Source organism: Seriola aureovittata, chromosome 2, assembly GCF_021018895.1.
Source record: "Seriola aureovittata isolate HTS-2021-v1 ecotype China chromosome 2, ASM2101889v1, whole genome shotgun sequence".
NCBI classification, from domain to species: Eukaryota; Metazoa; Chordata; class Actinopteri; order Carangiformes; family Carangidae; genus Seriola; species Seriola aureovittata.
The window spans coordinates 22737410-23025767 of record NC_079365.1 but is presented as its reverse complement, the minus strand read 5'-3'; the positions used below and the strand labels follow the sequence as shown (position 1 = coordinate 23025767).

Below are 288358 nucleotides of genomic sequence, written 5' to 3'. Positions count from 1 at the left end.
CCTAGAAGTCGAGCTATTGAGTAGAAGGGAAAGCATAATTCAAGCTCTACATTGATTCCATTTATTGCATGCATCTGACACATTTATGTGGTTTATATGAGTAATTGCAGTGTCATTACTCTGAAAGGATACCATTACATGCAACGGTCTTAAAATTACTACATGTAAGAATATGAAGAAATTTACATGTATTAATCGCTTTTTAATTGTCAATGTGTGACCATATTGTAACATGGCTTTAGAAATGTAAAAAAAAAAAAAGAAAAAAAAGAGGCCTCCCCCGACCTCTTGGTTGACTTTAACAGCCTGTGGACTGATTTATATGGAAAGAACTTGAGACGAATTTTCTTGGAAAAGCCAAAGGATGTGATGTCTATAATCATTCCCAAGTGCCCGGCCTCAATGACTCTCTCTCCCACTCCACCACAGCGCCAACAGTGTGCAACACTAGCTAACATTAGCTTACCAATGCAGTCCGCTAACATTAACAAATGACCGGCTCCAAGCACAAAACAAAACGTCTGCTCTTTAGAACCTGTGACTTTCTAGATCTGATATGCACTATCTCCAGTCTAACATTACTCATCGCACTTCTCGGATTATCCTTTCAAACCACTGCCAGACAATACAATACAGTACAATACAAACTATAGTCTCCACAGTTAATTTTAGCACTGTGCCAGTGCTGGAGAGGAAATATAGTGTGAAGTTAAAATATAATTCATAGTCAAGCTATAATAACAGTGCAGCTTTGGTTACCTATCAACATGTTCATGTGTGTCACGTCACTGTTTTGGCTGATACCCAGGATGCTCACTCGTGCTGACCTACAGAGTGCGAGCAACAGCATGCTGACTGCAGTTCATGCAACGACCACCAGTGTCATTTATAACAAGGCTTTTCTGAGTGTTAGACATAGAATATATAAACCACCCACCAGCACAGTCCTTAAAATGGATAGTTTTCTCAAATCAAATATACTGTATGTATTATAGGCTACATATGTTCATATTGTGACACTCATTGTTTAAATACTTTTAATACAAACATCATTCCTGTAACGTGCATAAATACAGCTTAGAGATGTACAGTGGTGATCAACACCAACAACATTCTTTGACTCCAGATCGAGATCCAGTGGCATCAGAGGTGATGTTTGAGCTTAGGGAGGGGAGGATGTGGGGAGTTCCTCCTGTGTGCAGTGTCACAGTGTAGAACAGGAGATAATGTCAGCACTGTCGGGATTAATCGGCTTCAGCTAAGGGCAGAGATTAAGGCCATCTGTGAAAGTGGGACAACGTGGCATCAGTGCCTTGCTAGATGGACTGAGCCTACCCAGCTTGAACAGCGCCGCCCTGTGTGCTTAGAGAAGAAGGTACAACCCTCCTACAATAGGATACCGTGTTATACTGAAACTGACTTTTCAGAGTGTAATAAAGGATATTTTTTCACTTTGTGCTGCTCAACCTAAATTTTCATAGGAATCTATATGCAATGTCTGTTTCATGTCTGTCAATACAAACTTAGAATAAGCACTGTGTGAGAGTTATTTCAAATCCCAAGAGTTAGAATGTTTTGTTCATATTAATTTAGGACATCCTTTAGGACATTATTAGAAATGTTTGACTTTTTGAATAATATTATTACACCTCCCTTAACCAGTTGTAACTCAATCACAGCCTCATATTCAGCAACCTCTGTCATCTTCCCCACTGTGACTCACTGGTACTCATACACCAAACCCTTTAAATTAGAGTTAATTGCAGTCAGAATCATAAACAGGACACGTGCACATTAAGAGCGGTTAATGACTACAGAGCTAGCTGATAATTTGTGCATAATAAACACTTTTACGGCTCATGCTGACTGAGGAGATACGCCTTCATTACACTGTCACATGTCAAGATTGCCCCATTCTTTACAGTGATGCTGCTGGAGACCACCTGAAAATCAACCGGTTAATTACAGAGCTAGCTGAGGCTAAATCGGTAGCGACTGTCATTAGTGGAGCCAAACCACATCTCAAACAGCACAAATGACACGTTTATTAGTTCTTGCTGACAAATTGGAATAAGATCTGGCTTCAAGCATTTACTAAACACCTCCTTAATCACTTTCTTTATTTTGAAATAGTTTCTATCTCGTAATAAAGCTCTGACCCAACTCACAGTTTGGTCATCACAAATAGTTACTGGACCTCATTTACCAATAATTTTTCAGTGTATTGGCATGTCTTTCGTGCATAAACAAAACAAATAATACCAAGTTCTTTTCTCTAAAACCCAATTTCATGAGAAATCACAGGCACTCTCTCTTGAAACCAACGGTAGAAACCAACTGCAAGAAAAACAGTTACAGGACTCCAAAACCAGAAACTGAAATCTTTGAGGAATTGCTGTTTGTTGAGTGTTTTGTGTGCTGTTGTGTGTCTGTTTGTTCTTTGTGTCTGTTTGGAAAGTACATTCTCTTATGTATTGTATGTGTTTGTTTCTACATTTTTGCAAGCGCGCCACAATGAATGATAGATCCCCATATTCCCTCTCTATAATGTTATTGTGAGCAGGGAAAATAAACATAATTGACAGTGAACTATATCCAAAGATTCATCATTTCCAGAGGAAAGTGTTGCAGCAGGATTTGATGAAAGAAACCTCCCAGAGAGATTAAAAATAGAGATTTATCAAAGTGTGCTGCTCTGTCGTTATAAAAATGTGCTGCGTTCAATAACGAGATGCAGTATATTGTTAAAGGCACATTTTAAAATAAAATGCATGCATAATCAGTTAGTCATCAGAGCATTCAGCTCTCCTGTTAGATCACCTAATGGTTAACCTGTGAAAATAATAAATTGTGCGTTAATGGTGTTACTGCTGGAAAAGCACTGAAATTATCTTGATGCAGATGAAAGTTAGAGACAGAAAAACATTATTTTAAAAATCAACCAAAAGCTCACCTATTTCTTTAAAATCAGAACATACAATACAGTCGTATTGTATTTGACAAAAAGGAAGACAGATGAGTCAAGACCTGTGATATAATCATGAAAGAAAGGTGATCTATTAACAATGAAAATTAAACTAACTTTATAGACACTATGGCAGTTTCAATGGCAATTTAAAAGCGATATGGGGACAATTTCTGGTTCTTAAATGTCATCTCAAATTAATGAACTGAAGATTACTTTTATATAAAAGCTCGAACAAGAATTTTATGAGTCCACAAAGTCGTACCATCTTTGGAAAACTTGCCGGTTTTGTCTCTTGGTGACATTTCATTAATCTTTGCTCCTTGGTTTCTCACTTTCAAAGGTCTGTAAGCTAAGTTTGATCTATGCTTTCATTCTGAGCACTGATGTTGGATATACGATGCTGGGTTAGTATTTCTGTTCAGATTTGCTTTGTTATCTTAAAGAATAAGTTGCACCAGAGGGTGATGAATGATACACTCATGTTCCTCTTCAACAGATGAAAATATGTAAGATGACGCTATAGGATTCTTTGCAGCAGTAATTTAATTTTGTGAGTCTTGTATAAAGCTTTGATAATACTTAGGCTTTTTTTTATTTTGCTCAATGTCAAGGGTTAGTCAGTAGTACAACCACATACAAAAGAAACATGAGAAAAAAGATGTTGCAATATATGAACTGTATTTGTAATTTGTTCAGTGGAGGACCAGGACTTGCATACAGCTGGGATGGCCACAGACAGCTAGGCAAATGTTTCTGTTCATGACACATTTGAGCATTAGTGGCATTCACCAGTCTGCTTTCATTTTAGGGCCTGCAGAGAAAAATGGCATAATTTCTCTACCTGGCTTAAGTGTATGTGAAGTTAGCATGACACTGTCTGTAGACTACATTTGTGAATTTTTTTCACAGTTTGAACAGTCAATTTACACAATCATGTACACACCCACACACACACACACACACACACACACACACACACTCACTAACCAGTTGTGGTATGAAGATATATTTGTTTTTATTTGTCCAGCTCTTGAGATATCTTCTGCTGAGATTCAGTCAACTGACTATAAAGCGAGTGGAATTTGTTTGTGATCCTCAAACTATTGAAAAATGACATTTGAAAAACTCCACAGCAGTGTGTCTTTCCAGACAATGCCCCAGTTATTCAGTGTAATCCACAGACCTTTCTGTGAACAGTTTTCATTCGAGTACTTTCTATTGAAGGAATAGTCTCTGGCTATTTAAATAAATATGCCTTGTTTGAGGTGGAGTCTGGTTCCTGCGCAATCCATCATACTGAAGGAGTTCTGTTGAAAGTCATAAATGATCCCAGAACCATATGTGATAATTCTGGATTTACCAAATGCAACCTTTCATAGTGTTAAACGTGGATCAAGATCTCAGGCAAAGTTGTAAATGGATTTATCACAACCTAAGATTTTTTTATCTGATGGAGTGGAGTGCCCCAAGGCTCAATTTTGGGTCCACAACTTGATTTTCATTGCCATAAAAGTGACACCTAACTCTATCACCATTACGCCTGATGATCTAAGCTCCCTGTACTGATGCTACATAAAAGGTGACATAAAACACAAGCTTGGTCATTATCAGACTATCAGTGTAGATGTCCTGAAGGGGCAACATGTATCCAAATAACCACCAATTGTTCAACAGTAAAATAAATAGATAATAAGTGTCACAACATGTCGAAGTGACTCATGTTTACTACTGAAAACGGAGAGGACTTGGGAACTGAACCCCCTTCATCAGATTTAAAGACACATGTGAATTGTCACATCTTTATGTTTTTTTTAATGCTCTTATTGCTTTGATTGCTAAATGGTAAGACTATTGCATTTTCTGGGCTTGTCTCTTTCTCTATAGGAAAAATCTTTTCATACATAGAGCATGCTTTTATTTGCTTTTGAAGTCATTGTACTCATTTCATGAAAATTTCTGAAATTGGTTGGAGTTATGACATTCTATAAAATGAACATCTTGCAACTGAATTACACTTGTTATGCTTGCAAGCATTTTCATCATCATCTAGATGGGGGTTCAGTGTGTAACCTAGATGGCTGATGGACTGTGTGACTTCATGTCTTGATAGAATATGACAAGTGATTTAATTTATGAAACAAGACAATTCAAATATTTTATCAGAGTAAGTCCTAATTTGACATGTTTATTACATGCCTCCTATGTTGTTTTCCATTAGATGTTTTGCTTATTTAACCATTTAATGTGCAGGTATCAGTGCAGGAAAAATAATTGGTTGTCCAATCTCTTCAACCTCTTTCTCATAGGATGAAAATCAACCCCCCTCGCATTGAATTCTCTGATAATACAGGCAGATCCATTTATGTGATTTTTTTTATTTTTTATTTGTGTTGAATGGTAATTGTGAATTTGTGTGGGAGGGGATCACATTGCCTTACATTTAACCCAGCAAAACATATTCTTATCTGTGTTTGAGGCTTCTACTATTTGCCACTGAAAACCATATATCACTACAAAAATCCCTGTAAAAACTAAGAATACTTTTCAAAGTAAAAAATAGATATATTTTAAAAAGAACATATATTTAGAAAGGTAATGACAGTTGGAATGAAGAATTTTTTGATATATAAGATATTTGAAAAAAACAATGTAGTTCACTCAATGAAGAGATCATGAACTGACATTTGAAGAAATATCCAGTTAAAGCATAGCACAATAATCTTCAGATTATAATGTAATTTAATATAAATGTATTATAAGACAGTTTTCTCAATGACCCAGAGGGACACAGGTCTAGAGGTGTGGATCAGAGAGAGGATTGGAGGACATATTTGAACTATGCATTCATCCACTGGCATATTCAGTTTTATTAGAGATTATTTATGCAGAATGAATACTTCTAAGTCTATGATGCCTGTCCTGATTAAAGGTTACACGTCATGCGATGTCATTCAAACATGTTGGTTATTTGCTTTTGAACATGTCATGATGCCTTATGTACCAATTTGCTACCTTCAAAGACGAGAGAGAAATGTAATGAGTATATTTAATGTCAAGAGAGGCTTAGCCTTTTAAAGAGAAACCTGGGAGTCTGCGTTGAGCAGCATAACTGATGAGTATGACTGATGAGTAACAACATAATACCTTTATATTGAAACAAAAGAACAAGGAAAAGAACAAAACAAATCAAAAGTCATCACACTGGATGCCCTGTGTCTTACTTACAAACTATCTTTCTTCAGCAAATATTGGCATGGTTTTTGTTCACATATCCACCAATCTAAAAATAAATAAATAAAATAAAATAAAAACAACAAAACATAAAAACTTAATGTGTCAGTTATTTTTATGATCTCATGGTCTATTCAAATTTCATGCCAAATGTCTTTGGCTAAGATATGGCGGTGCAACATGCCTTTGCTAGATGTTATTGGAATTTCTGCCTGCATTCAGAGTCATTTATGTATTTTGAGATGGATTTCATTTCATTAGGTCTTGATTTGGTCCTCAGCCACCTTGAGCAACCTTCGAATTACCATCATAAGTGATATGTTGGTGGAAATGCCTATGTAGTGTAGATCCAACATTGAATTCACACTGTAAATGTATGATTATATGTATAGCCATAATATATGACATGTAAGGTGATATACCACTTTTGTTAAGAGGTTGTGCATTTCTGGCAGCCTTTTTTTTTTCTCACCACATCCCAACCTCAAACAAGCCATATCATTTATTCTGTATTATTTTTAGTTTTGTGGTGCACAGACAAAGAAATCCTTCCACCTGCAGATGAGTAAAAGCTACTTGAAGCAGTCTACAGCGGAATGATCCATGGTCTTGCCACCATCTCAGATAAGCAATCCATGTTCTTTTATTGAAGCAAGAGCTTTTTCCACTGTAGAGGTTTGACTCTGTATTGCCAGTACAGACCTTTATGAGTAATGACCTGTTACACTGGTGATCCCCCCCTGCAGCTCCAATCACTCAAGTGATAGTAGAGTGGGAGAGTAGTGGGATAAACTGGCTCTGGGCAGTAATTACACAGGTCTAGTGTCCTGACTGAGCTCATATGGGTTCTGCTCACTCAAAAATACAGAATACAATGGAAAAGACAGAACAGGAAGGACTAACAGACAAGCAATTAGATCCTGGTGGAGTTGGAAACGGAAACAGTTAAATGCTAAAGGAAATCAATGAGTCAGTGACGCAGGAGACATGTCGCACTCCCACAGCACCCTGTCCTTAATGTCTGACACATCTGTCAGAGAAAGTAAAACTCGTGCCATTTATTCTCATCAGTGGTCTGCTGAAGAAAAATAAAAGAAAGGCTGGGCTGCCATAAAGATTCTGTGGTCTCAGTGTAATAAACTGGCTGGCAAAGCAGTTGGCAAATGTCTCTTTTGTAACATTTTATTTTGTTACACTCACTTAGTCTTAGTGAAATGGCAAAAGAGACAGTCTGAGAACTTATCAAGCAAAAACAAGTTGTCAGGATAACACTTAGGCCAATATAAAATTAAATGAATCAATGGAATATGCCGCATGTAAATTTAATAAACCAAAAAGGATACATTACATAGTCATCCAAAATAAATATGAATTAATTTGTTAAAGAATATTTATAAATGTCACTGCCAGCCCAGTAACACACCCAGAACTGGAAAAAATAAACTGTAAGTCACTGCATTCGTATATTTAATTTTATTTTTTTTACATCTTTATTTTATAATTTCATTTCAGAAAAAATGCACATAAATCAAACTCACTGTAAATGTGTTAGTAGTAGTGTTAGTAAAAGGCTAATTTTCAAATGCAGTCCGTTGGCCAGATGTTAAATTAGCCATCAAAACAACAATACAACATTAAGTTGTCTTTAATACATTTTTGATAAGACTGCACTTTCTGAATCTTATATCTGGGAGATATTTATATTCAATATTATCTTTACCAGAGTTCAAGTTTGGTCTGTTTTTTTTCAAAAAAGATAATGAATTTATTTAAAATCAACCCCTAGTATTCCTCAATAAGTCAGGCCTCAGCCACACTTTTAATTGTCATGTTACACACAACAAACATCTTTTAATGTCATCTATGTGTTTAGAGTTAAGTGCAAAAATACCTGCAGACTCAGGTGTCGATACACAGCCTCCTGCAAACCCTACTCCAGATTTTAATGACTACCCCCCTTCCATTTACTCTCCATTGTATTCTCCTCAAGTGGATTCTTCTACTGGGTAGATTTTTGCCTTCCTCTGCCAACCTGACATAGAGAATAGCTGGTTCACTGAAATTACACACAGGTGTGAATAGTCACTGTGAGAGATAGATACAGCGAGTAGCACTTGTTGAATTTAATTGGTTGTCTCCTGAGCTATCACTACTTTTGAGATGCTTTTCATTCATGATAATTACATCACAGACAAAGTAGTGTTAAGTGTTGTTATGTTAAAATCACGCACCACCAACTTTGTGGATTCAGTGTGTTTTTCTCGACAATCAAAGTGAGGCGTATCTGCGACTACCTCACACGTCTTCTCAAACAAACTCAAAGTAAATTAATCTAAATTAAAGTTGCAAACTTTGTCCACCGCACTGCTACAGTACTGCCAGTGTTTAATTTTGTGAATAAAGGCCACAGTCATTCTCTTTTTGGCTGTTAACACTTCAGTAAGCAAATGTTTAACATGCAGAAGAGCCATTTAATATGTAGCCCAGTAGTCTGCTTACTTCCTTTTTTACTTTCATTGCTATTGCAAATGTGTTAATACTGATTAAAGTGCAATCTGAGAGGTGTGAAACAGTGTTAAGTGAATATGAGCTAACTGAGTCCAAAACACACTACGTGGAGCAACTTAATTCCCCACTTCCTGCAAGTTCTCTTCGCTACTTCCATAGCTGGTTTTTCTCAGTCTGTTCCGAAGTAAAATTTTTGCTCAAGGTAGCGAGGTCTGAGAGTGAAATATGAACTCTATGTTCCTGTGGAGTGATGTACAGGATTGTTATTAGAGAGCAAAACAACAGGAATCTTTTGTTAGGCATTATATTGATAGATATCTATCTGTTGCGCCTTTGTGTATTTCAAGCATGCACTAGTCCCTGTAATGATCAATCCACTAATTGTAACAATATGTCAGAGAAAATGCAGACAAGACAAGACTATGACATGATCTCTATTAACTGACAGCTAACATTCTCACTGTGTCGATCTTTCATGTCACTGCTGTTGTTAACTGTCTGGGCTGCTTATTCCTGCAGTTCCTGGTGGACAGCATCCTCAACACCAGAGCCTTTACAGCTGCATAATCATTTCTGGCTATAAACAGCTTACACGTTATTATTCTTTGTGTTACAAATTTCTTTTCTTCAACAGATTAGACAGAACAAACTAAATGCAAATAAGTACTTGATATACATAAATGGAAAATAAATACCTTTGAGGATTTTGATTTGATTTCTATTAGCAGCTTTAGTATGCCACGATGGAGAATAAAAAAATGTCCTGTCAGGGCTTAATTCACTCTCTTCTCAAACTAGTGTAAAATTGTATAAGATATAACTGGGCCAAAACTAAGCGTGAATTTTTTTGTTAGATGTATTAGAGAAGAGAACATCTTGAAGACGGACAGGAGCTGTCACTTCCTCTATCACCCTCCAACAAGTCAGTGATAGTGGATTCAACCATGTTATTACTGGATGTAACATGAAACATTGATGGTAAAGCTGAAAGTGGAGGAGTGAAAGACCCCCCCCCCCCCCCCCCCCCCCCCAACTTTAACATGTTCCAGTGTAAAAATGAATGTATGAAAATAGAAACAACCATATTGAGGTATGTTGAACATCACCTGTAGTGGCACTGAATAAACTAAATAAACTGTAATTGGTGAAGTAGTCACATCCTGTGAGCATAATTTGTCGGTTATTTGGCACGTGTTTATGACTGAATCAAAAGGTTTGTGGGTCTTTTCAATCATAAACAAACTAGTTGTTCGGATTATTAGATGAAATTATCATGATTAAAATTAACATACACTCACCGAGTACTTTATTAGGAACACCTGAACACCTGCTTATTGATGCAATTATCCAATCAGCCAGTCATGTGGCAGCGGTGCAAAGTTAAAGTTCACATCAAACCGTCACAGATCAGGTTAAAGGAGCTATTTGTAAGTTTTGCTATTGGTACAAAGCCAGTGTTAGCACTAACAGCTGTTTACGCACCAGTCTTGCCAAGAACTTCAGCCATCATTGTGTTTACAATACAAGAGCTTATAATACGCAGCTATTTCTACAGGACAGCTACATTGACTCTATATCGGAAAGTGATAAGACGGGCTGACCAGGCAGGAGCTAGCTGGTTAGCATGCTAACTTCAGTAGACACAAGAAGTGATAGAAAGAGAAGGAAAAACAAAAGGGTTGCTTTCTACTGCTGGAGAGTCAGTAGCTCAAAGACACTGATAAAAGTTCAGAACAGTTCACCTTTATTAAGGCTCAACAGGCTGAAGCACGCAAGAGCAAACAACAGATGAAGACAAGGTACAGACAGCAGTTGGTAACAGGCTGGTCAGATAAACCAGTCAAAAGACAAAAGGGAGTGAGTGGAAATGGGCTGGTATAAATACTAAGAGCAAATCAGAGAATTGGGAATAGGTGAGTAGGTGGGCGGGAAAGCTGGGGTCGCTGCAGGGCATGAGGGGCGATGTTGTGTCTCAATTCACGTGCTTCCATACTCACACTTTTTGATTGCATGAGTGAATTCACATTGACAAGTAGAGCAACATGCAGTGCACTATAGTGTCCAATGAGAGACACACAGCATTAATAATATGGCAAAGGCAGGATGGAGGAGGAGGAGGAGGAGGAGGAGGAGGAGGAGGATGTGGATCAATGAACGCATGAATGAACTGGCACATCAAACATCAGAATTGGGGAAAAATGTGATCTCAGTGACTTTGACAGTGGCATGATTGTTGGTGCCAGACAGGCTGGTTTGAGTGTTACTTCAATGGTGCCCTCAGTCACCAGATCTGAATCCAGTACAACACCTCTGGGATGTGGTGGAAGAGGAGATTGGCAGCATGCATGTGCAGCAGACAAATGTGCAGAAATGATGTTATGCAGTCATGACAACATGAACCAGAATCTCAAAGGAATGTTTCCAACAGCTTGTGAATCCATGACACGAAGAACTGAGGCTGTTTTGAGAGCAACGGGAGGCCCAACCCAGTATTAGTATGGTGTTACCTAATAAAGTGCTCAGTGAGTGTATTTTGAGCTGAAGATGCTTCTGAGTTCTGAGTTAGGATTTTAAAGCTAAAATACAAGGGCAGCACTAGTATGCATTTGGATATTTACATGAAGTATTCAGATACCACGGTACAACAGCTTTGGTGCTTGTTTAGCTATAAGCCTATGGTAATTGTTGCATTTAGACAGAGACAAGCTTTGGCCTCGACCCAGTCATTATCACACAAGTTTGCTGAGTTAAAGTGCAATTATTTTCCACCAGGGTTTCATTAGGTTTATTGAATGTTAATCACTGAATTGTGGCACTTTCTTTTTAGTGTGTAGTCTATAACATTTGATGGTTTCACTCCTTGTGTTTTAAATAAAGAGATTTTTTTTTTTGTTCAAATACATATTGTATGAGTGTGTATTGAATATGCCAGTGGGTCTTAAGGGCCCTTTGGAAACCAATGTCACCCTTGTCACCATGGATTCTGAAGTATTTTATGCCATTCAGTCCACAAGTAGAAATGATTTGTAAACCAGGATAGAGGTTGAAAGGAAGAGTTAGTAACAAGAAGATAGTTTTAGGAGACCTTCGCAGTTATTGGAAACAAGGCTTCAGGATCGCAAGCAAGGGGCAGAAGGAATTTGTGTTTCTTTTAAAGTTTTGAAAGAAGATCAATTATGTTTGCTTTTGCTTTCCTGGAAATAGATCAATACCAATTTATTGTGGAACAAAATTCTGATTGCTAATCAGCCGCTCAAACGAGCATGATAAAATGTGCCAATCACAGACTTTTTGTGAATTCTAAATTAAACACCACTGGCATATTTGATTTCTCTCTAAATCTCAACAAATTTTTACTGATCCCTTTATCCAATAACCTTTTTTTGTGCAACAGAGAATCTTTTCATGTGCTCTATTTGTTCTACATAACACATTCAATTTGTGTTGGTTTGATGTACGTATTTTATTGTGTGAAGCTTTTTAAAGCATGCAAACAAACACATGTAGTCGCCTAAATAACTGGAGCATGGCAATTGACCTCTGCTTGCTCTCTCTCTGTCAGCCTGACATTTCTTCCAAGCACTGACAAGAGAAAAGAAAATAAATAAAATACTATAAAGCCAAGATAACACAGGAATAGAAGATTGAAGATCTTGTTTAATTCATCCATCCAGATGGTTGGGTTGAGGCTTCAGCACTCAATCCTGACAGGAGGAAGTTTCTATTGTACTTTCTACTGTGATGATGAAGTGGCTGCGTACTCTTCATCTTTTTAAATTGTGCATAATGTAGATGGATGCCTTTTCTATTTCATCTCATTATAAGAAATGCAAACATTAGTTGCTTTAGCATATATTGTAAATGGTTGTTCATGGCTTTGCATTTCCTGTAGCCCAAGAAGATAATAGTTTCATTGGAAGGTGTCATTGAAGACATAAATTATGATGCTTTACCTCCTATCACATGAACTTAAAATGACTCAACCTCTGAGCTGTTGACTTTGAGGGTAAGAAGCAAATGAATATTGATGCAACTGCAGTATGGCACGCACCATAATGAGAAACAAGTATTTAAAATGAGGTCGATACTCAGGAGAGAAAGCCCCCAGCAAATGTGTTGACTGCATATTTTACTGAATTAAATTGTATTCTCATGCATCATAAAAGGCACAGTGGTCACATGTTAACCTTTCATTATTTAACCCGAATGTAATGCAGAATGTCTCATTTTCTACATTATCTTGACCATAGGGGAGAGTTCAGGTGTCATTGCTGCTTTTTGCAAACAATCCAACTCCACCTGAGCCCCCTGTTCATGTTTACATTCCTCTTAAGTCATCATTGCCAAATGCAGACATCTTGTAAGAGCCTCAGCATCCCATGGTAGATATAGCATTATCGTCAATTACATGCTAATCACAAATGGGAATGCATTATCTCTGGATGATTTGTGTCAGTAATTAGATGCCAGGAGGCAGAATGACTCCGAGTGTTTGATATGGCAGAACTCAAAGCCTCAGTCATTGTCTGTAGCAGGTAAACTGGAATATGCTTCTAATATGCTTCTAGCTAGCACAGGCAAGAATAGTATCAGGCATTCCAGTCAGGTCCAGCTCCAGATACTTCTCTATAATGTGCCTGCACTTTGGTCTGAGTGCTGTTATTGTCAATGCAGTTATGGCCATTACTTCTCACTGATAAAAATAGTGTTCAGCTCATGAATTCTTAAGATAGAAATGTATATTTTAGTATTGAAAATGAGGCATTAGTATTAAGAGGGTGGAGTAACACACCACACTAAATATAACACTAAGATACATATGAATCACAACAAATACACATGTAATGTGAGTGTAGGTAAAGCACAAAACAAACTCATCTGCATGTTTAACTAATATTTATAAAAGCAATGAAATGTGTGTCCCACTGATAGTCTAATGTTTGTGTCCAGGAGAGCATTAGAAGAAGACGCCAAGTGCCTCTCGTGCTCTCAGCATGGGCGCTCAGCATTGACAACAAGCTCCGCACATCGTCTTGCTTCTGTGGTGTTTAGTGAGGGTTGGTAGCAACAGAGAAAACTGACTGGAGTCATGCTCCACTTCTGTTCTTCACTTCAGTCGATCTCTAACACATCCCGAACAGTTGGCCATGTGACAGCTCGCTCCGTCTAGGCTGCACTAACAATCAGTGTATTTAACTGGTGTGTATGTGCAACAGGCTATTTTACGAAAAAATGGGTCAGCGCTGAAACCCTATTGCCTGTCGTAAAATGACTGCATAAAACTGTGTTGTAATGCTTATTGCTTTAATTAAATAGACAGAAAAAGTATAAACACTTCTTATGATGCCCATATACTGTACTGTACATGTTGTAATATAGCCACCTGGCACAATGCATTATAGGAATTGCTCCCAGCCTTAATAATGCATTATGATGTCTCATAACTAAAGTCATTATGACCATAGTTTACAAGGTCAATTTAAAAGATCAAGTACCACAACAGTTATCTTTTTATCTATTCTACATTAAGGGATATAATTACTTGCATGATGTCAGTCTGTCATGGAGCTGTGGGAGGATATTCTCTATTAATTCACAACTTATTATCATAACCAATTGATTATATTAAGTTGCCTAATTGACACTGTCTGATGTGATATTGTTACAACATTCCATTTAAGTACAGTGTTGTACCATGCTTCTCTAGGTGTCAGGGAACCATCACACTTAAGGTTTTGAATCATAGTCTTTTATATTTTTATTGCCCGTATTGAAATGTTACAAAACTGCATGCTTTATTTTCAAATAAATGTTTATTGTTATTTCTTCTCAAAAGTTACGAAGTAAGGCTTGCTGGGAAATCCTAATTTCACCAAATGAGCTTGCTCCCTGTCATTTGTAATTGTGCGTGCACGTCGATGTCAGGAAATGGAAGGTTCAGTTAGCAACAAAATGTTTAGCTAACTCAAACAAAAACGCGGCGCTCAGAAGAGGAAGGGTAAAAAAAAAAAAAAGCAGGATGAGCTTCCTGTTAAACTGATTACATTGGATACGTTTTTTTTTAACTCACTATGCTTTAAGTTCATCGAAAGTTTGCAACGTTGGCGTGCAGCTGGAGGCTAACGTTAGCTGGATTGTCCTCAATAGAGAACAGCAGAGTCAGGGATTTCGACTCCAGCAGTCTTGTTAATGACTTTGCTGAGCGAGGGCCCGGCGGATGAACTTCTAATGGTTGAGTACACCTCTTTCTATGGAGGGGGATCAGGGATTCAAATCAGTTGCAAAGTCATTCTGTTGATTCTTCTAGCTACTATAATGTGTGTGTGTGTGTGTGTGTGGGATAACGTGGCCGCTGTGCCGTTGACGATGAATTATGAATTCTATAGATGCAAGTGGTCGTCCGATCAGGTGCCATCATCCGTCCATTCATTCTCATACTGTGAACACCTATAATGAGTTGTTGCTTTTCTTGAAGGCTATTTGTTCTGTGCTTACTGACACACTGTGTAAGCTAGCTTTGTATTGATTTGCTATGTTTTTTCTGGCTAAAGCTCTTTTGGATGTTTGATAGTTGCTGCGGTGGTTTGATAGCCATTTTGTGCAGTGGATGTGTGTGTCTGCCAGTCACAATTATGTTACACTACAGGCTTAAGGAGTGTGATTTTGGTATATTCAAGTAAAATGACATGCAGTATACAGTATGTTACCACACATTAACATCATGGCAAATAAACTATAATTAAGAATGGGCCACCAAACCACTCGGTTAAAGTTAGGAAAAATGGTCGTCATGCTTGTGGTTAATCAACTCAAAAACTTTAGTTAAGCTTGACTATACGTGTCTGAGTTAATCATAGGAAGATAATGGAATCCTTTGGAAACCAGTGACTGACTAATATATCTAAACAGTTCGCTCCAAAATATGTTCCCTGCCAAACAAAAAACGCTCTTCTGTTTATGAGAAGAGCTTCATGATGTGAGTGAGGGTAGATCTCTGCCTTATTAATGCTGCCTAAACTGACTTTTCTTATTTTGTCAGGATTATGTAAAAGATGGCTATTGCTCCTCTGACTGTTATAAGAATAAAACATCACAGGAAATAAAAGCTTACAAGTATTATTTAAAATGACTGTCTGATAAAATACCAACAGCAAAATTGAATCGCACTGTAGGATTATGAGCAGATAGTTAGTTTATGTCTCTGTTGTTGTTTCCTCTTAAATGTCAATGTATTAACAGCTGCAGGTAGAAACAGGTAGCTATTGTATTTTCAACTGTGCTTATTATGCTTAGTATGATTATTACGCAAACATCACACAGGTTACAGAATAGTGAGATACTGTATTTAATTTTGGTTGTTCTCGCCAGTTTGCCTGGTTTCCATTTGTTGATCCTCTGGAGCTGACCGTTTGACCCATTGTCTGGTTGTATATCTCTCTGACGTGCTAAAAGCTGGTCTGTTTGTGAGAGAAAGATCCTTAGTCTCTGTTTCCTTTCAATTTAATAGATGGTGGTAAAATAAAATTTTGGGTCCATAACTCTGCATGCCCTGACTATGAACTTCTTTAATCGCTTGTGATTGATGCCAGACCAGGTATATCCACTACAAGGAAAAGGGTGTTTTGCTTCGGTTAAAAAAAGTACTTCCTTAAGGTTAGAGGACCTTTGTTGTCATGGTTACAATAGTAAATATGCTGTTAAAGTCGTCAAACAGTCATGGATAAATAAAAGAACACTGACTGTTTCACATATGAAACAAGGAGTGAACCCATCCATTCACCTCAACCTCCTCATACCGACTTCACCACTCTTTCTACTATGTCACCTGACTTCCTGCTTTCCTTCCGTCATAATTACTACAGCCACTAGAGGGCGCATAACAATGAAACCCAACTGTGGATTGTAATAACCTGCTAGGACAGATGACCGATGGGGTCGTTTTTCACAGTAGGACAATCTTTGCTGGTGACGGGGTGTCTACTTGTGTCAGCCAACAGGCCGGTGTGGCTCCACTGCATTTGCAGAGAAATTCTCAATTTTCAATCTAGCATAGGGTTATTGGCACCTGCCCTTGTCGCTCATCTTCCACACGATGCACTGACTAATCTAGCGTATCCTTCCCTACCTGCAAATGTGTTTAGTGAAGGACAGATAAGACCTGTCACATATGAAATCTATTTTTCTCCCCAGCTCACCTTACTGGTAATGTCCTGACTGATGTAATAACCACAGCTGATGTTAAGACATGAATGGGGGAAGGAAGTTAATGGAACATTCCAGTCTCATTGCATACCTTGAGCCGACTGATTCAGAATTGTGATGCCAGGTCCGAGCTATATTTGCATATTCTCCCACACACGGCTGATCTGCTTTTCACATTGTTATTTCAGCAATCTGCTTCAAATTTTTGTTGTTTAACGAAACCTTCGAACCTGTTTTCTAACGTGCCTTTGGGTGAGTGTTACTGCAAGACTGCATTATGCATAGTCTTGTATTGTGCAGTTGTGGACTATGAGCAGTCAGCACAGTCAGATGGTACTTCACATAACCCACTTCACTTGGCAAACTGCAGATTAGATACATGCTGCCATATTGATCGTTATCCCTCAGCTTCTAATGGGTTCTTTGCCTGTCACTGCTAAAAGTATGTTTAAGACCTGTACATTTATCAGATTTCATAAAAAGCTAAATTCATATCGTCCTTTGATGTTCTTACTGAGAAATTGTCTACTAAATCTAAGAATGAAGAGGAACATGTAGTTATGTCAAGTTAGTTTTAATCACTGCAAATTGCTGACCTTACAAATCAATTCATTATGCAATTTTCAATGATTAACATAATTAAAAAGATAATGGAGGACACTTGACAATCAACAATGAAAAGTGGGATATGGGTGAGCCATGATGATGTTTGTCAATTCCAGAAGTGCTTATAATTAACAAAGAGAGAACAGGTTGTATCCATGCGTCCTGCAGAGTTTTAGATGTTTTCTTGATGCACTACACCAATAATGATCAAAGCACTCTGAGGTTTTAAAAGAAACATTTCGATTTTAGAGATAAGCCATGATGCTGTTGTGATTTCAAACAGTGTATAGTCCATAAATATGTGTGAGGTCTTCCACAGCGGCTGGAGAAAAAGATCCAATAAGCCAATAAACAACACTTTCCGGAGCTTCGGTTGCAGTGAGGAACGGGCTCGAGGCTGATTTTCCAGAAACCGGGGCTGATTTTCCAGGGATATGGTTGCATTTTCTGGTTCAGCACTCTTAGTGCTACAATGGAATGAAATTCATTTGGGTGTTAAAAGCTCAAAAGCACAGATACACAAAGCGATAGCCATCCATTTAGTGTCTGGGTCAAAGTTTTCTGCCTTGGTAAGAGGTTTGTTCATGTACTTAAGAAATGAAATGAAATTGCAAGGATACTGAATGTATGTGTCTTTATTTCCAGGGTGAATTCCACACCATCAAAATTAGCGTTTCGTTTTTTTTTTTTATTCCCCTCGATAGAGTTTGACTTTAAACTACATTTTCACATTTCACAGGCCTGAACTGTTAATTGGAAGAACACATTTTCTCATGCTTTTCTAACTAAAATACTGAACTATACTTTTTCACAGCCTCAAGTTAGTGTGATTTAGTTTTTTAAAGCAGAGCCTGTGCAGCACAGAATACTTAAAAGCCAATAAACCCTCAAGTCAGTAAACAATGATCACTTTTCATAGAACAAGCTATATTTACCACAAGGTCTTTCTCCAAATCTGCAAGGTCCACTTAGAAAACCAGAATGCACTATATGAAACTGAAAAGAAAAACAAAAACATAAATCAGCATTTTATTTGTATTATTTATCTGGTGGCTATGAATGGATGTGGGAAGAAAATATTTTCTCTGCTCTTTGACAGCTTTTCTCTCTTTGTGTCTCAGCGAACAAACAACAAAGCCCTGCAACAAACAGTCTTACAGACAAACATTTGGCACTATGATCAAACGCATATCCAGCCATTCAAGGCCTAATCATGGATAGACAAACAGAAAACCAACCTGAAACAGAAGGCATGGAGGGAACACACTGTTTCAGCAAAATATACTTTCCTTATTTATATCCAAATAAACCTCTTAGAAATTAAGCTTAAGGTATACAGGACAGATGGGTGCTGCGTCGGAATTTGCACAACTGAGGGAAATGATCAGAATCTGAAATTTAACAGTTCAGCACCACAAGGTTCTTCCTACACATGCAGGGGTTTGCGCCTCTAACACATTATACACCGCAAGCGAAAGCATCAGCCGTCACAGACTTTTCAGTTTTAAAAGATATCATGCATGGGGCGCAGCTTTGCCTTGTGAATCTCATCTGCTTTAAGATGCATTATTGCTTTCATCTGGGAAATAGGAAACTGTCCTATTTTTTTTTTTTTTGTGCTTTTGTTTTGTGTCGTGGTGATGCAGCCAGCCAATCACAGATAAGGAACGAAACAGTGCGCACTGTGACAGTTCAGTGACTTGAGTTTTCCAGCATGTCTCAGCCACAGATCTCTGCATGTCATGTGCACTGAATTTCATCGCAGACACAGGATTTGGTTGCAGGGGTGAATTCATTTGTGCAGTTATTTTGCACAGAGAACTCACAGCAGTGACTAATTGCAAACTATTTCAAAAGTGTTGACCTTCTGAGGTAATAGAGAGAACCGCACAGACCAGAATGGAGAAAGCTGACGTTTTATAACCGCAGTGGTGTAAACTGATTGAGTGTGCAGCGTGATTGTGTAGGTGTGTCTAAAATGCTAATTGGTGTAGGCCTGACTGACCCTGTTATTTAAATCCTGCTGCCTGCCAAGCCCAGAAGCTCCCGCCATATTACTTCAGCTGGACCTGCTTTTATTCGTTAGGCTAGAGATGCTGTTTAAATCAGTAAGTCATTTACTGTTAAGTTATATTATACTTAATATATATATCTATTACATTTGTACAATTGTAAATGTGTCATACTGTAGGTTAGAAGCAAGAGCATTGTTCAGCTTAGTTTGCTTATCAGTTCAAACCCAAATAAAACAAATAAGAAATAAAAAACAGTTAAAACCAACAATATTCCAACCAACCACTCCAGGTTCTTCTAATCTGTCTTTCACACCTCCTCCCCCATCAAACAAACCACCAGGGTCATGTTCCTTTGCTCTGGAGCTCCTTTGCGGTCAACTGTGGGTAAAACAAGAGTAAATTGGTGGCCCAAACTGAAAAACACCATACGGGAATACTACGGAATTTGTTCTTCCGAAAGAGCCGTGAGGAAGTTCAGGCCTTCCTTTACTTATCTTGTATCAGGCCTATCAGCAAATCATCATCATCATCATCCCACTCTCTGAGGCCATTGCCAGTCCTTAGCCACTGAGTCGTCTCAGACTGCAAGCTGTTCACTCAGGGTTAGAATGCTTGGCAGTGGAGACAGGCGGGTGCCAGGGATGCACTTACTCACTGGCAGCAGATCTGTGGCTCAAAGAAGGAAAGAGCAGAGGCCAGTGCACACTAAACACTTCAGTGTAAATATTTTCCTTTAATATTGAAATTACAGGACTGGAGGGTTTAAGTGTTCTTTGTTCAAAGTTTCACATTTTTAGAACCACGTAACAGTCTGTGGAAACAAGCTGTCGCATTGTGGATGCACCTCCTTTATGATGGAGATGCTGTTTTTCAAGCGCTCACGGAGAACTGCTGTAGTGTAAAAGTCAGTACTGTGAAAGCAAATTCCTTTACACGATATAAAACTTTGCAGTATTCAAAGTTCAAGCCGCACTTGCTCTTTTTTCATATACTTGAACGCAAATCTGTGTCATCTATTTTGCAAGTCTGAAGTTAATTATTCAACAACATAAAACTCAACATAAAAATATATCCTCTAAAGATATTTCTGCCAACAAGTACACCGCTGCAGCAGGCAGCTTAATTAGTTGGTGGATCTAAAGTGTTGCACAGTGATTGTTTAAAACGTTGAACGACACCGACAAATTGAGTGACACGACCTCTGTAAATTGCATCCCTGCATCTAAGTTAAGTGGAAATGCTTTGTCATTCGGACTGAAAATAAAGATGCATTTTCTACATGAAGCGTCTTCCCTTTGTGCAGCTTTACATTCACAGATTATATGAGTTGTTAGTGTTTTCACTTGCAGTGTGGGGTTTAATTTCAGATAACTGTCAAATATTTCAAATGCTGGATATTTAAATTTAGAATAATACCTTATGCTGAATTAGCTTGCTACACATTAACTTCAAAGCATGTGAAATTGCTTAGTCACAAATCTCACGCTATTAATATTCTGTTTCTTCTTTTGTTTCACAGGTGAATCAAAAATTGGTGATAGGAAGTAGACACGATCTTGTAGCAGCTTTCTGAACTCTTTTGTGGTATTTCTCCTGGTTTCGGCGTGCACTGCGACGGTAGCTACAGGCACCACGAGAAACTGAGAATCTACTGGCAAGTGAAGAAAATAGATCTGACAGGGCTCCAGAGCTAAAATCCCCATCATTAGCCTTAAATCTTCAGCAATTAGTAAATGTAGCTGCGGCTCAGGGGATTTTACATTCTGCAAAATGGTTGATGGGCTGTTTTTGGCCGGTATAGAACAGATAATGAATGTGTGAATTTAAAGTGAAGAGAGCAGAGAATTTGCTCAAATGGTGTGCTAATGAGGAGGAAGAAGTGAAAGGAAGTGGAGGTAGCCTCTCTCTAAGATACAAGAGACGGTTTTGTGTTGCAAACTATGCACTATGAAAACAGATGAAAGCTTAACATAGCTGCATTTGAGAAGTGCAGTATAATGAAAGGCCAGGGCTCTTTTCCTTATAGTTAGTGCAGGTTACTTTTGGGAGGAGTTGTCACTCCACTCTTACATAAAAATCCTTCCTGCTACATTTATCATGCCATAATGCCTGAATCCAACATACAGTATACACATATATCATATCATAGTAATATGTGTGTTTCATGTATGACTTTGTTCATCTAGGTATTTTATCAGTTATTCTAATTTTAAATTAATGTGTACAGTGTTAAAGCTGTATATCGAAGTTAAATTAGGGGATTTTTCCATTGTTCCTCCTTCTATTTCATGTACAGCCCAATAATTGCAATTACTGTGGCTGAAGCTTCACATACAGAGATCTCCAGGTTCATCGTTAGATGTACTGAAGTTCTGCCTTGCCCTGACTTTGTGGCTTTGCTGAGTTGCTTGCCTGGAGTTAACATCCCAGGGGGGTTTGTGCCGTCCATTAACATTTTCTAAAGTGCTGCCATAACTAAGAAGATTCATTTTATTACAAAGTGGCGCATTCATTTCATCCCTAAAAAGCAATTATAGCTCACATTTAGTATAAAGCCACTTTGTCCTGGCGGGGTTTTAATTTCAGTGAGGACAGAAGCTGAATGTTCAGATAAACAGTGCTGTCAGTTAAGGGCAAAGATTGACAGGTGCTTCCAGTTGTTCACTTAATAGTCAAATGGTGGTGTCATAATTCACCTCCAGCAGAAACAGAGGCCCTTTGAAATATGCTCTGGAATAATCACCAGAGAGGACACTGTCATACTTTGAGAATGTTACCTTTTCAACATTGGGCTTTTTCACAGTTATTACACAGTATCTGTAAATTTAAGAGTCCACCACATCACTTGTGTTGATTCATACTTTATTCGTTTCAACTGCAGTGCAATCTAAAATAGTCAATGTCAAACAAATGTCAAACGTGAGCGTAGGTTTTGTTTGCACAATTGGGAGGGGGCGACATATTAAGTAGGGGATCTGTAGGGGGTCTAGAGCATCAAACACTTCATTTCCTGCATTCTGGTGAATTTTTATGCACCAATTTCTGCCTACTCTGCATCAGTTTGTTGTGAAAATGTCTTTATTTAAGGAAAGGAAAACACAAAATTCAGGCACCTGGTGATTCAGGATTCATTCTATGTTTGTAAAAAAAAAGCATTTGCAATTGAAAAATTGCTTTCTTATTCTGAGTTGATCCACTACGGACATGTATGCCCTTTTCCATTTATACCATCCCCAGGCCTGGAAAACCCTTTTAAAATGTCAAGCTGTTTCCATGACCATGGGAATCCTGAGTATGAAGTATATGAACTCTTACCTGTTTGTCTGCCTCTCGCTGTGGGTTTACCTTAAGATTACTTTTTCCCCTCAAGGAAATTCATGAAATCATTAAATAAAAATCTGTTTTGCATATATTTATTTGCATTATAAATCTTGGGTGCCAATGTGCCAAAATACAGAAGCATATCTGCATCCAGTAATGCTTCAACTTTTCCTGTCTTTCCTTTGCTACTGTTTTAATAAATATTCAAGTTAGCTATTTGGCTATTTACACCCTTATGGAATGTATGTTTCCTTATGCGTCTTACAGGACAGTGCAAATTGTTGCAATGTGCCTTTTAATAAGCACAATATGCTGGGTGGCATTCTAAATGTCTGCACTATATAGCAGAAGAGCTTTAGAAGTCACATGAGATAATACATAGAGTGGCAAAGTTCATGTCAGGAGGAGGTTGTGGTGGATGAATGAGTCAATCACAGGACTTTCCCTGAGGAGACCAGAGTTTAACTCCTGTGTGAAATCAGAAGTTTATACTATATTGGTTGTATATATGCTGTCCACCCATCCAGGTGCAAATAGCATTGTTGGCTACAGGTTACAAGTAGCATTGGCTATGGCCACCTGGGTGCAAATAGCATCTGCCCAAAAAATCATTTTAACTTCACTAGGCATATTTACAAATCTTTTTAATGTTATATTGGAACTAATAGCCTACATATCATGGTAGAGAAAATATATATTGTGGCATTTATAGTATAAGCTGTGATGCTACAACACATGCAAAAAACATGGAACACAGAAACAAATCACATGAAATACAAAATACAATAAATGTACAACTAAACTAGATACAATGAAGCCTAAGAAAAGCTACCTGATCATCTCTGTCTGACCATTCTTCAGGCCTGTAGTGAACGCCCACAGAAAGAGTTCAGTCTGACACATGCTGGAGCTTAACAGTAATAAAATAGTAGGGGAGTGTAATGTGTTAGCTACCCACCTCAATAATATTATTCAAACCCAGCTAGGGAGGAGTAGAGTGAGTGTCCTACGGGCAGGTGATTTGCTGAACTAAAAAACAGGGATCTGAGATCATATCGGCACAGAGCGTCTATAACAAACTGTGCCGACATTTGCTCTCAGCTCCGCTCAGAGGTGGTTGGCATGTGCTGTTAAGTCAATCGTGGGTTGGGGTGAGCATATTGATTTTCCTGTGGAGCTTCACATGCATCAAATCAATCCTCCTTCCCACTGTCTTCACCCACTCCCAGATTCTGTCATTCAGGGCCACAGATGGCACAGAAATGCTCAGCTCATTTCTGTTTGATGTAATTCCTTATGACCTGTGTGCAAAAATAAATAAATAAAGTCTGAGAGAGGGTGATGAGTCAGTGCGTGCAACATACTGTACATACACCAAGCAATCAATTGAGTGACAGCCTTGCTAGAGGGACTGTCAATAGTGTCATAAACATGAGCGCAAATACATAATGAAAGCAAATAAGCAGGACAACAACAATGTAAAACCCTGCCTTTCTGGAGAATAGAGACTCAGATGGAAAGTCTGAAACTTTCTAGCCTTGTTGAAAGTGAACTTGTTCGTTTTGTGGGAGGTGAGACGCCTGAATTCTATATATCTTTATAGGGGTATGACCTTTTTGGAACAACTTTACTACGGAAGATCCTGAGAACCACCACGTAGACAAGCAAAATCAATATACAGCAGAGCAACCACAAGAGCCACAGCTTGTCAGAGGATCAGCGCAGTGTGGTATAGATGCATGCCGTCAGCCTGAAATCCATATAGACAGATTTGTTGTATAATAAGCAAGCCATTACCATAAAAATAGCTGATTGTAAAAATAGCTGCACTGAGATACTATGTGTTTTAGAGATGAGCTGATCACTGGTATCTAACTGTTGTCTAAATAAATTGAATTTCTTCTTGGCTTCCTCCCTGAGTAATTGTAATGTTTTCGCAATTTAGCTGTGGCTTTTATCGTTTGTTTGTATGTGTTGTGACAATCTAGTCTAGGAGTCATGATTTCATGAACACATGAATACCAACAATTTAGACGACTGAGACATTTTTAGCGAGTAATTCCCCACTTGAAATTGTGAAAATATTGTTTCAAATGTCTATATTTGTAAACACACACTAACTAAAGGTTTTACCCCTTTGAAATCATGAAGTTGTAAGAATATTACTGAACTTATATATATATATATATATACTATATATAACACTACTTAGCTGTTTGCAGCATGCACTCATCTTCTTACATACACTTGTTTACCTTCTATCTCTTTCCCATGCTGTCCCATGGTTACTACAACTGTAATCCTCTGTCACAGCCTGAGTTTCTTAGTTCAGCAGAAATATTCCAACAAACACAGTAACACAGTGCCATGGAGCTGTCGGGAGCTCTTTCATGGGACATCAAGCTGAAGGCTTTGTTAGTTGTACATCAATTAATCACAAGGCCCAAGACATCACAACAGTTGGAGGCCAATTTTATTCAAGCAACACGTTGACATACACATATCTTATTGTCATGCCATCACCTGGGCACACCCAACCATCTGCTCATTACCACATTCTCCCCTGGTGGCCACAGAAAAGCAAAGCAACCATAGTGATAAAATAAACAGCAGAATAAGAACAAAGAAATAACAGATATATGTAATATGTTGATTCATTGTTGTACATACAGCAAGATATATTTAAGAGAAAAACAATACTGACAATATACATTCTCCACACATCACGTGCAAGAACGTAACACAGGAGTAATACTTCCCTGTCTTGCCCAGTCCTGATTTTCTCTTTTTATTCTCTCCTGGTCTAGCTTTTGTTGCTGGTGGTGCCTACTCATCCCGATCCTGTCACTCTTGCCCTGTCTCACACATAAGTTATTATTTCCTATGGTGGCTTTTACAAAGCTACAAAGTTTAGCAGATAAAACAGACAACATTTTCAAAAGTTAGACTTGTGCATTCGACCTCCCTCATCGTCATCTTTATTGATGTGGCTCGTCACATTCTCAGCAGCTTTCATAGGAACTATTCCTTTGGATGATGGACAACCTGGTGGTTTAAGGTGCAGAGCACGAACTGTGATGTCACTGGTTCAAGTCTGTCTTGGACACATGTTGCATGTCACATCCAATCTCTTTCTTGTCAGCTCCATGATAAAGGCATGTTTCTATAAATTTGAGTTAAGGCACTTTGATAGCTCCATGTTGTATATACATTACATACATATAATATGACACATGATAACAGATAAGTTCCCTGCTCACCAGTCTCATATGAATTTCATATAGGCCTACAAGACCCAACCATCCTGATTAGGTGTCAGCCTCTACTATAAACTGCCCAGGTATGAAAAGGGTAGGGGTAGTCGGTGGACCTTCGAAAAGCACAAAAGAAAATAAATGTGACACTTATTAATTATGCATGCTACAACCTGTCACGGAGTTCACTTCTTTGTTTACTACTTTGTTTACTGATTTAAATACCCAGCAGTGTAACCATAACCCTGTTAGCATACCGAGCAAATATGGCATTTACTTAAAGTGAATGATCTCCAATTCCAATGTTTTTATGTCACTGTTCTTCAGTTAGCCCACACTCTATATATCTCCTAATATTGACAGATTGACAGCCAATCAAAACTGATGTTCAGGCGTTCATATTTTGTTTTCTTTCCTGAATATCTAACAGTCTTGCAGTCATCCACAGTGTGCTGTGCAGCCTCACGATAACCTTCCTGCAGTGCAAACACTTAAAATGTTTATGCAAACAAAATGGTGCTGCGTGATTCTAAGAAATTCTTTTTCTTGCTGTGTGGAGTGCAGTATTCATTTGCAAGAGACCTATGCAAATAAGCACCCCTGATGTCTGAGTTCATAACCACATGGTAGTTGCAGAGGCACCTCATAATCAGGCATTTCTATCAGTTAAGAATATATATTCCTCAGAATGATGAGACTGGCTTCAGTGGCTGTCTGTGCTATTGAAGCTGGGAGGAGTTGTCAGTCCTCTTGTTCTATGTTGGAAATCATCCTTAAAGTCCAGCTTTCTAAATTTGAAGAAAATATTGCACCCACAGTATTTAATTTAGTTGTTGATCACTTTAACTGTTCCCTTGACTTACTGAAAGGACCAGCCTGTGAGGACTGTGAATAAGACCCCTCTGGTCCAATACAGTTGGAACAGGGTCTGTTTTTCTTTTCTCAGGGTTATGAGTTTTCTTTTGGTTTATGAGTTCTCTTTCGTTCTCCTAGGGAGGACAAATGGAAAACTTTATGCTGCCTCACACACTGAGATAGGATGCAGAAGAGCAGCAGCACCTGTTATCCTTTATTATTAAAACACATGCATGCGAGATGTACTATTTATCTTTTATCATTCACTACAAAGAGTAGTTTGTAGTGAGGAGCAGTAACACTGACATGTTTTTCCCTTACGCTGAACATTTTAAGAAGAAGAAGAAGAAGATATCTTTTTATCCTTTACTACAAACAGATCTTTTTGCTTGTTTTTTCTTTTTTGCTTCTGACTGTCTGAATGCGGCTTCACTTCAAGCTTCTCCAGCCTCTGTATCATTTTGTTCACAACTACACTGCTTTCCTTCCCAAAAAGAACTCAGTGTTGGTAACCTGTAAACAAAAGTAAAGCGCTGAAGTTCATAGACCTCAAACCCTGATGCTTTAGTCAGTATACTGCATCATAACTGCCTTACAAATTGCAGTTGTTCCACAGTGTCCTTGTCGATGTTTGTGTGAGACACAAACCAGCAAAAATAATTTTTAAAATTGTATAGGCCTAATATTTCTACGTAAACCACCACCACATCTTGTAGCATCATCCTTATTACTGCATCTAGTCTGTGATTACTATGTTCTTCTTCTCTCCCTGTAGAGCACATCTCCTACAGAACAAATGCCTCTCTAATGTACAAATGTAAAAGCTGTGGAGATAGTGTTTTGACAAGTAAATAAATCTGACATCATTATTTTATAGTAGTGTGCAACATAAAGCAGTGCTCCACTGATAACCAAATATGACATTATGGCAAATATGACACAAATAACTTAATTCAAGTCAAATCAGTTTAGTTATATTGTACATTTCATACACAGCTCAATGTGTTTTACAGTAAAACAGGGAAAACATAAATAAAAATAACCTATATAGATACACAAAAATATAATAACCTTTCAGCCATACAAAGCACACACAAAAGCACACACACATAAAATCTAATTCTAACCCCAACCCTAAGACCAAGTTTTAACCCTCAAAAAGCAGTCTCTACCCTTGGGGATCTCAATTTTTGTCCCCAGGGTGACACAAATCCCAATGGGTCAGTGTGTATTCAGGTGGAAACCCCCACCAGAATATAAAAACAAACCCACACACACGCACACACACACAACTCCAACTCCCACAAGCCTGAGAGAAAAGAAATGTTTTAAGATGGCTTTTAAAAGAAGATCTCAGGTCTCAGCAGATTTCAGGTCATCAGCAGCATAGTGACTGAATGCAATAAATAATTGGGCTATCGCCAGTGACCAGGTCAGAAACATAGGTAGGAGCAATACCATGTAGTGCCTTGTAAACATGCAATAATATTTTAAGGTCAGCTCTGTCTTGTACTGGCAGCCAGTGAAGTCTTTTCAGTACCTGTGTAATGTGTTTTTGTGAATGTGAATTTTCCCATACTCCCACTTAACACTCTGACTGCACCATTTTGAAATAGCTGGAGTCTACCTATTACCTTTTAGGGAAGTGCTTCAAAAAGGGCATCACAGCAATGTAATCTGTACGGGAGTCTGACTGAGGTAGGAAGCTCCTAAGTTTGGAAATGTTTTTTAAATGGTAGAAAACAGATTTTGTAATGGTGGTGATGTGATGCTGGAAGTTAAGATTGGCATCAATAATAACACCCAGGCTCACTGTGACATCCAGAGATCCAGTGGTTATTGTCATCAGTGCATTTGACATGCTCATTTACAGTATTGAGGTTGTCTTAGGAAAGTGAAACATACAGTAAATCTGTGTATTATCAGTATAGGAATGATAGGAAACGTTGTGCTTCCATATGATGGTACCAGGAAGGAGCATGTATAGATGGAATAGCAGTGGACCAAGAACTGACCCCTGTGGAACCCCACTAAAAATGCTGACTTCCACAGATGTGAAGTTGTTGATAGATACAGAAAAAATTCTTCATTTTAAGTAGCTTGTGAACCACTGAAGGACAGGTCCAGATAAGACAATATAGTTTTCAAGTCTATTTAGTAGAATGTCATGATCAACAGTGTCAAAAAAAGCACTCAGGTCTAACAATACAAATATAGAGTCATTTCAATAGCCATTTCAGTGCTGTGAAGTTGTTTGTAGAAAATCTTTTCAAGAATTTCACTAATAACAGGAAGGTTAATCTATAGGAGATTGGTCTAAAGTTGCTAGTTATGGATGGGTCTTGATGACTCTTTTTCAGTAACAGACTGACAATAGCACATTGACAGAAGTGGGGAAAACACCAGACTGTAGGGAAGTATTAAAGATATGCAGAAGATCTTCTGATAGGCAGTGAAAGAGACAGTTTTGTCAGAATAGGGTCAAGAGAACAAGTGGAAGGTTTAAGCTGCTGGGCTACCTCGTCAAGATCAGTAGAGCTAAGGGATGAAAAATTACACATAGTTGCCAGGATGTTACAGTGATGTGAGGAGACTGATAGAGTCACCACAATATTCAAGTGTTATTTCTGATGTTGGACATTTTTCCTAGAAATAAGGGGCAAAATCATTACATTTATCTGAAGAGAGGATCAGTTTATCAATTGCAGAGAACAAAAACACACCGCATTATTTTTATTCTTTTATTTATCATTTATGAGATGTGATGCTGTCCATTTGCACATATTTAATGGTACAGTGGCTGTACATATTCCATGTGCTGTACTATGTCTAGTTCCTTCTTAATCTCATCTTTCAGTGGACTGGCAATTCTCCCTGGAGTCATGAGGATATATGGAACACCTCCCTGCACTTGAGCTTGCAGGCTCGTTGAATTTGTGTATTGGCTTTCAGCTTGATCAGGGACATCCAGTCTCCTGTTGCTTTGAGCGGGAAGTCTAATCTTGGAGCAGTTTAAAGGTCTATATCTGATGTAGCTGTATAAACTGAACTCACAGAACTAGCAGTACCTGATACCCCTATGCAGCTTAAATGTAACATTTATTTCATTATCATACCATCCCGAGCTCACACATACTCCACATACTTAACGCTTAAAAATGCTTCACCGTGTTCACAGCTTTTTCTTTTATTCATAAAATGACTGCATGCGGCACATTTTGCCAGGAATTCATGGCACCCATGAAATTGGCTTCTCTTACATCGATCACACGTTTGGTGCAATCTCACGGCTTTCTTTATCTGTTTGTGCCCACAGGCGTCTCTACCACTGTTGATGAAATACATCAACTTGGCTTTCAGTTGCTGTGTAGGCTCTGTGTGTTATGACCTCTTGCTGCTTTTTAACAGTTCACCCCTGCTGTCCTTGCTACATCATCATTGTCAGTTCTGTCTCCAACTGTAGCCTCTTAGGCAAACGCCCACGACAAGATTTTTCATTTGAAGCCGCGTCCCATTACCTGAACGCAATTTACACCTTGATGCCAGAACAATAGGTACAGTGGAAGAGGAGTTAAGGACGTGGAGTAGCAGATGCAGTTTGTTTGTCAGTGGAGTACACATGGTTGTTCAAAGCTCATGTAAGCTTTGATTTGAGTGTGTTCTCTCTTTCTGAATTCCTGCTCCTTGGGGTAGTAAGATATAAAGATATTCCTAAAGGGCAGAGTTTGTATTGTTTGTGATTTTGATATTTGTACGGTGAATTGCATTTTGTATTTCATTACCCCATGTATAGTGGTATATTTCAACCACCATTGGATAGGTTGCCACGAAATTTGGTACAGACCTTCATGGTGCCCAGAGGATAAAACCTAACAACTTTTTTTGTCACCTGATTTTCCTTCTACATCAACAAGCAGGTCAGAGTTTTCACTTGACCTGCGAAATAGCTTAACTTCTGCCAGAGGAATTGCCACAGCCATGGTTTTCACACAATGTGTCCTAATAATATGAATGCCATCAATGGCAAGCATGGCAATTTTGCTGAGCCACATGGCCCATGCCCCATCCCTCCACCAAGTTTGGTGCTAATCGGTTCAGTAATCCTGCTGACAAATAAACAAACAAACAAACAAAGAGACATGGGTGAAAACATCACAGCCTTGATGGAGGTAATAACAATTTTAACATTCCTTCATCACATTTCCAAAAAAAGCCCACCTCAAGTGTGGGCACAAAAAAGTCTTGTCCTCAAAAACTTAACCGATGAGGACTCGTGTCCATGAATATGATACACCGCAAGCTATAGAAACTCCCAGGTGGGAAGCCACTGCTTGGTGTAGGCTAACTGATGTCACACACAAAGAAAGCCTTGAAACAAACATCTGCAGCCCCCAGCAAATAGCCTTTTTTGATGGTGCGGCCTGAAATAATGGTGAAGTGCTGCCACGTCATCATCGCGTCCCCAAGGCACACAATGTACGGAAACGGTTGATTGGTCTCTACATTTTGTAAACACTCGACCATGTTGGTCCCTACCTGTTAATTACACTTCAGTCACTTGGTGTTGCAATGGAACTGACATCAAAGTTATTGAGCTCATTTTGTGGAAGTATCAAAATGTGAAAAAAAATGTTGGATCACCAAAAAACAATTAATTGCAAACGTTGTATAAATATAAAGGCAGACAAATTAAAATTGTATTCAAACTCAGTCCTTGCAAACTAATTGTAAATGTTAGGTTGAAACAGTAATTCGGAAGAACAATATTAACATTACTTTATAGCAAAGGATGATTTAGCCTTTATTTTTTTTCAGTATGAAACAAAAACACCACTGTGTGTAGTTTTACTTGTTTATCTGTATTGATACTTTGTATTGTAGCCCTTGTTGAGATTTTGAATCACTATGGTCTCACAATGACAATAAATATAAAAGCGGCTTAATAGTTTTTGGTGGTGTATATTGATAATGCATCATGACTGTTTCAGGGGGTTCCAGACTTCTGAACACAACCCAAGTACTTTCTATTCACCTTACTGCTTAATTAATTAACACTTTTGTCCCCTGAGTAGTCCATGCTCAAACTATCAATTTTGAATGTGTGCTCTCCCATCAGCAACCTTGATTATCAAAGCGATCATGGAACCAAAAGAACATTCTCTGATTAATAATGAATGCCGAGAGACACCAAGAGAGAGAGAGAGAGAGCAAGAGAGAGAGAGAGAGAGAGAGAGAGAGAGGGGGAGGCAGAGCTCTTCCTAACCATGACAGGCACTGCAGATATTACTTAACGTCTCGATTAAATGTCCAAATATATGTGTGTGAGGTGTGTTTAAACATGTATAATCTGTTGTGATATGTAACAAGGCCATTATTTTCTCTTGCATTATTACCAACCAGTGTTTTCACCCAGCTCGTCCCTCTCCTTTTGATTAAGGAGTCGTGGGTGAATAATCATCCACAGAAGGCATCGCACTGCCGTTTGCCAAGCATTGTGGTTGACAACTGTGTAGAGCAATTGGGGATAAAGTAGCTTGCTCAAGGGCACCTCGATTGTAGCGCTAGTAATCCCAAAGCCCGGTTTAACTGATGTTCTGTTTTTGTCTGCATAAATCTGTTTTCTTTCCGTGGATGTGGCATTATTCTAATGTCCACAGATATCAAGTCACATGGAAAATGCCTGTAGCCAGAGACAGAATTTTATGCTTATATGCACTCCTTGGTGCAAGGGGGGGTAAGATTCAGACAGAGGCTGCTGCAGTGCGATGCAGAGTACATGGATTACACATGTACTCCTTCTGAGAGAAGTTGCGCCCAATATGTGAAATTGGAGGCAGTAGGACTAGGTAAAGTATTTTTTTTTATCTAATTAATGACATTATCTTTTACAGTTCATCCAAAAACGACTACAGCGTGCTTACAGCAGTATGGTATGCTATAATTTTCTCTGTTGGGATGAATCTTGAAAGTTTTGGTACAGTTTTTTTAACTATAACATTTCCAAATGTTGACATCCTTTTCATATTTTGCATGGAGACATTTCTTCTGTACATGCTCATGTGTCACTGTCACAATCCATTTGGATGTAGTGACACTGACAGCACATCTAGTCTCCCCTGCTGACTTGAGTGCTTTATTGAGCTATGCTCAGTATGGGCTTTGGATCTCAAATGTGAAGCAAGTGTGCACAGTAAGCCAACCATGAGTGGCGTAAGCTGTCTTCCTCCAAGATCTCTGTCTCCCTTTATCTCTCTCTCCCTCTCTTCCTCTCTCTCTCTCCCTCTCTGTTGTTGTGATGAGCCACTGCAGTGGGAAAAGGACTTTGATCCACTGGCTTGACAACAGCCTGCCAAATTCCCTCTCCCCACGCAAAAATGCACAGATCCTGCCTTCCAGCAGTAGGGCCCACTTATTTGTAATCTCATAGATTACTGTCCCCAGGCTTAAGTGTAATGAGCCACAAACATCCAAGAAAAACATGTTATTTTTCACTCTAACTTGAAGGTTTAGCTTGCATATAAAGAAGTGTCACAGTAAGCCAGAACACACAGAAGGCCTAACTTTACTTTACGGCACACTGTATCATACACACAGATTCACAGCATGGGAGAATGAATCAGTGTGTTGAGCATCATGGTTGTTCTTTTCTTCTGAATTATTTTTTTATTCTTTCTTTTTTTGTCTCTCTCTCTCTCTCTCTTGAAAGATATTGAATAAAACAGGTTGGGGGAGACGATGAGAGAATCCATTTCCTTTTGAAGACCTTGAATTACACAGGCCACTGCTATATAATCAAAATGCCTCTCTCAGATGGAGTTGCTGTACATTTAATTAGAAAGTGCTTTAATCAAAACAATTAAGCACAGAGTATTTGACAGGACAACAAAGGACACACCAAGATGGAGTCAAGAAAGAGCAAATACTTGCCAGAGAGCAGGTGGCTATGAGAATCAGAGTGAGACAGAGAATCTGTAGGAATACTGAGTAAAATAAAACCTGGCAAGAGGAGCTTGATAGGAAAGGAAGAAGTGGTGTAGCATGTAGAGAAGGAGGAGGTACAGTAAAGACATTTGGTGCTTTAAATATAATGATTTATTGATAATGTTAGCACTGCAGGTCATTTGTGATAGAAGTATTACTGTTGTATTTTTTGGTGATTCTTTTTTTTTAACAGACAGACATTAGAGCAGTACGGCCCTGATATCTGATCTGTCATTCTTATTTTCAACCCCCAGCTCATAAGTACACTGTTTCCTTTATTTATCTAGTTCCCTTGAATAAAAAAATCTCATAAACTCGAAGTTAGCATTTTTCATTTTCCCTCAGTCTTCCCCTCCGTCTCCAGTACATCCCTTGGGAAAAATGTCTCTGTAATAAAAAAATAAAATAAAATTAAAATAAAAAAAATAAAAACGCCCACAATACTCTCCCTGTGCATGCCAGGGTTTAAGCAGGATGGCTTAGGAAAATAAAGAAATAATTCCACTCAATAATGTCTAATATTTTTCTACGGTGTGTGGTATTTTCCCACTGGCATTTTCCCTGTAAGCAATACTAACGCCTGTTCACTTAAGTTCAAACCTCAGTCTGATTTCACCTCTTATTCCATCTGTGCTTAAACATTTTGATCCACAAGTTTAACACAACATCAAAAAATGCATAATAGTTACTTTGGCATCTATCACAACGTGTACATTTGCCTCTGACAAAGCGTAATTTAGAATACTATGCAGTGCTGGTACTGAAAGCAGCTTTGCTTCCTTTTTGTAGAATTTGAACTTTTACCGGATGTCAGCATGACTTTTCGTTGGAAGAGTTACAGCTGCAACTGTAGGTGAATCGGCAGAGATGCTATAGGTGGGGTTTTTTCTTTTTTAACAACCTGTAAATTCTTTCTATGAGATGTTGTTAGCAGGAGAAAACAGACCATTTCAATAAAATAATGCCTTGTAAGGAGAGGCACTGGTGTATTATCAAACTATTTAGATCCATTCAGTGACATGTTGTAGCCTCTTGGTTCATAGAATCTTGTTTGAGGTGAGAACACCTGTCTCATACAATGTAGAGATCAGATCAGATCAGATTATGCAACAATAACATGAACTGATGCATCATTTTCATCTTGTTACACAAAAAGTTGTTCTTAAGGTTGAACAACTAAAGTTATTTTAAAAGTCCCCTATTTTACACTTTCGCAGTGTTTTTTATTTAAAGTTTTTCCTCGCTTCTGATTGGCTGACTGTTTTCTGAATGCTCAAATAAAGAATATAACAGATTTCAGGTAAACAGAGAAACAAATCTGGCAAGGTTGGACAGTGGATCTGGGTGGGCTGGTGCGGTGACTGCTTTTATTGTGACATCACAAAATTACAGAAGTTCTGATGGCTTGTTTTAAGGCACACTGTGTGCATTTCTCTGTGGACAGAGCACTTTAACAGTATTAATATAGAACCTAAACCTTCTTTATAATTTAAAAGAAATCCATGGAAATCTCACTTTATACAATATGTGACCTTTAAGGCAACAATACAGGTGTTAGTTGTGGTTAAATAAAAAACATGTCCACTGTCTCACTGTTAAATTGAGTGCCTTTGCCTGTCTTACATAATTGGTGCATATAATATAAAAGGAGCTTCAAAAGGATCAGTAAGAACAAAGGGAGAAGTTAGTTAAATTTATGACATAAAATAAACAACATGGCTCTGGAATGCAGTAATTAGTATCAATACAATATATTTTTTGTACAAATAAGCATGATATATTTTTATATTATTATTATATATATTATTTTGTGTACATCATTTTAGATCATAGTTCATTTTTCACAATGCTTCAGGCACTAAACAGAGCTACAATTGCATAGTATAATAATTTCTGCAAAAGCTCTCCTGTAAATTGCTGCTCCAAAAGTCTTGAAATGTTGTTTAGTAAACTGCCCTGGATGTGGTACATAGGAGGAATTAAGTGTCCGTGATATATGCGGAAGCATGAAAAAGGAACGTGTTAGGTGCCGTCAATTGAGTAAAGCCTGATTCAAATTCGGATTCACTTTTCAGAACATACTGTCATCACACATAGTGAATCTTGTATGGAAAATCAAATAAATTTTCATCGGGTGCAATCAGCATGATTCTAGCACAAAAACAGGCAGAAAGAGTTATTGACGTTTAAAATTGCTGAGGGCAGTACCACTTTTGGGTCTAGCAAGAAAGGCTTGCCTCTTTTATTCTCTCTCTCTTTCTCGGCATAATAACAATATGCTCGCTATAATTTTGTGCACTTTTAAATTGCAAATCTAAGAGGAGCTGCAATTCTGTTCATATATTGGATCCAAACATTAAATGTGCTGTGAAATGAAATGCTCCACAGCAACACTGCCTGGACCCCAGACCCAGGGCTAAGTTGGTAGGACTGACATTAATAGATGGCTAGTCTCAGTGGCAGAGCTTTACTGCAATAACCCATCAGTCAGCTCTCAATCCCGGTGTGGATGTGCCCACCCTTACCCCTTTCCACCTATGTGACTGATGACTTGTGCAGCCCTACCCATGGAGAGCTGCAGTAAAGAAAGTGTTGTCATTTTTCTACTTAGGAGTGAAAGCTAGCTTCTGACCACCATTAGAAACCAAGGTTTTCGGTGACCTCATGTCGCCTCTGGTAAATTCACCTCTGCAAGCTGAAAAGCACGTACTGGACTTTGACCTCAGGGGTTAGAAAAGTTGGCGTGAACAAATAAAAAACTTGCTGGATGACAGTACAGGGCATAGTTCCATAAAGTACAAACGCTAAAACCCATTTAAGTTTTCAGCAGGAGCAGTTAGTTTAAAAAGGGTGTAAAGTAATCCCTGCGCTGTGTTTATTTGTAACAACAATAATAAGGAAATGATACATCACAGAATTTATGTCATCTTACATAAGCCTCTGATTAGAGTGTCTTGAGATTTTGATTGGCAGGTTTCCTTCATTACAGAATATGAGCTGGAAAATGAGTTTTGAAAGCCAGCAGTCTGAGAAGCTGCCAAAGTCATCATCAGTGAGTCATTGGTATTGATCAACAACCCTATCAATCCCTGGTAGATCTATTATGGTCATTTTGCACCAGGGCAGCAGAAATCATATCTCATTATTCTAAGATACACTTCAAATACAAAGTCCAGTATGAGGCAGCCGCCGTTTGTGCGGCTCATGCAGTCGACGAGCCACAGCTGCTGATCAGTGGACATGGTCGAGGTGTGAGGTATTAGAGGATGTGAGGAATAGGATGTCTTAGTGGGGAGCATGAGGAGTGTGACCCTTCCAGCAGAGACACAAAGCGACAACAAGTATTTGGCACGAGTCCTCGCACTGATTGACTTGTCTCCACAGTGGGTGAGATAAGTCTCTGTCAACCTTCAGCACACTGTGCCAACACCGGACCATTACCGTTGTTGTGTTTTCCACACAGCATTAGAACGCAATCAGCATGACTTATTGTGGTCAGTTGTGCATTAAGACAGGAACACCACCAACTTTTCAGACCATTTACTTGATGCTGAACTCCAATTACAATGAAGGTCATTGAAATGCTCATTCGTTCAGAAGTCTATACCTGCTGCAGTCACGGCCAGCAGAGTAGTTCAAGTCGGATCAGATTTACTAGTCCTTGTATTGACAATCTGAACAATGCTCTTCTAACGTATTATTTTCTGTATTCACATTTATATCCAGCCACATTGTTAAATTTATCAGAAATATTTTGAATATTAGTGTAAAAAACGTATAACTGTATATTATAATTGTTCTTACAATTTATACAGAGTAATACACAACGCAAAAGTAATGGGTAACACATTTATGTATACAAAAACTATGATTCAATTAAAATAGTTCAATAGTGTAAAGATAATGATTGATAAGTTATATGAGAACAGACTCACAGATATTAATGACACTGACTTGCTCTTTGCTCTTTCCTCGCTTTCACTAACAACTTAAACTTATTGTAGCTACAGCAGTCAAACCTGAGGCAGTGATGAATAGCTGAAATTAGCTTCACTCAATGCTTATCAACACTAAGCTAAACCTTTCATTAACAGACTTTTTCAAGATAAACTAGACGGAAAAACTCACATCTGAAAGATCTCAGCACCATCCATCAACAACAACAGTTCCACACTTTTTTTCCTCTTTAAACAAAGTTTAAATTGAGCGGCAGCAGGAGAGACATTTAAGCAAGATGATGGTCAGCGCTGATTGTAATGCTATCTCTCATTTCTGGGGTTCTACAAGTGGCTGACCATGGTTTTATCTGCTGGTGTTGGTCAGTGTTTGGACTCAGCGGTACAAAGAGTGAATATAGCCGAAGGCTCAGCTGCAGAAGTCACTTTAGTTTAATTTTAAAAAAATATCACTTAATGGAGTTTTTTCATGGATTTTTTGCCATTGTTATTGTCAGCCAGTAAACACATTTATATGATTGAGTAGGTCCTCAAAAAACAGCCTCTATATCATTCATGATAGATTCAGGAGATTTGCAGGGAAATGGAGTCCATTTAACTGGCACAATTCAAAGTCTCAAAACATTTATTCTCACTGTATGTCATGAAAATCTCAAATGTGCCTTCACCCAGAGACTACAATCTTTGCAAAATGTTAATTGGTGTTATCAAGTCTAGGTAATATGTTTGCTTATTTTCCTCCAATTTTGCCTGCGGCCATGTTCTAGTGAATTAGGCTAGTCATTTTCATATTCCTTAGAAACACCAATAATGAAAAGAGAGAATGGCAAACATATTAAAATTGCACTTTATTTATGAAAATAGCCTAAGGTTCTCGATGCACTGCACCCAGTGTTTGTTTAGCATTTTTTCTTTCTGTAGAATTGTGAGACAGAGGGGGTTTGTACTGTACCTCTGTACATGGAGCACATACACACTACAGTGTGTATTTGAAACAAAATGCTTCCACATAAAACAGGCTTGACATAGCGAAGAAACAAACTAAGTTAATTATGCAAAGACATCCTCTGTCCACTATGACTGTACAGCATGATATTAATTGCTTTGCAATGTATGGCTGTGAAACCAGACTTGAGTTCATTACCACAATGATATGAGAATCAAAAGGCTCCAGTTACACTAGAAAATGTTGGATGAGGTGTGGTGTAATTAGTATCTCAGAATGCCTTTCACAGGTCTCACTGTAGGATGTGCTTAAGGGTCTCCCTAGAGATTGTGAAAGGTGCCACAGAATTTCAGAATCAATAGTACTGTAGATACTTTTCCTTGGTGGTTCAGACGCATTGATTTGCCAACCAAACATGCTGGTTTAAGCTTGCCATCCCCAAAGGGAACTAAACTGAAATGGATTCCTTGAAGTAGAAGCTATCTATCTAATTATCAGATACAGCATTAGATACTGTGTTACACAGATATAGTTTTTTTTATCACTGTGTTGTATTGTGTGTGTATTCATGCACTGCTATTACATCAATTAGCCATCATCTCAAAAATACAAACCAAATAAGTCACCCTTCTCAATATCTAAGGGCAGATCGTTACCATATTATCCCTGTGGCTGGTGCAGACAGAGCTGAGAAATTGCACTGTACTAACAGACCAAGTTATTATTGGCCTAATATACCCCTTTCATACATCCTCTGTTGTGACATCCAGTTCTGGCTTAAATAATAAGGTTGACAATATTTTTTATTTTGTTTAATTTCTGTTGACAAATCCTATTAAAAGAGCCCCAAACCAACAATGCATTAGTGTGTCCCTCAAAACTTTGTGACTTCTCCTCTCAGTCTGTGGCTCTCAGCCCCAAAACCATTTGTTCCTACAGAAGACATAAAAGAGGACTGCGACTAATTAAATGCTTTCATTTCTCATAAAGGCCCAGTTATTTCCTAAAACAGCTGGATGCTATAGTTTTTAAGAAATGCTACTTCAACTGGAGGAAACAGTGCTTTGTTTTTTGACTGTTTTCAGCTGTGGATTTGGTGCAGTGGGGTTTATGGCAGCAAGTCAGAGTTCAATGAAGGGAATGCTAATGGAGGAACATGTCACCTAGTGCAATGTTGTGGTTCAGTGGTGTGTTTTTAATAGTTTTGGACAACATTGAAGCTCTATTACGCAGAGGAATGAGCTATAATATATCAGACTTTGACTACACAGGCAGTACTTGTTAATGAGATCAATTCATTGTTGGTTTTAGGCTTTTATATGGGATTTGTTGGCATTAACAAAAATATTGAACAACACCAGACTTATCTTTTAATAACACATTTGTCTTCAGCGCTGCTTATGAACTAGCTAGACATTAGCTTCAGTTTGCACAACATTCACAAGACTTTAGTTTTTGAGTTAATAATAAATCTATAATACAGCTGAGTGTGAGGAAGTTAGGCTGAGAGAATGTAGCTAAACCTTTCCAAGGAGAGTGTACACTACTTGGAAAGTTGAGCCACTGTACAAGCTGAGCTTATCTGATAAGTCTGAGACAATGACGGAGCGGCCATTGGGAAAACCGGGAATTTTCCCGCTGCACAAATTGGGCTGGCGGCTCAATGTGAAGAAACAAAAAAAAAAAAACATCAGAGAGAGACAGAGACAAGCGGGGAGAGCGATAGATGTGTCTGTGTTGTGGTGATCGGCCCAGTGGAGCAGGCTGCGCGTCATCTCCCTCACGTCTTTCTCCCTCTGCAGCAAACTATGTTCTGTTCGATCCAGTACCTCTGCCCACACCATACCACACAGTTTATGTGTTGGTTTCTTTATCAGCATCGAAAACACCGAGGCACCAGTGGACTGTTGCTGACTCATTTTACACGAATAACTAAGTCAAAAAAGTAAAAGAAGGTCTGGCTGAAAAGCTTTAAAAAAAAAAAGAAGTAAAAAAAACAAATTGCTTAAAGTAGTTCTGCATCTAGCAGTGCTAACTGTGATCAAAACAACACACAGGAGGAGCAGAGCAACAGAGTGCGTTCAAGACCACAGCTACCACTACAGCTCCCAGTAAGTCCAGTATAAACACAAGTCTGTGTGATTAGCTCAGAATTAGCTCTACAGAATTTTATTACAGAAAAATCCAATGAAAGAACAAAAATCCTCTAAACCTCAAATAAGTCTGCTGCTGTGTTTACTGCTGTATTTTCCAGTTTGACTTCTAATCTCTCTCTCTCTCTACCAACCTGTTATAGTTTGGTTGAGTTATAGGGTCATTTTTGAGACTGTAGCTACTTTGTTGATGTAGTTGTGGAATGTAATATTAGATGTTTCTCATACAGTTTTTCTTCACTAAAATACAATTATAAATCATTACTAAATCTGTAATTGGGTTGTGTTAATAACATTTAGCCTATAACAATAAAAACAAAATATATTCACATAATTTATGTGCAGGTGTTACTATTGTACGTATTGTTGTACAGATCATCATAGTTGATTTAACCTCTGTTTACTACATGGTTCTTGTAAAGTGTGATGGTGAGTCTGCAGGAGGGTTTTGGTGGGACGGCCTGAGTCAGTTTTTATTCCCACTCCCCTCCTTGCCTGAGATGTGTTAAAGGTCTGTTCAGTGGAGAGATGCTTTGAGGGGACTTTTGAGACAACCACACCAAATTTTAGCAATCTTGTATATTTACATTTTTAGATATTTCCAAATTACAAAAATACTAATACCAATTCACCTAAAGCTTTGTAATTACAGTTCAGTTTGTTGTAACTTTCTGCAGTAATGATTATTTATATGAGATGTACGTTTTTAAGGACCTTCAAATCAGGCATTTATTTCGAAGAGATGAGAATTCCTCCCCAGAAACTCAATTGCGTTCTCTGAACTAATTTGCTACTGCACTCGCACTGCTTTGCCATTATGTTCCACACAGAGTATTCCCAGTTGTTTTCTTTCCTTAATGGGATGCCTCACACACGCCTTGCTTTAGATGAGACAGCATGCTGTTCTCTCCTCCCTGCCTACACTGGTGATTCATTGGCTGGTGGATTGAGAGGCTTCACTTGCAATTTGGGAAAATAATGTAATCTCAGGATGGGCAGAATTGTTGAACCCTCTCTGAGATTACTCTCTTCTGTCTGCCTCAGTGATTACTGATCACAGGCAAAAGAAAGAAAAGAAAGTCTTCCTTCTATTGTATGCTTCTATTTTCATTCCCACCTCATCCGTCTGGTGAGAGTTATTTTCGATAGGTTCTGAGAATTGGCACTCTCTCTGCTACTCCCTTTCCTTGTTTTTATTGCTTGCTGTGTAGCAGTGTTTTAAAGTCTTAGAGCATAATTTGTGTTCTGTCTTGTATTTGCTTAGACTGATTTGCAATCGATGCATTTGTGAGTAATATTGCGGCAAACTCAGAGAGACATAAAAGTGTTTCAGCGTGCCCAGAATGATGTTGATCGTACAACGTGCAAAGAGTTTAAATGTGTTTTGGTAGTCATTAAACTAACACCTAATCTGTATATGATTTGGCATGAAATTCATATTGCGGTATATGTTGAATAATGGATGTTCTGACATTCTGATCTTAAAGGTATGAGACCATACAATGGAATAAAAAGAGGCATTATAAGAAGGATAGTCTCTTTTCACTTCTCACAATAATCTTAAACAATCTTTTCCTATCTCTTTTATTGAGCCACGGGGGCTGAAACAGGGGCAGCATGGAATGCACTTTGGAGGAAAAGTCCCAGACAGTAAGAGGTAGAAATAGTGTGTATGAAGATGTTGTCAGAGGTGTGTGTGTGCGTGTAAAGGACTGAGTTTGAGTTTTGGATAGGGGAGAAAAACCGACTCATCAAGGTATCTGGAAGAGACTTTCCAAAAGTTAATGGTCCAATTAAAATGTCCATCCCAGTGACGGATTCCTTTGAAACCAGGCTCTGAACTCCAAATCGCACAGGCTCTTTTTTAACAGAAGGAGAGAGTGCACATCACCATTCACGCCCACTGTTAAACGATCTCATCTGTTGGGACTTCCTGTGATGAATGGTAAGAGCAAAGAAAGGATGAGAGGGGAGTGGAGGCTGAATGGCTGTCTTGCATCAATGTAGACCAAAGAGAGAAGAGAAAGTGCGGCCATTACTATTTCTGACATGGTGAGATGGATGTCACCCTTATTTGCCATCAGATTAGGGAAGCCAGGCGAGGTAGAGTTCTCAGCCAGTACATCACATGGGCGTAATTAAATGAGTGAGAGCACTGACTGCTCCTTTGAGCCCAATGTTCTTACCTGAATAAAAAGACCTGTAACAGGTCAGGTAAAATAATGCGCACTGATAGAGGTCCTCAAATGAGGAAGAAAACAAATGAAAGTAACGTGAGCTGAACAAGCAAGAATGAACCATAACATTTACAAGGCTGCACAATCCTCTAAAAAGGCTCTTATCTTAATAAAAGAAAATAGAATCAAATATGTGCATTTATGTTTGTGAAGTAGTTTATGAGGAAAATTGCACAGAATTTCTTTGAACAAAGCAAAAATACTGCATTTGTGTCCAACGTATCACTTGTTTCTTAGCCCATGGTCTGACTTTTTGCAAAAGTTTGTTACAATGTTTTTAAGATCTTGCTTGCTATATGACATGGCCTCAGTGCCTGTCTTTGGCTTTGTAGCTGCCTGACAGTCGCGTTTCATCCACCCTGTCGCCCGTGATGCTCTGCCATCTCTGTTTATCCAGCATTTCCTCACAGCTCTGGTGTATGATCACCAGACACTTCTATGGTGGGTGAAATTGGTCCAAATCCATTAGATGTTGTTTTTTTTTCCATCCCTGTTTACTCTGTTTGTGCCAGCCCCCACTAATCCCTACACTGGCGTGCACCACCAAGGTGATACAGAGGCTTGAGCAAGAGGAGAGGAGGAGAAGGGCTGGGGTCCAGGTAAAACTGAGGTGACTTCAAAATAAAGGTTCTGGAAAATGGTGCTGATCATTGCTGGTGAGCTTAAGCCAGTTCCTCATACTCTTGTCTCCAATTTACCCTTACAAGTACTCCCTGAGGGCTGATCATCTTCTCTTTGGGGAGTAGTTTACTCGCCTGCTGGAGCGAGTACTAAGGATGTGCTGATTCTGTAGAGTCAATGTTCAGTGATCTGTTTCCGTGTAAGAACTTTTTTTATTTCTTTTATTGGAGGATAGTGCAAGCTGTGCTATGCTGTTCCTGGCAGTTGTAACAGGAGTTCAGCAACCAAATGTATGACCAGAACCGGAGCCAACATACAGTCCTTCGTTGAGACCCACTGGGTTCATCCATTACATTCCATAAAGCCTTGAGCTTGAGTTGAATTATAAGAAGATTTTCTCTCTTTCTCGCTTTCTCTCTGACTCTACCAATCATCTGCTTCGATTCAAGTAATGTGTTGCAAGTAGATACACAATGCCTACTGGGAAGTGGGAAGAGAAACAATGCAGCCAATACAATGCTTTAGCCTGGCGACCTAGCAGTCAGTAAGGGCCAAATAAAGAAAAGAAATTGCGAAAGGGGAGCTTCTTAAAATCCACAGTGATTTGGGGAGGGCCATTACATTGTGGAAAAAGCATGACCTTGACCTTTCCCCCTCAACAGCTATTCTTAAAGAGCATCATGATCATGATAGCACAAAGTTCTGGCTTATAACTGTATGGACTGTTGTTAAGTTCAGCTGGTGTATGAAGTTTACCAGCCATGTTCATCTGGCTAATACTGGGCAAAAGACGAGGTTGATCTTGATATTTATTCAGTATTATCAATTGTTTTGAGATGTGATGATAGTGTTACATGCTAAACCTATGGCTTATCAGCTAGTAGAAGTTATATATATTTTGTGCTAGTGTCATGTCATATTCTATATTAGCTTTTTGCCTTTCACAGATTTGTTGTTTTTTATATGTGAGAAAGCCTTTCCGAAGCCAGGATATAACTTAGTCTTTGAAGAAGAAATAAAAATATAGCTTTGATCTTGGTTCGGGTCTTAAATTTAGCCTTACCAGATGGAATCAGTCAGGTTGGGCCTTAAAGGTGCAGGTAAGGGCCAGGTTCAGGTCTCACCTTTAGACCCATGCAGAACTCTAGTTGTCACTTATATCAAATTGCCTAACCTTGGGCCAGGGTCGCATGAGATGCATTTGCCACTGCAAAGCTGAATATACACTATCCTTCTTGCCAAATGTATTGTCCCCCATATAAATCATTATTAGCCAGAAAGGCTCTCCATTTACATCAATGAAATAGGGCTGCATTTCTACAACAGTATTGGGGAGTAACTAGTTTCATGTACCAGCGTTATGCAAAATAAGTGTATTTGTTTACAAAGAAGTTTAATCCATTTAATTTCACTAAAAAGCTCTTATGTACAATATAGCATTCATTCTGTTGCTTTGCATCTTTTCAGCAAAGCTGCTGGGACAAATTCAAGTGCAACACCATCAAGGGTAGGGTGGCTTACAAGGAGTTGTCTCTATGTCTAAACGGGCTCCATTCATTTGGCAGTATGTTCAAGTATTGAGTATATTGAGTGCTGTTTTTGATTGGATCTCTTGTTTGTAACAGCTCTGCGTCTTTTCTGCCAATCAAATCAATGCATATTGCTCTAAGCAACCCTAAGACAAGAATGCCTTTCAGTCCTTGAAATTCAACTGTATTTCTTTTTGAAATCAGCTCTAACATTGCTGTACAGTGTAAAGCTTGTTTAAGTTTAGGTAACCGCTAATGGTAAATATATGAAATATATAAAGTATATATATATACAAAATATATATGTATATAAATATGTATAAATCAAACAAGGAAACCCAACCCACACAATTTAGCTCTATATTTTTTTCAGTTCCCATCCAGTGGGCTACATATTTGTTACATCTCCATTCATGACAAATTAACTGCCAGCTAACTGCATTTATGAATCCTTTGATGGGAAATCTTAGCTGACCTTAGTCCTCCTTGAATAGTGATGTAGGAAGCCTATGTGCGCTCTAATGACACCCACTAGCTTAATTGAGCATTGTGTTTTCATTAAATATTAACTCGGACAGGTCATTAGGTTAGGAAATTTCTACAGGGCACCAACACAGTAATGAATAGTCCCAGCTCTGCATACTGTGATTTTTTGTAGGGCACACAATGGTAGTTGTTACCAATTTGGCTTGTATGTGTTTTGTCTTTGTGTATGAAGCTAGAACATGCTGTTCTTGCTCCTACAGTGTTTATTAGTTAGAAATCAATATTATGTGGTACATTTATTTCTCCCTCTCAATCACACAGTGGGAGAAAGAATAGTATGCAGATTTTCTCTTTTTATTTTGATCCCCTGGCCTGATCGGTGACCATCATCAAACGGTTGTTTATTTTAATGGTATATAATTATGTGGTTAATTATCATAATGATGTTTCACTTACAGAAAACATCCAAGCACTCTATTGACTAAAGACATAACATCAAGTCAATCATGTAGGAAGACTATAGATCTGAAAGGTCCCTATACAAGTGTCTTAATAACCCCCTTTGAAGCAAACAAGGATAGAGGCAGGGCTCAGCCTATCACAGCAAGTGTGAGCAGACAGGTATGACGTACAATGCTTTTCATTGGTGGAGCAGCCGTCAATCCGAAAACTGATCGAGGGAATCAGTGGAGGGAAGAAAGTTGTATGTAGGAAAACTCTGATGCAGTGCATTGCTATAGAGTTCGCTGCAAGTAAGAAATCTATAACCTCCAAGCTTGTTAAAGTGCACAGTGCCTTTGCATTGTTATGTGGTCTGCACAAAACTGGACTGTCTTAAGAATGACATGTCACTGGATTGAACACCTCAGGGGTCGACACATCTATGATGCAGCGGCAGCAAAACTAAATTAAATCCATGCTGAATGCAAGATACAAAATAAAATCAGATCAAAAGTGACAGACAACGGAAGTAATTTTGTAGCTAAAGTCATACTGTGAGTTTCGTGCAAGTGAGCATGAGTCAGATGATCACAGTGATGGAATGAGATTTTTGGATATCAGTGGCCTTCTTTAGGAAGAGGGAAATGAAGAGCAGTTTTTTGTTTTGTTTTTTTTTCATCCCATCACATCAGCGCTGTTCAGCTCATACATTACATCTGAAGGAAATTCACAAAGCGGCATCAAATGGGCCATCACCTAAGGTGCACAGAAGTGCCATGGCTAAATGCTCATCTATCTGGAACAAAGCATGCAGATCTTCAGAAGTGATTAGGAAGATTGACAACATGCGCTCGGTTGTTCCATCAGTCACAGGATGGCGATCTGAATTCAGGACTATCGCAAAACTTGTAGGTCACAAGAAGACAAGCTGAGGGACATCTGTGACAAGCTTCAAGTTGCAAGGCTTCACCCACAAGAGTTGGCTTTTGTCAGATGAGATTTCTTTTTTGTCTTTGATAAGGCTAATATGAGAAAATCTAACAGCACAACTCATGAAGAAGTGAGGAAGTACCTAGAAGATTCAGATTCCAACCTGAATTCCATGAATTGACCTCTAGTGCTAATGAGTGATGACCACATGGAACAGGTCCTACAGAACTGTCGCAACATGCAGCTTGACTGATGTTTGGTGTGCGGACACTTAGCTGCTGTGCCAAAAATCAAACAGAATCTAACATCTACACCAAATTTTACACACTCACATCCTTGCACACTTATCTTCATGGGGTCTTGTCACGAATCTAATGCTCGCTCTAAACTATAACCATCAAAACTGAATGCCTAACCCCAACCCTTAATCCAGGTCTTAACCCTCAAACGGTCCAGGATTTTGGTCTTCACAAAACTTCTCAGATGCCAAAAGTTTTTGTAAGTCTACACATACACACGTACACGCACTAACACAAACACAGAAACCACAACAATCCACAGTGCACAACAACACACACTCCCTACTTCACACTCACCTACTTCAATAATTGTTTTATTCTATAGTTGGGGCTGGGAATCTTTTTTTTTAAATCTTTTTTTTTATGCCACCAACTAATTTATTTCAATTGTATTGTGTTAAAATTTAAGGAGTAAATGTTTCGTGAAATTTTCTTTTCATTATAATCAATATTTTAGAAGCTATGCTAAGATTTGTGTTTATGTTACAACAGTATGTGACCTCTGAAAAAGAGTCATCCAGGAACCAGTGTCAAAAAGCTGTGAACAGCACCCAGCCCTACTGATGGTTCCATCACCACTCAGCATGGAGCGGACCTGACTGTAGAATTGGTTTGAGGGGTTACATTTTTCCTTTCTTGCAGTCAGAGTTTGTTGTTTGTGATCTACAGAACACACCAGTGATTTGTTTTCGGCACCGAGCGCTGTTGTGAGGTTTACTCTTCCTGTTTAAAATATATGCTTTTAGTTCTTTTCAGCTTCATTGCCCATTTGTCAGAGTCATAATCAAGAAATAATCAAATGTAATACGTTGCATTACTTTGATAATTTAGTAAATAAAATAGTTGCTTTACTAAGTACATTTTGAACAGGGTAACTCGTAATCTGTAATCTATTACATTTCAAATGGATTCCTTCCCGACACTGACGGCACACTTGAGGGAGCTCTTTACAGCCCAGTGTGAGACGATCCGTTTTAGCCGAGTCTGTCACACTGGGTGGCTGCTTAACCGTTAAGCAGGCCAGTGTGAGGGCATATAGATCCACACCTCCTCGAGTTTCTTTTATTTTGCCACATGTTGGGCAGCACAGTTTGCTGTTCTCATTTGTGCACAATGAGCGGTGCCTTTCACTTTTTTCAGAATCTGTCTGCCAGCAGGCTAGCTTCAAGTATTATTACAGTAATTTCTACTCCCAAATACTGGGTGTTATTAGTTGTGACAGTGATTGGATATGTCACAGCTTTGCAAAACCAGCATATTGTTTATTTCTTCACCTTGTATCAATGTCTATTAGGTATTTCAATAAGAAGAGATCAATTGGAAGTGCGTGACAATATTTATTGAGGTAGCAACACAGCAAAGTGTTGGTGTTTAGATTGTGATAGTGAGTGTCTTCACTAGGTGCAGGGCCAAATGAAGATGGAGACAGTGAAGGATCCCCCCCAGAGTCTAGATGTTGCTGGTGGTGGAGCAGAGCTAGAAGGTGGACTGAGGAAACTTTCAGTTGAGTCTGCCTGGAAGCAACCGGGGACTGATTGGCTCGGGGGACGTGGGTAGAGGCATCATTGGTGAAGTATGCTGACGTCAAACTTGTGAATGTAGCGATTTGACAGCGTGGGAAAGAGAATAAAACATTCACCCACAGGGGAATAAAAGCATGTGAGGTAACAGATCTTCCTTCCTGAATTTTCGCCTTCGCTTCATTTCAATAAGGGGTGATCAGCTTAGTGTTTAACAGAATGTATGGTAGTAGAGAGGATATAGATATATATATCCTCTGGAGTGTAAATGCTGGTGGTGATGGAGTAAAGCCAGCAGATGGTTGATTAAAAACTTTGAGCTGAATTTCCCTGGACATCCTGGATGTCCTGGTGATGATAGGGAGGTGGTGGGTTGCACAACAGTGACTCTGAAAAACAGAGTGACAGAATTGCAATGATATGATATTTAAAAAAAAAAAAAAAAAATCCAAGGACTGATTGAAAAGAGGACAGCAGGTAGAAGCATCATTAGTCAGAAATGGTGATATTGGAAATGTGAATGTAGGGAATGTGACAGCATGGGAAAGCAGAGGTGACAGAGAAAATTACAACAGCAGAGAACAGCAGAAATGCAGTCACAGAGGAATAAAGGCAGAACACGAGAGAAAAGATTCTTTCTTACTTAACTTTAACCAAAGCTTCATTTGCTAACTCTACATTAAGAGCAACATCAATAGATGATGAACCAAAATGAACACCAGACCTTTCTCTTTCTATTGTAGATGACATATTGATTAGTCAAAATAATTGCTGCATTACTTTTAGATGTTGCAGTGGCACAACCCGGGTAAAGCTTTTTGACAGAGCTAAATGGAAAGGACCTAATCATCAAAGTTATTAGTTAAGCCGTGCTTGTCCTCTATGCAGCATTTACTGGCTTGTGTTTTTTATCTTTTATTGTTAAGGTGTTAAACTGAAGTCAAGCTGAGAACCACTTAGTGCAAAAAGTCAGCCAGACTTTATTGGTTTAATTAGTCGTTCTTAATGCTATTGACCTGCTATTTAATGTAGCTCTGTAGCTATTTAACATCAAACAATGTGATAAAAAGCAACAAGATTGCACAGACACAGCCAAGTCTGTGTGATATCATGGGATAGTGGATATTTAGGACATTTAGCATGTTGTACGCATTTTAAGCTTATCACGTGTCAATAATGCTGTTGTTAGGTTAGAGGTAGAGAAATTACTTGTGAAATGACTTAAGAAATTTGCTTGTTATTCATACACCATTTGATGATACCAGGGCTACCAGGGTATCAATGTCAAGGAACTGGTATGGAGATGAATGTGGTACTGTAAAAGCACTTTGTTGGTAATTCATCCAGCAGTGTAGAATTCTATTTTTCAATTTTTGGCTCATGCTCCTTTCTTTCAGATGTCCTTAACTAGTGAAGCCTTCACAATATGTAATAACAAATGTTTATGGATCTCTTCCCCTCCATAAGAGAGTGACCTTAAGAGGACAGAGCAGTTGTTTCGTTTGAAATCCACTAACAGGCGGCAAAAGAAGGAGCAATTGTCACAGAAAATGCAGTTATCTAACATGAAGTTATCCGTAAGTCAAACCAGTATTCAGATTCTCAGCTCACCCAAGATCCTCTCATTTCTGCATACCTCAACTCAACTCTATACCGTTTCCATCTACTGCAGCCCATGCATTTAAATAGGATATTTAACTGAACTGCACCAGCATTTTGGTATATATGGTGGTCACTTGTACAATTCTGGAAAGTCAACCTCACATTTTTAGCCCCAGGATATCACATTTTAATTTATTTATGTCTGATTCCAAGTCCATATCATGTGTCCGTGAAATACTGTATATCTCAGGGGTAGCAAAAATATGTTGAAACTAAAGTTGCGTTGAGAGATAAAAATCTGCTGTATTAGCAGTTTCTGATTCATGCAGTGCATAGTTTAAATGCTGTAAATCGGCACTGCGCTTAATTCTGTGTCATTTTATTCCACATGTGTATTTGTTATGCACAGTTTCTAATTGAAATACAGTACAGTTAATAAAAGCCCTAAATTAAGTCCTGAGCCACAATATTAATGCAGAATTATTAATGCTGATATATTGGTCATATCAAATTACCTTAAAGTTGTTGTTGTGTGTTGTGTAACTGCCTCAGGGTTTAAGGTCATGGTCTACAGTCATCTGGTAGAAAAAGTCTGGATACAGTTTGATAGCTGTAGGAAAAATATGTATATATAACTCAGAGGCACTGTGGAGCCATGACTGAGCAGGGGAAATTACTTTTTACTAATACCCAGGTTGGACAAAGGCAGACAGAACACAATTTCATTTGGGTACACATCTGGGATCTCAGGTAGGGTGGATTGGTATTGTGAATGCCTACAGTATACCACTGACATGTATTTCATTTATTTAATATTAATAACCTAGCTTTGATTTGAACTATTGATATAATAGTTCAGAGTTTTTTGTCACAAAAATAGTAACGACTAGAGTGGAAATATAAGATAGATTTTCATCATCAGATCTTTTATTTATTTTATCTTTTTTAAAAGCACATACATTCGTTCATGAAGTATGAAACATGAGTGTAAATTAATGAATTGTGAATTCCTGAAAGACCATTGTTTGCTACAAAACAAGGAATGACTAATACCAGCCCTTGCAAAGCTAATCTCATGACTTTATTTTCTACAATGAGATATAGCGTTTGTGAGCAAAATCCACACAGCCTTGCAGCCAGAGGGTTGAACAGTCAGTAAAGTATGTGGAGTTATTTAGACGACAGCTATAAGCAGCTCTGAATTTTAAATTTGAGCTTAGCGCTAACTCCATGCCCCTTGACCTTGCAAACATCTACATAACAATGTGTTGCAGACACAATGTTAAGCATGGCCTGCTTTTTGACTCAAATTGAGGAAACAGGAAACAAACGAGGAAACAGGTTTCAGTGGATAACTTAGAAATCTGTCAACGATTTGAGACCATCAGCCATGTTTTTACATTCTAAAATCTGTTTGATCTGCTCGCTAACATTATATAAAACAGCCATCACAGGATATGAGAAACTAGTGGAACCTCTTTAAATTGTTTGCCACCCAACTGTAGTTGGATCTGATTGTTGTTTTCATATCGTATGCAACACCTGCTACATCTTGGCTTGTGTTTGTGTCAGACTGGTGAACTTCTTTTCCTGCAGATTAAAACAGGCCACAAGAATCACACAATAGCTACTCTGTACCAGTGCCTTGACTGAATAACTGCTTTGTTGAGGCATTTTGATATTCATGAATATGCTCACTCACTGTGGCATTACAATTATAATTACATATGTCTAATCCTCATTATCTATTGCTTAAAGTCTCTGTCCATGAGTTCTTTTGAATATAGACTTGAACTAAGCCAGAAAATACATTTCCAAAGGTGAATTCTGAAGCAGGTGTTTTGTGATGATGCATATTAGATTCATATTTGCATTTCAACTTCCTCAAACAGTACAAAGCAAATGCATCATGGCAGACGTAGTGGGGGCTAGGAGTCCATTGTAATGTGCTTGTCTGTTAGAATGAATAAATTTAGGATTTTTCTTATATTAAACTGTGTAATGTCAGAAAATGGTTCTTACAAAAATGGTGATATTATTTCTTATTTGAAATACTGCACTGTTTGGCACAAGAAGTGGTATGCAGGTCTAAAAGTGCGAAAGAAGATCATTGCCATAATGATTAAAATGATATCAGCAACTGAATACCAGATTTTGAAATTTGATCTCTACCTTCGAATTTATTGCACTGAAATATTTGACTTGAAAAAAAATTCAGAATTTTGTGGTCTGAATATCATTTTGTGAAACTCTTTATCGTTAATTTGGAGTTGTGCAATTTCAAAAACTTTATTTCTAGTAGATATTTATTTCAGGGTTTTTAACTCAGATCTAAAATCTCAACTCAAGTCAAAAAATTCAGACCTGTAAATCCAAGGAAAAGTAATCGAGTCTGAATGGAATCAATGTACTTACTACTAACAATGTGTAGTACATGATCAGGCCATACTGTGGTTTGATTTAATATCCCCTTATTGTTTTGCTTTACTTTGTCATATAGAATAGTCCATCAGACAAAACACACATGGGTACAGTTCCAGCTGCACCCATGTGGTATTTCTGTCACCACTGCTGCCCCAATGGGAGATTTTTGAGGAGGCAGACGCCAACTACAGCATATCCTACAACATAGCCTCAGCAGCTATGTGCTACATGTGTAGAACCCCCCATGACCATGATGATTTAGTGATCTTTTGACCTTTATTACAGTGTGACTGTAGCAGAAGCCAAAGATTTTTCCACTTGTATTCAGCAAATATCCTTAAAAAATTGAAAAAGGTCTCTACACACCTGGATATGTGAGAGTGCCCCGGGGGGGAAGCACAATTTGAATTAAAATTTGAAAACTCCCACACATTGTCTCATTTACTGCTGGAATTTACGACGGTTCAGTTTGTTTGATCTTCATATACATGCAGCCATCTCCTCCGGGGGATTAACCCTTTCCACACTGAACCCTCCACTAGTTCTCTCTTACAACACCCACAGGTCAAACTGTTGCTCACTTTGTACACAAAATATTTAAAGACTGAACTTGCCGAAACATTAGTTGTGGATATTCTTTTGGTTCCTATAAAGGATGAACCTTGTTGATTATCTAGTTGACTTTCACACCAAAAGTTCTATTTGCACACAACATTTGTGATCGTTCATTAGTTCTATGAGACCTGCTAAAACAATAAGTCAGTGAGAATAACAAGATTATCAGTGTGTTGTTGCCGACCGACATTTTCATAAAATATGGTGTGGGATGTAATCGGATGTAATGAACACTGAGGCCTCTATTAGCTTAAGACTTTTCGTCTTGTTAACACTAAATGCGCTTGATGTTTTGAGGGTAAAAGCTTCGGGCTACAGTGTCCTCTGTGGAATTTAATTGCACATTTTATAGCTGCACTGCGAGTGTTGTTAGAGCACTCAGAGGTCTGAAATACTTTTGTCCATTGTAATTTGAATTTACATGCAGCATATAAAAAAAACAAAACATGTCTGAGCCTTAAAACTGTCTATCTCAAGAAATAAAATATAAACTTGAATGCATATTTTAAATGTTTCAAAGAAATTATTTGAATTCCAGATCTTGTTCTTCAATTTATTGCCACATATTAGTATTAAGCTTTTTGAGATGGAGAATTTAAAAAAGTTACACTCAATCCGGGATGTATCCAGAGAAAAAGCAGATGTTTGGTGATGAAATTGGCAGCCATCCATTTTCTCTTTGAGCAACAGGAAAGAAATGTCATTGCTATTTCTAACACTCAGCACTCACTGTGCATGGTTCGTGATGGCTGAATAATCAGCACTTCTCTCACTTCAGGATGAATTCACACAAGCTCCAGATGTGCAATGTTCTGGCCTTCAGTCTTATTTTGTAAAAAAATAATGTTTTCGGAAAGATATAGTTCAATATTACCTAGTGTATCAGTAAATATAGAAATTACACACTCACCTGGGATTATGAGGAATAAGAAAGGAAATATTATGGAGGTCAACCTACTGTATTCACATCCTAATTGAAGGTTTGTTTATTTGTTTGGCAGAAACAGGAGATTTGATAAACAGTGTAGATAAATATAGCCAGGTTTTTGCCTTGCACTAGTTCACGTGCCACCAAATATTTTCACAGCAGCCAGGGAATCATCTGACCAAGGTCAGAATTCTTGTGGTGAGTTTGTTTTACCATCCACTGGATCAGGGCAGGTGCTGAGGGGTCCGGAGGGTATCGTACTCTGGGGTAAAATATGCCACTGATCCAAGATGCCTGATGAGTTTGTGTCTCTCTGCCACCTACACTGGCTCCAAAGCAGATGCTCATCATTTGTTTTAGTCAAGCGCCTCTGTTGGAGAAGGTCAAGGAGGGTGAGCGGACCACGCTTCGCGCACAAAGTGTGTATCCGCGCTATTAAATCCTGCACTGTAGAGACTAATCAGTATAGCACGTGTCTTGTCTGCGCTGCCTCATTTTGCCACTCCCCTGATATACAAACAGCCTTTAGATCTGTCAGACACACAGTCACAGTAATGTGACAGTGGATGTTGGGGACTTTATCCTAGCTTGGGATTTAATGAGTTTCTTGATATCCCCCAGGGAGAGAGAGACTTATCAAATGTCTTTAATGAGATCCTTAATTGAGGAACACTTGTATCACTCACTAATAGGACATGGACAAAAATGTCTGCGCTCCAATGTCATTTGATGCAAGGATAGGTGAGAGGAGTCAGAGCGGCTCAAAACAAGCTGCAGCGAGACACAAACACAGCGGAAATAAATCCACCTCTCTCTGTCCTTGGCCGGAGGTACATGTGAAGCATAACAAATGAAATGATATGAAATGCTATAATTAAAAGGGAAATAAGTGAGCATAGATTATAAAGCTCTAAAACAAGGAATAGCAACAATATCGACAGGTCTCAGGCACCACCTGTGTTAAATGACACAAACAAAAGCTACATTTTCACAATCGAAACGAAGCTAGTGAGGTCATTAGAGCAGGAAGGAAATAGGTTGTAACGACGTCTGCCATTGCAAGTTGGGCTGGCATTGACGCTTTGTTCCAAAAGAGACGGGAAAGTGAGTTTTGAACAAAGCACAGATTGGAAAAGTGAGTTTTTGAGCATCCAGCAGAGCAATCATTGTGTCACCCCTATTGATCAAACCCTCCCCCAATCAATCTACCAGAGATGTTTTAAGATCATTCTGTGCTGTGGAGCGGTTAAAACCTTACTTATTGCACCTGTAACAGCATCTTATCAGCACTTGCACCAGACGTTACCATCTCCAGATATCAGTATAGGATGGACTATTCGATTTAGGCTTTCGAAATATATTCATTCATGCTTTACAGGAGTTGGGAGCAAGGAGACAGGATGACCTCTGTCCACCTCCCACAGAATAAAGCACCTTGAACTTCTAAAAATTTAGAATGAACATGTTCAAATGGAGTCAAAAAAAACTGGAATACATAGCAGGAGGCAGCAACCATATCTCCTGTGAATTATGTTTCTAAGCAACTGTTTTGCATTGGCGAAATATGGCCGGAAAAAAAATCCTCATTTAAATGTTTATGTTCAGCTTGTATTTTCTGCACACTTGTGTACTTCAACGTCCCCCAGGATGCAGATGATGATGCTTCAAAAACAAACAATGGAAGCCCGACTGGAACTCGGAAGACAAGAGACAGTCATCAGTAGCAATGCAAATCGAAAAAATCATTTTACAGAGGAAATAATACGGTTGGCGCAGGGTGCGGAGCGTTGTTTACCTGTGCCCATGGTTATCATTTACACAGCCATCAGCAGAGAAAGGCTGCTCTGATATGACTGATGCATACATGTGTGAAAGAGAGAGACCGCTTGTGCAAGGAAAACACAGACAGGACGGAAAAGTAAAGGAGATCTGTGGAGAGCACTTTTGATGTAGCAGTTGGCTGCCATCAAACACACACATCAGTCACACATGGCACAGATGTGGACTGTGATGAATAGACTCTTGACAAGATGTGGCGATGAAAATAAGCTTGACAAAGAAGTTGAATGATTGTGACAGCTAAAACGGAAAAAAAAAAAAGTTTTTGTTTCCAGCTGCAGCCTGAATGTCCTACTTCCTCAGTGGAATTTTATCTCACATGCTTTACAGTTAATATATTCTGTTTTTAGCAAAGTGAAGGCTGAACTCAAATGTGGCAGAGCCACAAGCAAACCAGCATTGCTTTCTTTGTCTTAATATTTATCATCATTTGCATAATACTATTTGAATTTAAGATTATTTCACACAGCAAAAACCCATTTCAATGGCTCAGTCATGTCACTTGCTTATGTAGTCATAATGGTCACCCAACTGTGTAATTGGACATTTTAAACTGTTAAGCAAGTTAGTAACAAGCTACACAGTGGAGCAGACCAACGCATTAAAGTTGAATGACAGTTGAAAACCGAGGAAATATGGCCGTCACTGTCCACCACTTAACTCTGCCGTACATTTAAAATCCTTGGTGAATGCAGATTATGTCAACATGTCCATTAAATCCTGTGCAGAATGATGAATAATTTTCCTAAATGTGAATTTGTTATGAAATCATTCCTCGAGATTTCTCTCTGTCTTTTTTCCTTTTTTTTTTTTTCTTTTTTTTTTTTATCTCTGTGTCCTTTTGGGATATCTGCTAAGGAGATTAGTGGCTGAGAATCAGTTAGAGTTAACTATGACAAGAGAATGACAGTTAATTTAGATGGCGAAAATTGCTGGTGGGATTTCCGCAGGAGTGCCACCAAGCTGGGTTAATACTGTTTGTGATAGCAGCTGACAGGACGCCTTTTGGGAAAGAGCATTTGGGATTCTGACCTTTCCTTTTGACAGAGGTCGCAATGTTTTTTTATTTTTTTTATTTCCGTCAATACATACAGCTCCAGCTTGGCTGTCCTCACAGTGGGAAACATTTTAAAACCCCAAAGGGAGGAACGACCAGTTATGCTCCAAAATCCCATATAATCAAAGACGAACATTATGTGGGCTTCACATACTCAGCGTGTCATGACTGGCAGCACTTAATATTTGAAAGCTACACAGCAGTGATGTGAGAGCGTCTATATTTACTTTAAAAATTTGACAGATGAAGACTATTCATAGATAGATGATGGAAGGTGTAGTGAAGAATGCAATCACTGATATGTTTTCTGCTAAAAAAGAAAAAAATATCACATTCCATTTTCACACTTGTACTGTCAGTTTAATAAATGTTCATATCAAGACTGTGTCATATTTTTAGAAGTTAATGAGAACATTTGTTGGCGCGGATGCAGCACAAAAATAAAATGTCATGCTCCAAAGATCAGACTGTCAGCACTCTGAAAGACTGATCCGGTGGTTAATAACCACCTCAACTACAGACATAACACCATTACTGTAAGTACATTACAGCACTTCGAGCAGGGATCATGTGGCGGGTCCTATATCTTGTGGTTTTCAGTGGTCAATACTTTTGGCAGCACAGCTTTTCTGCACTCGCCTATAACGTTGGAAAAGCCTTTGAGGTGCAGGGATTTCACTGTTTGAGGGAAGAGGATAACTCATACCACCCCCACATCCTGCTTCAGTGAGCTGAATGACTGACCTGCCACAGAGAAACAACTACTCGGCTGAAGGTCTGGACATTTAAATAAACAAGAACTTTGAAAACTCTCAATCAAATACCTAGATATAATTGAAAATACATTATTTTCGCTGTGGTGCTGCTGCTGCTGCACACACTCCATCTATTGTTGCTATTCCACCTTGGTCTCTTTAAATCCTCTGTACGACCATATTGAATATAATCATTGGGAACTAGTGAAGATAAAAGCCTAATCAGTCATCCGTGTTCCACTCCCATTCACCGAGCAGATTATATTATATAAATCATATACATTTGAATTATTCCCATTTCAGTAGTTCAATATTTAATTTTGGGGGTACTTGGCAGGAGGTTGGTTTATCCCCTGACAGTGCTTTATGATGGAAGACATGTACATGCTTTGAAATCATTGTTTCACAGTCGCACAACGTACGAGAAGGAAATTTCAAAGAGGGAAAAATTATTATGTGACCCGTGAACTTTGACTTCATGTGGTCTGAAGAAAGTTAAAAGAAAGATTAATGTATTTCAGTCTGTTTCACTCCATTTTCTAAGACGCATTATGACACAGAATAATTGCTACTAGATGGTAGCCTCAGCTTATGTTTCTCTTCGTTTCAAAAGCATGTCCGTAATTAGACTTTATTTAAAATTAGCTCCAGTCTGTCCATTTAAATGGGGTAACAGAGCAGAGTATGAATCAAGCTTTCTCTGTGCCCTGGAAGAGCAGCTGGTCTGGCAGATATTAGCTCCTTTAGTGTGCTGACCACTTCACCAAGCCCGATAATATAAGTCTGAAAATTGGATATGGTCACTAAGGGACATGTGGACTGAGGAAATCAGAATTACTCCTCATTTGTATGTGATTTACATTTTTTCCATTGGTCTTTAAAAGGCCAGCATTGGACTCAATAAGAAGATTAAAAGCAAATATAGTTTTGTCAAACCGGGGGACTTGGGTGAGAGCTATTCACTTTCACGTCAGCTTAAAGTCGAAGATTTGCTGTCAGGCCTCGTTGCTACTGTAGCTTATTGGGGGATTTAAGTGTCTTTTTGGTCCAGGATCTTTTAACCAACTAACGCTCTGTGTTATTTCAAATCAACGCTAAAGTGCAAGTTGTGGGGTGAAGAAAGTAGGATTGGACAAAACTTGTAATCTACGATGAAATCAGACATATTTCACATGACTTTGTTCATACCACACAACATGTTCATCCAGACTAACCAACGCTTTCATTAAGAAGAGCAGCCATACATTTCTTTAAAGATCCCATACTGTAAACATCAGTTTGAACTGTGTTTTATGTTTCTCATAAACTTGGGAGGTCAGAAAATGTAAAGTCACTTCCCACTGCTATTCAACTAACTCCCGCCACGACAAGATGCTGCCCCTAGCTTTACAAGCCAGTGAGAATTTGATCTGGTTTCTATGTTGAAACCAATAGTAGCTGAGCAGCAGCTGAGAGCTGAGTTACCTGTGGGAGGGTAAGACAGTGTAAACTAACTTGTTTTGGTAACTGAAAGTTACGTTGCGTTAAAGAACTTTGGACTTTTTCATTTGGGTGGTCTTGAAAGTTTTAGGTAGCACTTGCGTTTTAGCTGCAGGCTAACGGCTAACAGTAAACTAGCAGAGTGAGTGAAAGTGAGGGAGCAGCGGTGTGGCTGCTGTCATGGCGGACAGAGGTGTGCTGATCAATGAAGACCTGGGTGAGTAGTATAAACTGTGAATTTAGCTGTACATGTATATTATGATCCACATTTTGTGATAGAAATACACTCCTTTGTGGAAAGCGGAGCTACTGAATTTTGTGTAGTTACATTTTGCTGGTCAGGTCTCACAAGTCCTGCATCCATGTATAACGTCCCCAGGCGTCTTGTGAGTTCATCTGTTCTTAGCCAATCAGAGCATTTGTTGAGTAATCATGGGCGGTTACTTTCTCTTAGCTTCAAAAATCTGACTGTGTGTGGCTGGAACAGAAAGAGACCCTCAGAAAAGCGGAGGGGAAATCAAATCAACACAACTTTTTTCTTTTCTTTTTATATAAATGTTAAAATATGGGACATTTAAATAATTCAGTCAGAAAAGTTAAATATTCACTCTTACAAGCTAACTTCCTTTTTTGTCTCGCTGTGATTTTAAGTGGAATACAATCAGTCAGAGCATTTTCTAGATCAGTGCTTCATTTTTTATCTCAATGGATACAATAATACATTGTGAACTGTCTGAAGTGTATTCAGGCTCAGTCTGTCTTGTCTGCTGAGTCCATGCATTCAGCCTGCTGCAGAGCTGTCTTTATCAATCTTAAAGTGTTATCACTGTCAAGGGCTTTGGACTTTTCGTAGGGGAAGAAATGGCGACCGGGTTAAAAAGTTGAGAAAGATGTCACAACAGGCTGTTGAATAGATCCCAACATAAGCCACAACAGCTTAGGATGGCTGTGCGACACTGTCTCCTGGCAGGGAAGTGTTGTGCCACTGAGACATGCGCCTTGGGAGGCAGTCAAGGATTGGACTATCCTGTCATTTGGTTGACAACTGACCCACGTCCCTCAAGTCCCCTGCAGTCACTGCAATGACAATTTCACGCCATGAGCTTCGTCTCCTACCTGGCTCACAGAATTCCAATGAGCTTCTCATGCGAACAAATAACTGCGTGAATCAGCTCGTATCATACTGGTATTATGAATTTAGCAGCATAGTGTTCCTGAAATGTAACACTCATTGTTTTTGTTAATGCTGCCAAGTAAAATGATGTTGGTCTGTGTTTTTGACAATTACCTCCTATTCTACAGAGCTCTCTGAGGGTATGAACAGTCACAAATCTGACTTCAAACATCCGTGTTTTTGCCATAAATCAGCTCATTCCTATTAGAAACAACACAGACAACAAACGGATATTCATTTCCTTCCAAAGAAGAGTGAAGGAGAGAAAATACAAAAGCTTTGAAAGGGATGAGTAGATGAAGTTTAGTTGAAAGTTAAGAACAGGCCTCGATGTGAGAATCTTGCAATGCGCTTTACCAAGGTAAACTCTTTCCTTTCTTTCTTGAGTTGAATCTGGCTTTTCCTGTTCCTGTATGCACTGTGTCATGATAGTAAAGCTCTGATAGTCTGCGGAGATCACCTCCACAGCTTTCAACTATGACGTGCTTTCATGCACTGTGTCTCGCAAGAAGCAGACAGGAAAGCCGAATAATCAGTTTTGCTAATTGCTTGAAGGTGCCATGACGTTCTTCCACTTTACTGAGCATGTTAATTGTCTAAATACGGAGGAAAGGTATATCTTTCCCCTGTGTGAATACTTGTGCTTTAGCCTTTGGAGGGAAAAAATAGCATCATATTGACATTACATGGTCTGTGTTTCCTCTGTCAGCCTCAACAGGGCTTAATTGGCCATACTTCAGCGGGACAATGATCCTAAGCCAAAGTTGCCTTGGAAGATTATAAGTTGTGTGCTTGCAATCCAGCAGACGTAATTGGGTGCTTAAAAAGTTAATAACTTTTGAATAAAAGTGCTCGTCAGCTTTTTAGTCCATCACATGTAATCTGTGACCCAGGCTCCAGAAGCTTGCATGTTAATGACGACTATGGGGATTTAATTAAACGATTTTCCTCCCCTTCCAGTATATTTGACTCCACGTTTCAAATGCATTCCAACTTAATTTCTCAGACGGTATGATTTGAATAATGTCGTTGCATAAACCACTTTGAATTTAATTAAGATGCCTGTTTGTCTTCCCAAATCAACAGATGCCCCGGTTTGAGCTCACATTTTGAGCTAGATGCCCCCAGTTCAAAATGTGTTTTTGCCAACAAGAAAGAGCAAAGAGAAAAAGAGCCTGGTGTATGTGGATTACAAAGTTTGTAGCTAAGAAGGTGTGTAGGCACACCACATAACATGTAAATCATCAATCCTTTGGCATTACATTTTCTTCCTCAGCAGTAAATATGTAATTGCATATTTCAGTGCTTGGGACGAGGAAAATTCAATGTCTCTGAGTGGATCACGCAGCCGGGAGAGTAGCGCAGATTCTGATGACAGACCGCCCTTAGGTTAAGTTTTGGTGGGGTATAATTGAGTAATGAAAACCCAAATCAGATTTCTCAGAAATGAAAAATGGATTTCTCCCGTGTGTGTACAGTGTTGTGGGAGCTGTAATCATATATCAAGTCAATTCAAGGCCTTCCAAATGTATTTATAAAGGTAAATTTAACAAACAGGGTCATTGTAAAATTTGTTACAGACCAACAAAGCACGTGAATACAAACATTAAAAGAAGACAGAAAAAAGCTGCTAAGAATATTTAGACGTCTACCTTATGTGTGAGTGTGTGTGTGTGTGTGTGTGTGTGTGTGTAATGCCGGGACAATCTACAGAGGAGTACAAGATAAACCACAGAGCAGGAGGCATTAGGATAGCGATGACTCACACAGTAGGGATAAAGGTAAAACAGTAAGCTGCACTAAATCAAGGTTGTTGTGTTGTATCCCACTTCCTACTCGGTGTCCAACAGAAGCTTTTCACAAAGCCATGAACCAACAAACACAAAAACCAGAACAAAGCTACTCTGAACAAAACAGGCCAATGCTTTGTTCTGCATTCATCAGCCTGATAAACAGTAATAATCACAGTAATGATGACTGCTCAAGGGCGCTGGGGAGCTGGGAGGAGGGGGGGGTGGATAAGGGGCATGTGTAGAGGGGCGCAGGGAGGAGACCTGTGTTGTTAATCTGAAAGGCTTGTGTGGAGTTTAGACGGATAGGGAGGGGTGCCATGGCTGCTCACACTGAGATAAGGCTGCCTCCCTGCTACTGGTTACCACAGCCTCAGCCCCTTCACAACAAGACTGGCCTAGTTGCTCCCTTGCTAGGCCAGGGATTTTGCCTGGATGCGATAAGATGCTCCTGAGCATTGGAAAATAGCACAGGTATTAGCCTGCCTTCATCTTCACAAAGGAATGCCGCGGGATAGCGTGAGGGGACGAATAGGATGAACCTAGGCAGAAGCCAGCCACTATTCTGGGTGAACAGATAAGTGGTGCTCTGACAAGGGGTTCAGAGAATGGGAAGGACGACCAGTGGCACCCCTGCTGGGCCAGATGAAGACAAGCTCACCATGTGGTCTCATCATCATCAACAGCCCACTCTCTATACCCAGAAAGTACGGGATTACTGTTAGGTGTTTATCTGGGGGCTTATGAATACAGTAGATATATAGAATAATCACGGTATTATTCCTCAATTATGCTTTGGTTTTTGTTTAGCAGATGTATGGAGCTTCTCTCACATTTCATCAACACCCACTCCACCAAAAATCGTTAGCAGTTTAAGTTAAAGAGGTTTAATTTGTTTATTCTGTGTTATGTGCACAGTATTCATTATTTTTGATTGTCCCTGTCCGGTGCTGTCAGATTTGAAAGACAGGATAAAAGCTCAGCATGAAAGCAAAGGAGATGAACTGCAGGAGCCACGAAGAGACATGAGACAATGGATTTGTGTAGTTGATATTTGATTAGATAGATGCCCATACACATAGTCACATGTATAGCCCAGCAGAATCGCATTGGAGAATGATGCCGTAAACGTTAATACATTCTTTTTTTTTAAATTAGTTTCTTCAAAATAAAACAGCATATTTCCTCATTTTATTTAATTTTCAGTGTAACTTTCCCTTCCAAGCCCATGATAATACATTGATTATGTATTCTGTATTAATCAGTATTCCACGACACGTGAATTATTCACAATATGTTCCCGCACCATCAGTAACTTCTGTATGAAAAGAAATGAACAGATGTCCTAATCTACTCTACAGTGAGTCCGGGCAGAGTTTAATTACACTGTGCACAGTAACACAAGTGAACCTGCCTGATTGAAGTAAACAATATGTGATGTGATTGTCAGCACAATATCACCCCCCCCCCCGAAGTAACTTTGTGTTTAATTAAGGACTGAGGAACTTGTGTTGGGAAGATCTGCTTCACATGAGACAGCATCACAGTCTGCTAAGTAAGCCGCAACACAACCGCAGACACTTTTCAGACAGGGGAGAGTGTTTCATTTAAGATTGTACTTTCTGGGTGACCACTCTAAGTGCCCCTGTCAACCGCAGCCCTGACAGGCCGGGGGAACAACTCATTGCTCCACTGAAAGAGAGGGAAAAAAAATAGCTGCTGGTGAAGAAGCAAAGTGAATCACCATTAATGTCAGGTGCCTGTAATTATTCTCCTCAATTTATAAGCTGTAGACACTAAGACTCAGTACCCTTGCTAGTACACTAAGAAATATATATTTTTTCCTCTTGATATCACCAAATACCACCTGTCAAGAAAGTGCGCTTGAAGCTTGAGGGTGAAACTGCCAGAATACTTCTGTCAAGTTGTTGCAAATGTGGACCCCTGTTTTGTGGCGAGTACAAACTCCAAAACAGACACAGCGTGTTTCTCATCACATCTCAAACTGCACCATCCCAGTCAACAGTCAATTTCTGCTTATCTCGCTGTTCTTATCTGAACTTTCCAAAATAAAGGTTCCCTTAGTTGAGTGCAGTGTTGTGTTTGGATACTTTCATAACCAGAGAGTAGAGAGAGGTTGTTTATAACGGAGTGCATTTATCATCTCCTCGTATGAACACCATTCAGGTTGTATTTTTATTTAAAAGATTTATGAGTGAGATAGTGCAGTCTATTAAAATTATTGCAGTGATACAGACGGCCTACAGCGAACTAGCAAATAAACAAAAAGCCTTCTAGGAAAATATGTTGTCTGATTAATTAGGAGTTAGTGAGCAATGATGATAAGGACTCCACTGCCACACACACACACACACACACACACATATCCCACTTTATTTTAGGGCATGCCAATTCTTGTGCTGTTGACTGTCCAACTTCTGGTTATCAAATCTCCAGCAAACATGTTGATGACTCTTTTCAGCTTTTCAGTAATTTATTTTAGTCATGAAGTCCGAATTTCAGCTAAGTGTTAAATAAATTGGTCCAATCACAGATCTTACAAATGTTAAAAATATTGTGAACAGTCGATCAAACAGGAAAGAAGATAGGGCTCGTTCAGATTATTTAGTAAACCTCAACAGTGTGGTACCTGACTTAGGCTATTCACTATAATGTATCATGCACCTACTGCATATTTTATCACTCTGAGCCAGGAGCTTTCAAATTGTGTAACTGGCACAGACACTTTCAATGTGGCGATCAGACGTAATGCAGTCGACTCCGAATGCCTCCAGCACCTGGTTTTTAATCCTCACAGTTTTGGCAATATGAGGCTTATTTTATTGGAAAGTCATGGAAGTGGGTGAATTCAAATTGCCGTCATACAATATTAATTGCACTGTGTCACTGCAAAATTGAAAAATTCCAGGACTATGAAAGATGGTAGGTCATGAGGAGAAATTAATTTCATCTTTACTTTTTCAGAGATTGTCAATAAAAATCTTATTTGTGAGCCCATTTTCTCACACGAAAGAGGCTCTAGATAAATTTATGCATACATCTGAGATAAAAGGCAAGAAAATGTCAAGAGCCTGCTGTGAACCAAATCATTGACAAAGACAACGAGATCTGATTTATCAGTGGAGTACATACAAAGGATTGTGGTTATTGTATGAATAAACTATGGTCAAGGTATGGTTTTTATTACGCAAACTAAAACAACTGTTCAAGGAAAGGGGAAGTCCATGGTTAGGGTTAATAGCAATGTGAGGTTAATTTCAGATGGCAGTCTCCTGCATGGAAGCTGGTTGTGGGATGTCGATCCACCACCTCAATCTCCCCATGCTTTCTTTCTACGTGTAGCGGGGTGTGATAGGACCCACGTGCAGCACAACCAAACAGAGGGATAGTTGGAAATGACCTTTATTGAAATACCAGCAGAGAGAACACACACAGGTGGGTATGAGGAGTCGAGGATGTGGTCCGGGGCTGGAGAGCCGGGGGTCCGGTGAGTGGAGCGAGGTGACTGCGCTCACACACACAGGGGAAAGTTCTTGACCCAAAGGCCGGAGCTGGCGGTGCCGAGCGTTAGGGAGCAGGCTGGAGATGTCGTTGAGGGAACTGGAAAACGCCAAACAGCCACAGGGACGGGCAGACAGGGACAGAAGTCTAAGGTATTTACCGGGGCAGAGACGAGGCAGGATGGTCAGGGGGCAAGCAGAGTCGAAAACAGGAAGTCAGTCCGGGGATAATCGCTGGAAAGTCAAGCATGACGCTGAGAACAATCTGGCAAGGAGCGAGTGAACCGGGGATGTATATATAATGGTCTGATTGGGGATCGACTGCAGCTGGGGGCAACAGGTGAAGACAGTGAAGCTGATTAGGAGGTGTGGCAGAGTGGAGAGTGAGAAATCGGCATAGCAGGCTGTGACCCTACGGTGCCCTGAGAGCTCAACACACTGCAACTTAAGAAAACTCATACAAATTCAAAAAACATCAATAATTTGACAATACGTGTGCTGCAAATACTCACAGCATGACCTGAGACGCATTGCAAGTAGCACAGATGACAGTGGAAGTGTTTCCTGGGGACACAAAAAAGTGATGAACCTGGCCGGGACACACTTGTTGTTCAATGCTTTTAACTTCAAAAGTCATCATTATAATTCATCCATTCAAGTGCGCCCCGGAAAAACAGTGTCCCCTGGAAACACTTATGTTGTCGTCTGTGCTACTTGCAACACGTTTCTGTCTTTAGTTGTGTTATGAGAATTTAGATTTTCTAGATTTTTTCTGAATTTTTTTTTTGTTTTGTCTATTTGTATGTGTTGAGGTCTCAGGGCCACTGTAATTTCCTCTAAATAAAGGATACACCACTTCCTGCATTATCACTAGATGTAAAATGGGAGGTGCCGGATCATACATGATGGACATTCTGTAATTCATAGTAATACAGGTGTGCTAACATGCTATACTAGAATATAGAATCTGTTGTACCTGACGGTTCATCCTTGGCTTTGGAAACAGCAGCAGTTGCCAGAATAATCTCAACTAATCTCAACTCTGGGTCCCTGTACTCGCTTGTTCTTGAGGTTTCTACCATATCAGTACAGTCTTCATCAATGAAAAATGAAGTAGTATCAATGTAATAAGGGGGCGTAACTCCTGTAGAGTATGAAACTCTTGCCAATGGTGGTAACCGTAGACCAATATTTAACAAGTTAAAAGACCCTGTAGTGACTTCTGTGTTTTTCACTTAAAGCAATAAGAAGTCAGCGAGGATCTGTCACAGCTCATGGCAAAGTGTACTTCTTGTTCGTTCTAAACTTTAACTTATCACATTCATCATCTCCTCCCATTACTTTACTTGACAGCATGTTGAATGTAACATCTGACAAGCTGTAGAAACTGAGCAGCCACAACAACTTGACAACTGTGGCAGCACAGCATGTGATTGTTTTAGGATAGTTAAATGGACTCTGCAACAAGCTGAGAGAACCATAAATATGCTAACCACTTTTTTTTTCTTTTATTCTGGACACTGAATGTAATTGATCCATGGCTCCAATTATTGTAAGATGGAGAAGAGTAAGATCTCTCTCCTGATCTCTGCCTCCTCTGCAGGAAAAGGCCTGGTGACTGTGGTTCACCACAAGGCAATTTATTTACAGCCCTCCACTTGTGGCTGTGTAAATATTCTTCATGAGAGAGGAGGCTGTCACCAAAGCACTGCACTTCATCAAAAACAACCCTTTCTTGTCAGGGGCTAATGTGAAGGTGTATATCACACCAGGCGTCCGACCTCTCGTAGTAGTGAGATGCAGGGGTTGTGGCATTGTTACGAGTAATGGGGCTCCCAGAGGGACTCTACTCCTCCGCTGAGTGCAAGTCTCCTTCAGTTAGGAAGCAGCGCATAGGCTCTCCTGGCAGTAGCTACAGGAAGCAGTGGGTGTGTTGTTCTACAATCACCTACAATGGGAACGAGTATTTATTGGGGTAGACTTGAGGATTCTTGCTGCTTATTACATCATACAGATTGTTCGTGTCAGCGCCCCCCCCCCCAAAGGTGGGTCATGCTGTGTGTGTCTAGAAATGAAATTTGTTACCAGTTATGGAATGACACATCTGCCTTACAATGACAGTAATGGTGAATAAGGGAAATAACCATCCATAATTTCTCTGTGTTGTCTGTGACTAGCCTGAAGTTTTCAGCATGACCTCCTTAAGGAGCCCTTATTGGATTAGACTGTCATGCCACTGGACTGATGCGTGATCAAACACTTTTATTCTCCTCAGCAGTCTTTATTACACACAATCTTTGAGGGGATGACTCATCAAGAGCTGTTATGAATCACTTACAGATGGATGCTTAGCCTGCAGTTAGAAATGGACAGTACAATATGAGGTGGAGGCATCTAATTTGATTTCATTATGTGACTATTGTGCCATTATCAGGTTGCCTTCATCAGGCTGTGAACCGTTAACATGATTTCCAAAGCTATTTTCTGTCTATAGTCTCTAAATGGAGGCCCTAGATAGAGGCCTGTGGTCTATTTCAAGGGACCTCCTGGGGGCTAATGAGCTCACCACTCAAGGATGCATAATTTAACCATATGGCTCATTCCATGACTCTACATGCTACAATATTTGAAATATTCATAGGTTGTTTAAGCTGGTACATTTATAGATTAGTTTACGTCTGCGAGGTCAAAGCAGTTCAGCAAATGCAATGCATTGGCAGCAAAACTTTTTTTTATTGTAATGTCTACTGCTGTGGTAATTGATACTTTGTAAGAGGCTTTAATCATCGTCGGCTCAGGCTTATGTACACACACAAAATTAAGTTAGTGGATTGGCAATTGACAACAGACAATACTTTAAGTGAGTTGTGCATGACTTCTCATTCGAGTTAAACTGAAAATATTAATTTGCGCCTAAGGTGATGATGATGTGTTTATAATCTCTCAACTTGCACTGCAGAATCAATAATCACCGCTCACATTCCAACAGCTCCCTTATCTCCCTCATTCTATATTTTCATGCAGAGTGTTGTGTGTTCTGCTCATTAATGAATACCATGAGATTATCTTTTGTCGTGTAATTGTGTGGAGCACATTCTCGTTGGGCTATTTCGAAGAAGAAACAAAACAATGCCGGGTAAAAGAGGGCCACTACCTCTCATCACACAGCCCACTCCCATGCAGCATTATCAAGAGGATAATAGTACCTTTTCTCGTTCATGAGTCACGTGTAACACACCGTGTGAACGAAATTAGAATTATCCCCAACATGAGAATATTATTGTGTGCATATTTTATCAAGAAAAATTTCATTCTGGGATTTGTTTCAGATATTTGTTGATATGATAACAACCGGAAACAGAAATTACAAGGACAACAACTCTAATTAAAGTAACTTAGCTCATACTTTTACTACATTCACGCCCTTTGTGACGAATACAACATCGAAGTGGAGGGCAAGAAAGGGTCACCTTGTGTCTCAGATCATTCTGTTGTCATTTCATCTACAACAACGACAACATGTTGTCATAAGGCTTCGATCAGAACATGAAGTACATCACGACTTAGACCCAAATGATCAAAGTGTCCACCTCTTATCGCTCTCTCCCTCTGGTCTAGACAAGCACCACATACTCTGGGTCTACATCTGGGTGCTCTGCTGGAGTAATTAAGGGGCACTTTCTGCTGCTCTCCTTGGATGAAGAGCAGGATTGATACAAGCCCTAAGATTAACTCCGTGGACCTTCATAGCATGACTAACTTTATCTGGTTCAACTGTGTGTCTGCTGTCCTGGAAATAACCCTGGAAATAGCAGGACCCCAAGATTCTTGGATTTTGTTCCTACCCCTTGACCAGTGTTATGGCTGGACCAGCTGCATACCTCCACAGTGGGACAGTGTGCTTTATCATTGGCATGTTCAGACCTAATGCTTTGTGTTCAGCATACTGTACACCACTTGCTAGGCTTTTCTGGAGCTTGAACATCCTCCCTGAATGAACTCAAGAATGAACTCACCCTCAGAATGTTTGGGTTATGAATACAGAATACATGAGTTGGCATAAGGAAGTCGTGTAGTCACCAACATGTACTTGCAAACATCTGATGCAGCTTTAAGCACAGTCAAATCTACTTTAAGAACTTCAAGAAGCCATGTAGAAAAATTGTCTCATAGGAACACTTGTTCTATGATGGAGCATCTTTGTGAGTACACTTCTCTGTTCAACCCACTGCTCCACATCATCATCCAAGCAATTTGAAATTGCGAATTTAAAAAACGAGTAATGGACACACGTGAATTTTGATTGATTAATTTATACGCTCGCTTGAGGTGGTTTTCGACAAAGCAATATTTGGAAAAAAAATAAAAACACTTTTTCTGCATTCCAGTAGCGACGCCTGACGTATGATGCCCGAGGGAGCCAGTTCCAACCGAGAGGCATACTGATGGAAATCCATCGTCATGTTTAAAAAAAAAAAAAAAATCCAGCTTTATTCGCATAACATCACTCAGTGGAAACATGGACCATTCGCAAATGTGTTTTGTTGACTTTAATAAAAAATTTAAAAAAAAAAAAAACACTTCTATACTGCGCAAAACTGCAATGGAAACCTGGTTACTGACATTCCCCTGCATAGTTAGTTGTGTTTTATTTATTATTCTTTTGGAGATTCCATTGCTGTCAGACAAATATAACAACAAAAGACATTACAATTAAAGATATGTAATATATCAAACAGCGTAGTGTTCAGTACCCTGTACCTTGGTCCTGATGGTAACAACAATATTGAGTATAGTGAGGATGGAGAATGATATTCATGCACATAATTAATGACACGGTGTAGTAATCCGTCAATCTTCCTGGGCCACTATGTGAGTGGAGGAATGACAGGTTTGCCCGAACCCCCCCCCCCGAACCCGAAACTGCCTGAAAGCTTTGAGTCTGGTGTCAGTTCATGTGTGAATCATTGTGAATCACTGACATCAGCACTCTACTCAGCCACTCTATTAAGTGCTGTCTAACCTTACAACACTTAATACCAGCACTCACTAAATTTAGACCAATGGCTACTCCCTTCCTGATGACTTAGACGTAGATATACATCCATCAAACTCCTGCTGAATCCCATCTGGCTGCCCCCTCCCTCCCCCCTGCCAACAGCTGCTTAGAGACAGTGTCGGACTCAGTGTTACTTTGCCCAGGGCAATACTACACGTCAAAATGAAATGCAGCTAGTGATGTTCAAATGGCCCAAGTTAAGAGATTGTTGTTTATTATGCCAGTTCAGGTATTCCCTGGATTTTTTTCTACGATGGTCCATCTGAGACCAAAGAGATCCAGTTTCTGGCTGATATAATTTTAGTCATTTTTGTCTGTGTGTCTGAGTCCACTGAAAATCTGTATGCTATGTTTCTTTCCTCCTTACAGCTGGCAAAGGATATCACCTACATTTAGGCAGTTGCCTAAATGTTATAAAAACAGGTGGATATCTTAGCTGTTTGTATGCTTTGATAAGGTTATGGAGGAGACCTGTCAGCTGAGAGAAAATCCTGGAGAAAGTTTCTTTAGTAAGTCTTTAACAGTGGCTGCCAATGGTCACTGGTTCATTGCAGCAATCTGGGTCTGTATCTGCGCACTCAGCTGAGATCTGACATCCAACGAAACATACTCTCTACTGGAGGAAATGGCATTCCTCTACCTTAACCTTGAACAGTCTTCCCATGTCTCGGTAAGAGTGCTTGAGGCCATACAAGGTCTCTACGTTTAGTCCTAAGCTATTGTCTGCCTCTCTAGTGTGGCCCTTGACAAGCACACTTATACTGACACTCTTCTTCTTGAGACATTGTGTTAACCTCTTTGTAATGTGTAGGAGGCGTTGGTCAGTGAGGCTGAGTGATTGAGTCATTGACGTCCGTATCTCATTATTTAGCCGTAACTGTAAATTCTACATCCTCATCCTTGAACGTTAATGCACCCGCATAATGAGCCACGAGTGCAGCTAACTCAGCCCGTTTCTCTGCTGTTCTGCAGCTCTCTCTCTCTCTCTGACACCTCGTTATGGTCTGCAATGATGTGCTTGAAGATCGTCACCTCAATATACTCAGTCTGGCTAAGCAGAGCAAGTCAGGTTCTGTCGTGGATCGCTCACCATTTTTGACTCCATGTGAACGCCGGCTAGTTAGATCTCACAGAGTCGGGAAATACAAGGAAACTACTGGGTTACGGCATTTCAATAGCAGCCTCAAAACCTGATCTCCCAAGAGTTTCTCAAGACCTCAAGCATACACTGCTTCCACTGAAGCTGATGACACATGCACTTTATGTTCTTACCCACTTCATATTTGCTTTTCCTGAAAAGTTGTCTCCAAGCTGAGTGCAGCTCTCCACCAAGCGTTGTGTCAAAACTGGCAGTTCACTGCCAACCCACTACATCTCTTAATAGCATTTATGCTGGGAGCAATGGGATAGGTTTGGCTAGGCTGTCATCATTCTCCAGAACCTGCTATTCTGGCATGTTCTCCTCTGGAACAATCACCGGCTGACCCTGACCCTGGCTGTCCTGGACTTGAAACACATACTCAAGTACACAGTGTTAACCACATGGCTCACATGTCCAGCTCAAGGTAAACCACTGTGTATGTGGGCATGTCAGTGAGTCGGCTGTAGTTAGTTTGACCCCTTTGCCTGTATATGTCATGTCTTTATTCCATTGTGCTAGGTATTGCCAGAAGAGGAAGTCAGAGATGGTGCTATCCTGGCTCCCTGTATTCAATACAGTTTTAGTCGTACTTCCTCCCTCCTCAATTTTAACATTCCATTAAAAAAAAAAAATCTCCCTTAAAAGTCTTTGAACCTTACTTTTACCTTTTAATTGTGATTGCTCGACCTGAAAAGGTGAACTCTGGCCCTCTAGGTGGTTTTTGCACAACAAACATGCTCTTTGTCTGCTGTTGCCATAGCTTGGGCCAGGGGTGTTTCTATGAATTGACAGGACAATCTGGGGTTGAGGCCAGGATGTTTGTGCACATAGCACACATGCCAATTTTTTTTTTTTTTCTTTTTGATGAGTAACAAATGGAAACGTGTGGCCTTGGAAACCTTGCATCTCTTAAGATTAACTCGATTGAGGAATCACTGCTTGTACAATGGCTTTTTGGCTTTGTCATATTAGTCGTGCTTTTGTAGGCTTTTGGCCACTTGTGTGTCAAAAGCTGTTTGCAAAATGAGCAGATGGAATTTTTGAGAGTCCAGCTACAGCATTACCAGTTGAAAATGATCCACACAGTACTGTGGTGAATGTCAGAACTGTTATTAGATTTACTGCATATCTTGGCCCACTACAACTTTGGTGGCAATGCATGGACCAAAGGCAAAACTTAGTCTTACTTAACTTTTTTCTTACTTCATTTTAAGTCTAGTTAAAATTTCTGTGAACTTACAGTGACATTTAAATCAAAACATTAACTCTGTTTCCACCTTAATTATTTAGAGTAAGTTATAATATAATACTACATGTGAAATATGACTGCCGTGTTGCGCACTCCCTAGCCGAGGAGGATAATGTTGTTCCTGTTGTTCTCATAACCAGACTCCTGACCACCGGGCAGCTGCTTGAACCCAGAGCCGAATCCTGTTTTTCTACTATAAATCTATGTCTCTACATTTAAGGGAACAATCGAGTGTGTGGGTGGTGAACACACATTTTTTACCCAAACACACTTCAACATCTCACAGTATTTTTGTTGATGGCAGCGCTGTGTGAGCTGTTATAGTCCATGTTTGAAAACAGTGGAGGATTCATTTACAGAAATTTTTCACAGCAGACATTTCAACTTGTCATGGTAGGAAGGACACAGTTGATACTGATAATATTATTAGGGATTGCTGTTAATGTCAGAATGCAACTTCAACGGATATCACTGTAGTTTGGGTTTGTTTAGCTAACATCAGTCAATAAACCAGTGGTTCTCAAATCCAGGGGCACTGTGGCCACACTGCCTAGTTCACCCGTGCATGACGGCTCCCTCATTAAAACTGCTGCGGCTCACACGCGTGTCTACACCACCAGCATCGCTGCTGCTGCCTAACTTTAAACACTGAGTTCGCCTGCGATACTTGCCATCAATACAAATCATTCATTGTCGATGAGGGGTCTGAAAACTGAAGAAGAGTTGTAAGTACAAAAAAGTCACAGGATTTTTGTTTACCCTCGTTCAGAGAGAGAGAGAGATAAAGAACAATGAGCAAACACTGATGGCTTGGATATTCCTGTCTCTGAGCTGTGGTGCTCTGAAGTTTGACAAAAGTCTGCATTGACAGATTTCATGCTAGTATGCTAATGTTAATGTTTTATCATGCAGATTTACCATTAACCATTGCAGCCGATGCAAAGGAGAATTTTGATGAGCCAATGCCGCCACCTCTAGAGCCATGCTACCAGTGTGCAGCATTTATTCTGCAAACACATTCTCTCACAACAGCAGGCAACATCCATCAATGTGTCTGTGTGTTCAATTGATGTGTTGGGCAAAAATCCACATTATATATTATGATATTTACCTTTAGAAATGTCCCATGTTCCATCAACAGTCAATGTGATCGATGTTTCGGTAAACAAAATGGCTCCCCAGTTCCCAGTCTAAATCTCTGCTGTAGCACTAAAAAGGCTCTGGTGGTGCTCGCAGGAACTACAATATTTTCCTACCGTAAAAGATGTTTGAGATGTTTGCGATGCCAGATTTTCACCTTACAACTGCAATATGGTATGTAAATCCATAGGCCAACATGGTGTTTTCATTAAGCAGCTGGTTGAACCAGGAAGCAGTGTATTTGTTGGAGCATCTGTTGTACTGTCTGTTTGTCCCCTCGCATGCACCAAGTTTGTGTTGTGGCTTCAATTGCAGATTCAGGGGAATAAACATCAATGAAAAGGATTCTGTGCTTCTGTACCTGGTAAAGCTGTTTCAACACAGCCCATATGTGAATCACAGACTCTTTGTAATAGCCTGCCTCTGTCAGGAGAGAGGATGTACCTGTCAAATCATTTAAATTACTACAACCATTTTTGAGATGGAAATGCTTGGATCAGCGCTTTGACGTTGTGGAACTTCCAAGGCCCTGAAAGTATGCCTCACTGGGTTCTGATGTCTTTGCAAAACAGAATTATGCTCTGAGAAATGTCTCTGTCCAAACTCATGGGATTGAATCAAAATCAACAAACTGATGTTGAACCTGGTTGTATTTCATAAACACTCACTGACTGTACCGCACACATATGCACAAGCATGAGCCTGCTTTGCATTCCCTCCCTCTTAAATACAAACACGCATATAATGGCCGAACATACAGTACGTTAATGTCCGGGACACTGTATAAATGATTGTCTTAATTTATGTTGTGACCAGCAATAGATGTGCAAATATAGTCGTTGTGCGTCACGTTATGAATTTCATACAAAATAATAACTTTTAATATCCATGTACAGTCTACCCCATACTTTAGCTTCTTTCACGCTTTGAATATTTCTGATGCCAGCAAAGCCGCCTTGACTCAGAACCGAAAAATTACAAGACTTTTAATCTTGAATTTTAATTTCATTTATATACATCTCACTCCTGCATGTCCCCTATAGTTAATGGCCTCTTGTAGACCCCTGACTGTTCATAAATCAGAAGTTCAGCTCTGGCGCTATTACAAATTGAATGATCTCGCAAAAGCTGCTGTATCCATGAATCTTCGGGGCTGAGTGTGGGGGAACAGATGGGGAAACACAAACAGGAGAGCGTGCAGTTTTTCCATGTCATTATTCCATGTCAGTTTCATACGAATAAAGACGTGAAATTAACAGGTCTGATTCCGAGTCTAAACACGGCCAGAGTCTCCTACGTGCTGCTCCCTAAAATGTTTCTCAGGTGTCAACGCTTTGTGACAAAAACCACAACTAGAATGACCAGATTTTGATCCTGACACTAGGACATGAGGTGTCTGTGTTTCTACCCACCCAAACTCATGCAGTTACATTCACAATGGATGGATTTTGTGGAGACTCAACAGATGTAACACAGCATGAAAGCTGTAATCGATATATTTTAAGATCTCTTTTTGTATTGAATTAAAGATAATATCATTGTTCATCAATTTCTTTCATCTTCTGTATTTAATGACTGAATACCCACCTACATAATAATACTAACAAAATGAATGCTTAATATTATTAATAGGTATATTGGTATAAGACAAAAAAATATTCATATGAGCAAAATTAAAGTTCCTCTCCAGACATGTTTTAAACTACAACAACAACAACAACAACAACAACAACGACAAGGTTTAAAATGGTTTTCCCACATAAAAAGTGAAAAAAAAGAAATCAAAAAGTGCAGCTATAAGCACATCTACGCTTACTTCCTCATTGAAAAATCTGGATCAGGCTTTGTGCCCCACCCACCACCGCTGCTTAACAGGTGAAACAGTGCGTATCAACATATGATTAGCAGAGGACGTTTTAGCCCCAGCCCCCCTGGAGTTTTTGAGGAGTTTGTTGTGCACCAAAATCGGCAACTAGAAGACGTATAGGAACGGTAAACGTAGTTAAAAGATGATGTTGTTTGTTAGCTTGTAACTGGCAAAGGCTGACACAGTGTTAGCGGCTGTGCAAATGCAAACTTTGAATTATTTTGCCCACCCCCGCCTCCACCCCCCACAGGTTGACTGGATCGGTTCCGTAGTTATATGATGTACGTTTTTATTATCATTGGTTCGATAATAGGTAGAAAGGCCGAGGTAGAAAACACAGTCATGGCATGTGCCCTGTTAACAAGGTTAAAAACTTTTATTTACATATAAAGAATATTTTACTTTTAAGCTATATTGGGTGTCCATTAGAAAACTATAGGCATCATCACTGTTCAGAGTTCTGTATGTGTGGCTGGTTCTTTCTGTTTTGCTTGGGGTTTTGTGCATCAACTGTAAAGCCACTGTGACTTTTAGGATCACAATGGGATTGTGAAGTCCCAAAATATCATTGTTCTCAAACAAATTCCTATTCCACGATTACAAGCCTACAGGATTACCCAACATTGTTCCAAACAAAAGTTCATGGCTCAGTTTGAGAAATTTAAAATTTTATTTGCTGGATCAAGGCTAGGCACACAGAAGCATCTTTGTTACCTCTGTTCCACAGTCAAAGATAAAATATGTAATGATTGGCATAACAGAGAGGCATATCTAGTTTCTGAAACATTTTTACATTTTGTGGGGAAGTATACTGTTGTTATGCACCGGATTCCTCAAGTACCTTCTGAATGGAGCTCCCGCAGGGAAAACCTATTGCACCTTTTTAAAGAAGTGCTGGTGCCAACGTTGTGAAAGAGACATATGAGGCTGTGGACATCCAATTGATTTTCAGTCAACACATCCCTCACGTTGTCTTTTATGTGTTAAATTATTTAAGCACCGCAGCTTGAGGGAAGAGAGTTTATATCCTCCCAGAGGAGCGGGTAACTTACCTGTGTCACTGAGTATTTCACATCAGGTATATCACACAGATTCAACTGTATTAGTTAAATGGGTTTTCTGGATTGGCCTTTTCACCCATGGGTTGAAAAGGTCTTAAGCGAGTGCCTCGGGGCGCGGCACATTATCATCATAGAGAAGGTCTCAATCATTACCAGCATGTATTACTAAATGGTCCATTCCAGCTTACCTCTCCGAGCATCGTTTTATCATCACACAATGAAGTCCCCCTGCAGCGTTCTTGGTAAATGACCATATTCATTATTCATCAAGGATTAGTGTCATAATCGATTTTGTCCAAACGGTCTGAATTCGACAATGTGTTCTTAATCCTATCCCCAAGAGATGCTGAACTTTGTCACATCTAATTAGGTCGCACGAGTCAGCTACACAGAGACAGCTTTTACAACTTCTCCATTACATGCTGGATAATTGGCGGACCATTCTTGGATTTAATCAACGTCTCTATACATGGCAGGTATGGCAGCATGTTACAGCATGTACGTAACCCAAAGAGGTGTGGACGTAGAGTGCGGCATACAAATTTGAAACGTGCTCTACAGCAGCATGGTTAAAACTTTATGTACTTTGATTCAATTACGAGCGGTATGGTGATTCAGAGAGGATCCCATGTTCTGCCTTTTTAAGTCACTGAGTGTCTCTTCTGTGAGGCTGCCCTGTGTCTCCCTCTGGTGATGACCGTCCTGTTCTCCATTCCCAGCTGCAAGATGGACCTGTGGTGCATGTGACATCTGTATCTGCCAATGAATGTGCTAAGCCTGTCAGCTCGGCGGCGCTCAGCCTGTCAGTCAGCCTCGCCACGAACAGCCTGGGACCACAGCTGTCATAATGATCCAACAATAGAAAAGAACAATCTGCTGATCTTCTCTTAGCCTGACTGAGACTATGGGTGTTCTTGAAACATTCGTCAGCTTGTCTTTTTCAGATGATATGGACCAGATACAGAACGTGGCTCACTTCCCTGTATGACTTTACGGTTACTCCAGTTTATTATCTCCTACCTCTATTCATTATGATAATGATGTTGATGATAAATATTACACAAGAAACAATTTAAGAGAGTTGCATCTGCAGAACCCCGACAATGACTCTGCACTGATTAATTCACTGCTAAGCATTGATTAGTTGGTTGCTCAAGGGTATAAACCAGCATGTTTGCAAACAGAAGATTTACATTTTCAACAATGCTCGGGCCATTCCTTAAGGGTCGCCTTTTTACATGTGCAGCAGAAGAAGAAATGCCAGATTGTCATTGCCAGTCTTAGCTCTGGTCTTGCTCTTGACTTGTCAAGCCCTCTTTTAGCCTGGTGCTTGAATGTACTTGTAAATAAGTATAGTCTTTTCAGTCCTCTAACTTTTACAGTTGCAAAACATGCTGTCAAACAAAAAGGAGCAAAATGTCAAAAATAGTTTGCTATAATAAATTGAGGACTTTCACAGTTAAAACCATTAATACTCGTATTTCCCTAAGGTGGGTTCTTGACAGTTATTCATTACAAACAATACTGGTCCACTGGGTCTATCACCTTTATTTTCAGTTACAGTTAAATGGGTTCTTAGTAGTTGCCTTGTAATGAAATAGAGCATTTAGTCAATCAGTTCTATTTTAGAGAAATATATTTCACCCTGGGTCTCACTGTTCTGGATGTATCATGGCCCTAAGAGGGATCTGTTGGTCACAGGCATTTATTTGCGACAAGAATATATAAATCAGACCCAGAGGTAGATTGCTCGGTGACTCCTTCTATTTTTTGATCTTTTGCCATTTAGAGACAACTATGGAAAGGTTAGTGTGTTAGGCATTCTGGGAGGGCAGTTGATACTGCGGTGGTATGAGCGAGTGTATGAATAGAGCTTACAAGAATAGCCAATTATATTTTAACAAGACTGCTCTAGACTGCTGATACTTCATTGATGTACACAGGTCCAAAGCCTTGAATCCTCTGGGAAGATTGGAAAGGTATAACGAGCCAGTTATTCAGACAAGACAAGTTCTGCCAGCCACTCATTACACAGACTGTCACTGCTGATAAAACCTGATGACTTGTCTTCTCTGATAGTGTTGACTTTGTATATGAAATGATTATGTTTCTCTGTGTGTTGACGATGTAGATCAGGGCCTGTCAACTTGTGCACTGTACATAAGAAACATTTCCAAATCCATTAGAAATAAGACTGTATGTTAAAGTCCTCTAAAACTTGTAATTATTGCAGTTTCTCTGCATGATGACATCAGAACTACTTTAACATTAAAATATACTGTGGCTGTAAGAGCTGCCGCTTCAGAAGACACACACAAAATGCAAACAAAAGAAGAAAGATGGCCACTTTGACGGCACATGTATCATTGTAAAATCACATACACAAGCAGATTAAAAAAATCCATTCAACAATTTAACGACACATCTGTGGCATACAGAAGCACGGGAAGTAATACACATCAAATTTTGCTGCATATGAACGACGTTTCCTGAAACAAGCTATAATCACATAAACCTTCGAAACAAAGGGCCTTTAAAAACATCCAGTCATGTTTAGTAATTGACTAAGACTGCAGATTACCAAATAATATAATGTAGGAGGTAAAATACATGAGTAAGGTGTATTTAGAGCTGACACATTTCTGACAGCCTTGAAATGATGAAATAACTCATTTCAGATTTCAAACCATTGGGACAAAAAGTGCTTTTAATCCAGTTTTTTAGTGAATTATCCATACACATAAATGCATAATAATGTCCAGCTTATCGCCTGTGGCAAATACAGAAAGACATAGAGAAATGTGACTTAATTCGTTTTAAAATTTGCAAAAAGAGAGAAGATATGGAAAATCAGCCATGTAAGTGAGTTGACATATGAGAAATGTGTCAGCTGGATATTGGTTGTAGGGAAATAAAAAATAAAAAAAAAAAAAACCAAACACACCAAACACAGTGCATGGACAGAGTCTCTCCAAAGGGGCCTGAGGTGGCAGTTCTTATAGTGGCTGACTGGAGTGTTGGGCCCAGGTGCTCCCAGTTACCTTAAGTGAAAAGCTCGCCTGCCAGTTACCTGCAAGTGCAAACAATCAGACACATCCAAGCAGTAATTAACTTCAGACAAAGAGGAGCATTTCTCTGCTAAGTTACAACACCTGTGGAGAGGTGTGTGTGTGTGTGAGTGTGTCAGTTATTCTGGTTGATTAGATCTTTGCTCAGTTTAGAGATATATTTATATGAAAAAAAAAAACATTACCTGTGGTCTGCTGCATTTGCTGTATTGCTTACTGTTGTGTGTTTATCTTCATGTCCCTTTCTGTCGAGGATACCCATTTGTAGGTGTCAGTAATATTGATAATGTTTGTTTTTGAGAAGAAAAAAAAAAGCAGTTATAGTGGGATTTAACCTCACCTTCGATCCTATCTGGTGTGACTTATTTATATACAGTACATAGGATATATGGATGGTGTGTTAACTGATTGGAAATATCCAGTTTGGAGTCATTGGGCAGATATCGCTGTTTACATACTTTTTGCGGTGGAACATGTTTTCATTGATCCAGTGGGTGTTAAGTTGAAGTTTCATGTGGCTGACTCGACTTGTTGTAAACGAATGAGAAACTCTTGCAAAGGGCATTAAAATGACAGTTCACATTTTTCTCCACTGTTAGTGTTCAACAAATGCAGCAAGGACTGTAATGAGGCTATGGGTTGTCTTTGCCTCCTGTTACCCAAAGCAGAGTTTTAACAAGGGCGTTGTGAAGACATTGCTGTCATATGGCTCCGAGTGTGAATACAACACCGTCTGCATTCAGATTGCAGCCTCTCTCTGTCTCTCTCTCTCTCAATGAATAATGCAAAGCCAGCTAGTCAGGTGATAAATTCTCGAGTGTAAATCCACGAAGCACGTCAGTGAAGTGACTGTATTTTGACAGTACATCGTCAGATGGAGAGGGTTCATACCAATCTGCAGAGAGCTGAGACAGGAAAACACTCCAGTTAACAGCTCCACTGAAAAGGCTTGACGTTCTGAAGGATAAATGATCGGGGATGCTTTGTTTCTAATTTGCTCCTTCTATGAGTGATCGGATCAAAACATAATGACATTTCATTCACTGATAATGTGATCACAACGAGACGGGAAAATTGCACTGGTGGCTTTGGATCATGGACTGCCAACCACCAGTTAGTTTCCTACTTATCTTGCCGACTTCAAACATAAGACACTGGCAGTCGTGCAGGTGGCAATGGGTGCAAGATAAAGGCACACATTAAAAACCGATGAGTGTATTATCTGTCAATCAATTCCATTTGAAAAGCTGTTCAAAGCTTATCCCCATTAAACCTCAGTTAAACTTTATATTATATTATTTTTCAATGGAGACTTGTGTAAGATAATCCTTTATTAGTCCCACGGGGGGAAATTGTGTTACAGCAGCAAAGTACAAATAGAAACTGCAAAATGTCAATATCAAATAATTGAAAAAAGATGAATAGTAATATAATATGTACAATCAAGTATTTGACTGTAGCAAAAAAAAAAAAATCCACATAATGGAGTTCTGCAGCTTGTAGCACTGTAGTTGACTGCAATTTTTTTAATCGTATGAGAACAGCATAATCACTGTGCTTCACAATGTCGAGCAATCACAAAAGTTGACAAAGGTGCTTTGTAAGACTTCATCTGCCTGACTTTCAAACAACATTTACAAAGGAGATGTTTTCATGTTTTCTTTGAAAAAATAACCTCATAGATATTTTTAAAAAATGCAATAAAGTGGAGTTATGTGCTGTTCTTTAACCAAAAATAAATGGTTCACCTTGCAGGGACCTGGATATTGTCACCAGGTGGAGTATGAGTCCCCACAGAGTGACTGTGTTAACAACACCAGGCCTTTACAGTCTGAACAACATGGCTGTCGTTCAGACCGTAAAGTACAGTCGCAAAAGAATACAACCTGACACATGGTTAGATCAACTGAGAGTTTTGAATGTTTCAATCTTTTTTTGTTGTTTTTTAATTTTATGCAACACCATTGATAGCTTTTTTTAATTAGTTATCCATTTAAACTGATAACCACACAGACAAGAGATCCTCACAAATCCCTTTTCCATTCCCCTCCTCCTTACATTCATTAAAATAGATCAAAAATTATTAGCTCCTCATATTAGCTTGTGTCTTTTAGTACTTTGAACACAAATGATTCACTCTCAAGTGCAAACTGAAACCAGTGTACACATTCAAATGCTAAAACAAATCAGATCGCGCAAATATCAGATAATTACTTGGACGTGTTTTAGAGGCACTTATTACTTCTTTTTATTTTAATGAAACAGCTCACAGTATCTGACAGTTTCTGAATTGCTTTGTGGACTCCACCACCCAGCAAACGGACAGACATAAAAATAATAGCAAATGCTATTCTCTTACCAACTTTGTTATGTGATCATTTTTAATGAGAATTAGTTTTCAATGTACAGAAATTGCAAATGGACAATACGGCTGCAACACATTCTCTTAAAAAACATTTAACGGACCGACTGATTATTACTTACACAAAAGTCAAAACATCCCAAAATGTCCCTACTGTCTTTCACTTTAACAATCATGTTTGACCTGGTTGGTCACTTTTGAGACTTGTTTTCTATCCATTTGCTATTCATTATGTATTGTGTTTCTGTATTGGCTATAATGCTGCAACTAGTAATAGCATGTTTGCTCAGTGTGGAGTAAAGTGTGGCTGACAGCTTATCAATATTTTGCATTGTGTGTGTGTGTGTGTGAGAGAGAGAGAGAGAGAGAGAGAGAGAGGGAGAGAGATTCAGAGACAGCATCAGAGGTGCACAGTTGTGTAGTTGGAGCAAGTGCAATTGATGTTTTGCTTACCTCACCACAGGCCCTCCACAGGCTCAGGCTTCGTCGCTACAACCAGTACAACCACAAACATCGCAGCAACAGACGTTGATCCGCTGGTTTGATTTGGGCCTACTCCAAACCAAACGCGCTCCCAAGTGATTTCTAATTATCATCACCGTAACACGTGAAGAGCAAAGATGACTGCAGCATGTTGGTAGCTCTCTCATTAAGTCCCAGAGCAGGAGAACAGCTTTACATGCAGGCTCGTTCAAAGAGCAATTAAGTCTCGATGCCACTGCAGACTGTACTCTCTTCCACTAGTTTACATCATTAGGGCTCAGAGGTGCTTCAAGCTGCCTATGGGAACTAGCTACCAAGTCCTTGGAGCCATCTTATAAATCAAAAGGATGTTTGAATGCGCTTTGATTGCTCGCACAGTTTCAGAACAGGTGCAGACATAAAGCTCACGATCTGCCATAAAATTGAAAATCCGCTTACTGTCTAATGTGCCATCAGGATACCGAGTGTCAGCTGCTTACCATTCATATCTAAACTTTAGGCTGAAGCTATTCTTAACAAGTTTGACACCTCAGTGAATATTAATAATAGTTGTAGAATATTTGTAAGGCATTCGGCAGTAGAGTGAGTGGAAAATCTGATCAGGGACATTTTCTAGCTTTCTTGCACCATTAATATTTTCAGAGCCTTTTTGTTAATTTGTGAGAATTCAAATGCGCACAACCTGCTTAGAGTGCCCACATCGTCAAGCGAAGGCAGCTTGTTCCACAATACCCCAAATAAAAATGTATCAGTCATTACAGTATGTGCTGTGCTGGTACATGCCACCTTGATTACCGATATCATTGATCTCATCTAGTTTGAGGAAATTCTTGAGCCAATAACACAGATCTTTTTGATATACAAACATTTACCTACCGCCTTCGACAGAAATCAGAGGAGAAACATTTGCTCTATTATCTTGGGATAAGAAAATGTGCCCACTATGCTGTCTTAGTATCTCATTTCATTAAGTGGCTTACCCAATTCCAGCTCTGTGTGCATAAAAATAACAAGCCTAAATGGTAAATCTGTTATTGATTATGCTGAATGTATTTCATTAAAGACAGCAGGAGATGTGTTATCTTATTCAGTAGGAGCTGCATGAAGCAGGAGAGGGGCCTCGGCATGTAGTGAAACATAGATAATAAAAATTTCTAGCAGTAGTTCATAAACTTAACCATTTCAGGCACTGTATATTATTTCTGTACTATTCCAAGAATATCCCCATTCCCAGTTAGGAGGTATCTGATAGGGCTGAGTGCTTTACATTGCACTGCTTCTTGACTCAGTGGTGGTTGGCCTGGTCTTTTGGGTATCGACAAAATAGCTATAATAGATAGTTATAAATGCCCAGGTGATTAGTTTCACTGAGGTAAACTGTTGGCAGCATATTATGGTGACATTAAAATTATATACAAGAAACCAAGTATGCCACTTTTGACTGATACCCAGCCAGTGCAGTTTTCACCTGAGGAGCCCAACAGTGACAAGAAGGCCAGTCCTGCTGAAGCCAAATCAGAATCCAAGTCTAACTATATGTCCACATCCAAATCCTGTCCCCCAACCCCTGCCAAACGTATCTCCTGATTTCAGCCTCATTCCTCCTCCCATTCTCATCCACAGTTTTGAACTGGGAGGTTTTATCATGAGCTCTTGTCCTAGTGTCTCCTCTGTCTCCATTTACATTCCTCAAACCCCTCTCTGTCCTGATCTCTTGTTTTTTGGCACAAATAAAACTGTACTGATAAATGATGCTCCATTTCATTAAAGTGGAGCTGAAGCGCAGAGATACAAATTTTCTATACTAATGCATTTGTCTTATAAAATATGGCTATACTAGATATATTTACTAATTAGTTACTTACTATGCACAGGCTATATTTCATTTTAATCCCCAGTCTATATACTTTAGGCATCAGCGCTGTGACCCTTAATTTCTATGTAAAACATACTGGCCTACTACCGTGTTTTTAATCACTGAACATATATTCTTATAAATGATAATGACATCAAGGACATGAGCACAAGTACAGGAACTGATTATTTAATGTGGTCATGTGGCAAGGCATGGAAATCAATTCTCCATGTATGCAGATATCTTTTATGGGATTGCTTAACATCAAACAGGCCGAAATAGTCCGCGCGTTGAGTTGGCTAGCAATCACTTCAAATCAAAATTGTAAGATCAACAAATGAAGTGCAAGGAAAGGTCAGGGAAGAATTATTAGCGTGTACTGTGCCTGAACCTTGAGATGAAGGCAAATTAAGATAACAGAGAAATCTTGCAACCTCAAATGATTTCACCTCAGAAGATGCAAAGAACAAAGTAATGTATCATCTGGTACTTTGATGCTGGAAAACAACAGAAAACAAGGTTACAGCACCGACTGTGAAGATGCCGCAGTGGTATATTTTATTCCTTTCAGGGTCTCCTTGAGTCATAGAAGGGTAACAGTTATTACTGTAGGCCCTTTCACCCTGTTCTGATCAAATTACTTTCTGTGCTAAGTGTAACAGGGTCTATATAGTGTGTGATTGCCAAATACTCAGTAGTATAGGTTTAGTGGCCCAAGGGTGCCCTCTCTCAGTAAGGAAATAGTTAGTGGCTGTGTAAGTTTACCAGTTCTGTCAGAGACATGATAAGGAACTGGCAATTTATAGTGAATGGTTAAATAGTTAGATTTGGCAGAAAAGGTTCTGCTGTTTGAGTGAGTTCTCAAAGAATGAGAGACATGAGAAACCTAATCCCTCTCAATAAACATACATGAACATAAATCTTAGTTGAACCAACAAGACAATTATTTAGGAGGAGGCTCAGCTGGAGGAAGGAGCTGTGGCAGCAAACAGCGTTGGCATGAGCAGTAATCAGCAGAGCAAACGTGAGGGAGTGTCAGGTTGTAATGTCCACACTGTACAGCTGCATCAATATGACTGGGCGTTACTTGCCGCACAGCTTTGAATGAGCCCGTCATTGTCAATGTATTGCAAATGCCAATCAGTCAATACAAGTGCAACGTCAGTGCTCTGCCTCAGCTAACTCCATGCTTCATTTCCTTCGAGGTTTGCTCGAGGTGGAAATTACAAATTACTTTGCTGATTCAAATGGTTTTGTTCAGTGCCGCAATGGAGTTTGTTTACTTTTTGTCTGAGCTAAGCAGTCGCATGACTGTTCAAATTCACTTCAGGACGTACATCAGTAAGTGAACGCACCATCATTTATAACATAGCAACATTATGCACTGATTCTGACTGTCTTCAGTTCAGTAGTACCTTCGGCGTGATGCCGTTTCAAGCCGTTGGATTCGGTTCAGAACAGAACTAGGCTGATAGAAGCTTTCTTTAAAATAGCTCAGCAGCTGAGGAGTCATGCCATTGTTATTGTTTCACCAGTAAAGGGAGCTTCACTGCTAAAAGCTACTGATTCAGTCAATGACAATGGTTACTCACTCCAGTCATTTCAGTTTGATGATTCTGTGCTAAAGATTTATTTGTACATGTACTGAACACCTCTAATATGCCTGAAGTAGGGTTTTATAGCTCAATATTGGATAAATGTGCAGTACAAATGTAGTGAGTTCATACATAATATTGGACAGGGAGGTGTACCGCACCTTTGTTGTCATGGTAACAATAGCAAACATGCAGTTATGGTTTTGGAAAGGTCACTGTTTGGTTAGGTTTAGGCACAAAAAACAACTTGGTTGGGTTTAGGAAAAGATCACGGTTTGGTTTAAATTGAGTGCTTCCTTAACGTTAAGGAGGACCTTCGTCGTCGTGGTTACAGTAATAAACGTGGTTAAAGTTGTGGAATAAGAGGAATGAGTCCGAAAACCTGGAAATTAGTTACTTGTGCCTCCTTTCAGTGTGGTTTATTTTTTCATGGGTTTTTGGTTGGATCGCTGAAATAAGATCTATGGTTAATACAAGCTTAATACATTTTCACGTTTAATTCTATGACATAAAATACAGTTACAAAATACAATGCAGTGATTGTTATTTGCAGAGCTCATTTTCTGCAGTAATCAAAAAGCCAATATAAAGATCCCATTGGCTTTTTGTCAAGGGAACTTTCGGGTTGGCCTAAATTACTATTAAAGTAACTATAGGTCATAATAAGCTGCTGGCAAAGACAACCAGTTGGGTCGTTTTTTACTGGAGGACTCCCCCTTTATGAACATGCTAGTGTTGTGACATTTTGTAATGCTGCGAGGAGAACGTGGATGTAATGCATTTACAGTGCCAAAGTGGCCATAAAATTTGAAATAATGCAAAAAGGCAGGCTAGCAACAACAATAACTTGTCAGTCTTTTATAATATGCTGTGTCTGAGCTAACATTATGACTAACCAGTATATATTCTCTTCTTACCCATAAAATCAGAGGCTGCACAGAAATCCATAAAAGTATATGTTGTGTATCATCCTTTGAACATTCAGTCTCAATACTGTACATTTGGAGGCAGCATGGAGTATCTTCCATTGGGCTGCTTTACATCAAACAGGTAGAAATATGTGTTGAGTTAGCTAAAAGTCGTTTGAAACTATAAGATCAACAAAAGGAGTGTAAGGTAAGGTCAGTGAAAAATTATGAGTGTGTACTAAGACTGAACCTTGAGTCGAAGGAAAATTAAGATAACAAATAAATCATCAGCCTCGACCAAGCTCACCTCAAAAGCGTCAGAAAGAGCAAATGATTTAGCACTTTAATACTGGAAAATAACAAGGTTACAGTGCCTAATGTGAAGATTCCAGTACATTAAATCATTATGTACAGTAAATGTTCCTTTCAGGGATACCGTAAGTCATTAAAACGGTAACAGCTTTTTCTGTAGGCCTTGTCACCCTTTTTAGATGTGGGACAATTTTTCATCTACAAAATTTCTTTATTTGCCCTCTATAAGTTGTTGTCTTGGTATCTCAGTTGCAGAGAGCTGTATTGTAAGTTAGCTGACACGCTAACACAAATGGACAACATGTCATCTTTTACAGTGAAATTAACAATGTGTAAGGTACAGTTGGGAGAACTATATGTGTCACCCTCTGAACATTCAATGATATAATCGTGGTTGCTGAGAGAGAGCTTTAAATGTAGAGTGATCACAGTTGTAGAGCAAGGTATGGTTAGTGTGTTGTCAAACAGGCGGTTCACCATGATGAGGTTAAATTGAACAAAATGAGGAACAGATTAGGAAGATTGTAGAACATAGGCATAACTGCCGGCGGGGCTGGAAAGTGTGATAGTGTGCGAAACCTTATGCTGACAGACAGCGGAAGATAAGTGCAGCCCTGCAATAATGTTTTGCCAGTAATGCATATCGTGGTTATACAGGGGAGAACAGGAATGCAGGTCCACAGACGGCTCTGTAGGTGGTGAGAAGGAGTCTGCAGTTTGTGTGGGTGTACTATAAGACTGAGGATGAGGTTGTCATATCGGGCCAGTACAGCCTTTTAAAGAGTTGTACAGTTTTGTTGACATTTATACATTTTTAGTGAATTGTTATATCATTGGTGCATTTGTTTTCGGTGTGAGGTGTGATGGCATGGGATAAGTGTCAGATTGCTGCTTGGTAATATTCTTGAAAATGTATTTCAAATTTCTTTACTTTAATTTAGTTAATGGATATTTGGATTGAAAGATTATTACTAGGTTATTGCAAAAGGATTTCAATTGAAAATATTAAACTTTCTCTTGATAACAAAAAAATAAGTCTCTCCATGACTTATAAGGAGACATGAGTCATAAAGAGATGTCTACAGCAGCTGTAGTATGTGGTCATAATTTGAATGTTAATGTGTAATGTGCACAATATATTTTCAAGCATAAAATACAGTAAAAGAAGGTTTTTTTTTCCAATAAGCAATGTGCAGCCTTTATAAATATCAAGCTGCACCCTCAAATTAACTTTTCATTCAGTGTGACTTGAAGCAGATTAAATGTTTGCCTCATTTTTGCAAAGAATAAGTAAAGGTCAAAACATATTACAGTAATAATGACCATTCAAGCAATGTGCAATATGTATATTAGCACATTACTGGTTTTCACAGTAAGTGATCAAGCATCATTTCTATTTATAAGTGAGAACATATCTGTGTTTTCTTGGTTTTAGAGTAAAGTTTTCTTATTTCAATTACAGAACAAAAAGGAAAGGCTTTACTTTAATGGTGACTTCACACTTCAGGGGCTATTATGTTAAAGGTCTACAGCCTGCAGTTGTACCACAATGAGTATTTGATAAGATATCTAACATAAAATATTACCTCCAGTAAATCAGAGGTCTTTGAGCATGAACCACCTGCAGGGTAATAGCCTATTTCCTTCTCGGGCAAGAGGTAACCTTATCCACAAGTTAATCATTTGTGTGTCCCACTCTGAGGACACAGCTGAATTACACTGACCTGGTGGTAACAGTGGGGTTAAATAGTATATACAGTTAAATATCTTATTTAGAGACAGTTAAAGTGTTTGATGCAAGGAAACAAGAAATATAGGGAAGCCATTAAACAATTTTTGTACAAAAGCTTATCTGCCACTCGATGGACACAGACTGAGCAGTGAAAAGCACACATCTCATTTCAGTGGAGTGCTTGTGTCATTAAACCATGTGTGACAGGGAGGACTCCAGGTACTTCAGGAGTTTTGAGCTAAATGCTCATGTTTACATGCTAATGTTTAGCAGCCATGATATTTACCATCTTAGTTTAGCAAGTTAGCAGGCTAACATTTGCTAACTAGCAACTAAACACCATGTACAGACGAGACTGATGGAAGTTGTACAGGTAACTGGTCTAGTTTTGTTTTTGACCCTATGATGGTGCCAGAGGAAAAGCCAAACAAACACCAAATCATCCTGAGGGAGATGTGCTATATTTCATAAAATGATTTGTCCATTCTGAACCACAACTGTCATCATCATTGCGACATTAGAGGAGAGGTCAAGGGGTTAGCAAAGTCATTAGGATTAATTGTTTGGAAAGAATGAATGTCTATATCAAATTATGTGGCAATTCATTTGGAAAATGTTGAGATATTTTACTGGATAAATCAAAACTTTGACCTGCTGGTGGCACTAGATAAAACGTCAGACGCTCACCAAAGTCTGAGGGGTTCACAGTCGGGGGACCGTGGATGACTGCACAAAATTTCATTGCAAATTCAACTGGACCAAAGTAGTGGGCCAACCAAGCCTCAACCTCCGGTGCTGAAAAATGAAGCCAATACAGAAGTGCCAAAAACTGCAGTTCCTCGAATGGCAAATTGAAGCTGGCTCTAAAAGGCAGTCAGTCCCCACCGACTCCCATGTTAAAATGTCCAACCTTACAGCAGAAATAAACATGTTTACAGCCTGGTACAAAAAGAGGTTTTGGTCTTCATAGCTAATTTCCCCCTTCATGACAACTGTACGTGGGTTGAATTTTTATATAACACACCTGCTTAAATTTTATTGAGGCTTAAAGTTATGCATATTTGAGGGCATGGCCGCTTGAGTGACAGATGGGTGCAGTCACAGTCTGGATTTTCCATGCAAATATCAGATAAATAATATTTGTTTGGCTTGTAGTGTTGTTAACTGACAAAAGGAACGTGAGGAAGTCTGTGCTCCTGTAGTTTATTTTTATGTCAGCACTAATTAGCAGGTATTGGTGTCTGTGCTCACCATACCTGGCTTGTTAGCTTAGGTTATTAACTGGGTAATTAGCTAGCAAATAAATTAGCTTTGGGTTAGTCTTCGAGCGAGACGCCCAGTTGTGCTAACATTTTTGGATTAGCCAGGAGGCTAATGCGCCTAACTCCAAGATGGCGACGACGGGGGAACCCCACTGAGCTTCAAAACCACTCTACAGAAGTCTGTGGGTGATGTCACAGAGGCTACTTCCATCTGTACATACAGTCTATAGGACCGGCTGCATGACAGATCTCGCTCCCCTGGATCCATACTGCTAGCATAGGCGGAGAGGGCATTTGATTTGTAACCCTAAAGAAGAGTGTTATTTTGCTATCGTTGCTACTTTACTATACAAACGAGCATACAACATACTGATAAACAAGATATCCCTCTTAACATCAAGATCACCCTCACAGGAAAACCCCAGCACAAAATGTAACTTTGATAATGGCTGATCGAAAATACATTATAGATATTGTTCTCACTGCAGCTTGTTCAGCTTTTGGAATCCCCATCTACAGTATTGGCTTCCTGTCCACGCAGAGCTTAAAATAACATTTTTGAAATGCTTTAACTGTCCCTGACACCTTCTCGCTGAGCTTTTCATCTTGTATGAGCATTAAACCTTAAACATACCAACCAATTTGAAGTGTATACACATTCTTTCTCCGGCATTTATACTGTGTAAGATTACCCTCCACCTTCTGCCACCTGGTTTGTTGATATCACAATGAAAGCCCCTCAGGGTATGGAATTTATTCTATTTTGCCACCTAATTTCTTGAATGTGAGCTGGGATCCCCCTGGCTGTATTGTAATTCTCAAGCACTAGCATAGTAAACTGTTTAGTTAAACTTGCTACACATGCCAACGGGGTAATCCTGTATTAGTGATGAGACAAAAAAAATAAAAAATTCCCGCAGAGTCTGGCAAATACAGAAACACTTCAGACTGTGACAGCAACATAATCGCTTCAATAACCATTGGTTTATTTGTCTGCATGGCCCATTTTGATGTAGTCTGTGACAACTACCTCAAGCAATGAGAAAGAACCAGCCAGACCCATCTGTTTCAAAACAAGGATATCAAAGAATGCTCCTCTGCAGTTATTGTGTTCACGTCTTCAAAACAAAAATGAAACCAGTGGGCTATATGTATCTTGTTGACAGCTGGTCTGATATTACTGCCATTTTCATACCTCTCCTATTATGCAAAGCATCCAAATTAAGGGTGTGTCTGTAAACTGACATTGTGGGCGTCAGTTTGTGATTTGGCAACAATACTACAGTATGGTTGACTGTTCATGAATTCAGAGCACTGACTGAATTCCTGCTTGTATATTCCAAGTGTGACCATCTCTTCCAAGTGTTCACACTGCACATTGGCTGAGGACTATCCTTCCAAAGTGAAGCAGAGGGGGAGTGAATTTGTATCATGCCTGCGCTGGCTTAACTTACAGACCTGACAGATGCCACTCTGTAAGATAACCAGTGCTGAATCTTTTTCATTTTTTTCAGTTTTATTTTTACATATTACAAATGAGATAAACAAGACTTTATTTATCCAGTGTGTGGGAGGCTATTCACATGTTGGGGAAGTACAGAGACAGACTAAGAGGTAAAAAAAAACAAAAACAAAAACCAAAACAAACAAACAAACAAAATGATAAGAAAAAAATTTTTGAATGGAGAAAATATAAATAAAATATATTCAAAATATAGGCTAATATTTAGGTATTTCTCATTCCTAAAATAAGTTTTGGTATAAATATTTGTTTGTTTTTATACAGCAAATAATACAGTTGTTAGTTAGTTTGAGCTTGTGCCCTAATCTGTTCTTGCCACTAGGGGTCAGTGTGAGAATTAGACTGTGGTTTTTGAGCGTGAGAAACTTCCTCCTTTTCTTCTTGTGATGAGAACAGCTACACTGAAACACAGTGCGTTTTTGTTGTCACATCTAATCCTTTAGAAGTTGTAAATATATACATATTTACCTAGCTTGAGCAATTCAGTTGTCATTGTGCGTAATATTTGTGTAAAAGTGCATGATAGCGATATCGTGCTTAGAAAAATTCTGTGTTAATGCTTGCTAACAAAGAAAGTCTCTTGCTGCACTGAAGCTTGTTGTCCCTCACTTGTCCTGGCATGTGGCTTAAGTGAAGCACCAAGTTGTGCCATTTAATGCTCTCAAAGTTCTGTATTAGAAAAATGTTGAAAATGTCCATCCGTGAGAGGAAAGGCAAAATTCTTTAGATTTCTTGTTCAGTTTATTGCAGGTGACTTTCACTATGAGTAAGGAGCTCCTCCTGGATCACCAACTAGAGTTCTGTTTAGCAACATGTGCTCACTGGCACCACTGGTGGCAAAAAGCTATATTGCAATATTACTGATTTATTTGTTGCATTGCCTTGTCGTAGTCCTCATACACAGTTGAATCTCGCTGAAGGAAAGTTCAGAGAACTCACAGTTTGTAGTGTAACTTCCAAAAAAATGTCTGTGTCTCTTTGCCTGGCTAGATCTGCAACTTTCTTAACTATCCACTTGTTTACTTCAGCCATCTGCCATCACAGGCAAGGCAGGTAAAATACTGCTTATGTAAGCTTGTTAGCTTGTGAGCTTGTGAGCTAAGAGCAGCTGTGCACAGACTTAGAGAGTCACTGTAAACTGAAGTGATTTAACAAAAAGAAAATGAACTCAAATTAAATGCTGCATTGATCTGTGGAGTGGGGAGTTGATTCGAAGTGAGATCTGTTATACAAGCAACCGTTTACAGAACAGGGCACTGATTCAAATTGAGCTTTAACTTAACCCACTAACCTAACATTACCTCTGAGGCATTAGCTTATCAACACTTTTGATTATCGTTGTATTTACTTTACACATATGTGCACTTTAATTTAAACAGTGCAAAACGTACCCTCACAACATTCGGCCAGTTGTCGATGATTATGGCATGTTACTAATGTCAAAATCACATATTTTTCCTATCCTATAATTTCTCCCTGTCGCAGCCAACCGCTGTGACAGTGTTGGATTTCAGGATCTCTCTCAGAGGAGTGAGGGGTATAAAAATAGAAACTGTCATCGCTGGTTACTGTGAATGTCCACCCTATAAAACAGACAGCGTCTAAGCTGCCAAGCTTCCTGCAAAGCCAAACCTCCTCTCCTTTTTTTATCAAGAGAGGGAGTGCATTTTGAATAAACATCATACCTGCCACCGCAGGTATTGATTTTCTATAGCGTTGGAGAAAAAAAAGAAGAATTTTAACTGCTCCGTGCGTGTGTGGTTGTGTCAGCTCTCATGGCTTGTTGGGAAAGTTCATTACTCAGTCACACTCCCCTTCTGTGAGATCAGGCTTGATGAGCTGGTGTCAAAGCTGCAATCAAAACAACAACTGAGACACTGCAGCTCAGCTGAATCAGTCTATTACTAAATCACAGATATGGCACAGTGTACATTGTAAACCCATGACGAGATGGTTATATGACTTCCTCTTGCATTGTAGTGCTGTCTTGGGAACAGTAATATTACACAAACATGGCTGTGTTATTTACCATAATGCAACGAAAATGTGTTTAATAGGCTCCATCTGTCATGCAGAGGACAACAGCACTAAGAGGTATTGTACATCTCTTCCCCCAGGGAAGATGAGAGGCAGGAGTGAGGAAAGACAGAGAGATGGAGAGGGAGTTGTTGAAGAAAGTAGAAGAGTCAGAGCATGTCAGAAAGGTATGGAGTGAGAGTGAGAGCAAGAAAAAAAACTAAACTGGACCAAACTGCTGCGAGTGCAAACACAGGTGATGCAAGTATTGCACGAGTGTGTCACACGGACAGACAGTGAAAGCAAGGATATGTGTTGTTGTTTTTGATGCCGAAAATGATTCGTCTTATTTTGCTTCTCCAGTGAAACGCATCCAGGTTACGGCCACATTCAACACCTTATTTACCTCTGAGACATTCTCTGGCTGCCATCCAAATTCAACAGGGATGCAAAAAGGAGAAAAGAGTGGACCTGAATGCTAACATTCTCATTTTGTTTGAATAGTCAGAGGAATGTTGGCATAAAAGTGACTTGATTCACTGCGAGACATAAAAAGAAATTTTTATCTTCTCCACAGAGGTCCCACTGAGATAGTAGCAGAGAGTTATAGCAATAGATATATGAATTGAAGGTCACCCTTCAAAGGCCCAAACAGTCTTAGAAAATAAAACACTGCAGGACAGTGAGAAGTGCAGAGCATGTAAAACTGGCATGTTTATACATATGACAGTAAATAAGGAGTGGGAATAGGAGCACTGGATCTGAGACATTATATAAATGTGTTTTGAGGAAATTGCCTATAAAACCCCTCAGCCGCACATCACCTATGATTTTACAGACTGCAAAAAAAAAAAAAATATGATAACACCATAACCAAAATAAGGCGCAGCAACGAGAAAACATTACAGAGATCCCACCGTTACGAGCACTACATTATTTCTCAGTAGCTCCACACAAATAGATGGACTAAGAAATAAATATTGTTGGAGATGGTGGATAAATTATTGGAGATGCTAACTATTCAATAGAAGCATGGTGTCATGCCATTAAGTAGACCCCTCTCCTAGGGGACAAGTTGAATAATGTACAGTGATCAAAATTTCATTAATCTTTTGCATGATTAAAATGTGGTAAATAAAATATATCTGTGAGCAGCAGTGAGAGCATTGTAAAAGACGGGTCTACATAAAGCAATGAGAGATTGATGGGTCTGAGCACTGAGCAGGCACTGTGGGAGTTTAGTTCGCAGATCTAGAAGTTTGATGAACTGGAAAACAATACCCTCTATTGAAATATTGATTTTTTTTTTTCCATGTAAGACTGATTTTGCCAGGGGAGACGGCCACATCTGACACCCAAGATGTGACCCTGCCCGTCTCTGTGGGGCTGTGCTACCCACGCTGACAGCCATCAGCTCCTAGCGTTGATGGAGGGCGATAATAACACCCGAGGCAGCCCTGTGTGGGCCTTATCCTTGCATTCTCCGTATGCAAATCATTAGCTACTTCCTCCTTTGTTAAAAAAGGTTTGTACAGAGTGCTCCTCTTCCTTTATCATTCCTACTGCCAAGCCTGTGGAAATGAAAAGCAATGCAAATATGCCTGGCTTTTAGGAGTCGGCAGATAAAGCAGGGAGACCTTCAAACTGCAATGCTTCATCCGCTTCAGTTTAGCCTTGACCGAGGCATGCAAATTATACCTGAGACGTCGGGAGAGTGACGCCGTGAGCTGCACAGGCGCAAAGCTGGGGCTCGAGATAGGCAAATCTCTCCTGGAGCAGGGTTAATTGGCAGAAAATATCTATAGAAAGGTTTAGAAAAAAGGGGGTTGTGAAGTCTCACCAGAAAAAGCACACATATTTATGCCCCATACTGTTTGAGTCTTGACAGTGAAACGCTTGCGCAGCAGTTGGGCCTCTCATTTTGTCATTCTGCTTCCAGGCAGGGATGTGTTCTACTGCTGACCCAGGTACAAGGTGCAATTCAGCACTGCTTTATCAGATCACTATTACATTCTCAATTCTCACTGGAGTTTTATGGAACCTTTCAGGAAGACTCCTGTTGTGGTGTGATCCTCATTGTGTTGCTGGATGCTGGTTTGCGTATTGGGTGCTGCCGAGATAACATCTATGAGCCAAAAAATGGGTAAAGGAGAGCTTGCGGCAAAACTGAAAAGAGTATAAGTAAACAAAGCCTAGATTATACACATCCACAGAGGGTGAGGAGGCATATTAATGGCAGAGAATGCAGTTTAGGTTATGCATATCGAACTGAATCGTTGCATGAATGGAGAACACCACTATATTTAATAAGAAAAAAAACAAACATTTGTGCTTATTTGTATTTATATAACATTTTTTCATAATCAGCCTCAAGTTGATTTACATAAAGCAACAGTATATCTGAAAGCTTCAGCTGGCTGTGATCAGTTCAGTCATGTACTGTAATTATCTAAATGTTGCTAAACACACCTGAATCTCCATCTGACTTCTCGTTTAGCCCATAATTTATGGTTTTGTTTTAGCATCGACTTTTCCTGTTAATTTCATGTGGGCTACTGCCGAGGCTCATGACAGTGGACATGCAGCCCCAGGTTTGCGGGGGGGGGCTTTTATGTGGCCTGACTGGTCCACGTGGAGTTATCAAGAAGTGCAGGCTATTAATGTAACTTTGAGGTCAAAGGGCAGCAGCACACGTTGACCTGATGATTGGTCATGAGGAAATAGCACATCGCTTCATTTCCTACCATGATGGATTGTTGGACTTGCATTCAGTGCAGATTTCTCTGACACTTGTTGAAAGACAGGAGGATAAAGAACACAGCCAGGGAGAGATAAAGACAGGTGGAGGGATTCAGAGGAGGAGGGGTTGGAGAAGAGGATGGGAAATGGTAGGGGTTCCCCAGTGTGTTTTCACCTGCGGTTTGAGCTGGCTCGTAACAATCTTGCCCGACTCCCTGAAGTACTGTGTGCCAGCGACGACATAAGCCGCTGGCGCACAGCACTTCAGGGAGATCCACATAGGATGAAGGTGAAGAGGCATAAAGGATGTGACAAAACCAAGTCTCAACGTTGGTCATATAGCCAGGAAGTTTTACTTAAACTGCAGTTTGTCTGTAATTTTGAGTAAATTCAAGAAACCTTTTCTCTGATTCTGTTTTTGCTTTTCTACTACAAAACGTTAATCATTGTTATGTTTTTTTTCTTTTTTGTAACATTCACCCAGCTTGTAAACTGATGCCGTCTTAGATTTGAACACAGCAATGCTCTTGAGAAAGTAACAAGAAACAAAGAAACTGGACTGTGTCTGGTGATGTGATGTCTAGAAGGTAGTGTATTGAAGATGAAACACATCTGAGTGCAAAATTAAAAAGGTATTGCGTCAGATTTTGTTTTCCCGTTCCGTCTCTGTATTCCTACTTTTACTCAACAAAAAGATTTGTGTTGATTTTTTCTTTTTTTAAGCTCTGGCTTCCAGTAGATGTAGAGGTAAGCTCATTGTAATTTGAATAACCAAACACCAAAAAAGTAAGAAGATAATCCAAATGATATGATCAAAGACAGGATTTTCTGTTGCTGAGTCATAGAGAAGCAGGAAAAGTATAACTGCATTAGCATAATAATGCTGCAGATGTACAATATATTCCTAAAACCGCAAGTACCGTAACATCAGCTGCCTTCATCCCCATTCTTAATCAGTCATATAAAAAAATCAAACTCACACTCATGTTTAAACATGTTTTATTTTAGCATAAGCTTGTTAGACAATGTTTAGACATGTAACATTAAAGTACTGTACCAAAAGGAAACAAGCACAGTTGTTTCCATTTGCCTGTGACGGCATCAAGTGTAATACTTTTGCTTCAAGGATAGTTCTGGTTTATTGCTTTACTTCTGTAAAGTACTTTCGTAGGTTTGACCATCAGTTTATGGGATATTGTACTCACCAAGGCGAGATCTGGGAACGTAGAGACATGGTTAGGAAATGCGAATAATCGGATGATCACATTTGCAGGTGGTAGTACAGTAGGTCAGAGTCGGGCCTGGAAGATGGGCTGTCAATTGTGAGGGATGTTTATAACATACCTTTTGGGTGTTTGAATGTTTTTTCTTCTAAATAATTCTGACTAACCCGTAGAATGATCTGACTGTTAGTGCTTCTTACGTCACCAGACTTCTTTTTTATTGATGTCCCAGTTCTCAGCAATTACCTTGTGGAGTACATGTTGCCATAACTGATAGAAACGATAACCAAATCTACAAAAATAGGATCCCATTTTTGATAAATCGCAATAACCTTTAATACTGCTGGAAAATAAACTGTCTTATACAGTCTCATCTTAAAATATCAACACTATTGCAGAGTATTCTTTACGGTTTAATTAACACAGTAATAGTTGTAATTAGTAGTACAGTACTTTCATTCATGATTATTAATATTCAGTGTATGGATAATACCTGCACATATAGAAGCAAATGAAATGAATGAGTCAGTGTCCATCGAAGGTCAACATACTTTTGAGATTAAATCTCAGTTGTTAGCAGATAAGCAAGTGAAACAGTTCAACAATGCCGAGTCCGCAGCAGCTTCTGTAAAGAAATCATGTATATTTCATCAGACTGCTCAGGCAGGAGTACACCCTCATCCTCTGGCTAAGGTTGAACAAACAACCTCTATAGTGACCAAGAGGGGGTTGTGGTTTCAGTGGCATTGAATCTCACACGAATTAAGGTATACATTTCTGACGTGACATTGAGATTTACATTTAGATGACAGCATCTGAGGACAGTTTACATCGTCTTATTTATTTATTTTAATGATTCTGGCTGACGGCAGGATGTTTAAATGCTTTTGAATTTCAGTTATGAGGAGAAGAAGAAAAGGGAAAATAAACCTCAGGGAAATACAAAACATGAATTTTATGCTTCATCTGTGATGGAGGGATAAGACGTGTGGAGGGAGTGCTAGGTAGAGACAGGTTGGGGAAAATGATATACCGTAACCTTCACCATTGCTCGGTCTACTGGCAATCCACAAAGCCATGTTCATAGTTGGATACTTGTGCGGCCTCCACCTACTGTGTCAACACACTGTGAAAGATGTGGCCTGTGAAGTATGAACGTCTTGGTTTTCCCTGCAAGACAAATGCCAATGTCAATAGTCCATGTTTGCAATCCTACCAACGCTGCTATAACTTTGAATTAAGAAGCCATGAAGCAAACACTTCACAACATTACTTAGTACCACTGAGTGCTTCTCATACCAGCTCAGATTCAATATACTCCAGGATAAACAGTATATTTACAAAATCATTTTACAAGTTAAAAAAAAAAAGAGAACAACCTGTACATAGCCTAACAACGATGCATTTTTTTTTTTCATTAATGTAGTTTTAAAAGGGTTTTATAAGCATATCAGGTTAAAGACAGACCGTGTAATCTTTTCAACTGATCTGAAGACATGATAACCACCGAAAATGGAGATGTGAGGTTTCCACTAGACAGGAATGACGAGCTGTTTATGTGCATCCTCATTTCCTGATCATAAAATATTAATGTTTGCGTTAAATTCCAGATATTTACATTATTTATATTAGCAAGGAAAACAAGTGTTGATGGGACGAGTCCTGGTTAATATCACAGATAATATACATCAATGTTAATTGCAGCACGGACTTAATGCCACGTATTGTAAAACACCGCCTTCAATCAGAATCATCTTGTAAAATTAATGTGCATTAAACATGCTCACTGGTGTTTCTCTTACAGGTTCCCTTAGTTGATACATAGCCAATAGCAGTTTAGATGACTGCAGCATTTTTATTTCATCATTCATTAATAGAGTTTTTCTTTTGATGTGTAACTGGGGTTTACAGCTAATGTGATCTGTGTATTAACAAGACTGTGTGCGCATTTGTTTTATCTAGCTGATAGATGACAGTAAATAATGAAACAGATATCTGCCAATTACAGTACTCAGGCAAGATGATACTCCAAAATGTGGCACCATAGAGCTTCATTTCCTCCTGTAATAATAACAGAATTTTTTCAGTGCAAATATAGATTCTGTAATGTTGAGAAATAACATCTTTCTTTCATAACTTTTGTTCTCCAAATCAGTTTGTTTTTACAATGGTTTTGCAGCCAGCTCATGGAAGCGTCTAATTTTTCGATCCAAAAATTTGCAAACAGCTGCAACAAAAACAGGAAAAATGAAATTCTTTCTTTCTTTTAAGAGAGCACAGATTCAATTTTGAGACACAATAGAAGGTATCTTACATTCACATTGTATGGGATGAGAGAAAGGCTGGCAGAGCTAATAAAGTGATGCTAATGTACTTTGTGATGCAGTGGTAGTCCCCAGCATTCAGCTCGAAACAGATGGGATCTCTCCCACAGGATCAGATAAAAGACGTCCATCTCTGACTCTGCAGAGCATAGCAGATTCAACAAAGGCTGCCTCTCAAAGATGTGCTGTCCATGGGTGCTCACACAGAAGTCCCTCACATAAAATAAATGCGGCAGAGCACAGGCAGCAATGATGAGGTTAAATTGCAGCATATCAATCCTAACTAAGGCAGGAAGAGGAACCAGATCAAAACAATCACATGGAACTAATCTGTGGCAGCCTCTGCCACTGCTGGGAAGATGTTGACGCACAATCCTGAACATTCAAAGCGTCCTATGGGTGAACAGTGCTTGTAGTAAAGAGAATGTCTTAGTTTTCTTATTCCACAGGCTAAATCATAAGATGTCAAGCTCTGTAACAGTGGCAACACCTTCTCATCATATATTCAAATCTCTTGAATTTATGGAACAGGTTATTCAAGGCTGAGCTTGAAGCTTTAAGTAGACATCTATAAATACACATCACCTTGCCATATATTTTCCAAATCACACTGTCAGTGGAAGCTGCCACACCATAAGAATATTCTCTAAACCCTCCACACTTGTCCTAGTACCTGCTGGAGCTCCTTCCTTCAGTCTGCGGAAGCCCTTGCCTCCAGAGATAACGGCTGCAGAGATCACCCTGTCCCTGCGTCCCCCGTCCCTCTCACAAGGACGCCCTCTAACCCACATTTCTGGGTCATCACTGAGCTCATAGATAGATCCATCTTCCACACTGTGCTCCAAAGACTCCAGGGAGGAGTCCAACGCCTCGTCGCCCTGCGCCGTTAATGGTCGTCCGGGTAATCCTGATGTGGAGCGCAGCTTGTACTGCAGTAGAACGCCGCGTCCTTTGCCTCTCCCCTCTCCCTGATAGGAGCTGGACTGTTGCAGGGATTCCTGAGAGGAGGTGTCGCTGCGGTCCTCACCTCCACAGGCAGAGTCTGGGCTATCCCCGACAGAATCCCTCTTCAGCAGCTCTGGAGACAGGGTGCTGGTGGTGGCTACCAGGAAGTCCACAGGCCCACAGTGGGAGTTTAGAGAGACCATACCCTTCCCTGTAGCAGGCAGGCAGACAGAATATTCCAATGTCACCCACAGAGACAATAGATACTGCTCCTCTATGGAGAGTTAAGAGATTATAGTGCAAGTTGTAGTTTGAATTGTTTGAAGTACAAATAGCTGGGACCCAGCCTTGGATCATAAAGTACGTCATCAACAGTTTCTGTAAATTATTTCTTATAATTTACAGCTGAAACAGTAATGACTGTAGCTATAGTTTGTGGTGTATTTACATATTATTCAATAAACTCGGTGGTCATGAAGTAAGGTTCGTGCGAAGGGAAACTAATGACCTCATTCGCTTGGTATAATAAACAAAACGCTGCCAGGCAGTTTTTAAATTACCCTGCAAGACTATATATACACAATATGATTTGTGCGTTGCCTGCCTGGTAATATTTGCACTGATTCCCAGAGCTACAAGAAAAATGTGAAGTGTGACCTCAATAATGGGCAGTGCAGAGTAATTTTCTGTCATGAAAAAAACCTCTTCGCTTTTCTTTTGACCTGTCAAGAGGCTGTTCAATCACAGTCATCCGCCCCTCTGATCCATACCTGTTATTTTGGGGATGCCCTCCAGTTTGGGAACGGGAAGAGTGATAATTAAGCCTTGGGCAGTGCCCACCCACAACAGCCCCTGGCAAATTAGGAGACTCGTGACTCGCATACTCTTCTGACCTGCAATATTGAAAATGACAGAAAATTGTAGTGAGGTTTCTTCGCCACCTATTGTTACAGAACGACAGGTAGCTCAAAACCACGACAGATTATGGCGCCTTTTGAAAGAATAATAGATTAAATCCCTGTTGACAAAACAACTTCTACAGACTGGAAGGCCCGTAAAGGTTTATATGTCAGAGAGTGAATCATGAACTTCCATTGATTTTGTTATTGCCTGAGGCTCTTCAAAAATGCTGTTTTTTGGAAATATACTGTTGAGTCCTAGCATGATGAACGTTCGTCATACTTTGATTGTTCATCAGTGATCAATCTGTGTTTCACAAGCTTAACACAGCATGGCTCTGGGTTACATAAGATTATGAAAAACTGGATTTGTCTACTTGCTACTGACCCAGTTGAAAGAAAAAGTAATGAAAGCACACAGTAGGAAACAACACAACACTCAACTTGGTATTATACATTTCTGTTTCAGATCTGACTGGTTTTTAAATATTGAGCTTCCAAGTTTTCACCTCCTACTGTACACGGCAAAACTGATAAGCAGGGAAGTTCTCTTTTATTGGCAAAATGACAAACACCCATAATCTTCCCAAATAAGTGAGGCTCTATACACTCATGGTATATACACCTACACAGGTGCTTTCAATCATTTTGGGTCATTGGATCAGACTTCTTTGACATCTTCCTGACCTTGTTGTCATTTTTCTTGCCACTGCTATGGCTAAAGAACATAAAACATTTTCTTTTGCTTTGATTCTTTTAAGTGGTCGAGTTTAGTGTCCTAACCAACCACCAAACAAATTCAGTTTCAAACTGAAAATAGGTCATATCATTCAGAATAATTGAAAACTACTGAGTGTGTACACAGTCTTTTAAGAGGAACTCAACACCACATTGGAAAGCAGTGTTTTGCTGCTCTAGTGGACAGTTTCAAGACTGTTTCACCACTGGGTGTGTTAGAAATGTTCTTTGTTGCATGAGTAACCACACCCAGCAGTGATGTCACAGAGTGCTGGAGTGCAACTGTTCATCACTGCAGCAAGGTGAGAAGTTAAACCACTGAGGTCAGCAAAAACAGCATTTTCAGAGGGTGTTAGTTTACACTTTAAATAGAAGAAACACAAAACCAAAAAATGCTCAGAACAAATTTTCCACTTTGAAATACAAGGTTCTGTCTTTTAAGACTAAACAGAGAAAATAATTTTCATAGTATTCAGACTTTAATACAAATAATTTGACGTAAATAATATAATTTCAGTGCACATTAAACATATTTTGTATTCACTGTATTGTGGGGTTGACCTGCTGATATGAATTAACATTGATAATACTGCATCATTTGTTTGGTTTAGCTCGGTTTGTTTCTTCTCGTCTGTAAATACCCGGCATTAGTGCTTATTGAAATTCTCGATTAGTTTGACAAATGAAGTAATTCAGGGTGATTTTCTTTTTCCCTTACGGAGTGTGTTGACGATCCTTGGGGTGAGATTAAGCAGTGATTCTCTTTGGATACCTTTTACCTTTTTACATCCTGTGATGAAAGAGTCAACATATCTTTTCTGCTGTTGAGTTCTCCATTGCTGACCTGTTTTTGTAGCATTGCATTAGTGACGGGGAAAGGATAATTGCACGCGCCTATTATACTGTACATGCACATCTTTTTGTTTCCGGTTAACAAAGGGGTGAAAAACATTGTTTGTTTTGAATTTATTTCTGCATTCCTTCTGTGGTCCCTCAGCTCTTGGCTCCCATTGTGGCCTAGTTATCTATAGAACCATTTACCATAATATTCCATGGCAACCATAATTGAATTACACCAACACTCGTGATCGCAACTAGGAGAATGCTCATTTACATGTGTAACTGTATTTACATGTTTGTTCTGTGTCATGCTCAGATTATGATGATTTGCATGAGTGGTTCAACAGTGTCATTAATTCATTCATTCCGCTGTGTAGTGATGAATCATGCCAAGTAGGAAGCTGATGCTGTGTGCACAAGAGGAAGTGGAGACAGAGCAGAGGAGCACATTCAGCAAACAGAGAGCAGAAGCCTTTAGGTGGAGACCTTGGTGGGTCACAGCAGTGAGTTAGGCACCAGCAAAAACAGCTTTTATCTTGAAACTGTCAGCCACCTGCTTACATCGCCTCAGAGTCTATTTGTACTTTGGTTCGAGAGCTTAAGTGAGAGAGTGGTGCTCATGAACACCCACTTTTGGGTTGCCATGAATTCTGAAGTTAAGTCGGAAGAAGTGGGCACCAGGCATTGTCTTTAAGAACAGTGATAAAAAGGGATAATGACAAAGGCACTTGAGATTAAGGAGGTATAGCTTAACCTCAAGCAATCTTGCACCTCCAATTTTTGCAGTAATGCACACGTTCCGCAGTGTGTAGTGGGTTTATCGTGGGAGCCGGTATTTGCCTTAAAAAGGAGATGTCTCCAAAGATAAATGTATCTCTGAGATATGTCACTAAGGACTTTATTTTGGAATATTATTTTTTCACCCTAAGGATAGAACTATTAAAGGCATTAGTAGAGAAGAGATCAGCAGTTTCCTCTGCCTCGGAAACTTCTCTGTTGTTTACTGCAACTGGAATTCCCCATTGAGTATAAATCACATTAAGGGGAGAGGATTAGGGGGTATATCATTACTGCATGTCCTAGCATAAGTCAAGGAGAAACCTAAGGGAGCAGAGACCTATTGACAGAGAGAAACTATCAGTATTTCATGTGCAGTATCTGTGGTTGTAGAGCATCAGGGGATGCTCTTTTCTCTTGTGAGCTCAACAAATCACAACTTAAGTCAAAGATCCTCTTCCCTTTGTGGACCCTGAAGACATGAGGCGAGCAACTCTTTTTCTTTTGACCTTGTAACTTCCCCCAGGGCCGAGCTTGGAGGCTGCCACCCTCCCTAAAATCTGCTGCATATTTCAAGGGGAGACACTGGTGCTGGGTGAAAATGACCTCTAGGTCACTCGTTTCCTCCAGATATGACGGCCACAGGAGTGTGTGCTCCTTAAAGTCTCCTCTTTACTTTGATCTAAGAGAGAGAAGTTTGACGTCTGAAACACATGTCTGTTTTTATTCTTTACTCAACTCACAAGAGAAACACTTTTTTTTCTGATGAGATGGAGTCCTACCACAGCTTTGAGTATTGCTCTAAATACATCAATCACAGTCTGGTGTGACTCAATGAAAAGGACAAAATTTTTTAAATCCAGATGCATTTATACCACTCCCTGAAGCTCAAAATGATCTTCACATGTATTGAACGAGCTGGTGGCCCACGTGCCACAGCCTGAGCATTTTGGAGGCAAAATGATATTGAGTCACATGTACTGGACTGTTATCACTATTTGACAGTTTTAGGTAAGCTTCATTGCTATCTAATTTGTTTACCATAGTTCTTCCCTCGAAAAAGGGAAAACACCCACACTGGCTGATAAATATTTCATCCATCATGAAGGAAGTCACACAGGAAGTAATGCGCTATCTGCGGTATACTAAATGGACTGCAGTGAGAAGTGAAACGGGGGTGAGTGGATTTTAAAGCAGAGCGGATGAGATGAAACGGGAGTGAGAGGGAGAAAGTGGGACAAAAAGAAAGCTAAATATTAACTCAAAAGGGAGAATAGTGGGGAGGTACATGCAGAGAAAAAGAGGTAAACTGGGCATGATATCACAGAAGCATGTACATTTAAAGAGAGACAAGAGTGTTTCCATGGGAACCTTTCCTATGAAAATCTTTAAGGCTGCCAGTTAACTGCTCCTCAATGACTTTATTTCTTTTTTATTAATCCCTATCTCTCACCCCATGGCTCTATTATAGCTTTGTGAAGGCCTGAGATGGATACTTATTCAGGTCAGTCCCCGGAGTGCAGGACCCAAGGAGCAACTCGGACAAGACAAGAATATCATTCTAGGGGAGGAGAGCGTCATCTGTGTTAAATCAGAGCCCTCTTGTTGCTCTTTTATAATTAAGACAAAAATGTATCCAGTACAAACAAAATGGAATTTGTAGGCAGACATTTTTGAAACAATAAAGTGTCAGAAAGAAAATCTATTTTATGGGTTTTTACACACAAAAGAAAATGTGTTTCAGCTGCACTGCAGGATAGAGGCTGACCTCTATGTGCTGAGGTCAAGACCGAGCGCGATGTGTGATGTGTGTGTACCAGTGTTCAGCAGCGTTGACCGTGTTGAGATGTTGATTTCCTGCAGGAGCTCCAGTGTTTCGGTATGAAAGAGACGAATGGAGGAACCCTCGGAGAAAGCCATCCACACCCCTCCGCCAGCACACGCCATGTGTGTGACGCTGACCATCGGTTCTGGATGGACTTCAAACTTCTGTAATGGAAACAATAGCACTGTTATAAATAACAACAACACAGGAAGAAAATGCAATCACCCACATCATCAACAAATGACATTGGTGCCATAACAAGAAAACAAAACATTTCTACAACTGAAAGGTTAGCTCTCTCTGGAATTTTATTCTGGTGTTTTGAACAAAACTGACATTTTGGGGGCATTTTCTCTAAATAATCTGTGGACTTCAAGTTCTGGGGAAAAAAAAAAAATGCACTGAAAACTGTTTTGGTCTTTTTCAGTTTAGCCCACCATTCTGTAAGGAGTTTAGCAACACCACAGCTATTTTGCACTTCTCCTTCATTCATTAAACAAGCATGTGGTTATTTTTCCTGACTGTATAATTCACAAACAAAATTAATAAGAATGGAAGACATTTGAAAAAGGAAAAAGTAGTAAGGATGGCAGAGGGGAAAGAAAGCTATGGATTTGATATGTCTAAAACATACAAATCACAGCAACAATGGAGAGGCACGACTACGTTGACTGCATTGTGCTTCATCTTAGGACACACTTTGGTAACAGTCTTTTTAACTGGTTTGCCAATTATTGATTATTGTGATAGTCATTTCAAAGTTGATTTACTGTAGTGTTCATCTTTTCAAAACATTACAAGACAACTGTAATTAAATGTAATTATATCATGACATGATGAGGTCAGAAGACGCCCCACTGAATCTTATGTTTAGTTGTTGCTCTTCACTTGCTTTTCTGTAAATAAATTCTTACTGTGCCTCCTAATTTTGTAATTTACAGAGTCCCTGACACAGGGGGCATGTTTTTGCATCATTCCCCTGGCTTCTATCTTTTTAAGAGCACAATGGAAAAAGAGAGTTTCAGGCACACAGTCTTAATGAGTAGCTTGAAATAAATGCAATGAGCCTTATCATAGCAACACATGCAGCCCCTGCGGTCCAAGGCGTGACAGGGGCTGGTTTGGGCATCATCTTAGAACTCATATCACTGTCAATGCATGAGTTGCATGAGGCTGGGCAATTAGTCAGTGAGAGCGAGTGAGTGAAGATGAGAATGCACCCCCCACCCCAACCCAAGTGCACCGGCGGACAGGGATTACCACCTGTTTGTGTGCCCTTGCCAGTGGGTCCTCCTTTGTTTGAAATTAGGGGAAAAGGAGAGAAGCCTTTGATGTGTTTTCTCTTTTAATTGACTCCTCAGCAGTGGGTGCCTGCTCCGCCTGGGAAAGGATATGCAATACAGCTCTTCGTTTTTCAAGTGCAGCCATCAAAAAATTAGATATCCATAATAAAAAGGCAAATTTCACCTTCAATAACCCATTACAACTCAAATAAGTTGACAAGTTGTAATGAAAAACTCAGTCCTACTTTACTGTATATGCCGCATAATTATCTCATTAATCATTATCAAACGTGGTGGCTTTAAAAGGACTTCCAGCTAATCAATGGCCGTCATACTGTAATTGTTGAATGCCATCTTGCTTGCCATATGTTTGAAACCACCTGGAAGGCATTCTGGGTAACTAAATGTATGCAAGAGTCTCATTTGACTAGGATACACAGAAATCTCAAAAAGCGCCTGAATATGTGTTAAATTACTGATTTAACATTTGTAAGAAAACAATGTTTTTACATAAATATCAATTCACACTTAAGCTAGTATTGCAAAATAGAATTCTCCAAATATTATCACGGATATAGACCAAACATGTTGAATGCCTGCCGCGCTGTGTCAAATACAGGATAAGCACAAGCCACAACTGTTGCCCTCAGCCAACAACCTGGTATTAGTCTGCTGAATCCAGCATTGCTTACAGAGATGAGGTGGTCAGTGAAGCTTGACAGAAGTAATGTGCCCTTTCCACTCAACTCGGCAGTGTCACAATAACAACATCCCTCCTATAGTCCTCTACCAGCTGTGGGAAAACAGCAGAGCTAAAGCTGCAGACACTACAGCCGATCTGAACAGCTCATTAGTCCTTCATTACATCAGGTGACAAGGTGTCTTTGTCCTTTGGTGAGTGCTAAGTCCACGCCTCTACTCTGAGCTATGGCGGGGAGTTGTAGACGTAAGTGATGGGAGAAAGCAGGCAGAAAAAGAAATAGTAATGGGAAGAGGAAGGAACAAGGCCTGCCAGTCTGTATTGATCAAAGCTTGTATGTTCATGCATGTCCTACTTTGTTAAGGTTTGGTTACGTTACAGGTGCTCAGACCTCTACAGAGTGCTGAAGTTTGTGGAGGTCTGTAATAATATGAAGATGTGCCCTTAGAAACTCACAAACTAAAGCTGAGACGGGTCTGAAATCATTCCACATACTTTGGCAGGTTTGAACAAAATGGTATTGTGTAAAAATCAAACAAACTAATAAAGCACTGCATTATCGTCACATACAAAGCAGCCCCTACTGTGTGAATATCTACAAAATAAAAAAATCATTTGATTAGTTGCGTTTGCCTCATTTTCTCCCCAGTTAAGTTGTTTCCCATTCCTATTGTGTGCCATGATTCCTGCTGAGGACAAGCTCCTATGGTTACCCTGGTGGGAAATTTAAGAAGGGTTTATCATTCTGCAATTTTATTGATGTTTGCATTTTTTCTATTATAAATGTATCAACTGATTTTAACTTGTCATGTTTAAATGGTGCCTGTGGAAAAGACACTGCTGACCACAGTGTCGCTATAAACAGGGTCCTCTGGTGGTGGAGGCAGCTTAACACCATGTCTCTAATTAATACAAGTGAAAAGAAACAATGGGGGAGAGAAGGAGTAAGAGCTGCAGACTGCTTTTTACATTGCTGGGGATGTTTTTTTGTTGTAGTACCTCAGTTGGACACTGGGACTGACTAACTTGCCACGCCATATCCAGTTCTCTTAATACATCCATGGGCCATTTCAGTGGTGCCATCAGCAGGAAATGAAGCTGATCTCAGCACTGATGGGACTTCAGGACCCCCCAAAATCTCAATGTGTCCAATACTTTGGTTTATAACTAAAAACTAATTACATTCCCATGATGCTCAGCTGTAGTTTGTGTTTAGTTTAAATTAACAAATGCAAATCATATCTAAAAACACTAAACTTAAATGGTGAACATGGTAAACATTATACCAGCTAATCATCATCATGTTATCATTGCCATTGTGAGCATGTTAGAAAACTGGCATTAGCACCTGCTAAAAACAACACTGTGCTGAAGTACAGCCTCATAGAACTGCTAGCATGACGGTGAATTCTTCCAAATCATTTCCTTTGTTTAAACCTCTGGGGTAATATCTAATAGTTAAAACTTTGGTAGGTATTTGAGGCTTTGTGACCTTGTTACAAGATATTTGCATTTTAAGGGAGATGAAACAGCTTATAAATACTCACATTCCTTCAGCCATATTGGTCTCTCTCGCCTCACAGCCACTGTATTGCTGAGGTTTTGTCAGTTCTATAATTTATACATATATATATATAAATATATATATAATCTATCCCCACTGGGGTGGAATGTAGCTACATAATACACACAACGTTTTGAGTGGTGATGTTCCCTTGGGTTTCAACACCTTCATAAGTATACAGCCATGTTCACCTGAAACATAGTGAAAAGGTGATATTTGAATAATAATGTATTGTTAAGGCACCGACGTGAAGATTTATAAAAGAGGCTCATGCCAAGCAGCAGGGTGCGGGGATCAGCGTTGTCAGACGAGGCGGGCTGCAGTGTCCATCAGAGTCATAGACAAATGATTCAAAAGTGCAGTAAATCTAACAAAGTGGTGAACGTCTGAAGGGGAAAACAATGGAAAAGTGAAGTGAATACGAGTCCATGACCCTCTAGCCTTGCTCCATGTCATATGTCTTGCAGCAGGTGCCAAGTACTGCTTCTCCAGATCCTGGATATGCACCATCACCCCTGTGAAGTCATCCCTCTTGAGTCCACATTAGTGAGGAAGACAAGGTTAGCAAAGAAGTAACCAGAGCTGACCCGTTAAGCTCTGTGGGAGATACAGTGAACCAGAACTGTGCCTCCATTGCATGGCCATTCAGCTGATTAAGCTCATGTCTCTGGAGGACTGGGATAGGGAAAAGAGGTGAAGGAATAAAAGGAGACATCCCTGGCTTGGCTCACTCCTGATTATGTGGACCTTGAGGCACATTCAATAAGCAGCTGTCTCTGTACTGATGGTCCAAATTTGCCAGCTGCTTCTTCTGATTTGTTGCAAATTTTAAGAGAAAAAAAAATGTACACTTCGTGTTTTACAAAATTAAGGATTTTTTTTTTTTAACTCTCATACATTACCGCATCTTGTATATCTGCATCTTTTATATTTGCCATGAGGTCAAACAAAACATCTGTAATTCCAGATGGAATAAGTTAAATAAGGTTATACATTTTCAGTTACTTTACTATTTCAGTCTTTTCTAGAAATGTACAAATTTATATGATGAGGATGATGAGACAATGTATTTTCTTTGTTGTGAGTGCTTCAGTTTGTTTGGTTGTTCAAATTCAGCATCATATTTTTATATGTCACCAGTTTTTATTTTTCCAGGGAGGGTTGGCTCAGCTCACATGGTCTTTTTCAACAAAAGCCCTTCTACCCATTTGTACAGCTACGCACATGCACATCTGGGAGCTATAATTAAATAGTAATGGTTTGCAGTTCAGCATCTGAATACCATATTAACATAACCCTGAAGAGTTTGTTTTCTGCCAGTCATTGTTTTCTGCCACAGCGAGAGAAGTCTCCCCCTGTACACCTCTAATGACACACAGTACAGATGAACACCTTGGAGAAAGACTACACAAAAACCGAAAGCATGACAGAGAAAACCCCCAGGATGATTTTCTGGAGATAACAATGCAGATCCCTGTACCAGAACTCACATCTCAGAGCGCTACAGCAACATGAAGCATGTTTGTGTGTGAACGCCCCAACAAACATTGTATGAATCTACAAAGGGTTTGACTCGTCCACGCAGCAGCTTCAAGCAGTAAATCTCGATGACATCACAGATTAGGATGCAGCGTCTCTGAGGCTGTGTGCATCAATCTTTTCAGAAAATGAAAGGAGAGGAAATATTCCTCAAAGCTGCAAAAAAAACAACAAAAAAAAAACAACCCCAAAACAAACAACAACAACAAAAAAAAAACACCTTGTCTAGCAGTTTCACTTATGAACCCATCCATTTAGGTCTTCACATCATGTTTTTAGTGAAGACTGAGAATATTTATCAGCTGGGATGGTTGGAGGAATTGACCTCGCTAGTAGAGATGGAAGAAACATGACAAAATTTGTTGGAGCTCATTCTTTAACTGGTTAGGCAGTTCTTTCAAATATGAGTTTCTGAAATGCTAAATATTATAATTTTGATATTTTTAGCAAAACTACTAAATTAGTGTAAAAGAAAAAAAAAAACCAAAAATAAATACAAGTAAAATAAATATACAAGCACTACATTTCCTGTATAACTACGAATTACTTCCATTCAGCTCCAGTCATTGAATGGAATGGAAAATGTGTGGGTCAAATCATCTTAATATTCTGTATTCAGACAAAAGGAATAAACAATGCAAAAAGACTAAATAAAACCAGAGAAAAAAGAAAAATATTTGTAAAGGGTTGCATTAAAATGCTTATTATGATGCCTAGATGAGCCAAAAATATTTACATATACATTATATTCAAATAAGACATTCAGTCCCTGTCAGGCTTCAGGACAATGATTCTAAAAAAAGTGCCAAGTGTGAAAATGCTTTAAGTTTTGTTCATTGTGTCTGTATTTTCCTTTTCTTTTCTTTTTCAACATGGTAAACTGCAACATTACTTGCCCAGCAATGATATAGTTATTTACCTGAGTTGCGAGGCTGGAGATGTCTATAACTGTGACAGAGTTCCCCCAGCTTGCCCACACTGAGTCATCTAACACCAACAGAGTCCGCACTGGTTCTGAGCCGAGGTTTACACATCTGCAGGAGTCAGGTTCCCAAAGATCATCTGAGGGAAAACAAAACAGAGTGAACAAAAAACCAATAGCTAGGGGTTTGTAGAAACCCTTAAAATCTCTGGCTATTATCACGTCTAGCTTCAACTCTGAAGGCCCCACTTCTATTTCAACACCTTCATATTGAGTGAGGCAATTAAATTAAAATCTTGGCTCTTGTATCACAGCGAGTTACCTTGGTGTTTATTTAAAAAAATACTCTTAAAGCTATTTAATGTTAAGCAATTACTAAAGCGTCAGTGGAGAGAGCTCACAGTCGAGGATTTAATGAAAAAACTGCCATTTGAGGGACTATGAACTAAAGTTGACTAAGTACATCTGTGGACCTCCATTTGAATCACCACACACTGTGCAGCACAATGTTTGCACCCTTGCCACCCACATGCTAATAAGTCTGGTACACTTTAATCCACTTTCCAACTTCTTTATTACCAGTTCTTTTCTCTCTCTCTCTCGCGCTGTGTCGCTCAGTTTTTGCTTCATCGGTGTGAAAATGAAGCAGACCTTTTTCCTTTGAGTTTTAATCACAGTGCACACGTTGCAGCTACCACAGAAGCACATTATAAAGTGAATTACATAAGCATTTCCTTTGCCATGCGTTAATGAAGCAAAATTAGAGAAGGGAGTGCATCCAGCCATTTAATTAACATTTTGAGTTGTTTATTTCTGCCTTTCATAGCAGAATAGCTTTACAATGCCTTATGACTTCCACAGGTTAATTGCTTGGCATGTTATAAAGGTCATTTTTCCACCTTTTCAAAATTCACTCTTGTAAATGTCCCTATGGCCCCTTGCGCAAAGCAAGACCAAGCCCATGATTCTCACTCTTTAACATAGTGGGGGACCAGTCTTGTTGCACTAAATCAAACTTTTTTTGCCTTGTAAAATATTTTCATTTTAAGCTGACATGATGTCTGATGTGCATATCTTGGAGAGAAAAGCTGGAGCACATTATTCACAAAACAACAATATGTTGTGTGTATTCATAAGCCTTTTGATACAAGTCTTGACTGAAACCTTGGCATTTCCTGGCTGCTGCAGACTTGTTTTGAGACAGTAGCACACTAGTCAAGGGCATAAATCTTTAACAGATGTGCCGAATCCACAAACATTCCCCAGCACCCTCCAGAGCTTTTCTCCTGTCCCTTTTTTTTTTGATATACAAAGCATGAATAGTAATATTTAATCGGCATGCAGCAGCTTGGTGTAATTAATCATCCTTTCTGCTTGGGAGGAGAGAGGAGCACAGGAGGAAGGCAGGCGCGCTGACATACTGTGGCCAGGTAAGAGGAACCCAGTGATAGAGCTATTGTGCTCCCGCTGGCTGTGAAGACTGCAACCCACTGCTGAGATGGTGTTAAGCCCCCCTGGCCTTGTGCAATGCCTGACTAAACATGGCATGCCATCTACCACATGGTGAGGTGTTATTTTCATACTTACACTGGGTATGAAATTCACTAGGAATGGGAAGTATAGCGTAAAGGAAAAAGTGATTCTGGAGTAATCATTTCAAAGGCAGCTCGAAATTAAAATCATTTTCATTCTGGAAATGGGTTTTCTGAAAAATGTATCATACAGTCTATGTGCATGACACAACACTAATATTTATAGGTCAAATTAATAAAACAATTTATGTTTGAACACAATAGATGTTTACCACAGAGCTGTTTCATAAATACGTAATGAATGAAAACAGAATCTCATTTGTACCAATAATTTTACTGTACGAAATAATATTATATAAAAAGCTGCATTAGAAAATTAAAAAACATATATATATATATATATATATACTCAGTCCATTTCACTGTCACACCTTAAGAGAAAAGAGGTATCATCTATAGACTACACATTCCCACTTCCCCAACAGACCATGCACAGAGAGTAGCAACAGCCACCCCTGACACACAGTAAACAACAGCCATCATTCTGAAAACAAAACAACCAGCGCCTTACCGCTGTTATTTCTTCCATAAACCATCATGGTCCCATTCCGCAGGCCAGCAAACAGGAAGCGAGAGGAGTGCTTCAGGCACAGCACAGGGCAGCCCTCTGGGTTACGGAGGGTCAATAGGCACTGTGCTGCAGTGTCCACACTGCCATAGACCAGGATGCTGGAAGAACAAAAGCAGCACAGGCAAACATGATAAATGGGTGTCATTTGAAATGACGGAGTGCCTCGTTTTCATGCAGTTTGATTTAACAGTTGACTCTGGAGCAAAGCATTGTGTAAGTGCAACCACTCTGTCTTTCTCATGTTTGAAATCCCATCTTAACTTTGCTACATCTTGTTGTCTTCTTCAGAATGACAAATGCACATTGCTTTTTGTTCCTCTCTGTCAGAGAAGAAGAGGTAGAAGAAGTTGCATTGGAGATGACAGTTATTTGAGTGTGCTGAAATGCAGAAATTGATTTTCTTTTTTTTTTTTAAACTGTATGTCTTTTTTCTTCCCTGGACAGACACTTTTATTGGAAGAGAATGAGTCAGCAAAAACAAACTGCTGACATATGATTTCTTATTCTCATACAAACGACTAAACACTACTGTAAATGACAATTACAGAAAAGTAGTAACATAATGGTTAAATCTGAAATTCAAGAATATTCTGTTTGGAAAAAAAATTTAAAAACCTACTTATTCACTGTAACTATGGCGGTAGACTGAGGTGATAGGTATCAGCTCTGATTTCTTGTTTTGATGAAATATCGACAAGCAAATCTATACTGCTAAAAATCTCAAGAGCCGGTAACAAAGGATTACACAGGATATTATTTTACAACATAAGATGTGGAGCATATTGAAAAGCATTTGTTTTCTTATGTTGATATTTGTGCTTCTTCTTGAAGATAAAACTTATTTCCGATGAATATAATTTGATAATTTGCTCTGGCTCATTTTATATCAACACAGAAGCTTTTTCTCCTCAGACATCTGTTGCTTTCTGTGATATCAGTCTCTCACCGTCCATCGTCTAATCCAACACAAATGTTGGAGCTGATCCCTGAGGGTGCCTTGTGAACTCCAGCTTCCACTTCCTCAGCCTGAGACGGTTCTGGTACATATTCCAGACATCGGACAGCAGAGCCTACCTGCAGGCTCTTTACAGCCCTTGGCATGGGCCTGTTGAGGGAAAATATCTCTATCTGCCCCTGAGAACCTTCTCCTCCACCAGCCACCTGTAGGGAGAAAAAAGCCTGGTTAAAAGAGGTCAAGACCCCATGTTAAGCTGTACCAATGGACAGAATCATAATGCAGCAGGTAATAAACTATTCTGCTGGAATAGAAAAAAGATATAGGAAGAGCAGCGTGAGGAAACAGGCCAAGTTCCCTTAGATCATGTTACCAATGTGTGTTCACTGTCTTAATCAAATTGTGAAGGCCAGGGGATAATGTGTCTTTGCTTCAACATTCTCTACCTGTCAACGATTTAGATTTAAAAAAAAGTTCAAATCAATTATCCTTTCAGATCTTGTCGTTTGTAGTCTCCCTCAGTTTCTTTGAATATCGCGTGGAATTTTAAACACATTATGTAATGGATTCACAATGTCATCTCTAGAACATCAAACAATCCTTAAAACTCGGCGAGCTTTTCATCAGTGCAGAACGGAGAGGCTCTCCGAGGTTTCTGAAGAGCCCTGAGTTACTTAACAGTTTTTTATGAGTTTACAAGATCCAAGTGGCTAATCAATTGCTTAAGTCAGTTCATGAAAAAAAATAAAATCGTTTTCAATTAATTGAACTGATGTCTGATTTTAAATTGTCCAAGGTCACCCTCAACACTTGAAGACGATGTTCTCAATACCAATGAAGAAGTAATCACAAGTGCACAAGCTGTCGAAAGCTGGGAGCTTTCAGTAGCTCAATTTGGAGAAAGTTTCTACCAATCAACGTCTGTAGATGTCTCACCCTTTTTGAAAGGAGCACAAGTTGTAAAAAAAAAAAAAACCTCCCTGACAAACAGGAAAGCAACCTTAGATGTTACCAAAAAGGTCCACCAATCATAATAAGCATCCCAAGGTGATTCATACCCTACAGGCTGACTCCCGGCCCCAATAGAGACTTGATTTCCTATGTATCAAATTTGTATTGGCCTTTGTGTAAGCCTGTCAATGCCAATGCTGAGAAAACAAAGACAGCAGGAGCCCCCCAACCTCTCTCTGATGCAATTCCAATTAAGGTGGTGTTGCTCCCATTCCCAAACAATTAAAGTGTCACTGTAGGTTTTCAATATGATTTCATTTATTACCCCTGTGTGAGGCCTAGGTGGATGTCCAGACAAAATTCAAAGCCCTTCTTGGGGAAAAAAAGCATGGTTGCTTGGTGCTAGACAGCGAAGATTTATTCTCTGTATGAATCACATTGTGTGAATGTGACATGAGCTAAATATAGTCTTTAGCTCTTCTCCTCCATGCTCACCCTTATTTGCATGCAATCATTTGTTTGATTTGTATCAGCGTGCAGAATCTGGACAGGAGCGATCCTGTGGGCTCTTGAGAATGAGCCAGAACAAATAATGGTCTGTTGCACAGGGTGAAAAGAAGATAGGGAAGACTTATCTTGCAGCAAGGGGTCCAAAAAAAACACAGTTTCAAGTGACTCTGAGTAACCAAAGCCAGAGGCAAGGGCCCCCTCACCCAGACTCCTAGACAATTTATACATTCACATGTCCATCTGTACCTCCCTAACCCTTCCACACACCACTGTCACCACGATCCATCCCCCAACAGCCACTGCAAATGTTGTGTCCTGACAAAGTCATCACCACTTATTTGGAGAAATAGATATCTGGAATTGTGCCCTGGACAGATTCCTCCTCTCAGCTTGGGAGAAGCAAAAGACTTCCCAAACAGTAAATGCTCTGCCAGCATTAATTAGATTGCTCCGGACACAGCGAGGAAGCGTGGGAGAATGGTCATGATAGCACACTCTGCTCAACTCTATTCGCCACATTAAGAAGCCAAAACCATGGATCACCAGATTGTTGATATACTCTGAAGAAAATGCATTTCAAGTTCCCTATCACTGGCGCTAGCTATGAATGCTAACATGCTGAATAAATGTATAAGATGAGAAACGTGAGGGCAGAGTTAATGGAGACTTTATCTAAAAATGAGAAGTACGATATTGGGAAAAGTGGGACAAGGAGGGTGAAGGCAAACAGGGAAACACTGGGGTATCAGCCTGATTAGACACAATGTCATTACTCTGATCAAAGCACACAGAAATCCCCATAGCCCATCTCACTTTAACATGATTAGTGTCATCCCTTATTTGACAAGCCTGCCAGGGAGGTAGAACCAACTGGGGGCGGGAACGCTCAGCCACTAATTATTCTTGCTGGATCTGCAGGCCTTCACTATTATGTGTTTTAGTGGATACCAGTTTGTTTTTGCTGTGGCTAAGTGTTGTACTGTGCAGTATATAACATTCATCGTGAGGGAAGAGAGTTAGATGTGATTTATACTCAATGAACTGCTTCTCCTGTTCAAGGTTGGTTTGAACAATATACATCAATGGAAATTCACTCATCAGATGTGAATTCCATTCATAACAAAATTGTCTGCTGAACATTGAAATAATCTGTCATTTTGCTGGTCGGCATTCAGCCGCCTGAAACTACCTTTAGGGACTGAATGACAGACAAGATAAAACTATGAAGTCTCAAGACTCAACTTGAGATTTTCTTTTACTGACTTAAGACATGACTTGAACTTGTCTCTATATAAGACTTAACTTGGTTGTGAATTAATAACACTCAACTCTTTGCAGTATGCCTCGCTGTCATGCTTCAAAAAGGAATGAACATTATCACTACAGATAACTGCTAAACCAATTGTTAATGGCTTTTTGCTGATGAATGCATGCCGCTATGAAGGAACTGAAAATTTTAAACACATGCTTTAGTCTAGCCTTCGCTCACTTTATGCACGTATTCTCTACTAGTGTCACACATATAGTGTGAACAGCCTAACTTGTGCTCTTCTGAATGGTGTGGGGGGACAAAGTCATGGGCATTTAAGCCAACTGTAAAACTTTGTGCTCTAAAAGAAGTTGCAGGTCAGAGACGCCTATGCTCCTTCAAACACTGACAGGACTATGTTCTAAATTCCAGCTCCACCATATAGTATCTCCTTTTCCCCATCTGAGTGAGCATCCAGCCCTCTTTAGAATAGCACCACAAAAGCAATTAAGTCTGAGACACTGAGCTGTACTCTGTGTCTTTGAGGGCCTACACTTGATTTAGCTACGTTTTAGGTCAAAAGGGGATTACCTGATAAAGAGCCCACCTTCTGCAAAAAGGAGAGGGAGCAAAAATTGAAACTTAAAGATTAATAGCAGATTCTCTGCATCATTTTTTTTCCTGAATTTCCCCCTCTTTCTAGATCCACTAAATTCCCCCAAGTCTGGGGATTGTGATTTGATAGTCTGGCAGAACAATTTGTCCCACTCATCATAAAACACTCAGCAGCAGTTACCTACTACTAGCCTTTATACTGTATTAATTCACAGTTTCCTGGTGACATTTTACAGAGAAAAAATGGTGCATGTCCCATTCTTAGCCTTGAGATACATTTTTTATTCCCTCTTTTAATGAATTAGAGCAGAATGTAGAGAGGACGTTTAAAATGTCATGGTAATTGTGTTAAAAGCAAAAATTATCGGCAACTGTAAAATATGCATTATTTTGCCTTGTCATAGGTTTTAATTATTTGGCATTCAATTGAGTGTGTGGGTGTGTTTATATGCATCCATTCATATGTGTGTGTACGCAACACATTACTTACCCAGAGGTAGCCTTGAGGTAAGGAGGTGCTCGCTGCAGAGAAGCCCAACAATGCGCAGTGAACAGGATTATGGAGGGCAGCTTCAAGCTACAAGACAAAATTAATATTGATTTAATGTGTATCAAGGAACAACAATTCAAACTTATGTTTTTATTTTTTTGATGCATTCCCCAAAAAAATGCTTCTACTCTGCCATCACCAAGAACATCGTTCTTACCTTTTAACAGAATTACAGAATATCCCTCCATGAATTCCTTTTTTGACAGATGTGTGAACAATCTGTATCTAAATCAGCAAATTTTAAATGTTGAATGCTAAAAATCGATGACGTATACAAACGGCAGACTTACCCCACAATGTTCCTATCAGTTTGTAGTGTTATTGGTAAATGGACTGCACTTGTATAGCACTCTTCTAGTCTTATCAACCACTCAAAGCACTTTACACTACATTGCCACATTCACACACACCACAGACACACACTCACACATACCGACAGCACAGCCATCAGGGGAAATTGGGGTTCAGTATCTTTGACATGTCGACAAGAGGAGCCGGGGATCAAAACAACGACCTTCTGATTAGTGGACAACCAGCTCTACCTCCCCACCCCAACCTGCATGTGTTGAACTAGATTGCTTTCTACTAGCAACACCAAGATCAAAAGACTAAAAACAATGCAAGATGTTTCAGTTATTATTGGACGCAAACATTCGGGTTTTGGCCTAGTTTTAGCTTTAGCTCTAGCTCTCTACACTACACAATTTTTATTTATTTTATTTATCATCAGGCCAGATGTTCATGTTACCGTTCTTTTAGTATATGTGCTATCCGCTCACTTGTTATCAGTTTATAGACTGTATTTATAGGATTGTTCAGCAAACTTTGAAACACAAAAAATAACACTTTGAGCATAGCAGATGCTTCGGCACAAAAAGCCATTCCATTTCCGTGTTATTTCCAAATGCAAAAAGGTTGAGTTTTGTGATTATACAGTTGCTATGCAATAAGAATAATTTTGAAGCTCTAAGATGCACAGAACATTTACTAAAAAGACACATGGGGTTAGTATAACTGGTATGTGACATTTACTTTTAGAATTGAAATTGGACAAACATGGGAATACACAAGGGTCCTGAAGGTTGAAGTCCTGAACCGAGGCAGATGTCAAACTATTTATTATCAATAAAACGAACCAACATCTTACTAAAGAGGGAAAATAAATTCATATTCCTTAGAAATATAGGAATTTCCCCTTAAAAGAACTGATGGAGGTTGACATTTACAGTATAGAGCCCGTGGCTAATAGTGCATCAAACCCCCCACGGTGAAAGCTGCTCTTCTAACTAACAGTCTGTCTGGTAGGGAATGATTATTATTTTGGTGTTTGACCGCTAAGGGTGGGCCATTTGACAGACGGAACAGCTAATTGTGTGTTGTCGGGATGGTGGGGGGTGGCAGTGGGTGAGCTGTTGAGTTGGTGGGCTTAAAAGGGATGGAGGGAGTGAAGAGGGGGGTCAACAATGAGCGCCGCATGTCTTTAACTGTCGTCCTCCACGGTGGTAAGCATCAATCACAGGTAATTTATAGCCTCCCTTGGCCAGGACACACCCCCTTTTTTCTCTTGTTGGGTGTGTTCGTAAACACTAAACAAAAAAAAAAAAAAAAAAAAAAAGAATGCCGGCCAGAACACTGCTCTCCCATCTGCACTGCAAGGCTATTCCTTCACTCCCTCCCTCCCTCCCTCTCCGTGTCTGTCTCCATCTATTCAAATTCACTATGCAGATGCATGGCTCGTCCTCTATATCACTCTCTCAGTCCCACTTTCCCATTTCTCATTCCCATCTTTCACTTTTTTTTTATGCCTGTTCTTTTTCCATTGTTTCTGTCTTTTTTCTCCCTCTCCCCTTCTGTTAGCCCCTCATCAAGTGCAGTGAAATGTTTTTGATAGGTAATTAAGTGGCAGCCATAATATGTGTCCATATGGAAGCCCTGCGGTGAAGAGAGAGAAAGTGGCTGTGGACCAGAGGGACTAAAGCACTATAGCGGACTGTACTGGTGGTTCAATAGTGGTTGGATTTTATCAGTCACTTGAGACTGGAAAGCATCGTAGGCCAATCTTCCCAGGCCAAGATTGTTTTGTCTGTTAGCACTCTCCAGAGTCAGTATGGCAATACAAGTGGGATCTATCCCCTCTATCAGAGCAGTCCCCAACTTCATAAGATATTCAAGGGCAGGAATGTGCCATGGGATCATTCAGATAAAGAGCTGATGTGTAAATGAAGAAGCTTGTTTCTTAATAAGATACAGTCCTGGTCAAAATGATTGGAAACCTTGAATTTCAAATACATAATTCAGAATATCTTTACATAAATGCAAAAAAAAAAGAAAAAAAATGGCATAATAGCAAAAAAATACAAACACAAAATGTACAATGGATACAATTAACAAAATAAAATAAAAACCAATAAGATTAATCAGTGCTTATTTTCAGTGTTAACATGACCCAAATTAACCAATGAATGATGGTTTTACTGCATAAAAAGGAGCTGGAGATAAGACAGCTGTCTAAAAGCATCAGAAAGGCTATTATCAAAGAACATAACAGCTCCCAAGGCTATGAGGCAGTCGCCAAAGATTTTTAAATCCGTGCTTCAACAGTTTGAAATGTTACCAAGACATTTCGCAGTCATATAACGCGATGCTAAGAAGAAACTCAATGAGAAGTCTGCAAAGGTTGGTATGGATTGTGGAAAAAAAACACGAAATCAGACATAAAGAGCTTCAGGCTGACCTGGAGCAATGTGGAGTAGTGGTTTCAGTTTGCGCCACACGTCGCACATTAAACCAAGTTGGGCTCCATGGGCAAAGGCCGAGTAGGACGCCACTTTTGAAAAAATAAGGCACAGAAAGGCCAGCATAATGTTTGCAAACATTTTCATAGATGAGCCACAGTCTTTCTGGGACAATGTTCTATGGATAGATGAAACCCAAATAGAGCTCTGTGGGAATACACTGCATCAATTTGTTTATAGGCAACGAAATGAAGCCTACAAGGAAAACACAGTAACGTAAAACACGGTGGATGTTTTACAAAATGACCATGACTGTATTCACCATTTGAAAAATCTGATGTCTACTCTTGTAAAATTATTTCATGTATAAAGAGGAAATCTAGTTTTTGAACATTGTTCACCCTGTTATGCTTAAAAACAGCACTTCTTTCTGTGTAGGAAAATTATGTAAATCCACATATGCAATAATTAGCATGGGACATATCTTACATATTTGGAATACAACTCTGACTGTTACATGAAACAGTTTTTGTTGGCTCACATGGCTTCAAGTACACTAGGACACCAAGGTGAGGATTGTGTTCCCATTAAAGTGCAGACAGTGACTATGATCAATACAGTAAACCCCTTGTCCACTTATTGAACTTCTTTAAACAGCCAATGCAAAGAGCTCAGATGAGCATAACAACAAAGCCTGTCAGATCATTTCCACCTGTGCATGTGTAAATTATATTGACGGGCACAAAGGAAATGTGGGTCTTCAATGATGATCATAGTGGCGATCCCAATGCTAATAAGGTATCAGTGAGGCACCATTTAAAAATCAATGAGATCCAAGCTTTCTGAAAGTCAATTGTCAGTCTTGTTTATAGCACAGTCTGTGTGTGTATGTGTGTGTCTGCAGAGCTGTAGGTGTGAAGTTGAGAAGCTGAAGCTATTCCCAGGTGTGGAGGCAGGATGAGAGAGGGAGGTGAGGCTGTAAGCCGGCTGAGGGAGGTTTGATGGAGGACTTTGGGGAGTGTGGGGAGGAAACGGGCAGGTGAGCTAATTAAAGCGGGATTTGTTGATGTGATGAGAGGGCGGCCTCCCAGCTGCTGGTTACCAATGACCCAATGGTCGACAGAGAGTCCGCCCCACCCATTACCCCAAGAGGGCGCCAGCCCATATGCTGGTGCCAGGTGGCAATGGTTAGCAAAAGAGCATCCATCGCTTTTCTGGAAGATAAATGTAAAATGTGTGCATTACACCCATTGCTACAGGACAGAATGGATGGGACAGGTTATTGTGACTGTCTTTTATCTACTGTGAACATTTCTGCCCTGTTACACACTGCTACAGCTCTTGGCTCTGTATGTCAACAAATGTAAGCAGTGGTGGTTATTGGTAGTGGTCTAATATGACAGGGTATGGTTTTAATGATTCATGCTCTTGGCTGTCAGACCGTCAGAGCAGTGTCCCCTTGGTAAGGATGACTTTCCCAAATCCAATTAATGTTGTTTTACTTCCCAAGGCTACTCAGGTGCACTGTTTTTCCTTACAGCAATATCGCTCTGTAAGCACAGTGAAATGTGCTCTCAGTATCTTCCACACATCAGATTTGTGACAATTGCTATCCAAAAAGGGTGCATGCATCATATTCATCAGGGGCCCATAATGTTATCAGCACACACTGCAGCCAGTATTGCATTGTTTGGCCTCCACCGTGCTTATGTAATGGATTCTCTTTATTGGAGAGAGTGCTCTATAGACACTTATGAAATACTGCATTAAGTGAAACTACTGAGCACACATTTCTGGACTGTTCAAAAGAAAAAAATGAGTTTGCAAATACAATATATTGCACTGTATAGCCTGCTGAAAATCAAATAACAAATATTATCTCCATAAACGGCATGCATATAGAGAACTGGGTGCTGTGTATAGACCCAGGGAAAGAAAATATGCCTGTTTTTTTCTAATTCCATAGTCACAGTGCCTTCCCCCAATTCCACATACCAACAATCTTTTACACGCACTAACAAGCACTAATAGAAAACTTCCACTGTTTATTAACTGGTAATTGACTGGTGCTGGCACTCCCTCTCCACTGCAACCCCACTGCCTTAGGCTACAGGCAGGATGGCCGCAGAGTGAATCGCCATTCAGCCTGAAATTACTTACATCCCGAGCACTGCTACAGGTAATGCACACTAAACAAGCTCCTAACATGAGAGATTTTGCAAAGTTGCTGCTCGGGTTAACAAGAAGGCAAGCTCTGACAGAGAGTGGCATTTCTTCATTACTCAAACATAAAAAGATGTTTCAGTCTGTTGACCATGTTTGGTCTTCCTTTTGACCTTTTGCATCAACTTAGATTGTGTGACTCTTATCTGGTACATCTGCTGTGGAGCATGCTCTACATCTACTACGCACTACAACGTATTCTTCAGCTGACCGTAGCTGACTTACCGATTTCTGGCTTAAAACTCTCATGAAGTGCATTTGGAAAATACACCTAAACATAGAAGGAAGAAAGTAAAACACTTTCTTTCTTTGATTTCTTGGATTTCTTCCCCTCATGAGCTCAACTTCTACCTCCAGTTGTAAAGCAAACAAAAATAAGTAAATAAAATCTGGTAGTTATAATGTTTTAAAAGTAACACACAATGGGGAAAAAACCCTCAAAGGATCTATGGAAAAACCGAATAATGTTTCTGACAAACAGATGGTGTGATCTGAAATAAAACAAAAGAAAAATGTGCTTTTTAGCAACTGTTCAGTGTGGATGACTAACCAGTATAACTGGGGAGGGGAAGGACCACCATAGACACAAGATTTCATCTGCACAAGGTGAAAGCATACAACAGTTTTCTGAGTCCAGGAAAACTGGATTATAGGATTACAGGGTCAGTTCATCTGAATCTATGAATTAAAAAACTTCAGTGCCCTTAAAATAAGATCTTAATTGCAGACTGAATTATGGTTCAATAACACACCTATATATCTGCTTTCATTCTTCAACAATTCAAATTTACCTGTCAGCAGATGGCAAAAGGAAAGGGTCAAAATGCCCTCTATTCTACATGATGCTGATGTAAAGCAGAAGGTCAATTGGTATGATTATGGCTGTGTCTGAAATCACCTACATTAGAAACACTCAGTATTGCTCTACAACGGTGGTTCCCAGCCTGAGAATTTACTCCATATTAAGAGACGTTTCATACTTTGAGGTTACTAGCTAGTTTTGACCCATATTTAGGCCTTCAAAATTCTAATTTTTTTTATTCTTATTGGTACTCAAAATCATTCTACATTTTAAATATGTGAAATTCTTCTAAGTAACATGGCACATCCTCAAGGTATATACAATATACTGTGTGCTACACAAGCCCTCATACACACATTGTTTGTGGACCTGCACACTCTCATGACACAACCAGACGGGGACAGCAAAATGTTGTTTGCTCATTATCTGTTTTCCAATACATCACACTCTCTAATGAACCTAATACAAAAGGACAACAGGATCAAAGTTGAAACTTGCTGTTCATGTTATGATTTCATGAGCTAGATGTCACCCTGTGATTTAAATTCCACCGGCATCTACAACCGGAGATCAAAGGGCCAACCACCTGCTGTGCTTGCAGGCCTGCGTTACACACAGAATATTCAAAGTCATTTGAAGACAATAAGATTAAACCATCTGCACGAGAGGGCTGACTAGACAGCCTGATTTTTAACTCTTGATAGGCCTGTATTAGGTCCTTTAGAGGTGGTTAGGACTTGCGGCAAAAGCATATGGCTATCAGCTTATTATTAAAACTGGCTCAGGACATTTCCCTCAATTTAATAACCACTGTCTGTACAGTAACGATTCCCTGTCTCCCTTGGCTATGCCACAGATCATATCAGCAATAAGTGGAATGAAGTTGGAGAGTGGTTTTGCATATCGCTGCTCAGAGCCACAGCCTGACATTGGTAGGACATCACAAACTCATATTCATGACTCGACTGAGATTTTCTTCCTTGTGCCCTTCACCGCTCCTAGCTGAACGACTGCAACACGCCCAACAAATGTGATGCAAATTCGCTGTGTCGCTATGCCCTCTCTCTCTCTCTCTCTCTCTCTCTCACACGCGCACGCGCACGCGCACGCACACGCACACACACACACACACACACACACACACACACACACACACACACACACACACACACACACACACACACACACACACACACACACACACACACACACACACACACACACACACACACACACACACACACCACTGACTCCTGCGGCCATGGCAGTTCCAACTCTGGATGAAAGCAGTGTACTGCCCCTGCATTAATGGGTTCAAAAGAGGACTACAGGCCAAACTTCTCCATGTAGTCAATCACTTCCTCCATCTTCCTTTCCCTTTTGCCATAGACAGGAAACATCCACACAGGTCCCAGACAAGCTTTGGATGAGCAATCTTTACCCACCTCAAAGACAGAAACTGACACAACTGTTTGTCAACATGGGGTCCTAGATGAAACCCCGGGCACGAGATTGGACGAGGCTTTCTATAATCCTTAATATCAGATGGCAGGAAACTCAGAACAAAGCGAGCTGTGTTGCCAGCTCAGTCCTAGCCATGTGGCGATTGAAGCTACTTTTGCCAAGGAAGCTCTGCACATCAAGGAGCACCTCCCAAATTTGAATCTGCCCCTTACAATCCTTGGATCCTTATTCTATTGTGGCCTGTTTGGCATAACATGAGACAAACACAAATCATAACTGTTCACACATACTAATCTGGTTGTTCTACCACCACACTTAAGGCCCACTGTCTCAAGCCTGTATTTTTATGTTTTAAAACAAATGTTTTGTTTTCCGGCCATGATTTAACCGTCTTGTCCGGACCAACCAAAGAGTTTGTTTTTCATTAAAGAAGCAATGATTCGACTCATTAGTTTCAACATACAAATCACATAAAAGCTAAATGCAAAGTTTACATTTGCATTGACTTTAAAATAGAGCAGAAGGTTAAGATAATGTGTGCTTAAATCTCTTAACACTGGCCAACAACAACAAATGAAGCAGCATTCAGAGTGGTAGTTGTCCGTGTCTTGAAAGCAAAATAGCACAAAGACTAATTAGCAGAGCAGAAAATAAGGAGAGAACATATCACTGCAACAGACAGGACTGGTATGGCACAATAGGAAATCAAAGAGGAGAGAGGGCTTTCTTCCCTTTCCTTTTGAATTGATGCAGTTTTTGCCTATCGTCCTCTCCACATTGATGTATAATCACAGAGGAAGAATGTGACCGAATTACCACATTTAGCAGATCTGCAGGATTTCCCTTCTGGGTACATAATTTGTTCCTGCATGCTATCTTGACAAGTACAGAGTGAGCAGAAACCCAGGGCCAGAGAAGGACTGTAGTCTGAGGCATTGCTAGAGTGTCTATGATTCCCTGTAATTAGTATGTTAACTGTCAAGGCAACTGATCAGGCCCTTCGCAAATGACCTCGCTGTCAAACGGTGGGTGTGTCTGCCCAATTCATATATATATAGGCACCACACTGCCCTCTAATGGCAGGGAGAGTAATGAATAGAAAAGGAATTGTGCAGTAAGCAAGCCAGGCCCTTGCATGCAGTAGGTTCACACAGCATGTAACTGCTAGCATGTAGATTATAATGAGAGAACTGAACTTAGATCCAGTAAATGAATCTCTTTCATACGGCCTAACTGTGAAAACCAGCAGTGACCCCCCCCCCTTGATCCTGTTAATACAACACAAAATAAAATTCCCAAATCTTTTTCTTTCATTCCTATTCCAGCTGTTTAGTAAATTAATTAAAAGCTTAGGTACACGGGATGTAACAATGACATGACTATATTAGCATGCTGATGCTAACACAGCCTCTTGGGTATATGTATTATTCACATCAAGTACACACACAGTAGCAACTTTCCTGCCAACTCTGGCAGCAAAACCAGTTTCCTGTCCTGGCCAATTAGAGGCAGGGAGAAAAGTCTGTACTATTGGCAAGCATGGCAACCATTCATGATGTAATTCCTCCATCTCCCTCATCTATGAAAACACGTCTTTCATCAGAGCATTTGGAAAAATATCAACTCTGTTTCATACATTATAAGAATGAAAATCTAAACAAATAAAATATGTCAAATAAGCTCTGAGAACTTCATATCTTTTTGTAAATTTTCTTGTCTTCACATCTAATTCACAAGTGCTTCTGAAAAGAGTACCTCCATAGCCACCACCTATTAGCAACTTTGCTAATGCTAGTCAAGATTTACACCACAGTGCCCACCCACCACATCTACATTTTTGCCTCTGTGGTTCTTGCAACTTTGTTTGCTGCTGACATAGGACTTTATTGCAAAGGGAGGTGGTGCAGCCGGAAGCTGGAAAGTATCTTCTAACCATTACTTAAATTCAATAAACTTGACTGCTGATGCTGCTTAGCTCTGGCAGCGTAGAGATCCAGATCTACAAAGAAGAAAGCCTGACCTCTATTCACTCCTGGAACATTAGCCAAGATGTTGGAAACTGTCACGACTTCCTCGGAGTTGTTCTCTGTGAATGCCAAAGTTTGACTTCTGCCCTGACCTCTGAGAGAGGTCCTCTTTGATCGGGAGTGTTAAGCAGTCAGAGCTTGTGTGCTGTCACTGCCCCCTGTATTTGTGACAGTGACAAGTTTGGTGTGTCTGGAGTTGGGTTTTGCTGAGCTGAGCCACGATGGCCAGAAGGGCCAAGCAGTATCAGCTCCAGCGACAGGTCCGCTGTGATCCAGCTTCACACAGAAAAATTAGATTGACACTTCCTCCTGCATTCTCATATTCCGCATGCCAAAAGCTTGTCTTCCCCCTTTGAACTCAGAGGATGAGCAGCAGTGGTCTGTTTTTTGTGGAGAGAACCGTGGTGCATGTTTACAAAGCTTCTCAGTCTGAGAGTGGTTCCAAAATTTACAACTAGAATTGAGGTAAGTTATTTTTCTCTGAGTGCGGCTCTCGGTGCATTTCAACAAACACAGCTCATTAAATAAAAATTGATCAGGAGGTATGATACGAATGAATTCCATAATACATAAATCTCTGCAGAGTGAAGGTTGCAAAAAAACCATCAGAACAGTTACAAAACATGGAAATGTGTTAATATTACAGACAGCAGCTGTTGATTTTGGTTCTGCTTCACACCCTGAAAACATCAGCATGATGCCTGGTATTTGGTGAGCATCTATTGCATTAAAATGTCCTAAAATGCAAACCATGCAATATGCTGAAACTCATGTTGTGCTCATGAACACTCATTACTTTGTGGGTCTAAACTGAAGGGATGCAGAAACAGATTTTTAACATATCCCCTAAATTAAGAGGCTGACGAGAAGCCACTGATGGCATGTTTAAGCATCATTTGTGGAAATGATAATGAAGCAAACACAGCCAAATAGAGTAATAGAGCACAGCACAGTCAGTATTGTTGGTCATCATGATGATTCATTTGACCCTGATGGTCACAGAAATGCCCGTGTACTGTAGATTATCCTAAAGCTCTAATAAGCAATCCATGGGGAAAAAGAAAACTGATCCTGATGAGGATTGGGTCTGAGAGAGAATGGGGTGCACTCTCCAAAGTGTCTCAAGCACTTGGGCATCCTGCTGTTTGTCTGTTTTTCTGTTTGCTAGAAGGATATTACTGCAGCGTTAGAAAGGGAGCTGATACGCCCCGGTGGATGTATGGTGAGAACGAGCTTTTAATCCATGCTGTGGCATCTATTCCCCACAACTCAGAGAGGTGGCTGATATCTGCTACTCTGAAAAGTAGCAAACGACCTTCAAGAGAAACAGAGGGAGAGGCGTTGCGTAACGTGTCAACTTGATGACTTTACCTTAAAAAAATTAGAATAAAAAACAGTCTAGAGGGGGGAGAGGAAATAAATCATCAGAAAAGGCGTTGCATCAGGGAAAGGCCACCTTTTCACATTGTCCTTCTGCTTTTTAATCCATATTTCATAACATAGCATCTCATCTGTGGTGTGCTTCACCCACACGCAGCCTTCACACTGAACCATTTCCTGCATCTTGGCTTTAAGAGCTTTGAGTCATTATGTTCGTAAATCAGTCATTCACCAGACAATGCTATAAACGTAGCTGTGAACACAGTGTATTTACTGCTGCCAAGAATGCCACTCGACAAGCTCATTTTCTGTACGTGCAGTCACTTTCATGTGGCTTGCTGAATGCACAGTGCTGTTCTCTTATCAGTCCATCAGCAGGGAAGATGGATGACACAGCATGTGAGAGGAACATGCACAACATGGCCCAAAAGCCCCAGCTAGTCCGGTGAACTAGCATAGACCAGTGTGATTTCATTGGATGACAAGGACAGAAATGACCTAGAACATGTTTAATGGATTTCAAGACCTAACTACACCTCCATCGAAAAAAAGGGGAAGACATACAAAAGTAAATAAATAAATAATAATGGTGATCTCTGTGATCTATGTAAACTAGTGGAGTGTATTAGGGTTGAGATGTGAGCAAGCTTTGCCATTTTCTGAGCTGAGACACAGAAGCTAATCCTCTCAGAGAAAGAGAAGGGAAGCTAACCCTGATGCAGCCCAAACCCTTTTCCAGTTTGTCATTCTACACTTCAAAGCATACATGATGAAATCCCCCAAGGTATTATAAGAGCTCTGGCATAGCAGCCATCCTCAACCCTGTCCTAGCCTAATGCCTCATAAATGGAGTCTGGAAACATGTCCCTTTACTATTTCGAAAGTCTTTGTAGCCTTGGATCTTTAAGAACCTTTTAGAGTTGCAGAGGAAGAGGTGCTTTCCAACTAAAGGAGATATGAGGCGTTTGTGAATCATTATGCAGCCAAGGGATTCCTGTCCCCTCACTGTAAAATACTGCACATACAGTATGCATGTTCACCTCTTTCAGAATGGTTAGATTAGGACAGGAACTAGGCATTGATCTTCTTCAGAGCTTTGCTGAATGAGCGGTTATACAGAAATACAGTGCACAAGAAAATAAATGTGTCCTAGATAAAGACAGCCACGTAATTTAAGCCATTCAGTTCCCAATGCACTATGTGACGCCATTGCATGCCAGTTGTTATACAGCTTGCTGAGCTGTCAGGTTATTGGGTTTCATAAATACATCCATTATTGGTCTCCAGGCTTCAGGGTAGCAAAGCTTGCTAAACAAAACTAAAGAAATGGCTGATAACACTCTGTAAGGCTCCTAGTCACACAGGGGGATAGAAAGGGGAACAGTGGCTGTAGTCCCGCATAGCTCCAGATACCACATACTGTAACTACAAACAAATGTCATTACAAACAACTTTGTTCAATGCAAAAAAGTAAATATCATTCTTAAATGTATCTGCTACTTTGGGAACAGTGAGTTGACACACAAGATACAAGGCCAAGTGTCAATAGCTATGACTACTATCTAACCATTACGTCCACATTATGTCTATAAAATGTCAGAAAATAATGAAAAATTACTATCAGCAATTACCAGAGCCAAAAAGTGACATCTTCAAATTACTTGTTTTGTTCCAAAACAGCCCAAAAACGTAAAGTACAAAATGTGCTTTATATAAAGCAGTAAACACTCACATCACGACTGAACCAGCTAAAATGGGGCAAATCACTTAAATGTTTCATCCATCTGATGTGTGTCAGACACATAACAGATACATCTGAATTAATGTTTTAGCACAGTTTTTTTCTTTTAGCCACAGTGATGTATGCCATCATAACATCAGTGCACTTAGGAACAAGGCAATGTAAAAGTGTGATTTCAAATTTCTGTATAAGATTTCAGTCAAATAAATATAAATAATAAATTAATAATAATTAAAAGCATCAATCCTGTTCAAAGCTACATCATGTACTAACATGCTACAGCACTTGTGTAAAAAAGAAAATGGCCTTAATTGTTCCATTTAACAGCTGATTCTCCTGTATAGAAATCTGGCTCAGCTGTTAGCCTTTTTGCTATAGCATCACCTATTAATCCTTTAACCCAACCACCTCATACCCTCCCTTTGGGCCAACTGCCAAACCTGCTCTGTTTCATCTTTCAAAATGGCAGAGAGGGCAGTGAAACGGAGCGTGCACTGACTCTTTAAACAACAACGACCATCAGAATGTGGTTTGTCTATTAACCAAGATAGCACCTGATTCTGTGTGTGTGTGAGGGAAAGAGTGAGAGTGAGTGAGAGTGAGAGTGAGAGAGAGAGAGAGAGAGAGAGAGAGAGAGAGAGAGAGAGAGAGAGAGAGAGAGAGAGAGAGAGTGAGAGAGAGGGGGGGGGAGAAAATGAAAGAGATAAATTGAGAGGAGTCCGTCTGCCCCCGCTGTTCTCACTCAGTAGACTTGTGATAAGGTTTATCTCCGGTGCCTAACGAGTTCGCCCAGTAGCCCAGTCCGGCTCCTACTGAGCGGACCGGGGCGCACGGAGCTGCACACAGCCAGCAGTGGGTTGAGCTCCCTTAGGTGACCTGTGCGTGTTGTTCATGCTACGCTGCTTTAGAACTTTATTTTCTGTAGGAAATGGCTTCGGCCCCTTCGGCCACATCTCTTTTAATCTGGGATTTCTTTTTTTGCCTCCTTTTCTTCATCCTTTCTACTCACTGTAACTCAGACTGCCAAGAGAAGCTGCAAGAGCTGGAGAAAGAGATGCTGCGGAGCTTTGGCACAGAGAGGCGTGTGTGTCCCAGAGGCAGTGGCTGAGGCAAAGATGGAGACACAGAGAGGGAGAGGGGGGCTGCTGCTGAGTTAAGCCCCTAATCACAGTCTGCTCTGCATGAAGGACTTAAAGTCACTCCATTTAATGCTACCTTCTCTTTAGTCAAAAAAGGGAAAGAAATACTACTGCTTACCTCTTCAGCTTTCTGATATCTAGGCCCCCACTCCTATCACACCCATTCACGTGATGCATTTAAGTACACAGCTAAAGTATGCAGTCAAATAGATACAGAGAAACATGCAACTCAAGCACATATATAGAGACACAGAAACATACATGAGTATATATTTGCAAACACAGCAAAGCGAGCATTAATGTTTCCCTTTCTCTTTCATTAGCCTGACCATGAGCGACCATTACAGGCCTTCACAGCAACGACTCGCAAAAACGTATGTAAATTTGCTAGTTCTCAAATAATAAAGCCATGTGAAACAATTTCATGCTAAACCTCATCTGTGACTGACATGGCCGCCGTGCCCTTCACTGGCATGCTCAGGTGCCTCATTTGTTTGTGTGCGAAGTGGAGAATATGAGCAAATCCTCCGAGACCGCTGGGTCCCACTGGCTCATAATATATTAATTGATTCGGCTTCTCTTCCAGCCAGGTGTAACACATTTTTACAGAATACTCTGGAACGTCAGCAAGATCTTTCGGGAAATTCCTCCTCCCGTGTCAAAGCTACACTTTCCTCACCTCCAGCTGCTGCTTCGCACCACCTTCCTGTCTTGTCCACATGGCTAGCAGACTATGGCGTGGCGTATAGATCTTAATCTAATGTTGAAACATTGATTTATGCTTGGGTTTCCCACAGCCATTAAGATAATTGCATGATCACTTTATAACATCCTCCCCTGGTGGCCATGGTAATTTGGCTCCCACCACCACCCACCTCAGAAAGACCTGTAACCACATTATGGCGATAGAAAATGTGGTTGGAAATATCATCTTTCAGCCCTTGCAAATTGATTTCAAACCATTTCCTCTGACTTCTAAACCCTTTTGGTCTATCTCTTACCTGTGCTGACCATTTGATCTATTGGAGGCTTCTAGGTCTTAACAGCTTGTATTGATCCATATTCTTCAGCCAGCATCTTGAGGGGATGCTCTTGTGTCACCTTGTAATTCCAATAGTCTAGGTATTTTTGAGTGAGATCATCAGTGAGACAATGTATTCTTGGCTGTTAGGGCAAGGCATGTGCACTTTGATTGCACTCAATGGGAAAAATGGCGGTGTTAATTGGCACTATGATCTCTGTGGACAAACTCTTTATTAAAATGTTCATATTACTATGGGCTAATAGCCGCGTAAGAGGAGAAGTTAGTGTCAGTGAAAGTCAAATTGCTTTCATAGACTGATTCTAAGAGAGGTACTTGACTTCCTGAGTAAAAACTGCCACTGTCAGTTTAGTAACACTGAACACACAAGCTCAGAAAGACGCAGTGATTTGAAACTTTAAACTGAGAGCAACAGCCACTTGATTCATCTGAAAATGGCATCTATTCCCTCAATTATGCTTCAGATTTCATTAAGACACAAATATGAAAAAAATTGTTTTTTTTTGAGAGTTAATCTGCTTCAGACCTTTTGAAACTCAAGAACATATAGTAAGCCTATGCTATTCAAGAGATGATCTTTATCTTGTAAAGGTGTCGGCGGATTTACCTTTCTCTCTGGTGACTTCATAGCGAAGACAGGCATGTGACAGGAAAGCAGCGGACACCAAAGCGGGGCCATCGTTTTCCCGTCATCCTCTCCACATAACCAACCTGGTGAATTCTCCTCTCCTGGAGTAGCAAAAAAAACAGTGACTTTTTCATTTCTTCTCACAAAGGTGGTACTAACTTTATGTTGTTGCAGTTTACCAGCTTGTTTTATTGACACTTATTGAGACCATGAATCTCACACTCACAGTTGAGCCAAACTGTAAATTCCTTCAAGATGTCAAAACCATGCAAAATAATCAGAAAGACATTTCAGGCACGTAATATGAATGGTGTTATTAGCATGTGAATGTTATAATCAGCCAGAGGCATATTCCCTGTTGTAGGAGGCGAGGCCAGGTACTTCCAACACAGGGCCTCAACAGTGATTAAACCTGCACTTAATCAACAGTGAGAGTCAGTCCCTGCAGGAAAAATGCAACTGCTGGATTTGAGTTATAATAATGGATCTGCCTGGTGTGTGCGCCATCTCAGCGCTCATAGCTCTGAGCCTTACAACAGGTGCACCCCTGACAAGGCAACGAGCAAATCTGCCAAAGTATTCCCATTATGTAATTTTGTCATCATCAATTTCAATTTACAGAAACCAAATTGTGCATGAAATTCAACAGCTTGCTAAAATTTGCTTCCTGGTTTGTTTGCATACCTAACCATGGAATAAGCTACTCTCTACCTGTAGTGTGAAGGCACCACAGAACCATTAGACTTATTTGCATTAGTTTATTACAGAGTTTGTTTTATAGCAATGTTGTTCACTCTTTTTGTGGCTTATAGGTATGGGCTGAGACTATGGGCTTGCACTGATAGGCAGCACCAAAGGTTGTAAGATTAGTTTCATATATCAATTTTGGCCAGACAGATACCAAACTGCAGTGGTGTTCAGACTGGCATGAGTTGCACCTTACTCTTTTAACAACTGCTACGAAAATGACTGAGTCGACATAAATGTATCCTGAGTCTCCCAAGCTATCAGTTTGCAAACAGGGGATCACAATGGAGCGATATTCAAAGCCTGAATACGTCTGAATAAAGACAAAATATGTTCATACAGAACAAGATGCTACAAGAATGATTAAGGACAGGAGTGAACAGCATTGGATAAGTGTGTTGTGTCTTTTCATACCTTTCAATGACTTTTATCTTGTTTGGTCGTTTTTTTTCATATTTCATTCAATCTTTTGAGCAGCATTGTATTCTCAAAACATCATGTAAATAAAGGAAATCAGGATATATGAAATGAAAAAGCTTAACCTTCTACTGTGTTCTATATCATATAGTACTGATTTAATATTACTTTCTCCAACCCTTGCACTTTAAAGCAAACTACAAATGTCAAATTATGTTTTTGTATCCATAATAAAAATGTTTAGTTTATCTTTTCATAATGCAATGAGGAATACAATTCATCCATTCAACTACTTCACCTCTTGCACAACATAGTGAATAAAACAGTCCTGCTATGAACGAGGATACTGTGAAGAATGGAGTGGATAATTTAAGGTTTTAAATCATTCATTCATTTATATTTACAGTCATCTACAGTTGTGGAATGTTCTTTAATATTTAATTTTGCTGGGTGGGGGGAGATTGCCCTGTGGACTGACTATGCCTCAGTCATCCGGTGCCAGGATACAGGGAGGTGTGAGGTCACGTATTAAAAGACTTTAATTGCGGCCAGATTGCTGCAGGTGGGGCAGGAGGTCCAGTGGTTTCCTTTACCCCAGAGTAATCATCAACTTTCTTCACTTAATCATTTGATTAGCATAAATAATGTTTCGTTTGGGTATACTGCCTTCTCGTACTTTAACAGAAATGAATGTGTTATCAATTTAAGGGAGAGACAGATGCAGAGGAAGATAAAGAAGGAGACAGAAAGACACTGGGACAGACAGAGAAAATGGTCATGAGGGGACACAAATTAGCCTTAACCTTCAGTCCTTGCCACGTAGTAATGATGATGAATAACGATGAACAAATGATAAGCGCAGGCCTAAATTGAAAACGGCATCAAATAGGGACACGAAGGCCACTCACCTCAATGCACACACAACACACAACTATACACACTGTTACACTGTATGCATTGATTTGTTTGCATCATTTGGACTTCAAAACACAGGCTCTCTTTTCCTTAAAGTCATAACATGTAAATTACAACTTGAATACATCAATACATTAAGATCAATACATTCTTTGATTTTGATAGTGTAGTACAGTGACTGTAGGAAAATGAAGATCTCACTGAGAAAATTGTGTTCCGTATGTTTTTGTACTGTGTGATTATTCTGTGTTTTCCCTGGTACAGTGCACTGTGAATTGTGATTCATTCACATCATGTTGAATTTTCCAGAAATAGGACTTAGAGACGAGGGAAAAAAGGGATTCATGTCAGCCTCCTAATGGTAATTATAAGTAGGGCCTCGTACATGCGACTCACTGCGGCTTCCAATATATACCAATTAGTGTCATATTGCTGTAGTGTGTTGACACAGGCAGCAAACTGCAGCAAAGTCTCTAAAGCCAGCAGTCTGATATAATAAGAATCAAAACAGTTATATTACTACTCATACAACAAACTGGTGATTTTGCATGTGGTTGGTCAATTAGTTAAATAAAAAGGCTTGGAATGGGTGCGTAACATTAGGACTCAGTCCTTACCACAGCGGCCTGGGTTCGAATCCGACCCGCGGCCCTTTGCTGCATGTCATCCCCTCTCTCACTGCTACTCTAATAAAAGGCATAAAAAAAAAAAGAAAAAAAAAAGAAAAAAAAAAAGAGCCACGGGCTTTGTCTGTCACAAACAGCGATAACACACACAGACACTCACAACCACACAGAATGTCTAATGTACAAAAAATACTGTAGTACTCATTGTCTGCAGTGTATATGTCCTAATTTCATTTATGAGCACTCGTGTCTATATAAAATTACTCAGTATGATTATTTAAACAATAAAAACTGAAAAACAAGTTCATACATTGGATGGATAAACAGATAAAATGTAAATGTTGGTAAATCATTAAAGCTTCATGACAAATGAGCAAGGAAAAAAAAAACAAAAACAAACTCATTTTGGGACATATGGAAAAAAACTACTGCATAAGAAGCCTTTGTAAAAATTAAATTAATTTCCCCGAAAACAGATCAACAATACACCATACGGATTAAATATTCTCTGCATCCTAATAAATAAATTACAGAATATTCAAAAAGCATTTGACAACCATTTAGTACTAGGGTCTGTTCTTAAAACTACTTCACACTAATGTCAGAATCTATACTAAAGCCAAAATGATAAATCAATTAGCTGATTAATTGAGAGGTCGATCGATGAAAAAACTATTATGATAATCATTTCGGTCATTTTTGAAATTCTAAAATAGTGAAGAAATAATGTTCTCTGGTTTCAGCTTCTCAATCTAGAATCTTTGCTGCTTTTCTTTGTTTTCTTTCAATGTAAACTCAATATGGGATTTGAACTTGTGATTGAACAAAACAAAAGACATCACCTTACACAGTACAACTGGAAAACTCTGATGGGTATTTTTTGCTATTTTTTGATGTTTCATAGACTAAATGAATGAATGAACGAACGAATAATTGATATTAAAATGAATCATTAGTTGCAGCCCTAGTCTACAGTATACCATAATTAAAGCAATATATAATGAAAAATAATGCTGTGTTAAAACCGACGATAAACAAAAGGCAAATCAGAGGCCTAAAGCAAAGATCCATCAAACATTTATATAAATTTGAAGTTGTCACAAAAACAGGAGTCATGTACATCACCTGGGCTCACTAAAGACAAGGATACAACCTTGTCCTACTGTATGAGGCAAGGATTAACTTGATATTTTTCTCAGAGTTTTATTATAATATTTTTGAAGAATATTATGGAACTACATTGGTTGCACATGAGTTAAGCCATGACTACCAGCTCAGTCACATTTTTGCAGTAACACACTATTCTCTGAAGCAAAACAGCTGTAGTGCATCGATCTGGAAATATCAATAGCAAAACAAGAAGGGAGTAACTATGATTCAGAAAAGAGTCGGAAATGTTGCTGTCATTTCACTGTTTGAGAACAAACGTTCTTACACACCACGAGCTTGGCTTGACTACTAGATCAGCTGGGCAGTTTGACACTGCAATTAGTAGCCTGACTGAAAAGACATGCATGCTGAGGCACAGATTAAATCGAACTTGCCTGGATGGAACAGATGTGCACCGTTCTCTAAAAACATGCTCAGCTAACTCTTCTTTTGCAAAGTTCAAAGGGAGGAGAGGGGTGGGCTTTTACAAGTCAGGCTAACATTTATTTGGGCAGAGAGTATACTAATCATCTCAGGATAAACCTATAAAAGGGTCAATTACAGAGCCTTGCTGATGCTCAAAGAACTGGAGTTACATCCATTTATAACTTCTACACTTTTTCCCCTGCATAATAAAATTGGATCTACCCTGGATCTGCTGTTGCTGCATGGATGCAATGCATGGAAGACTGACAGGTAGATTAGTGAAGAGATTCACTGCCAGAGGTACTTGTATCCCAGGGGATACTTCTGCAGTTGCCAGGGGGTATGTGGAAAGATTGTGGAGTAATTAACATGAAAAAATAGAAACTATCGTTTTGTTTAAAAAGGGAAATAAACACAAAAGCACCTTTACAAATTGGTGTGAGGTGATATGATCTTTATGATGATATGATCGACCTTTAATAATTAACCATGTGAAAAACATTTCATTTCAAGTCAGTTCAAACAAACAAATTTGTGAAGGGGTTTCTCTGAAGGAGATCAGATAAAGAAGGTTGGGAACTATTGGATTACTGAACCAGTACTAATGGAAACCAGGGTTAAAAAAGTGTCATTCTTAGTACAGATAATAATACCTAAAATGCACTAACAAAACTGCAATATGAGTCCCCCACGACAGTTCTGACATTTATCTGCACAGACAGCGAGTAAAATTCACACTTAACTAAGCAACGACTTTGTCTAGAGCTATGGTCATTTCCACATCAATGTCCACCATGAATTTTTCTCCCAAAGTGATATAAAACTCTGCTTAATAACTTATTCCAGAAGCAAGGTATTGTTACAGTCAAAACTAACTGTTTTGGTTACTCTTTAATTTGTTTTTGTTTTTTTAAGGTGTGCTACGCTGTTTCATAAATTTCATAAATGTGAACTCTTAGAAATATAGTAACTGCACTTTTTATGTTTTGAAAAACCAATTACAGGATAGTGAGTTCCCCTGTGCTGCAGTTTATTTATCTACAGTGTTAATTAAAGGCAATTTACATGAATGATGAGATTCCACAAGCTAAAGGTTGAGGTCAGTTCTATATACAGTACTGTGAACCCAATCCCAGCTACTGTACAATAACTGTGTATAACAGCATCATTTGTGAAGGTGTAGGGTTGGAATACTAAGCAGGGGGATTTAGTTTCTCAGTTTCCTTATTCCAATCATGCTTTTGTTTCAAGTCTTTTGCTGATGAAGATTAATTTGCAGAGCATGGCGCTCTATCAACCCCACTGACACAAAGGGCAAAGATATAGACTAATTAAATACACCAGTGCAATTGATATTTCCCATGGATCAATGCGAGTGTGGGATCTGTTAATTAAATCCGTGATAATGTTTACTCATCATAAACATTTCCCATGTTTGAGCACAGCGAGATAGGGAGATAATCTTTGCTGTCTGACAGATTAATTTAGGGCTAAGAGAAAATAATTCCAGCACATACAGAGTGAATGCCTTTTTGAGGGGGAAGGGTTGTATTCAATGTTTATATCAAAAGTGTTATCAAAGGGAATCTTTCCAGCTTCTCTACTGAGTAGACATACTTTAACAGCACAAAACAAAAGAGATAACACTTGCACATAAGGTATAGCTAATGCCATTTGAAAACATGCAAAGAAATCAGTCACTATAGCAACCAAACAATCTGAATCCCAAGGCTAATGAAAGTAAAGCCCTTGCAGTCTCTGCTCAAGCTCATGCAGCAGGCTGGATTTTGCATTCTCCCCCTTTGCTTGTCTCCTGTGTGGTATACATCGGCATGGCACAGGTTATCACACAGTGGATTAAGAAGGCGTGTCAGAGTGTGTGCCAGAACCTCCAAGCCGCACTCCACTCATCTATTGATCCACATGCGAAGGAAAAAGCGAGAGACCGGCACACTTAGCAGTGTAACTGCAGGCAACAGCCCCCTGCCTGCCCTCTGTTCCCTGCAGTGGGACTGATTGCTTGTCTCAATCATCCTTTCACCCCCCTAACCATCCCTTCTTCCTCTCCACACATACACACACATAAACACATACTCCCATACACCCTCAACCTCTCCTCCTCTTTGCGCTCATTCATTCCTCTGCTCCTGTCTCCAACGTCTCGGCAGCAATCTCTCATGATTTGACGGCCTCTTGTTCTTCTTGTGAGGGCCATCAAAGTCTGCAGCCTTAACCCTGTCTGAAAGGGCTGGGACTGCATGGTAGGAAGCAATTAATTCTGCAGTGAGAAAGCCCATTAATTAGGCAATGCTTCTGGCTATTTCACGAAGACCCTTCAGAAACGGTAGGGCCACTCAGAGAGACATAAAAGATGCACTAGCACACCAGGTTATTAATGGACCCCGGGGCTCCTGGCGAAGCACCACGTTGGGGTAATTCTCACTCTCTCTTTCAAGGCCTCATAACTACCACATGCACTCACAAAGTGACAAATGCTATTTACTGGAAAGACGTCTTATATATTATATCATGTAAAGCTTGACTACCAGTGCAGCTTTAACATCCTGCAAAAGTATAATAATCTCCAGTTAAACATTTTTATAAACCAGTGCCGATCACAGGCTGAAAAATTTGACAGAAATTAACAAGGCATTGTTAATGGACATACTGATACAACTTAAATAGCCTACAACACCCAGGACCCCCACTGATACTCACACACACGGCACAGAGAAGGATACAAAATACAGCAGAGGGATGTGGCTGTGCTTCTTCTAAAGTGAGGTAATAGGATAAACACTCGTATGAAGATGAGTCTGGGTAAATGAGTTTTGTGATGTCTAATCACTCACTTAATCATGCATGAGAACATTAGCTATTTGTGTTGTCCACCATTCAGGGACATTTCAGAGCACGGAACCCATTTGAAACTAAACAAGACCATGGTTCAGTGCGTTTGAAACGCTGACTCAACTGTAGGTCTCCCCTGAGCACAGGGCAGGCCTGCCTCCGCCTGCAATGACGAGGAAGCCTCAGTGACAGTACACCATCCGTGAAATTAAATCAACAACTCCCTTATTGTAATTACATTTGGTTAAATAGGAAGGCAAAGTGTGGGTGTAAAACAATTAACATGTAATTGTCATCCTGACCAGGTTGGTGCTGATCTATTTCCCCAAGGGATTCAATGAAATCCATCACCCCACCCTCATCTCTACTATTTGTTTTTAAATGACTGATTAGATGAGTACTGGCGTGTCATAGTTCTAGCGCTGTTGTGCAAAGAATTATATGTGATCTAGATGTTGCCGCAATCAACTAGGATTGACTTTGACTTTTTAAAATCAGAACTGAGTTATTCGATATTCTGATATGTTAATGTCTGGTTTTCTTTTTTTATTTTGGGGTAAAACATCTCAAGTAAACATTAATTTACATAATATGACTAATTAAAGATTGTAGAACAGAGCAAAGCTCATTATATTTACTCTAAGTTCAATCTTGCAATCAATTAATTTAAAATTCATATAAAATCTGTAATTTAGAATTTGTAGGAAACATTGACTCTGACCTTAATTAAAGATCTTTTACAACATAAATTATACTGTGCGACTTGTATGACGCAACACATGTGTATATACATATAAATATAAATTTGAATTCATAGCCTATCTTTTGCTTTTACATTCACACAACATCACTGTGTATGGGGTCCCTCACCCCAATGCATGGGATAACCATCTGTTCCCCTGTGACCCTATACAGAACAGGTAGATAAACTTTGTACACTTTGTACATTTGGAAAATGAGAACTCAGTGCAAGTAACAAGCTGCTTTTTTTACCCTTAATAGCTAATCATGATAAACATTTCCATTAACCTCCGTTTGTGAGGCTACAGGTGATGGAGAGGATTGACACTGTGTGGGCTGACAACTATGAACAGAACACATATTTAAACTCATATAAGCCATTTGAGGAGAAAGTAAATGTGAAAAGGCCTTTAATGACTGCCTTGGGGAAAAAAAACAAACATGAAAATTACTTTTTTTCCCTTTAATCTTCAATAAATCTTTTCTTGAAGTTGTTCCATTTGCTTGCAACCCTGATGGTACTACCCCCCACCCACCCCACCCCCCACCCCACCCAGGTATGGTGTGTGGTTAGTTACACATGCTGAAATTTGAAAACTGCATTGATATATGTTACATGGAGTTATGTCTATTGCTTCTTGGAAAAAGAGGAAAGATGTGAGTGTGAAACAACAACAAAAAAACAGCATCTGTCTAACTGTCAAGGAGTTTAAAGTCTTGTTTGTATCAAAGTGAAAATCATATTATTTGCTGTTCTTTGTATATACATGAGCTTACTCTAAGGCAACATTTGGAATTTGTGGATGTTTCCATATAATTCAGACGTAAAGGAAACATCTTCAAATTCAACATGTTTAAATATATGCTGTCAATCATTTTAACAAGACAAGAGTGAAATCAATATCTGAGTTAAACATGTTCTCTGGTTGAAAGATGGAGATGGTTTTTATTATGTCTGCAGCCCCACTGCCATAATCTGTGTCTTGAGCTTGATATATTGAAATTATCCATCTGCTTGATGTCTTGACAGCAGTGGGGGTTTCTGTTTAATGTGTCCCCTCCCTTCTTTTTGCTCCACTTGTCCTAAAACTCCTCTTCTGTTTTTCTATCTAGTTCCTATTTTTGTTCTCTTGTTATTTTATTGCTTTTCTTTGAGCCTCAAAGTTTGTTCTCCTTACACTTGGCTGCCCATCATGTTGGTGATGGAGGAATCACAGCTTATTTTACTGTTGTTCTCATGGTAACTTGCCCTATATAGTAGTGTTAGCTAAAGGCCTAAAACCTTTACAACCTTAGATGTGTCAATTTCCTCTCATCAGTCAATTGATCTGAAACTTTTCTAAATCAAAGAAAGGCAAAGATTTTAGGTTTATCTCAAACCACAGGAGGATAATGTCTCTGACAAGAGCTTGAGGCTACGAGATAGTAGGATAGCCTGACAAAGACAGATTGGCGCCGACAGTTGTACCATTATATAGTCACTCAATATGAGAGTGAAAATAATGTGCAATATTTACATGTTGACAACATTTTATCCCTTGTCATCAGGGTGTTGAGTGTTTCCTCCAGGTGTAATGTCCTAAGAAAAGTGAGAAAATCCAATAAACATTTATTTGGTATTTTATTTGTGACTGTTTCTTTAATTAATTTAAGAAAAAAAGAGAGTCACACTTTCTGTCCTCTGCTATTCTTTTTGAGCCTCCTCAAGTTATACTAGATATACAAGATATTGATGGTGTCTGTAAACATTGTTGCAGCATGAGGTTCCTCCTAGCATGCAGCCATGGATAACTTGCATGATTTGGCTTTGAATATCACCCATGTCCACAAACCAGCCACAGGGGAGGAGAGAAGCATGCTATAACTATGCCACTGTCCCCATCAGTACGCCTGCTGTGTTGCTGATAAAGGTGTGAGCAACAAGGAAAGGCTGGGGATGCTGCGCTTCACTGCAGCCACAGCATCCTCTGCTCTCAGCCTGATGTTTTTGATGCCACTCTGACACAAACCATATACAGTAAGCTCTACTGGAGAGTCTACAGATGCACTGTATGCTTCATGCACCTCTGTTCCCATACTGTGAAGGTAGGGCAGTAGTGCGGGGGAAGAATCTTTTTTTTTTTTTAATTTATTTATTGTAATGTGCAAGGATGGAGTATGTCAAGATACAGAGAAGCAAAGTCTCAGGAAAACTTCTCTAAAGAACAAAAAGCTTCCTTGAAGCTCTCAGGGGTCTGCTTGGGTATTAAAAACATAGACAGTGGGGTCCAAAATCTCAGACCTCTCTTCCCCAAGTGGTCTCACATTTTTGGAACCCAATGTATATCTCTGACCACTCATCCAAGTGAAACATTAAATTTGGTGTTCTTTAATCTACCTCCAATAACTTACTCCAAAACCTTGAATGTTTCTTTGCTGATGCCCTCAGCAATGGCCACAGGGATATAAAAAGCCACAACAATACAACTGGAGCTACACACAAGCGCTGTGCTGAGAGACATACTGCATGCACAACAAACCCAGAATAAAGTGTGTGTGACAAGGAAGAGTGCTCAAGGCAACACAGGGAGTAGGAAAGGATGGGGAAAGGGGACCGGGGCGGGGAATGGGTTGAATATGCGTGCTATCATGGCCAAATAAGCAGATTAATGCCCTCAGTAGTCCCGTCTCTGTTTTTACCACTTGATGACTGCACGCATTGATGAACTCTAGAGAGGAAGACCTCCTGTACTACGGCATGGTCAGACTGCATAGTAGGCTTAGGCCTGGGAGAGCAAGCAAGGGTTGGAGGAAAGAGGTTAGGAAGATTAAAAAAATAGAACTGTGCTGCTCCCTGCTGGGCAGGGTTCGGCCAATTTCTTTGTCTATGAACGCTGACCACTGCTGAGTCTCCAATATGAAAGAGCTTTCCAGAATGAGAGAAAAAAGGGACATGTAGACTTACAAATGACTGGTAGCATATAATTTAAATGAATAAATGCTTTTTCAAGACCTAGTATGTAACTTAAATCCCGGCAACACAATCTTTCCTAAATGATTGGTAATGTTTGTTTTCGCAATAGATAAATGGCATTGTAAAACAGAGGTTATTCATTTAATATTGTTTAAACAGCCCCTTTCCTCTGCACATAAACTTCAGATGACCCACTTGAGAGTCTCAGTTTTTCTCTGATTATATAAGTTGTAACACCAGTTGTGCACTTAGCCAATACAGAGTGAAACAAACACTGATGATGTGTCTGAGCCTCTGACTTAAAACATTGTTATTGCATTTCATTGCATTACATCATCCTGTTTAAATAGAAAAGACATAAGTAATCCTTTCTGTGTGTGTATACCAGTGTCTGTGTGTGTGTCGGCGTGCTTACGTAGTGCGATCTTGGCCAAGTGCAGACGGTTGACCCAGGAGATCTTACTAAGGGGGTTGGGAGTGTTGAAGACCACCATGAAACTGACAGGACGCCCAGACCTGGAGGAAACACACAAAAACGCAAATATACAGGCTCAGGCTCAGATGCATGCAGACAGAAGATGTACTCGTATTGAATTTTTTACATGTTTGTCACAAAGTCTTCTTTGAACAGAACAGGGTAAAAAAATAATTTCATCAACTGATCACTTGGTCAAGAACTGAGATCCCGGTATTTGTTAGACAACAAAACAGGGGCAACAACTACATATCATTGTGAATACTGTATTGTGTGATGACAGAAAAGCTGATTCTTTTGTAGCTACAGAAGGAGCAGCTCAAAGTCGGATAAATGTCCTCCAGTGATGTCACTTGACTCAGCATCAGTTGAGGCTGAAGACTACAATTTTGAAGATAAAAAAAAATCTGGGGATATGGAGTTACAGAGAAGTTAGATTACCAGACCTAGTTCAGGGTTACATCAGCTGCTACCAGCATAATACATCCTAATCTCTGACCGAATTGGCAGCGGTCCAGTTGCTTTGTGGGTTATGAAGGAACCAAGTTTTGACAAGGAAGAAGAATGTTTGAAATAAAAAAAAACATATCTTGGGTTCTGTTGTATCGATTTTGATCTTTTATTTATAACTTTCCATCATAAGTGCACTATGTATGGTGCAAACTCAAAACAAAGAAGACAGCCCTAACCTATGTGCTCCATTTCATTTTCTCTTCTCCCCATATCACCATAAAAAGGTCCGACTTAGGATGAACACTAAAACCCAATGGCCATGTATTCCCATACAACTGATAACTAGTGTAAGAATATGCCAGAAAAGAAAACTTTAAACTGTTTGTTTTTAAAAAAATATATATATATTACATATAATACATATTTCTAATTCTGCACCCTCAAATTTCCAGTTTCCCAGACATAGTGACACATAAGTAATCACTTTAACACAAAATTAAACCCTACAGCTGTTCGACTCATACTCAAATAAAACAACATTTGAGATCATTATTTCTTTCTCTGGTTTGATCTGGTTCCAAATGTTGGTGTGAGAAAAATGGCAAATGGACACTGACAGTAGCCATGGTTCACAAGATTTTTCCATAACCTCTTACTTTCTCCTGAACATCAGGTTGAATTTACTCAGTGGAAAACTATAGAATTTTTTGTTTGTTTGTTTTTTTTAAATGGCAAATGTTCATTTCTGACATATACTCTAGATGTGCTATATAAAAACAAAAAAGTACAACAGTCAGAGAAACAAGGCAGCAACAAGGGAAAGAAATTCTTCATTTCATGGGACTCAAGTTTAATACAGCAAGATTTTTTGTGTGAGAACAACTGCTTTTCTTGGTTGTAGTTTTACAGAGGTTCAGCCCAGTAAGCTGGGGCTTTATGATTTCAGTCTACACGTCAACATTCAGGGCAGATTGTGATTGTGACACCCTGGTCACAGGAAATCGCTTCTGGATGGGCTCCAATGCTCAAAACGCCACTTATGTTTCATGATTTCTGTCTCAGACCTGTTTATTGGCCTCCTGTCATACTCCACCCACCCACCAGATGTCTCCGGACTTTCTTCCTTTTTTTCAGATCCACCTGCTCACCTGTTTTCTATTTCCAATCACCGGATCTTCTCCACCTACCTTCACACCTGTTCCTCATTTCCCCTCATCTGCTCACTGGTATTTTTAAAGCCCTTTTTCCCAGGCCTCTCATGTTTCAGAATATTTTTCATATTTATCATTTTTGCTTATCAGTGTTTCCCATACATTGATTTATTTGTTGCGGTCTGCCACAATAACAACACTGACCACTGCATATTGATTTTCAATTTTCTTTTACTATATCAGATGGTTAAAATCTTATTTCATTGTAAAGCCATGTGCAGCTCATTGATTCGCGTAGCTGCTACTCACACACACAAAAACATTGCCAACAGACCTGTCTATCATAGTCGGATAAGCACCTGCTGTGCTTATCTGAGCAGGTGCTTATTACGGCACAACACCGATGGACCGCCCAAACAGCCATAAAGTTTTTGCCATAGCCGACTGTCTCTTTACCAGCCCTCTCTGTGTGCCTGTCATTCGGGGTGCACAGAGCAAAACACTGTTATAGATCTGTTGCTTGCAATGATGCTTGATTCTGTGAAAAGCTAGCTGTGCTAATAACAATTTAAGGCTGTGTATCACTGTGGCATATTTTTGGGGAAAATATAAGCTCTTGAAACAAAAACGTGAATTAAAGCATAAATTCATAAATTCATGTGTATCTTAAGTGGACGTTCTTCATGCTTTTTTGTGTAGTGTATAACAGCCTTGGCCTTCTTGGCAAGGAGATTTAAATCTCAGTTAGCCTTTTACCTGATAAACTAAAGGAGAAAATGGCACAAATATCAAACATACAAATGGATAGCTGAGAAGTGCAATATAAAGCAGGGGTGGTATGAAAAGTTTCTATGAAGCTTTTTCTACTAGAAACTGGGCTGTTGTTGGAATCGACTATAAAAGCCATGAATTCAAACTGACTAGACTTGCAATCCTCTGCAAAGTTACAAGCTTTTCAGAAGCACCTTTTAAGCTTGCATTGGGGTAGTGTCTGGCATTGAAAACAGATTTTTTTTGTGTACCGTTTTAACCTCTTATATACAATATTCTGGGTGTGAATTCATGAATTAATGGTGTTCAAAAATAAAATTAATGAAAATCAAAAAGAATCATTTACCAAAAGCTCTCAAGAGACAGATGTTGTGTCTCATACACTACACTGAATAATCCATGCATATATTTCCATTATGGTCCCATAACTTAGTGTTTAACAGGGTTGAAAAATACCCTTCCTCTTCAATGTAAATGATAAATAGTGAATATAGTTTGCTTAAGGCTTTGTAGCATGCTAGATCAAATATCTTTTTGCTGGAATTTGCATTATGCCTCTGTCCCCATATGGTAATTTTGGTGATTTTGACAAGTGGTAAATGTGTTGTCAGTGTCTACATTTATGCATATTTCTTTTTTGTTCCCAAGTAAAAAAAAGGCAAACATTAAAGTGACACCCCCAAAAAAACCCCAAAACACTAACTTTTGTTTCTGTCGAAAAAAAATGGTTGATGCGTTTTCCTGTTCATAATACCTCAGAGCAATACATACATTTTGGGCATGTTTTTGGATTGGGGAAGTGAACTGCTGAAAGAAATGTGTGCTAGTAAAGACTATATTAAAGTGTGTAAAATATATATATATATATATATATATATATATATTTTTTTTTTTTTTTTTTTTTTTCTACTTCAATTGAACTGCTGAATGAGAAAAAAATGGATGTTTGTCCAAAAGTGCCCCTACTTCTTCATAACAAATTATTTCAAATGTAATCATATTGTTTCAGTTTGAAGTGAGGCTTTTTACGCTGATAATTAATCAGATATAATTTCAAATTCGTCTCAATTGGCTTCTTATTTTTGCTTTTAGAACATGGGACTTCAGTGTCACTGACTGTTCACTAGAGGACCGCAGAGTCCTTTTAGGTTGCCAACAGCTAACAGTCTCACTTAGTCCATCACAAACCATCAGGTGTTGTGTCTCCTTTATCCCAACAAGTCAATCTCTTTTCATGAGCTGTAACAGTTACAAATTGTAGCCAACTACCAGTGCTGTGCTGCAAAGCGCAAGACAATGTGATGCCATCAAATGAATATCAGTCGGACAGTGTTTTTTATAGCCTAATCCTTCATAGCTTCCCGATTTTAAGAACTCAGGTGTCTGAGACAGTTTTTGTTCAGGGCTCACTCCATGCCAACTTGAAATGGGGCTTGGTTGGTGCCAAGCTGCTGGCAGAGAGTGCTGATTGTCTCCTGGTTGACACTTTTACCAGATATGTCCTTTTTCATCTGCTCAGTCAAGCTGCTGTGTTATTATTTGAGACAGGGAAGAATGGGGGAGCTGTCCAAGGAAAGACACCTTGTTGAATCTAACAGAATATGAAAACATATTATGAAAAACAATTTAGTGAAACCAAGAGCCCCATTCATAACCCCAGTGACAAACCAGCTCCCACAGTGGCTTTCTTCTTACACCGTACTTCAATTCCAAAGTCAAAACCAAAATGTGCCCGGAAATGCAAGGTCTCTCCCAGAGTGTGTTTTGAAATAGATGTTTTCTTTGTGGGCTCAACTGAGGGCCATAACTTAACACCAACAAATGGCTGAAATGGATGTTAAACATATTCCTGCAGAAGCTGTGTAAATTGCTAAAACATTTAGCTTCCTTAAGTATTTACTTAGTCAATTTTTTGTTAGTCCACTAATGTTGAAATATTTGACTATCTCTTGTCAACTAAAATAAAACAACTTCCTAATGATGAGCAGTCCAAAGTGAGACTGACAACATCGGCCCTGAGTTTGCGATGACTCAGCCAGTGCCTATCCATTGACAGGGGCACTCTGTTGTCTGGATTGATCAGGCTTTATTGGAACAAGTAAGCTGTCTGGCCAAGGATGAGATGTCTTTTTAAAGCACTAAGTGGCTTTCCAAAATAATGGCCCTGTCGCAGTCACCTGTACAGCTATTCCACAGTGACTCTAAGGCGATGAAAGAAAGACAAGGGAAGCGCAAGAGAACACGTGGATGGGAGAAAAAAAAAAAAAAAAAAAACACAAAAAGACATGATTAGAAGGTAACTGAGTGGAGAACAATGTGCAGCCTGAAATTCTGCTGCTGCCCACTGCAAATTCATTTTCATTTCATAGAGGAAGGAAGACAATGAGACACACACACAGACACAGAGAGAGAGAGAGAGACTGGGATTGCAGACAGGAACAGAATGAAGTAAGTAAGATCTCAAACTTCCTTGACATGTTGAAAAAGTGGAGCATTCACATAGATGTGTAATTCATACCATTCGCTGCTTAAATATAGCAGAGGCAATTTGCCGAAGACAGAAGGGGAGACAGGGTGTGACGAGAATACAACTATTCACTCAGTTGGATTCCTTAGGCAACACTTCATGCCCACACGGACTCAAACATGCTAAACTGAGCAGTCTCCAAATCTTCCCTCCTGCCCACTGATTGACAGCCGCAGTGCAGGTGTGTTGCACTGCCAGAATGGAGAACTACACTTGGGCATGCTGGCAGAGGGGAGATGAGGAAAGCAGAGAGGTAAGGAGAGTCTAAAAGGGAGGAGAGGAAAGGGGGAGAGGGCAGAGTGGGGCGAGGGAGCAAAGCGAGGAGCCAGCCGGGCTAATTTATGGGAGCAGGTCAGTGCCGAAGCACACGTATGACAATAAAACACAAGGACAGGACAGATGTAGGAGTGAGTGCTGAGTGGCAGCCTGTCATACAGCTATCCTTCAGTTCACCTCCACCCTCCACAGACACAAACAGTCAGAGTCAGCTCCGCCAATTTGTGATGACTTAAAAGGAGACAGGTCAGTCCCTGTGAGAGGTTGTTGAGCTAGTCCAGGACAGACTTGACAATCATCCACAGAAAATAATACAAGAGATAGACTCAAAGTTAAGTCATACTAAGTGTGATTTAGAGAAGTGGAACGGTTGTATAAGAAATAGAAAAGTGGACACAAATAAAACAGGATTCTCAATAAGTGGCAGAAAATGAGCATGAAAATAACAGAAAGATCTTGAGATCCTGGTACGATTCAGTGAAGTCTGAACATTTACATAAACACATATCCACACTGCTGCAGTTAATGTCTGTACACTGCGCAGTCAGTGCACTGTCTGTCTGTGATGTGTGACAAATTTTCATGAATAAAGTTTGATAAAAATTTGAATTCATGTTTAGATTGCTGTATCCTGAGCTGCCTTCTTGTTACTTAAAGCTTTTTGAGTCAAACTCCAGCACTAAAAGGGTTGTATCCAGTCACCCCCACCCCCCCACACCACTCCATTTAGTGAGTCACTCATCACACCACACACTATTCCCCTGTATGATGAAAAATAATAAACATATATTCCGTACAGTTTGACCTTTAATACTGCTGATCACAAGTAAATACCTGGTTGTCACCATTCAAACAGGACCCAGGTCTGGACCTTTTGTAACTTGTCTCTGCTAAAGCACAGAATTATACCAGATGTGGTAAAAATCTATGTGCAAAACAAGGTTGTCAAGTTTAAATTCATTTTAAGTGCTTTGCTTGCTGCTGTGTTTATACTGAAGTTGCCTACCAAAGGGCGGTGACCTGGTGTTAATGTACTCTAGGTGTTTTTTCACAATATGCTCACATTATGAAAAGTTAATGCAACTATACACACAAACTCTGTCTGCGATTCAGTCGAGCAGAAATGATAGAGAGGGCTAAATCCCCCCGCCCCCCCATACTTATCCAGTACCAATCAATACCTAAGCATCAAATAATTGTATGAAGCTCAAAGTATAAAGGTATAGACCTAATACTTTATGAAGGTGCATGTGGTATTCAGCTGAGTATCTGTACCATATAACAAGACAAACCATTAGTGAAAAAGCAATCAAAAAATTGATATAGGGAAAACAGCATGTGAAGATTAGATAAAATACCTTCTCACAGTTAAGGAGCCAATTTTCCCAGTTTGTTTTGACTACTCAAGCAGGAACACAAACTTTAGTACTTGAGTTGACCAAAGAAAATGTGTTGTAGGTTCCCTTCAGCTTCAGCCCCACTGCACCTGATAACTGGCTAAAAGAAAAGAACTGTGGTTTTTCTTGGTCACTTCCCAGTGTGAATGTGTCTACATGTGGGAATGTCAAGTAAAGAGGAATAAAAACAGCAAGCTGTCCCTGGATAAATAAGGCTGAAAACAGTGGCGCTAAGGTGGGGGTGGGTGCAGAGGCGGAATATTATTCACATATCACTATGCACTAAAGCACAAGAATGTGACCGATGTTATAATAACACTCTTTCACGCTCATCTTGAGAAATATGCTTTGCTGTGTTACTTAGAGTCAGGTGAGAAGACATGCTATCGTCCATCAGGCAAAAGATCAGAGTGTTCCTTTAAACAGTCAATGGTTTAACCACAAAAAAGTATTCAGAGTAACAACTGATGCTGAAGAAGCATGTTGCTGATGAATGTTTTTGTCATTTGTCAGTGCTGTGAGCCCCTCAAATTAATTTCCACTCATCCACATTGTATCGGGTGGAAGCAGAAATCTAAAGGGTGGATAACACTATCTGCATGGCTGGATGCCATTTGTGTGACCAACCTTTAAAGTGGGATCCTGCCATGCACCTGTCCACAGCACACCTCTCCTCATGCACATGGAATGATCAGAGAAACACCTCTGCGGTCCAGATACTGAGATAAGGTCATAAGGACTCTCCAGAGCCTCTAAGGGAGCATCTGAATGGAGCCCAAACCTGACATATGACTGTAATTGTAAGGCCTGCCTTTGGCTTTGCAGGTAGCCTGCAGAGTCTCCATAAATGGGACCATGAAAAAAAAAAAAAAACAGCTTCAGGCTTACAATACTGTTCCTTCATGTATGCCATGCTAGTGGGGGGGGGGGGGGGGGGGGGGGGGGGGGGGGTGAAGGAACAAACACATTTGGTTAAACTATGAAATTTGAACTCTGTATCTATCACTTGCCAGTATGGCCCATGTATCTGTGCCTGTGGTTGCTCCAGCAGACGCAGTAAAAGAGGATGTTAATGAACTGCTGTCACACGTAGGCTGGTGCCTTTGAGGCAGCAGTCAGGATTCTCTCCACGTACTCAGTCTGTTTGCAGTGTGGAGGCTGTGATGTGCTGCCTGACTGCAGAGAGTTGCTTGCGGCCAGACAGGAGGGGACCAACTCAGTACAGGGGGTCCCTGCCGCGGTCCCACTCTCACCAGCAGAGGAATGGCTCAGCTCTGCACACAAGTGTGTGTATTATGTATATATGCATGTTTCTGCCCCATATAAGTGTGCCTCTTTGTCTAAGATGCATGTTTACTCATGTTTACTCATGTTCAGGTGCATGTTCAGCCGGAAGCATGTGTGAATACATGTAACATGAACATATGGATTCTGGAAGCACTGTCGTGCCCTGTAGATTGTAACTCAGATTAGTGACAAAACAGCGAATGATAGCAAGGGAGAACCAATGTATGTGCGCGAACGATTGTCTGGGTGTGTGTATGAGAGAGACAGAGCCAGTCTGCCCGCTGATCTCCCCTGCAATCTGCCACTTCTGCACCCTGGGTAGTGTCAGAATGGTTTCGGCACCCGCTGTGCCACCTGTCACCCTCAGCCCCGAGGCTCACTGCCGGTCCAGCCACCTGACACTGAGGCCCAGCCTAAATTAGATTGCTATCACACAACCAGGATTGGCTCTTTCCCCTACAGGAGGTTTCCTTCTTTGAGCTGACATAGTTACCTTTTTACCTCTTCACAAAAACTCTGTGGCCATCTCCAAACATGATTTCACTGCAGGTCTTGCTCTGCATTATTTAAGTTTTAAATAAGAATCTTTGCCTGGACATATGTAGGGGTGGGAAATCCCCTTGTCAGCGCAGTTGCTAATGACATTATCACAGGAACTCAGCAAATAGGGTACCCCTTGAAGGGGAATTTGGGGACTCTCTTGTAAGCATGACATCTGGCTCCACCAAACATCTGAGTAAGCAGATTGGCCCTGCAGGCCTGGTGTGACAGCCGACGAGGAAGCTGGGAGATGTGGGAGAACTGATCTGCACAGCTCCGCTGCTCAAGCTGTCACTTTAGCTTGGCTTGGCACAGTTAGATTCTCCCTGGCTCTGAAGCATTAGGCCCACTCTTCTGACTGCCGCTGCCCTGCCGGCACCGAGCCAACTCTTTCATGGGGGAGGTTGATCATCACGCTCATGCTTTCTTTCTTCCTCTCTTCTCCTACTTACTCTCTCTCAACAGGCCTCTGGCTTCTCTTTCTTTCTCTTTTTGTCCTCTCCTGTCTCTCTCTCATCCTATCCCCACCAGAAGTCACAAATTGGGATCTGTTATCATCTGCCATTATTTACTATTCCCAGTTCCTGTGCAGTACTCTAAGCTACTCGTGTGCTCACTCCTTCCCATTTTTGTTCTCCTCTAAGTAGGCGTTCAGTCATGCAGAAGTCGCTCTTCCCACCAGGATCCATTTCAACATGTTAAGACAACCACTTACCACTTGAACATCCTCAGTATGATGAGGTAACCTGCTCAACTGAGAAAAACTGCAGCTGCAGCTGTTTGTGTTTGGACTGACTAACATTACAAGTGATCATTTTTGTTTTGCCAATAATTTACTTTGAAGCCATAAATATATATAGAAAATACCAATTGGGGACTATTAGGAAATAATCTTCACTATAAACTGTATAGATTTTTAAAATTACTTATCACAGTTTACTCTTGTGTATGAAAGTGTAATAAAAAACTAAAAGTGTATTAAATTAAATTGGGGAACTGTAGAGCCAGGAGATAAATTATAGCTCTGCAGTGTATATTAATATGGTACTTTTCCAAAAGCTGAACATTTGGCTTTTCAGCACAGATACGGTAAGGATAAAATTATATGGATCTTATTTGAGCAATTCAGAAACGTTATGCACTCAGGTCCATACGTTAGGTAAAGGCTGAAGTAAAAAGTGTCTCAATTAAATCCGGCAAAAGGAACCTTTTGTGAGCAGTATTCATTATTCCATCCATGAATTATTTGACTCAGGTAATTACCCGCTCACGACAGTATAAACTGTTCCCGTCTCCAATTTGCGAAAGGTCAGGGTGTCCTGTTGGCCCAGCGATCTAAGTGCATATATGTTACCACAATGTCGTGGATTTTAGTCATCCCTCTCCTGCGTCCTCATGTACTCTGAGATGATTGAAGACGTACAATTATTATTCTTGTTTGTATGTACACTAAATGTTGACTGTTATCTTTCAGTGGTTCTGCCTAAGTTTGTGTGGTTATTTCATCACTAAAACCTTTTCTTCAAACAACCACGCTGTACTTCCATCTTTTGGAACCTTTTAAGTCAGTTACCAGCACAAGAAAACCTTTTGGTGTTGCAATTGCTGTTTTTTTTTCTTCTTGTCTTTGCTGTTGCTGTTTTGGTCATTTATTTTTCCATACCCAAAGATACACAACAGATTTTACGTCTTACTTCTGTATGTGAGAGACTACTCACTTGTCTGGCCTGCCGGGCACCTGCAGGCGTAAGCGACATTTGTTAGCACTCTGGATCTGTTCTTCTTTGATGCGAATGAGCCTCTGCAGAGCCAGACACCAGTCCTGGGCCACTGTGGTGTTCAGGTTCTTTGATGGAAAAATACACACAGTTAAAACCTGTTTCTCAGCTGTGGCTTATAGTGGGTCACCTAGCAGAGATACAAGCACATTACATGCATGCTGAGCACAGGGGTCTTCTGTAGATGCACTTGCATATTAATATTCTTACACACACACTGAGAAACAAGCACACATCCACTCACATAAAACTGCAGTATATCATATGAAGCTACATGGTTGTGGCATTTTTATCCCCTCAAATGTAACACTAAGTTCACTTCAAAACTGGAATCCATTTTACAGTAAAACGTAGTCCCTCAAGTGAAATAGAATCAAATCAATTTTCAGAAGTCAATGAGCTGTGCAGAAGTATTTCGTCTATTTGTTCGGTGGACAATAATATAGCAGGGTGGAAAGTGAAAATCAGTCATTTAGTGCCAGGCCAATATCACTCCTCCTGAGGACATTGTGCTCATTAAGTGCATGGAGGCAAAGGTGCCACCATTAACCTGAGAGGCTGGTGATTGCTGCAGTATACCGTCGTGGCTGTGTTACGTAGTGTATGGTACTGTTAATGTGTTAGTGGCAGACTGCTGGGAAGTGTCCTGATTTGAATGCTACAGGAGGGGTGCTAGCTTCTTTTACAACCCATTAAATGACAGTTTTATCTAGTGCATCAGAGGGAACATCTCATTCCCACCATTGTGGCACTGTTGATGAAGAGATATATGGGAGATTCCATGCTTTTAGAAATTGATGATTCACATTTTAAACAGCTAGAATCCTTTAGCAATTTCTTTACTATTCTTTTGTCCTTACTAATAGCAGAAAGAGATTTCACAATGGTTATCTTCATACCATAAAAACTTGATCTCTAAGTTGGCACTGAATATAGCAATTTAAATGAACTATGTACACTGCAGTGTTGTCTTTGCTGCCTCTATGATTCTTCATTGTGTTCAGTGTAAGAGCTATTGTAAGGTAGGCTGCAGTTAACAGAACTCATTCCATATTTCATATATTTTCAGTAAATATCGGGAGATAACTGGCTTATAAATAATTTGTGTGGCTGAAAGCAGTTTTTGGAGGAGAGAATAGAATATTTGAAGGTCAGTCTGTGAGCACATTTTTAAGACGCCTATCTGAAATAAGGCTTTTGAAGAAAACCCTGAAAGAACAAAGCTGGTCTGTGTAGGGGTGTGATAAATGTAACAGACTGTGACTTTTGTGCCTTGGCCTGCAGAGCCAGTTGGACTGAGGAACCCTATGCCTTTCAGCTCACTTTGTTTCATTATATCTTGTATGATACACATTTTCTCTGTGAAAAAGTGCAGCCACAGTTAAAGTGTAACATAAAGTGACACGTACCTGGTACGTCCCCTGGAGCGTGCCCACAAGGAGAGTAACCTCCTCCACAACAGAAAGGTCATGTTGCAGTTCCTGCAGCTCTTGGTAGAGCCTTGGAGGCCCCAGGATCGCTTTACCTAAGAGATGGGCAACGCAAAGAGTTTGTGATATCACCAACATAATTACAAAAGAAAAAGTACACTTATATTTTGTCAACACAGTATGAACAGATAAAATACAAAGACAATAAGGCTACATACAGTCACCTTTATGGCCATTAATTATTTTTCTTAATACATAGGAGTGCACATGCATTCTATCATTCTGCAATAGTAATTATGGCAGCAACTTGGGATTAATTCATTGTTGCATCTCAAGGTGATGTCTTCAAACTGCTTGTTTTATTTGACCAACAGTCCAAAACCCAGTGGTATTTAATACAGTGATAAAAATCAGATCATTCTTTTTTTAAAAGCTGGAACCATTGATTGTCTTGACATTTTCCTTGATAAATTACTTGATAAATACATTGTTGTCAATTGATTTTCTGTCAATCAACTTATCATTTGCAAGATATAATCTCAGTGTTATATACAATGAAAATACATGGTGTATGGACACACTGTGAACATCCAAAATACATTGAAGTTCAAGGTCAGTGTTGTAAATGCTAATAGAAAACAATGACATTGCATCTGAGAACTCCTGGAAGTGCAGACTGAAACTCCAGTGGCACTAATAAAAGAAGTTTGATGTGTAGATGGATCGATCTTCATTATTTGCTGAACAACACAAGAGTGAATTTATGAGTAAAAAAATTAGGTGGAGAGACTGTTATTTGGAGCTATGATGCCCTTTTGCTGGCCAAAAGGAATGCAGGTGTCTCATTAGACGCAAAATTCAGCATCGATTTGAGGCCCACTACCTTCATATCTCTCTCCTACTGCTGCAAATCGATATCAGTGTCTCCTCCTGTCTGCCATCCTCCGTCCTAGCTCCCCCGGCCCACATCTACTCGGCAGCAGGCTCCATGAGAACTGCCTAATTAAATTCTGCAGGTAGATTTTGCTCCAGAGCTGTCCGGCACTGTCACTGCTGCCACATAATAAAAGTAGCACAGGAGCTGAGTCGCTAGGAGGGCTTAGTGAGGCATTTTCCTCCGAGGGGACCTGCTACCTTTTGTCTATCCACGTGCATAAATGGAGTGAGAGTAAAGCCATAAGGGGAGAGGGAGAGAGAAAGAGAGGGGTGGGCTGAGATTGTTCATTTAAAAAGCTCTATTGTAGCTTTTGGGGTTTAATGGGATCTTTGACCAGGCAGCCAGTGACATCTGTCATCTGTGCAAGGAAATCAATAGGTGAGACATTTGAATATAAAGGGGTGATGCTGCGAGCTGCAAGAACAATGTCTGCATGTCCTCTCCAGAGAGATTGCCTGGACCCCTGTTCAGGTTCGTTGAGTCCTCTGGGGCCTGCTGTTGGCTACAGCCCGAGAGGTGAATGTGCTGAGTTGTAATCCAGCGTAATCCCGTTGGTGAGGCAGGATATGGTTTTCACACTCAGACATGGCTATCCACACCGGCCGCCAGGCACGTAGCTCACTGGTGTGGAAGGCCAGAGCCCAGAGGGGTCCATCCCTGCTTTCTCTGGAATAAGTCAGCAATCTAGCACTCAGCTGCTGTGCCAGTGATGCTGGCCAGTGGATTTAAAGACAATGCAGCTTCCACACCTGCATCAAAACCCTTGACTGATCCACAGCCAAAGCCCACTGGTACACATATGACAAAAAACTGCACTCCTGACAGCAGGTCAAAATAGAAACGGCAATAAGGGAGGTATAATGGGGACATAAGAAAGGTAAGGCAGCATGAGAGTAAACAACTGGCACAGGAAAAGAGCACATACATTGGTGGGCCGTCAAGTGCAGTAGGAACAGACAGGGAGAGCAACAGCCTGACAGATGCAGGCAGAGACAATGGGGAAGAGTAAGAAAGACAGGCCTGGATTTCCCCAAAGGCTAGCTTTCTTCAAAAAAGAAGGGCAACACGGCCCGCAGAAGATGAAAAATGACTCCATTTTAAGTCATACTGAGGGAGCACAGGATTCAGACTACACACCCCACTGAATGACATCACAGGGGATGAAACTATAAATAGATAGGACAGCCTGTCTGAATGAAAATTTGGGGAACGACAGATGTTCACATAGAGATGATTAAGGTGACCGTGCTGTGTCGAGAAGGTAAAATAAATAAATAAATAAATAAATAAATAAATAAATAAAACGAGAGAAAGTCAGAGACAGAATCCAACACCCTCTAGGGGGCATAACATTTGCAAAGAGACAGGTACATTGAGAGCTAACCTTAAATGATCCCAAAACCTTGCAGGAAAGTTGTGAGTATACGAGTATACACTACCTGACGAACAGTGAAAACTTAATCCAGTGAGAATCTTAACCAGCTCTGGAAGCAGTAGCTGCTTGCTGAGCATGACACGGGTAGCTCTGAAGAAGACACCATTAATATTTAAGTCATGGAGCTGCAACTTTAAAAAGCCTGTACCATTACATCCTGATAAGGTTTTGTATCTCCCTTTTCCCATGGCACATTTATCAGGGATCTCGTCAAGCTCTGTATACACCACAGTTTTGTGAGGGGTGGTGGGAGAACTAGTGTTTCAACCACTGATTCCTATCTACTACTACTGGCTCTCTAATTGGGCCTGGAAAGGGAGGGAATAATCTCTGCAGATTGATGACTCCACTCTAGATGTGTTTGTGGTCTATCAGAGAGTGAAATGAGACTGTGGGGATGATGCTGCAGGGGGCTCTCTACCCCCATATCTCTCTCCAAGATAAAAACAACACAGGCAGATGGGAACAAGTGACCGTCATCACTATCCTCCTCACAAACACATCCTCAATCAGAGTGACAAGCGGCATGAATGCATCTCCAGCCCTCTGCAGGACACTTGAATACAGAAACAGATTAGCCTTGCTGAGTCAGAGAAAGGCGCTGAGACTAGTCTAGCTAGTCCAAGTGATGAGATTAACTGCATGACACACATGGGAAAGGTTCACTTTTTTTTTTTTTTTTTTTACCTGAAGAGCAGACACTGCTTGGTCGCTTAGCACCACTCTGCTGGAAGAAGGTGTCTTTGCTTTGAGAGCTCTCTTGCCCCACTTCTACAACTTGCACCTGCTGTAGGGGGGCGCTCCACTTCATGGTGTACTTGGGGCCAATAGGGACCAGGCTGCTGATATCCGGAGGCCCCCTGGTGGAGATCAGAAGAAAAGAAAATTAGAGGTGGGAGTTTAGAAGGAAAACAACCTGAGAGAAATTCCCTCCCTATCCGCAACCCGCGCAGAGCACTACACCCAGCACTCCATAGGAGGAGACGTTCTTTGAAATGTCAAGAAGAAGACTTAGGAGTTGGAATTAGAATCTGTATGATCACCCATGTACCCTACCAAAACTGTACCCCTGGCTGTGAAGATGAGTTCATTGCTATTCATGTATTCCTGTAATCACACAGATAATCAACATTGTGATCGGTTTGTCAAGATCCTGGAGGGCAGACGAAGTCAACTTCGGGACACTCGAGCTGAATGAGACGTAGAGCGATAATTACTTTGAAGGCTGAACAAGAGAGCTTTAAGCGACATCTTTGACAGGAGCTTTGCAAAATAGACGAAAACCCTTTCCTGTTTACTTCTCTCAAGAGAGAGAGGGAACGAGAGAGAGAGATGTGATCAATGGTGCTGTCACAGAAAATAAATTGGAAAGAACCCAAAAAATGTTTTATGTCAGTAATCTAGGACTCCTGTAGCTGTAGTTAGGCATTCTACCATTTGTTTAAAGCTGATAAAGCTCCTGCAACTCCAGATAGTGCCCAAAACCCCTAGCAGCTATTTCTCTTTGCTATGCAGTTTGCCAAAATATCCCTGCAAAACCTAGGGCATCATATTAGAGCCCTGTGCCACCTAATAGCTATTTCTCCTAACGGTGCAGTTTAGCAGTCTCTCCTATAAAAACTTACACACAATTTCATGCTAGCACTACGCATTAGCAAAGTATTCTTAAATGAAAAGGCATATAGCTTGCTTGCTCTACAAGAGGGACTTACTTGACATTTATGTTGGCACAGATGAGTACATCATCAAAGAGGAAGACCTTTCTCTCCTTTGACTTCAGGACTTGTCCCCGCTCGCCATACACAGTCTCAATAAGCGTCTCACAGAGGACCAATGACCCCTGCTCCGAGTTCAGTTGCTAAAAGGGACACAGCAATCAGATCAGAGGCGCAGGAGACAGCATCACAAAGGGCCAGTACTCCAGAGTTCAGTGCCTGGAGGACACAGAAATTAGGCTTGGAGGAACAGATGTCTCATCAAGGATTACCAACAAATTTGTGCTGCTGAAGGCCATTTAATGTGTGTATACGTATACACAGAGAAAGCACAAGCGCACGTCTCTAAACCGTTCATTCTGTGAAACTGCACATGCTCTTTCACTATCTTCGCCTTGCAGATGTTTAAAGTGATGAGAGAGCAACCGAAAGGCAGCCTTCAATTAAATGGAGCTGCTAGAGACCTTTATTATTATCTTTGAACAAACGCCTCAGATCATCCTTTGTCTTTTTGTCTGTACCGTGCCATCCGCCATACTACTGCCACAAACCCCAAACCGGCTAAGCTGGGACTCACAATAATTTCCACCACAACAGGGCAACTACACAGGGATGGAAATGCATTAACAGTTTGCTGCGTGCACACCTTTATACACAACACACACACACACACACACACACACACACACACAGTTAAAGCATCTAATAACAGATGCAATTTGTGCTACAGTATTTTGGCAAATGCTGTGCTTTCCAGTCTTCCATATGTTTGGCAAAAGGAAATAGCAACAGAAAGCTTTTTTTATCACTTTGGTCCAGCTCCTTCTTATGACTGACACAAGACTTTTACTTATATGCACACTGCGCCAATCTAATCCAGAGCCATTACAAATTAAGAGAAGCTACTACACTGCAAGCAGCAGGTTAAATCCAAGTAAGGAGTTCACATCCTGATACTTTGATGTTAGTGTTTGTTCAAAAGACAAAAATGTGAGCGAATAATGAATCTCTCTGCTGTGTCCATTCTACAACCTGCAGTGCAGTAATGCCTCCGTCCTATCTGCAGGCAATCTGTAGCTGCTTTTGGCCGTGGCTCAGATAGCACACAAAATTAATCATTAGACTGACTGGGACTGCCATTTGATGGCTACAGAACCATACAGCTCCCTCAAGAGGTGGGCTGCTATAAGAATACATCCTTTAAGTCTTCAAGCATCAATTGGCACAGAGGACATTGCACCAAACACATGTGCGTGTGTGAGTGGGAGTGTAAGCACGTGCGTGTGTGAGTGTGTGCGAAACCCATTCCTACTCCCATTGTTATCTGTCCTATGCTGGCGACTTAGATACTTTGAGACAAAGAATGAATATTTCATTGGATGGTTATGGGGGCAATAGAGTAGACTGTTTCCTATTGGAATTCTGCAGTGTCACCGCAGCAAATGGAATTCTGTGTGGAGTAGGGGAGATTGGCCGAATCAGCTCATCTCAGAGTCCTAGAAAGCAAGGGCTGATAGAGAAAAATAAAAAGGGGGAGGGTGAGAGAGAGGAAGACAGACGAAGATGCAGTCACACACTAGAAAGAGAAGAAGAGTGCATAAGTGGAGTGAAAAGGTAAGCAAGAGAGTGCAAGTGGCGAATAGAGGGGAGGTAAAGTGGAGAGAGAGGAAGAGGGAGCGAGACAGGGTGAAAGAGATAGCTCTCTTACAGTTTCCAATTAAATGTCTCATTTACCCCCTAATTCTTCTTATTCAGAGCAGCATTTGTTCAGATTTGCAGCGGCAGGACTGTAATTTCAGTGTGGTAATGGAGAGGCAACGCCTCTGCCATTGCATTTGGTACTGTTTAGGGATGATAATGGGCATCATTTCTAGGAGATAATTTCTCTAAATAAAAATGTCTCCCTAGATTAATGTGTGGGAAAGTGATATAAGCGATTGCTATATACTAGCTTAATTCATAGGTGTTTGGCTCACAGTGATAACAACGTAGAGGAGTTAAAAGGCTCAGAGGCTGGTTCACAGTTGATTTGATTGGGGGGCCACGCGTGCATGTGCAAGTGCACGTACATCTGCACGAGGGAGCGCATGTGTATCCAGTCACCTTACTGAGCAGGCGATCACTGACGCTGCGGGCTAGTTGTTGAGTTTCTGTAATCTGGTCTGCTACTCGTTTCTGTTCATTCAGCTTCTCAGCCAGCATCTCCAGCTCTGTCAGAGCGAGCTGCAGTGGCAGACGATCCACGTGGCCCTTCGGTGTGTTCTTCAGCATGTCCTAGAAAAGGTCACAAGGAAAGTTTTAAGTAAAGACACCGCATGTTAACAAATACAAACTACTCTGTTTATGATTTAATACCTTCATCTGTAACCTGCAATATACTGAATCCTAACAAAATAATGTGTTCTTTTTGAGAGTGTTGCCTTCACCTTGAAAAGTTCAAATCTGGATCAAATACTGTTTGAGTTTAGGTGTGTGCTTGTCACAGTTTTCAGAGGACTTAGGTTACACCACACCGACTCACCAGTGATTATGTAAACTTTGTACAGCTCATTGTATTGCAAGTCATACTCCTCTGTAAGCAGTGTTGGCTAAAACAAACCAATAAAAAATAAATTTGTAGACGCCAAATGATCAAAGTTTGTATAACTAAAGGCTGTGGAGGTTACAAGTCTGTGTTCGTCCTGCATCTATGACTCATTGAAAGCTTAGCATTATCTTGATATGCATCTCAGATGTACCTCAATGCCTTGAGCTGTAGTTCCCTATAATGTATGATTTAATACATACACTTCCTCTTTGGAGTACTGAGTTTAGGCTAGAAGAAAATGCCTGATTCACATTCATAACTTATCTTTTGAATTCATGGATAATCAATGCCTACTGAGGGATGAAATGAGCTGCTGCAGATCCAGCAAGTCAAGCTCAAATCCAAATCTTTGCACAGAATTGAAAGTGGAGGAGCTGGGATGTAAAGCCAGCACTATGAAAACCTGATGGGTCTAGCTACTTTTCAAGCTCTGGCAAACCCCAGTGTAAAGTATGTGAGGTACGGCTTCTTGTACTTTGGGTAAGTTAAAATCCATAATCAATTCTGTGGCCTTGCAGCGTTGCATCTTTATTAGTGTATGTGCTGCTAAAGCTTTACTTTAACTCAAGTTTCTCATATTGGAAGTGTTTTAGCTAGTAAGACTTGAAGGGATTCACTTAATTAAAACAAATTAAATGACTAGCCCTGTACAAACAACAGTTTTATACCTGCAGGAGCAATATGAACTGAGGGAACCGTTGAATGGGCTTCACCATTAATCCATACAGAGTGATCCGATCAACACTAGATGACTGCTTCTTCTGGAAACAAGAGGGAAAAAAAAATTGTGGTTTGAAAAACATTCTTGCATAAAAGGGTCATTAAGAGGCAACTATGCTATTCCTACTTCAAGAGGAGCTTATCAGAAAGCTCTATAGACCATGAGTAGGCGTGTGAGTGGGTGAATAAGGTATGAAAATCAGGGTCTAGTAGTCATAGGAGAGAATGAAAGAGGAGGTTTTTTGAGTGTGTATGTCTAATGTATTACTGTGGGTGTAGGTCAGGAGAATATATTGTTTCAGTGCAGTGTCAAGTCTGTGGCATGATGACACCACCAGTATAAAAAGGCAAATCACTGGACACATTTAAAAGATGGTTTGGTAGTGAAGGCTGGATAAGATCAACTGTGAGACGGACATAAAAAAGGATACATACATGTTTTATGTATATTTGTTAGGGTTATATATGTCCTGAAACGTGAGAGTTCTGTCATCATAAAGTGCAGAAGCTATAATCTGTTTTATTTTTAAGTTTATACTTACTTTTCCTTAAACTTTTTGCTCTTTTAAGATGACACGTAGATTAGAGCTGAATATCAATTTAATTTATACTATATTATAAAAAAAATTAGATTGATATTCATGTTCTGATATGAGTAGATTGCCTGAGATTTTGGTAATTATAATATCATGATCCAGCCCAAATCTGTGTTTTCCTAACACTGCAATCTGTTGAATTCACAAATATCTGTGAGCTTATCTGATGTTTCCAGCTGAGTGAAATGAATGATGAATACCTCTACTTTTTAGGTCATCATATTCACATTATTAGACCATCAGTCACTGTCACATGTGATATCATCACATACTGGATAACATCAATTTATATCAATAAACTTTACACCATTTTTTTCAGTGAGACAGTACGTGGTCAAATATATTGCGATGTCCGATTTTGTCAATATTGAAATCTGATAAAAAATTTCTACCTTAAAAAAAAGTTGGTGTTTTCTTATTACCATTCATTTATTATCATTCATCAAATTAAAACAGATTATGAAATTATGGCAGTAATTTATGTCCTTGCCAAACGCTCAAAGGATAGGACACAGATACATAAACAGATCAAGTACCTTCATGAAGGTTTCAGACTGCAACAAGTGGAGCTCTAAAGGCACAACCACCTGTGGAGTTCACTCAAATTGACATGTACTTAATTAGCCAATCAGGAATAGTCTCACATACTCCCATTGTACTCATCCTCTATGAAGAGTTATGTGACCTAACTAATCACCCTAAGTAAGCAACTTGTAGAGTAGCAGGATACCAATATTAGTGTAATCTGCATTATTTCATGTTATAATTTAACTGTTAACCTATTGTGTTATTTTGGCCCTACATTTTTGTCACAGCCCGTCTTCGCCAAAGCTCTACTTTAAGTCAGCCATTGGGGGATTTGTGTCATAGTAAGACTGAAGGCCACTGTTTCTCTTTCATCTGGGACAGTCTAAGAATGCTCAGAGTAAACGGGCATTAAGAGGAAGCCTCTTGGTAACTCTAGTACAACCTAGCATAACACCATATATGCAATTGCTAAATGGAGACACCTGTGGTCAGTGGTCAGTAGCCACCCAACCATTAATCATAGTTGAGGGTAGGAAGGTAGCAAACTCAAAGACACTATTTTTACATTTTACATTCAATGTTCAGTAACTGGGCAGATACACAACTTTTAACAGCTAAACCAAAGGTGAACCCTTAGTGGATGCCATGAAAAGTTCCATGAGCACCAAGTAAAATCTTTCCAGCACAAAAGACCAGGTCAAGATGTCAATGAGACAGGCTGTTTGCTCCTTAATGCACTGAAAATGCTTGAGTGGTGGTTTGCTAACTTTAAAAAGTTCATTTCTACCAAAAACAACTTTACAAACAAGCAGATTTATACTGAACACACCAAGTTTTTTCTCTGCAAATGCAGCACATTACATCATAATGTCTGTGAACTGAATTCAAACTCAAAATTTAATAGTCCCCATCCCTGTTGCTTGCTTATGGTCATGTGCGCACAGTCAGTGCCTCCATAATATTTAAAAAATAAGTAATGAAGTCTGTCATCTATTTAGTGTTTTTTTCCAGTCTGTGTCTAGCCGATTTTTTATTTGGTTTGTCTTCACACTGCCAGTGAGAGCTGCAACAGGCAGTGGGAGAGACAGAGGAACTTTTCAACAGAAAGAAAGGGACTCATGTTATCGAGAGAAACATGCAGGGCTGTCAGCTGTGTGATCTGGTTCTGTAACTCAGCATTACAACTCAATGATCCAGGTCATACTGATGCATGAATGCTGTGCACACAGGGAATTGCTAAACTCATCATTTCTTGGCACTCTGTATGCACCTTGGCATTATGTTTCGTTGTTTACAACCCCTAATTAATATCTGAAATATTAAGTAAATAGAGTACAGTACAATTTCCACTTTCCATTTCACATATTGATTTACAAGAGGTGTTGCAATGTCCTTATTATAAAAATTACAAACCTTTCAAGATACAGTAAAAAATTGCACAGAGAAACATACAAATACTAGTTCCGAGAACAATTATGCATTTACAACGTTATTACAGGCTATGTTCATTATCTGGACAAGCTTGGACATTTCCAGGGTTAGAACTAGTAGGTAATGTAGTGCTTCAATCTTAATGTTGCCTTAAGTGACAATGACATGGTAGATAACTCTATTTCACAAGATAAGCACAATATTATTTATAATCCATAATATATATTTAATACCAACCATGAACCCAATGTAAATAACAATTTTGTATTTTGTGTAAATGCCAACTTTTTACACACTGAAGTCTTTGTGTGTCTCTCTGGAAACCTGAGAAGTATGCATTATTGAAGCCTTTAACTTTGGGGCTTTGCTAAATTCAGCATCTGCTAAACACTACAGAACAAAGAAAAGCAGAGGTGCAAAAGAATACAATTGGGTAACTTTAATTTGAAATCAGAGAAACATTTTGTGCTGCATGGGCTGAAGCTCACCTTTAAGAATTCCAGAAAAGCTGGTTTGGACATGCATGCCTTTTTAATGAGAGCCATGGCACTGGTGAAGTTGTTCACATAATCACTGTATACATCCAGCACCATTGACTTGGAAAACTGTGGAAACAGAAACAAGCATAATTATCTGAATTTGTGAAAACAGCCCTATAATAAGAGGGTCTCCTGCTCTGCCATGTTTGATTATTTTGTCTTTACACCAGCATCCATAAACACACTCATACAATTTCCTTTGACATCTTGAATGTCTGGCTAACCATCCTGTCTGCAGGACAACCCATCAGTAATTTCAATGTAAAGAGAGGCTTGAAAATGGCCATTTAAGTATAGTACTTAAAAAAATTGGTTTGTTTACCATCCCGGTTACTGCAACACCCTTCACGAGCCATTTAAGAGGTTGGGCAAAGAGGAATGAGGTGGCAGAGTGAGAGAGCGTGTGTGTGTGTGTGTGTGTGAGAGAGAGGGGGGGTGTGTCTGTTGTGCGGTAGACATTTATTCTCTCTCCTCAATTAAACCCACACCAGGCAGCTGATAGGCAGTTTGAGGAGTGGTGGGGAATTAGCAAATCAGGACGAGAAATTAACCTGCTTTGCTCACACCCTCCTTCAGGATCCTGCCTCTCAGATATTACTACAAGCCCCACAGGTACAGATACATGGCCATATGACAAAGGGGCAGCTAAATAAGGAGTACACAGGCCTAGCACTTCCCTTTTCGAGTATGGCCTCATTTGATGGTAGGTCCTAGGATATCAATGGAACAGCAATGTAATGGCCAGCAGAGAAGGAAGGGTTCGAATCAGCCGCTCTAATAAGAAAATAATGAGCAGACCTTATGGATGAGCACACTGTAGAGACTCACAACAGAAAGCTCACACTGAACACCATTATTCTAGTGCAAAAATTTGTAAACACGTATCCCAGAGAGCATTGGATGCAGTGGAGATATTCATCACAACTGTAATTGATTCCATGTTTGGGGTAAACTATCCCTGTTTGCTCAATCTAAAACCTGTAGCTCATTATAACTCTGGTAGCAGCGATTGTGTTATAAAGTTAGATAGAAATGCCAAGAAAAATATGAGTGCTTCTCTCCAGAATCTGAGTCTTTGATTGCATTTTACACAGAAACAAACAAAGAACACACGCACTCACACACACACACACACACACACACACACACACACACAGAAACACGAATATAACGCAGCAAATAAGCCTCCATTTTCTATTTCATGAAGATACATACCAAAAACATGCACATGCACACTAACCGAGGCAACAAATAAGTCTCCAATTTTCTCACTGCTGTCCCACTCAGCCACACGAGACGCCAGTGCAATCTGAAACATGGAGTGGCATTGTGTGATCTCCCTGATACGGTAAAATATAGGCCGGATCTTCCGTGGACTCAGGATGCGTGGATCAGCTTCCATCAATGGTCTGTGGTATTCCTGGTGAGATGGTGAGAGAAAATTGGGATTTTATTGTTGCTGATGTGCGTGTGTGTGTGTGTGTGTGTGTGTGTGTGTGTGTGTGTGTGTGTGTGTGTGTGTGTGTGTGGGTGGGTGCTTAGGATGAATCAGCAGTCCGCCTACCTTCTTCTTTTCAGAAGCATAAATAGACAACTGAGAGGTAGCTGACAAATATCCTATGAATCGTGGATAATGAGGAAATGTAGTCATGGTGCTTGGAAGCACATAGAACCAAAGGATTCACCCATAGAGCAGCATTTGCCACTAGCAAACATGCAAAGAATTCAAGGTGACTTGTAATCATAAAAGCCAGAATGATAATGGCAAAAACCAGCTCCCAGCCAAGTTACCGACGCAAAAGCAACATGGTGAAAGGGATAGTGATTGATTCTTCAGTCAGTACTCATGGGAATATTAGCCCAGCCTGCAGAAATAAGCTGACAAGTTCTTTGTGGATGACAAAGCCAGTAACCGTGACTTCTTTGAATCTAAACATGTTGAAGTATAGATAATATCATGTAAAAGCCAAACATGAAAGATGAAAACGGTATTTAACACAAAAAATGAATCCGTCTGAGCAACAGCAGACCTAATTTTTGTTGTTTGCCTGATGTTTTATCTCTGCAAATCCATAACGGTAAATGAATCACTGACAGAAGGAACATGGGCAGGCAGCACAACATGAACAACTGTGCAATCTGTTTTACAGTAAAAATGAAAGTCACAGCACTCGATGTCTAATTGTGCTTGTGGCTCTTCCTCTTTTTATATTATCTGTCTGGAGACACTGCATTTACCACTTGGCTGGACTCTCTGAATAACAACAGTGATTTCAAAAGTGCAAAGCCTTCCCAAGTAGCATACGCAATCATGTCGCCCGACAACAAAGGTACCACATTGTATCTTGACAATGAAAGATTTTGCAGTGCTTAAGGTAGCCACTGATTGCTGCTGATTCCATTTCAGTAGGTGCTCCTCTCATATTTTTGTGATTAGGAGATAACAAGTCTTCATTTTTCCGCAAAAAAAAAAAAAAAAAAAGAGATTAAAGAGGAGAGGCTGTACCACATCTTGTGCAAGCCTGACAGTCCCTTTCTCTCTTAGCATCAGCACGGCACCACAGCAATGAGGATGGTTGTTTTTTTGTATGCCGAGACACCTCAGTAATTTGATGGATATCACCACTTCTCTATTCAATGTAATTCATAATGGCTAAATGGTGAAGATATTGCAAGTGGCAGAGGAGGACAACGGGGACTAAACAACTCACCTGCAGGATTCTCCTGAGAGACTCTAGGTAGCTCCGCTCACTCTGAATGATGGAGCCGAGGATATGGCGTCTGACAACCTGTGGAGACAACAGACCAGTCAGGAAATCTAGCACTAAGAGGACATGATGGGGATGCGGTGCGGGGTATGCTTTCAGTTAAGCACGGCGCAGGTTGATGGATTGCAATATAATCATGCGTTTGTCACTGGAAAAAAAAGACTCAAGGAGGAGTAGGTCTGTTTGAACAGGGCCTTCATTGGAGTCTGAGTCTTTCAATTTCCTATGACATGAGAGCAATTGTTTTAGCTGTTGTAAAACTGGCTGCTTTCCCAAACAGGATAAAGAGAATACACCATATAGATATGCAAAAACACCGAAGTAACAAATTAATACATTTAACATGACAGCTATGACTATGCTGTACAGAATATTCATATAAATGCTAGATGTTAAGTACATTACATGTTTTTACATAAACCGGCTAAACATATAGGGAACAAAATAAATATCTGCAAAAACTGCCAGGTGCACCTGGTGGCTGGTCAGCCCCTCTGGCATGGGGCTCAGTTGTGGAGGGGGGTGCTTCATTTCTGACACAGTCACATCGAGGTATCCTGCATCATCCTCCTCTTCTGCAGACAATCAGAAATGAAGGAGAGAAATAGGATAAAAAAGGTTAAAAGGGGAGAGAGCGAGAGAGAGAGAGAGAGAGAGCGAGAGCGAGAGAGAGAGAGGAGAGTGAGTGTGTGTGTGTGTGTGTGTGAGAGAGAGACAGACAGACAGAGAATGAGAGAGAGGGAAAACAGAGAGGCTGCTTTCAGATCTCACTGCAGCTGGAGACACTGCGACACACTAAGTTTATTACCTCTAAAATATGAAGAGAATTCTGTACTGTCTGAAAAAAAGAGAGATGGAGAGACAGAGAAAGCAATGGAGAAATAAGCAAGAGAGAGAGAGAGAGGCCTACAGAAAAAAAAACAAAAAAAAACAAAAACTTTCAAAACAATACTGTATCTCTGTAGGAGTAAAGCAGGCACACATAAGTGTGTCTGCAAAAACACGATCCAGCACATTCTCATCTCTGCATTGGCACAAAGAAGTTCGACAGTCTCAAAACAAAAAAATCCCCACTTCACCCATAACCATAAAGACATAGATACCAGAAGCTTCCACCATTCCAATTAAAGACTTTGGAATGATAACAGAGGATTGGTGGAAAAGAAATATAATGCTGTGCAGATTTCCCTCGATCAATACCTAAAAATAGCAGCACTGGCCTCTTTACCTCTTTGTGATGGTTTGGAGATTTGTTTGAGGCGTGGGTCTGGTATACGTGGTTTATGGAGCTCCTCAACACTCCACTAATGGATGCTAATCTTCCTCTATTGTTAGACAAGAGTTCCTTTAACCCAACCTATATTGTATAGCATGAGTTGCCATCATCCATCTCTCTCTCACACATCAAAAGCTTTACTCAACCACATCGTCTGTCTTAAAACTGAGAAAGAGTGCTGTTTTATTTATTATACTTATAATCAGTGAGATCTGTCTTTTTCACAGTGCTTTCATTTCTCCCTTAAGGGATTTGTATAAAGAAAAAGTAAGACTTTCTACTCTATCTGCCTCCAACACTACTTTGGCTTGGCTATACACAAGCAACCACCTCTAATTCAATGAGTCAACTGCAAGGAGCAACAGAAAACCAAACTTCATAACCAGTACCCATTACTAAAAATAGTGTAACATTCACAAAGCGAGATGACCAACAATTACAGTTTTCAGGCGTCCCTGCATTACCCAATTGATCTTTTCTCTGCAGGAAGGAAACCTTTCGCATGACGGCTATTTTGGTCTTTTCAAGCCCATCCTTTGTTCCACTTTTTGCCGCCTTCATGAGCTGTTGAACCTGGTTGGAAGGAGCAGACAAAAACAACGAAGGAGCGTTAGAGCACAAGGAATGTGCCATGCTGTGGAGACTTGACAACCTACGGTGCTCCTCTGGAGAGAGATGGAGAGAAGTGGCGCTCAGTGGGCTCATCATGAATCTCACCATCTGCGGCTCCCTGTGGGTCGCTGTACAGCCTCTAATCAGAGAGTCTATGAGCATATCATGGAGAGATTATGGTAACAGAGTGAGCTCCACATCAGAGTAACAGAGCTGCTTTGCTCAGTGTGAGAGAATTTCGCTGACCACAAACTCCACCCTGAGCATCACAGAGGACCTGCAACCAGACTCCACAAACCCAGAATACACAGAGGGTAATAGTATTTTTAAATGATGCTACTTCAGGAAAGTAGGTCATTAATTGGGGGCAAGTTGCGCTGGTGTTTATGGAAGTAAATACGCAGAATATTATTTAATAATTCATGTGGCCCATAAATGCGTCTTGATATTAAACCAGGCAGAGAAAGAGAGAGAGGCCAACAGAGAATCTTAAAGAGAAGTCACAGTCCAAAGGAAAGCTGGGAAGGATGGTGCAGAGAGTCAGTTAAGCCTCTGAGTTAGCTAAGCATACAGCACAGCATATTTCAGCAGTGGGTGATCATCTGTCCTATTGGCAAACATCTAGCAGATTGCTTTGAGCTCTCCAAAGAAATAGTGTGATATCGCTGTGTTCACTTGCTTCTGCAGAGATACCTTGATGTCATAGTTGTGCTTGCCAGACAGCCTCATGGCCAGTTCACGTTTGGTCCTGGCACACCGCTCCCTCAGCCGTCGCACTTCAGGAGAGAGCTACAGGTGTGGGACAGGGACGGGCAGGGCAAGGGGGCGGGTTGCATTTAGCCACAAATGGTGAAGGGAGGAGAAAAATGTAGGGGGAGAGGAAATAGAAAAGGGAAACGGAAGGCAAAGTGATCAAGGCAAAACAAGCTACTCAACATCAGGAATTAATCACAAGCACAGAGAGTGAAAGCCTGGAGCACTGCTTTGGTCAAAGGGTTATGTTTGATGAGACTAATGGCCACTGATTTACAGAGGGGTGGGGGGTTGGGGGTGCAGGTAGTTTAGGGCAAGTATTAAAGAAGCAAACTCTGTCGCAGCTCTCCCAGGCTGCTCAACTTAAGCACTGAACTGAACAAGAGGAGAACTTCAGGTACACTTGGTGAAAAATTAATCGGGCAAGACTAATTAAAAACAATGTGTTTTTGATGAAGGCTGTGCTAGCCGAAAACTGTTGTGAGGCCCTAATAGTCAAGGTTTCTTCATTAATTGTACAACCAGTGTAGCTGAATCCCTTCTTTTGTTCAGTGGCCTGGGAAAAGCATGCCAAGAGAACTGTGGGGGGATTGTCACACCACACCCTCCTGTAATTACCGGAGCAACTAATTTTTTGTCCTAGTACAACAAGCATTTTTCCCCCTTTGGTCTCCCTCCTTTCTCAAAGCATTAACTCTAGATTTTCTTGGATTACAGTGTAGTTACATCCATAAATAAACAACTTGAATATGCAAAAATGTGAAAAAGGTATAAGTCTATGCATTGATAATGATTTAACTTAGCAAAATAATTCTTTATTAGTATGACTCCAAATTTTCCCTAAGCCTGCAACGATGCATGCATGTTAAAGGCTGGTGAAGCATAAAGGAAACGCAGCACAATGTGAATGTGCACACAGTGCCATCATGTGGAAGACCAACACTCTGTAGCCGTGCTGCAGAGCACTGATGAACAGTATCCTTGGCAGAGAAGAGGAAAAGAGATCTGAGGCTTTTCAAACAGAAATGCCTCTTGTTTACCTTCATTCAACAATGAAAGTAGAAAGCCTAGACAGCCTGTTATTCATTTTTCATGGTCTTTATAGTTTCCTTCGAGTTCTATACATTAATAAACAACAACTGCGCTAGAGGAGCAGATGATGAAATATTCTCCTTGATTTTTTTTTTTTAAGTGCTGGAAACCAACCAAAACAACCTGGCCGGTCATGATGACATTTAAAATAAACAGAAAGGATCATTTGTGTTAGATAAATACATATTTCAGGAATGCATCCAGACACAGACACACACACACACACACACACACACACACACACACACACACACACACACACACACACACACACACACACACACACACACACACACACACACACACACACACACACACACACACACACACACACACACACACACACACAAACAAACAAACAATACCTTGCTCCTTGTTGGTATTTTGGCCTCGTTATCAGACTGTTCATCATAGCTCTCAAACTCACTGGAGCTCCACCCATTGTCTGCGTTCACAGGGCCACTGTCTCTCTGAACATCTTCATAAATCATATCTGCTAAACACAAATGTTACACATCAGAAGCTTCACACTAATATTCATGGATGGACAAAACATCCTAAACAAACAGAATTCTGTTGCAGCTACTAACCTTCGTCAGGAGAGAGGGGGTCCTCACTTGGAACATCATCATAGATCACCTCTGAAGCTTCTGCCGTTTGTGGCCCAGCTTCAGCCACACGTAATGCTGGCAGAGAAAACAAGTAGCATCAAAGTAAACAAACATTGTTTTTAAATGGAAAAAATAGTGGTGCCTGTCTTCTACCTTTTATCTTCCTTTCTGTTTGATAGTTGCACCTCCTGTTGTTAGATCATTCTTTTAAATTTAACAACACACACACACGTACACACAACTCCAAACTACATTCCCTGAATCCTTTTGGCAAAGCAGAATAGATAAAAGATGCCAGATCTTCTAGCCTCTGGTAAGGAATTTACACAGCCTTTGAACATTTACATACTTATTGTATCATTTGCATTTAAAGGTCTTTTTCCTCAGGGAGACCAGGCACATCTCTTGTGCATGTTGCTAAATTGGCTTTGTCCATGTGACGCAACATGATTGTATCCAGCTTGTTTGAGCTATTGACCCATCCTATCTCTACGCTCGACAGGATTTGTCATTAACTGCTTTGAGAGTGTTTCAGCCTAATTTAGCTCAGTGAGCTTTATTGATTTGGTTTTAAACTGTGATTTGTCTGCAACACTTTCTCCTAAGCCCTGAACAGCAACAATCACTGTTTTCAATTAATCTGATTGGAGATGTGTATTCTGTCATGGATTATTCAGCAGTGTTCAGTCTAAAATTCGAAATAACCTTGGGCACAATCCAGGAGATGAACAAAGAGCAACTGTTTTTCTTCAAAAGAGGATTAGCTTCACAAATTTTTTTTATATCTCGCTCACTTTCCTTCACTGCATTCAGAAAGGATTCAGAACAGAGAAGAAAACAACTGGATTTGGGCTATCAGCCTGACTATCAGCATATCTGCAAAGTGACAGGGCCTCTTGGGAACATGGCTTGTTATTTCAAACATGGTTAACCAGAAGTTCCCCGCTGTGTTTTCTTACTTTATTTAACTTTTCTTTACAGCAGCACAATGACACTCCAATAAACTCACTCGTAGGTCACACTGACACCGCAGGCAGTCACAAAAATACACTGCCATTATGAATATGTCCTAGTTGTTGCAAATGGGAAAGAAAAAATACATAGTGAGGCATGTGGAAATCAATGTTAGATAATCACATCACAATGTGCCATGACCACAATTAAGAAGTGAAGGGACATTGCTGCTTTTACAAACAGGAAATACTTCATTATTCATAATGATCCTTATGAAGTACATTTGGTTAAACTGAAACACAGTCCGTTTACAAAAAAAGCTAGTTTGTGCTCCACAGCAAAGTTTATACAAATGCTAAATATTTCAGTCTGGTGTTTGGAAAAAAGGATCACACATGAAAACACAAATGTAGCACTGTAATAGATTTCCCATTAAGATCAACGCAAAAGTAATTTATCTTAAGTTAGCAGCTTTTTCCACTTTCTGCATCATAATTTTAGATATCTGGAAGAGCGGTTTAATATAGTTTTATTATTCAGTTTAAATATACTGTACAAGTTCAAAATGACAGGAGAGGCTGTGTGTGAAAGTACATCAGAAGACTGGGACATAAAAAATGTCATGCAGCATTGCAGGGCTCCTTTACATCTCTCATTTCTGAGCCACCTTCAAATAACGGCAGCACTGCTGACTGAGTCGAAATCCAAAAGCAATTTTCCCTCATGGAAATGGTTCTCTATTGATCCTCATCCTGAATTAATTGGATTCATGTCATGTCTGTGTAGAAATCAAATCATGGCAGAGAATGTGTGTGCACAAGCCAGTGTGTACTGTGTCGGTATGTGTGTGTGAATAGAGTGTGTACATGCGTGTGTGTTTGTGCAAATTCATGTGTCCATACATATGTGTATATGGCCTCTTCCACCGTGGAAATCAATGAGCCATAAGATGGCTGTAGGTCTGTAATACACTGTTCTTGTCACCTTTGATCAAGGTCAAGAGATGCAATGCGCAGTGCTAACAAAATACTGGTGCACAATTTATTTTGTCAGTGTCATTATGGTGTGGTCCACTACTGTTTACGCAACTCTGGAGGCCCAGTTGGTTTTTTATCAGACCTGCTCGCAGTGTGAACACTTTAATACAGAGGTAGAATGAGCCTGAATCCCAAGGCAAGCTTGGGTTTAATCTTTCAGGTCTGAAATTGAACCCTTGATCTACAATATAAGGTAAATCACTCCTTGTCAATATAATTTAGTTCTGTACCTTCAGAGATGTCCCTCGAGCCGGTGCTTTCCTTGACGTTTTTTTTGCTGTGGTCTCCTGCATCAGCCGGCGCCACAGGAAGCCCCCGGAGCTCCTCTCCCTCACAAGGAGCTGAGGTACTGGGCTCGTCTGCTGCTGAAGCCCTGGAAGGTACCCAAACATTAGCACAGTTAAACTAACACTGAGTGCTGTGTGCCTCATTACGAGTTAATTTCAGCAAAAGGAAGGGGAGGCAGAGTGGCTAGAGGTGGGGGCCGAAATACTTCTTCGTTATCCAAACATGCAAACGCACACTCCCTAAGGTCTGACGGAACACATATTGCTGCTGTCAAACTATTGTGATGTTTTTGAGGGAACTTTTTTGGAACACTAGTTTTCCATACTGGCAGATGTGCATTTTTTCCTCCTCCAAGGACTTTTCTCTCCGTGTTTGTCTGTTTATTGGATAGTTAGCAGATATATGTCAAAACCCAATTAAAATATTTCAGTGAAATTTGTTGGAAAGTGAGGATATGGGCCAAGGAACAAGTGATTAGTTTTTGGTGCCAATTTGATCCATGTACAAAGTATAATTCACCTAAGATAAATCATCTTGTATACTGGATGATGCGCTCTTTTGGATGCTTTTCCTTGCACCACTTTTTCAGTGACATAATTGCAAATGCATAAAGATACTATATACTGCACTTACTTAAATGGAAATGATGTGGCACATAAAGTCCATGACTGTCTACCATAATGTGTATTTTGATGCAATCATGCATTGAGAAAGAGATTAAACATTTCAACATTTCATTTTTTCCATTCACCAAATTATAAATTCAAAGGATTGTTCAACTTTGGTGGAGGTATGGGCTCTATGAGTGCTTCGTTTAATTTTTGTGTGTAGGTTTTGCAGGATCTTTGGTAATGAAACTTCCCCACCCACACAGGCCTTTTAGTGAAACTGCAAATAGCAAATTATTCAGAATTACAAAGTGGATTCTTTTAGGTTATTATTTGTGACAACAATTTCTGCTACTTTATCCATTATGTTGTTTTAATATCTCAGCTGTATGTGACGTTAGTTGTGCTGATATACTTATTCAGAACAACTATTGCAAAGCCATTTGAAAAAAAAAAAGAAATATATATATATATATATATATATATATATATATATATATATATATAAAATCACACATCCTGCTTGTTGCTTGAGTTACCTAACTTACCCCTGAGCACTGTCAAATCATTATCTGTCATGCCTGAGGCTTACTATAATCACCACTGCCTTTTTGAACGAGAAAATGACCTGAACCAGCTACTAAAGCAGCCTCTGACATCACAGGGGAAAATATTGTTGACATAGCTATCGCATGGCCTGTGTTTATGCTGCCAGATAGGGATTGTCCTCCCCCACATAACTGATAATATGACATATCCACCGTGTAGGAGAGTCCCACTTACACTAATTAAATCTGTCCCTCTGCTAAACACCACAGCAACAAACCAGTAGCAGCAGCCAGTCAGAATGATGGGCAACTCGCAGACAAACATGACACGCCAGGAGGATAATGTGAATAAAATGCCATCATTTTGAACTGCTGGAGAGGCAGCCTTTCAGACACTTACTTTACATTAAAGTAGGAATAGAAGACGACTATCTGTATTCAACTATCTTGCAAAACATTATCTTTGCTTGTATGGTACAGCACCAAGTGAGCTGTGTATTATGAGCCAGAAAGAAAGGAAAGCATGCCTGGAGCAGACAAGGATAAAAAAAAACAACAGTGGGCAGTCTGTAGCATTTGTGGTGCCACACACAGAATACTGATAGGTAAGACTCAGCACATAATAATTTACACTGTGTTTGTCAGAAATATATATGCATTTCTTCATTCACTTTATTATTCTTTGTTCATACTAGATATTTCTGAAAACCTCAATCAGGAAAGTAGCTCATTATCATTACAATCTCATCTAAAATTGAAGAATTAAAAAAGTTATATGTACACATAACAATGTATGTAAATATAATTTTATGATTCAGCTATTTATAAATCTGGTCCTAATTCTGGTTGTGTTTGCGCTATGCTCTCCCTGTTTTGCAATAAATGCTCACTACATATCTAGAAGTAGATATAATACTCTGCCAACATGTCATATTACAGCTACTGATAGTAGCGATTTGGTTTTGCAGTGGTGTCAAGCTGCAAAAGACTGCCAAGTATTACTCTGCGGCATTCTCTATGATGCCGGATGATTCATCTCAATCTAAGGAACAAAAATGATCTGCACCCACGTGAAAACAAAATAAAGAGCTATTTGTCAACACATTTCTTACAATAAACTGATCTTTTGTCATTAAAATTGCTTGCGTGCAAAAAGAGTGGAACCAGAACAATAGCTACACAGCTTGTCCGCCTCACTGTATGCATTCATGTCAGGTGTGAGTGATTTGAGCGGTGTAGCTATCGATCCAAGCATATCTTTGCACATCCCTTCACAACTTATCTATGCCTATAAGCCCTGGTGAGTCATATAGCTCAAGGAGAGAGGCAGGAATCATTTTTCAATGCAAATGACACAGCCTGGGGCAAAGCACAGCCTAAAGTAGAAGCTGCCTGAATGCAAATCTCACACCGTTTCCATCCCCTTCAGCTACTGTGCCAGGGCAGTACTGCATGCCACCTGTTTTGCCCCGTCGTCTCTCCCGGGCATAGCTGTTCTTTATAACTGCGCAAGCATTGTGCTGAGCATATTAATGGTTCTTAGATTGTCCTCAGGTAATCAGACTCCCCCACAGACAACTGCCCACTCCTCACATTAAACCACAACGCACCCAGTGATACTGCATAAAGTTGTTCTATACATGACAGACTCTAATTTGATAGTACTCAAAGTATTTGGTCCATGGCTTCTCATCATATTTTTATACATGTTTGCTTTTAATGCTTTTACAGTATCAACGTTTTTTCTTTTGCTTTCACAGCACATCCAACTGAGACAAGCGCAAGAAGGTGAGAGATCAAAAAGAAAAAAAGAAAAAAAAGAAAAAAATCGGCTGTTAAAAATAAATGTGTTCTGTAAGCTGCATTAGATGAGTTTCTTCGCAAGGTCAAATCTATAAAGTTCTGCAAAGCAGTAAAAGGGTAAAAAGGTGAAGGCAAAGAAAGAAACTGTTGAACAATTGAGGTAAAGTTATACTCTCCCAGGTTAGAGATCTGTGCAAATAAAACAGATACATGCTACGTTGTCATGGTATCTCTTGTGTTAATCTCTTCCTTGCTGAGGTTCCACACAACGTGTTTAATGAAAACTATCTGTCAAGGGGTGAAAAGTGAAGTCAGGAGTAAATGTTGGCATCAAACACTGAAGCGTGTACAAAACTCACAGGAGAGGAATGCTGCCTTAAGCCTAATAGCTGTAACAAGCTGATGTGCTGTCACTGCAGTGTTAAGAAAAACCCATATTTCTGCAATAACAATCGCAAAGTAATTTAGGCAATATAATTCTAAAACTGCTGACAGATGTGGTGGATGTGCTGACAGTCCTAACACCTTGATGATGGAAAGTGCTATTGATAGCTCTTCTTTAAAAAGGCAAACTATTGACTAAACCAAAGTGGAAATGTGTACTCAGCAGAAATCTCCTTGCATGAGAAATTGCCAAGACCTCACTGTGACTCCATCACACACACACACACACACAAACACACACAAGCACACACAAGCACACACATATGCAGTCATTCATGCACACACTATGCACACAGCAGAAACATATACGCACACATACACACACGCTCACACCTGTGCACAAATGCAGGCCCCCTCTTTTCAACACAGGAAAGCCCACAGGAACTCAACCCCTGAAGTCAACTATCAGTAGAGGTTTCTGAGCACACTTCCTAGACACACAGGTGGGGGGCTTCACCAAAATCAGGGCCCTTGCATGGCTTCATCATGCAGCCAGAGAGGCTGACGGATGATTCTGATAAGAACCCACGAGAGTTTGCAAATATTTTTTCTGGTTTGTTATAGCTTAGATTATTACAACAAATCACATCAAGTAAAAAAACAAAAAACAAAAACAAAAGTATGTTAAGGTTAGTATACTATATTATAATTTTGTATTACAGTCTCTGAATTACTTTAATATGTTTACCATTATCTGGTGTTTTAAGCCACTCAAAACAGATGGTAATGTGTATACCCTGTATGGAAGTGGTATAAGCAAGAAACTACTCTAATAGCATATTTCAGTGTTTATTTCATTTTGTTGTAAACTGACTGAAAAGATCCTGATTGTTTGAGCCAATAAATTGGATGGCTACCCTCCTTACAGAGAGGAGCAGGCAAAAAGACAGTTGCCTTGGAGGAATCAATAAACTATCACCTTATCCTTAACTGTGCTGAGACCTTGGAGCAAACTGTCTTCTTGATTGCATAAAAGATGCAGACTGACTACTCAGCCAGAAATGTGTATTGAGACTACAGTTCATTTCACAATAACAATGATAAAGCCTTTGCATAGCAATTGGATTTTAATGTTTCCATATGTGGATAAAGGAACTCTCATTCTTTAAATCCACAAATATATTTTTTATGTTTCATCCAAAGCACAAAAAATAAAATTACCCCCAATGGCATAAAACCATGCAGTTTGTTTCAGTTTTATGTGGCAAGGTTTTGAGAAATCCACCAAGTGTCAGTTGTGCTGGCTGATTAAACCTCAGGTTGAAGTTTTAGAGAGAACTATGTGAGGTCACCAGACTCCATGTACTAATAAGAATTATAAAAGTGTAATTTGTCCCACCTTAACCCATGTAGCAAAGCTAACAGGCACGGTCATACATGCCCACACAGTCTTGCAGGTCTTATCAGCCAAACTAATTGAAATGAACCTGAGTGCGGGTTCTTTAACTTGAGCCGCCACCCAAATACGATGAAGATTAATTGATTTTTATTTGTGCCACTCAAATCACTAAAAATGACCAAAAACTCAACAGAAACACATATTTCAAGAAACACTGTAAATTCAGGAGTGGTCAGTTCCTGTCATGTAAGTCATAAACAGGTAAAATTCCCTTCTTCACAGTGGGAAAACACACTTTTAGGAATTTAGGAATTAGGACTGAACGATATGCAAAAAAGATCATATCGCGATTATTTTGGCAGATAATGTGACTGTGATATCAGTCACGATTTCAGTTGGATTGCTCATTATCACTGATATAAAAAATCAAAATGATGATTTTGTGATTTTTGCTGAGGTCTGTACCAAACAAGTATGTTCCTTTACATCTGGAGAATATGATTTGTAGGCCGGGGCATCTCTGCAGTACCATAACGCATCATTTATGGAATGTCGTGACACATTTTACCTTTATCAACAAAAAAAAAAATTGCACTTATTATTGCACTTGGCCATAATACAATATTTCGATTAATTAGTCAGCCCTATTAGGAATCATAGTGGCTTAATCCGAATGAATCTGATAACACGTCATTGACAGATGTGCAATTTAAATTTTATTAATTGTTTTGGGTCCTCTGATACGACTAGTGACACTGCTAGATTTGTTATGTTTTTATTGACAGCAAATTTGTAGGTCTGCAGTGTGAAGTTCTTTTTACTCTTGCATGACATTTTTGTGAATGAAGCTTTCCCACAAATGAAGCAGAACAGGCAGCCTTATATTGCAATGTTAGGGAGCGATGATTATGCTAATGATGATCAAATCTCACAAATGCACACCTCCTCATTAACAGGTTCATCAGTCTGAAACAAGCAGTTTATGACTTGTGCAGTTAAGGGAAATTGGTAATTCCAATTTTGGAACACTTGTATAAACAAGCCTCATCGACAAAAGGTAAGAGAATTTTAGGACAAGAATACCAAAATGTTCTTGCATGAGACCCAATGTCCCAGTTGATAATCCTCACACACCTCACTGTCAACAGTTTACATTTGGACCATTTCACCCGTAGATAATAGTTCCAAAGGCATTTTTTCAAGGCAAACATTTTTACACGCCACAACAGGAAACGCATAGGTGCAATTAATATCATTGATTACCACTGCACTTGAGTTAAGTGTCGCAGTTGAAATTTCCAGGTTTGGAGATTCTGGCTCACTGGAATGGTTTATTGGGTCACTTCATTTAATTAAAGGGGCTATTTGTAAGTTTTATCTGCCACCAAATGCGCTTTGTTTGTGGTACAAGAGGTTATAATACAACCTCCGAGCTTCACTACATGTTCAGGGCAGACTATAGTGAGTCGCTATTGGAACGTGACTAGACAATCAGATAGCACTGGGGCTAACTGGTTAGCTTGCTAACTTCAGTAGAAGAAAAGAAGTGATAGAAACAAGAGTCAACATTGCCGTTGCTTTCCACTGCTGGAGACAGTGGAAATGGAAGTGGAAGTAATTTCCATTTCCCTCCACTGTATTGGGGTGGCAACAGAAATCTTAGAGATGGACACTTGGAACTTAAGCAGAGAAAACTAATTGTATTTGCATGGCTACATACCACTGGGGTTACTTGGAAAAATATATCCATTTGTGATTTGAGTGAACTGACTTCATTCATCTGAACACTGCATAATGGAGTATAAACAAGGCTCATCTTATCATACTGTATGCATCATCATGAATTAGGCAACCCTGTGATTTCCCTCTAGAAATGTAACAGCAACATCACTTTATACTTGACATTACCACCTCTAACTGTGGGCGGGACACGCCATCTGTCATATAAATGTTGTACAAATAGATGCAGCGTAACATCACAGTATCGTATACCCACTGTGGTGTGTTTGGATGGAGTGTAAGCATGACATTATCTCAGACATAATGACATGACACTGATGTAGTGTGGTGTGGTGTTGAGTTTACTTTCTCCACCGCCCTTTAGTAATTTTCCCCACACTGTGATAGGAATCAGAGGCAACTTACCAGCTGGGTGACTCAGTAACTGGAACATCTGTCAAAATGAAGAAAACAGCAACCATGAAAAACTATTCCAAAGAAAAAGGAAGCACATATTTGAAAAAAAAAAGAAAAATAACAACTTTGTCAGATTTTTTTTTAAACTATTTGAAAAGCTGTGAGCTTATGTTGTGACATTTACTCTCTTTTACTTCTTGTATGCCGTAGAACTTTTCAAAATCTAAAAAGTTAACTACCAAAAACTCAATCACACTTGCTTACAAAAGGAAAGATACCTGCTTGTTAAGATGATGAATACAACTGCTGAGCAAGTGTTAGTGAGTCTGAGATAATTAAGCAGACAGTGTAGGTAGGTAGTCACAAATGAAAACCGATTTTCTATGGTGGTACTGTGATGTCAAAGCATAGGTAGGTGCTGTTAAACAAATATCATGATCGATTTCCTTTGGATCCACCATGTAAACTCATGTCATCTGGTGAGGGAGGGAATCAGCTGCTCTCAGCCCTCAATTACATAATAGACCTCCACTACAGTCTATTATCAACGCCCAGAATTCCCCTACGCATCTCCACAGCCCACTTAACGGATTACCACACACACACTTGGTAAAAAAGCTTTTTAATTAAGCACTAATCACTACACTTTGTCCAAAAGGACTTGTCCAAGACCTAAATCTCCCTCTTTATCTGGGATTGTAATTACCAGGACCTGTTTGGCAACATTAGGCAGGTAGTAAATATACCATACTTACATCTGCATAATATCCAGTTAAGGGGAGAGTTAACTCTGGTTATGAAAAACTGATCAGATTACAATAAGTAAATTAGAAATATCAAATTCACATTTTACAACCAGCTTGCCATAGACAGGTTTTTGTACAGTGATGAAGAAGGTAGTGGTTCAGTGTTCAGAAAGATGACAGTGTACAAGTTCAGAGGATGGAGCGTGTTCATTTTGGTTACAGCGTAGCAACTCGAACCACAAGCCTGTATCAAAGTAATTTCATTCAGTTTCCCAGTATCTGATATTCCCCAGTTTGCCAGATGAGGAGAGGACAATTTTCCACCTTTGTGGACAGTACAGCTGTATTCTATTCAACTGGTACTTTTTTCAATTATATATTACTTTATACATCTACTTCACTACATTTTAGACATATGTATTGATTCTGCCTACATTTAAGCTTATTGTAGCTAGTAGAGGTGGAGCCACTAACTTTAAGCCCCTGCATGCCCACAGTCCCCCCCACACAGGTGTTTTCACTTAGTGTGTTAATTAAGGCCCCCCATCTAATGTTACAATATACTTAGTTACATTTATTTGTCACTATATAAACATTTGAATCCAAAAAATTTTATCAGCTTACTAAATATGACTCTTTGCCAATATGATTCATTACACAACAACAACAAAAAAAAGTTTAGAGTACAGATAGTTTCTTCTCTACTAGCTACAACATTCAAATATTGCTTACGGGTAATGCATAAATATTTATAGTCCAATATTAACAAAACACAATTTAATAACACAACACTCTAAATAAGGATATACATAATGACGTGTTTGATGGTGTATAGCTACATCTGTCCAGTTAGCCGGTTCCAGACTTACAGCTTAGCTTGGTGCCAACTAAAGCTGGCTGTGAAAGATATCAGTAGTTTACCTCCAAACTGATGGCTGGTTGTTTCCACAAACTGTTAGTGTCTGCAGCTGTTAAATACAGAGCAGACGAGTGGGTGTGCTAGTTTTGAAGATGTTAAAAGGCAGCTTTCGCAGAGCTACCGTTAAGACGAATAACGGAAGGTAGCGAGTAATGTTGAGGGACTTTACGGAAGCCGTCGAGGTGTGGAGGGGGAGTAAACCTATTTCAGTTTTTTTTTGTTTTTGTTTTTTGAGAGCCCTTTCCACTTTCAATATCTTGATATTTTAAAATGTTAAAATACTAAAACTGTTAGCTTATTAGTGCAGCTAATTTTCCATTAATAACTGCACAAATATTTAAAGATATGTACCACCATTTAAACATTAACATTATTTTCAGTAAGGGATGAGTAATTGACGCGAAGTATATACTAAATGTTTTAAATTGCACCCTATGGTATTGGTATACTTATGTACTGAGACATTAAAGTGATTTTTTTTTTTTTAAAAAGTAGTATTCCTGAAAATGTGTTACCTGCAGTAGAAATTGATTCTACATCCTTGGTGGGAATGCCCTCCTGTCCGGCAGGTGGTGAGGTTTTGGGAAGCTGTGTACTGTCTCTCTGTGCTGTCTCACTGTCTTCCTTTTTTGACGCCTGGACAGAGCTGACACAGGCCGAGCTGATCCCTTTACTGTCCGGAAGTTTCTCCTCGTCCGTGCTGTCCTCAAACACGAACTCTTCCCCTTGCTCCTCGTCTTCCTCCTCTTCATCTTCCTTTGGTGGTTGCTGAGATATTGCAGTCGACATAATTCCTGAAAAAGTGACACAATTTTGTTCACCCATTTGAGTTAAAAGTGACACCTATGGTGAAAAAATATGTATACCACATAATCAAAACAAGATTTTTGTATTGAAAAAGATAAGGCACCTTAAAGATCTGAGTGACAGAATGCTACAATATTAGAAATATTGAACAATGAAAATAATGAAGTTTTGCATCCCTTAAAATATTTTTCTACTACAAATCTAAAGTTCACCACTCTTTTCTCCTGCGTTTAATGTGAACCCAGGAGATATTGCTTGAATTATACTGTGACATTAAGACTGTTTAACCTCCACCACTCATCTGGATGAAGGCAGAAATGTAAATGGACTGCAGGAGAGGAATGTTGTCTGGTCTTTATAAACATAGCAAAGCTGCTTAGCAAAACAGTAACATGTAAAATAAGATAAATATCAGTGTTGTACTTAACAACACTGACCTGAAATGAACTCCTCACCCCACACTGTGTTCACAGCAAAACATTAGACTGAAACTCTCCCACCTCTTTAAGAAGTGTTTTATTGAGAGTGGATAAAAATACCCTAAGTTGAACAACTTTTTTCAGTTTGACATAAATGAACTAAACAACTCCACATTTCAGGTGCACAGAGAGAGACGCTCCCAGCACTATAAACATGACATATGGCTGTTGGAAAGACTGTTAGTTAAATCAAAGAGTCTGAGGAGGCTTAGTGGCAGATTAATTAAGATATCCACACACCCACTAATGAAAACATGTGCCCTCAATTACGTGAGAGGCTAATTTCATCTTGTCTTATCAACGAAAAAACAGGTATAACAGCAGCCTAGATGTTTTAGGAATTCATTTGAAAAACAATCAAAATATATCAATACAGTCATACATTAATTGCAAACACATGACATGTTTTACAACAAACGAGCATGTAAATTGCCAGCTGTAACCATGGAAGTTAGATTTGTTGTTAGTATATTTTCAAAATAAAATGGAAATTTTCCATGACACACACACACATACCATGAAGGTATTAAATTGCAGTAATTGTTTCATTATTTTTACAAAGTGGGGATTTTCTATGACACACAGGCTGACTGTTTCTGTACATGTTAGTATTAGCACTCCTGCACCCGGCATCTGCTTTGCATTTTGATTGGCACTGAACTCCTTCCAGCGCTGGAACACTGTTGGGCCTGATAGGATAGTTTGTCAGGCTCCTTCTGGAAAATAATAGCATGGAGCAGAGGCGGCTGAGCAGGCTGCCTGTGCGGGAAAACATCCCTGGAACATGCTGCTTGTGGATTGTAAAATTAATTGTCAGCACTTATTATTTAACCTGGATACAAGGGCTGTCATGATGTCAGTTACGTCTCTCATTATCTTTTACTACTGCTTTCTGACATCTCAGTCTGGACATGATGTTTGTTTGCATTGATGTTCAGGAGCAGTGATGGCTTTGAATCCTGAATTACCACCGTTTGTGTTTAAGAAGTCTTTAAACTATATAGGAGTTTTATAAAGAAAACAGCGCTAGCTTCTTAAGAAATTTCTTTTCTGTTTTGTTTACAAGTACAATATGCTGCCTTTGGACCCAGTTACCTCCCCTTTGCCACAAACACAGTTTCTCCAGTCATCCCACTCATTGGTCAAATCAACAATGACTCTTTTGTGGAGGGAAAACTTCTGCTCAGCCTCAGAAAGCATTGTTTCTACATTTCGTCACTGCAGCACTGATTAGCTCACAGGTCATCTGGACCATGGTTTTGCTCTCTATGGTATAGCTCATACAAACTCAGTGTGGAGTATAGCAGCATCCTCTTTTGAATGAATTTTTAAAAACATAAGGTATAAGGTTTAATTGAAATTAATGCCACTATCCTTCCACAGATGGAAGCCATGCTTGTGATGATGGTATTGATATTTTCACATTGTTACAAATCAAGACAGCTGGTGCCTTGTCTAAAAGTTCACTTTGTTAATACTAATCCAAAATCTGGAACCCAAAAGTTTTTCACTTCCTCAGAATCCAAAATGACAGGTATTCTGAACAAATGTCTTTGAGGGAAGGCGTTTGGACAAGCCATCAAACAGACTCCATCTTGGAAAAATAAAGAGCCCCGGGAGTGGTGCTGTGTGAAAGCTATTCTTGAGGGGAAAATAAGATACATCACAGAATAAAGATGAAACCAACTCCTACACACCCTGTCCCTGACCTACATAGAGCTCTCAAAACTCCACTGCTGTGTACCAAATGTGGTAATGAGTCTGTCGAATGTGTACAGAGGAAAGTGAGGTATGAGTGCCCTTGCCTTGGTGATCCGAGGCAAACCAGGTCGCACATTTGCAGTGTACATCCTAACTGGAAACATCAAACGTTATATTGTAGCTTGTTTTAAATGTAGTAGTTCTTGGATTTGCATATTTAGTGGTGTTTTTACATATTTATATTTGCTCCGTCATTTTCTATCAATTCAAATTGTGCAGTCTTTGATTACTCAGTCGGATCTTGTGGGTACTTGGCATCCGATTTATGTTGCATGATTCCATCTCAGCTCCCTATTGTACTTTTATTTATTTCACAAATGCAGTAAGGATGTGTAATCTGCTTTAAAGAACAAAATTAAATTACAGGGTTTAAAAACAGAATGATCAAAAAAAAAAAAAGAAAAAGGGTTTCCTAAACCAGTAACTGTATCCAAAGCTTTCAGTCAGGATTTTGCAAATCTGCTGGGCTGCATATTTAGTTCTAGCCAATGATTTACAGAGAGCTATGTTTGACCAACTACAGACAAACCTCACAGCCATTGGTCAGTAGCAGTCGGGTATATCAATAGACAACGGTAGAGAACAGCAGCTGGGGATGACTGAATAAACAGCACTGAAAAATCTTAACAGAAAGCCACTGAGAGAACCCCCACTTTAGGGTTTTCCTTAACAGAAAATGGCACACAAACACTCCACAGACAATGAGAGAGCAGTGGACCATTGACAACAACAAACAGTGCCAGGCAGAGATGATTCTGCTCCTGGCGCTTGTTCCTTCTTCAGCTTCCCCGAGGACTTCCTATCGAGAGATGCGAATGTGACTCGGCCAATTTAGGAACTGCAAACAGCTCCTTGAGAACAGACGGAATATGTCTTTCTTTGGCTGTCAAAAGGCATAACAATTTGAGTGGGAGGCCGTTCACAGACATTTGTGGATTTCATGGATTCGCTTTTTAAACACAGCGTAGCCCTACCGAAGATTTCTCGACACAGAAGAAGCTAAGCCTATTGCATTATATATTATGAATGTGATGAATATTTTAAATTTAACTTTAAATCAATTCCTGAAGACTGTGTGCCAAAGGCCACGTGGGATATCACATCACACTACAAATAAAAACATGACAAGAAGGTTATCTATGCATATTTGAGAGAGCATGTTCCTACTTTCCTCCTGGTTTACCGTCATGTTGCCACTGTTAAGACATTCAGGGATATATTTATTCAGGAGGCAGTCTGGCCTTCATATGCCCTCTGCTGTAGAGGGCAAATCCACTAATGTCTGTCCACAACAGCAGTGATGTGCTGGTGGAGTCACACTAGTCAAGGACACAGTGGGAGTAACCTCCACCTCCCATCTGCCATTTGTGCTCACAGCATAATAGTGTACTGGAATGGGTGTGTGTGCTGTACTGTACAAACAATGAGCAGACATAAGAATGTCCTGAATGTGTTGACCAGACAATGTTTTTTTTTTTATCCAGAAAAATACTTTTGAAAGCAATAAAATAAATACATGACCAGGTCAGAGGGGTAAAAGTAATTTCTTTGAATAATTCTGACACACAGTTTTTCAGCACATGGCATGTTAAAGATGTGAAATCCTGTAACACAGTGACCATAATGTTGTATCTGCAGAGGCTTTGCGCGGGTCATTGATCACTGCTCAACAAATCAACAAATACCTTTTATAAGCGTCAGTGTTTCTGGATTTTCTGGATTTCAAAACCCAATCACACTCAGTCTTTTCCTTTCTCCCACTTACTTTTATCTTCATCCACATCATTGTGCAAAACCATTGTTATTTTTAACAGCATTATAATATATTATGATACCTCTAAACATCTTGCTACATCATTACTACCATTAGCTGTCTTAAGAATCCATCAGTGGGTGGAGGCTGTGAAGAAACTAAGTATAGCCACTAGGAATTAATGAAAGTCGTCAGTTACTTAAAGGACAGGCAGATACTCTTCTACCCTGGTGTCTTGTTAGTCACGTCACTATTCAGATGTTAGAGAAGTGTGGCTGCCAAACTCATCTGGTATATCTCAGGCAGATATCTATGTCCTGTGAACAGGCTACATATTAAAAGGGATACACCAGCAATTTAGTATCGCACTTCTGTGAAGTTTCAGACGGACTGAAAAAAGAAAATCGGAGCAACAGAGGTCGGGATATCCTGACTTTTAGCTCCTAGTGTGGCTCAAGCTCCAAGGCGTGACCTCCCCAGGGACGACGCAGGAGAGTTGAAGCGAGGGCGCGGGAGGGAGAACCGTGGGGCAAAGAGAGGGGAAAGGAGAGACGTGAGGTGAAGACAGGTGAAAGGGACAGGTGCACTTAATGTTCTGGAAACAATGAGTTAGTTATTGTGGTTTGACCCGCTGATGCTCACTCATCAACACAGCAGTTGGAGTTGCAGCAGTGGATGCAAATAAGGTACTTTAAACCCCATAGCGCCCCTGATTGTTGCAGGTAGCATCTAAGTTCATATCTTTTCTTAGTGTCATAACACAGTCAAATCTAAACACAGAACATTTTTTTCATATTCAGTGTGACCTACACTTCACAAAGGTACAATTATCTCTCAAATAAATGTCCATAAATACACTAAAACTTTGAAAACTCCTGCCCCAATGCCACCCACAGTCAGACACTCCCTGTCTGCCACACGCCCATGCCTTTCAAACTCCACACTTCCAGGTTCCAAGCCCAAGCCGAGATGTTATCATGGTTATTTCCTCAGACATGACACAGTTTCTCCAGAACCACAGAAGACTCTATACTGTTTTCACATGCTGCGTGATCCTCATGACACATTAATGGGGAAAATCAGTCTCATTCTCCTTTAAGATACGGGATTTTAATGATCCAAAGATGATGCTTTTTTTCCTGCTAATTCTTACTTTACATGAAAAGAAAGCTGTTTTTCCTAAACTTTCACTGAAGCTTGGTAACTGTCTGAATTCTCCGCTGCAAGTCAAAGCTCCAGGAAGTTTCCTCTTAGTGCTGATTCGGTGTCAGCCACTTCCTCTGCCTAATTCAGCCTGCTCTTGCTCTAGCACACCAGTGTCACTGCAGTAACTGCAGCTGGGTCCACAGAGTACAGAGGGACAATAGTTATTTGAACTACACTCGTGCGGATCTAAAATGTGACATGTAAACTGCCTCTAACAATTCATTGTGTCTGTTTGAGTTATTGTGCAGCTTCAGGTAGCAAGGCTAACTTTCACTATCAGTACAAAAGAGGCATGTCTGCTCCTTTGACGTGCCACTCGAATGAGATATCATAACATAACAAATTAAAGTTTTCAGTTGTTCTTCAGGAAGTGTCATTCAATGCTTTTAATACTGGACAAATTAAATCTTCCTACAACTTGATGTAAACTCAAGCCCTGGATCTCAGGAGATTATTATGGGTTATTCTTCAGACCAGTGCGGTTTAGTTGCTTTGGCCTTGGAGTTTGTTGTCAGAGGAGCAGACAGGAAATAATACAAGTCATGTTTGGGCGACATGCCACAAGTGCAACAGGAAAATACTGTAGATTGGCCTTGACTTATAAACATCCCCGAATTCCTTCTATTGGTTAATTACCTGCCATTCCCAGTGGACTGTATAATACATCACACCAGTAAACATTTTGACAGGTACGTTTTCTAATATCAAATAACTTGTGTATCCGAGCACCAAGGCCTTGCTATACATATGATTCCATGAGCGCTAGTCTTAATGGGTGAATGTGTGGCGAAAGGGAGAGAGTTCCCATTGATAGTGAAGTCTTTGTGGTAGCTTCAGGCCATGCATGCGTGGATTGTTAATGTCTCTTGGATGTGGTACACTGTGACTAAGGAGAAAAAAATCTGATACAGTGAGTCCATGGAGTTTCTTAAAAGAAAGGCTCTTGGACATCCGGCAAGTGAGGCAGAAACAGTGCTCTAGCTTAAAATGCAAATTACTTGGTCAGAGGTCCAAGAGCTCCCACCCCCACCCCCCGCCATCACCCCTCTCCTCCCTGTCTCCCCTCTCTATTCTGCTCAGAGTATAGAGGCAGCGTGAAATCCATCCTGGGAGGGGCTATTGTACTCCGGGAAGCAACCGTCAAACTGGAATGGTTAAGACCAGGCCCAGGCCAGGGGATCTCTTTTTATAGCCCGAGGCTTTGGGAGAGCTGTGCAGTGCTGCTGAAAAACAGCCGGCCAGAGGCGTGGGTCTGGGATGAGCCGGCAATCTCTCACTCATCCTTCCTGGTGTCTGTCTCAGGAACTGCTGCTATCATAACAAGGCCTCACGCTCTGTAGCCTCGCCGGCTCTGTGAGGCAGACTCAGGTTTAATCGTCCATGATGGTGTGTACTCTGCCAAAGGGCCACACGGGTATCTACCATTCCCATCCTCTCCTCTCCTGCTCCACCTTCCCTTGTCCTCTCAGCTGCCCCTGTAGCTGTCGGACTGAGAGACAGAGAGGCACAAAACCAGCACACCCACCCACCCACCCCCAACTCCACTCCATCAATAGCTCCCTTGGACAAAGCTGCTGTCTTTGCAACATGCTAACCATGCTGACAGAGAGGAGGGAGAAAGAGAGGAGATAGAAGGAAGGAAGGAAAGAGGGAAAGTGTTTGGAGGACAACAAATATATATGCCTCTCACCTCCTTGTCCTCAGTAGTGTGTCCTCCGAGAAGCTTCAGGCACTCCCTGGTGACCCTTTAATCCTGGTAGCCTCCCATAAACTCTCAGTTTTTACCACACTGCCAGGTCCGGCGCACTCATCTTTACAGTGTCCTGTGAGGGTGGCGAGTGGCTGAACACAGATTGGAATTCTCCTGTGCTGTTTACTTTCCCACAACTTCTCCCCTGCACCGTGTGCACTAGCAGCTCAGATGAGGTAACCCTCTTTGCTCCCTCCCCTTTCTCTCTGCCTCACTCGGCTCTCTGGTTCCGTTCCTCCCTCTATCTTGCCTCTCTGTCCCTCTCTTTTTTAGATGGGTCTATACCCCCCTTCAGCCCCTTCAGTCCCATGCTATCCTTTCTTTGGTTTTCTCCCTCCTCCCACTCTCCAGACCCCTGCTGCTGTCCAGACAGCAGCACAAAGCAGGGTGAGGGCACTAACACAGCTGGCCAATGGTAGAGTGACAAAGTTAAGCATGTGGCCAATGAAAAGCTTAGGGGGTGGAATTTGCTCCAATCAGGGGAGATAGTCAGAAAAAGTGGGTTGGACAAATGGTATTAGGGCCGATGCAGTCTCACAGCACTTCCTGTGTAGGACTGCAGGTGTGTGTGCACTCACTGTACTTGAGTCATTTGCACAATTTTCTTATTAATGGCTGAGATTATTATTATTATTATTATTATTATTATTATTATTATTGTTATTATTATATCTAAAATTTCATTTAGAGGATGCACATGAGCACAATAAGATCGCATCAGGGTTCATTCATTCACCCACAATTTATCTACTGTTTTACAGTGGGTTTGGTTTATTACTTTGGGCCATACATTTGCAAAATTAATTATTTCATAATTTGATAGTTAACACTAACTAACAACTAACTTAGTTATTTGAATACCTATGATTTAACTTAAAAATTAATTATGTTTCAAATTATTGTATAAAAATTATGTTTTATATTTTTGTGTATAAAATCTTAATCTGCTAAGTATCTAGCAACTACAACTGTCAAATAAATCTGGAATGTAGTAGAGTATAAGCATAAAGTAGCAGAAAGTGTAAAAGTGTACTGAACTGCAGTACTTAGCTGAATGTACTTAAATTACAGTCCACCACTGATGTTTTATATTCATATTTTTAGTCTTTAGACTGTTCTGTGGCTCTGCAAATGAATGGTGTCCGTCTGCTATTTTTGACCTTTCTTACTACACCAGTGCTTCTATTTCTGCCTCTAATCACATTTACAGTTCTGCGGGCTCAGGCAGCTTGTGGCATGCAGCAGTAGAAGACGCTGCACAATGAACCTGAGCTAACGTGTGAGGTCAAGTCAAGAAACAAAGCTCAGTTGTTCACATGCACGTCCTCATTCATCTGCAGACTGACTGCAAAGGAAACACAAAATCACACAATCATACTGTTGTCCAGAAGATTTATTAAAACACATTGAACAAATACACAGAATACAAATAAAAAGATGACAATTCACTTTTTCATTCAATTGCTATACAGCACAAATATCAGAACCATAACACTGCTTGGAGCTCATTGTCTGTAAATGCTAGATACACTACCGTCTCCCCAAAGTGAACCGTCATATCAAACGCTTCACATGCTGTGCATTCACTGCAACAAAGGTGCCTTTTATCAGGGTCTTTTGGTAGCTTTTGAAGCCATGTTAATAAGCATGTACATACATTGTTAACATATTTATAATATTAGACTGAAGCCTTTTTTTCTAACAGACGTTACATTCATACTGACTTCAGTTTGATTGCATTTGATTGCAGTATGTTTTCGATGTCATCTCATGGTCATCGCTCCAGAGGGAAAAGACATGATTTTGATTGATGAGCACATGTGGTGCACACTGCAGTTCTATGGCAACACCACCCAGCAGACATTCATCTTTTTTCACTTTGATACATAAATCTATAGGAGATGGACTTATCTCTGAAAAATCTTTCAAGTATTTACATGTTTCTGAGGTTCTATCTGTCAAGCAACCTAATACATGTCATGGTCAAGTAATTGATGAAATGAACAGAAACACAGTGAACAGAACAGCACTGATTAACACTAACAAAGCGCAAAAAACCAATATGACGTACTTCAAGGTTCATCTCATGGTGCTTTCAAAACGAGTCGGGTAATGTTTTGCAACTCAGTTTTCTTACTTAAAGCATATCTGAGAATTGGCGAGGAGGTTGCAGTCACACACTCTAAGTAAGTGAAAAGGGGTCAGATGGGAGCACCTCAGGACAATCATTTGAACTGGCAAAAAGGAGAGTAAGAAAATACGCTCACCAACTCTATACAACACTACCTCTTCAGTTTAGGTTAGTCCAATCACAATCATCATCTCAACAATGTTAAATAAGTGCTGTGGCAATGGCAATAATAATACAAACAGGTAATGCCACTGGTCTTTGGAAAAAGAAAGAAAAAGAGACGTGTCAATAAGAATTTGCACTTCGAGTCCAAACATTCAAACAATGCCTTCATAGAAAAAGGAAATATAGTAAGCTTGAATTTATAAAAGATTGTTTTACGTAGTGGACTGTCACTTCAGCACATTATAATAGTAGATGGAATGGATATGTAGCTGTACCATGCTAAAGTGCCTTCACACCAGGTAAAGTGATAGGCGACGACAGACACTTCTGAAAGAACCAAAACAGAACTGAGGAAGCCGGAAGTGAAGACATCATCTACGAGTAATGTTGTGCAACATTGGTCCTTAAAAAGCTGATACACAGAGAATATTCCTTCAAATGTAGGTTCAGACTGTGACACTACCAATTACAGTCTTCACCTCTGTGGAGGAAATACACTGCATCAAAGAACAAATCATACTGGATCATCTTCTTTAATGGCACCAAATACATCTAATTTTTACCTTAACGTAAAGAGAAGCAAACAAAAGCTCATTTTGAGACAAATACAAGACTTAAGGTGACATTGCGCCATAAGGACTTTATGTTTCTTATTCAGTTCTAACAATGAAAGGGAACTGGGAAAGTCCCTGGGATGTAAGAGGAAAAAAAGCCACTCTCCACTCAGGACTGTGTTCTCAGTTAGGCCTGAACATTAAAGCCCTCTATGTGGATGTAGACCAGATGAGTTCCTGTTTATAGTGCAGTCCCACTGGTCATGGCCCCAGGGTTAAGCTCTACAGCCACTACTAACATTCAAATATAGAAAGAATCACAAGTATTGTACCATACACAGAAATACTCAGTCTTCTCTGAAATGTGTTAAAAATCATTTTTGCCTCAGCCACAGTTTCTTCTGCTCTGCCCGATCTTCATATATGATACCAAGCCAGGCTTCTGATTTCATCCATGTATGTATACATATTTCACTATGATTAGACCTATGTGAGGTAAAATAAACAGCAGTCTCTGAGTATATACAGTACAAGAGGCCAACCCTAACAGGTACTGCAGTCAAGTGTATCTGCAGGTTTGGCAGAAATGACTTTCTCCAAATTACCAGTGGGTGGCAGTCTTTAGAGGATTCAGACAGACTGTGTCCAGCTACTGCATACATGAGAATAGTTTTTGATGCTTTCAAATCAATACTTCATCCACTGGTTACTACATGAACAAAAAAAACACTTATTCATTTAAAGTAACAATATTGGCCCTCAAAAAAAACAAACAAAAAAAAAACTATCTCCCTATCAAACCATGACTGAAGACATCCTTGACTCCACTTCCTCTTCACAGAGAAAAAAGCTCCAGTGGGGCACAGTCACAGTGTACAATGATTGGGAAGATGGTTAAAAGCAGCAGAGTGCGCGCAGAATGAAACGGTCGAGGCTGGCACGAATAAAACACACATTCCAAGATTAGAATGAGCCCCAAACAAGAGCATCAGAAACTCAGTACTGCCAACTTGCTTGAGTTTTGCCTTGCAGTGAAGGGCTGAAAAAAATTCCTCTGTCAGGAAAGCTGCTCCTTTTTCCCTCCTAATCTATGATCCTCAAAAGATAAAAGTGCAATTGTTAAGATAGATACATCTGCATTAATCAAAAAAGTTACATCGCCTTAACCGTAGACAGCAGACAGCTTGATTTTGTAGATTTTAAAGTCAGGAAGGAGCAGGAGAAAGAGGACGATGTGGCGCAAGAGATGGGCGGCTGTCATCCATACAGATTCCATCCCTGGGAGTTTCTGACCTCAGGTCAGTGTTACAGAGCTCATCTAGTCCTCAATGCAGATGACATCACTAGGTTTGCCTGACTTGAGGTCAGGCGTAGCCACGTCTCTCAAGGAGTCAAGTGACTTCTTGTCCAGATGGCTTGTGGGGGGTGGGGGACCGTTAGAGGACACTAGAGAGGAAAGAGATTGAATATTTAGGAGTTCACAAAGTCTGTGTTTAACCGTTCTTAGCATAGAAATGTGAGATGTAAAATGTTTTGATTCAATGACTTACAAACAGAACGAGTAACTTCAGCATCTTATTAAAATTCAAAACTCAAATTCAAATTTAATAATTGTGTGCAATTTGTGGAAAGATCCTCTTAATCATATGAAAAATATCTTATATCTAGTGCGTCAAAAGGATTACTGGCAGCAGCAAAAATCAAGACTTTCTTATAGAATATTCATTGTGTGTTTGCCAATAAGGCCTCGTTCAAATGACCAAATTACAGTTAACAAATACCAGAATTTAAGTGGCATGAGCAACCCCCCAACCTCTCTCCCCCACCTATTTCATGTCATGCTTTACTGTAAATGTTGATCCTTACCGCTGACGTACGGTCCCAGAGGCATCTGACTGTAGTTGACCATGGGCTGTCCCCCTGGTCCTCTGAATCCTCCACCAAAGCTGCTGCTGTACATCTGGGAGCAGCCAAACCCACCCTGGCTAAAAGGCTGAGGAACACACATGAAGATCCGTTACCCTGCTGCACATTACAACTTCACGGGACTCGTTTATAGAATAATAAAACAAAAAGGTAAACCTATTACGGTGACACGATAGGTGTCCAGCAGATGATGATGCTTCTAAATATTCAGCAGGTCTGACTAGTTTTCTTCCAACAGTGGGAACACAAGTATGTAAAAAAAACAAAAAAAACAAAAAAAACAAAGGAAAGCAAGTCAGATTGCCTACTGTTTCCCTGGTTACGACAAGAGTTGGCATAGCAACCAAAAAAAACACACATTCAATTGTGGAGAACAGGTGCAGTAGAGATAAAAGTAATGAGACAATACAGCCTCAGTTAAATCCTTTGGGACTGAAGCGTGGAGCTGAGTGGTGAAAGTAAACAACTGCTTTTTTCACATTACACCTGGGGAAACTCTTCCATGGGGGAGAGCGAGTCTCCACAGGTTTTTGAAGGAATAATGTGGTTGCGGAGTCATGAGTATAGAAATATTCACAGTTTTTAGGCCATAGCCTTTTCATTTCACAAAGTCCTGTCACACATTTTAGTGAGCCTTGTTTCCTCACCCTTATGAGCCTAATGAGCCTCCACTGCATAGTAATCACCAGCAAAGTCCAAAACATTAATGAAAGAGTCTAATAAATCTCCAATAAGATGTTGCTGGACCAAATAGCTGAATTCTTACTTTTAGAGAGATTAACTTTAGAAAAACATAACTGCGGTACTACATTTCAAGACCTATGGTTCCTGTTATTTTCTCGCTTTGGAAACTTTTGTAGAGGTGACCAATAATGAACTTGGACAATTTCTGGCACTGAGATAACAGTAGGTAAATCATAAATTAAGGACATATGAAATTTCTGTTAGCACTGTTTTTTAGTCACTGTTTTGTTTTTGTATCTGTATGTGTAAGTGTGTATGAGTGTGTGTGTGTACATATACTGTATGTATATGTGTGTATGTGTATGTGTATATATGCATACAAACGTATAATTTGTTTTTCTTCTCGTTTCTTGTGTTTTGTATTGTTTACCTGGGTGCATGAGGGTGGACGGAAGGGACGGGAAATATGTAGATACTCAGCGTACTATTGCTGATTATTGAACACTGATTATTGTGAAACAAAAAGATGTGAAAGACGAAAAAAATTTCTTTCTTACAGTGCTAAAATGATGTCTGACAACAAGTCCAGATGAGTTGACTCTTGTCTATGAGGAAATAACACAGAAGAATTGTCTGTTCTTGAGTTTGAGTTTTCCAAAGTCACCTCACCTGCTGCGGTGGCGGTTCGCTGCCTCTGCTGGTGAGGCGGCTCAGGATGCTCCTCTCAGACATCTGCAGGCGGGCCGATACCGGTGGGATCCTGGACAACATGTTGGGCAGTCGTGTCACATCTGCTTTCATGTCACTCAGAAGTTCCTCCAGCTGGTTCAGCACTGCAAGTCCACAAGAACACACACACACACACACACACACTTAACACTAACAGTCATTTGATGCCTACACCGGTGGTACGAATTAATGAGAAAAAGATGAGTGAGACAAAATGCAGGGAAACGTTCTGAAAGATCCGGTTTAAAAGTAATCTCAAATCATTAGAAAAGCAAATTAATTGTGGGAGCTTGGGCCTGAAATTAACAACTGCCAAGAACTAAATGCCATAAAATTCTTCACTGGCGGATAAATCAATAAGGGTCACGGGCAGCAACATTTTGAAACGATAACATTTTAACACCTCAGTTTGATACGGTCTTTGGTCTTGGCTTCCTCCCAAACTTTCATCCTACTAAAAGCTGTAAACATGTTTTGACGGTGAGTCAAATGAACATAAAATGACGCCACTGTGTCAAATAGGATCTTTAATGGCTGCCTGTTAGAAGCTCTACACACAGCAGTGGTGGGGAAGCATCTGTCTGCGCTTCATTTTGTGATTAATTATTGTCTGGATGGACGGATAAACCTGTTTCCAACTGAAACTACATTGTTTAAAGGAATTAACAACAGAGTGTTAGAAAGAGTGCGGCTGGTCAATTTGCCTTAGGATAAAAAAAAAAAAAGCATGATGATAGAAAATAAACAAGTTGATTTGCATTAGAAACAGGTCAGCTCCAAAAAGTGACTTGCTACGTTGATTTTTCACTGGTTAAAACATCAATTTTATTCCAATGGAGCAGCATAAACTCAGCATAAACAACAAAACTATGACTAAGTATTAAATAAAATATGTTTTCTGAATACATTAATAGTAAAATATTGACGATTCTAGGGGGATTTCAGGAGATTTATATTCAGAATTTGCATTTGCCTCTTTAATGAATGTTTCATTCACAGCACAGACAACCGGTGGGCTGAACAAAACATCTTGTGAAAATTTATATCATCACTTTTGTCCTGTAAAAGTTATTTGTGCCGGTTCATTTTCCTGCAACGTTTGGCAGATGAGACACTGGTGAACTGTTGCTATTTCTGAGACCTTTGTGCAGCACGGCGTTGGCAGGCTTGTTCCCAGCCAGAGACTCTTTGGACAGGTGCTGGTGGGACTCCGCCAGACATTCCACCTCAGCAAAACGCGTGTTGAGAGCCATGGCCGGGTGACTGGGGTCCTGGGTCATATTCAGGTAAGCTGCCCGTCTCAGCTGCTCCTCAATCACCAGAGCCTGCTCCAACAACTACAGCGCGAGGTGGGGAAAGAAAAGGAGAGGATGAAACACAGACGTGATAGACAGTTAGTTTCAGTTTGCAGTTTGTTTTTATCACAAAGACTCAAGCATTGCCTTAAAGCGGCGAGCCAGGAACTTGTTCTTCATCTCTAGGTAGTTGCCCTTATGCATCTCAGTCTTAAAGGGCTCGTTCAGAATAGCATAGCGTGGGTCGTTCTGAATGTCCTGCCAGCGAGCATAGCCATGTCTGAGACAGATTCCCGGTCAAGAAAAAGCAAACTGAAGCACAGCACCTCATAAAATTCTTCAAATACAACAGCGAGATAGCTTTAGTTTTATATTGCTCCTCACATTTTGTAAATATCAGCCTCTGAACCACTGCCCCCCCCACCCCCCCACCCCCAGTCATAAGTAATTACATTACTTCGCCAGATGCTGAGCTTCTCGCTCCTACAGCTGGTAAAGGATACGTTACGATGCCAGCCAACAGCCAGTAGTCATGGCGACGGTGCCAGATGTCATGCATCTTTCCAGAAGACAGCGCCGCTCGCTCCTCAGTTTGCCACAGGGTGTGCAGCTCTGACGGCATTGATATAAAGACAGACAGTTTTTTTTTTTTTTTTTACAAGAAATGCAAAGTTATATTCAGGCATATTAAGAGAAGTAAGAGCACATTAACAGCACAATCGAGATTTATGACGAAACAAAGCTGCTTCTTTATGGCACCTTAGATAAACAACCCTGTAAGACCCTGGAGCAGAAATGTAGGAGTTATTAAACAAAGTCTGGTGGAGGTAAGTTATCAATGACACATTTTTCCACTGATATTAAATTATGGAGTGACTTTGTGAACTCATGAAATCAAAATAGTTTTATTGAAATGCATGGTTTCCAGCTGTGAGAAAATAAAAATTTAAAATCAGCTGAAGTGCTGTCACAGTTATTTTCCCGCCTGTTGTTCCTTTATTCACTTTCTGCTCATTTGTCTCCAGATAACACAAACACACCAGATAGCACCTGTCTCGTCTCTCTGCTCTTCATCTTAGGAAAAAGACTTCACCAATTAAAACTGAGCTGCACAATATTACATTGCGCTATTATGGAAATGAGTCAGAGCCGTTTCAAATGACAATGACAAACGTGTCGTGCTGAGAAACACAATGCGCTCGATTCAAGTCTGTTCTGATAGGTTAAAAAGTTTTGTCATAAAAGCAGCTTTAAGACTAAATAAGACCAGACACTGTGCTGCAGTCATCTAGTGTCTGACAGCTGGGTTCATGTAATGTGCAATCAGAGGTGGGTTGCATGTTAAAAACTATGAAACTATTTTTCAAAGAAGCTATTTTCTAAAGATCATTTTGGAACATAATTAATACTTTCAACAGCTGTGTCACATTCCTCCCTCCCTCCCCCACTTCTTTGTTCTTCAGTCATTTAGGATCAAAACAAAGTCAGATGTATTCTCACCTGTGAAACCTCCATCAGCAATATTAAACATGAACTTGGCTTTGAATCCATTTTTGTCCTCCCTCCTGCTCTCGTCCATCTCATCCAAAGTGTCTTTGTCTCCATTTAATCGACCCTCTAATGCGTATTCACTCTTCATGTCATCTGCAACAGCTATATGAATGACAGAAGGATTTCTTAAAAGACGTATCTGTATAATGGACTATCACTACAGACTGCTTTGCTTTTAGAGAAAAGAGCACACTGATTGCAGCATTTCTACCTGGCTTATTTTCCTTGTCTTCAGTTTTTGCCAGAGGAGAATCAGTATCTCCTTTGTCTGAGGACTTCTCTGTTTCTCTGCAGGGCTCCACTGAGGATAGCACAGGCAAAAAAAAAAAAAAAAAGAAAGATTAACTTAAACAAAGTACAACCTCACAGCAGAATCAATTTTGCAGCACACAGCTCATGCACCACTCACTTTTAGGTGAGGTTTGACTGGATGACAGCTCTGTCTGTTTCATAGCGGACTCTTTTGTGTTGCCAGATGACTCTGTCTTTGTGGAGGGTGACTCAGTTCTGTCCCTCTCATCTCCTGTTTTCTCCTCTGAGCTGGCCTTGCTCTCCTCACTGTCAGCTGCCTTCTCAGGTGCAGATGCTGGCTCTGCACTGGAATTCTGCCGAGGGAAAAAACAGACAGGGCAAGCGGGTGGAGAACGAGGAAAGTTGGTAGAGGGCAAGGAGACAAGTTAAAAGTTTGACAATCGCATCTTCTGAGGATGATAAGACGAAGTACGGTTAAAGTGTAATGAACCATGAGAAGACAGACAAGACAATAAAGGAGAACAGAATGAAAGTGATGGGTAGCGGAAGAAAAAAACAACAGGACTCACTTCGTGCTCTGACAGTTTCTTGCTATCTTGGTCTGTGGTCTCCTTGTCCTCAGCGGTACCCAAGAGAGACTCAGTCTTCTCTACAGTCCAGAAAACAACAACAACAAACTCTCTTTTTTTCTGAGCACAAACTTTAGAGTTGGAGATAAACAAAACACGATTAATGCAGACGCTTTGTTCTGACCTGGTGGGACAGGGGTGCCGGGCTGCGTGGCGACAGGGCTGGCTGGCACAGGGGTGTTGGGATCGGAGGATACACTCTCGGTCAGTTTCTTCAGCTCCATTCCGATGGGAATCAGATCTGGAGAGCTCAGCTTCCCATTTACATGCTCAAACTCTTGCACCTACAGAGAGATTGGTTCAACTGTAATACAATGAAAATCTACACGTCCACGGGATGACCTCCTTGACTCAAAAAAGGGATTACGGAAGAGATCTACGAATGTGGTGTGCTGAATCAGCAGTTTAATTCTAAATTGTCCGTATTCTGAAGTTATCCTTCTTAAATTCAACCTTTGCGTCATTTTTATGTAAATTTAGTGAGGCTGAAACCGTCACTTGATTGATCGATTAGTCAATTGCCAGAGAAATCTTTGGCAACTATCTTTCATAATTGATTAATTGTTTCTGTCATTTTTCTGGCTAAAATAAAGAAAAAATGTCAAACATTCTCTAATTCCAGCCAATCAAATGAGAGTATTGAGAATGTGAACATTTGGAGACATTACCTTTGGCTATTCAGCATTTTCCTTCTATTTTTAAACATTTCATGACTAAACAATTGATTAATTGAACAAAAAATGATTGGCAGGCAAGTATTACCAAATTGGTAAAAAATATTTAAAAAAAAGAATAAAAAATTGGGTTGAGTTAAGGTATATCGAACATGGTAAACACATCTGAGTTTTGATCAAAATGGTGTTTAACAATGATGTAAAGTGGGAAGATTTTATTTATAATATAACTTCAATTACAAAACATTAGTCCAATAGTGTCAGACGAAATGACCAAATAATGTTAGATAAAGATAACCTGATATTTCCTACTTATTCTAAAAGAACACTAGTAACTCTGCAACACATAGTTCTCTATGTTTTACATACATTAATAAAACAAAGTCACGCCTACATTGCTTAAGGATTGACAGGGAGGTTTCATCATTTAGCCCCTTTACCCTGGTGTATACATGGCAAACAAAGCCTACAAAACTTTTGTATTTTGTATGTCTAAAAGAGTTTGCACCCAAAAGGTACTCTTGTCTACATCTGCCTATTCCTGAACAGTTTGACCTACTTTCTCTAATCTCGCAGTGCTACAGCAGAAAACTCAGTAGTCTGTGTTGAAGAAGCCTTGGTTGAACAACTAGTACCTTTTTCCTGACAAGGGACATGACCCCGATTCTGGTGAGAACATGCTGACGAGACAGTCCCTCACGTGGGACTCCATCAGCGAAAGTCTCTGCTCCGTCTGCTCCCGGCTCACATAGATGTCTCATGAACAGAGACACATAGGCCCTGATGAACGGAAAAAAAAAGACACTTTACGGTACATGCGACCGGAGAGATTCCTCTGAGGTTACCAGCTCTAACACCATGTTTGAACCGCTTTTAACAGCTCGGCAGAGAAGCAGTAAAAGCAGCAGCAGCACTAGTAGAAGTAATTATCATCAGGATAGTAGAATGAGGACTAATAGCGATGGTTGTACAAATAGCATTAGCTGTAAAAGTAGAGGAATTTTTCTATATAATAGTTTCTCTATCTCTCTTCGTATTTTTCCATACAGTAACTTACTAAATCTGATTGGTTCAGCCTGAGGGCAGTTTGATTCTCAACCATGTAGATCAGAATCACCTTTGTGATGAATGTGTTTGTGTCTATATAATGCCTGTTCTGCTTTGTGATGGTGGTTTGACAGTGCCTGAGGAAGATCCCTGTAGATTGAAATGGTGCTTTATCAAAATTACTGTGAGCCATAAGCAACATTGTGCAGATCCTATTTCTGACTCTTGCCTGAAGTTTGATTTTTCTTCTTTTTTTTTTTTTGATCCAGCACCTGTGAAAGTCCCTTTGGATGTGTATGCTTTATACCCTGTTTGTCCCAGTTGCAGTAACTGAGCAGTGGTCATCCAATTTGGGAGTTTCAGCAAACAGAGGAGTTTAAATTCCACAGTCAAAAAGTTACAAATTGTTGGTATTTTAGAAGCCGATTCCAGTATTTTTCGGCTCAATATATATTTAAATTGGATTGCTTTTGACCCAACAAGATCATGAATTTATATGGGATTTAATATTTCTCTGCTAGTATTATATTCCTGGTAGTGTGGAGAAGGCTTTGAAATATCATTGACTTTCATGTTGGGAAATAAAACTTACAGAAAATATGTTGGACCTAAACCAGAACAAATAAAATGTGGAGAATACGGAACAATTTAGAGACCTATGGCAACAGTGATTGCAGGTTTAGAAGTAGTAGCAAGAGCAATAACACAATAGCAGTTGTAGTAGACATTAGCAGCGCGCACAAGTCCAAATACTCCGGCAATGTATCGGGTGCACGGTCGTTGCTACCCAAACAGAATGCCGTCACTCACAGATAAATGGTGATCTTGATTAATGTGGGGGCAAAGGACGGACGCATGTCGGCTATAAGCCATCATCAGCGTACGTCACAGTGGTGGATGAGACAATTTATATAGATAGGTGAAGTTTAAACTCCATGACTTCTTAATGAGATACATCTGTGAAAGAATCGCCCAGAAGTGACAAACCCAAGGAGGGAGGTGTGGCCATAACAACAGCATCGCACGATGACGAACAGCTCAACTAAAAAGTTTGAGAACAAATACCAACGTCAAGAACTAGCTACTACAGAGATATTTAATTAGGCATCTCTTTAATAGCATATAAATAGTCACATCCACTACTATTGTTTACGCTGATGATGGCTTATAGCCGAAAGCTGTGAGGCATTCTGTTTGTTCAGTAATAGCAGTTGCACTGGTAGTGTCAGTAGAGGTCGCAGCACCAGTGGTAGTGTAAGTATAGTTGTATTTGTAGTTTGAGAGCTAATAGTAATCACAGGAGCCGTAGCTGCAGTAATTTTGGGGGTAGTGGTCGTAGCTGAGTGCTTTGTTATAGAAACACCACTCAGGGCTACTTGCATCCTAGATGTTTATTTCTGTTTGACTCTGGTGCGTTACAAAGTGAGGTAACCCTGACACTGGCAAGGCCAACTTTTGCAAAGCTGATAAGAAAGTTGTGGAGCTTTGCTCTGGGCTAACCAATTAAATGTGAGAAGTTGATAAAACCCAGAACTGCCTCTTAACTTATTGGCGGGCAGCCCTTGACAAAGATGCACTGTGTGAAAAGGGAATTATAGTTAAATCAAATAAAACTTGGCATATCACACAAAAAAAAACCCAAAAAACAATTTACATACATATATAAAAACACGCAGGGGAGTTACCTGAACTCACGCTCACTCTTCCCTCTCAGGTCCCTGACCAGCCAATGAGAGTTGAAAGCGTCCTGGGGAGGCATGCCCCAGCGCATGATGGCATTGAGGAAGGCTTTCCTCTGGCGAGCGTTGAAACCCAGAACCTTATAAAGATAAGAAATTAGCTTAAGACAGAAAATGGCATAAACATATCTGAAAGAGAAGACTGATTGAAACAGCAGAAAGACAGCACAGAAACACCTGTATTCTGGTGAAACAATCTGTTGATATTGATTTCTTATGAAAATGACATTCATTCATACATAAACCGAGCTGTATTGAACTACATAGTGTAATACAGTACAGCACATTATGCTGCTTGCCGCCTAACAATGCGAGCATTTCTTGATCCTAATTCTGTCCTTGCCCCGTTCCACCGAGCAGTGAGCCAGAACGCAGGATCAGCTGGAGAGCAGTGATTCTTGCTGACATATTGGGCTTAAACTGTGAGTTTGTTTTGATGCCCAGTGTCGGCCCCTTATCCCGAGATTTCCTCCTATTATGCACAATTTACAGAATGGAGGATTATCCACTTAGTGTACTACGCTTCCAGAAATGTGATCAGTTGCTGTAAACGCACTATAAACCTCCATTTTAAGATGCATAGGGATTTCCTATGAAGGACCTACAACCTACACATACCTCAATACTGCCCCCAACACGTGCCAGTAAGGGCGGCAGAGGTTTGTCTTTCTCGCTTTTCAGCTGCCGACGAGACTGCCTGCGCCCACCTACAACACATAAAACCAAACCCGCTGTTAGAGGGATGTTTCTCCCAGAGTCTCACCATGAGCAAAGTGACAGATCACCTTAATAATTTTAAAAGAATCATTTGTCTGATGTAGTGTCTCCACTAAAAGAGTTGTACTGCATTGCCAAACCAAAACAACACAATAGTTCAATAGTTGTATGAAGCTGATGTTTCTTTTTTTTTTTTTCTATTTTTTTTTTTTTTTTTTTTTTTTTTATTTATTTGCTGCCTACCTTCAGGCCTCTCCTCGAAATCTTCGTCCTCGTCCTCGGACCCCACAGAGTACTCCGACTGATTGTCTGAAAGATCATCCTGCCATTCTGAGCCACACATCAAAGAGAAACAGTACATTGTGTTCGCTTCTGTTGGTGGCCACCTGAGGGCGCCATGGCACTGCAGATTACTACAGACCACTACAGCTGGGCATGCACAGATTTTTTTTTTTTACCACTTCTGTCCTCTGGAAGTGAGGTGAGAGGGTGCTACTCTGCCAGACAATCACTTTCAACTTGGAGTGTACTCCAAGCTGTGATGGGCTCTGAAATCTTTACTCTCTCACAGTCTGCTGCTGTTGAACTGTGGCAATCAGGAAGTTGAAGCCACTCTGAAAAAGTACAACTGCAGGAAATATAACTGCAATAGACATAGAAACTGTTGAACTATTAGGGGGGAAAAAGTGCTTCAAAGCCCACTGAAAAGACAAGAGAGCTTTAGGCCAGTATAACAAACCATATGGTGGATTCAATGGAGGTCAATAGCTCTTGTTGAGACTTGCAGCCTTAAGAGGATTTAATAAACATGGTGATTAATTTCTGTGCCATTCTTACTTGAACTGAGCTGATACACCAAAATTATTCTGTATTAAGATAATGTCAGCGTGTCAATTCACTAATGAAGCATCAAGCATGTGAAGGTACAGCAGCACTGGAAGTGTTCTGTTATTGAATTAGCTGGATATCAAAGCAAATCACAATGTTTAGTTTCCAACAGGAGCTGTTGACGTGCACTAAAGCCACCAGAGAGGAAGGTACACCGGGTCTGTGCAATGATATCATGACCAAATACAGAAACATATCTCCTGTATCTGCAGTTCTAGCCCGTTCTTTACATATGTAGACACAGCGTCAGTTAGACACCGCAATATGTGCTTCCATTATGGCAACGGATCGGCTGCAGATTTGAGTGACACCTTCGTAACATCTCACTTTAAAATCCATGAGCTCTTTTATCATGGAGAAACTACTGCAAATATATAATATGTGTAATTTTCATGCTCAATTCAGCAATGTAGCTTAAGCAGAACAACAAAAGTGTTAATCTTTAATCTCTTGATTGGTTTTCATAATGGGCAACAGCTCCCAAAATACCAATTCAAAACACGTAGTATTGACTGTCGGAGCTGTTAATACATCTTCCAGCTGTTAAAACTGCAGGAATATCGTTTGAGGAAGATTTTTTTAAAAAAGCAGATCCATATAATAAACCCCCAAACAGGAGCCCACTGAGTTGTTTATTTAGAAAATGTCTCTTCTTGCTGCGAAATATGCTTTTAGCTCGCCTGCCACCTGTGCAGAAGCGCAGCTGTGTAAACCGGTGGCTAACAAGCCAAAAAGTGTTTTCTACATTCTACATCCTGTGTGCTTTTTGTGTGTTTGTGCTCATGTATGGGCAAGAATGTCAAATTCTGGTTAAAATTGAAGAGTGGCGATAATATTGGCTGTTGCTTCCAAAATGCTGCCAAGAAATCATTAGGCACAATTATCTTAAAGATTAACACTTTAGAAATTCGTCTTGGGGAAGGCATGAGCAACAAACCCAGGCATGTGAGTCCTGAGAGACAACCACTGTGTGTCTGTTAGCAGAGCCTACCTTGATCCTCCTGGGTCGTGTCGTTGTAGTTGACCTGCTTCCGGATGCGTTTGCCTTTGCCCAGGTTGCGAGCCAGATCCTCCTGCTGCTGCTCGTAGTGGTGGCGGAGGAGTTTTTCCCAGTAGTCTGGATCCACGTTCTCCTCCTGCTTGATGATCTCCCGCTCCACCTCTTCCTGAACACGAGCACGCACACACAAACACACACACACACACACACACACACACACACACACGAACACACACACACAGATTAGATACTGGTTATGCTTCAGAGTGGACAAAAAAACAAACATGGTGATGCATCATAACCTAAATCCTTTTATTATGGAATTTATGGATGTACTGTATTTCATTTCTATGCAAACTTTGCATTTCTGTCACACTACAGTGAAACATTTCAGTTTTTGCATGTAGTATTTCATAGTATTTACGTTTTGTCTTGCACATCATGTGTCAATATTTCACTGCATAAGGCTTTGAATTGAAAGTACTGAGTTATCTGTGTGTTTTTAAGGCCTCACAGACAAGTTGAAAGCATTTCTTGCATCACTAAACATTTGGAAAACCCTTTTTTTTTAAAACCTTATTATTAATATTTGAATAACTATTTATTCTTTTTAATGGTGCATTATTTTATTTACAATGGCACAGTCGTCCGTGCAACGCGCAACTACAACTACTACACCTCGTCCTGATTTCGCTAGCTGAGCATCATGGGTATTTTCTCACCTCTCCATCCTCTTCTTTCACCACATACTGAGCCACCTTGAAGGAGCTCAGGTACTCGTTCATGTTCTGAATCTCCGTGTCTTCAGTGGCGTCCTGGCTGCGGTCCAACAGCTTCGAGATGGCGTCGTCATCATAGTGGATCACGTTGCCCTCCTCGCCGTCTTTGTTGTCACCTGTGGATGAGAAGCTATTGGTTAACTTCTAACGGGAGCCCTTTTTGCCCACGACCAAAGCTGTGATCTACAGAAGAAGAAAAAAAAAAGCATCCGAACCGAAAAAAAGAGAACACGTGAATGACTAGCCAACCCACATTTATATGGATTCCCTTGCATTTTGGTTTTTGTCTCTTGTTTTCAACCCTTCAGTGCAGCTCCACACCGAGTTTGACTTTGTGAGTCACTGGCTTGCATAAAATGAGAGTGCTTTGTCATAAGAGGACACTGCTACTTCCACCAACTGCAGCACAAACAGAAGAAGAGGAAGCATCCTCTCTGTGTTTGAAAGTAACACGGTAAATGGAAGCTTTTTATTGAGAAACACAAAAAATCACAAAGCCTTTAAGTGGCTCAACTAAGGTCTGATTTGTTTGTTACCATCAAACAACTCGGAAGTTTAATCATGACGTAGCAGATTGAAGATCAAGTGGAAGTTTGGAGCTTACTTGGAACTTTTCTGGATTGAGTGTAGATCATAAAACCAACCAAGAATATCAAAGGATGCCAACACACCAGATTCTGTGTTAAATCCTCAAAGCTAGAGGGAACATTTGGGACGTACCCATGGTTCGAGCTGCCTCCATTTCGTCTTTGAAAAGCTCCTCTGTGCCAAACTTGAGGATGTCGTCCAGCTCTTGTTTGGACATGGAGCCGGTTTTGGAGCCCAGGCCAGGCCGCACCACCAGATGGGTCAGCATCATCTTCCTCTTCGCCACCTGAGTTATCCGCTCCTCCACCGAGCCTCGCGTCACAAAACGATAGATCATCACCTTCTTATTTTGGCCTATACGGTGGGCTCTGCTAAACGCCTGGGGAAAGTGGAAATGTGGAGCGGGAGGAACAGGACACGGACGACATAGCATCAAAGTGAGTTGGTTGAAAGCTAATTAAATCACACATTGAAACAATTGCAAGTGTGCATCACATAATCTTTGAGAAATCAGTACTTGAATGTCATTGTGAGGATTCCAGTCAGAGTCGTAGATGATGACAGTGTCTGCGCTTGCAAGATTGATGCCAAGACCCCCAGCTCGTGTTGAAAGCAAGAAGCAGAATTGCTGAGCACCCGGCGCTGTGGCAAAAACCAAAGCAGAGAGTTGATGTGTGTGTGTGTGTGTGTGTGTGTGTGTGTGTGTGTGCGCGTGTGTGTGTGTGTGTGGGAATATGTGAGAGCAAGTGAAAGGCAGATGGAAGAAAACATGCATTTTCACAAACTCACCCAGCCAGATTGTGGATTAACAAACTCACCATTGAAGCGGTCAATGGCCTCCTGTCTTAGGCCTCCAGTTATTCCTCCGTCAATACGTTCGTATTTATAACCCTCAAACTCCAAAAAATCCTCAAGCAGATCCAACATCTTTGTCATCTGTAAAAAAAAAAAAGAGATCAAACTAATTGGAATTGTTGAAATTAAGAAAAGTCTGAATGTTCACTACAGATGATTTTTGATAAAATATCTGGAGTATCGGTTGATTTATCACCTTCAACTGGCACTGACATTGGAAAGGCTAAAATATGGATGGCTGGATTTTCTGTGTTTTGTGGCCACTGATCAGAGAAAGCTATGACCTCCAGCCAAGATGCAATATTTATTTGACTATTACCTGAGAGAAAATGAGAACTCTGTGTCCTTCATCTTTGAGTTTCTTCAGCATTTTCTGAAGCAGTGTCAGTTTTCCTGAGGACTTCACCAGTAGGTTGCCATCATAAGAACCATTGGGTAATACAGGAGCTTCCTGCGGAGACAGAAAAACGATTCCAGGCATCAACCGGAGAAATATATGAATACATTCGACAGTAACTCTGATTGACAGGATACACAGTTTCCTAGCAGATGAGGTCAACAACACTATTTACAATAATGTAAAACACAGCCACAGTTTCTTTGGAGAAACACCAGAAACATTTAATCTACTTAAGTATATTCTGTCCTCAGTATTGCGATATACTGTATATTATTATTTAACTCTGCTGCCTTACCACAGCAGCCACGGGGAACAGGTAGGGATGGTTGCAGCACTTCTTCAGGTCCATCATAATGTTAAGGAGGGACACTTGGTTCCCTCCACCTTTGGAGTTCAGAGCCTCAAAGTTTCGCGTCAGAATAAACTTGTAATATTTCCTAAAGTTCAGAGGACAGAGATCAGATTGAGTCGGGAGGAGTGAGGAAAGTTGAGTCACACAGTTAGTGACAACTGCACAGTATTGCAGCTGTGTAAAACATATACAGTATTGGCATAAACAAAAAAAAGAAATGTATATAGATATAAGCTTCTACAGACCATACGAATATTTTAGCATTTATTTTTTACATTTTCTTATTTGTTCAAATTAAAAAAAAAAATTAAAACAATTAAATTGAGCAAATGAAACCCCCACTGTGTAATTTAAAATATTCTGTATATAGGAGCTAGGTTTTTATCAGATGGCACACACACCAATGATGCACCCTACTGCAACTATCATCCCTTTAATATCTCTATTATCCCGAGCCATACTTCTGCATAGGGCTGAGCTCCACTCTGACGATCAGCTCCGTCTTCGCAGGCATGTTCTTGAAGACATCGGCTTTCAGCCTCCTGAGCATGTGCGGCCCAAGGAGGTCGTGGAGCTTCTTGATCTGGTCCTCTTTAGAGATATCGGCAAACTCCTCCAGGAAGCCTTCCAGGTTACTTCACAGGTCAGAGGTCACACGAGGAAGAATGAAAAGAAAATAAATAAATGAAATTTATCTACAGTAAAGGAAAGACAACTTCTTGCTTATTTAAATCTTTATTTAATTCAAACAACACTACATTTGTCCAGCTACATATTTAAAGAGGAACCTACTTGATGCACCAGCGAAAAGCTACTGGAAAGATGGAGAAAGACAAAGAAAAAAATGATGCACAGAGGACAGGAAGGACTTACTTGAAGCGATCTGGGGTGAGGAAGTTAAGCAGGTGGAACAGCTCCTCCAGGTTGTTCTGAAGAGGAGTCCCAGTCAGCAGCAGCTTGTAGTAGATCTTATACCCGTTGAGAATCCTGAAAAACTGTATTTTGTACAGGATATGATAAAAGGATATGCCTATAAAAAAAAGAGAGCTGCAGTGATGCATGTTCTGTAAACTTTTCCACATTCCCTCAGAATATTTATTTCTTAGATTAAGTTTGTGGGCAAACATTTCCTGCTCACGTCTGTCTGTGTTCCGGCTCCTTTCCAGATAAAACTCTAAACTCTAATGCAGTCTACTTACTGCTGCTATCAATGGCAGGAAGGCTGTTATACCTTTGATTGGTTGTTCTTCAGTCTGTGGGCCTCGTCCACCACCAGGCAGGCCCAGGTAATGGAGCCCAGAATGGCTTGATCTATTGTAATCAGCTCATAGGATGTCAGCAGCACATGGAACTTGATTGGAGTGTCCTTCTGCAAGGTGAAGACACAAGAGAGTATTTCAAATGTTGTACAATTTAGATGTGGGATCACTTGGTAGAGTAAAAGGATTTATTGCTTTATATACTGCATATACACTGGATGTTAGCAGCCCAAGTCCAACTCATATGTCAAGGTTCAAACAAAATAAAACACAGTATTTGAGAAGAGGATCTGATCTATCCTGGCGAGTGTGACGTACCTTCATGCGGAACACCTTGCGCCCCGATTTCACTGCGCTGTCTTCAAAGGTGAACTCGTTCTCCCTGATGATCGCCCTGCTGTCTTTGTCCCCCGTGTACGTCACCACGTAGAAATCTGGAGCCCACATTTCAAATTCCCTTTCCCAGTTGATGATCGTGGAGAGGGGCGCACTCACCAAGAAAGGCCCCTTAGAGTGACCCTGAGAGAGAGAGAGAGAGAGAGAGAGAGAAGAAAGACATGACTCAGCAACTCTCACATCACAGGCAGAAGATATACTACAGGTTTTATCTATATCCAGCGTGATATCCAGTGTGATTCAATCTAAGTCTACATCTTAAGTCTACATTCCCATTCATATTACAGGGATTGATATGAATAGTGTGTTCATTTTACATAGCACCCAGAGAACCAAAAATGTGACATAATATATAAGATATATATATATATATTATGTAATATGGAGATAATAAAAAGAGGACGTTCTTCCACCCTCACCTCCTTATATAGCGAGTAGAGAAACACTATTGTTTGCACTGTCTTCCCCAGGCCCATCTCATCAGCCAGGATGGTGTCTGTGCCCTGAGCCCAGGAGAACCTCAACCAGTTCAGGCCCTCCAGCTGATACGGGTGCAGTGTTCCTCCAGTGGCATTAATGTACCACGGCTGATGCTCAAACTTGATGGTTGGCTGAGAAGGAGTTTTGTAGAGTAATTACAAAGGCTAAAGTCAACAATTTGGCCTAATGTAAACAACTAAAAATTGTATATGGAGTATAATAATAATGAAGGTACAGCACATACAACATCCACAGCATCACTTTTGAAGGGTTTACTGCAGAAAGCTGCCGCAGCAGGCAAAACAATAACAATGAGGTCTTGTATTCCCAAAAAGACACAGGTAACTAGGGCAGCTCATTGGACTTTTGTGAGCTGAGCACATCAAAATAATTCAGCTTACATCTATGATGGGAGCATCAGGGGGGACCTCCCTCTTTGGATGGTCGTCTTTCAGTTTCTTTCCTTTCCTCACCACCAGGGGGCGTTGATCCTCCCCTAGAATTTGCTCCCTTGGAAGAAAAAAAAATTTGCAGCAACAATGATGAGTCAAACAACTCGAACAGGGGGACTCACAGACAGAGGGCTGGACAGAGGAGGAACAGCAGCAGATGTAGGCATACGCCTTTGTTTATCTGTGTGTGCCAGGGATTTATTCTAGTTATCCATCTTGTCATCTCTGCACTATTAAGAAATAAGACTGAGCTAATTTGGAGATGCTGCCAACCCACCTGTGGTCCCAGTAAAAAGCTTTATGGGTGTCATACTCTGGGATGTCGAAATCATCCACCTCCCAGGTGCACTGGTCGTAGGGCAGGTCTCTCCACTTGATCAGGTAATGCACGTCGCCATCCTTATCGAAGCTACAGGGGAGAATAAACATAAACAAAGACAGAAAATTGATATTTGTTAACGAGATATGACAAATATTACACACACAATCAGATAATTACAGTAATTTGTCACTTCCTGCAACTGTAGCTGTTATAGGAGGGGGGCTGACACTTAGAGAGCAATGTATTATTTAATTCCAAAGCATATTTCATATAGTAAAACATATGATTATACTGTATACTGAATCTGTCTTAAATACATTTCTTTACATATGACATGTGACAAGCTCCAACACAGGCCTGAAAAGTTTGGAAACATATGGAAATGAACTTATTGCTGTTCTGGTCTTTTCAAATATCTGTCACAATGCATTTTTCAGTGACTTTCAACACTTGGCGTTTCACATATCTCCATACTGAAATATGCTGTGCTGTGAAGTGTAATCTCCATCTATAAAAGCAAGATGAGAGCGAGGATAAACTACACTGAGCACCACCTTATCATCAAGACTTCTGAAGAAGGTGTGTAAAACATGTGGATATAAGGATTTGTGTGACTGTGAGCAGACACCTGTGGTTGAGTATCCGGTGGATAACCATCCACTCTGGTTTAATGCCATAGCGATAGAAGCGCTCCTCCATCACAGCGTACTGGGGGTCTTTGCTCTTCCTCTTCTCGCTGTTGAGCTCCTCTTCTCCGGAGCCATAGTCATACGGCGGCGGCTCGTCCATGTCGTTCTTTCGCTGGTAGTTCCGATACATGACCGTGTGATACAGCTCCAACTGCATAACCACACACACACACACACACACGCACACAGCACAACAATCAGTTTTGCTTCAGTTTCGATCAGCACCACCTCTGGCTAAGGATGCTTTTTACAAGAATGCAATATATAATCGAGCATTGCATGGCAATGAGCCTAATTTGATTCACTACTCAAAGTTCCAAAATAGATTTAATGAAGGGAAGACGGATACAAAATAAACTAAGGAAGCTGTTTTGGAGAAGAGACTTCTCCAGGGCCAAGTCTGAAAACAAACAGTTGTTGTATCATCACTATATTAAATGTCAGCTACAGTTGTGCTCTAAAATGCTTGATAATGACAGCTAAGCTAGGAACATGCATTATCATTTTATATTAAACTGCAAAAGGTGGTCCAGTAAAAACCCCGTCCTGTGTGTTCCACATTTAGCAAAGACAACACACAGTTCCTGTGGCCAAACAGAGCAGAAGTGTTAATTTGAGATACTCCTGGTATCTCACCTGCAGCTCGCTGACCCAGGAGCAGTGCCAGTATGAAAGGCCAGCCCACTTCACAAAGAACTCCCTCTCTGGGTGGCCCTTGAGTGGGGGCTTGGTCAGTGGATCATTTGGCTTTCCGTCAGGGCCTGCAGGCAGCTCAGCTGGCAGTGGGGGCTCTCCCCATGTCCAGTGCAGAATCTTTTGTACTTTACCTTTCAGGGGAGGGCACTAAGAACAAAAAAAAAAAAGAGAGAGGTGTTGTGTAAGAGCAAAGGTGCACACATAATATTCTTCTTCACATTAATATGCATGAGTAATTCCAACACAAACATCCTAAAGAGATAGCTCACATGGCTAGTTTAAAATGACTTCCTTATATATTCAGAAACCAAAACTGCATTGCAAGATTTAAGCTGACACTTTTGTTAAACTCCCTCTCTCACCACCTCATAAACTATCTCTGTGTGACTACTGACTTCTGTCGCCATATGCACTTTATACTATTATAAAATACCGTACACTGTACTGATTTAGCTTCTGTTTCACCCTGTAACTCCGCAGCACATTTCCACAACATTTGTTGCTGTAAAATCATTTGATTTGAAAGAAATCCTGAAAAAATATATTCATCATCAGTTTATGAGGTGAGTTTAAAAAAAATGTTTAAGCTTTAACCCCTAAAACCTTAGAGTTGCTCACATAAATAAAATCATGAATATTATCACACAGTATAGACTGAAGTCAGTGTGCGACCTGAACTCACCATGCATCGAGGACACAGCCACTCCCCGTTTGGGATCTCTGGGAGAGGCGGGTTGAGGCAGTGGATGTGGTAGGAAGAAGGGCAGGTGTCACAACACAGCAGCTCTCCTCCGTCTTTACACACTCTGCAAAACTCCATGTGGTCATCCTCTTCCTCGCCCGGAGCCTCCTCCTCTTCCTCCTCTTCATCTTTGGCCTCCCACTGGATTCCCTCTTTCTCCTGAGAGACACGGTTAGCACACACATGGCAGCAGCAAGGTTAAATACGGCTAAATTAAGTTCCCTCCACCTTTTTGTTTACTGCAAGGACACATTAATATATATGGTATTTACAGATTTTATGTTGTTTGTTTTTTGTTTTTCTTATGGAGTCAACCACATTAACATATTGAGACCAAAAGGCTGCACGATCAAAGCTTTGTTGTCTGTGGTCCTGACTTTCTTATCAATCCCGCACTATAGATTTATAAAAATGCATAAAATAGTAACTGTGAAGCAGCGGCTTGCCTTGCTTTACACATACAGAATACTGACAACTAACAAGACACAAAGGGAGTTTTTAGCCCAAAGCATCAACTGCTGCTGTGCTGACGTCTTGAGGGGGAAAAAAGTGTCTCTGCTACAGAAAATTGTAATAAATTTTTCAAACCTTTCTCTCTAATCTTTGCTTGTTACTTGTGAAATACTGGGTACTTTTACCTCTTCACAGTCAGGTGTATATGCAACCTGTTATGAGGGGTTATAAGTATACGCTGCTTCATTTTAAGCCTCTAAAGGTTGGGAACCGTTCGTTGTTGAAGATAATAGCTCAGCCTAAGGTCTTGTTCAGTTTACATTTCACTCACGAATGTCCCAGCGCACATGTGCTGTTTTAACTGAAAATTCAAAGTATTATCATGAAATTCAAACTTGCACTTATCAGAGGAAACTGACATACAGCGTATGTAAACATAAACTGAGACAAGACCTTATTGTTTTCACTGGATGTATAAAATATGAATTATCTCAAATGCTTAAATTATAAATCTGTGAAGTGTTCACACAAGCCCAGCTGATGCAACAGGCCCACTTCATTTACTTGCCGCACTGTTTGACAAGTGCACACAATGGTAAGTCCCACTTGTCCTCGCGGATGACCACTTTAGCAAATGGTTAACACAACATAAAGCTACACAAATATGTTTAAATATCAAACCAATCAACTCACACAGTGCGGACAGCTCCATTTTCCCTCGGGGGCCTTCTCCAGCTCAGGGTCCAGACAGACCAGGTGGTACGCTCTGGGACAGGTGTCACACAGGATGATCTCTCCACCCTGTTGGCAGACCTCACAGTAGTCCTGGTGATCTGTCTCATAGCCGTCGCCGTCTTCCTCTGGAGAGGGCAAAAAAAGAAAGGTAAAAATGGGTTATTCCTATGCACTTAACAGCACTTGAATGCAACTGCTGAGCTGCCACTAAATGTGAATAAGACTCCTTAGTGTGAGGGCAACAGCTGCTGAGAAAGAGCTTCAGAAATCATTCCCAGAATAAATAAAGCTTTAAAAAATACATTCTAATTTCCCTGTTACCCATAATCAAACGGTCTGGTTTCATTGGGATTTTGGAGGGAAAAAAACACACACACACACACACACACACACACACACACACACACACACACACACACACACACACACACACACACACACACACACACACACCACAGAGCATGTCGAGTGTAGACAGTAAACATACTTTTCCTTTTTTTCCGCCCACGTCGGGCCTTTTTCTTGGTGGCGGCCCCCGACGTATCAGAAAGCACGGAGGCACTGTGGATGCTGATGTCATCAAAGTCCGACTCCTCCAGGAAGTCTTCCTCACTCTGGAAAAGCATACACACAAACTGACAAGCTCAGAGCTGCGCAAATGAATTAAAAATGAACCGACTTTCACATAAAGTGCAATCAAGTGTCTGGTCACTTTGATGTCATTGAAAATATAAGACATGTGGAGGAGCTGAGAGGATGAATGAGCTGAGGGAAGAAAAAAAACAAGGCGTACCGAGGATGCTTTCTTCTTCTTCCCACTTTGGCCCGACTTCGATTTGGTCTTCTTCGGCTTCGGTTTCTTCTTCACCTCCTTCACAGTCTTACTTCTCTTTCTAACTCCTGGTCCTGAGACAAACAGACAACAGACAACTTAAAAAAAATGGTATTCTTGCCATTATTATATATAAAAAAAAAAAAAGAGTTCTGTCAATGTTCACTAGGCCTTACCCTTTCCCTCTTTGGTTTTGGCTTTTTTGATTGGCCCCAACTGACAGCTCGGCTGGCTGCTGCTGACAGACGTTGGCTGTGCCACGGTAACCGTTTCCACAGCGGCGGCCACAGCGGCGGCCACAGCGGTGGCAGATGCGCCTTTGAACGGGTTGTTGGCACTGAACTCTCGCCACTTGGCCCCTAACACCGTCATCATCTTTGACATGGGAATCTTCGGGTTCTTCTTGGCAATGAGAGGCCTGAGTGAAACCAGGGGGAGAGGAGACAAAAACAGCAGCTTTATCGTGTCACCCTTCATTCCTGCTGATGTAATTTCTACTTCCCTTAGCGCTGGAGGGAGCTGGGTCTTGATTTGCTGACACCCCACTGCCCCTTAAATTTTGTTCTCTTTGCTTTGCTGTGTGTATGTCATGTTTGTGATTTGTCAGGCAACAGCTTGAGGTTTGGCACGCTGGCCTGTGAAAGATAGTGGGTCAGAGCACCGAGTCCCAGAGCCTCCCGGCTGTCACAGGCATCCAGTAAGCAGCTGACTACTCACAGGGGGCACTGCAGGAGCTCATGCTCCACTTTGTAGGAGCAGAGGCTTAGCCGAGCCAGACAGCCCCAGGTGAGACAGACTCTTTCTACCAACAGCCGAGCTTTCTAGCTCAAACAAAAAGAGCAGTGTTTGCTCGTCACAGTACACTATAGACTCACTGTGGAGTTTTTGTTGAAAGTGTCTCAGGGAGGGACTCTGACAATCCTCAGAAACAGAAACAGAACAGAGCAGTTTAACACAGGAAGAGAATCCAGACACAAAATTAGATGCTTGCCTGAGGAACTGGCTGAAAGCCTTGTAGTTGGTGATGGTTTTGTAGTCGTCCTCGGTGAAGCCGTACTGAACGTCTTCGAGACCCCACTCCTGCATCAACTGGCTGGATGATTTAGGTTCCTAAGGAGATACAGATGAAAGAAATCAGAACATATACGTTAAATGATGTTAAATAAAGAAAATATTGATGATGTCAAATTAATGGTAACCATTCATCATCCACACCACTTTCAAGGATGGGTCGCCTAAAAAAATAGGAAAAAAAGATATTGTTGGACTGACTTCTTATAAAGTGGGGAGACGCCACATTTTTAAGCTTTTGATGTACTTTTTCATGCACTGCATCTGAATTATTTTTACAAATGAATATGTGCAATATGTGAAGAAAACAGGGGCAGCGCGCGCAGCTCCAAATACTGACCACTGTACCGGGTGCACGGTTGTAGTTGAGTCAACAAGATAAAGACAGTTTTCATAGTACTGGAGATTTGTGAAAGTTAGGGCCAGACAGTCAACAGTCAAAAGGTTAATTTTAATTTAATTCATTAAATTTGTTTGTCAACTAACTATGTGTCACTTGCTGTCCTTCATTGACTCAATCTATAATGCAGAGTCCATTTTTAGATGTAGTCTAATCTAATCTATTCTAATCTAATATCTACTCTTTTTTTACTTTTGTCTCTCCGTAAAATATCCTTGGGGTATGTGAAACACAAAATCAACTTAATCATCATTATTAGATTATCATATCATGAGATGATCCATTTAAAATGATTGGCACTGAACCCACATAGAAACCCTGTGTTGAAATTAGCATATTCATTTAAAACACACAACCCAGCAGACTACAAGGTGTGGCCTGTGTCAGCATCGTGGGCCTAGACTTACTTTCAAGTTACCATCATCATCATCATCGTCATCATCCTCCTCATCTCTCTTCTTCTTCCGGGGCTTCTTCTCCTTCTTCTCCTTCGGTTTCTTCTTCTTCTTCTTGGTGGGGCCGTACATGCTGCTCTCGCTCTCCGAGCCTATTTCAGGACGCTCCCGTTCCTCCTCCACCTCTGAGGTCTCCTCCAGGTCACTGTCAACTCTCGCCTGAATTCCTCCCTAAAGGCATTTTGCAGAAGGACACACAAACATTATGCACAAAGTGCAAATATATGAACACTAGTGTTTATGTGGTAATCGGCAGCAGGACACGAGCATATTGGAAGACACGCGGCATTCACTGATGTTGCGTATTTTCCAGCAGACAAAGATGTGTTTAGTATACACCTTCACAAAACTCCAACTGGATTTTTTACTGAATGAAAACTTCACCCGAGCAGCCTTCCTTTGATATAGTCAGGAGCTCCTGCCAAAAAAGCTATTTTTATAAATGTAAACTGGTAGAATCTGGCTTTGAAACTTGCTTCAGCTCCCTACCTCAGGACATGACTGTAACTGACTGAAGCTCGCATCAAAGCCACATTCCTGGATCATAACTGAATTTAAGGTCTGAATTCTACCATTGGTGACACAAAGGAAATCTGTCTCCAGTTCGGGGGCTATCTTCTGAGACAGAATTTCAAATCTAGTAATAAGCAATGGGAATAATTAAAACATGAAACTCAATGGTAGGGCAAATATGCACGGCATTAATTTTGCCAGGGTTAGGGATTAGAGCTCCCACAGAGGCCACCCACACTAAAAACATATGTTGTCAGTATACTCTAAAGCTTCTACTTGATGGCATTTGCATAAATAAAATGACCTCATTCCAAAGTGTCACTGTTTAGCTAATATTGTAAACATTCTGCCAATGATGAAATAAATAAATGATTACATTACGTCTGCAGGTTAGTGGTGAGTTGACGGGGAGTTAAATCAGAGGCACGTTCACCTTTTCACGCATTCGCCTTCGACAACAAACTGAAGCGAGAAGGAGAACACCTCAGGCGGTGCAGCCAATCACAGCTCAGAGCTGATGTGTAGCCTGAGCTGCATCCTGCCCGTTTAATATGAGACATCTGGAAGGGTATATGGATTTAACAGTTAACAGGTGTTGTTTGTGTGATCAAGAGTGTTGCATATGAACAAATTCACTGGTGCGTGCTCAGTTTGTACTTGTGTGTGTGTGTGTGTGTGTGTGTGTGCGCATGAGTGAGAGAGAGCAGGAGGGTGAAGTATCTGGTATCTCTCTCTCATTATGCACCTTTCATGTGTGTGCAAGTGTGCATGTTAATTTTGTTTGTGCATGTATGTATTCTATATATGTTTTTGAATGGGTGTGTTTCTCTTTCCTTTAATCTAGAGATGCAGTTTTTTTGTTGATGCTTTGTGTGTTTGCACGCATGTGTGTCTCTGCATGCGCCTGGATGTGTGTATATGTGCACATCTTTTTGTGTGAGTGGGATAATTATTTTAATCTCTTTCTGCGTGTGTTCCTCTCCACATGTGTTTGTGTGTGTGTGCGTGTGTGTGTGTGTGTGTGTGTCTTTGTACAGTATCTATGCATCTGTGTGTGAACATGTGTGTGCACATGCTAAGGAGTGAATTAGTGCACAGCAGCTTTGTGCTCTGCTCGCTGCCTGTTGCTCAGCAGGCCTGTGTGGATCCATGGAGAGACTTGCAGGCGTTTTACTCTGTAGCGCAGTGGAAAGGCTCACGTTGCCGCAGCGCCCGCCAACCCTACCAGCAGCCTGGCTGTGTTGCCATGGTGACCAAATTTGAGCAGTGTCTGGCTCTAGCTCTCTTTCTCTCTCTCTCTCCTCCTAGTTTCTCTCTCTCTTTCCCATAGCTCACCCCCCCCACACACACGCACGCCTTCTTTTTCTCTCACTTTCTCTCTTTCACATCTCATAACCCCCCCTCCTATTATTTTCTCTCTCACTCTCTCTCTTAACTGCTCCCCCTTTCTTGTTCTTTCTTTCTATCCTGCCAATCACCCCCCCCACACACACACACACACACGCACACACACACACATCCTCACTCTCTATCACAGTGGCAGCCAATGGAACGGTGCCATCCAATCAGACACGTTTGCATAACGAGCTTGTTATGCAGAGGCCTGTGGTTGCAGAGCTGGTGCTCCAGCACCCGTCTAGACAAATCTCATTTATGCATAAGAAGGAGAGAGGGAGAGGGAAAGAGAGAGGGAGAGAGAGAGAGAGAGAGAGAGAGAGAGTAAATTGAAGATTGTGGATGGGGGATGGGAGTGGGGGTGGAGGTGGAGGAGGGAAAAGCAAAGAAGCAGAACCACTGTTGAGAACAACTGCAAAGACGAGGTGGAACTGTGCAACAACCTCACCGTGGCCCAGAGTTCAATGTTACACACACATCATAGGACCAAAGAGGACACTGGCAGCAACAAAGAGGGTGTCTCTACTGTCAGAGGGAAGAAAATCAGATAAGTGCTGATAACGTAATCAAATTAGATGCTTCCCCATAATGGCTCTGCCTCAGGGAGATTGCAGAGGATGCCACAGAAAATATGAAATGAGCCACGAACTGGATATTCAATAAAATCTAGTTCGACGAGAAAAAAAATGCCGCTGTAAAAAGGCTACAACAACAGCCTCTTCTTTTCCCCAGAAATCAGCAACAGCTCTCTGTTGACTCACAATCCCAGAGAGGATATTGAACTTATAAAAACAAGACAGAGGCTCATCTCAAAGTGACTGTATTTCAGCAAAACATGTTTTGAGGTTATATTGTGGCCAAACATCAGCCTCCTCTTTTTCAAATAAAATTAGGTGCCTTCTGTAATCTTTTTTGTTGAACAGGAGCCAGAATGCCCCTTCATGTCTACACAGTTGCTTTGTTTCACTGATGAGAAAAGGAAGGCAAGTACCAATTCTTGCCACCAGTAGCTGTGACCTGAGACTGCGATGTGCCACTGACAGTCTCTGACCCCAATTGACTTTTGGCCCCTGTCTGACACCAACCTCTGGGGAGTGATTGGAAGTGAATTACAGCAGTGGAGGTTCCTCAGTGGGAGGGCAAGAAAGAAAGAAATAATAGTGAGAAAAGAAAGAAAGAAAGAAAGAAAGAAAGAAAGAAAGAAAGAAAGAAAGAAAGAAAGAAAGAAAGAAAGAAAGAAAGATAGAAAGAGAAGAATGAAAGAAAGAAAGAAAGAAAGAAAGAAAGAAAGAAAGAAAGAAAGAAAGAAAGAAAGAAAGAAAGAAAGAAAGAAATAAAAAGAAAGAGAAAGAAAGGCTGGCAGTAACAAAAGCAGCAACATCACGATCAAGGCAAAGTGAGGTGATGCGTGTGAGACGAGAGCAGAGGGAAGAAAGAGGAGAATACAGAGCAGAGTCTGTGTGTGTGAGAGAGGAGAGTGTCAGAGGGAGTCCCCCCCTCATTAGCTCAGTGAGACCCAGAGCTCAGTGTTTACCACAAGCAGCCAAAGGGCCGGGTGGCAGCCTGGCCAGCCAAGCTCCTCACAGCACTGCTGGCATCTCCACCCAGCAGAGGGGAACATCCTGGCTATGTCACTGACACTGTTAAAGCCATCACCAGCACAGGCGGGAAACACACTGGGAATACGGTGAATTCCTATAATCATTGAATAAATAATTATTATAGCTCCTGGGTTTGGCCACATTTTCTGGAGCAAAACGTAGATTGGGAGTGAACTTCATGCAATGCTGCCTTTTTAGTCGGATTCCCCTCAAAGCTGCACCAATCAATATTATATATTAATGGTGGATCAAATGACAATGTTTAATCTGAAAGGGGTCGGATTATTATTTTCAAAATGCAGTTCTCTCTAGCTTTACAGAGCTTTTAACCACTTCGAGGTCATTGTTTTGATTTTCCAGTGTTTAATTAACCTGTTAGATTCTGTGACCAGTTTCAGTATTTTGTTTAGGAGTGTACTTCCCCTAACCAGACCAATCAGTGAGCTTATTTATATTTGCTCTTGCAGATGGGCTCCCCCCCCCTGTTCACACAGATTTTCATCCACCATGATACGGGTCGGGCTAGTCACAACTATGTATCACACAATGACTGACGGAGGAGCGCTGCTGAAGCATTTTTGTTAACAACCAAGATGGCTGCCACTGATGTGGAGAGGTCTGTTGAATCTGCTATTGCAACAGTATTACACAAACTTGATGGTAAACTATTCGGTAAAAGAACAAACACCTGCACTAACGGTGTTTGTTGATGAGAAAGATGTTTGACGCACTACCGACAGGATTTGATTTAATTCACAAACTGGCTCCACTCTGTGCTCCACATTGTTTGACTACCTGCCCCGCACCAAACGACAAACATAAAGCTAGCTGGTAAACATATGGTGAGAATTTAGAAGCAAATGAGCCAGATGTTTTTTCGGAAGTTGATGGAGACCAAACCAGAACTAAAAGGACAATGAATATTATATATAACGATCCTCAGGTGGACAGGAAAACAACTCAAAATGACCTCTAATGACAATCGCAATTTTTTATTAACACATTTGCAACTTGTAATGACCCAGCCCTGAGACCATGGCAAATAATGGAAGTGCATGTGAGAGATTATCTAAAGGAAAGGGTTCTTTTTATATAAGGAAATGATACATAAGATCAATGCAATGCAACTTTAAAGCAAGTCTGTGTGACAGAATGAAAGACACTCATGCTAAATTCGATAAACTTTGGGTTTTTGCAGCTATAGCCTGACAATAGCTAATGCTATATTGTTACGTTGTAACGTTGGATATTATAGTTTAATGACTGAATAAATGGCATTACTGACTCAGTTTGAATCTTTTCTATTTGTGCTACTGTAAACTACATTTTAGCATTCACTGTAATACCATAATTGCCACTTTGTGACCACAGTGGCTGCTGTTCAACAAAAGGCTAGCTTTAACAGCTAGTAATTCCAACATAACAAATCTGGTTGAATAAAGACACTGGTGTTAATGCTGAGAGCAGTTCAAACGTCTGACCTGTTGTCTAAACCTTGGAGACTAAAGGCTGGAGAAACTCTACTGTCAAAACTGCTCTGTCACAGCTCAGACTCCCACTGTTAGCTTGGCACAGACTGTGGACTTCTGACCTACAGTCCCTGCCATCAGCACCAGCACCACAGGCACAAATCTACACTCTAAACTGGCACTTGGTGCCCACAGCTTACACTGGCAATGACGGCGACACTGCTGCCAACCTCCCCTAAGCCTGAGACAGTCCACTGCCTCTCATTTAGATTACAAAGGCAATCCAGTAGCCAAAACACACCTCTGATCCAATTGCAGAGACATCAAAAGAGCGATGGGTTGAGAAACAGAGAATGTGGAGGACAGCTTGAGCCAAAACGCCTGACAAGCTGTTGTGTCCAAGGTCATGACAGATGGTGTTGAGTGAGAATTACACATTACCTCCTTTTTCCTCTTCTTAACTTTGGGCATTTTTCCCTCTTTCATCTTTTTGGGCTTCTTCTTCTTTTGTTGTTTGAGGGAGTCATCATCAGAAAAAAAGCTGTCGAGGGGTGTAAGGGGAACAGTGTTGCGCTCACCTTCGTCATCCTCATCTGGAAACAAAGAAACAAAAACATATCTCCTTAGGCACATAATGTAGTACACTGTGCACAGAGTACTTAAGATGATACTGTACATCTGGAAGTTTGTCAACTTTACAGCAAGGAAATTAATTGACAACAATTTTCATAACTGATTAATTGATTAAAGTCGTTTATTAAAGAAAAATTTTAAACATTTACTGGTTCCAGCATCTGAAATGTGAAGGTGTGTCTTTTCTCAGTTTTATAACATTGTAAAATGAATATATCTGGGTCTGTTGATTAAACAAATCAAGGAATGTGAAGAAATAACTTTGTGTTTGGGAAATTGTAAAGGTTTTTTTTCACAATTTTCTGACATTTAATAGTCAAAATTTGGAATCAAAAAGGATAAAAAAAAAAAAAGAAAGCTTAAACGATAATTAAATGAATCATTAGTTATCAGCCTTGTACACAGTGAAAAGACAGCAAAGTGAAAAGTCAGTTTTTGAAAATAAAAATGATGAATCGGTGTCAGGCCAACAGGAGCACTTGGCAAAATAAACCTCATAATCACACATCATTGAGTGTGGATCAACTTTATCCGTCAAAGCGCAAATAGATGGAGTGCCTGCCCTGCTGCTAAATGGGATATCCCTGGAGGACCACTGAGGTATACTGAGCATAACTTCTGCCTTTAATGCTTGCTGGGACTAAAGCGACCTGCTGCTGTTTGTCAGCTGCACTGTCTCAAAGCTGCTGTGTACAAACGTGCTGACTGCTGAGCGCAGCAGACTTTACTGATGCCACAGTGGGTCACAGAGGAGTAAGTAAGGGAGAGAGACAGTCCCAAACAATACATCACTATAAAGAGACACGTGGAGAAATACACACAGGATGCAACCGCCCCGTAAAGGTTGACCTGATCTCGTTCTCCCACTGTGTCTCCAACTGTCTTTGTGTCTCTTTCAGTCTATATATCTGCGTGTCTCCCTTGCGCTCTGCGTCTCACACAGACAGACTGGAGGGCATGAAATATGCAGCACATGTATCAGAGTCAATCAGCCAACACTCGCCCTGCAGTCTACCACTCCCCTGGGTAGCTGGAGTGAGAGATTGGGGAGGAGGGATTCCTGTGTAGTAGACACACAAACCTCACCAACCACTTATCCTCTATTTAGCAAAGCTAGCAGGAGGTATCCCACGCACACACAGACACACACAGACACACACACACACACACACACACACACACACACACACACACACAGTATAGAACAGATCAGTGACTTCAAAGCTTTAATCGGTGGCACTGGCAGGCTCATTGTGTTTTTTTCTGTCCACCAGATGAAATGTGTCACCCCTTCTTTAATGCTAATTGGGGGTAACTTGTGCTTTTTATGCCCAAATTTTTTTTATAATAAAGCTGTGACTGACAACATTTATAACTGGTACCAATTACTTTAAAATTTGACCATGCTAGTTATCTATCTATCTATCTATCTATCTATCTATCTATATCTATCTATCTATCTATCTATCTATCTATCTATCTATTTGGGATTTTTGCTTTGCCTGCTCGTTCTTTCTCTCTACCTCCAGCACAGATGCTTCTCTCCTCTCTTTATTTCTCTCTTTCTCAATAGAGCCTTGAGTTTATGTATTACGCATCTCAAACAGGGAGCTCTTTTACGTCTCAGATGTATGTTAGCCGCCTGCCAGGCAAGTTATGATGGCAACACAGCGAGCTTTACATCTCTTTTAGACGCACAGATGATGACACGGATCAGATGCTGGAGATGGATTACAGAAAGCACACAGCCCATCACTCTGCAGCCTTTCTCTCTTTGAGTGAACTACGACTGACAGGTTGACCACACATCACTGATTACACACGCCAGATGAAGCCGGACTGTGTGTCCCTTGCGCTGCTTCCTGTACAATAAATAACTCAATCTTGACAGTGATGAAGCTGCATTACTGATGTAAGGTTTAAAAGTTCGATTACATGCACCTAATTCAATTTGAACAGACTTGACTGATTCCTTTTTTAGCAATGATAGTAGCGTGACTGGCAAGGTTGGTCTGTCTGCCACTTCTGTACTGGATGGATTGGCACAAAATTTTGCACAGACTTTCAGGGTTCTCAGATGTTGTATTCTGCTCACTTTGGTGATCCTCTGACGTCTGCTCTAGTGCTACCATGCGGTTGACATTTGTAGTTTTGGGTGAAAACTTCCAACAACTATTGGATGGATTGATCAGAAATTTTACAGAGACATTCATGTCTCCCTAATATAAATTGTAATGACTCAATGATCCCCTAATCAGGCCAAAAATTCATTTCAATCAAAACTTCTGTCTTCCGCAGGTAAAGGGCCGATTATGCTCGTTAGCAAATGTTGTCATGGTAACACGCTAAACTAAGATGATGTAAATGGTAAATAGATCGGCTAAATTTCAGCATGTTAGCATTTTCATTGCCAGCATGTTAGCTTGCTGACATTAGTGTTTAGTTTGAAAGCATCACTGTGAAAAAAAAAATACAACAAAAATATTAAACAAATGGTCTGTCAGTAATGGATCTTATTTATAAGAGGGTGTGATAGCAATGCAATTGACTGAGAAAAAAAAAACATGTCTGTCTTTAAACCTGCATTGCCTTATAATCCTAACCTTGCCTCTAGTAAATGGTCTGTGAAGTCCCCAATGGGAAAGCCATCAGGGGAAAGATAATCTTTCTGCTTGGTGAGTGAACCAGGCTGTGCCAGGTGTTGGAAGGGGGGTGGGGGTCGCTCAGTCATGTGGCACAGAGAGGTCTGGCACCAGATTCCGTTAGAAAGAGGACCAAAGCTCCACTTGGCAAACAGGCCGTCTGTAAAGTGTGGACGGATGGCACAGACACAGTTCTGACCTTCCTGCAAGGGCTTGGCCATCGGACTGACCCATTAGAAGGGAGATTCATGAGCAACTCCCAAGTGAGGAAGCTAGAGTTTACTGGAAAGCACATTAGCCCTTTGTCTGTTGGCCCCTGTGTGGAAATACCCACTTAATGTTGCCCAGCATTGCTTGCCACAAAGGAGGCAAGACAGAGCCAAAGGGTTTCCTTTCTTCACTGATTAAGTGCTCATAGTTCAGGCCTCAAACGCCTTCGGACCAAGATACCCATAGACTATTATTAGAAAATGTAATCATCAAAGTGATTGAAGGATAGAGCCCAAATTACATCATTAAAATCATATCTATTATAGACAATGTATGCACAAGATCATAATGTGTGCAATACAAAGCAGATATTAAACAGAAATGGCATCTTTCGTGCTAAGGCTATGTGCACGCGCAGCAGGAAAAAATGGTGTCAACTTTCACAGTGAGGGATCCAAAAATAGACCCCTTTCCAATTGGGGATAACATTTGTAGGCACACAAAAGCCCATTATAATCTTTCAATTTTAGGGAAGAACAAAACAATTAAAACAGAAAACACAATGGAACAATCTGTGACAGTGTAAGCACCCAGAGTGAAACAAAGGGAATTAGGACACTTTATGTGCCACAGCAAATAAAAGCTGTGATAGGATAACATTCAGGGGTCTGAAGTTCCCCGAGGATGTGCTTCTACATTTTTGCATTTTAATTGCATGGAAGCATCTTGATGCCGGGATAAATCTGATCTGGATTCTTGACCTTGTCCGTCACTTTGATGTTTGGTGACGGAGGTCGTAAACTGTCCTGAAAACTGCTCCCTGTATCAGCAGAATAACAACAGATTTGCATATTGTCAGAGCAGCGTGGATATCTTAATTTATCATCAAAAATCTTCATCAAGGCAAATAAATATAAATCATTGCATCTGATTTTTATTGCATTCACCCTTCACCATAAATTGAGTTCCATTGATATGATTACAGTCAAAGATATACAAATACAAAATTATATCAAGGCGCACATAAAGCAATTTTAACTGACACATGAGAATGTTTTGGATTTTTAAAATCGGATTACTACTCACATATTTTCACTCACCTGCCATAATCAATTGCACCCTTCCTTCCTCATACATGTTTAACCAACCCCCTGGGTTATTGGGGACACGCATCAGTGCTTGTGTTCTCCCTCGGGCTATGGCTGGCAGTCACAGATGATGCCTCAACTGCTCAACACTTCTCTCTGTTTCTCCCCTTCCCCTCTCTTTGTCTGTCTTTTTCCCTCTCTGCTGCACACCTTCACATAGGAACTTGCAAGTATAAATGGCTTATCAAAAATATTGTTTGTATACATATATATATATATATATATATATATATATAATATATATATATATAAAGAAAAAAATATTGGTTGGTTTTATATGCAAAGCATTGTCACAAATAACACTGAATCCACCACGCTCAGTCCATATGTGACAGGCAAAGGCATTTTTGAAAACCTGTCCCTTCAATAGAAAATCACATATATATTTGATTTTAGAAATAATAAATAATGATGTACCCATGATATAAACTATACTGCAATTAATATATATGTGAAGCAAAGTATATCAGCTTTAAAGGTTCAAGACCTTGAAAAAAAGCAGGAATAATGAGTAAAAAATGCACCATGGCAACTCCACCATATGACAATTAGTCATTCAGTTCAGAGGCAGTAAACCACTGCTAAGGCGTCATGTGACCAAACCAAGCCAATGTGATTTGGCAAAGGCTTTTTAATCATTTTGTCACAATATTTTACCTTGTAGCATTGCACTGTATTACTTATTACTGTATCCCGAACCATAAAGCATCTTCATTTTGAAGAATTGGGACACTTTCTCTCTTACGTATTCTAACAGTGCATCATTTCAGGCTATCACTGCGTTTAATTGTCACACTCCTGCACAACTTCTTACTAAATATTTGGTTATAACCAGGAAACTTTTCCACATTGTGATGCGAAAGTGAAATAGAGGGCAGAGCAGCATCTTTTAAGTCTTGCCCTTGACATCAAAGCATCAAATAAGCTAATGCCCTGAGCGAGCTGCAGGGGTAGATAAAAAAAAAATTAAAAAAATGTAAATATGTCAATCTATTGGCTGCACTGGACAAAGTGACATGATGCAGTGTGCCTGCATTTTCTGTGTGCATTTCTGCCTAGCACAAGTGCAACAGTGGGGCACCTCAGCCACTAACACGTTGGACAGAGTCCAGAGGACTGAGGCAGATATAGATTTTGATTAAACTGGCTCCTGGCTGCACATGACAGACATCCCAGTTTGCAGTTTAAGTATGTGTCATATAGGCATGACAGCTGTGGCCCACATCTAATCCCACCACTAGTTCATCTAGAGGAGCAAAAGCCATCATGCAGCAGTCATGAAATTTTTCATTTTATACTATTAGGAAAACATCATTTAGACAACATGACACTATGACCGGGATTCCCCAAACTACTCAGGTGTGTTATCTGTTTCACCAGGTACAGAAAATCACTGGGTGCCGGGACACCTGCCAGAAAGTCTGACAAACTTATTACCCAAGTGAAAACAGATTGGCCATAATTTGGCAAGTACCCTCTTGTATCTACAGGTCATTAATTAAAGAATCTTCATTTCTGAAGAAAGAAAATTACATATGCACTACAGCTGGTTCATTGCCAGAGTGACTGACAGATTCATTTTCCAGCCAGAAGAAATACTGCCCAGATTTGGCTTGTGTGAAGCCACCATGTGAACTCAATGAGCTGCATGTCAAGAATGTGGGTTAGAGATGGAAGGAATGGTGGTAACCCAACCATGGCCATCAACAGCGCTCAAGACCAAGGCTAAATACTTGATAAAGACTGTTTACTGTAGCCTACACGTGGCTTTCACACCTCTGCGGCCATGCAGTGCTGGAAAAAATTGAAAGTTGGAGCAGCCTCCTGATCACAAGTGGAAACAGCAGCGCATCTTGTACAAGATGAACACGGATGTTGTCACTGTAGCCCATTTCTACTTAAAAGCATATGCACGCATTAACTGAGAAGGACAGAAAAATCATCACAGCACAGGCCGACACAGCACCGAATCAACTGTCATCGTTTTAAACAGCTCTCTGACTCAAACTTGTGTCTTTGGACTTCAGGTAAAGCCATTCACTTATACACGCATGCAGCCCCTGAAAGAAAAAAAAAACAGCCCACAGAAACCATGCAGCAGGGTTTTCATCTTGCCCCGAAATCAGGCTGGATGTGAGGACAGCCGGAGGCAAATCCAAAAACCTGTTCCCACCTTAAAGACACTAGGTCGTGCAAAAAAAACATAATAGCATGACTCTGCTTATTGCACCCCACCCCTCCTCCTCCTCTCTGGTCTAAGGAACGCAGGACAAGCCCTTTTCCCCGCATTCAAGGCGTAGCGGCGCAAAATAATCTGAAGGACACCCCGCCTCCCCCCTTTCCCTCACCTGGCATATCGTCTTCAAAATCCATGTCGTCTTGTCCCTCGTCTTCATTACTCAGCGACCCCGGCATCTTTATCTCATAGCCCCCAAACCCCTTTTAGGCTGAGAATACTGAAAGTTAACCCTCCAGACGCCGCAGCCCAGTCTCTTTCTTCACCCAAAAAGAAATGTATTCGTCGCTCAGTTAATTTTTTTTTTTTTTAATTTTTTTTTCGCAGTGAATCTCGGGCTCTCTCTCCAGGAGTAAAAAAAAATTAAATAAAAATCATTTATTTTTTTCCACTGATCTCTATCCAGGTCTTCCAGTCTGAAAAATAAGAAAGACAAAAATGGAACACACATGCCCAGATTGTGACGTCTGGTCTGTTGCCATGACGATGCATCCCATAATTTCACCCACAACTAGTTAGTCATGCTCTCCTAGTTACCACTTCAACTAGTAGTGTGCAAAAAAACACACCGTGCGGCATCGCCATGTGCCGCTAATAGGCGGATACTCTCCCGCGCCTGTCGCCTGCCCGTTTCCCTTTGGAAGTCCAGAGAATTGAGACAGAAACTTCTGCTGGTTTCTCGCACAGCTGCCTCACGATTCACTGTAACCTTTACTCTAAATATGAAGTGTGTCTGTAGGGGAGAAAAAACTGCTCTTTTTTTCCTATCAAGTGAAAGTATTAATGCCAATTAATATTTTTTGGACTCATTCTCACCTTTCATCAACATCTAAAACATCAGGCGGAAATAAACAGACTCTATATTCGTTTCTTCATTTTACAAACTTTCGCCTTTTTTTCCGGACAAAAAAGCCCCACACAAGTGCAGCGTAATGACTGCATGCTGAGAGGAGTCCTGACTGCCAGTGGTCTAACTGTTGTCAAGGTTACCACAGCTGTAACACAGGATGCCCCACAGAGAGCTCACCACAGTGAGTATGGCTTTCAGCTTCGCTTACAATGTATTAAAATATACAAATCAAGAGCTGGAAGTGCACAACCATTGCACATGCTGCAGTGGTTTTAGTGTGCCTAATTTATTTAAGTGTATTTATTATTTATATCCAGTGTAATAGTTTTGTTCATCTCTTTTTGGCTAATAACATAGTGCACTTGCCTACATTTGCTTGTTATTTTCATGTAATTAGTTTGCTGGTGCGGATTTCTGCACAAAGGGCACAAAAGGAAAAGAATTATAAAATTATTTTCTCATCAGACTTCCCAATTCAGATAAAAGTACCAAAAATAAATGGGATTTTTTTTTATGGATAGTTTAAAAGTACCACTAGATGACCGCTTCATTTGGATTTTTGTTTAAATTATGCATCTAAATTATAAAAATTAATATCAAATATATATAACAGAGCAAAGCATACAGTGTTATGTTCATAGCTCTGGTATGCATGTTCTTTCAAAATGTAAAAAAAAAAAAAGACAAACTTTTCTACTCTTTAGAAATTTTTTATTAAAAGTGGTGTTAGTTTTAATCTTCCTCTTCCTCCTCCTCATCCTGGTTGATCTGGAAGTAGCGCAGCTCGTAGCTCTCCTTGGTGTTGGCAACAACTCGCAACCAGTCCCTGAGGTTGTTCTTTTTCAGATACTTCTTGGTGAGATACTTCAGGTACCTAACAGAGAGGAGGGGATGGGGGCAAACAGCATAAACCTTTTAGTGTATAATTAGCAAGTAATTTTCATGGACATATTCCTTGAGAACCTACACCCAGGTGTTTGCAAAATCTAGCCATTTCTTAAATTATGTTTGAATAAACATTGAATTGTTTAATCTAGTTTTGACCTCAAACGCACTTAAGTGTTCCGTATTCTGTGTTCTTTTAAAAAATATTATTTGAAGCACAAATAGCATACTGTATGTCACTAAAATCTAGTAATTTGATGACAGATCCAGCTAACACTATGGTTAAATACATTACAAGATACACTAATACACTAATACACTAATACCAACATCTCCTAGTTACCTTTTCCACTGGTCATATGAAGTGCTCAATTTAATAATCAAAATGGTAGAGACACCCTCTGGTGGTGGTGTTCTTAACACAATCTCATTGAAAAATATATATATATGTACTTATTTTTCAATTTTTGAAATGAGTTTATGCAAATAAATATTTCCAAATGCAGAAACCTAGAGGCATTTCTGGAGTCTGACCTAAACTTTCCTTCTCATTTCCACAACATAGCAGATTTCCATCTGTCAGCTTAGAAGTATTGCTAGGATCAGATCTTTTCTTTAATTCCAGGACACTAAAACCCTTATTCATGCCTTTGTTTACAGCCAATCAGACTATTGTAAATCCTTATCTGCTGGCCTGCCCCAGAAATCAATTGAATGAGTCCAGCTTGTCCAAAATACTGCTGCCAGGGTTCTCACAAGAACTAGAAAATATGATCATATTTCTCTATTGTTTTGGCGTTTGCCGTCAGGGGGTCCTAAACTCTGGAACAATCTCCCACTGCAAATTAGATAAACAACCTCAATGTCCGCTTTTAAATGTCTACTAAAGACTTATTTTTATAGATTAGCTTTTAATTAGTTTTACATTGGCTTTTAATTTAGTCATTGTAGTTTGTCCCATGTATGTTCATCTTCTTGTTTTTATATATTCTCCTGTCTGCAAAGCACTCTGTAAACTTGTTTTTGAAAAGTGCTATATAAATAAAGTTTATTAATTATTATTATCATTACTATTATTATTATTATTAATTAGAACATAGCCATTGTTAATGATATTATTTTGACCTCTTTTTTTCCTACTTTGTGTCAAAATGACTGATGTGAAAAATGCTTCAATACACTCAGTGGCCATTCTTTTAGGTACGCCTGCACAATCCGGTGCAAAAACACCTTTAAATATAATGCACACCACTACATTTAACTATGACCTCAATAATAAACATTTAATTGAATTTCACATTTCAAAAATGTGAACAAAAACTGGACATTATACACTTGGTGAAAGGTAGAATTTATGGCAGAGCTGTTGTACTGAATTGGAATAGATTTTACAGGTGTATAAAGAGGCCACAGAGTGCATGTTCCGTATACATGTGCTTTTTAAGTAGTTCCTGGTGAAAGTATCTTTAATGTTTGTGCCATTGCCATTGCCATCCCCTTGTATTGGGCTGATGACATAAGCAGACTTCTTCGCAGCAGACTTCTCAACAACAACAACAACAAAAAAATGTAAGGAAATCCAAAACAAGCTGCATGGCTAGACACGACTACGAATATTTGGTTGAACTGCCCTTTAATTTGGAAACGCCACAAGACACTACCGGAAACTTTTACATACTACGAAAAACTCAGTATTTTCAGAATGAATGAAGATACAACACTGACAGTCTTATTTCAGGGTTTCTGAAGTAAAATCCTCATGTTACAGAGACGTTGCGGATTATATTGTGTATGGTTGCAAGCTATGCCAATAAAGTACGTCAGTTACATAAGCTACGCATTATAAATCCCGGAGGCATCTTGTTTCTTTGCATTATGGTGGTTGCCTGTACAAAAGACAGGAATATAAAACTTCTATCAATGTGTGCAACTTATGAATTTATATTACCACCTTACAACAAAGTAAAGAAGTTGAACTCCACCTGGTGACTTAGTCCTCTCTGATAGGAGTTCTGTAGTGGCCAGTTCACGTTATCCAGCTGCTTCAGGATTAAATCCCAGCAGTATCCATATCATTGACCACATCAGATCATTGATAATTAGTATCGGTCCATTCACTGACTCGCAATGCATTACTCATCTTCAGAACAGTTACTACCTGTATTTAAGGAACAATATTCAAGCAGCCAGCCTGCTTCTTCAGAAGTGCTCATCAGACAGTTGAATAGCTATATGGCACACCGTAAACATTTTACAGCCTCATTTTTAGTCCGCAAAGGTGAGCACTCAGAGGACATTTCAGGCAGAGTATCACCATAATTTGTAATACATCAAATAAAGCTGTATTTGGTGTCTTCTCATTTTGTCAGGTGGTCTGTTACCTAACTGTTGTCAAAATGCCAATAATATTAAATGAAAATCACACTCCTAGATATTACATTTTTCAGTGGGATATTGCATTCTCCTCTTACACACAAAAGTGAAATAGATTACTTAGCTGCTCTGGGAAACTTGTACAAACATTTCTTCAAATTGGACATATCTGTTTGTCTATGGTAGAAGGCGCTGCATAGAGTGATCTAGCATTTCGTACATGACTGTGATAAGCAAAAAGATAATTTCCAACGACTCGTAAAACATGACAGACAAGAGTCGCACTATATTTTGTACCTCTTTGAGAAGGGAACTTCGGAGTTCACAGCAATTTTGCTCTTGCTCCTCTCAATGGACACCACACCACCACCGAGGTTTCCAGCTTTGCCGTTCACCTTGATGCGCTCCTGGAGAAACTGCTCCTGTAGGGGCAGAGGACACAGCAAGTCTCACACAACAGTTGGTATTCATAAGCATGTACAGAGTTAGTACAAAGGGGGATATCAAAACGAAATGGTGTTACGTTAGATACGTTTCTAACCAGAACTGAAAGATGAGATAGTGTTTGATATGTTGTTAGTTTCCATTCTAAACCACATCGGATTATTGCGTCTTTCAGTTTAACTGACTGTGAAAATCATCTCCAATGACTTGGGATTGATCCCACTGATTTGACAGCAGGGCTTGACACTCAGGGGTTTAGTCTAACAGCTGCTGCACACTGTTTAACAATATGTCACTTATGTCTGAACTGCTCTACTCACAAAGTTGGCTGCATCCATGATGCCATCTTCAACAGGGTGAGTGCAGTCCAGGGTGAACTTCAGGATCTGCTTCTTCCTTTTTCCACCCTGCTTCTTGACCACCTGCTTTTTCTGGCAGATACGTAATATAAAGGTTAGTCAACCCCACATACATCACATCATGTTTAACTTCGAAACAGCTAAAAGGAAGCATTTCAATAATTTTCCAATTCTGTCGAGATCTCATGAGTGGAAAGTTGCCTCTAAACTTTATTTTTCCAACAACACTTTGCGACAGAATTTTCACGTTAACTGCTGCTAGCTAACGTTAGCACTAACAGTTAGCCCAACGTGGTGTTCTCCGACACAGTAAACAAATCAAAATAAAAGGCTTAAACTGTCGTTGACTCATATATTTATAATCACGGATTATATACACTTCCGCGAGTGCGAAAGACAAGCTACAATATATTGCCTTTATGCAGTTTATTTGATCTTTTCACTACTCACAATCGGGGCCATGGTTGACACATTCAGCAAAAAGGAAGGGGGAAAGGTTGCGCAGGAACTATAATACCCGGCTGCAAAATCGATCGCACCGTTTCTTTCTCATCGAGTTCTCTGTAATCGATTAAGAAATTGTTATAAGGTAACTATTTACACTATTAAACCTAACCCTTCAGCTGCGTAAATGCTAAATATATGAAACTAGATGTTATATATGTATTTAAATAACAAGCATGATTATAACCATATTAGCATATTAGCATAAATACGCTACTAACTATCCACATGTTTTTTATTTATTGGCCAACTACTGCCCAGTCAGTAAATTATCAACCTTATGGGTAAGCTAGTTTTTCACAAAAAAATTAGCGGTCCTTTTAACAGTAATGATTGTTAGATGTCTATGAGCTTTACTCAGTAATAATATTATTACTACAACAACTGCAAAAAATTAGCCGAACAAACTGATCGTAAATGAATGATATTAAACAACTGAACTTCGCGACAACTGAGCAAATTCCATTCGCTGATGAGGGTCGTGAGTTTTCGAAAAAGGCAGTAAGTGGAACTTGAGTTATTATTTGGTCGTGGTTTATTTTCCATCCATATTTCCTAATCATTTTTAACACATTTGGTAAGAATTATGTAGATTGGAACTAATTAAAAGGAAAGAGACCAGTTACCTATTTCTATAAACTGTTAGCTTAACCTAAGGAATCGATGCAGTACAGTTCAGCTGAAAATGAAAAATGTGACTACATATAAAATCAACATGTGTGGAGAATAGAGTTTCGTATAATAATAGAACTATGAATTATTGTTTACTTAAACAATCTTTACAAATGCCTAAAAAATAATGCTGTGTATGTCAAGTTGAAAGTATTCCTGTTAGAGTATTGCAGCACATTCAGTGCTTTGTACTGCTTTGTACTGTAATATCCACGCCTTACCTTCCCTTCACCCTGCTGTGGTGTCCAAGACGTGATAACAGTAGTATGAGAAATGGGACAACTGTATTTACAACAATAGAAAAACTTTATGGGACACCAATATTCAATGTCCCTTTTGCACTTTGGCAACACGAGGGGGCTGGCATTAGGTGTGTGCTGTCAGCTGCCTGGCAGAGGGACCCCTTCAGCCTACTATTGAAGAGTTTCTGCATTGCTGTCATTCCTGCAGGGGGTAGCTGATAGCACCACTGAAAGGTAAGACAGTGGCTCTCTGTGCTTTCTGCAGACCTTCCTGCTGCATTTACAGTAGGTTTTGTTAGCTGGGTATAACGTTGGTGTTGATAAAGTCTTTGATGTTATTTTTTTCCCGTGGATTGTGTGTTGTCATTGAAGCTCTGGGCACTTATTACACAACTGGCAAGGTAAATGAAAAAAGAGAGTTCTTCTTATTTATTAATATCTGACTGTCTTGACCAAAGTATTTCATATCACAGTTGGCTAAGCCACTCCTATAATTACTGGAATATTTGGAGTTTAATTCAATACCGTAACATATGCTAAAACATTGTTGTTTAGTCATTGAATGATGTGGCCTTATAAAAATTGTCAATCATGTGATACAGTCAGTCTGTCCTTATACACACACTCTATTTACAGATGGCAGGAGGAATCTTCACCAATTTGGACGGTCAGTGTAATGTGGATTGTACCAATGTCCACCCACTGATGTGTCACATGTGTCATGAGCAGTACCAGTCCCCATGTCTGTTGGACTGCTACCACATCTTCTGTGCCCGCTGCCTACGAGGCCGGACCAATGACAGCCGTCTCACCTGCCCCCTCTGTGGGTAAGAGATAGCACTGTGAAGTTGATCATGACCAATTTAGGTTGCATATAGATTATCAATCTTGAGAGCAATGGAAAAATTCTTTAATCTCTGGACAACCAAAACCTGTGTTCTTTATCTCCACACTGAGATTGCATCATAGACTGACACTTTGATCTGAAGGTTTATTGTCTATTTCAACTTTCCAAGGAAACACATTTCCTTATATCTTCACAATAAGTAAAAAAAAAAAAAAAACCTAATATGAAGGTTCAAGTCAAGTTTCTGAACTAAAAATGAATGCTGCACATGGTGTTTTGGTTTGTGTTTAAGATATCTGAGCCTGGATATTACATGTGTGGTTCTAGGGTTCTAAGCCAGAAATCCCCAAACAAACTGACAATATGGAGGCCAAAGGACTACAAGACCTACAGTCTTTTCATTTTAAGTAAAACTCCCCAACAGTTTGTATCATGTTGAAATTTGGCAATGCTATATAATGAGCTGGTGATCTCAAACTGCTCAAAACATGATTAAGCAGTTTAAATTCCTAGTAAAATATAATTTTGCTCCTTGAAACTCCATGGAGGGTCATACTTTTTGTGTGAGAAGCCAAATTTTTCCCACAAGCCCCAGTTTTGGGCAGCGTTGCTCAAAGGGATTCGTTCCGCATAAGTTGATTAGTAGATTGGTTTGGTTCATTCAGGAGATTTGAGGAGAATCCCATTGGTTTCAGAGAGCTTCGAGTCACTCTGTTTTGGTGTTAGGCGGCTGCTCAGTGATCCATTGCTGGCCCGGTGTAGGTAGGGCAGGTCTGAGTGGCTGGGACAGCTGCAGGGTCATCCCTGTCTCTGATTTAGCCCTTGGCCACAACTCTTAGCAGGGCCAGCAAGTTCCACTAAGACCAGTCACACAGCAAACAAAGCATACTGGCATTTGGCATCGGTGCCAGCAGCTTAGGGCAATCAAAAGCAGTCACATGATACAAATCCATTTCATCCCCTATTAAGGAATGGCCCATGGTTTACAGTCACCTTCAGGTCTACAGTATTAACTGTACCCCATCAGAGCACACGGGGATGTATAGAAATTGACCTCTACTGCAAGGTGATTGTACAATAAATCTTTTCTATTGTGTCAGATACAACTTGACCCACGTTTGATTTCTTTTGTGTGTGGAAGAAGAGATCAGAGAATCAGATGTTGAGGATGAGCTCTGATCTCACAACATTATTTTAGCGGTTCATATAATCTTAGACCTTATCCTTAGATATGGTTTCATATTGAGAACTACTTAAAAACCTTCCTGATAAGCAGCTCCCAGGTTCTGATTCTGCTATGACACATATCTACCTCAAAAGGCTGTTTCTTCTGAGGATATATATGTTTGAATCCATAATGACCCAGATTCTTTTCACACTTCCAAACTATGAGACAAACCAGGCGACTTTCCCATTTACAGCTATTTGATGTTGACCTGTGTTGAGGTAGTTCTTCAGTGCTAGTCAGCAGCAGAAGTTAAAGTAATACTAATAACAGTGTCTTTATACCTCAAAGTATTGAGAAATTAGGGGGAAAAATGAGACAATCATTGGTTTTCTATGAAAATAACCCAGTGGGCACAGAGCCACTGAGCTCTGCTGTCTGGGCTCAGGCTACAGGGGCCCGCTGACTGGCAGCTACTATTTCCATCAGCAGCAGCCTGCTAACAGCTGCTCACTCAAGAACCATGTAATCTAGGAATTCACTACTCTGCTATTAGTAGAACACAATAGATGCCCGTTGCTATGAAAACTAGATAAAACTTGCATGCACAGCAGAGAGAGACGGGGGAGTGAGGGGGTTGCATCATTGCAACTGAATCAAAATGAGGCAAACAGCATAATATTTAAATCAAACAAGCCTGTGCCAATGAGGCCAATGTGGCAGAAAAACACTGGACATTGCAGCTGTATGTGTTCTTGTTTTCCACCTGAGATTAAATGTTTTTTTTTTTTTAAGATTTGTTTAATCTAATCGTTAACTGAGGTGAAATGCATTTCATAAAGTGTAATGTATGTTATTACTAACTATTATTATTACTACTATTGAGTTGCTGGACAATTGAATTTTCCCTAGTGGATGAATAAAGTATCTATCTATGATTAATTGATTCATCAATAGAAAATTTGTCTGAACCTATTTTTATAATTGAATAATCATTTCAGTCAGGCAGTCAGTTTTTCAAAAAAAAAAGCCAAACATTCTCTGGTTGTAAACCCTCAAATGTAAAGTTTTATACTTCTCGTTGTCACACAAACAGAATGTCTTCAGGGTTTGGACTGACAGTTGGATAAAATAGAGAATCTGAAGATGCCATCTTAGGATCTGAAAAATTATAGCGGGTGTTTATTTTTTACTATGGCTTTTCACTATTAAAAAGATTAATCAAATTTGGAAACAATTCATAGTAACAGTCCAAGCTTTTACGTACACCAAAACTGACTGACAAAAAAAAAAACTGTCCCATATATTTATGAACACACCAACAGAAGCATTTTCAATTCTGTTCATAGTAGAGCTTCCGTCTGTTCTTCAGACTAATTATGCAGATTAGCGCAAAAAAATTTGCATTTAAATCTAAATACAACTGCAACCCTTATGTGTTTGTCCGTCTAAATCTGCCAAATCAATGAGCAGAGCTAAACTATCAATTTAGATATCGCTTTATTTAGATGATGTCATGCTTGCAGGTGTATAAAAAGATTAATTTGTCACACAGTGTGTGGTCCACTGAAAGAAAAAAAAATTCCTTTAAATCAAAGATGATAGCGCCATCTTCTGGGATTCCACAAGAATGCAATAAACACCAGATTTATTTTTAGTAAGAGCAAAATCCCTGTGTTGTTATACAAATCACATTACTTTGATTATGTGTATTTATATTTAATTATTTTCACTGTACATTTAGATAACTCAGAATTCCTTTCACTGATTAACATACTGATGGAAACAACCATTCAGCCAGTGCTTAACTTAAAATTTATGAAAATGGCAAAAAATATGGAGCAATATAATTACACTGGGTGTATGTCAAGACATGATCAATTGACAACTCATTTAGTCATTTCAGCTGGTGCTGGCAGTTCAGTTTTCCTCTTGATATCCCTCAGTCTTCATGTCATTCAGACCGAGGTCTTCGTTCTGCTCAAAAGAGCGGGTGTACTTCTCCACAGTCATCTCAGGATCGGGCTCTGGAGCGTACACATTCTGCAAATAGCTGTTCCCCGCCGGGTCATCCAGGATGACATGGACGTTCATTTCTCCTGCGATGATTTTGTCTATCTTCTCTCCAAACTCATTCAGCTTCTGCATCCGATCAGAGGTGCCGCTGTCACCGCAGATGAAGGGGTTTTTGGAGACGATCAGGTCTTTGATATCTTTCAGCAGCCCCTCCAGAGTGGTGAACTTTCCTCCCAGAGCTGCCATCCCCAGCTCAAACTCAAGCTCCGGGATGAGGACCGAGCACGTCTCCGACTTGAGCACGTCTCGGGTCATGTCTGAAGGGTCGGTGATGTGCAGGGAGGTCTTGGTGCCGAGGTCCTCCGTGGCTCCACCTGATTTCACCTCATTGGTCCGGTGGCCACAACTGTCACAGTTAGTGGCCATGATGATGACCTCTTTGAAGTGAGGGATCTGGACGAGCTTCATGTTGGTCGAGGCTGGCGCGTTGCATTCCGGACAGTTAGTGTTGAAGACCAAAACCTCATTTCTCATGGCCTCCAGGTCGTTGCCTGCTGGTTCCTCTTCCAGGTCATCATCAGCCCTGAGTCCCAGCTGCATATCCTGCTGGACCGTCCGCTTGAACCTAGACACAGTGAGAGCCTCATCTTTCTGAGGGGCCAGTGGATTCTCCACAAAACTGTTTCCGGACGGATCCTCAATCACCAGAGTGAATTCATTTTCAACATCTTTTAGCTTCTTCAGCTTCTGGGTGAATTCATCTATTTTCTCAGCCACCTCTGGATGAGCTGCTCGTCTGACAGGCTGGTCTTGCTCCAACCCTGCAACTGCTCGGTCCAGAAGGCCCTCAATGGTAGAAAGTGAGCCTTTCTGGGTGAAGGGAGGGATTTCAAAATCCAGCTCAGGGATCCTGGTGGTCGCACTGTCTGCTTTCACAACCTCCCGGTTCAAGTCCAGTTTTGTTTTGACTTTCAGTGAGTAACAAACGCCTTGGTCCTGGATCCGGCCTGCAGACTGGATTTCAGTGTTCGACCCGCCGCAGTGCCCGCAGCTGAAAGAGCTGACGATTATTTCTTTGAAGAACGGTATTCTGGTCAAAAGCAAACGAGTCGTACCGTTTTGGTAGCAGTTCATACACAGACTCTCGATCTCCGTGGGCTGCCAGTCTTCGTCGTCGGCGCTGATATCCTTGAAAACGCTCCCGCCTCGCACATTTTCCTCGGAAATAACAGACATTTTAATGGTCGAATATGTTAACTATTAAAGTTAACTTAAAAAAAAAACTGTTAAGACACGCTGTCACCGCTCGTTCAGAAACGTCTTGTGCTGGAACTTTCTAGATGACAAGTCGTCGAGCTCTACCATCTGTACACGTTTGATTTCATCGTGTTGTTCAGCTTCTTCCGCATCTTCTTCTTCGACGGCGGCGGAGTCCAGGACCCGGCTGCTGCCCCCCTCAGCTTTGTTGTAGTATTGCACCAAAATATCCTGGCGTTTCTCCTGCACACAGGGCGAACACGCTGGGTTTTTCAATTATATTTAGGACTTTAAGACAAATTTTACATTGCATTGTAGCTGCTAACTTTTATTTTCCTTTTTTTATCTTCTTCTTTCATCTTTTCTATTTTATTTTGCTGTTTTAAAAATCATGTTTATATTTCCATGTGTTAGGTCCTTTCATGTTTTTTTTTTTGTTTTGTTTTGTTTTTAAAGCAGTTTAAATTTCTATGGTCCTGCACAAATAAACTATCTTAAATTATGTCATGGCCTCATGGATTTGTTCACTTGTGAGGAGGATGCAGATTTGTTAGACAGATTTCATTATACTTGAGTTTTCTTGTGTTTTTTGTCAAAATTCTTCAGTTATATTTATTTTTATACATTTTAGGGAGTTATGGACTGGAATGGGTGGTTTGATTTGTGTGCAGGTGTGGTAATCTGTTTTGATTTAGTATCTCTTGTCATACAGGGATGAAATAAACAAGGGCATAGACTTTAGCAGAGTATAACAAAATCAGTAATACAGGAACTAATCTCAGCTGTTCTTGTCACTGCATTGTCATTTTTCATTTTGTTTCAGTTCACTTCTCTAAATGTCATGATTTTCTCTAAATGTCATTCGGGCTGTGTGACCTTGAGTTCTCTGCCACAGATATCCATCCATAGTAAAAGGGAATAACACCCTTCCACCAGAAGACCGTCTGCTGAAGTTCCTTGTTGACAACAATGCAGACACTGAGGAGACAGTGCAGTGTGCCAACTGTGACCAGGAAAGTAACAAAAAGGTACTAAAACACTCAGCTCTGTGCAAAGCTTCAGTGACATGATGACATCATAGCCAGATATTGAAAGAATGTAAAGGACACAGACATTAGAATTAAATGTACACCTATGCTACATGAAATCTTATCCAAGAAATGTTGTTGACTCTCACTAATGCATAGGAAGAAGAAGAAGAATTGAAGAAGATTTTTTTATATGTGACATTGCTCATTGTAGCTTTAAACTACAAAAAAAGCATTTCCCCACTTTGTCATATAATTGCATGTTTTATTTTTTTTTTCTGTACAGGACACAGGGATGATGTACTTCTGTAACACTTGTAGCCAGCCACTGTGCGGCGCCTGCAGGGAGCTGACTCATAAGGCCAGAATGTTTTCCCACCATGAGATTGTGTCCTTGGCCAAACGCACTAAGGCCAAACACAGGAAGTGCTGTGAGTGCCACCTGTAATTTACTCCCTAAGAATTGCAGGCCAACAAGGCTTTATTACACAACGTTGCTCATAAGAACTCTAGTCCCTCCTGTTCTCTGCTTGAATCTCTTGGACTAAATATTCATCTTATTCTCATGCAAAAGCAATGTGGTGGGTCATCTCTAAAAGCTTAATGAACGGTGGTAAACTTAAACCGGTGTTAGAGAAGTCTCAGTTTTATCAACCAACGCGCGTTTGTCTTCTCCACAGCTCTCCACGACGAGCCCTACATCCTATTCTCAACAGAAAATAAGTCTATGCTTTGTATCAAGTGCTTCAGAGACATGCAAGTGTGAGTGAATCCACTATACAAACGCTACGACTGTCAGAAGTTTCCTCTTCTCTTCTCTTCTCTTCTCTTCTCTTCTCTTCTCTTCTCGTCTCTTCTCGTCTCGTCTCTTCTCTTCTCCTCTCTTCTCTTCTCTTCTCTTCTCTTCTCTTCTCTCCTCTCCTCCTCTCCACATGGAATCAGTTGTTGTTTGTTTACCGCAGGGAGAGTCGGACTCACTGCATTGATATTGAGACGGCTTACATGCAGGGGTGTGAGATGTTGGACCAGGCTGTGCTGGTGAGAGAGAGTTCTATCTGTTCATCTACATATTTATGACACTCAAGGCAAAAAAAAATTAGCATTATAAATAATTCAGGCACTCAGCGCTGGCACTGACATTGTGAGATGTAGCATAGGTGCACTCAAAATTTGTTTAGTTCATCACAGTGCAATTTGAATATATAAACTTTTTTTAAACAATGTTTTATTATTCTTATTATTATTAAGTCCTGGCAGCTATATAAGTCTGATTATGTGTGTGATTTTAGAGTAACAAAATGAATACATATTCACAAGAGCTAGTGTCAGTTTGGATGTCCTCCTCTACGTGCTCTGCCTAAAACTGTGTAAAAAAAAAAAAAACATATACTACACATTCAGAAAAAATCTCAAATCTCAATCAGCTTTAATTTGTCTGTTTTTACAGTTAAGTAGCCTCAACTATGATTACATGTCATTAAGCATAAGGTTGTAATAAAGCTTCTGATGACAAATTAATGTCAACTAAGTAACCCACCGTGACCTTTCACTGACAGTGATCCCCGTCCTCCCCCTGTAGGTGGTGAAGGATCTGCAGACTTCGGCTCGAGAGGCAATCGTTCTGCTGAGAGCGATGATAGGAGAAGTGTGTCTAAATGTGGAGGAAGAAGAGAGTGCAATCTGCAGTCTGTTCAACAGCTTGCAGGTTATATAATGATCGTGATGTGATGTATTTCCCTTAAATGTATTTCCCACAAATGTATTTAAGTTAATGATGTTTGGGTCCCAGTAGGACCTTCCACAAGTTAAAAAGGTCACTGCACCCATACACAGTATATACCAATAGGCTGCAAGGGACTATGATCATAGGCGTGGTTAATCATCCTCGCTGCCCAGGGGGAAAAACATCTCAAAACAATTAATAATTCAATAGATACACAATAAAACCTCAATCAAAATGCATCAATCCCAAAGAGTGGGAGTACACACACAATCATAAATTAAGTATATCAAAAATATCCAAAATCCAAAAGCATTCATGTATTTCACCAGAAAAATCTTCACTTATATGCATCAGATTTTTCCTGTTAACACACTCTAACATACATTTCTGTTATCAAGAAGCTACACCCAAAATACTGAACATCTAAATTCTCTCTATCTCCATCTAATCGAACTCTCTTGGTGTCAGAGTTTGACTTGTAAAGATGTAAAAAGTGGATCGGAAAGGGTATCCACCTTCTTCTCTTCATGCAGGGCTAACGTGCTTGAAGCCAACATTTTCACCTGACAAAAATCCAAATGGGATCGATGCATTTCTGGTTTAAATAACTTTGTGGTTTGGAGACAGTGCAGGCTTTTGTCTTTTTTTTTTATCGATTTCCAATTCATGCATGTGATGTGTGTATAAATATGCTCCTTCTCATTTTTTCCCCTAACCAACACAAACAGCTGAAAGCAGTGTGTAGTTCTTTTGCTCCGTGTGACGCCATTACTGCTGCGTGGCCACTGGATGTCTCTGTTAACCTAATTGTGAGGGGAAGAGTGTATTTTCCTTTGCATAAGGAACAATCCAAGAGAGAAGAAACCACAATATGGAATTTACACCCATTTTTTTCCACAATCTTGAACATTCATTAGGTATTAAGAGCTCAAGGCCATTTTCACAGCAGTGTAAGGAATAAAAGGGTCTGTTTTCTCTGTTCTCATCTGACAGGAGAAACTAGCAGAGAGGAAGAAAATTCTTCTGAGAGCAGCTCAGAGGTAAAATGAAATATATAAAGATTTACAGTTCTTATATGAAAATGCTCTTTCATTACCACAAAGCTCACATCTCAATATTTACTAAACTGCATGCTATTATCCTGCTGTCACTGGGTCACTTCATACGTTTTCCTTTGTATCATGCTGCATTGTACTGAGGGTGATGAATAGCAGCACCCTGCTCGCTCTCGACTGATCTCGCTCCTCACCTAACACGTTTTCTTGGTGATTTTCATTTCAACAAAGCATTATGCTGAATTAAAAACACTTCAGTAGGATTACAGTGTTCAAGCTGTTACAGTTGGTGGCAGCCTGTGCCTGGATCCAATCAATGAAATGTAGCCCACTGAAAAGTGTTGGTAACTATACAGTATATCAATTATGGACTTTCACAAGTCCACAGTGTCAACAACAGCAGCTGCTGCAGAAAACTAATTCAAACCTGTAGATTTCCTCCGCTTTACATCAAAACAATACATTTCGCTCTAACTCTAGGGCCTACTGAAACATGAGCAACTTGTATCTCTATGTTGCTAGCTGTTTACTTTTGCAATCACGAGACTGTAAAGTGATAAACAATGCAGAAATTGCCTTGCAATAGCAGGTCAGTGAGAGCCTCCCAAAGCATTAATTTAGCATTAACCCACAAGTAAAGCAATTAAAAAATTTACAACAGCCCTTCAGGAATCATTAAAGTTTGATTTAATGTCACCCAAGTTTTGCAACTAATTAGTCTCTAAAACCAAATTATTGCACATCAGTTAAATTTTATGAAAGATTAATGAGTAATCGCTGAAATAAAATTTTGTATTTGACGATAAACAGACATCAAATTTGAAACAACAAGAGTCTTGTATGTAAAAAAGCACTTTTCCTTTTTCAGTGTGCGCCCCATGTATGCGTGTCCATGTTTGAATGAGAGCAATTTTGTGCATGTGAGTGTATCAGGTTGCATTCTGCGGTGATCTTTAATGAGATTTTTTTTTTGGTGCCCAGTGTCCTCCATCTCTCTCTCTCTCTCTCTCTCTCTCTCTCTCCATTGCCTGGAAGCCCTCCAGTGGCTGGGTTCCCGGAAGGGTTTTAAAGGCTATTTATGTCAGGCTTTGTGTGTCCGGCCCTATGTCTGCGCCTATGTGTTTGTTACGGGAGAAGACAGATAGATTAGCTTCTGGAAATATGGAGCGTGCTGTTGTGGTTGCACCTCCTGAGCTGGATCCCTGTGTGTATTTCGGCAGGCATGGATGTCAAGGTGTAGCGTTACGTGTTCATGTGTTTGTTTGTGTGTCTGCAGTCAACACGAAGAGAAGGAGAAAGCACTAAAGGAACAACTCTCACACCTTACCGCCCTATTACCAACCCTCCAGGTAGAGTAAAATAAAGACCTCGTGAATAATAATCACGCAAAACCTCTACTGCTGACATGTTTATGTTCGCAAACGATCATAATACTTAGTCACACGTTATATCTGAGGGGTGGTGAGATGATTAATGGGGAAGAGAAGAAGATAAAGTAAGTTGTTCTATACAATTTATTTCTTTACTTTAATTTGTGGGGAAATATTGAAAGATTTGGGGCATTGAATGGTTACTTACATGAAATCATTTTAAGAAGTTTAGAGGGAAAATCACTGCTGGAACTGCTCACAGACATCTGAAACAACTCCAAGCTAGACACTTGTAAGGGGTCATAAGCCAAACTGTAACTGAGTAAACTTACCTAGGGACTTTCCACCACTGCCTGTTGAAGGGGAAGATCTGACAGAAAACTAAGTGCATTTAGTTGTGGGATGATTAAAATATTATTTAATGTCAGTTTCACTGCTTCACTTTCTCATTTCCCATCCAGCTTGTTTTAAACTCTAACCTTTAATCTCTGATGTTTCTAGGTTCACCTCGTCACCTGTTCGGCCTTCCTCAGCTCAGCCAACAAGTTTGAGTTTTTGGACATGGGCTACGTGAGTACGCCAAGAACTATGTTTAATATTATTATTATTATTGCATGTGTGTGCATGGGAAGAACGAAAACCATCAATTAGACAGAATATTGTAAACATAAATAAATGAATTTAATTTAAGTTAAAGTGTTGATATACTACATATACTTGACTGTACGCTATGGATGAAACTTGATTACAAATCACAAAGAAGTCAGAGTTTGTTCTGAGGAAGTTTTGTTGGCCGGAGAGAAGTTACAGTCTTAGCTGGACTGAACTGGTCTTTAAATGGAGGCTGTCTGTAATGTCTCAGAGAGGTGAATCAGGTCACTGAATCACACCCGGGTGTTCTTGCTTACACAGCAACTAATGGAGCGACTGAAGAGGATTGTCAAGCTCCCTCATCGACTGAGACCAGTGCAGAGCAGCAAAGTGAGTGGGAACAAAATCTTGATCCAGAGCTGGAAAAAGGTTACAATGAGAATGTGATCCACTGCAGTGCACTGAGTAGTTGTTTCAGTAGCTCACAAGCTCACAGTGCAGTTTCTTTTTATCATCGTCTGAGTTCAGTGCCTTTTTAATGGGAAGCTTTATTTATTTATCGATCTATCAGAAACAACACAAATTAGCAAACGTCAATATAATGTAAATGTGTTGGATTTAGCCAGAAGACTGAATATTGTACATGCAAAGAAACAAGACATACAAAACGCTGACAAAACACAAAGATCATGGAGGCATGGATTAAGACATACAGATCTTTACAACAATAAATGAGTAAAAACATCACAAAGGACTACAGAACTATAGACTTACAAGCAGAAACCATGGTGCTTTTGCTTGTAAGGTAAACCTAACCAGCATATCATTGAAAGGAAAACAAAATTCAAAACAGCCATCAAATTTGCATCAGAAAATTATACAGTGGTTTGAAAAATGGCTAATTTCAAGCATGAATGTTCTACCACAAAAAAAACCCAAAGTCCTCAGAAACTCAAGGTCCACTTAACTCGAGCCCCAGGAAAAAGCTTTGTGTGTTTTTCCGAACTGTCACCGCTGCTGCTGCTGCTGACAACAACCAAAGTTTTTAAATGGAAAAGATCTCATGAATTGAAAAGTGATACAGTGTTTAAATCAGTATTTATCACTGTTACATCAGTATGTAAAGTAGGAACAAACAGATGGGAGATGAACTGTAGGAAAAACCAACATGAAGCATCAGTTAGGAAGATTCAGTGTTTCTCGGCTTAGAATTTAAACAGATTGTTGCCTCATAGTAAAGTGGTTATGGACCTTTCTGGTTATTAAAATATTTTTTCATCTAAATAATATGGAATAACAATGATAATGTCTGCTATTATTACTATATCATCTGTATATATATATATATATATATATACACATTGCTATTGTTATGTGGTTGTTATACTGGTTGCTATACTGTAGTGTTTACTTTAGAAATGGGTTTAAATGTGGCATTTCCTGATTGTAATTTTCTTTCCTCATTCTTTTTCTTTCTATTTAGCATTATATTTTATTTCTATTGGTGGTGACTATAAAGAATAATGATGTCAGATATAAGTGCAGTTTTTCAAACTCTTTTTGAATTAATTAGTTAAGACCAAATGACTTGATCTGTGTCCGTCTTCCATTAGATCAACACAGACTACAGAAGTGAGTTTGCCCGCTGTCTAGAGCCCTTACTGCTGCTGGGACAGCGCTGCCCTCCCTCTGTCGCCGGGTCTACAAGTGTGGCAACAAGGTAAGATAGTTTACCTGCTGCCAAATATCATAAATGTAAGACTAATTGATCCCTTCCTCTGAGGTTGTATTAAGCAATGTGCTCTTGCTGCCTGAATATCACCATGGCATCCTTTGAATTCTTCCAAGAAAGCGAAAAAGTCTGGCCAGAATATTTCACACTTGTGAAGCGTCCAAACTCGAAATCCCCAAATGGTTTGCAAGTACAGATGGTAGACAGCCATGACTGCAGTGAGAGGAAAGGAGGCGCCACGCTGAGTCCCACTATGGCAGTTATCCTGTCAGTCTGTAAGCTCTGTACACTGGTATGTTTACGTAAGTCACCTTGTTGCACGAGGGGGGGGGGGGGGGGGGGGGGGGGGGGGTTAGAAGGAGGCATTCAATCCTGTTTTAGAAAGCTCCGGTCCTGCTGTGGTCAGGGAAACACAGCAGAGAGATGGATGGATAATTGTGGTTGTATGTGGTCACAGCTCTAGGATAGAGATGTTTACTGTTTGATGTCTTGTCTTACATAGAAGTCAAGCGTTAAATTGAATTTGCTTGCAATCTGGGGAAAACCAAAGCATCAAAAAAATCCTTAAACAATGCCATATAGTATTTTAACTTATTATATTCCTTTAAAAAATAGTGTTTAATCACTGTTAATACTTGAAACACCTTTATTAATCTTTATTTAAACACCCATCAGAAGACATGGTTTTCGTTTTTTCTGTGCTTCACGTCCCTCCACTTACACACCCTCCCCTGGCTGATTTTTTTTTCCACATCAGTGTCTCCCAACTGTTCGCAGGTCCTCAAGCCCACCCACTAATACCAGCATACTGACTCTAACTCTCCCTTCCAACTTGTTCAGCGTCCTGCCAGTGCAAGATGCAAAGTGGGCAGGGATTGGTGGCCTGGCCGGCTGGCACTATTTTTATCGTAATTTCACAGAACTCTCCAGGATTCATCTGGAGGTTGGCACACAGGAGCGGTCGGGCCACTTTGTTCCAGGGCGGTGATGTCACCGCTTTAGCACGGGCATAGTCTTTAATTGGCGTCGCTGGTGGGAGGATAGAGGCTGGATGTGCAGAAGATGACATGTGTATGGCAGAGAGAGGGGAGATACATGTTTTAGACAGGTCTTCCGTTGCATCAACACTAGGCAAGAAGACAGGAGTAAGGGCCTACCAGACCCCAGGTAATTTTATGCAGGTTTTTATCATGTTTTATTATAGTGTATAGTGGAGTATCATGAGAATGTCACATGTGCCTTAACCGACAGTGTGAGCTTTTCCAGTTGCATGTCTTGAAATATTTAAGATTAGAGAAAAGGTTCAAGTAAATGTTGAACTGGTTGTGTGGGATCAGAGGCAGAGTCGCAGCCTGGCTCTCTGCTCTTTGTGGCAAATATCTGTTTACGGTGGTGACACTTTAAGATGAAAAGATGACAGTGGCAACACGAGATGCTTGACTTCACAATTTCACAAGTCTATCCCATACTTCAGTTCACAGACGCAGGAGGAAACAGGCTTTTCCTCACCGTATGGTTGTTCAGAATGCTGCCCACATGGTGCAGCCTGTTACTCAGAGCAAGTGAATGTGTTGTTGTGTCTGATATGTTCCTAAATTGCTGTCTGAAAGCCCCCCCACACACACACACACACACACACTTATCAGCCATGTAGGATGCAAACTGGGCAGGGACTGGTGGATGGCCAGATGACTGGCCCTATTTTTATCATAATCTTACAGAATAGAACTTGCACAGAAGTTGCACAGACTTGTTCTTTCATGCTGCTGCTGTTGCTGCTGCTGCTGCATTAGTACTGGCAAAGTCTGTAATTGGCTGTGTAGGAACTCAGCATGGATTCTCAGAGGACAACCATCATATGGCAGCATGAGAGTGATGCGTTCTCACCTTAGGGCAGTTATGCTGCTTTAGGTGTGAATCCAGGACCAGGTTCTAGGAGAACCTAGATAAATGTAAGTGGCTATGTGCTACATACTGTCACATGCTTCTTGAAGGTGATGGTGAAGAGATGTGAGTGTTCTGACTGAATCTACAAGATCTCAAGATCTCAAGTCCAGTTTTTTGCATTTATTTACTCATTTTCAGAACTGATTAATTTGCTTTCACTGTTGTGTAGTTATCAGAATTTAATTTAATTTGGAAATAACTGTCATACAGCTAAGGCAACAAGTGAACATTTGTTTAACTGTAACAGAGAGATGGACACGACCATGAACTTTGCTTGAATAAAGCACTTAGCTGCAGTTTAGCAGCTCAGGCTCAAGTAGTAGACGTAGCCGAAGTTTTGTTGACTGACATAAAAAAAATTGCCTTGATGGGTTGATATAAAAATGTTTAGAATTAATTCTACATAAAGAGGGTGTACAAAGTTGTGTATCTTGTGTGTGGAATTCAATGTAATAAGTTTCATTAAATGATAGAAATCCAGGATCTGTGTTTTTTGCATACAGTATGCAGATAATTCCCCACTGATAGCAGCAATAGAAAGCTCAGGAAGCCATATTGCACTAGGTGTTTTGAACAGTGCCTGGAGAGGAGCTGCACATAGGAGTATGTCTTTATAAAATCTATACAGCCTGAGCAGAGTTGAGTGTAGAGGTTGATGCCAGCAATAGTGTTATTGACCAATATGTTCGATAATGGGGTTCAATTTATTTAATATGGAGCATTAACCTATCCTGTGGTTTAAGAGACGGAGCTTAGCTACAGGTAATGTAATGTATTGATGGCAAAGACTGTCATCAATTGTTGAAGAACAGTTATTAATGCAAGAAAAAAAAAAGGCAGTCATTTTTTTCCACTTGTTTTACCTCAGGCTCCAGTCCCCTCTCTCCATGTCCTGCCGCTCCCCATCTCTCAGTGAGATGCCCCTAGGCTCTGTGTTGGGGCGAAGGCCCACTTCTCACCGCAACATCTGCACCAAGGTTCTCCTGGCTGAGGGGAGGGAGACACCCTTCACTGAGCACTGTCGCAATTATGAGAACACCTACAAGGTGAGCGCTGTGTGTGACCAACGTTACTGCAGATTTACAGTTACATATCTGGCCTTATGCTTTTATCCAGAACAATATTTCAAATGTATAATGAATTGCACATTTGCAGGGAACTAGTTGAAAGGAGTTAAAAGGTGCTTATTTCCTTGTTACTATTGAACCAGAGCAAATGTACAGATAAAGAGATTATTTGTTGTTTTTAATAGTCAGGTAGAGTTAATAGAAGAGGAGGGATATCCTCCATTGGGATAAATTGACTGGAATTACTCTATGTATTAAAACATATGAGTTTTATGTCCATAGTTCATTGAAAATCTCCTATATGTGGAGGCACGATAGTTAAAAGTGCTGCAGCAACTTTTCTTCCTGGGATCCACAATAGTAGACAAGGAGCTAACTTTGATCCTCAAAGTGAAGCAGCATGAATTCCTCTGGAAACTCATCTTCAACCTGTCTAGTGAGCAACAAGGTTTTCACGCTTGGATGCACTTTACCTGGCATCTGTACACCCATCAAATCTCTGCTGTTTTAAAGACACTGAAACACCTCCTTAGTGTCATGTCTTATATAGCGTAGATGTGTGTATGTTTCTATAGACGCTCCAGACCGACGTTCAGAATCTGAAGGATCAGGTCCAGGAGCTGCACCGAGATCTGACCAAGCATCACTCCATCATCAACACTGATAAAATGGGCGAGATCCTGGACAGATCGCTGCACATTGACAGCCAGATAGCTGCCCAGTACTCCACTGTGGAAACTGTGAGAGTCATGTTCGAAGAGGTGTGTCAGGTGTTACCATGATGCCTTCTAACAAAAACGTTTCTACATTTGTCCTCAGTCAGTGCAGCTCCCTGCATACTAACAAGCCAGTCCTCAGCCAGAGTGAAAAGAGGGAAAATAAAAGTACCAAATGTTAAGGTGTCCCATGAGTTGGTGCAATATTTGATTTTGTGAGAATCAGCTGATTTACTTCACTTCCTCACAGATCTGGGATGAGACGTTTCAGAGGGTTACTAATGAGCAGGAGATCTATGAAGGTTTGTCTTCACCAGTGACAACAAAAAAAAAATCACATTTGTTCCTCATTTTGTTAAATAGTTTGATTTGATTTAATTTCCCTTGTTTGCTGACTCTAGCCCAGCTTCATGACCTGATGCAGCTGAAGCAGGAGAACTTCTACCTGACCACCATCACCAGACAGATCAGCCCCTACATCTTGTCCATTGCGAAGGTCAAGGAGAGACTGGAGCCCAGGTGCTGTATTCATATTGTCCATCTGCTGTCACACCGCTTGACTGATGACACTGATTGAGAGGAAAGGAAGCTCCTCTTTATATAAAGTACCGCTTCATGAAGCGTGGAGGAGTGAGCGTGTGTGTGAGATTGTACAAGAAGGTGAAAGATAAAGGAAATTTCAGCTACAGAAATGTGTTTTATATCTCGTGAACAGTTGTAGTCTGGTACTGGATATGTTGCAAACGTGTTGTGTCGCCAAACAAATTGAGTCACACTGTTGTGCTGAATGAAATGTTTTGTCATTACTGTGAACATGGGAAATGTAAATTTAACTTCACTCAGTTCCACACACACTGTTCTGCTGTGGTTAATACTCACTCAGCAGCAGATTTGTGTTATTCTGTGGCTGAAAATAGTCTCCAAACAACTAAATAATATATATCTGTGACCTGTCTGTTAAAGATGTGCGTCTTCAGTTGGAACCACTGGGTTTACTGGGCAAATCAGAAAGTACTGAGAGACACACTAACGCATTGGTTTTGATCTTTTTGTGGGATTTGTTGACAGTAAGAAAAATACCGAATAACACCAGCCCTGTCTTTTAACAGCACAGACAGCTAAAGAAGATGATCATATTTCAAAATATATTTTGTAGGTTTCAGGAGCCTAAAGAGCACCATGATGACCGCACAGAAACAATGCTGAAAATCTATGAAGACAGCTCAATAGCAAAGGAAAGGCATGACAGGTATTGACATATGCTGTGTGCAACTGTAGCTGTTTCTATATGTAAAGCTTCGTGTTGGGCAGAATTGAACAAAATGTCAAAAATATCCGGGTGCGTATGATGCTTCTGTAGATACATTTCATTAACCATATTTCATGAGCCAGCTTAGGGGAGGAAAACATTTTTTTTTTTTGAATGTGATCTGTATACAAGAGTCCATTTTACATTTTATTGTACCTTCTATGATGATTGAAGAGCTGCACTATTTAGTAAAATGTCTGCAGTCTCAAAAGATTTCTTCTGGCTGCAGGATGATAAAAGGATTGAGTAGTGAGTTGTTTAGGGAACTCACTAATGACTAATTTAATTTGCAGCGAAGGGAGAAGAAAGCATTTAGAGTCTTGTTTCATCACTGCAATGATAAATATGGTAGGTTATAAATCCATATGGGCTGGATATTATTATGTGAATGACAAAATCAGAGTAAAAAAAAAAAAAAAAGAAGTCATGAAAATTTGTGATAGTAAATACTCCAGATGTTCAGAAGGTTTAGTAGCAGCAGAATCATCTACAACAACATACCTTTAATAAATGTGTCTACACAGTATGTGTTGAACTTTGGAGTGAAGCTCCTCATTTATTTTCGTTGACAGTAACAACCAGACCTGTGTCACAGACCAAGACAGAGACAAGAACAACCGCCCGCTGATCCTCGAATCGGGGGAGAGCTCTGTCAAGACCAGTCGTCCGGGCAGGCAGAGGGGCCCCAGCACGGAGACGTCCAGCCACAGTGAGATGCCTTTATAAACACCCTGTCATTTGATTTCCGTCCCCCCCTCTTCCTTCCCTGCCCCTGTGGAGCAATGGGCCTTAATTCAACTATAACAAGCCCAGGATGGTATGTGACTTCTTCTGCTGTCCAGATACTGTACATAACATTTTCTCAGCAGCAGGGAGCTGTCAACAGCTCCAAGGTGAGCCCTTGGATAGACACTAAGTGAACGTACATACATGGAGCTGTCAGAGCCTGACACGGAAAATCTCCTTATTCAAAGATAACAATATTTTAAAGAATTGCTTTGGCGTTATTTTTGAGCCATGGACTGTTGCAGTGAGACAGTAACAGTCCACCTTTTGTTGCTCTGTTTGTCCTTTCACTGTTTAAAATGATAGGTATGTGTAGAGTGTCAATTACCTCTCTCTTTTTTGTCTTTTTTTCTACAGTTTGTGTAGAATTGCTTTTTGCAGGATCTATTACTTGCATACATTTTTTTTTTTTTTTTTTTTTGAAGGCTGGAGACTGATGATGAATGACTGCCCAGATCAGGAGATTGTTGAGGCGCTGTGACAGCACAGATGGAACACAGCACATGCAATGATGTGTGTGTCATTCTGGGTGTCAGCATAAGTCATATGTTGATTTGTGTCATGTGTGTCATCCCATACATCAGTCTGCTCCAAAATGAGGCAGTCTTTTTCCAGGATGATGTGTGCAGTGTGTGTGTATGTGTGGGTTTTTTTTTTTTTTTTCCTGCAGTTCTTACATCTACATGCTGAAGGTAGAAAAAAAATAGGATTACAGAGGTGTGTGAATTTTACTGGGCTTGCCTTAACCTCAGTCTGCTAGTTTTTTAGACTCGCCAATCATCCTCAATATCCCAAGGTGCCGTGTACGGTTGCAAGAAATATACAGTATTCCTCATGGTTCGCCTCTCGACTTCAGCACACGTCACTGTCAGCGGCATGCTTTAAGGCATTTGCCCTGCAGGAAATCAGCAGGTAACCTTCATCCTCTCTCCCCTCCTTACTCCCCTGGATGTTCTCCTTAATCAATCATGTAGATGTTATAAACAGATCCCATGTTAAAACTAACAAGAAGTGGAATATAAATGTATTTACCAAACCACCACTAAGGCAGGCTGATCTAGAGGAGCGGCCATACATCACCGGAGACATTTAAATTTAAAATGATTTCAGGAGATTGTGCCACTGAGTGTAGAAGGTTTTTTTTTTTTTTTTTTGAAGGACTTCTTATTCTGCCAACTACATCTTTAAGAAACAAAGAGCTCAGCACACAGGAACGATTCAAGGTGAAACCTCCCCACCTGCTACCAGCTCAGAGTACAGGGACAGCCCCTATTCTCGGTACAGGTAAGGATAATAATGAGGAGCTAGATTGACGGCTTCAGCAAACAGAAGGAGAAGGCTATTTACATTACACTTTCGGAGCTAAAGTGGGCTTGTTCAGAGCCATCGCTCCACAGGAAATATTGGGGTCATGCTGGCCTTAAGGAGCAGGCCTGCTCTGCAGAAGAGTCAGAGGTGCAGATTCATTAAAAATACATTTGTGACAGCAGAGTAACAAATGGCTATGCCTGTGCTCTGGTCCTGCACACCCTCCCCATGGTCATTCATCATCTGCACCCATCGAACTACCAGGTCCACGTTTACTGTTCATTATTCTCTCACTCTCTCTCTCTCTCTCTCTGCTGGTCTTCCTCGCCTACTGCTTGAGGGGGAAAATAAAACTCCAAAGGTTATTTTGCTCCAACAAAAAGAAAAAAAAAAAGTATTCTTTAGAGACATTCATGGCACATTTGGAGCTAAAGTTCATAGAGAGATTGTTCTTTATTTGTTTAACAATTAAGACAGGACACATTTTTGCTCCATTTACTTTACAGCAGTTGCCAGTGGAGACACTTACAGAGGATATACTAAAGGAAGAACCCTGCCTGCAAGGCTCCATTTTTAAAACTCTTAAGTCTTCATCATCGTGTAATTGAGAAAAAAAAACATTAAAGATAGAAGAGAAATAGAAAGATAAGATAAAATGAAAGTTTAATGATCTCCATGGAAAAAATGGGTCAGGAAGAAATGAAAGAGTGTGACATTAAAAATAATACAATTAGAGCAAATAGAGCAGATTGGGATAAAACCACAGATGATTATATAATGAGGATGAAAATACAGTTGAGAGTCTTAATCATGCTAAATACAAAACTGCATAGAGAAACGCAGTTAGCTCCAAAGATTCTACTGACTAAAGACAGATTTAAAGGTTTATATAATTGGATCTTTATATCTGGTTTATGGATGGCAGCTTCAACAGACGATGAGAGCATAGGGAGTTATTCCAGAAATGACTAATGATTTAGCTGCATATGCAGAACTAAAATTCAGGGAAAAATCTGGATTTTCTCAAACTTTAAATCTGACAAAATAATCCCTGATGTCATAGTGATGTCATCTCGGTTACATATTTATAGCAGAAAGCCTGCATTACTCACTGGAGGTGTGGAGTTTGAAGGACAAGGGCCTTTAATGAAAGCCACCATACATTGCATTATGGGAAGTGTAGGATCAAGTGTTTAAGGATCACAACACTTACTAGGGACTAAAAGTCAGGATATCTCAGCCTCTGCTGGACAGTTCTTATTTCAGTCAAGTCCACAGACTTTATGGATGTGTAAATCAAAATCACTGCATTTCCAGATCATTTTGGTTTTGTTGATCTGCAATATACTTCTAAATATGATTCTTGGTTTAGTTTGTGGAGGTGCTTTTTTGTTTTACAGTATTTTCATTTCTGGCCCGAATTTATTTTAGCGCTTTAACATGCTTTACAGTTTCATTCATTTCATTCATGTGGCCAGGTATTGAACTGCCAACCTGAATGACCCATTCTACCTTGCTGAGTCACAGCTGTCCCGCACTATTCATGCATGTGTTTCATCCGTGCTGGCCTGCGGCTTTGAACATTGCAGTGGTCCCTTTAAATCCCCATCTTCTTCATTGTAAACTGTTGTGGCGTGTGTTTTGTGCACTTGCTGCTATTGTGTTTGCGTTAACAAAACAGATGAGCTCTTAATTGGATTTAACTGTTTAGGTTAACTTAAGACTTTGTCTCCTTTAAGGAATACACGGCAGGAGACAACAATCCGTGTTTTTGAAAAGTCTTTACAAAAACTAAAACCAATCAGTTCTTTGCCTAATGGGGAGGGATATGTTGACCCTTTCCCTGCTGGCTGCTGTGGACTGGAGGGTAATTGGAATCAATGTTGATGCCGTTATCACTGGTGACAGATGCACTAGGCAACAGTGTGAAAAGGTCAGAGGTCGAGAGAGCCCTCCCAGGGGACTCGAGATGCTTGAGGCATAAAAATGTCATTCCCGAATCAATTTCACGTGTGAACATTGGTTTTGGGCACGACTGTTTCTTGTAGTGTTCTTACTGCTGGCCACTGAGCAGCCCGAGGCTCCAGGTGGGGGGTAAAGTTAAGATGTCTAAGATAGGGAGACTATTACTCCATCACTTTTTTCACAAAGATCCTCCTGCGCCGATGAGGGATTCTTTCTCCTGTGAATCTGAACTGAAAAAGAGACATGTAGGTCAAGACATGTCAATATTTTTTTATCACTCAGTGCCCCAGTGCTGTATAATTGACCCAGGCGTCAGAGCCAGGGGTTTCAATTTGACCTCAGCAACTCACAAGGTCATATATTTTTATTCCCATCCGCTTGGCCTATATCTGGAAGTGTGAAGGAGAAAACATGCTATTTGCATTTTTATTTGAATTTGTTTATTTAAAAAAAATGTAAATATGCAGAGACATTTTAGGAGTCTGTGCTCAGTCTGAAAACCTAGTTTATACTGAGGTCATTTTCTTCTGAGGAGAGTGTGAAGAAAGAAAGAAAAAGTGCTAAGAAATAATTTAAACGAACATTATCAAGTATACATAAAATCTCCATTAACTATGAGCATGTGTTAAATTAACATTATGAATTAAGATTGTAGGACTAAGATTGTGGTATTGATCGTGATCATATTAAAGATTGACTTGATAAAGAGGCAGAATTGCAGCAGGTCTAGATGCTATTTTAAAATTTACCTCAGGCACTACAGACAAATCACTTCTCATATGTCCAGTGGATTTTTCTATAAAAAAAAAAAATGATAAAGGAGTAAATGTTGTTAGCTTGACTGTCATAGCTTTTCTCAGGAATAAGCATAAATCCCTTTAAAAAAAATCTATTGGCCAATTTGATTTCAGAAGTATTGGTCACCTCTAGATGCTGTAAATAAGACATTTCTTGTTGTGTTGGAAGTCCCCAGTGCTGAAGCCCACAAATTCATTCTTTCCAAAGCTCTCCGGGGATCGTCACTAATGCAATAACAGAGGTGACAAATTGAGTTCCTTTTATTGCATCGAACAACAATGGCAGCAAGTGAGCGTGTCCTTGACTCTCAGGAATCACAGGTGTGAGTCTGAGGATGTGTCAAACCTGCATGCATGCAAGACTCAGGAGAGCTAGCCCAGCAGCTCCTTATTAATCAACAGCTTGTTGGGCTGCTGGCCATACCCTCCTCCCTTTTCCCTCCTTTCATTTCCCGCCTTCACCCCCACCATCCTCTTCCTCCATCTCTCCTCCCCACCCTGTTTTTTTTTTTTTTAAAAGAGCCTCAGCCTCCCATTCTGGTCAGGAGTGCAGCAAAAATGAATCATTAACACAGTTTGGCTGTTAATTAAGACCTCTCCCCCACACTCTGACAAAGGGAAAGTAAGGAAGCACAACAGGATTCAGTATGGAAATCAGGAAAGAAAATATGTGAATATTTTAACAGATAATCCTGTTACCCTGCTTTTGGCTAATTTGGCCTCATTACTAAAACATCTCGCCGTGTCGCAGCTGGTGGTAGGAGCACACGCAGGCTGCTGCAATGAAGTTACTTTAATAGAATTAATGATGAAGGCCCAGTCTTACAAGCAGACGAGTGGACAGACAGACAGGTAATAGATAACCGTATACAGCAATCAAGGTAACAGGGACGAGAGGAAACACGCTTACACATGCACAGACAATCTGGGACCTGACTGGGGGGGGGCTGGGTATAAATCCAGGGGACAAAATTAGGGAAATGCCGAACAGGTGTAAGGAAGGCGATTGGGAATGGAGAACAGGTGATCAGGTGGGTCTGGGAGCAGGAGGAGGACATCTGGTGCGCTGGTGGAGTATGACAGGATTCATGACACGCCCGGGATTGAGTAACAAAATTAACTTAAATTCCAATTTGAGGAAAACCTGCTTAAGATTCATGGTAAATCACTACAAACTTGTTTTCCCTTCTTACATGTATTGCTTTTATTTTGGCAATGTGCACAGTGGCTGAATCTTTCAGTTTTATGGACTGACAAACATGTAGGTGTGAAAACATTTATGCAAACTGCAGCTTCAAATTTCTTCTGTTTCTGGTTGGCTGTGTTACTTATTATTAGATACAACAGTGTCTTTATTGTTACTTACTGTTAATATGTCTTTTAAAAAGCTGTTAAGAAAGTAACTTAACATTTCATCAACTATATTCACAGGGAAAATAGTAAATTCCTTAAAGAAAAAGCTCCATTTAATAATGGTAACTTTATGCTCCTTATACACTATGTTGAATTATATGCATTTTTTTTTTACATGTCCAGCTTGCACATTGATTAATATATTCTCTTATATATAATTTGTTAGAATCAATTAATGAAGTGTAATTCTCCTATATTTAGCACCAAATTACATAATTATTTTAGGGAATTTAAGGTTTTAGAAAATGACATTACATACACAGTGAATACAGCATTACATTTAACTGCAAGGATGCTGTGATCCAAGTGATAGTTTTTTAATTAAGCAGTTAAACTTAACCTCTCCCTCAGCCTCTCTCGCCCAGCCTACATCCCAAACTTCTTATTTATGAATTATGAGCACCTACATTTTGCTTTCAGAAATGATGAGTGTATAACCTTTTATGAGGCTACTTTTTCTGATGATGTTGCCTCAGTTTCTCAGTGCAACACAGACTGACATCAAAACGTGATTTTTACTGTTGATATTTAGACTATTAAAATGACTGGGCTCTGAGGCGTTGAGCATGCAGCACTTACGGTACAGTCGGGGGAATGTCGGTATTTGTGTGTTTATGCATATGGATGTGTACAAGATTGCTGCTGTTGCTGCTGCAGTAATAAAATTTCCATTCATGCTTTGTTAAGAGGCCCACGAGGTGCTACATAAACAGATGACAAGGCTGCTACCTCAAGGGCTCGCAGCTCCACAGCCTACACACACGAGGACAATAGACCATTCAGGCCAACCAGAGTTATTGCCTCGCAATAATGAAAGCCATCAGGGACACAAACCTTAACTGCAAGTTCACATGCTATGTACTACTTCAATGCTTTATGTAATTTATAGAGGAGCACCCAAAGTACGTTTGGGTGAAATATGAAAATCAGGTGTTTTTACATCCCAGGTGCAAACAGCATTATCACTCTAATTACTCTTGATATGTTTGAGAGGCAGCAGACAGAAAATCAATCTTTCTTTTCATGAGCCATTAGTGTCATTTTAAGCTAAGTGCACAGGTACTGTTACAGTGTGTATTGTAGCTGGTGGTAGATGTGACAAGTTTTAGCACTCACTGAAAAAGGGTTGAGACTGAAGGTGGTATGGTTTCTGAGAAAATGCACATTGGAGAGCAAAGAAAAAAAGGGTAGAAGATGAGAAAAGCAGGGAGATAAATGTCTGGTTGGATAAATAAAAGCAGGGAGATAAAGAGATCTTTGAGAGGAACAGGGTAAAAGTAAACAGAGGTACGTGACAGAGAAGAAGAATGAAAAAAATCCCAGAGAGAAGAGTGGAGAGAGACAGCCATTCTCGAAATGCATTGAATTACTGTGCATATAGATGCAAATGTCATATAAATCCTTTTTCCTTTTTGTTAACCTGCATAATAAAGGATTACTTGACAAATAGTCTACATTCTTTATTTCTAAGAAAAAAAACAAAAAACATTGTGCTGCATAACATTTCAAATCAGTGCCGACCTTGAAATGAAAAAGCTCGACAACAACAAACACTCTCTTGTTGGAAAACCAAAACTAAATGTGGCAAATATGATCAGTCATAGAAAACATTTGGAAAATTAAGGCAGGAATGCAGCATGAAAACATTCAGTCTTCAATCTTTTCTTTTATAATCTTAGTGAAAAGAACTTCTGTAGTAGTATTAGTAGTAACAGTCTTTGCACCTTTAACTTAGTCTCACCTTGTGCCTTTCAAATACATTTTTTCTCAGAACAAGCATCATTAAGCTGAAGCCACAATGGCTGCCTTATTTTCAGATATGCCCAGCGTGAGAAAAAAAAGATCTTTGTACATCTTTCTAGATATTTTTTACAGCAAGAAAACCAGTATTTAACAGGTATCAAGACAACGGAAGTTATTTAAACTACACAATGTTGTAGTCTCTTACAGGATGAAAGGGACTACAACATCTAAATAACTCTGAGTTGCCTGCTCCTGGTGCAAAATTGTAGCTTTTTAAATCATCTTTTGAAATCACCAAAACAATGTCGTTGCCTTTCTGCATCAGTCTTTGAATCCACAGCCGACAACATGCCTGTTTATCGTCTAACTCCAGGAGAAAGTGCATCAAACCGAAGCTTCAAATTCTGAACTCATGTCCATGTTACCACAGAAAGCTGTGAGTGGACGTTATGTGGTACTGCAGTGATTTAACATGGGCTTCTTATAGGCTGAGTGGGTGTGGAACTAGGCTCAGTACATACACTGAATTAAGGCATAGTTACATGAGGTATGAAAGCAAATAAGGTGCCTCTTACTATCCACATGACTCAAGTTATGACAGCAGTGATCATTTCAGTAACGTGACCAACGTAGTTACCACATCTCTCTTCTGACACATATACTCATTGTGATTTCAAAACAGGAAGTTCAAAACTTTCAGAAGAGAAAAGACTGAAAAAAAAAATCCAAATGATGCAATCGCTCAGTAAAGTGTGCAGCCAGTGTCCGTTTTCTTTACGCTCTAACTGCTGTAACTCTCCTTTAATTTACACACAACTTAAAACTGAATCAAACTGAACTCAAAGAATGATGTGCAACGTTATTCACTGTTCACTAATGACAGTGCTGCTGTGAGTAATTCAAGGTGTATTAGCCTTCATTTAACATTTGTGATGTGAAAACAACTGTCTCATATCTTAAGATTGTACATATTCGAACAGATCAACAGCTATCAGTATGTGGTCTGTGATTTACATTACAAATCAGCATCCGTGACATGCTAGATGCCCTTCACTAATATGTCAATAACTGTAAGAATTAATTACATTTAAAATGGTTTGAAGTGAGAACATTGTTTTTTTTTTAAATAAACAAAGAACTGATCACTTGATAATTATAAAAAATCTTCATATTTCTTTTTTTTTTATGTATTTCTTTTATAGTTGCAGTGCTACATGTAACAGCACTCTTAATTTGGATTTTGCATAGATCAACTTCAAGGTAAATGAACTGTAACTCTAGTTTTGGTCATCATGTCTTCAACTCAGTCGAAGGACACAGCTCTTATTAGCTCCAAAAATACAAAGGCACAAAGTATTGCTTCTACAGCATGAAACTCTTTAAGCACCGCTGTGCCGTACAGTAAATACTAACCGGAAAATAATACTTCATACTGCATACAATGAGTACTTCATAATTTACAGAACACAAAGAGAAACAGACATGACTCTTAATGTCTGTAAGTGCCATATTTGGGGAAAAAAAAAAAAAAATGACTCGCTTAGAAAAAGTAAACTAACAAAACTCCTGCAAACACAACAGTTCCATTCAACACCTCCCCACTAAAATTAGTAGCCGGTAAAAACAGGAACACAGCATGGGAGTGGTAGAGCAATTTTTCCTGTCTATTTATTCAGCAGCGATGTGCCAGCTCAGCAAAAAACATTCCCACCTTTGAAGAAAAAAATTAAAATGGGTTTAATTATGCCACATTTCATTCTAAAACCCAAACAGAATTAATGATTTACCATAATAAAAAGGTATTCAATTTGTTTTCAGTGCTGCGATCTGCAGCAGACGGACTGTACAAAACAAATGGACTGATGTGGAATCGATTGTAAAAACTGGCCCCAAGCACTGCGCTGCTGCATAAAGAGTCAGAGGAAAACACTGTGTTGCTCTCTGCCTGCTCCTCTCAGTATGTGCGGGCTCCTGGTTTGCTGTCCTGGGCCTGGTTGAAGGGATTCGCGGGGCTGGACGACTCATCCTGCTGGTCAATGGACTGGTAGGCGTCTCTGTTTCGTGATACGGACGGGAAACCTGCAGAGACAAGCCAAAAGTCTTCAACTCACACACACACACACACAAACACACACACACACAATCCCATCATGCAAATGTACTATTCATAATCATGTCTAATCAAGACTCTTGTTTTGGAGAATGGACTATTGTTGATATGCATATTAAAACAGTCTGCACAAAGAATGAATCCTTGGAAAGCTTCTACACAACTTCCTCTAATGTTTTTCACACTCACTTCCCCTCACACACAGATTCATGACACACTTGGGCAGATCTGTTATCTTGACTCGAGCATCTGGCCCCCTCTGGATAAATATAGATTATAATGCTGGAAACTGTCTTTGCCAACATACAGTAAAGCACACACTGCTGACAAATGCTGCACTATCACAATACAGAGATGCCTACAAGTCCACGAATGCTGCACTAAGAAAACATAAAACTGCATTCAAAGCACCGCTGTGAGTGGCGCTATGGAGCTGTTTACACTGAAAACTTGTGCATACAAGTTCTTGGCTACATTATATAATCATGCAAACAGGCTTTGTAATGAATTCTATGAAGGCAATGGAATTATAATCCCTCTGAAACGTCATACAGGACTCCCTGTGATGCACTACAAACAGGCCCGACTCTGACATGGCCAGAATAACAATATGTTTGTGGAAGTTCAAAGGCTTGCACGCTCTTACCTTGGCATGGCCCAGAGATGTATTACTGTGACAAACATGCACATTTCAGTGCTGTCAAACAAGGTGTTTAGTTTCATTGCTGAGTTTTAATGATTTCCAAAAACATTAATTTTTATTAATGCAACTCTGATGTTAATTATATTTTATTTAAAAGCATAAAAACACATGAATACTTTTAAAGAACTGTATCGTGTATCACGACCTTCAATCATGCCGTCTTCTTCCGAGTGCGCACACAAACATGTTGCATTCATGGTCTATTATGAGTCGACATTATGTTGACTTTAATTAGGCTGATTTGAGAATGTGCACCATCATGCATCTCTGCTTTAAATGTATTCAAGGAGAAAACACAAACACTAATGAGGTGTCTTGAGAATAGAAATATGAATAAAACATAGATGCAAAGTTGCAGAAACATATAAACATATAATAGACCAGACATGAATACAAACATACTATGCTGACAAACACAGCTACAGCCATCGGAAGGTAATGCAGAATGATGAAGACCGGAACAGACAGATGAAAAGACAGAGAGAAAGAAGGACAACTCAACATTGACAAGATGATCATCAGGAAAGAATAATACAAAAAAAGAAAAAAGTTTTTTTCTGTTTTTGTCCTGCAGCCTGATCTGTAATCTTACTTCCTGTGTGGAAGGGGATGGAAGAGGATGATTGGAGGAGAGAAATGGTAAAAAGGAAGCCGGGAATCAATAGCGGCGGCCAATAAAGGCACTGTCAGCACTATCCGTAGTGCATCGACTGTCCACAGATGTCTCTAAGTCTGAGAGGTCAAAGGTCAGCAGTGGAGAAGAAAAGAGAAGAGAAGAGAAGAGAAAAGAGGTCAAAACACGAGACAACATGAGTGTTCACTTACAGAAAACATCACAGGGCAATGTGACAAAGAGCAAGACAGACTGAGAGGTGAGAATCAATGACATGCAAAGAAAAGAAAAGGGAAATTTGGATTTAGAGAAACTCTTATACGACACATTGCACATTAATTGACTGCATAACCACAACGCAGCTGAGAACATGTAGGGGTAATGCATGGCAGGTAATTGACCTTTCTGTGATCCCCCATCCCACCTCTCACCCCTAATGCTGGCAGATTTCTTTTATCAAAGCTTTCTATTTGATCTGCTGTGGTGGTACATTTGTATATGAGGCTTTGAAAAGAAGGAACTGCCCAATGAATAAAAGTAAATGTTAAAAAAGACACACAACTTAAGCTTATATAGGTTTCTCACCCTGCAGGGTGGATAGTCGGTCTAGTCCAGTATGACAAGGAAAAATTTAGTAATATATATAATAAACTGTAATTCCACTATAAGCCAACCCTGTATGGATGCTTAGTATGAAAACATACTACACAATACAGTGGTTTGAATAACATTTTATTATATTTTGAGGAGTTAATTTTTAATAAGCCCTGAAAGTGGTTAACATACGTAGCGTTGATAGTATGTTAGTTAGCATGCTGATGTTTACTGCTTATATTACAGCAAACACACAATTCCTTACAATATAGATACATAGTTTCGAGGAACGACCCTTAAAATTATCACTCTTTAATTTACAGCCCCATGCACATTGTTTCATAGGTCGACAGTCCTGATGTTACGTTGCTTAGCTGTGATTGGACAAATGCAGCTCGGGTGATTTGTTTAGCGAACAGTCAATTTAATTAAAAGCAAACGGTTATTTGCACAGTCTTGCAGCCTTTATTGTATTAAGCAATGTGAAAGCGAAGCTAAATATACAAACCTAGAATTTAAACCAGCATAACAGGGCTGCCAATCAACATTCAGTGAGCCCTGGATACGTGAATCAACAGTTCACTCTCTCATCTACCTGATTAACAGCATCCAACAGTGCTCAGAACAGCAGGGAACCATGTTAATGCCAGCTATGCAATCAGACAGCAATTAAAACACACATTGTCTGAAACTAACATTAGCTACATTCATCAGTCACTACACAGCCAATCACAGTCTAATGGATGTGCCTGCTGTGTGTGTGTGTGTGTGGTGCTATAGTAAAGCCACAGAGAGAACAGATTCATCAATATTCAATTATCCTCCAAACAGTCAAATAAAGAGACGTTTTTTGTCAAGTGCAGTGTTGGGTGGCAATGCAGGAGAAATTTCATTACATTTCCCTGTGTGCAGTGTAATAAATTACTATTTTAGCTGGTAATATTACAGCTAATAATATTTTTTGTGTTACTCCCCACACCCTATAACCCACATCCCTATTTATTTTTGCCTCTCTGTTCTTCTATCTTTTATGAAGGCAAACACTAGACAACAAATGCTCAAAACCCCTGTATGGAGCCACTCTGAATACTACCATCAAATCATACACAAATATAGTGTTAATCCATAAAGATGAAACCACTAGTAACATTTTTAAGGGTTTAAGAATCCAGCAGTCGTCACAGCTCAGGGGGATTTCTGATGGAAAAGCTCTCAGCAGAGCGAGTCCAAGTCCACAAATCAATGGCCACACATGGTTAATCAAAGAAGGTATCTTGAGTGTCTCCTGACTAGTCAGTGGAAGAGGGGTACTTATCATTTGTTTGCCCACATGAGGAGCATCTGTACAGACTCCATCTCGTCTTCTTTTTACAATCTTAAACAATTTTTCTAGCATGCCAGATCATACGATTTTCAGCCTCCATGGGTTTCGTATGTTTCTCCATGCAGTATAAACTGGTGGCCAGGATCACACACAAGCGTTATAAACAACTCGTGGAGAAATGATTTCCTTGCCCAAGCCGAACTGCTGCTCAGATATTTCGTTGCATTTAAAGTCTTGTGACTGTAACTAATTAGTTTGACTGTGGAATCATCTGCCAGTGGTTTAGCACAGTCCTTCCAGTTTGTGCTGCACTTGGCAGGCCTTTCATGACAAACAGCATAAAACAACACAAGGAGGATCTCAGCGCGCCCCTGGACACATGCATTACACCGTACCTCAAGCTTTGGTCACACTCCAGGCTGGAGATCATTTTTTGTGGGAAGAAGAAAAACCTCACATATCTTAGATAATTTCTCATTGGTTCTGAAATTATACCAGAACGTGTACTTGCTAGATAAAACCTTGTTTAGTTACATAGCGAGTTGTGTCAGTGTCACTTCCTTCTCAAATTGGTTTCCTGACTATAAATACCAATAAACCGCAAAATATCATCAGTTTCCTTTGTAAAATCAGTTTCAATTCCTGTTGATGTTTATATCCTAATTAAAAATGTGTTTCTTCATAACAAGCTTTAGTTGCACATGACAGCATCTTCAAAGAGTGACAAACTTCTAATGTTACTGTACTTGACTGGGTGTCCAACATCTGGTGCACTTACCAAAGTTGACGTTGTAATCTCCTCCACGCTCGCGGTACATTTGGTAAACAAAGAAGCAGGACACGGGTTTGAGCAGCAGGCTGAGGATGGCCATTCCTGCACTGAAGCGAAACACGTCCCGTCCCCTTTCTGCTGCAAAGTCGCTCAGCGGGTAATAGATCCCAAAATGGATGATGTCAGTCAATATTGTCACAATCATCCCCATCAGAAACTACAGGGAAATGACAAAGGGGAGAGAGACAAGTCTTAGAAATGACTGTATATGTCAGTATTGAAAGTGTACACATCTTTGTATTTATGTGTCAGGAAAAGTTTCCTTGCAATACTCTGTGTGGGCACAATTCAAGTGCTAAAGAAAATGGCTTTCTGAAAAGAAATTAAATAAAAATCTGTATACATACTGGAAAAAAAGGTGCCTGTGAGTCATAATGAAAAATGCAGCACATGAAAAAGAAAACACCCAGTTCCTCTATTACCTTTATTATCTCGGACCGTCAAATAATTCTGCAAAATATATGAGACTTAAAGATGCAATTAGCCGACAAAAAGATCAGTTGAAATCATTCTAGACACTTGAAAAAGTGAAGCTTGGAGTTAATACTGAAAAAAATCATTCATACATTATCATCATACAGTAGGCTAAATAGATTATGAGAGAGGAAGTCCGTCTCCCTGACGTTCCTTTGAGGTCACTTCTCAATGGCAAAATGTTTCAAAGGTTCAATCCAGTGACAGTTAGAATCCATTACGGTCAAAAGTCTCTGAGCAAGAAACTGGACAGCAAGGATGCATCTCCACCTTCAAAACCCTCAGCTGTGTTTTGACTACAGCTAAGATTTAACTAATAGTCAGACTTCAGGAAGGCGTCTAATTCATCAATTGCACAAAGCTGTCTAGTTCTTGACTATAATTTTCCATGAATTCTGCATAAATTAAGACTTTTTTCAACCTAGAAATCATGGCCGACTGAGCTACCACACCAGACATTAAGCTTTGTCGTCCCGTCTCCAGGAGAAAATGTTTCTCTTCTGGAAGGATTCAACAGTTACGAGGTCATTTGACTGGGAAAAATCAGCAAAGAGGGCAACAATACAAAACCTGCAAGGAGCATAAAACCTCAAAGGAGCAGAGATGTGGAGCAGAGCTTAAGTACTGTGGCTTCTTAATGTGGCTGAGCTTCAGTGCTTCTGCTACAGCTTGCTGGTGAGCAGGTGTCACTAATTGTTGGAAACATAACTCTTAGTTCTGAGTTGGCTCCGTTAACTCGTCTAACTTGCATTAGACACATCTAAAGCAAAATTCAGACCAAAAGTAAGACTAAAGGCCGGACTAAAGCACTTTTGTGAAACCGGCCCATGACAGCCGAGGCCACTGTACTCTCTGCCGAGTGAAAGGAGTGCTATCTTTCTCAAAGGGACGCTCACAGATTGTCCTAGATTCCGCAGACAAATAGGTTAGCACGGACACACAGCGGTGCGCCTATAGTTAGACTCCTGTCCATGTCACATGATGTTAAGGTTACAGACTGCGTGAAGGAATCAAGGCGAAGACTCACCATGAGCACAGCATCAATCGAGTCCCTCTGTGCAATTGCCCAGACCCCGACAGCTAACACACAGAAGTTCCCCCAAGCGAAGGAGGAGGGCAGCCACGCCATGCATCCCCTAAAGCAGAGACACAATTCATACAGGACAGATTCTTACACATACTTCAAGAATGAGTGAAGAATGAATAAAGAGTAGGCCTGAATGAAGAGTGTGAGTCAGTCTCTGTGCATGTGTGTGTGTGTGTGTGTGTGTGTGTGTCAGTCAGGAGAGGAGAGAAATTCCCCAAGTCTGTGAAAAGAAACCTGTGCTCACACTCACCATACTGTAAGCAGCCAGTGCACCAGTACTATGGCCTATGACAGAGGAACAACAAAGGACAAAATTTGAACAGAAATTTAAGATTATTAAAACCTTTTTAATATATTTACAGATAGTTTACAGATGGAACAATTAGTCAGTAGTCAGAAAATTAATCGCCAATAATCCTGACAAACGATCAGTCATTTAGCAACTACAAAGTGCAAACAGCTCTAACTTCTCCACAGTGAGCATTTCTTCCTTTTCTCTGTTTTAAATCATCGTAAACTGAACCTCTTTGGGTTTTGGAAGTTGGTCGGACAACTAGAGACATAACTAGAGACATTTGAAGATTCCCCCTTGGACGTTAAGAAAATGTGACGGACATACAATATTTCACTATTTTCTGACATTTCACAGACCAAGCAATTAATCAAATAGTCAAAAAACTATTAATAGTTTTATGAATAATGAAAATCTGTTGATAAGTTGCAGCCTTTGCTCACTCTATGTGAGCTCACAGAACTAAATGCAAAACATGTGACTGGTTTCTGAGCTTTGAGTAAGAGTTGCTCAAACTGCTTCTGAACCACAAAAGCATAATTCAGTTTAGTGGTTCTCCCTTTTAAAGGTTATGGCATGATACGCAGACATTGGTTCACATTTGTATGTTTCTTACAGAAACATCAATGCCTCTAATAAGCATTTACTGTGGAGAAATCAGACTGACCACATATTATTTCATTTCTGGGAGAAATAACATGACAATTTCTTGCCATATCCTGCAGCAGATTCTCTGTAGTTTTAGTTTGATCTTTTCCAAACCTGCACACAAACATACTGCATCTTGTTAAAATCTCAAATGTAATGAGCAGATTCATCACTATGTTTGCATTTCTTGCCTCCCATAATGTCATTTTACCTCACAGGCCTGCTGTTCATCACTGCAAATGTGACTGTGTAGACTTTAAATGCACTTTAACTATTTGTTACTCAACTATTTTTGGAGGCTACACGCACTGAGTAACTTCATACTTTTCTTCTTCAACTCAAGAAAAGCCCACCAACACAAACACAGTGAACCAGTTCACTGTGATCTGAGCCACACAGAGGAATTACCAAGGAGAATTGAGCAACAAAGTTGGCATCAACATATAATTTAATACCAGTCTTTGGTAAACACTGTTTAAAGACAGGCAATCATAAACACTTGGAACAATGAAGTGAGTAAACAGCAGCCTCACCTTTAGATTTATGGCAGGGATGTCCATAACAGGCTGTTTGGTCCAAGCAGCTCTACCTTGATCCGACTCAGTGCTTCAACTTGTTGAGGCGCTACATGAAAAAATGCGGCAGGTTTCTCCTTACACAAACTTCTCTCCAAGGCCCCTCCTCCGCTCAGCTCAGCCTGCAAACACAAACCATGTGACATCAACCTGACTGCTTTCCATGTGACCCCCCCCCCCCTTCTCGTGCTTCTGATGTCGCTGTGGCCCTCTCTCAGAAGGAAGTAAACCACATGAGCATCAACATTGGTCACAGTAATTTTTTTTCCCCAAGCTTTCAGTGAATGATCAGGAATGTAGCATGTCTGATTTGAACATAAAAATAAAAAATAAAAAAAAACTGCTCAGTTTCTCAGCTACTCCGAAAGATACAAAATACAAGATTTATATTTAAAATATTTAGATGAGAGCAATGATTTTGGTACTTTGCTACTTTTACTGGTCACTTCAACAAAGTAACATGGTGCGCAACACATGCTGGCAGCAGTGTGATGATTAAAATTTATTTAAGAGTTTGTGACTGATGGAGGCTTTTGACACAGAGGAAAACCTTGTATATATATACATATTATATTTCCATCTATATTATATTTCCATATATGAAATAATTGATATGAATGATATAAAATGAATAAAATGCATATATTGACATACAGTATATTTCTAGCCTATACAAATAGTATGTTTATATTTGTATGCTTTTATTGCAGATCAGACTGTCAGTAGGCTACATGTTGATACAGTAGAGTCCAAATGTCTTAGACTACTTTTCCAGAACAGGAAGAAAAACATGTTTAAAATTAATGAGAAATTAATAATAAAATCACATATAGGCATATAGATTTGTTTATGTATGTTTTTTTTAAATAAACTTGCATATATAAATTAGATATACATCATTATGGTTGCAACACGTTATATCATCTAAAATGAAAAAAATTATCTTAAAGATTTGCTATACATATACACATTTTATTATGGGTATTTCATACATGCACAGTATGTCGTAATAATATATCCCCCTACAGTTAACATATGGCAACATCACTCTTGATGTATGTCATACATTACATTTCTTTATGGGTAAAATTGAGATGTTTACATGAAGTAATCTACGCTGATCTTCAATACATGTAACACAATAGTCATCATTTTTAATATTGGCAAAAATCTCAAAATATAATCACAATATTCAGACTTTGTAGCATTTCATCTCCACTACTAAATACTAAAGGAAAATATTAAATCTCAATGAAGATATGATTCACAGATTTAGTGCAGGAAAAGTCAGGGGATCTCTAGAGTCAGTAGGAGTTTTGCCCTGAGACCCATCAGTGTCACTATTAAATTTCATTGCAAACTAACCAGTAGTTGTGTTGAGATTTCAGCCTGGACTGACACACAGATATTACCATCCCTAGAAACTATCCATAAATATCAGGTTTTCATCTTAAGACCTAAAATCAGAGTTAGAGCACAAGAGACTTTTGCTTTGGTGTTCAACAGTTCAACAGGAATCCATCCTAAATGAGGAAAAGATGCTACATTTCTTCTTATCGTATACCGTGAGCTCTGAATGATTAATGCAGCACTTTGTCTCCCTGCAACTTCTCCTTCAGGCCATTGTTGTAACCATGAAAATCTTCTCCCTCAGTGTTTCCATACAAATTCAATTGTGAGCAACAATAAGGTTAGTTCAGGTTGAAGTTAGTAAAGGGATTAAATAACACATAGAGACTGAGATGGACTGACTCAGATTTAGCTCACAGCTGATTAAATTAAATGCTGAAGTATCTGTTTTTCAGACTGAAGTTCAGCAGTCACTTTATCAGCTCGTTCGTGGCCTTTGGAAATGTTCGATTTTTGCCCATCCATCCTCTCACACAGAAATATACTGTATCTATTTTTACAACAACTACTCAGTTTACCATGAAATTTAGTGCTGATTCTTAAACCCCAGAGGACGACTTCCATTGATTTGTGCCCTGACTTCATGTCCAGCACCAAAGACATGTCACAACTTCCCTTTTTCAAACAAGCGGATTGTCATTTTTGCCAGTCACTGTCCTTCTACAGGAGTAAATATTGTGAGATCTTATCTTGTACTATCCCGCTATTGTTACTTACTTTCAGAAGACACATGACAGCAGCAGCACGTGAAATAGGAAGAATAAGAGGTTATGTAAAGTTTGTGACTGATCCCTCGTTTTAGGATAGTTTCAGATAATATTATATTCTACTACCAAACTAACTGTTTAATCCAAGACACACAACTAGTCAAAGAGAGCTCAGCAATTAACTTGGTAACAGTAATGATTTAAACTACAAAAAAAAAGACCCAAGTTGTAATAAACTGGAATTTCCCTGAAAGAAAACTCATTGTTAGCATGGCAACCATCCACAGATGTTACTTAAGGAACAGATCTAGTTCTGTGATGGTGTAGCCTATAAGGGAAGTGCATCTTTTTTTTTTTTTTTTATTGTTTCCTCTCCAGATTTTAAAATGCACCCATACACCTATAGGCCTACACCTGTACAAACCCTGGAAACACATGTATCTCTTCAGAAACGCCTACAACAAATGACAGTGTACTCCGGCGTTTTCCTCATATTCTCGTGTATTTCCAATCCATCAAACGCCGACCTATTATCATGTGACCACACAAAGGTCACATGATGGCATTTGAGTCGTTGCCAATTACAACTGGGCAAACTCCATCCCCTGATGAAGACCATGAGATGCAGCTGAAAGCTGTTGAAAGAGCTTATTACTTGGATCCTGTGTTAAGATGATTTTGTCAGACTGCTCTACATTTATATACAGTATACATAACAAAGGCTCTTCACCTCTCACGCTTCTGTGGGTGCTGTCGCTGACATTTGCACCTTTCTGCTCGTCTGAAATGATGTCGGTCTCAGGATTTAAGCACATGTGACCTTTGAACTCACTGTAGGTCACTGTGGACGAGAGCATCGGGAATGTATTTAACATGCTAATGAGCTATGCACTCATGACGACAACTGGACTCATTCCTTTTTGCTTCTGTCCTCCTTAAAAGAGATGATCTATGTTATGAATCAAGCATGCCGGATGGCCCCTGCACTCCCATATCCAGTGTGAACCCTGACCTCCAGGTGACCCCTGACCCCTGTGAAAGCACATGACTCATCACTTTTTTTTTTTTCCCTCTGATTGAAGCTGTTAATTTTTCCAAACACTGCAGAGATGAATTTAGCTGTCTAATGTGCTGGGTTGAAAGTGTTTCTATATGGATGTGTGTGTAAAAATGGGATTGTGGTGTGACAGACATGTTATTTAATGTGAGATGTAATGGCTTTAACTATCAGAGGAAAAACCGGCGGTTGGAGCAGCTAATGTAATTGCGAACAAATGATCCCTTTCACCTCCTAACCTGCAGCGACAGACTTGACAAGCGATTGACGGAGTGCATAAACTTCATGCAACACAGACTGTGTTAAAGACATGTCCCCCGTGCTTAATTTATACACATTTATATCTATTTTCAATACCTGTCATCATATGATTTATGGTATGCTCTATTGTCTCTGAAGCTGAGGAGAGACTGCAGCATTCCCTGCACCTTTGTTTCCTCGAATGTAAAATCTTCTCACTGCTCTGCAATCTTGAAAAGTTGGGTTAAGATAGCAACTTTGGTAATTAATTACTTCAAGGAATGCTTAAGAAAGGTAGAAGTGCCTTTGTGGTGTTGGTGATGTGAAGCTGCACCTCTGCCGGGATGTGGCTGTGTGTAATCTATCACTTTGTTGGCTGTAGGCCAGGTTTCAACAGGGCACTCCACCAGGGCACTCTGTCAGAGGTAAGTATTAAAAATACATCACTGCTGCTTTTATTCTGTGGCCGTAAATCAGGACGGCACAATCACAGTCCGACTGAGCTGCTTCTTAGGGAAGAAAAATGAGTGTTACTTTCTCCATCTAATCAAATATTGATACGGATAGATTTTCAGAGGCCTTGTGTGTTCTGATCAGAGACACGCTGAATGTTATTGCTTGCACTTGCTCTAATGTGTCGTAAGCTCTGCGTTAAAAGCTTCTGACACAGTTCAGTGTGGTTGAGAGATAATGAGCTTCAAAGACTGTAGCGTAAAGTTTATCACACGGAGTTGGATGGCGCCTTATTACCGACTCAAAAGATTTCCAAGAAAAGATAATGCGAAGCTATTCCAAGCTTTAATCTGACAAAATCTGTTTTGAGAAAAGATTCCCAAAAAGTCTCACAGTGTGAGTGTCACGATTTTTTATTCTCTTGTTGCAAACCAAAGAAGATTTCTCTCGTTCTCAAAACTTGAGCTGATATGAGATAATGAGGAAGGACGAGTTTTATCTCAACACGTGAAACAAGCCATCAAAGCTTCTTCAGAACATCCTGACGCTCATTTACCTCCTGCAGAGTCCAGTGCTAGATAGTAAATGATTATACTCTCTCAGATACTTTAGAATATTTCCATTGAATGCTTCGACTCCACTACATTTCAGAGGGAAACCTTGTACTTTGTACAGCTATGTCAGTCGTGTCTGTGAGTTTGTAGCAGGCCCATCAAGTAATATTTCACAACAGAAGCAAAAATTTAAGTCTTAAAATAAATTTGAGCGGCTGACCAGTCTCAGTGAATATCTCATGGCCCCCAGATTTATGCTGTGATCCTTTGAGGGGGGCCTAATCCCTAGGTTGGGAATCATATAAACTAGTTACAGCTATCTTCACCTGGATTACATACAGTACAACAGTATAATACCGTTTTCATGTCAACAATCTAAGAATATAATATAATATCAGTGTGGGGGCATTTTTCTGCAAAACAAGTACTTTTCTTTTGATATTTTGAAGGGGACTATTTGTAAGGTTTCTCTGCCACTGAGCGTGGTTTCCTGCCGGGAGCAAAGATTGTGGCTTGACAATAGCTTCAGCAATCATTACCTTCATTAATACAAGGGGTTATAATACAACCTCTGGTCAAACCAGTCTTAAGGGCAGATTGGAAGCTACAGTGGCTATGGGGAAGTAATGAGACGGGCAGAAACAGGCCAGGGCAAATTAGGTGTTGCTTACCGCCACTAGACAGCTCTAAGCGAGTAAAGGAATGTTTGATGCTGAACTCACAATGTTTCAGCAGCTGTTATTGCTAATGCTGGCTGTGTAGCAATAGCAAAACTTACAAATAAGTGCATTTTCCTGATAATACTCTGGTGTTTTGACTTAAGTAGGACTTTGAATGTTTACATCGATGCACTGGTACTTTACAGGAAGACAGTCTGGTATTTTAGGTAAAAGATGTGAGTACTTCCTCCATCACTGTTCTGGTTCTTAAATTTTCACAGGCCTGATTTAGACTGCAGTCTAGTCAAATCCTGCAAAAGATCGTGATAACAGACTGCACAGTAATGCAAATCAAACTTCAAAAGTTTCCTCCTCACCAAAGGCCATGTCCTCATAAATATGTATTTAGTATGCAAGTCTGTTATTATGATTATACATATTACAATAGTAAGTCAGTTTGTCTATATATGAGACCTATATGTAATTTAAAAATGTAATAAACATTTATTTTTCGGATGACTCACAACACAATGGCATATGTGACAGTTATTGTTTTAAGGTCTCAATATTTGCTTTTAGGATAAAAAGCTTAAGTACATGCTAATGTCTAACATGAAGTTAGATGAAAGGAAGTGTTGCAAATATTAGTCACAGCACAGATTATTTATTCTAGTAAGTGTTTAATCATGAAAACAAAAAAAGGCAAAAAAGGCAAAAACACAATATATAGACAAACGTGTTTAAGTACATTATAAATAAAACATATATTAAGACATGTATAAGGAAGGTCAAACAAGCATCTTCATTTATCATTCTACCGTTAAGTACATTTGAAGAGTAGTGGTATCAATTAAAAAAAAAAAAAAAAAAAAAAAATCTGTTTGTAATTCAAACACATTCATATTTACAATACAGGGAAACAGACAAGTTCAAATAGCATTTACAAATAATGTTTAGTGTTTGTCTGGAGAACCAGTTGAGCGGAGTGCCAAGAAACTAATTGTAGCAGGGTCAACATGTATTTCAAAGTAATTTTAGCATCATTTCTGGAAGTGACAACTTGGTCAATGTGAATGGTGCTGAACCAGTCTGGGACTCCAAGCACAGTTCAGTAATTGAATTTTAAAAATGATTTGTAAACACTATTTGACTCTGATCAGCAACACAGAGACGGTCAATGGGTTTTTCCAAAATTCACAAAATGTGTTTTTCTCTGAATTAAACCAAACCAACAGCAACCACAGCTGTGGTAAACAGAAACAAGTAATCTGTTTCCAAACTTCACTCAGTGACTTGTCACCAGCCCAGTGAATCTTTTTACCAATTAAAAACAAATAAAAACTCCTTTTCTAGAGCTTGGTCATTGCAGACTGAGTGATTTTTGAAAAGCTCTCTTCATGTTTTCTTGTACAACCTGCTTGCCCCTGTAGTGACTGTGGAGTGAGCAAAACCAAATTAAGACTGATGTATTTCCTTTTTTAATTAAATCAATCAAGTGCTTAAAGATGGTGATTTGCTGGATTAAGGTGCAGGGCTCATCCCACAATGCAACACTCAGTATTTATTACCTGTTGTTTTGTTTTAACTGACCAGATTTTGGCATTTGGATGCTTTACATTTTGGGGTTGGATTTAAAGCCGTCACTTTTAAGCACTCGGTCTGTTAGCAGTGTCATGTGTAGTCTTGGCTGTACTGTCTTCTATGTTAGAGTGGTCATGGGCTCATTCTTCCTGTCCCTCCTCCTTCCAAGCTCCTTCATCTCATCCTCCATCTTTTCATCAGATAGTGATGAAGCCTCCTTGGTCACTGCTGACTGACTCTGGCACTACACAGCGACCCCTCCTCCGGGTCACGCGTCGCTTCCGGTGGAATTTAGCATAACAACGAAACCCTTGAGCAGAGACAGAAAAAGAATAAACGCTTACTGAATCTCGTAGATTAGAGAGACGTGGATGTTGGAATAGAGAAGACAGAGCTTCAGTAATTAACATTTAAAATCGATGCTTTACAACACTGAACTCATTGGAAGTATTCAACCAATTTTTTGATATTTATTAAAACTGAACCCAGAGCAGTTTCAAATTCACATTCACATTCACATTCAAACAATCTATTCAGCGTTTTTAGCTCAAAACAATTTTATGAGAAAATCAACTTTTATTAACACTGGGACATTTTCTGTTTACCACTATATTAGTCTGCCACTAATTTGGGCACTCCAGGGACCCCTACCCATCACTAGGCACTGACTTTTTTAATTAATTATAAACAGTGAGGAAATGGCTCAAGTACACGAGCGCCACATGAAAAGATGAAGTGCTACTGATTTCTCATTACTTTAACTTTGAAAGCCGCTGTGCATCACACTGGCATATTACTACCCCAATGTTCTAATTACTCACCTTCCTCACACATGCAGTCATCATAGCATTTGTTGTTGAGGCCTCGGTTGTGAGGTTTACACTCGTGTTGTCTCAGGTCACAACAAGAACCTTCAATGGAACAAGCACAAAACATTCAACAACTAAACACACGTGATGTTCCCATGGGAAGGATTAATGTGAAACGCTGAAAAACAAACGATGACAGCATTACTTAAAATGACAATCTTCTTATCATTTCAAAGCACACACCCTGCCAGGACCGTATGTTCTGCCAAAATTAAATTAAAGCATGCCTGCAGGAAGTCACCATTTAAACACTTACAGTGAAAAGCTTTTTGTTTTCAGTTGGTGTATTGGTCTCTGGGTTATGAGCAAGTCAGCCTATGATTATGTGACAAATAATTTGAGAAATTCACAAGGCAAAAAGTGAAGTTTAGCAGAACAAATTAAACGTTGTGTTGCAAATCTATTCTTTCTCAATGTTCATAATCATTTTACAGCCTCTCAGATTTATCTAGTGACCCCATTTAGGTGGGACTCCCCTGGATAAAGGAAGTTAGAAGTGGAAGTAAGTTGTTGCAGCTATTTATGGCCATCAATATCACCCAATGCAGCTGCAACAAAAATATTTTACGAAATGATGAAAGATTTGTTTGTTGGAGCACCACAGCACCACTGTGGTCAAGAGCGACACGTATGATCGATCTTACCTGGGAGACAGTCCAGGTGGTGGTCACACGGCTCAATGGCATCAGCGTCTACAGTCGCATTTCCACTGCTGAGGTTCTTACTCCGCCTCTTGTCTGCAGCAGGCAAAAGAGATAAACACAACACTTTGATCCCAAAGGGTTCTGATTAATATGCAGCCTCAAACAAACAATTGTCACTCAGTTGCGAAGTTATGCTTGTGTTATTTTGCCCATCACCTTGGTCCAGACTAAAATATCTGAACAACTACCGGATGGATTCTCACCAAAGTCTGTGTAGACATTGGTGCCCAGAGGATGTATCCACTGGACTAACTAATGCTAACATCCGATACTAAGATGGTGCACATCCCAGACATTATACCTTCTAAAAATCAACATGCTAGCACTGCTACTGTTAGCATCTTAGCATGCTGATAGTGAGGATTTTGTTCAAAGCACCATTTTACCTAAGTGCAGCATCACAGAGCTGCTAGTGTAGCTGTAGATTCTTGGTTATTTAAATGGATTATTTCCACCAAAGCTATTTTCAATTCAGAGCCACTTTATGACCACACATTCAAACTAACAGTTAAATAGTTAACCTTTCTTCTTGGAAGATGGCCAGGTGTCCACAGGTTTCATATCCTCATAGTCTGTCCAGTCAAAGAGCGCCATGTCCAGCGTTGGCATCACCTCTCCTTGTCCTTTTCCTCGACCAGACCTCTGAAAAAGGAAACATAAATTGAAGCCACACCTTACATCCTGTTACATCACAACTGTTATTGAATTACATTTCAGTGGGAACATTTGCATACCAGCTTATCTCACGTTCTGTATAAGTAATCCACATAGGACAGCTCAAACACGCTGATATGCAGATCTGTAAACTCCTAATCCCACCTTCATTTATTTTCACCATGCCGTGTAAATTCTGCTTACATTGTAATATTTTATAAATCTTCTATATCTATGTATTCAAAAACAATTGTGATCAGAATATGAAGATGTGTATTAAAAACTAATCCCAAATTTCACACTATCCAGTACATAAACTGCTGAGGAGAATACATTAGAGAGATCAGCTCTGTCTCCGCAAATGAATGTTACTTCAGTTAAACCGCAGCAGCAGAAGATAGTTTATAGATAGAAGATAGTTTGATTAGTTCACTCTGTTTTGCAGGTGAAAAAAATGAGGGTGTTCTTAATGAAACGCATCGAACACGTATTGTGATGAGCAGCAGTAACGCTTCATTGATTCATGAAACGACCTCACAGAGGAAACAGAGATAGCAGCAGAGCTTTAAAAACCAATCGATAGCCAACTGATAACAGAGAACATGTCTGCCCACAGCCTGGAATAAAAAGATATCTCACAGCATTTGTATTATTAATGCATATACAATATGAAGACACATAGATGGAAACATACAGTTCATTACACACAACCTCAGGCTTTATTTCTGGTCAGTGAGGGCAGCAGGCAACTAATGAAACTCATCCAGGGGTGAACAATCAAATTATACTTATTATTTCTGCACCGTCTATGTGATTGATTGATTTTAGTTTAGTAAGATATTTACATATATATGCAATTTGTATGTCAAGTCACCAACTAATTGCGGTTGAAGCCGTTCTATGGAGCATTGTTAAGGAAAGTAACTTTAAAAAATATTTGTTAATGTAGTCAGTTATCCTTAAAGGGGCTATTTGTAAGTTTTCTCTGCCGCTGAACGTAGTTTCTTGCCAGGAACAGGTGGTGGTGATTGTCGCTTGACAAGAGCTTTGGCCATTGTTTTTGTTTACAAGACAAGAGACTATAACATGTCTTCTGAGCAGCTCTACGTCTTTGGATGCTACCGTGAGTCGCTTTCGGAAAGTGACGAGATGGGCTGGAGCTAGCTGGTTAGCATGCTAACTTCAATAGAAGAAAAGATGTGAAAGTTAACATTGGTACAAATATCTCCTTTAAAACTAAGGACATTGGAAAGTACATTGACTTATTCTGGCACAGCAATATTATTCTGTTCTGCTATTGTAGGTGAACTGTTGCCAATCTCATACTTATCAAACCAACACAAAATAAGTATTTTGTCAATTCCCATATGACCATAAACAGTTTGATCATATCTGCCACCTATTTGGTTAAGGTTTGCTATTAAAGGTACTTGATTAAGGTTAATAAATAATCTTAATCATGGCTGAAAGAAGTCAATGGTAAATGTTGGAAGAGGAGGGTATGCAAACCACTGTCAGCCAACACTGCATCAAGAATTTCATGCATGCAAAAGAAATTCAACATTTTTTTCAACTCTAAAAATCTGGAGCTAATGAACATCTGATTCTTTCCATTTTGGATGCTCCTCTACCTCCTGAGCATGTGGCGAAAATGTTTTACTTTGTGAGAAAAAAAAAACAGTTTAAATTTATGCTTGCTTCCTAAACAGTTAAAGTCAGTAGTTGGATACCTCTGGACTGATCCATAAATTCAAACACAGGTCCGAGTGTCATAAATTCAAATGTTCTACCTCTGTAAAATAATGTCATTCAGATGAGAATTTTATGATATTGCTGTAAAACAACACTCCTTGGTGAATTGCTCAGCCATAACTTTCCGCAATAAAAGCCGTAAAACATTACTTTTGTCATTTTCCTCAAACAGAGGAAACAAAATTGAAATGTTACACAGGATAATTAAGTCGGCAAGAGTTTGAGTTGTCTCCTGAGGAATACTTCCATCCATCAAAAAATAAGCTCTTCATGTAAACAGATCCATACTTGTTTCCTTTCACCCTCAGGAAATAAGCCTATATGGAAATATCAATGCGATTAATTGCAGGGGGCTAACTAGGTCTGCTCTGCTGCTCATTAAACTATCAACAGAAGATCGAACATTAATTAAGAAGCCTTTCTGTGTGCTCGTGCCACTGAACCTGGGTTCAGGAAATGCTATCACTTTTTTCTTTCTTGGTCCAATAATATTTGACTGCTCTCACATTAAAGGCATTGCACAGTCTCCCTGGTTCTCAGATGTCTTGAAAACAGAATACCAAGTAGACTGTCAGTCTAAAGACATCAAACGTAGACACTGACCAGGGGAAACTCTCAAAGTCACCATAACTTCTTCTAAAACCTCAGGGTAAATCTGAATCTGACTTCATTTGGACTCTGTGCCTCTTGTTTAATTTTTTAATCACTTCCCTGTTGTGTATTTGGTCGGATGTCCCCCGCCCCAGTTAGTTTCACCTGTTCTTTATTACCCTTGCATCCCTTGTGTATCTAAGTCTCTGTATTCATCAGTTCGTCTGTTCAGTTCTGTTGCGTTGTGTTACCTTGTGCTTCTGTTCAGTTTCATGTTGATGTTCCTGAGTGAGTTTTCCTCTCTGCTTTTGCTACCTGAGTTGTCTACCTGATTTTCAGCTTTTCCACCTGTCAGCCGGCAAGACACTTTTTGTTTATTAATGACTTACATCTCTGTATCTGCTGACTTTGTGTCTTTGTTTGGGTCCACCTTGCCTGTGTTACTTACAACCCTCGCAGCTAATATCACTCTTGTAAGAAATTTGTATATTTTCCGAATTAAAGAATGGACGGTCCATTTTTTTAAACTGTCCTCACCAGTATATTAACAGCAGCGGTTGTTTGGTTGATCGCCTACAAAGACAGATGTTTCCATTTTCCTGATAAGTACAAAAAAGTGGCAGACCAGGAATCTGCAGGTGGTACGATGTCTATAGAAAGTTTAATCCAAATAACTGCAGTTTTGAATCAAGACATCTCGCTCTTCTTTCACTCTCAGTATCTAGCCTCATATGTATCAATATAAGTCTTTTTCAAAAGGTTAAAGGTGCTATATGTAAGTTTTCTCTGCTGCCTAATGTGGTTTCTCACAGGGGGCAGATGGTTGTGGTGGTAATGGTTGCTTGCCAAGAACTTCAGCCATCATTGGGTTTACAAGCCAAGAGGTTAGAACATGCTCTCTGGACAGCGCTACTTCTTCAGCCTCTCATGCTGAACTGAGGGCAGACTGGAATGACTCACTATCGCAATTACAAGATGGTTATGAGCCAGGGCAAGCTGGTTAGCATGGTAACTTCAGTGGAAGAAATGATAGAAATAGAAGAAAAAACAAGAGTTAACACTGGCATTTCCCCTTCCACTGTTTGATGCTGAACTCACAACATTTCTTTTAGACTGGTAAGTAAGCAGCCATTAATGCCAACATTGGCTATGTAGCAATAGCAAATATGTACATATATCACCTTTAAATGTCTCAGTTTGAAGGTTTAGTAGTGTTTTTTTTTCTTGAACAGAGCTGTTTAACAAAACAACTGTCAAACAGTGTCAGTCATCATGTGACTCTGGCAGCTTTTTTCCCACGAACGCCCTACAAGCTGTTGTGTGTTCTCAACAGCATCTGTGACAAATGTAAAAGCTTTCATGACGCAGGCTCTTGCTCAGTATCTACTGACATCAGGTACCATTTTGTCATTAAGAGTCTCATTTGTAATGGTTCCAAGATATGAAAGAGGCACAGGGACATTTTTTTTCCTC

At 40.0% G+C, this 288358-nt stretch overlaps 7 protein-coding genes across 12 annotated transcripts in view; 1 reads left to right on the top strand and 6 right to left on the bottom strand.

The window, feature by feature from the left end:
* Positions 1-98596: 98596 nt before the first annotated feature.
* arhgef10la (Rho guanine nucleotide exchange factor (GEF) 10-like a) lies at positions 98597-194805 on the bottom strand. 3 transcript variants are annotated; one of them, XM_056394816.1, is made up of 27 exons: positions 194395-194805; positions 187214-187492; positions 185043-185070; positions 178098-178240; positions 175856-175951; positions 175631-175761; positions 174114-174209; positions 173273-173381; positions 172007-172107; positions 171476-171553; positions 170005-170184; positions 168714-168830; positions 165619-165711; positions 164467-164637; positions 162361-162506; positions 161336-161508; positions 158256-158371; positions 156787-156914; positions 146607-146707; positions 135347-135468; positions 120127-120213; positions 116303-116517; positions 115297-115454; positions 113191-113333; positions 107178-107349; positions 102877-102999; positions 98597-102317 (listed from the first exon to the last, which is right to left on the bottom strand). In XM_056394816.1, the coding sequence occupies exons 2-27, from the start codon at positions 187485-187487 to the stop codon at positions 101767-101769; spliced, it is 3852 nt and encodes a 1283-aa protein (XP_056250791.1). In that variant the 5' UTR covers positions 187488-187492; positions 194395-194805; the 3' UTR covers positions 98597-101766. The 3 variants fall into 3 exon arrangements, with proteins under 3 accessions (XP_056250791.1, XP_056250800.1, XP_056250808.1); XM_056394825.1 differs by having other exon boundaries at positions 175631-175758; XM_056394833.1 differs by lacking the exon at positions 174114-174209 and having other exon boundaries at positions 194395-194804.
* A 1024-nt stretch (positions 194806-195829) lies between these two features.
* Positions 195830-234880, bottom strand: chd5 (chromodomain helicase DNA binding protein 5). Of its 2 annotated transcripts, none has more exons than XM_056399197.1 (40): positions 234351-234880; positions 227811-227962; positions 222344-222562; positions 221457-221575; positions 220642-220883; positions 220427-220539; positions 220121-220247; positions 219592-219758; positions 218386-218604; positions 217644-217850; positions 216947-217158; positions 216274-216405; positions 215946-216054; positions 215484-215675; positions 214987-215187; positions 214641-214778; positions 214283-214404; positions 213871-214044; positions 213353-213494; positions 212977-213108; positions 212621-212738; positions 212320-212444; positions 211935-212181; positions 211158-211330; positions 210427-210601; positions 208791-208877; positions 208449-208537; positions 207777-207910; positions 205680-205824; positions 204495-204654; positions 204311-204390; positions 203899-204094; positions 203701-203790; positions 203439-203591; positions 202442-202550; positions 202086-202218; positions 201785-201980; positions 200584-200747; positions 199171-199297; positions 195830-198750 (listed from the first exon to the last, which is right to left on the bottom strand). In XM_056399197.1, the coding sequence occupies exons 1-40, from the start codon at positions 234415-234417 to the stop codon at positions 198623-198625; spliced, it is 6015 nt and encodes a 2004-aa protein (XP_056255172.1). In that variant the 5' UTR covers positions 234418-234880; the 3' UTR covers positions 195830-198622. The 2 variants fall into 2 exon arrangements, with proteins under 2 accessions (XP_056255172.1, XP_056255182.1); XM_056399207.1 differs by having other exon boundaries at positions 208791-208856; positions 234351-234879.
* An 897-nt stretch (positions 234881-235777) lies between these two features.
* Positions 235778-239683, bottom strand: rpl22 (ribosomal protein L22). Its single transcript, XM_056393297.1, has 4 exons — positions 239600-239683; positions 239111-239221; positions 238644-238768; positions 235778-235962 (listed from the first exon to the last, which is right to left on the bottom strand). Exons 1-4 carry the CDS (start codon positions 239609-239611, stop codon positions 235821-235823), a joined length of 390 nt encoding a protein of 129 aa, XP_056249272.1. The 5' UTR covers positions 239612-239683; the 3' UTR covers positions 235778-235820.
* Positions 239684-239946: 263 nt separating this feature from the next.
* Positions 239947-259653, top strand: rnf207a (ring finger protein 207a). The gene is made up of 19 exons (XM_056393311.1): positions 239947-240154; positions 240682-240801; positions 241204-241394; positions 246748-246880; positions 247167-247311; positions 247561-247642; positions 247843-247918; positions 248460-248585; positions 249597-249643; positions 250935-251007; positions 251530-251598; positions 251941-252009; positions 253233-253339; positions 256167-256344; positions 256941-257126; positions 257332-257383; positions 257483-257600; positions 258238-258330; positions 258963-259653. Exons 3-19 carry the CDS (start codon positions 241204-241206, stop codon positions 259114-259116), a joined length of 1899 nt encoding a protein of 632 aa, XP_056249286.1. The 5' UTR covers positions 239947-240154; positions 240682-240801; the 3' UTR covers positions 259117-259653.
* Positions 244063-246016, bottom strand: zpr1 (ZPR1 zinc finger). The gene has a single exon (XM_056393264.1). It carries the CDS (start codon positions 245829-245831, stop codon positions 244500-244502), a length of 1332 nt encoding a protein of 443 aa, XP_056249239.1. The 5' UTR covers positions 245832-246016; the 3' UTR covers positions 244063-244499.
* Positions 259654-266104: 6451 nt separating the features above from the next.
* Positions 266105-275788, bottom strand: agtrap (angiotensin II receptor-associated protein). 2 transcript variants are annotated; one of them, XM_056393275.1, is made up of 5 exons: positions 275613-275770; positions 274390-274424; positions 274080-274188; positions 272525-272735; positions 266105-268481 (listed from the first exon to the last, which is right to left on the bottom strand). In XM_056393275.1, exons 1-5 carry the CDS (start codon positions 275637-275639, stop codon positions 268357-268359), a joined length of 507 nt encoding a protein of 168 aa, XP_056249250.1. In that variant the 5' UTR covers positions 275640-275770; the 3' UTR covers positions 266105-268356. The 2 variants fall into 2 exon arrangements, with proteins under 2 accessions (XP_056249250.1, XP_056249258.1); XM_056393283.1 differs by lacking the exon at positions 266105-268481 and adding an exon at positions 269790-269947 and having other exon boundaries at positions 275613-275788.
* A 5590-nt stretch (positions 275789-281378) lies between these two features.
* The window catches only part of draxina (dorsal inhibitory axon guidance protein a), an 18741-nt gene continuing 11761 nt past the window's right edge, over positions 281379-288358 (bottom strand). For both annotated transcript variants that reach the window (XM_056365068.1, XM_056365079.1), the window contains exons 4-7: positions 284410-284530; positions 283829-283921; positions 283137-283226; positions 281379-282625 (exon numbers count right to left, since the gene is read on the bottom strand). In XM_056365068.1, coding sequence (XP_056221043.1) covers positions 282513-282625; positions 283137-283226; positions 283829-283921; positions 284410-284530 — 417 coding nt within the window. In that variant the 3' untranslated portion in view covers positions 281379-282512. The remainder of the gene's footprint in view (positions 282626-283136; positions 283227-283828; positions 283922-284409; positions 284531-288358) is intronic.

What these genes read in the sequence shown, in the direction of transcription:
- chd5 (XM_056399197.1), bottom strand. Translation starts at nt 234,417, where the DNA reads ATGCCGGGGTCGCTGAGTAATGAAGACGAGGGACAAGACGACATGGAT. An exon ending in GGCCATTGACCGCTTCAATG is followed by an intron (nt 212,445 to 212,620) that starts GTGAGTTTGTTA and finishes TTTTTGCCACAG; the next exon opens with CGCCGGGTGCTCAGCAATTC. An exon ending in ATCCTCACAATGACATTCAA is followed by an intron (nt 212,182 to 212,319) that starts GTACTGATTTCT and finishes CACTTTCCCCAG; the next exon opens with GCGTTTAGCAGAGCCCACCG.
- arhgef10la (XM_056394816.1), bottom strand. Translation starts at nt 187,487, where the DNA reads ATGTCGACTGCAATATCTCAGCAACCACCAAAGGAAGATGAAGAGGAG. An exon ending in GAGACTTATTTGTTGCCTCG is followed by an intron (nt 168,831 to 170,004) that starts GTTAGTGTGCAT and finishes CTGTTTCCACAG; the next exon opens with TTTTCCAAGTCAATGGTGCT. An exon ending in GTGATCGCCTGCTCAGTAAG is followed by an intron (nt 162,507 to 164,466) that starts GTGACTGGATAC and finishes TGTCCCTTTTAG; the next exon opens with CAACTGAACTCGGAGCAGGG.
- zpr1 (XM_056393264.1), bottom strand. Translation starts at nt 245,831, where the DNA reads ATGTCTGTTATTTCCGAGGAAAATGTGCGAGGCGGGAGCGTTTTCAAG.
- rnf207a (XM_056393311.1), top strand. Translation starts at nt 241,204, where the DNA reads ATGGCAGGAGGAATCTTCACCAATTTGGACGGTCAGTGTAATGTGGAT. An exon ending in TGCTTCAGAGACATGCAAGT is followed by an intron (nt 247,643 to 247,842) that starts GTGAGTGAATCC and finishes TGTTTACCGCAG; the next exon opens with GGAGAGTCGGACTCACTGCA. An exon ending in GCAAAGGAAAGGCATGACAG is followed by an intron (nt 258,331 to 258,962) that starts GTATTGACATAT and finishes TTTCGTTGACAG; the next exon opens with TAACAACCAGACCTGTGTCA.
- agtrap (XM_056393275.1), bottom strand. Translation starts at nt 275,639, where the DNA reads ATGGACATCCCTGCCATAAATCTAAAG. An exon ending in CACTGGCTGCTTACAGTATG is followed by an intron (nt 274,189 to 274,389) that starts GTGAGTGTGAGC and finishes TCTCTGCTTTAG; the next exon opens with GGGATGCATGGCGTGGCTGC. An exon ending in AGATTACAACGTCAACTTTG is followed by an intron (nt 268,482 to 272,524) that starts GTAAGTGCACCA and finishes TTGTCTCTGCAG; the next exon opens with GTTTCCCGTCCGTATCACGA.
- rpl22 (XM_056393297.1), bottom strand. An exon ending in TCATGGATGCAGCCAACTTT is followed by an intron (nt 238,769 to 239,110) that starts GTGAGTAGAGCA and finishes CTGCCCCTACAG; the next exon opens with GAGCAGTTTCTCCAGGAGCG. An exon ending in GAAGTTCCCTTCTCAAAGAG is followed by an intron (nt 235,963 to 238,643) that starts GTACAAAATATA and finishes CCTCTCTGTTAG; the next exon opens with GTACCTGAAGTATCTCACCA.